Source organism: Accipiter gentilis, chromosome 30 (assembly GCF_929443795.1).
Source record: "Accipiter gentilis chromosome 30, bAccGen1.1, whole genome shotgun sequence".
NCBI lineage: Eukaryota > Metazoa > Chordata > Aves > Accipitriformes > Accipitridae > Astur > Astur gentilis.
In genome coordinates this window covers 17571653-17860010 of record NC_064909.1, presented here as the reverse complement: position 1 = coordinate 17860010, position 288358 = coordinate 17571653, and the positions used below count along the sequence as shown (strand labels likewise).

Below are 288358 nucleotides of genomic sequence, written 5' to 3'. Positions count from 1 at the left end.
AAGGACAGAATAACTGCTTAAGTTAAGAATAATACTGATACAAAATCAAATAGATACAAGTGAACCACGGACAAATTTAGACTGGAAATTGGAAAACTGGTTCTGATTAACCAAAAAATGAAACTGTGAAACAGCCTACACACAAGATAGTGGGAGCTTGGACCTCCCGATGGTTTAAATTTAGGATGATAAATTTATGGAAGGGATTGTATAAAGAAGGGATTAAAACATAGGATTGCTGTACCAGTCCTGAGACCTCCAATTCGTCAATACCTGCAGGGCAGGGAGTTGATCGGAGCTTGCTTGTTAATAGTGCTTGCTCACACTTTATTTATTCTGCACCTAGGCGTGCCTCAAATCTCTGAGAGTACTAGGGCAGGGAATGGGGGGGGTTCTTTTGCTTTTTTCTTCCTCCTTATACATACGTAACATGGCTTCTGAAGGGCTGGGCTTTTTTCGCCTTCTTCTGAAGCAGAAGAGTGTGGCCACAGGAGATAGTGTAGTGTGCGCTCAGCGATATTAAACCACCCCAGGTGCCCAGCTGGTGTGTTTCCTTCATTTGTTCAGGGTTAAACTCATCATCTGGTTTGGAGTCGAAATCGTTTCTCTCCAGATCAATTTGCGATGATCATTGTTTCCCAGCTGACTGCTTTTAGTTTCTTTGCATTCCATCTTTTTCTGTTGCCTACTTCGTGACAGTCTGCGAGTTTTCTCCAAGTAAAACCTCACTTTTACAAGCCCTGGGACACTGGAAATGCCCTCAGCTGTCCTGTGGCATGCTGTATTTGGAGGTTTTGGTCTTTTACCACATTTCTTCAGTTTGTTTTGTAGCTGGTGAGGAAAGGAACAGTGCATGCAAGAATTTTTCAGTGGTTCTTTATAATAAGGTGCCTAAAAGATGGTGGTCTGTGATGGGGAGGGACCGGTCGTGAAGACGTAGCTGGTTCCTTGCAGTCCCACCTTCCTGTACGGCAGCATTGACTCACTACGTGCTATTTCAGGCTAAAAGTAAGCAATAAAAGTAAGAGCAGAAGGAGACATAAGAGCTAAAGGATATGTAAGAGACCTTGACTTTATGTTTGTGGTGAGTGGACATGAGACCCAAGATCCAAAGAGTACTGAACTCTGGCCAAACCCAGAGCCTGACAGCAGATTTGTGATAAAGTACAGGGTTTTTAATTTCTAGTTACACCCGCAGTTGTTTTCTTCATGCACCACTGCATGACACATTTCACCTGAAAGATGCTTGTACAATTTGAAGGGAAAGCCAATGAGGAGTACCGACTATGACTAATGTTATGGGGTTATACTACCCGAGCGAAAGGGACCTTCTCTTCTTTACCTTTCTTGCGGATTCTGACGGTGGTGGATAATGTCAAAGTATCACCGAGCGCTTTGTGCACATGCATTATTCAAGACATGCACTTCTTTGTGATAACTTTTGCATGGAGGAAGCAGGGACTGGTAGGATGTACTATGTAAACAATATGCAGAGAAATTATCAGTATGTACACAGTGATATTAGGCAATAAAGGTGCTACCAAAATTGATTGATATGCCTTAATAATGCCTTTCCACTTTCCTAAGGGAGAAAGAACAAAATGGAACTGAGACTTTTCTGTGTTGGAGATGATATTTTGTAAGTTCATATTTCTTTTCAATCACTTTCTAGGAAAGGATTTTGCACCGAGTGTAATCTTCTCTTAAAGAACTCTCCTAGTGTGCTTCCCTTTATGAACTGACATTAACTGTTATTAAAATACATATTTATTTACATGGAATTGAAAACACTCTTGTTTCATTTGGCTTCTACAAGTATATGGTAATAGTAAATGTATCGGGTCACTGCACTCCTTGCATGATATTATCTCCTTTTAGATTCTGCTTGCAAATATAGGAATAGATTAAAGCAAAATATATTTTAATACATAGCAAAACACAAAGTACTTCAAAATAAAATCATTCTTTTCCAACTGCCTTTTTTTTTTTTTTTTTTTTTTTATGAGTTTTGCCTAAGGGTTTGATTTCATAAAAGCTAGACGGGTGTTCTGCAGTTTTTGCCATCCAGAGACTTTTATTGCAGGGATGGAGATTGTAAAGGTGGTTTGAGATTTCCAAGCTGAGCACTTGTGTTCATAAGAAAGAACCACCTTCCCATAATGGCAAAGTTAAATCTGTACAGGTTCATTAAAAATCTGGAGAAGGAAAAAAAAAACAATTAATGTGATTCTGTCAGTGTAAGCAGCAGTACAAATGAACTGCTTTGTCAGAAGACCCCAGCCCTTCACTGTACAGACACCCTAAACTGCCCTTAAACCCAAGCCTTCCAGCAGATTCCCACTATTTTGCCAACTGACCTTACTAACCTCTTCAGGCTGAAGCCCCTGCTCATTTAAACCAGTGAGACATTCCTCACTTCTGAGATTTTAAGGCCAGGAAGGCAATTTTGAGAGTGGTGTCTGCATGGCACAGACAACCTCACTCAGCATCATCTGAGTACGCTACGACGTACAGCTTTGTTGCACTTGCAGTGAATCCCCTGGAAACATAACTGAGCGTGGTTAAAAGTCTAAGCGGCGTAGTGACCCCACAATAAAATGCCTGCATGGGTGATTATTTCTCTGTTTAAAAAAAAAAAAAAAAAAAAAGGAAAGAAAATCATGCATTTATGTATTTATGTCCATCCTGAATATATCTCCCAACTCTGTTCTTACTCTTTTTTTCCTGCTTCATTACAGGACTGGCTTTTACTAGCATCTTCTCTTCTAGGTAGACATATACAATGAACAATTTGCCTCTTTACCTTGGATAAACTAGACACAGCCTAGTAAAAAAAACCTGTAAACTCTCTTTTTAAAAAAGTTTAATATGGCAGTTAAAGCTGTCTGCACAGTGAATGATTGGGCCCTTCTGGTTAGAAGCTCACTTGCACTGCAGGTTTACTATCTTCAGGGCATGTTTTCAGACTTGCACATAATCTAGTCACTCTTCTCTGAACCCTCGCCAACTTCTCAGTGCTTCACAGTCGGGATGTGAGGACCGGCTGCAGTGCGGCGTTAACCACATCGCTGCTGCTCCGCAGAGAGCTACTGCCATATCCCCGTCCGCTCCTGACAGCCTCTCCCCTCTACATCCAAGCACTGCGTCCACCTGCTCTGCCTCAACAGCCCGGCTAACACACACGTTCAACGCCCCTTCCACTACAAGCCCGGAGCAGATCTCTGCGTTACGGCGTTGGAAGATGCAACGCTGTTAATGAGACGCCCGTCATGCTTCCTCCCTAGACGCATCGCCTCCCACGCCTGCTGGCCTTCCCTCCAATATTATTGACCGTTCCACCAGTTTCACCACTACTGCAAGCTCTACAGATGTTGATTATTCCAAATCATTCATAAAATTGCTGAATAGTACTAGATTGGTAGTTGCTAAAGTGCTAAACCAGTACTGGAATGAGTTCTTGGGGAGAGCCAACAGACATATCCGCCTTTGGATAACGGTATTCCATTCACAGTTACATTTTACAGTTTAGCAGATTAATTGGCATATGATCCACCAAGTAAGGGCCCACCATGATATTTGCAGATTGCCAACATTTTTGCCAAGATGGCAGATTCCAATTATTTTGCAGAAATCAAAATATACTGTGTTGACATCATTAAGCTGAGCAAACTGATGTTTCATAAACCTACAGCAATATTTCTGCTATTATTTTTAATTCATTACTTATGGATCCTCTTCTATTTTTACATGATGCCTGCTCCAGAGAGTTGCTAGATTAATTGGTCTATAATTTGCTAGGTCATTCAATTTACCCTTTTAAATTGTGGCATAATATTAGCTCTGGCATCCCTCAGCCCTCATGCTCCAAGACTTGCTAGAAATCAGCGCAAGCAGTTCATAAATCTCCTCAGGCAATACTTTCAATGCTTCTGGATACAAGCACTGTAGTCCTGAGATTTTAAAATGTTTAACTTTAATAGTTGCTGTTTAACATCCTCCCTAATTAAGAACAGAAGACAAAGTGTTTGTAACCACGCTAAGACACAAAACCGTCATTCTGCTTCTTTCTGACCACAGAACAAACAATTATTGAGCAATTCTGAGGCAAAGCTTTGGGGAGAGGTAGTATCTTTATTAGACTAATGGGTAGTTTTGATCACACTGATAGCAAGTCTAATAAAAGATGTTATCACTTCCTGAAGAATTCACTTTACCTAAATCTTTAAACTGTCATGGCTCCAACAGCACCATTATGAGGAAAAATTCTAGTTTTTTTCTATCAAGACTGATAATTTTATCATCCTTTTCTATGACTCTCCAAGTTCCAATGCTAAGGTTTCATCTGTTCCTCATACATTTAAGGAATCCCTTTAAAATGAAGAGGTTTAGGCTGTTCAGCACTGTCTTTAGCCTCTTTTATCAGTTTTCTGAAATTTTTTTTGTTAAATTTAAGAGCCTCACATTCCAATTTACTATATGGGAATGTGCATGAACGTGTATAAATGTATTCGGTTTCACATATAATCGATACTCTCACTTCTAATCTGCAGCAGGTTGTAGCCTGTTTTTATTCCCCGATTGCTGAATTGCAGGGGCTTGAAGTTTAATAAACCTTTCTTGAAGAGTTTTCTATTATCGTTTGTACTCTGGTGTTTCAATTTTTCTCATTATGATTTTGTCTTTTGAGAATTATCCCTTTTTAGAGCAGAGAGGAAACAAGGTGGAGAGATGATTGCTGGATACATCTGTCTTCCAGTTAGGATCAGCAAATGCAATTGGGTTTGATCACTCACATTTCAACAAAGCTTTTTCCCTTCTTCTGAAGTAACCAAGTCGCCTTATCCAGCAGAATAATATCTAATACAGGGTTTTCTTAATGATACGTAAAAGGGGTTTTTCTTTTGTTCTCTACCTACCATTTTTAGAACTCTAAGGTTATGGTGTGAGTGAAAGAATGTACACGTGCTCCAAAATTTGACCTCCTCTGCTTAGTCCCTCTGCTTACCTCACTTAGATTATGAGGGGATGCTCTTGGTGACCTACAAAGGTCTTTCGCCCTCACTCTTTCTCCTCCATGCAGCCGCCACCTCCCAGCCCCTCTGTATGTAGCCCAGTGACCATCAGCACGTAAGAGCTCTTAGCCTTCTAGAAATAAATCGCCCTGGGGTACAAATGGCATCTTTGATGCAGAGGAGACCTCCTTGCAGCCTACCACAAGCACCCAAAATACAAATACAGCCCTGCAGCCCAATTTAATGTTCCTGCAGAGGCTCTGGACAGTATTTGGACACTCCAGCTGTCGTGGTCTGCCAAGCAGCTCTCACTACTCCTGATGATATCCAATTTCTTTCCACAAAAGGGAATGTGTAATTCCTCTCGTTTATTGCCTGAGCTTCTTGTGTTGGTAGAAAGGCTGTTAAAGAATTACTTTTCTTTAAGTAAGTACCTCGGTGCTTTGGTTCTTTACGTTGCTGTAACCTTGAGGTTAAGTAATATGACTAGAGCAAATGTGCAGTGTTAGTGTCTCTTAATTCACTCTCATTTGTATGCTGGTTTAAAATCTTTGGGGTCACTATAGTCAGGTAACTCCTTCCAGCCCTCTCGCTCCGTGCACTCCCCTGTCACCCCCTCCGCTGTGCTGTCACCCTCAGCTCCGCCGTGCCAACTCACGCAGGTATAAAATGTTCCCTCTCTCACTTAAGAGACACTTAAAAGTAACGGTGCGGAGAATGATGCCCAAAATCCTTCTTAAATGTACTTCCTCCTGTATCTTCCTGACTCCAGTCTACATTCGGTGATGCTTAAGCCCAGAGGTCGCCTCCTCCTCCCAAGTACATTCACTGCAGAAAGCTTTTCTGTATGTCCATACAGCACGGTGACGTACACACCCATTACACGGAAATTATTAACCGTGCTGGTTTTGCTGACTACCGTTTCTGCAATTCACTGCTGTAGCACGTAAGAAGTACCTCCAGCCCCATTAATCACCTCATTTCCCTAGGATATTAGGCATTACGACCACCAGGACACAACCTGCCGCTCCTCTCATGTCTTCAGGTTATGGGCAAGCCACCTTATCACGATGCGAACTTGCAGAGCATCAACAGAGGCCTGAAAGACTAAATATTCATTCTCTAATATACGAACCCACACGGAGAGCTCTACCCTCCCCCAAGCACTGCTCCTCTGGGTCTCGCTGCTGTTATAAATAAACTGCGTGCTGGCTATTTTGCTTTCACAGACTGGTGTTCCTCAGGCGGTTCTGCACAGCCTTGGGATGAGCTGTAGAGATTAGCTCTGGGCGTGCAGCCCTCAGGAATGTATTGTTGTCAACTTTTCTCATTTTTTTCTGCGAGGGAGAGGAAATTTGACAAGTGCATCTAGTCCTGATAACAAAGCCATTGTGGGAAATCAAGTGAGAGTGGTGCCAGTTGCTGTGTTGTGTCTCCCTCTGTTCCCTTGGCACTTAAGGGTCTATTTAAATTCTTTTTTGTGTCCACAGACCAAGTGTGGGGCACGTCATACTTGCAAAAAACAGCCTCCTCGTCTTCACATGGTAAAACATGAGCAAGTCGCTGCAGAATATGAGCTGGGCTAGAGAGCCTGGCTCTCTGACTGAGGAGAATGGCATCTTGCATGTTTTAGCAGAGCCACCTAGAAAAGGTATTTGCATTTTAAGGCAGCAGCAGGATAAATCTTCCCCTGGCTCTCTACAGTAAACAAACATTATCTTCAGCAGGACAGATTTGCAGATAATCAGTTCAGTGTGAGTTCTTAGTACAGCACTGTGGCCCTGGACAAATGTAGTCATTAGGTGCATAATTAAAGGGTATTGATGGAAGTAGGGAGTTCAGATTTTCTCTGCATATGAGACTTACCCATCTGTGATGGAAATGCTGCATCTGTCACTCAAAAAAACCCCTGAAAACTTAGAAAAGATTCCAAGAAATTTCCTGAGAATGATTGGGGGATTTGAAAGCACATTTAAGAACAACCAATTCCAGGGGCTCAAGCTATTTATCCCATCAGGTCTGAGGGGTTACTTGGATAGGTCCTAAAAATTCCTACCTGGGGAAAAAGAACTTGAGCAGATCTCAGTCCGTGACCTAGCAGTCAAACGCATCAAAGATCAAGCAGCTGGAACCTGAAGCAAGAAAAAATGAGACTCAAAACCCAGTGCAGTTTTTAAACAATGTTTCTACTTAATCACTGGGCCAATTTACCAAGGGTATATTGAATTCTCCATCACAGGAAAGTGTTGCATTAAAAAAGGGAGGGTTTGCTTTGGAACTAATAATTCAAATAAGAATTAACTCAGGGCAGGCTTGTGGCCGGGATGGTTGCTTTTTGCTTTTCGGTCTGTTGCTTTTCTGTTCCTGACGTGCAGAAGAGGTGGATAGCTGTCCTGCCTTCTGCCACTCAGCCCTCCCGCCGTGGCCAGCTCGGGTCCCTCCACGCGAAACCTCAGCAGGCACAGAAAGGGACCGCAGCCACAGCATCCCCTCCTCCTGCCGCTGCAGGCAGGGGAGCCACTCCGGATCATCACATACAAGTCTATTCGTGCCCTCCTTCCCTTTTATTTCATTTTCTCCAACACACAGTGCTCAGCCACTTCTGAACTTACATCCCTATGGGGTTCAGCTCCTTCTACGCCTACCTCACGCTGGCATATTTTTTCTTGAAGTGGGTAATACAGACCTTTTGTCACTCAGCATCCCGGCCTATAGCAACAGTCTCGAGCTTATGCCTGCAGCAAGAAAACCAGGCAACGTAACGAGGCAAACAGCAAAAGTGCCTTTTCGTTCCCACATGACTGTTCCTGGGGTAACCCTAGGTGCCAGGAGCGGTCAGCCATCCACCCCCTCCCGTTCGCCTCGGAGGGCAGAAGCCCCTTTTCTGGGGCCTGTTTACAGACAGACATGCTCAGGAAGATCAAGGCAAACCTGCTGCAGGCAGGAGGCGATGCACATAATTCAAAGCACATTCAGTCTGCAAGAAGACGCTAAGATGGCTTCAGGGTCCTAACACATGGGCTTTGCAAGATTTAGCTGGCGTGACAGAGGACACTGCCTTTTCCACCTGCCTGTCCTCCCTGCTTATTCCTATTACCAAAGCAAGAGCGCAGGAGATAGGGAAGGTCTAATTCCTAGTGCCACAGTTCATCACCTCGAGAGTTAATCCAAACTGCAATTGATTGTGCAAGCAATTAGTAAGACAGAGTGATAACTGCAGCACTGCGGAGGATGAAGGCAGGCCAAGTTATGACCCTGCTGGAAGAACTCTCCCGCTAGAGGAAGGAACAGACTGCTAATCGGTTAAATCTTCCCAACATGAATCACCTGAGTTTGTGCAGCATAGGCTTTAATTCACTATAATTTAATTCTCCAAGGCATAAACTACAGAGATCTACAGCCACTTAAAACTCCTGAGTGAGAGCATCCAGGCATGCTATGAATTTTCCTGTGTCTTCACACCTTCAGTTCAATTTCTACCTCTCATGCAGATGTGGACCAAGAGCCATATCACTGCTTTTCAGGCTCAGCCTCATGCAAACTCCCAAGGAGAGGCCTGAGCACACAGCGCCTCAATGCCTTGACCAGAAATGGGGTTTTTGAAAAGCTGTATCTGCGACTCCTGCCCTGCTTCACTGTTTTCACATCATTTACCACGTCCTGCTGTGAGAGGGGCATTTTCCACTAAACACTGTTCTTCTGATTAGGTGTGAGGTGCTTACCGGTCTCATTTGGACTTGATATTGTCTTCTGCAGAGATTTTTTTACTTCGTGTAGGTATAGAGCAGAGTTCCAGTTCCAGCTGACATTAAAAACTCCAGCTCCTTGCATCTGAGCAGGGTGTAAACTTTGAATGCATAAGGTCTTAAAAACTGAGTGTCCTTAATGAGGTATGGGTCATAAGGACTTCTGCTATTTCTCCATATCACTAAAAACTACTGTGAAGATGAAGGCAGCGAGGTTCAGAAATGTATTTTAATCACTATGGGTAGTTCACGTAGAATTGTTATTTTAGATGCACGCTGCTGAATACATACCTAAAACCTAGCCGGGTTTTAGGAATAGCATGTCTTTTGATTTGTCTTTTATTCTAAGCCAATTAATATTTATATTTTTATGGAAAGCTAAAACTAGGCTTTAAGATCAATGAAATCTTTTATATTTAAAGCTATAACTGCTAAAATTTTCTTTATCTTGTCCCAGAACGTTGCTTCTTTTAAACTGTAAGGACAGTGCTTCCCTCTACACTCACTAATAGAGAGACGATAAGGAAATGTTTAACTCCAGTAGCATTTCATCAAGTTTATGAACGTTACTACGCTTTTATATTTACTTCAGAGATTTGGGTTGGGTATTGGGCTGTTTATTTTCAAGAAAATAATTTTTTTTCATACATCACCAGTATACCACTCCGAGTTTGTAGAAATTACCACAGCTCAAAATTGGCTGATCTGTACCAGTCGGGAATTTACACTCATACATGTAAATCACCTCCTGCATTAATGCAATAAGCAATTCTGTCTGTTCTTATTTGGTTCTTTATAGAAGAGGAAGTGTTGAAAGTGAACCAGGAATATCACATTAGAAATGTCAGACGCAATTGGAAGGCAATCAGCAGGCCAGGTTAATCAACTATTTCCAAATTCCCTCAACTGACGCCTTTTCTGCAAAAATGTAGTGGTGGCCTCCGAGAAGAGAAAAAACAATTTGGCCTGTAATCCCCATAGCAGCTGATGGTCCTAGATGCTCCAACACTTTATATTAGCTTTGTTGGCCCATCAGCTTCCACCTCTTCCACAGCAAACCTGCAACACAGCCGTCCAAACCACTGCTAGAGAGCGGGTCGGTACCACATCAGCACCTCCGCAGCATCCACCTCCCTCCACGCTTTTGCCACTTGCTTCTCTACAGCTGAGGCCCCACTGCCTCGTATTTTCTGGTGGGTGGGAGCACAGGTGTAGCAGTTACTAAGTGCGAGCTAGAGCGGCGCAGGCTCGCCCTGCTTCTCCTTGCGTTTATCTAGTCCTGCTGTTAATAAGCCTTCGTAGCTCAAGAAACAAACATCTTTGGAAACAAAGACTTAGACTTTGTCCTGATTTCACTCCAGCTCCCTGCTGACAGATACTGTGAACAAGCTCTTACAACTTGTCTCACTTTTCTGATTAAAAGCATTATCTTTATGTGAGGCTAGAATTTAAGGCATCAGATTGGACTCCAGCCGTAGCTAAGTGACAGTGTTTGCTAGATAAGTATCCTGAAAGCTTTGCGGAGGGTTTGCTCTTCTGAAACAAACTGTAATGATACCATAAATAAAGAGTGGCACACAGGAGGGCTCAAATTGGATTTCAGCCGTAGTCAAGTGATAAAAGGGCAGCACCTTTTAACTAGGATACAAAACCCCTTTCTGTAAGGGGTCCTCCAGAAAGGAAATCCAATAAACACACACAATTAAAAGGGAGAGAGAAAAGCAAAGAGCCATGCAAGGACAGTCAGTTTTCCCAGTAAAGTGGAGACAATAAAAGAATATGCAAAGTACCCAGTCATAAGAAAACACATATGAGCACATTGATCACTTTAAACCATAATCCTCAAGCAAACGCTAGTCTTTTTCTTACCTCTAAAAATAGAACTGGATCTTTAACCATGTCAGAGGAGTAGATAATAACCATCAGGAACCCACAGAGACTTGACTACCAGCATGAATATTTTCCTCTGTATGAGAAACAGCACAATTTTAGCTTTCCAAACATAAATGGGAAATGGCATAGGGGAAATCATAGTCTGCTGAGGGGAATATTTTTTCTGGGCGGGATAATAATAGTTTTTTCAGCCTGTGTCACACACATAATTGGTTCTCTTTTTTCATTAATGAATTTCTATATCTGGCTTTACACTGAACTAGACCTCATGAACAAAGGTGATCTAACAAAAAATAATACACTTTACATTAGTAAAATCATCCATTTGAACGGATGTGTGGGAGAGGAGAAGCAGACCTGTAGAAGAAAGAGCTCCTCTCCCATATATCCATATAAATGAATGATTTTACTAATGTAAAGAGAGGTCTACCACTGTTAAGCCTTGTCAATGAGATCAGAGACAGAACCCTGCTGTCTGCTCCTTAAAGTATATTATTTTTTGTTAGATCACCTTTGTTCATAACATGGCCGTTGAAAATTTAATGTCCTTACATATATCACTGTCAGACTTTATTGCACATTCATGAACGAAAGTAATTTCATCAAGTGATAGACTATGAAGGATACTAAATATAGATTTATTGGAAATTCCTGTTGAGGGTAAGTGAATCCTTTCTGCCAGCTGGAATAGAGCTACAGTCAAGCTATTTTCTTACCCGTCTATCATTCTCAGTGTAGAGAAAATGATGACTGCTGAATTCTAGAATCAGATTATCGCTGCGGTGCCTATGAGCTTATTTTTCAGTACCCGGTGTTTGCCTTACCTCTGGAAGTAAACCATTTCTAGTCTCTAGACTAAACACTTGGCCAGAATCTACGGATTAAAAGAAGTCATTAGAAAAAAAAATCCCTTTTGCAATGAAGTCCAGTTCCTACATCTTCTATTCTGCACATAGTTCCCAAGCCCAAACTCAGGTGCTGGTAATCAGCAAGGTAATGGAGGGCATGTGAAGATGACCATAGCTCTGCACAATCAGAGGACAGGCAAGAAAACCTCCCCACCAGTGGAGGCACCTCAAAATAAAGTCTGGACAGCTGCGGGAGAAATTGGATGGACCATGGACACATGGTGCCACTCCTCGAAAGGAAGACATCCACGGACTGACCAGCAGAAGACTGTCAATGAGCCAACGGGGGTGTCACGAGCTGCTTTTGTCTCTATGTCTCATTGCAAACCAGAAAGACCAGAGGGGGCCACGTGGAGGTTGCAGCAGGCAGTGGCCAGCCAAAGCAGACCTGATGGTGGGAGCCAGCAGTCAGAAGAAGGGTTGCTGCCACAGCCTGCTTGCCGCATTACTCCTGGCGCCTGATTTTTTGCCAAAAAGGGATGGTTCTATAGTGGTATCCTTCTTGGGGATCAAGGGGCCTGCCGCTGGCTGTGTGGCTGTCTCTTTTGCAGATAGTTCAACATTCACCGAAGGTTGCTTTGGGCAGCATTTAAAATGCAGTCAGGATGGGCTTTAGTAGCTTAGAACCAAAATTTGGTAAATTTAATATTTTCCTTCTAATATACCATGGGTTTCCTTTAAAATAATAGCCAGCATATCTAATTTCCTAATTTTTCTCCTGCTGCTTTCTTGTTACGTGTACTGGTTCATCAGCCGATACCATACAGCCTCACAGGTTTGCATCCATGACCTGCAGGTTTACTGTCCACGGGCCCTCCTGTAACAAGACACAGTTACATACGCTGCACAGTAACCAGTGACACATCTGTGATGCCCAGGGCCAGGAGAAGCTGATGTGAATGAAGAAGCCAAGTGTTTCATAGTGCTCCGACAAGACTTAAGTAACCCAAAAGCACAGCACCGCATGCATCTTCCTCTCTCTCTGATCACCGAGCTGAACGCGGCGTTGCTGTCGCCCGCCCGTCGCTGCTGGGGCTGATCAGCCCTGAGCAAAGTGACTTAGCACATCTGAGCCCAGGAGTAGGGCTGCTGATGGGGAAAGTCTGTCTTGCGAGTGATCGGCAAGCACAAGCAGAGAGAGATTGAGTTTGGGATCACATTATAGGATTGTGCTATTCACTTTGCTTTTTCCTTTCCTATTATTTCTTTGCGGGCAGGCAGAACTGTCCTTCTAGTCTGACAAGAGCTGTAAGACTCAGCCATCCACACGAAACTTTGCCTGGGTGTTTGCGGCTGAAACGCTTGTGCAAATCCCCAGGTGGTCAGAATTTGACACCTTCTGCCACTGAGGAAGAAGTGACATGATTCCTGAAAGCCTGAGACCCCTCCAGTGGAGGACGGTGCCCTTGTCTGAGCACTCTTGACAGCACAGCTCTATCGCCTGCTCGCAGGCAGCCCCGCGGCTGGCCTTGCTAGGACCGACCAAAGGGCCATCCAGCTCATTACCTCTGACAGAGGCCAAGAGCAGATGCTTACAGGAGAATATAGAAACAGAGAGAAACAGACAGCACTGCTTCCCAGTCTCCAGGGATGGCCCGAGGAGAGCTTTCTGAGCTGGCGTCCTCCTGGTCACTCTGCCTGCCCATCTCCATCCCACCAGAGTAGCTGGTTGACTGACCAGCAAGCAAAGGAGGATCCCATGTTCCTTTGTATGGCCCTGTTTCTTCTAACGTGTCTCCTGGAGACCTTCATGCAGAGGGAGATGGTGGCTGATGCCCATTACTGTCCTGTGGACAAAAAAAAATAAAAGAGAAGGTGGAGAATCACAAGGGAACAGATGTGCAGTGGAAAGGCATAGGTGACCTGGAAGTGAGCTACAGGGCACAAAGGTAGTGAAATGGTAGGTGTGACAACCAAAGAAGAACTGTAAATCAAGAAAAAGGAGAAAAGCAAAGAAAATAATGAAGAATGAGGAATGAGGCATGAGGGGAGAAGGAGGTAAAGAGAAGAAAAATGGTACGGATGCAAAAGAACAGGATAAAATAATAAAAACTGGAGCCACAGGTGAAGAGAGAAGGCAGTGAAAGAAGAACTGGGAACTGCTTTATTTTAACTGACAAAATTGCTATCCTTAAACAGTCTGCTAAAGTGACACTCCCAAGCAATTTCACTCAGTGCACACTCATTGGGTGCTGGCTTTAATTTCAGTGTTTTCTCATATGTGTAAGAAGCACACAAAATAACGGGGAGCAGCAGGCATCCAACCCTGAAAGTCGGGCTCTGCCCTGAAACACAGCCCGCAGTTACCAATTTCCTCCCACTGAGTTCGGAGGGACCTGAAGGTCCTTCTCTTCCTCAGAACCAGCCAATGCGACAACACGATGATATTGCTTAATCCGGAGCTGAACTCTCAGCCAGCTGTAGAAGAAAGAGTACCTCACTGTCAGCAACTTCACACTCAGATTTTGGACTGGAATTTATGTTCAATCATCCACCCTTTTATTAATAATTACACCGATCAAGATTGTGAAAATGAGATTATAAACTGATATGTATAAATAGGGAATTCATTTTAGAGTATTTTAAGTTTGCTCAGGAATGTGATTCTTTGTCTCCCTTATCTTGCACCTGAGTTATGCGCAGCCCTTGCACAGTAATAGGTTTGATAAAGAAACGTGTTACTTTTTTGTGTCCTGGTTTAAGCTCAGACAGTAACAAAGCACCACAAAGCCACTCACTCGCTGCTCCCCCCCCAGCCCCGGTGAGATGGGGAGGAGAAAGTATAAAGACACACTCGTGGGCTGAGACAAGGACAGGGAGGGATCACTCACCACTTGTGGTCACGGGCAAAAAAAACAGATTCACCTTGGGGAGTTTAATTTACTACCAAACAAATCAAAACAAAGATAATGAGCAGTAAAACCAAATCCTAAGCCCCCTTCCCCCACCCCTCCCTCCTTCCCAGCTCAACTCCACTCCCGGTTCTCTCCACCTCCTCCCCCACTGGTACAGGAGGACGGGGAATGGGGGTTGGGGTCAGTTCATCACCCTTCCTCCTCAGGGGGAGGACTCCTCACACTCTTCCTCTGCTCCAACATAGGGTCCCTCCCACGGGAGACAGTCCTCCACGAACTTCTCCAACGTGGGTCCTTCCCATGGGCTGCAGTTCTTCACAAACTGCTCCAGTGTGGGTCCTTCCCACGGGCTGCAGTCCTTCAGGTACAGCCTGCTCCAGCGTGGGCTTTCCCATAGAGTCCCGGCCATCTTGGGGGGCATCCCCCTGCTCCAGCATGGGGTCCTTTATGGGCTGCAGGTGGGCATCTGCTTCCCTGCTCCCCTCCATGGACTTGGGGGGGACAGCCTGCTGTCTCTCCGCAGGCTGCTGGGGCATCCCCTCCTCTGGCACACCTCCTCCCCTTCCTTCTTCACCGACCTTGCTGTCTGCACAGGGGGTTTGCTCACATTCCCACTAAATATCCCATTAAATACGTTATCCCAGAGATGCTACCACCATCACTGATGGGCTCAGCCTTGGCCAGAGGTGGGTCAGACTTGGAGCCAGGGAAGCTTCTGGCAGCTTCTCACAGGAGCCACCCCTGCGGCCCCCTCCCCTGCCACACAAACCCAAACCATTTTGACACGAAGAGAAGGAGGTTTTGGCCTGTTATTTGGAGTTTTATTGATGACATTCATCATCAGGTCCGCTGTCCCATAGCTCTTATTATCTGCTATTATCTACTTTGAAAAAGCTATATAGTAGGATTTATTTTGCTTAACTTCTAAGAGGTAAAATAATTAAGTTTTTTATTTCGTTCCATTTTCCTCAGCAGTCAGGAATACCGTCTGAGTGCATCTACCTCAGATTTTATTGCTTGAGTTAATTGGCTTAATTTGAACTAACTTAACAGATTGGGAAAGGCCTGGCCATAGTCTCTAAATATTCTTTCCAGACCAGTAAAGCTGGTGGTTTATCCTAAGGCTGTGCCTTGGGCAACAGATGTTCCCACTCAACCACCCCATTTAAAGAACGAACTCTGTTGCCATTGGCTCCAGATACCCTTTGATGGGTCAGTGTTATCTGCCCATTTTACTCCACTGATTTAACTTTGTCACAAGCTTCTGTCTTTCCATGGGGATGGTAAATCCACCCCAAAGTCAACACCTTCATTTGAACCACAGCCACTACAGCGAAAGGATCTCCAGAAGCTCGCAAGTCCTCACACAGCTCACCAGCTAAGCCCAATTGGTACCACTACAGCAAAATACCAGTTACAAGAGATAGGCAAGATGCATCTACCAAGTTAAGGGGGACAATCTCTTCCGTTTAAAAGTCAGTATTCAGAGTGCTCAGGTGTTAATTTAGTTTACCTGTGGGCTGTACAAGGAAGGGTTTGAGCTCCTTGTGGAGATGTTAGAGCATAGCTGAAAGCAGCGACCGGTTGACAGACCGCCACACTGTCCTGCTAATACCGACCCATCTCAAACAGGTTGTGATAATGTCCAAAGTGGTCTGGTTGCTCAGTGGTACAGAGCCATTCTTTAATTGCAGCTCTCTTAAGCAGGCTGAAGAATAATATTTAAGCCTGCAAGAACAGATAGACACAGGTATAGATGCAGATGGTTTAGATCTCATATAGCTTTCATAGGTAGATTAGGATAAGAATAAATATCAGTTTAGCATCCAGTAACACAGCAGTCAGGCTATGTCAGTGTAGCATGAGACAGACTAATTGGAGTTTGGATGCCCAGGAAATGCTAGAAAATCCAGAGATGAGCTGGGGGTTTTAGGCCAGCAAATGAGAAAAACACCGTCTTTTGGACAGTAGCCAACAGAAATCATTTTTGCTTTATTTAGAATTATTTAAAATGGTAAAATTGTATCCGATTACTTTAAGATTAAGATACCTTTATAGTAGTAATTGAGAAACTTAGGGAAAGGCCAGGGAACTGCATTCATCTACCCATGGGCCACTATTTTTCCAGAGGTTTCTACGTGAAGATGCCCGAATTCTTCTCAAGACATAATTGCTGTCTTTGTTAAGATTTCCACCCTACCAGGTGAATATTAGTGTTCTTCGGGATAATCTTTCCTAAGGATTTCAAGTATCTATTCCCCATCCCTTCACATTTATTTCCCTCCTCATTTAGTATCGCCAGCATCACTCGCTGCAGATGCTCCTCGTCGCAGCAGCACGGGACGGTGCCGCGCTGTGCAGTACGGCACCGCTCGTTACTTACCCCGTGCGCTGCATGATTAGGCGGTCAGACATCATCCTTTCCATCTGTTACCATGACAGCCCCGTCATCTCGGGGAGGCTTCCTTGAACTCTTGCACTTCCCACACAATGGGATCAAACAACAATTACTTCGGTTAACGGCATCTACGCTACACCTGAAGACAGCACCATTTCCAGCAGCATCCAGTGAAGAGTTAAGCTCCGCACAGAGATAAAGATAGAACCTAATGCTCATAGACCAAAAAAATTGCATAGTGCATGTGTAGGCCGAGTAGCTGAAAGGCTGTCTAGCCTGCCAGATTTCACATCCACTGGGTAGCTTGGGGGAACACGCAGTAGCCACCAAATCTGACCTACACCCAGTCAGTGTCAGCTCAGATTGGAGAGCTGGCAGGAGCTGGAAAAGAAAAAACGAATGTTGCTGCCGCCTGACTCTGTCAGAAGGGGTTTTATTGTAGAATTTTTGTCTTGGGGAGACGTGATCCGCGAAGAACAGAAGATGCTTAGAAGTATTTTCAAAGAGAAAGTGACAGACACATGCAAATGTTTGCATTGGGGAAGGGGATTTGGGGTGGGGACAGGGAGGAAATGGGAGGTGTGAGAGGTAGGAGAGATCAGAGGACACACATAAAGGACAGAGGTGCAGATAAGGGTAAGAAGAGGTTAAAAAGAATGTGAGGGTAGGTAGCCAAGCAAGGTAGGAAGAATAACAGTATAGCAACTTTCATGCTCTATTTTCCTCTAACAGATGAGCTGAAGGATGGGGTTTTCTTGCATGATCTGGGACCTCAGTGTCCTTGAATCCCAAGGAGGTTTCTGTTCCCTTTTGTGAGCTGGACTTGGAAAAGCACAGCCACAGGACACTGCCCATTCCTGTGTCCTTTGGGTGTGCTGGATGTGATGGATGTGTCCCCACCCTCGGAAGGTCCCTGAGCCCTGTCCTTGTAGCCCCACAGACTTAGAGCTGGAAAAGCCTTTCCCACGTGTGCAGGAGCCAAGCTGCACTCTGAAGCCTCCGCCAACCCCAGCAGCCTGAAACGAGGCAAATGTTAGAGATGCCCAAACGCCACAGCTCTCACAGGCAGAGGTTACAGGGGCAGGAGGAGGCTGCGAGAGGGATTCAGAGACTCTCTGAGATGAACAGGGTGTCACATCCCAATCTCAGGACGATGACTCAGGTTTGCTGATTCCCAGGTCAGGATTAAGGTGAAACGACACCAGGGATCCTTTAACTCAAAAAACTCAACTCTTATTTGCTCACAACAAGGATTGGCATGCTCACTGCAAAAATTGGCATGAAACTACATCAGTAAATTGTGTAACATGTGCTAACCCTACATCACCAAACATACACTACAGGCCTTGCTTATCTGGGAATCAGTTCAGGGCAGACGATAAGGCGAGCCCTCCCGCTGGGTCAGGAGGTTCAGAGCAGACCCCCCTGCTTTCTAGACTCCTTCTTGGAGAGGAGCATGGGGGAGGTTGGACCCGCTCTTAGTCCCAAACTTGGTCGGAGGTTTATGTCTAAAGGGATGAGGTGTAAGGATTACTGAAAAAAAAAAAAAAAAGAGGAAGAAGAGGAAGAAGAGGAAGAAGAGGAAGAAGAGGAAGAAGAGGAAGAAGAGGAAGAAGAGGAAGAAGAGGAAGAAGAGGAAGATTTCACCGGTCCTGGGTCCAGTCAGCCAAGGGGTCTGGTTCTGGTGGGCTTGCACACCTGGGGCTTCAGTTCGTGTCCTTTTATCATCCTTGCCCCTCCTTCGGGCGGGCCCTCGAACTCATTACGCTAATTAGGTGTCATGAGCAGTTTGTGAGCCTTAGGGAAATGGGTCTGTGGGCTTCACAGTGGTTTGGGGAGTAACTTCCCCCTCCCTGCACGGCGAGGTGCCCTGCTCGGCACATCAGAACGGCGTTATCAGAGCAGGAGCTGCGCACCCTCCAGCCCAGCCTCCCCCTCCTGTTGCTGGTGGTGCTGGTCGGCTGCTTTTCACCCGGGGTTCCTTGCTAGGCAGGGTTCCTCATTAAGCAGAACCTGCCCCACCACAATGTTTGAGACATTAACCCTTTCAGTCCCTCACGGGGGTGTGGGGGAGAATGTCCTACCGCTTGCAGCAGTCGCATCAGTTGACATGGGGTCTTCTCGCTCAGCTCGCTCAGAGTCAAAGGTGGCACACCACGTACCTCCAAAAACCCCTGTCTGTTGAAAGGCCAGGTACCATACACAACAACGGGCAGAGCTTATCCAACACTGGGGCTGTCAAAAATAGAATTGCCCAGCGTACAACCCCTACCCACACTCCTCCAGGGAAGAATACTTCTTATTTCCTTCCTATGCACGTGATCAGCTGAACCGCTTTTCTAATTAGAGCCTTAATCACCCAGCATTCACCCTAGCTATCGCACATCCCTGTTAGGGAGGAAAAGGGAGCGCTGCTCTTGGCACCAGCTGAACTGCTCTGGCCGGGGATGAGCCAGCTCTCGGGGTCAGGGATGGGTTTGGGCAAGATGGGGGGCAGGTAGGGAGCTGCGTCAAGTACTCCAAGAGTTACTATTACCTCCTTGCAGGACTGTCCAACACTGCACTGGAGAAACTGGTCTGGCGAGGGATTGTGGTACCCACTTCACTACCAGTAGAGTATAAACAGAAGAGGGTGGAAAACACTCGGAAATTACATGGATCTCTCATCCATGCCGTAACATGAACAGAAAATACGGATGGCAATTACAGCTCCCTATATAATCCTAACTCTTAACAAATAATGCTTTCATTCCCGCCAGAGAGAAGGAGGGATTGAATTGTAAAGTGAAGAGCTAAGGTTGGTTGATGGAACTTTCCAATTCAGGAAAAGCAGCGTCTTGAAAAATCAGAAATTGGTAAATGAATGTAAATCCACATAAAACCTTAATTCCACTCTGTCGGAACAATGCCTCTGCATTCTCTTATAACTTCACTGCGACTCTGCTTTTGAACTGAGCTGATCAGGAGCCAACAGCTCTGGTCCTGTAGGCTACTGCTTAACTTTCTGCACAGGCGGAGCAGCACAGCTGCTAAACTGCAGAGCCCTCCGCCCCTCTCACAGCCCTGCAGCCTTTTGCGCACAAGGCCACTTGCTGCTGCACTTTCCCCCGCTGTAATTACAGCGGCAGCCTGTGCTCACCACCCACCGAACTGCTGGCAGTCCCTCGGCCAGAAAAACGCCGTGGCCTTCCATTGACACAACCCATATGGTGCGGCGGGGAAATCAGAAAAGGCACACCGGTTCTCTCCAGTGCGATGCCAATGTCTTTATTCGCACAGGGGTGAGGCAGAGGGCTGTGGCTTTTCTGGATCATTTCGAATGGGGCAGCTCCAAAGTATCTACTCGCTATGCAATGCAACTGCTTCTGATGCTGCGAATGCAGCTGGTGTGCTTGCCCCTGCCAGGTTCAGGGAGGCCAACTCACATTTGCATGTCTATGTGCCTTAATGATTTGCTACTGGGTCTACAGAAATGCGGTATTTGCAGGCATGGACCTTCTGGGAGGACCCAAGCTGGCTGAGACATTGGGCAGTGCCAGCGAGGTTTCTTATTGTTTGATCTAACTTGAAACCTGCTGTAAAAGTGAAAAGTTCTAGTCGCACGTTAAGCTTTGTGAGTGTGTAGTCTGCGTAGGACCTAATATATAGGGGAAAAGGAGTAGAGAAGGGAAGAGCAAGATAAATTATAACGAGGTCTGGAATGCGGTTAGGTATTTCACACACAAAGAAGGCAGTTGTGCCAAACTAACTTTCTGGGCACGGTCTTTTCCTGACACAGCACATGCAGTTCTCATCACCTGGGGAGAAGGCTGAGATTTATATTTCCAAATTAAATTAGGAAGAAGAGTTTAAGTGTAATTTACATTTGTATTGCAGAAGAAAGGGCTGGAGGTGCGTTTCAATTTGAAAGGCATATGAACCCAGGTTGAGAATTGCTGCTCTTGCGAAGCGCTCGGTGTGTAATGCACCAGGAATTGCCACTCAGACACAGGGTGTCAATGTGCTGCCACAAGGCGAGCAAGGGCTTTGGTGATTGAATGTCCTTCTGTCCCAAGCATCATCCATGGTGGAGGATGGTAGTGGTGGTAGTTTTTAAACTAGAAGCATATCACCAGTTTCCTGAGGATATGGAAGGAATCAAAGCCAAATACCTCCATCCTGAGCCTTTGTGAATAAAGGCTCCTCTTTCCCTGTAAAACCTTTAAAAAGTATTTCTATCCCCAGGATCGCCCCTTTCTGTCTTCAGATGCACTGTGTCATGTTTTGTGCTGTGACGCACAACGCTGGGTACTGCCTGTCAGGTCACGTTAAGCTAAAGAGGTGGCCTGCAGCAGAGACTCAGTGCGATTCCCAATAAATTGTCAGCAGAGTGGAAAGCAATAGTTGCCCGTAATTTGAATTTCGTGCCAGCTCATCATGGAAATCTTACGTGACAGTTTGATGTGCCCGAGAGCTTGCTCAAATAGACGCCTGCATCCTTGGAAAGTCTGTCGGCTGGTCGGTGTTGCCCACACGGCTTGCTGGACGCTCGTCACATGGCGTAACATTCCTGCACCGGCATCACGAACGCTTACACGAAAGCTTCGTCAGTAGTTTGGAGGGCCCAGGTCCTAATTGTAACAGCTGTGTGGAAATGAAAAGCTGGAAACCACTGAAATTGAGTTTTAACTTGGCAAGGGAAAAAACAAATCTAGACGCTTTTGTCCTGGCTCGAAGAAGGAGAACACGTGCCATCCTTCTGGGCTGCTGCTCTATTTTAGGTTCTCATGCTGCCCAGGAGAGCTTCCTCTGGCCTCTCCGTGAGGCAAATACTTCTGCAAGAGATAACGCAGCATCTCCTCAAGGTCTGCAGGAGCTCTGCCCAGCCCTGGCAATATCGAAAATCCACTGTTCACACAGGAAAAGAAATGAAGGCAATAAAAAACTATGTCACCTGATGGGAGAAAATGCCAAAGTGCTCCCAGTCATTGCAAGGAGCAGCAGACTGTACACCCAGTGGTCTCCTATTAAGGGGTTTCTTGTGGGTATAGCCTAGGAGGGTTTTTAAAAGGGATTTGAAGGAAGATAATGAGGGGGTTTGTGAATTTTTACAGGAAGTTTATTCAAGCATGAAAGGCAGCATGGGAAAAGACGGGGAAGTGTTTGCAGTGTTAATAAGGCAAAGGTATTGGCAGCTGCTGCCTTGGGCAGGAAAGAAGCCGGAGCAACATCTTAATGAGAGATAATACATCAGGGTAAGATATGTCATGCACGAAAGTGAGGACGAATAACAAGTATATTTACTGCTTGACAGAAAGGGAGAGCTGTGGAGAAGTACAAAATGAGACACATAGTCGAAGGGATTGGTTAGGAAAGTTCTCTTTGCAACAGCATTCGGGACTGATACCTGCAAGTCATAAATAAAGGGTAATGTTTGCCCATCTCACATGCTTTGCATGGATGTGAATGAAACTGAGGAGCTTGCACTCGGAATAATCCCTCATGAATTCTATCCTTCTCACAGCGTTTCACAGGACAGCTAGAAAACCTCCAGGACACTCTGGTTTGTTCTCCAGACCTTTAGACCAGTATCTGTTGAAGCTTTTAATTCTAGCGTTAGCAAATTCTGTAGGTTTCCCGCAGGAGCATTTGCGACAAAGGAGGTACTAATGGCTCATTCCAGCCAACATTTGTAGCATTAGGGTGTCCACTCCAGCCCGAACTCCTCTTTTGGCCACCACTTGATCAGCTATTTGAGGGAGAAAGCAAATCTCCAAAACATCAAGAACCTGTGCTCAAAACACTCACAGATTCTTCAAGCTTTACATGACCACCACCATAAATTTAATTCACAAGCCAAGGTAAATAATGAGGAACTACCTAACCACAGCTGGCACCTTTCCTGAAGTTTTATTTACAGAAAAATCCAGCAGCCTCGTGAACAGATCTGAGCCTGGGCTTCCAGGCACAAATACAGTACTGCTGTTATTGCCATGATGATTGCTTCTACTACTAATTGTTCATAAAAACCGAGACAGCGTATGCATCTGAAGGTGATAGTGCATCTGAAATAAATGGCAATCTCTGATCTCTACTGCTGATACAAGGCAGAAAGTACGTGCCAGCTCTTTGCTTACGATAATAAGCAGAGGGCGAGTGGCACCTCCACATTTTGCCAGGGAATACAGAAGGTGTTTTTCTCTCACATTGCCAACGAACAGGTTGAACCTGTTTATAATGCCTGGTAGAAGGCAGGTGGTATCTGCTCAGGGTGCCAAGGAACAGGTAAGTGGCATCTGCTCATCATCCGACCAAATTGTGAGTCAATTAACATTAGGGCTGGTGTTTAAAATGCTTTAAAACAATGAAATCAGAAGTCAATTATAAAAAATAAAATAAAATAATAATTTTTATCCCAAATTCTTTATCTCTAACAGTTTGGAGACCACCTCCGACTCTTCTCAACTTATTGCAGGTAACTGTCTAAACCAAACTCCTTTAGGGTCACCCCCTGCAGAGTTTTGTTTGCACAATTGCACTGGTGCACCCAAGAAATTGAGCAATGGAGCAGTATCTGTGGAAGCAAAATGCTGCAGGACTTGCACAGGGTAAGACAGCACTGAAGGCAGAAAAGTCAGCATGGTCTGGTCCCTCTCTGCATCCCTCTTTTATTCCTAGTTCTGACATATGAAAACCCCAAATTCTAATTGCATCTCGTGCTTTTCCTCCTTTGTAGTAAAAGGCTGTAGTCCATAAAGAGGGAATTCAGTACTCTCCTAGCTACATGCCCTTGCATTAAGTGGCTTTCTGACAAGCTCATACCCTTGGGCGGAACCTAATTTTCCCACTTGCCCTCCTCCAAGAGCAGAAACAGTGTGCAAAAACTTCAGACAAAATTATACTGAGTAACTTTTTTTAAAAAAAAAAACAAAAACAACAACAAAATTGACATTTCACTTTGTAGCCAAAGCTGCAGATCTAGGTTATTTCATTCTTTTCTAGCTGGACCAGTTCCCTTCACCAGCTTCCCAGGCTGTTTTCAAGAGGATGGATACACTTATTCGGCCTGTCTCCTGGAAGATGATAATTGTTGTGAACACTTTGCAATGCCCTCCAGATCTTCTCTTCGAGTGTTTCAGCTCTGGCCAGGGCTCATCCAAACACCTCCCAGGGTTCTTTTAGGAAGGGCCTCCTTGTCCCAGTCCCAGTCCCAACTGGTTCATAACAGGAGAAGACATTTCAATGGACAGGGTTTTTAAATACAGACCAAAAAGGCGTTGCACAAATAGCGCGGCAGTGATTCAGGTAGTTAGACGCTGCCTCTTCACAGAGCGATAGCTCCTTTGGAGGGGGCAGGAGGCTTCATCCCATGCGGACAGATACTGGTGGAGGAACGAAGGTTAAGCCCAGCCATAAACCCATTGCTCTTAAAAGCTCACCCAAACGCAGTGCCGAGACCCTATAGGGGCCCACCCAATTTCCGAGCCCCTAGAACAACCACCCAGGAGAAATATCTATTACAGTGAAAATGAACTCCCATGGACTCTCTCGTTACTACTTCATTAATATCATTAAAACTGGAAGCAGTTTCCCTGCATAAACCCTCAACCTTTTAATTAAAAGTTCTACGTGTTCGCAGGAGTTGCAGTTATTGCAGAAGATGGTTAAAGCCCTGACTTGTAATATTAGCTCAGGTCACCATCTTTTCAGTTCTATAAGTACAGGCAAAAAGGAATGACTGCTTAAATTCGATAAAACCTAAAAATAAGTTAATTTAACCTAAACCTTCAGGTTCTGAGGTAGCTTCCTGCCTGACCTGTTCTCACACCTCTGCCTCAAGCCAAACCAAATCTACATTTAATAAGGAAAGACATGTTAAATTATACAGGTTCAGTCCACTATGAGATAGACATTCAATATAAGGCTGAATATAGCTGATAAAATCAAGCAGATGTAGCATTAGCATATCCTTTTCAGGAAACATCAGTATGCACAAGCTATGGTAGTCCGTGATTTACAGTGTAGCTGAACATTACCTGTATTTGACAAACGTGCATTCAAGTCCATCAGCTCAAATGAATTTCAGTGCCTTGAGAGGAACAACTCCATTTATTGTTCTTTTAATCTTTGAATATACATGTCCTCGTAAAGTGAACTACACCAAGTGTTCTTGAATATGCCGTTTCCTCGTGATTGTATAACAATAATTATTGCTATGGAGTGGAAGCATTTCTGAAAGATGCTTTGATGTTCTAAGGTGCCGATTATAATTATGTGTTCCCAGCAGTTTAGCTAGAAAATGGGTACTTCAGCCTGCCATTGTCTCCCTTTGCCCCCTGCTCCCAGCCCCAATTCTCTAAACATGCACAGACACACTCGAATAAGCAGGAAACAAATCTTATTATGCTAGCAGGAGGTCTAGGGGGTTCTGATTTTTAGAGCTCTAAGACGCTATTTAGGGACTGAAGCGATATGTGAAGAGAATCACAAGTTGGAGTAGTAGTAAAAACTCCCAAAGGCATTTGAAGTCCCTTTTACGAGATCGGCTCTTTGAGCAAGGGCGGCGTATTGCTTCGTTTTTCAAGGTTTACTTGTTTGTTTTACTGTAAGGTATGCTGCGCGTTTCGGTGGAGCGGAGTGCAGCCAGAGCTCTCCCCCAGAGCTGTTCCGAGCCGTCGTCGTCTCCCTTCAGTGGGGTTGCCAGCAGCATTCCCAGGATCACAGGGTACGAGAAAGTCCTTGGCCTCCCTGCCCCGTTCATACAATATCCTTCTTGCTTTCTGCCTTTTTCAGGGATGAGTGGAGAGAACAAGATACCAGAGGCTGTGTCACGGTTCAAGCTCTGTGGCAGAAATCATGGCATGAGTCAAGCTCTCCCACCATTCCCAGAATTATATCCCTGCTTGTAAAGATACGGCCAATAATATGCTTCCACATCTCCCATATACCAGAAAAATAAACTCGAGGAATCCAAAGCTAAATAGAAATAAAATGCAGGCTTTGTGCACGCAGTGAATTATTTATAAAAAAATCATTCTTTGAGGGTTGCTGCTGCATTCAGCTTAAAATTCAGATAACCCAAGAATTTTTAAGCACACTCATTTATATTCTTAACAGCTATTCATTGCAGCCATGTTGATTTCCCATGATGTTTAATATTGGCTGCAACAAAGTTTTGTCTGCGCAGATTTGTGCAAAAGGATTGTTCTTCATGCAAGCAACCATTTATCCCCACAAGAAAAAAAAATCAGCCTGCAAACAAGAGTATATGTGATTAATTATTTAGCAAATGCTATCCCCCAACCTCTTGTTTAAGAATTTTAAATTACCCAACCAGAAGCCAGAAACAGCGCTGTTTAAGGTAGCTATTCTGTTACACGAAGGTAACAGGAAACGTTGAGGCTGAGCTGTCTGAAATCAACACAAAATCTACAGACGGTTAACTCAGACTGGCAAATATGTATAATCAAAGAATACATTCACAGAAAAAACCCTCTCATTTCAGCGGCGTCATGGCTGCAAAAATCCAGGGATGCTAATGGCATAAAATTTGTTCCAACAATATGGGTACGACACGCTTTTCAGCAAGTGCTGATGACAGAACAGGATTGTCACCCAGGCGTTTCTCCACCTATCTCTACCAAAGGTACCATGTCTCATGTTTTCACATGCACATCCCCTGGCACTGACTGGGGCTTGAAATGCGCATGGAGCCACTTGACAAGCCCATCTGGAGCAGAAGACAGTTATTTACCCACCATACAGGTGGGCTGGAACAACATGAGAAGAACCACATCTCTGCTCCCGTCTCCATGAGCTGCCAGCTGGGTACATTTCCAGACATTGCCTGCACTCATCACGCTTGGAGGGGGGAAGTATTTTAACAATCTGTGCTACATCTGTACTAACATTGGTCCTACAGGATGAAGCTACTATATACCACGTCCTGCAGAAGATAGATCTTGCTGCCCCAAGGCTGAAAATCAACAGGAATTTGGTGGTGATGGGCTAGCCCTCAAATGCATTCCAGATTGAACCACCTGGCAGAGCTGATCCTCATTAGTATTCCTCCCCTTTCCTTAATCTAATCAATCTTTCTGGATTGTCACTTGCTAAATAAGATGAAAATCCTCCACAGTGAGTCCATATTATTGCTGTGTAACTGTGTGTAAGTGCCCAGTTATTACCTTTGTGGTAGTAACCACCTCTAACCCCCAAAAAGGAAAGAGAAGAATTAGGTGCAGAACACTTTTATAGTCACAGGCAAAAGGGTGACACTCTCAGGGTCTCAGAAATTGAGTTCTGACATTTATTGTTTCTGGTTTAGCAATAATTGCCTTTTGTTAGAAATACTGGTTGGTTGTCATCCCAGTGTCTATCATCTCCCCTACCCTTTTAACCTAACAGATAATGATGGGTCCTTTTAGAAGCTGTCCCTGTTCACAAGTTTGGCCCAAATTCTTGTTGATTACTATAAAAAATAAGTATTTCTTGGGAGACCATCCATACTTTACAGGGGCTTTCCCAGAAGGCAACTCACCAATCACTTGACTAATTTCTTTGTCACTAGTAGAAACATCCGTTCCTTCCACTGGTTAGGGTGAAAGCTTAGCAAAAGCCCATTCTTGGGAAAAAAAAAAAGTGCTTACCTCTGGAATAGATCATATCTGAGACAGAGGTTCTTGTAATATCTTCAGAGCCACCAGTCAATTTCCTAAGGCACCTTAATCCCGCATCCACCTTATTCCTTTGGAGAAGGGACGGTCACAGAATTTCATGGGGTTTTTAAATCCCCTTAGCAAGCAGTCTTGCCACCCTGTGCAAAATATTGCCATCAAGGTAGTTTCCCCACTTTGTTCCAAGCTAAGAAAATGACCTCCCTGTGTAGGAGCGAGAGGTACTGTTAGCTGATGTCTGAGACCCATCGGCCGTGATAAAACTGATCTACTCCTCTGGTTCAATTCAGGACACCGGAGCACTCCTTAGACATTTCAATATTATTTCTGCAGGTCTCAGAATAATTCAGCCTTTTGCCTTTCCTCCTCTAAGTCATATTTAGTATATCCTCCACGTAAGGCATTCAAAGCCTCCCAAAAATTAGTTTAGAGCCTGCGGGAGGCCCCCTGCGATGCAGAAACTGGCCTGAGGCCATCCCACCTGGTGCTGTGATTCTGTCTGATTTCACAGTCTGAAACCCACGTTGGGTTGGTGGGAATAAGTGTCGGCGTATATGCACAACAGTTGTCGAGTAAACTCCTGTAAGCAGCAGAATCTAGAAAAAAAATGCATCTCTAATATGAACCTCATTTTCCTCACTTTTGTTCCGTGATACAACATTCAAAGCCTTCTCTAAGCTCTCGTGCAAAATCGTGTGAAACTTGCAAAAATGGATCTTATGCTTTACGAGTCTTATTATACCAAGTCTTGACCAGTGAGTCTGATGGGGAGGTTTCTTCCAGAGCGGTATCAACCCTGGGAGAATCGAGTCTCTGGGTTTTCTGCAGCCCATGGTCCTGTAATAACCATGTTAGCCTGCAGGTTGCTTTGCGATTTCAGCAGTGTTCGGGCTATTTATTTGGGAAAGGTTTTTGCAGTGGTTTTGAGGGAGCTAGCCATCAGGACATACTGAGCGCTGAACACAGTATGACAAGAAGACACTTAGCAAGAGGCACTCTTGTCCTTCCAACATGCTGCTTCAAGGGAGCCAATCTGTCAGCAAGACGTGCCTAATTATAGAAACTATTTGCGCGGTCTCCAAGGTCGCATGCGGGTACCTTGATCCATGGCATGCCAAATGCAGGCACTCCATGGGCCAGGTATATTAATTTCAATTCCTCTCAAATACTCTTAGATTATCCCAGCCTTATCTGGAGCTGGGCTCCAAAGCTGAGACGAAAACCGAGCGGCAACACAGTGCTGCAATGTCAAGGCACCAAAGTAACGAGGGTCCCCACGGACAGTTAATCCCTCTTTCTCCTGCAGAAGGGGCGGCGATTCATTAAGCTGTGAGATGATCTCCACCTATGTATTTCAGCTATGGCTCTATGCGGATACACGGCATTTACACCTGCATCCCTCAGCTTAACCAGCCCCGAGAGCCGCAGACGGAGGAATCTCCCCGTGCTTGTAGCACGGTTGTACAGACACGACAGGATTGCTGGCACAGACCCTCGTCACAGCCCAGTGCCTCAGAAGTGTTCAAAGCAATTTTGAACTCATGTCCTACTTGGAGAAATATATTCAAAGCCACAAATCACATCCTACCATCCAAATAGCTGAGACATCCAATTATTAATTAACAGCTCTTTTTATACCCAGAGGGTGCAACCTTGCTGCTTCTGTGCATCTGTGAGTCTTCAGGAAAATCACAACTAGTTGTATAGATTAATTGAGATAGTCTGAAGCGCTGCAAGGCAGCGGGCTGACTGTGTGCTATGGCAAGCAGTGGTGTCCCATGGAAAAAAAGAGTTGGGCTACCTTTGGGCTGTGCCAGAAATTGTGACTCGTGGCAGAAGTCATGGCCAGATGATACGAGGTCAAGGCGGCTCAACCCCAATTTTCAGACCCAGCAGTGCTAGAGTCTCTCTGCCCTTGAAAAGCTGTAAATTCTGCCAAACGGGACGTTGGTGGAGCTGGCAATATGGGCACTGCCGGGTGCCTAGCGAGGCACGGGAGTCGTGCTGGCAGAAGGCTGGAGCTTGTGCAGCTCCAGCTGAGAGCAATGTGCTGGATGGTCCTGGGCGTGCTGAAAATCAAACCCCCAAGCCTCCATCCGGGTATGCAGACGGGGATATTTTTAACCTCTATCCCCGTGTCATAGTTCCTGATCAGTAAAATGGAGTTAATACATGTCCAGGTGAATGGTATAAAAATAAGTGCATTAATATTTGTGAAGCATTTGGGTACTGTAGCAGTGAACTGTAGCAATCAAAGGAGGGCCCAGGAGGAGATTAACAATTGTTTTCCAAGAAAGGTTTGAACGGTGTGTGCAAATAATTCATGGGGCTGCACAGGGAACAATGAGGAACACGGGACTACCAAAAATCTGCTCATTCTCTGAGCACCCCTCTTCTGTGCACTGAAGATGTGGAGAACCTGATGGAAAAGCAGGCATGTACATATTGCACAGAAAGGCCATTCACTGGATTTGGACAGGCAACCTAATTCTCTGACTTTTCCTTTTGCAGGAAAAGGACTTAAAAATAGCAAGATAAGCAGGTGAAAAGGAAGAAATTATATCAGATGCATGATTCCATCAAACCTAAAACTGTTTGTGCCCATTCAAACCACAAATACGGCTTTGCAGCACTGTGGTCCCAATAGTACAATACTAAGTTTGCTTCAGGTCCAGTTTTCTGGTACAACTGAACATTATTTAATCTTCAAACCAGCAGAAACGTGGAGGAAAACAGATTTGATTCTAAAAAGACATGTGCCAGGTCCTCTACTGCTGACAGAGGCTAGCCAGGGTCCAAAGACTTTTGGCAGAGTAATTCTATACACAGAAGAAATGGTTCAACATACATCAAGATTTTTTCTTTGCCTTTCTAACTGGGTACAGCATCTATTTGTACAAAATATTTGGTGCTTTGAAGTGCCAAGTTTTTGTATTTGCTGATGAAATATAATTCTGTTTTTCTATGCATCCTTAAGTAATTCCATTGAGAAATGTTGGATTTGCTCAAATAGTTTACTATCAAGTGCTTAACATATGCTGCAGAAGGAAATCCTAACTAGATATTAGTGCAGGAGACAGACCTGAAGGAACAGGTGCTTGTGGCCTGTTCTGATTCATTAAAATCAGTGGATGTTCTAGGACTGATCTCAACAGGAGCAGGCATGCACTTTCATAGAGGAAGGATGGCTTTATGCAAAAGGGACATATAGGCCTGTTCTGTATTTTTAGTTCTGACACAGAGTCTCGTTGCAATCCTGATTTAAGTCACTTAATCTGTGGAGCAGTGATATTAATCTTGCGCTTTATAAGCTCACCTGGCTCCTGCACAAATTGCTGTAAGTGCTTTTACAAGACTTAACGTGTTTCTGTCTTTCAGTGTTCACACTCAAATCCACAGGCCAGGAAAAAAAAACACATCCTAAAAGCTTAAATTCCAACTGGCACAAGGAAAAAAGCATGTTGCAGGAAGAAACGCCGACTGCAAACGCCTGTCAAGAGATGCACTCAATTTTCCTTCTTTGGGACCTCTCTGCCTCCAGATTTTGCCACCTTCCTCACTCAGCACACCCTTTCCCATGCGGCTCCTGTTGGCCCAGGTCAGAGACAGGACTCACCAAGTCTGATCTCTTACCCACTATATTTTTGCAGAGCAACGTAATAGCACAGCCCCAGAAGCATGATGTGAGAAAAAGCACTCTCTGTGCATGACAGCCTGGATGGTCCAGCCTTACACCAGTTTCACTGCCCAGAAAGTTACCATTGATATCAATGAGAGGAACACGTAATACTGAAGTTCTCATTCAACATGCAAAGCCGCAGCACCTCCCCCTTCTGATATTTTTTTCCTGTTTTTTGTTTGTTTTTTTTTAATACCACTTGATTTTACTGCATTTATTCACTTTTCTTGCATGCAAGGTCCTGGCCATGTAGCACTGTAAGTCACATGTGACTCAACGCACCACAAGTCAAAGTACTTCCACAAAAGTCAGTGCTGAAAAATGATCCCACCCTTCAGTCCTTAGCATCAGAAGTTGTGGAGTTGTACAGGCATGACACTTGGTCTGTATATTGCTTTACAGATGTAACATGAAAGTACTCCTTCCAAGACGCTCCAAATTCTCCTGTATTCCTGGACTCTCCTACCTTCCAGCTCTGAATTACTTAAATACAACTTTTTTAGGAACGTAAACCAGTTTGCTGATTGCTACCCATTGTACAACATGTGACTCTTGGATTTTACTGACAGGTTCACGGCCACGGGACTCGCCATCCCGCATGCTCTCAGACACACTTCTCTGCTGAAGGCGATGAGGCTCATCCAATTTCCACCAGAGGAAATGGTTCCTAAACTGTATTTATTTGTTGTTCTGTTTATGAACAGTTTGAATTTAAATATTTTGCTAGCTAGGCAGTAGATATAAAATCTATTATTTTGTGCACAGTAAAATTATAAAGACCTTATTTTAAACTTATAATGATGGTGGTTGTGCTAAGGAGAAGTAGATTATTAAAAGGCGGCAACAATAAATCTGTCAGAATAAACTGTAGAAACCATGGCCATAGGGTGGTAAAATGGCTGTACACTGACTGTTGTTTTACTATAACAGCTACCATTAAACTGCAGTTTTATCACCACCATTATTGATTTATTTTGCTGAACTTCCCGAATACAGCCCTGTTAAAATCTTAATTCAAAGTGTATTTCTTCTTTGCTAGCGCTGAAAGAAGAAGAATATTAGGACTTTCCCCTTAGAACAGAGACAACTGTGTCAATCACAGTGGACTGCAAAGAGCCCACCAACATAACGTTTGAGTTTTCACCTGAAGGTGAAGCACTGGGCAGGAATAACCCCCTCAGTCGACACAGAAAATGAGAGGAACGTGTGCGGGCTGAGCAGGACTTGGTTCGCATGGGTGGCTTTGGCAGTAAGCAGGGACCGGGCTGTGACTCCAAAGGAGCTCAGTCACCGTAGATCACCTGGACACCTCCTGGCCAGGCTGCCCAGAAATCTGATAACACCAGCCAGATTGTTCCCTATCCAGGACACCTGGGCTTGGCCAAAAGGTGCAATGAGAAATCCCCGGTCACCCTTCCAGCAAAATCGTCTAACAGACTTGACGCCTTGCGGGGGGGGGGGGGAGGTTCTTGGAGGTTTTTCTAGATTTAACTAGTCAGGTTGGAAATGGATGTTGAGTTCCCAAGGTCAAGAGATGCTCAACTTCTGGAGAAACTCAGAGCTTCACAAAAAAAAGTTATTTTTGGCTGTGGATTCCTAAGTCCTATCACACCTAAGCCTTGCATAGCTGTAGACCAAGCAATTAAATCAAAGCAGAGAAAACAGAAAATTACCCAAATCTATCATAAGCCCTACATTTGTATAAACACTGAGGAGAGTGGGAGGAGTCTTGCTCTATTCATCCATAAGCACCTTACAAAAATCTGTCTCATTTAAACCACCCTAAATTTTCTATTAATAATGGCAAGGCCAACAGTGTACCTACACAAACAGAAAAATTAATGAGGAAAAAAACTAGCAGCAGGGTCATCGGATGATAGATCTCTGCTACTGCTGTAAAAGCAAAAAAAGGTAGCTAGCTAGGTAGGACAGAAGACTGCTTTGCCTTTGCTACTCTTTCCATTGCAGTGCCCTTTATATATGCAGGCTGAGTGGAATGCATCATAAAAGGTGACATTTTATAACAGCAGTTTGTAAATTTTACAGAAGCTTACTGCCTGTAAATCACCCAGCTTATTCCCTCCCTGACTTTATTACTGCAAACCCAACCATGGATAAACTCCATGCCAGTTTACTTGAAATTTATCTTTTTTATTCAGACTGAACTGAGGTCTTTTAATATTCCTTTTCTTCTAATGATAAAGCCATCTTGATAATCTTATTTCCTTTACAGACATTTTGAAGGACTCTAATGTATCTTGAAAAAGCAATTCCTGTTTTTGGTAGTTCCTATCTTAACACGTACTTCTGCTGTCAAAAGATGTGCTTTTCCCCTTTATTTCAATTACGTGTATTTATTTTTATTCCAAATCCTCCCCAGGCACCTAACCCTTTTTAGATCTAAACTATCTCCCTTTGACTTGCCTTGCTGTGCTTTGACTCGCTTCACAGCCAGACATCACAGACTGGTTTTTACAGGATCTATGCACAAACCTGTTCTTTATTTGGTAACATCCACATTTATTTCATAGCAGAGCTACACAATTTATTCTCCCATCTGTGCAGAGGATATTTTCATGGTTAGTCTTCACAGGCATTAATGGAAACCGATGGCACAAATTCCTCGTGCATCAGCGAGAGTTTTGTGAACAAGGTGGTTAGTGAATTAACTTATTTTTCCAAAGAGCTTCATGGAACAGAGTGCCCCAGCTAATGATTTTCCCTCTGTTTTCAGCAGTTCTTATTCTCTGCTTAGGGACCTGCTCATACTTAATTTTCAGCCCTAATAGAAAGCAAGCCTAGATTCCGCTCAAAACCCTGTTTCAAGGGTAGGGAAGACCAAACTGTTTGGAAACCGATGCGGAAAGCTATTTCTTCGGGGTGATTCTTTAATGCAATTGTTGGAAAGTTCAGCCTTATTTTCCTTGGCAAGTCAAGCAGGATTTGTAGTCAGGTTAGACTTAGTTCAAAGCGCTCGCATCTGGAGCTCGCGAAGGTGCTAGCTGCGCGAAGGTGTTGATTGCAATGGAAATCTGCCAACATGGAGCAGGATATGACACAGCCCTTCCTCAAACTCAGCTGCTGGCTTCGTGCCGATTTGGAGTTCACATCATTTTTAACAAGGATGGTATGAAGTTTCACCGATACACCCTGATTTACATCGACGGCTTGGCACCAGAAGCCGGCCAGGGTCCAAAGTCCCTCAAGACTCTAAAGAGCAACTCACAGCCCAGGCTCCTTTTGGGCTCCTGAAATACTTCACTCCTTATCTAGAGAATACCTACAGTGTTGGGGAAGATGTTTTACTGCACGGACGAAACAATCTCCCTTCGCGGCTGTTCTAGCCAGCGACATCGGACTAAAAATTAAATTCTGTAGTGCCTGTCTTCTCACTTATTTCCCATGAACTGAGGGATACCTTGACCAAAATAAATGTTGAGTCACATTTTCTCCATGAGAACAAGCAACTTCAGCATGTTGTGCTTTGTAGCTCCGTGGCTCAGTAGAAATGAGGCTGCGAGACTGCCCAGACAGGAATAATTATTTGCTTAGATGCTCGAGAGATCCGCTATAACTTTGGAATATAACGGGTTAAAGATACCTTAATGGGAGATTTAGGTATTTTTAAAGGACCTTTTGGCCCTACAGATGGAAGGAAATGCTTTGGGATATTGTAAAGTCCTCGGAGTCGGGTTTTTCGTATGCTAATAGGTTGGGACATGCAGATGGTTTGCTAAGTTAGTGTGGGAGTGATCTTTTGCTCTATGAGCATACCCATTGACCAATAACCTCAATATCTTGAGAAGATGTCTAGCAAATACAACAGGCTCCATTTATTTAGTCCTCATCCACAGGAATGAAGAGTCCCTATGAACGCAACACAGAGGACTTTGTAGACATACCCACGGGTGTCCCTGCTGTAGCCTTAAGGTGCCATGGTGATCATGGAGGTAATATTTACTGCTGATGCTGAAATGGAGAATTCAGTTCCCAGAAGACTTCCTCAAAGTATCCACAAGCAAAATCCATTTACTTCATCTTTGGTCCTCAGAGATGCATCAACATATAAAGGCATTTAATTGCTGCATTTTTAAATGCTCTGCTCAGAGATTAAATATTGCATAGAAAAATGGATTCAATAAAATGGAGAACAAATCATTACAATTCCAAAACATAAATCTCTTTGTTACTTTGCATCACTGCTCTTCTTGCTTCTGTTGCTGCTAATTGTTGGCATGTCTTATTGGAGCTCTTTTTTGTCGGTTTTAAAGTAGGTACATAGAAAAGATGTTGGAAAGTGCAGGTGGAGGGTGAGGGCATTTTTTCAGCTGGCCACAATGAGGTGAGGAAATATGTTTCCTGTATAAAATTAGATTTTTGCAGGGTCCCAGTTCCATATGCGAAATAGTAGGGGTTGGATCATTTGGAAAGGAGTTCCTAAAGATATTCCAAAAGAATCAACTTTTGAGATTATCCATTCCATGTGCCCAGGACATCTTTTTTTATATGAAATCTAATCAGCATTGTGTAATGACATTACATTTTATATTGCAAATTACATATTGTAATTACCTAATTACACATTGTAAATATATGATTACATGAATTTGCACCAAAATTCATAATTACACTTAATTACACTAATTGCATCAATCTAAACTAATCAACTACAAAATACAAGGAAAAGTCATGCAAACAAATCCACAGAAAAGAACATTTTGAGAGTGAGCCTGCATTGCCAGAGTACCGAGACGCAACGCTGCCTTATACCTGGAAAACAATTCCTAACTAGACCCGTGTGGGAAACAATTTCTCTGACCTAAAGGTGCTTTTATGCTCTTAAAAATCTGCTTCTGCTCTGCAGCGGGGCAAACACACCTCTATACCTTACAAAATTTTTGGAAGGCTGGGTTGGGTTTTTTCTCCTTCTGCATAAAAATACAGGAGGTTCCTCATTCACTGTAGCGCACCGGTTAGTTGTACACCACTGCAGGACAGGAAAGAGAGACAGAGAGAAACAAACCTCAGATCAGCCCTGCAGGTCAAACACTCCCCTGAGATATGGGGAGACCAAAATTTTGGTCTGAACTACAGCAGAGCAGCCACTTGGAGCAGGACTGATTCTCTCAGTGAGTGAGTCTGCAGTGCTGACCGTGTATCCCACCAAGTGTCATCCTCGCTCCTGTATCTGCTCCCAGGGAAGGATTTGGCTTCAGTGGATTGCCATTTTCCACCAGAAAAAAACAGATACATTGGACGCCAGCTTCACTGGGAGCAGCAGGTGCTTCACGTTTCTTAAAACCTAGCCCTAAATCTCCCACTTCAGCAATAGGGCAGGATTTACCCCTGCTCTGCTGAGGGCAATAGTCTGAGGAGCCGATTTAGCTGTGGAGCACAACCTTGGTCGTTTGAGGTTCATCTTGCAGCCCCAGCCCTCAAGCGCTCTTTCTTGCAAAATGAATACCGGTACTTTCCCACTCCATTAGAGTGGATATTGCCACGCATGATTACAATTCACTTTCTTTACTAATTAGTGGTCTGTTTTTTTGTTGGATGCTTATCACGACTCCAGTAAAGGTTTCAGTCATGGAAACATATAGTGCTTTTGGTGCACTTTCAGTAATTAAATCTCATCTTACGTATTTATATATGTTTCCCTCCTTTGGGAAGCAATTCTCAGGAAACTGAGGGAAGTCCTGCCGATCAGAGAGAAAGACAGGCAATTATGGAGTATCCCTTTCTTTCCTTCGCTTTTATCACTGCTGTATCGGTAATTAAAACTGTTGTACTGTAAATATAGCTTTGCACATCTCAAATGAAAAAGAGCTGTTGCCAATAAAGCACACAGTGTGTACAGAAAGTGTCATCGTGAAGGAAACAGAGAGATGTGGTGTATTTCCCCATGGATGCACTCTTGTAAGTCCCATTAATACTCGTATTTTAATGATGGGGTGGGTGAAAGCAGGCTATTCCAAGACATTTAGAAGTGACACAACTCAATTGGGGAGTAGTAATGTGCTTTAAAATGTTGCATCCCTTCTCCAGCACTCGGTTTCCCAGGAAAATAATCTCCTTGGCAGTTTTTCATATTTGCCTAATAGATTTAAAAAAGAAAAGAGCCTTTTCTCTGCAAGCAGCCAGAGGTGAACATGCACCCTTTGTCACGAGTGCCCTTTTCGAAATGTCCCCTTCTTCTGAACCAAGACGATGTTTCCCGACAGATGTGTTGTGACCCTGGGAGTGTCCCAGCTGGCAAGTAGGGGACTGGGAGGTGTTGGAAAACAGCCTCTCAGTTTAAAGCAAAGAATACCTCACGTTCCCGTGCCCTCTATGTACTGTTATCTTTAAAGGCCTTTGTAAGACTCTTAAAACTCAGCAAGTTGTACAGTGTTATTCTTAGTAATACAATTGTACTCTCACACTTAATGAAAACATGAGGGAATGGCATGATGTTTGCTGTTCAACCAGAAGATCCTACCCTAAAAAGACTTGGCTCATTCAAAGTCATTACAATAAATATTGCTTATGTTCAAAACCAGCAACATTTTTTTTATCTACTGCCTTCTAAAATGGCATCAATCACACCAAACATTTTCAACGTAGCTAAAATTTATGTTAATGTTTCTATTCAAGCAGGTCAAAGCTAGGCGGTCCTGCAGTTAAATTTACCCATGTAATCTCAGTTCCTGCTGTGTGTAACATAGTCTTTCAGCACCTAGTTACGCATTATATTTTTCACCGGATTAATCTCCTTGGAGGCCTTCAGCAGGGCATCACTGCTTGCATCTTAGGTCTAGATCTGCAAAAGGACTTAGTCTCACAGAGCACAAAACCATGATGTCTTCAAAATCCCCTCCCTGATTCCACCTCGCCTGGGAGGTGTCTTGGGTTCCCCGGACTTAATTATTCCACATCTGTCAGTAAATATCCTTAAGGACTCGAGGCTCTCTCTGAGGGACACGTGTCCTGATAACGCTGAGCACCTCTAGAGCCCACTGGGATGAGCAAACTCATCACTTCCCTGCCTGCTTTCCCTGAAGATAGCTAAAGAACATTTATGGGGTCGATCTCCTCACAAAAGAGAAGAATATTTCCCCATTTATGCAAGAGCTCAAGGCTCAGAGGTCTCACCCCAAGGTTTGGGGGTCCAGCCGCCTGGCCAGCGCGGTGACTGGAGTCACATACACAGGGTGCCCCAAATCAGGTACCCCAGAAACCTGACCCTGCCAAAAACACCTCACCCAACGGAACACCTGGGTTCGGAAAACTTTCTAGACCCCCAACCATATGTGACCACAAGCCCCGATCCGACCTAGGGGATAAATGGAGCCTGCCAGAAGACTCCTTTGAGTCAGTCTTCCTCGGAGCAGCGCAGCGGGTCTGCAGTTGGAAGTTCTCCCCTTAGATCAGGACACCATCTCGGGAACCTTCCCGGGATGGAGTGCCTCACCTTATCGGCGAGTGATGTGCGCATTTGGAGACATCATTCAAAGCTGAGATTTAGTTACAGCTCATGTAGGGATAGTTCCCAACTGACGTCCTGAACCTGAAGAAGTTGCGTTTGTCGCAGCGTTTACAACCTAATATTCCTGTTCAATCTGGCTGTTATATCTCAAGACCGCATAACGCTCCTGTTCAATTTGACTCTTACATTTTGATACCATTAAAGAAAATTGACTTTTGAAACATATCGGTGTCGACCTAGCGCTTCTGCGACAGGACATTCTGCATTGTCCTCTGAAAACATCAACTTGCTTCTCAGCATGAATCAAAAAGGCAGGTTTAATATTTGAAAAGAAAACAAGAAGAAAAAAATCCCAGCACTATACCAAATCATTTTGCTTCATACCGTGCCGCTATCTTGGATATCATGCGGTTCTGGTATCCTTTTTTCTCCCCAAAGGAGGGAGCATTGGGAACATACAAGCTCATGGCTGTGCCCAAGTAGGGAACGGCCCCACAAAGGAGATGCGATATAGGTCAGAGTTCTGCCTGGGAAAAAAAGATGACAGAGGGAGCACGTACGGGAGGTTAAGCTTGGCAATCGTGTTTGGCCATAGGAAAGCCAATCTGGAAAGATTAACAACCGTCACTCATAATCCAGGAACTAGAGAGTACCTAATAAAATTATTAGACAGTGGGTTTAAAACACAGAGAAGGAAGTATTCTCTTCAGACAACGTATAATTAAAGCACAGACCTCATTTCCACAGGATGTTGAAAAAGCTGAAGGTATAAATGGATCTGACCAGACAAATCCACGGCAGAAAGTTTATCTGAGAGTATCAAATCTGAGGAGTGAGAGGCAGCCTGTATCTCTGGCTTGCTGACTGCTGAAATTTGGGTAGGTCTAGATTTATATTTTTTTCTCAAAATGCTTTCTTAAGTATTTGCTGTAGCCACCGGCAAAGGAAGGCCACTGGACTGAACTGGTCTGAATACGTCCGAAAGGGGACATGTGGGGTGATAGAGACGGGGTGCACCCAGCACAGCGAGGGTCATGTTAAATGGAGATTTTATGTCGCCACTAGTGTCAAGGGCATATCATAGCAGTGTTGAGCTATGGCGTGGGTAAAGACGGTCTGAGAGCCCTTTGGCTCCACGAGAAGGCAGCCTGCTTTCACATGCCGACATCCCCAGCCTGCTGTTCGTGTCCCCGAAGCTGGTCTTTCCAACCTCAGGGAGCTTTTATTCCTACAGTGAAGCTCGCTCTCATTTTCTTTGTCACAACAGAGGCAGACGGCTTAATTTGCATCCAGGTGTAATAAACAATCTGCCTTTCGGGAGAGCCAGGAGAGGAAGCACCTTAATTCTTCCTAGCAAGCGCTGAAAACCCTGGCACCAAGGATGAAAGCTGCAGGAACCAAAAAGCGCTCTCAGAACTTCATCGGATTAAACAGAGACATCCATGCACACTGCTCTCCATAACAAGCAGCAAAAAATGATTAGCCTACCACTTAATGGGAGTGCACATGGCTCACTTCTCTGGCTCAGCCACAAAGGAGGCAATGGCAATTGCTGTGTTTGAATAGTTTCCTTACAATCACAGCTGGGCAATTAGACTCCTGCCTTCATCTGATGGCTAAGAAACTGGGGAAGGAGGCAAAAGGATTATTTGGGGGCAGAGGAAGTGTTTGCTACAGTGTATCTGGGTTAAGCCAATGTTTGCTTTATTATTTTTAAATTGCATCAAGCCAACATTTGTAAATTAACTGCTTAAACAAGTGTTCAAAATTATTTTTCTATTTTTTTTTTTTAAATAAATGCCCCCCACTATTTCCTTTGCCCAGCCTATTTTTCAAATTCACCACATACTCGTGAATAGTTTCAGTCAGCCTACAACTGTGGGTTTGGATGAATAAGTAGTTTTTCCAAATTTTTTCATCTGAATTTTCTCTAAACTCTCATTATTTCAGCATAACTGGGTTTGGAATAGCATGTCCATGCTCTTATCCTTTAGATTTAAAAAAAAAAAAAAAAAAAAAATTGAAAGTTAGTATATTCTTTTTAACCTACTGAAAAATCATGCCTTTGCACGGTGGCTTTGATCCAAAGCTGAGCGAAACAACAGGAATCCTTCCCTTGACTTCAATGGGTTGGGGACTTGGCCCTTATGCTTTCGCTGAAGAATACGCAAAAGCTATTATTTTGGCAGCATGAGGTAATTGTTTCTTTCTCCTGTCGCAGTGCCCCAGCACACCGAGCCAACAAAGCCGAGCGCACACCTTGCTCGTCGCAGCCTGAGATGCATTTCAGAGAGGCCTTTGCCAGGGCTTTCTCCAATAAAAGAAACACACGTGAGACAAATGTCATTACTATTTTCAGCAATACCAAACTCCGTGTTATTAATACGTATTCATGGCTGAAAAAAAATATCCAAGGGCTCGCAAGTCAGTGTCGGTCTGAACATACAATGAATACAGAAATCGCAGAGCTGCCACCAGCCACACGATAGAAGCAGAAATGCTTTTTTGGGGCTGCTGGGGCGCGAGGAAGCACAGTAGGTTCATCGTGGCTCGGGAGCGGGAGGGTGATGCCGCAGAAGCCAAACGCTAGCCATGTGTGGGAACGCAATAAAAATTTGCATTGGAGCAGACAGCAGGTGCTGATACAGCGACTGGCACTCACAACCCAGACACGGGCTCCATTTTACAACTTCAATTTGTTTTACTTACTCATGCAGCTCATCAGTTTAAAGAGGCTAGCTGTTTGAGCAAGGCACAGAGACTTAGGTCTCTATTTGTAGCAAAGTATTCCCATAGGAGGGGTAAGGAAAATAATACCGTGTCAGTGAAACAGTTACTCCCTGGGGAAAAAAAATAAATAAATCCACAATTAAATCCTCATTTTAGAAAAAATAAAATTAAAAAAACACAAATGGGGGTTTTTCCAACAAACCCCTCATTATGAATATGAAGCTTTTGTGTGAGGCGACGTACTGCTGTGTGATTGTGTTTCTGCTGCTTGCTGCTCACATCAGGGTCTAGGGAGGTTTGATCTCTGCTGTTGGAAAACGTTGGTTGTAGGTACCATACAGAAACCAGGGGGTGTAAATCTGGAGCAAAATGTCAGTGAATCATACTCTTCCATAAATCTCCCACTAGACTGAGACATAATATTATTTGCCAACAGAAATGCTCTAAATCAGTATAAATATTACATTTAGAGCAATGAATTTAAAGGAAACTTGGAAATGGGATGGTGAAAAGTAAATATGAAAGGTCTGATCTGGCTCCAGTGATGATTTCACTTCTCCCCATGAAATTACCAGGAACTGTTACTGTGCATCAGAGGAAAGGTAGGGAAACCAAGCATCCAGGATGTGGTCTTCAATAAAAGGATCAAATAGAAAATGAAACCATGTTTAGGTTTTTCAGTTCAACTTTTTATGAGTTCTTTGACTCAAAAATTCTCCACAGATAGGTTTCTCAGTGTTGGTCATGGTACAGCAGGTTAGCTAGGAAATGCTGAAGAAAGCAGCCCTCTAAGAAATCAGTGCTTTGGTACGTTAGAGGTCCTTCCTCATAATTTTTCATGTGAGAAAATAGATAAAAACCTCCATGTATGTATACAAAAAGTATATATAAGCACATTTTCTTCAATGATGTTTTTTCATTTTCTTCATGTGTTTGTTATGATAAGACCCTAAATATTCTGAGATTTTCCATCAGACCTCATGATCTAGAGGATTTGTTGAGGTCACAAGTGCCACCTTTCCAGGAGATTTACGCATCTCTTGGAATCAAGCTTAAGCAGGGCATTTTTCAGTTTCAGAAGGTCCTGTTACCCTTCCCACTCTCCTCTGTCAGACAGATCCTGCCTTGAGGTAAAATAATCGCAACAGCTGGGGGTCATGTATTAGGAAGAAATTGTTAACCTGGAGAATTTATGCACACGGATTTCGTGCATGGTCTTCTGAAACATCAGTGAATGATTAGCATCTGAAACATTATTTCGGACTACAGCCAGGTGATGACATCACACTTTGTCATTCATTAAGTGGGAGATAAGGATAGCCAATAATTCCAGGAAAGTTCTCTCCCTCTTTGTTTAAAACAAGCAAAACCCAAACCAATACATCTTTTTTCCCCAGTGTGTCCCATTTCCTCTTGCAGTGAGGTTCAGAGCCCCTCATTAGGATGGCAGCTATGCAAAATGTGGCAGAACTTGCAAAGTGTGAAGGCTGAGATTGCAGAAGGAAACACAAGATAGAGGCAGCCAAGTGTCCACAGGGCAGGTGAAGTGATACCCATACTTCTGTACTAGTCCTCAATGGCAGAAAAAAGACTCTAGCCCAAAGAAGGAAAACAAAGATGACCCTCTGTTAAGGCTACTACAAGTATTAATACTTGATATTTCTGTAATACCATCTATTCAAGCTTCAATACTACACAAGTCTCAAACTCCCATTGGAGCTCTTTGAAGGCAATGAAGCACGTGGACACGGGTGATCTGCTGATAAAACCTACTTTCCTAATGAATTTTAACAAAGTCCCACTCCACAGGCTTTTAAGGAAACTAAGCTGCAATTGCATCAGAATGCAGGCCCTTGTTTGAATTAATAAGTGATTAAGGGACAGGAAAAACAGGTAGTGGAAAATCATCAGCTCACGCATGGGGGAGAAGTCACTAGGAGAGCTCTCCAGGGAGCTGGGCTAGGGTCTGTGCTGTACAAGACATTCATACATGCTCTGGGAAAGGGGTGGAAGAAGGAGTGATGAGGTTAGTGGGGAAAAAAAAAAAAAAAAAAGCAATTGATTGGCAAAGTTTTCTGAAGAAACTCAGTGATAAGTTGTGAAAGAACTAAAGTGTTCAGGGTAGTAAGGGTCAATCATCTATGAAGAATCTTTTCTGAAGACCTTACTAGACTAAGTGACCAAGCAATAAGTGACAGATAAATGCAGTGTAGATACATCTGGAGGGAAATACACGGCTAAAAACATCCCACAATTGTAGCTTCACTTATAAAATGATGGTCTCTGAGCTGAGCTTACCCCCCCGTTACTATGGGGAGTAAGCTCTTGGGCTCTTGGTAGATCACAGAATAGTTTGAGTTGGAAGGGACCTTTAAAGGTCATCTAGTCCAACCCTCCTGCAATAAGCAGGGACATCTTCAACTAGATCAGGTTGTTCAGAGCCCCATCCAACCTGACCTTGAATGTTTCCAGGGACGGGGCATCTACCACCTCTCTGGGCGACCTGCGCCAGTGTTTCACCAACCTCATTGTAAAAAATTTCTTCCTTATATCTAGTCTGAATCTACCCTCTTTTAGTTTAAAACCATTACCCCTTGTCCTATTGCTACAGGCCCTACTAAGAAGTTTGTCCCCATTTTTCTTATAAGCCCCCTTTAAGTACTGAAAGGCTGCAATAAGGTTTCCCCGGAGCCTTCTCTTCTCCAGGCTGAACAAACCCTACTCTCCCAGCCTTTCTTCACAGGAGGAGTGTTCCAGCCCTCTGATCATTTTTGTGTCCCTCCTCTGGACCTGCTCCAACAGGTCCATGTCTTTCCTGTACTGGGGACCCCAGAGCTGGACGCAGTACTGCAGGTGGGGTCTCACCAGAGCAGAGTAGAGAAGGAGAATCACCTCGACCTGCTGGCCACGCTGCTTGTTCTGCAGCCCAGGATACAGTTGGCTTTCTGGGCTACAAGTACACATTGCAGTTCACATCCAGCTTTTCATCCACCAGTACCCCCAGGTCCTTCTCTGCAGGGCTGCTCTCAACCCCTTCATCCCCCAGCCTGTATTGATACCGGGGGTTGCCCTGACCCAGGTGCAGGACCCTGCACTTGGCCTTGTTGAACCTCATGAAGTTCACAGGGCCCCACTTCTCGAGCTTGTCCAGGTCCCTCTGGATGGCATCCCATCCCTCAGGCGTGTCAACCACACCGCTCAGTTTGGTGTTTGCAAATTTACTGAGGGTGCACTCAAAGATAACTGACGAAAATATAGTTCAGTATTTGTTAGAGGTAGATAAATAACTCATTAGGAAAGAATAAAAAACATCATTATGCCATTTTAGAAATACTTGGCCCCCTGTATCTTGAACACTACATGCATTTCTAGGCCACGTTAGGAAAAGTCCATGGCAAACCCTCAGAGAAGGGCAGCAAGGCTGACCGCAGCCACGGAATGGCTCCCCAGCAGAGAGCAGCAGCATTACGGTAGCGCCGTTAGTCTGGAAGAGAGGAGACTGAGAAGGGATGTGGCAGGAGTTCATCAGATCATAAATGTCACAGCAGATGGTAGAGGGGCAATGAGGGCCAAATGGACATCAGTCTGACCCAGTACAACCTTCCTACATGCTCCAGCTCGAAGGAGCAAATGAGGCATTAGTGGCTTTTGCTCATCCTAAGAAGAAAGGAGCCAGAAAGAAGAAGGACAGAAAGAAAAAAAAAAAAAAAAAAAAGAAGAGGCTACTGAAAATGAATACTGTGTTAACACCGAGATACTTCTATAACGTATTCCATCCACATCTCAATCTGCTCAGCCCGAGGTACCTCCATGACAGGTATTGTAGTTGCCACTTTACAGAAGGAAAAACTGGTACACAGAGATTTAGTAATTGGCCCAAGGTTACGTGGGAAGTCTAAGGCAGAAACAGGTCTGTGCTCAGATCTTCAGCTTCCATCTACAAAACCCAATGTGAAATGCTGAGACAAGGAAAATGTTCCCAAAGTGGTACAAATTAGGGGATGGCACATACAGTGTGACTCGTTGTAAGCCTGTAAATGAATGTTAAACATGGATTTTGAATGCAATTATTCTGCCCTAGTCACAGAATATATTTGAAAAGGCTAACTGGCCCATGTCAGCTTTCATCACTGAGGACCTCTGTAACCAGCTCACAAATCCAGGGCTCCACTTAGGTCCTGAAAACTGACCTGGGATTAAAAAAAAAGAAAAAAAAAAAGAAAAAAAAAAAGAAAAACTTAAAAATTCTACTCTTGGTCTCTCATAGGGCTCACCATTAAACAGAGCACTTTCACAATTTGAAGAATGTGGGCCAGAAAGAATAAGCAGGAAAAGATCGCAGATAGCAGGACAAATCCTGCACTGTCACACATGAGCGGGACTGCATTGAAATTGATGGGATTGTACTGGTGAAGCCATAGGGGAAAAAACCAACCTGACATCTCTACAAAATACTCCTTTTCTTGCAAAATACCAAGATATCCATGTAGCTTAAGGAAGAGGAATAAACACACAAAATATTGCAATCTTTTTTTACTGTTAAACCAGAAGTGCTTAATCTATCTATCCCTAGTATTCAATGTCTTCTCGTGTAGCCCTTTCAAAGTGGGAAGTGGGTACTCAAGATGGAAAAAAAAAAAAAAAAAATAAAAATAATGCAGGTATCATCATTGTTCATTTCAATTAGGCTGAAAGATCAGCTGTAATGTCTGCAAAAAGGCTGCTGTGGAATATCCTGATCCTTAACTCCACCCAGCAAAAGCCCTGCAGAGATTGCTCTGAAGTGCTTCCTATGGAGATCGTGAGGTTTTGCAGAGGATAAACACAGTTTGGCAAATAGATTTGAAATGACTGATTTACTCAGATTTCCATGTTTACTGGTTTGCCACTGCTATAATTTGTACTTGTTGTCATATCTCATCTGGCCACATTCTGCACATTTTGTAAGAGTGGGTCTGGGAGGATTCATCTTTTGTAACTTTAGCACCACCACATGGTTTGCTGTGTTTAAAACTCCTGTTAAGAGACTGATTTTTTTTCCCCCCCCTTTCTTTCCTTTTTTTCCCTTTTTTTTTTTTTTACCTTTTTTTCTTTCTTTTCCCTTTCTTTCTTTTTCACAGACATTAAATAAATACTTGAAACTATTTCCTACTTGGAGCAGGTGCAAGATGAAATGCCTCATTCCTGAGCAATCAAAATCTGAATTCTCTCTTAGACTTGCAGGCTTCCCATTATTCCCTTCAAAGCCCCTAAAAGCAAATGCCATTCTGTGCTTAAACACACTGCCCAACAACATCTGTAATTCGACAGCAAGAACACTCAGTTCCCTACTGCTTTGCATATTTCTTGCAGAGCGTTTTCAGAAAAACAGGCTAATACTGTAATAAATAACAACTCTCCTCGTCTAAAGAAAAGGAGGAAGAAGGTGCCTGTGCTGATGGCAGCAGTGGATGCCAAAGGGGAGAGATATAGACTTCATGTCTGTAAACACACTGAAGAACTACCTTCCCTCCCATCCTCCTGGCCAGGTATGTGTGTGCATGATGAGACACTGAACACCCAGTTTTTCCTAACGTGAACAAATCTGATGGAGTTTTTTCAATGTTCACATTGATGAGGCTATTTAACCGCTACATTATTTTTCTAGATACACGCCTGTAGCACTGAGAAGTGTGTATTTTCCTCTCCTTGTTCATTACGTGAATAGACTGATCAACCTGCTCTGAGTTAGCTGATGAGAAAACACTCAATGTAGCTGAATTCTGTTGCATCTTAAACATCCAACAAAAATTTCAAAAGAAAGAATAAAAAATGAGGTGAAAAATCAGAGAAGCTATACCAGGGAAATATTGGTGTAGTGGTCACGGGAAAATTTACAGAGCAGATTTGCTTTAGGGAAAGAAACAAAGATAGATGCGCCTTACATTCTGCCTCTTTTGAATAATTAAAAGTCATCTCAAGCTGCAGAGTAAATGCAAATGGCAAAGTCAACGTACCATTTATCTCCAAAGTTTATCCCTTACTGGAATAACTTACTGGAGTTATCACTCCCAAGGACTTTTTATCAGTCTTTAACGGCAAAATGGGCGATTGCACTACAGAACCAATCCTGCATTGTAACAGGTATTTACAGGTGTTAAGTGCCACGGGATGCTCTAAGTCTGGCCAAGTTGCCATCTTCTACAGACACGAAATGAGGTGCCCTCATGGGTCAAGTGGAGCTACACCCTCAAAAGAAGAGATGCTGACTGGAGTCTCCAGTCTGAAATTACCTGTGAAGTTTAATTTACCACCCTGTTTTATTTATTCCTGTTATGTGATCCAAAAATAAAATGGCAGTGTCTGCAATCACCCGAAAAAGACCAGAAAGACTAGGAACAAAGACTACACAAAGGAGAGTGGAAAAAAAAAAAAAAAAAAAAATCCTTTCAGGTTAAGGGTGTTTTGGTTTTGTTTTGTTTGTTTTTTTTTTTAATCAAAGTGTATGAAAAGCTACTATGCCAGTGTGTAGTAGGAACCTAAACCCCCAGCTGGACTGGTATGTCCAGAACCACAAAGTGCTATTGAAATCGAAGGGGTTCAGGCTGACAGAAAGGTCTGCCCAGAGGGATTCAAACTAAAGATCAAGACCTTGTGTTTTAAGCTGACATCTCTTGGGAGAAAACTCCTTTTACTGTGGACCGTAATGACTAACAGTGGTGTTTAGACCACGTTTTAGCGTACCAGGTTACCATAGGAGGTCATGTCCGCTGTTTCACAACCCGTACTTCTTTTATCGGAATATTTTTCCTCTCTATTCCTGGCAAAGCAGAGATGAGAGGCAACTTCCATTTTATTCCACACCGTAATATTACAACACTTAGCAAAATCCTGTTGGCTTTACTCTTTCTCCCAGCACAAGTTGGACAAGTAAGGCAGCTTTGATTGACCCCCTACTTGTCACACAACATTCCTTCAGGTTTCATTTGCTTGCTTTCTCCTCCGTGTTTAATTTAGCACGGATCCATCCAGCTCTGCCGAGACAGCTGGAGAGAGACACTGTGGTCCAGCAGATGCAGGACCGGCTCCCACGAGAAGCTGTGCCCCCGGCCAAGACAAGGAACAGCAAATTGCTGGTAGCTTAAAGCCCCTTTTTCTAGTTTTTCTGATTTCAGACTCTTTGAAACACCATGGGCCCAGCTCTCTTACCCAGGGTAAGCCACTTTAGTGTTTCCACATCTAGTTCATGACACGATGCTGCATTGATTTATGAAAAGACAACAATAAAAGACATCATCTCAAGCATTTACTGTGCTGGAGCACAGGGCATATCAGGTATCTGTCTTCTAGCCCATACTGAATCAGTACCATGCTGGAGGAAACACACCTTTCCTTCTCATTTTTTGACTTGAACAAAAAAACCAACCGAACAAACAAAAAAAATTTACTCATATTAAATGTGCCATAATTTTCTGCTAAAAGCAGAAATGAGGGCATCTGGACAATTACATCCAATATTTATTCCCAAGATTTTGCTAATACATAATGAAGAGTGCAGGACTGAATGCATGTTTCAAGGAGGAAAATGAGCATGCCTATGAGTCCAGCATTTCTTTGGCTTAGATGTTCAGAAGTAACTAAGAACCTTCTACATTTGATTTCTTGAATGCTTGGTTGGAAACAGGTTAAAGGGCTTTGCTCCTTAGAGACTGGGCGATAAAACACATCAGAAATACTGTTCCTCCAACACGTCCCTTCATCTGCACTCCAAAAATCAGCTCCTGCCCTTCCAAAAGCTTGGGCTCTGTGTCTCATACAATAACCACAAATTCCCAGTTACGCCACCGTTGCATCTCTGCCTTTAGATCTGAGCTGTGGTGTTGATGTTTATGCCTACACACCAAACGCTGGCCGCTTTGGTGCCCTGCAGAAGGGCGCCCTGCCGTTCCCTGCCCTCCCAGCTCACACACAGAGGAGATGCTCATCCCAGCCTGCATCTACCGAATCCGTCCTGGAGGCCAAATGAGTGGGTTAGGAACACTAACTCCCCTGAGATTTTCCACAAAGCCTTCCAGAAGCTGTAATTCACCCTATAAACCCACTATACCAGAGGAGATCCTTAGCTATAGGCAGCAGGTTGAGGCACATAAATACCACCCCTACAACACAGGTAGTAAACGAGTCCATCAGGAAACAGACTGTGGAAAGTTGGAGGCTATCACCCGTACGAAACCAGAGACAACAGCAGCAAACTGATGGCCCAGCTACAAAAAGTGAGGAAAGAATAACTTCCAGCACTTCAAAGTGTGCTTTGGCTCATTTCAAGGAGAGATATCTAAAGAAAAAAAAAATAAAAAATAAAAAGAAGAAAAATAAAAAAACACCACCCCAAAAAAACCTAACAGGTTTAGCCCTTTTCACTAAATAGTATAGTGATTTAAATAAAACTCTATAACCCATTACTGAAACTATTATTTCTCTGTAAAGCTGCATCGTGAGATGGGCCTAAAAGCCATCTGCTTGATTTTCCTTTCAGACCATTTATCAAAAGACATTTTTAATGTTTTAGCCTAACTAGTAAAGACTTTTGAGTTTCAGCCAATCGGCAAACCCAGCCGAGTAATAAGATGTCAGTGCCATGCATAATCCTTCCTCATGCAAAAAAAAAAACGCTTTTAAAGTTAATAGCAGCTGAAAATAGAGCAAGGAAATGAAAGTTTGGGAATTAAACCCTCAGGGCATCCCAGCAGTAGCACAGCTGATCCAGACATACCTCTCTACCTGCATAGGAGGCATTGGCTGGATAATGATCATCTTATTGCCGTCAACATATGTACACTGAGGTCCGTCCTCGGCAGGCTATGCAAATAAGGCAAAACTGATTCTTTCCATTTAAGACTTCCACGGAAGTATACGAGCATGCTTTATATACCTTCTGTTCAAATCAGAGAAGAAATAATTAAATTCAAGTAGCACACAGAATAGCTGGCAAATATTTTCTTGTTATGTATCACTACAGAAAAGCTAATGGAGGGAGAGCTTTGGGGTACTGCAATACCATACTTTGCGGCCCACAGAGACCAAGGTTGCTGGAGTTGTGTGCTCTTCGGCCATCTAACAAGCACCAGCGCTGTCTTTCAGTTAAATGGAAGGGGCTTTGAGCCCTCAAATGATTAATCTAATGATACCAGGGCACAGTACTGTGAATCAACAGAAGGATTAACATGTACCTCTTCTGCACTGCTTTCCATACGAGACTCTCAAAGCATATACGTAAACATTTAATTAAGCCTCGCAGTGCCCACACAAAGTAAACAGATATAATTAAACCAACGCAAAGCTTCATACTTGAACCCAGACGCAAAGGGCACGGCTAAGCGTTTTCTCCTGCAGATCGAATGGGAAGCACCGAAGATGCTGCCGCTCCTCCCAGCTCCCACTCCTCCACCGACGAGCATCCTTTCCCGGCCAAAAGATCCAGCTGGCGTCGTGAGCGTGAGGACTGACACCTCTCACTAGCCACGCTGTCCAGAGACCGTGCCGCGCCGCATCCGTGTTCAGTACAAAACAGTAACCGCATGGTCAATAGGCAGCGGAAAGGGCGAATAATTTTATATCGGCATCAAAAGTCCCACTGGCCGCGTTTCTCGGATCACAAGTGAAATGCCTGTGACGAGGCTAACACTGCACATTTATCAACTAAATTGAAAGAAAGGTGTATCGGCCAGATAAAAAGTCACTTCACTGTAACTAATCACATTTTACACTCAAATAGGGCCTTAAATCCCAAGCAGTTCTGAAGAATTTAGCAAACCTCACAAATTGTGCCGCTGGCCAAAGCGCCAGCCTTTGTAACTTGGCAAAGCACGAGTGAAACCAGCAGACCCACAACGGTTTATGCCAAGTTTATACGCATTTATATACATATAGGTGCATGCACACGTATGGATTTCATTCAGCTGCTGTTTAGCAAGACACTGCAATGTGCGACCACTGCTCAAGACAAAATGAGTAGAACGAACCCCCACAAAACCCCCATCCCCACCCAGGGATTTAGGGACACAACTCAAGAAGGGACCTGGCTGCCATGCCTGGCTCTTCTGCTCCTTGGAGCAGACACACTCAAAACCTCAGCTTCTTCTGTCACCGGTGCTCTTGAAGGACCAGTTGCATGCAACTATTCAGTTCCCACCTTGGAAAAAGCTTTTTAGCTGAAATAATTTCCTAAAAACCACATTTTCTTCAGTGCCTGAGAACAACTAAAAAAAAAAAAAAAAAAAAAAAAATGCCCTATGATTATTTTTTTTAGCGTGTGATTACCAGGTTTCTCACTCGGTGGAGGCTGGCTAAGGTCTCAAACCTCTGAGGCAGTTCAGCCATCCAAGGACTCTGGCACTGTGATTTGTTTCAGTCTGGCTGATTACCACTTAACATAAATGCTGGAGACTGTCAAGTTTAGTCAAAAAAAACCCCCAGATAGTTGGTTGTTTGAAGCTGTAATTTCAGCCTTCAAGGATGCCCTTTTGTATCCTTGCAGGATTGCAGGGATCCTAGTGTCCGAGGAAGATACTCCACTCCCTCAGACCTGACAGTTAATTAATCTTTGAAGAAAGCTACCCCCTCACACACTGAGGAAAAGCCAAGAGTTGATGAGAGGAAAGCTTTGAAACCATGAACCTCTTGGTGGGTGAGGAAATGCAAATTATTCCTAGGTGATAGGTATAGGGAAGAGGCACCGTGTTTATATGGTGCTTGAGACTAGGTAACGCGTTTTGTTATTGGACAAAATACAAACCATACCTTGTTTATTTACCCTTAGAGAGGGGAAGATTTGTGCTTGTTCAATTTAAAAAAAAAAAAAACCAAAACACTATAGTTTGATAAGAGTGTGTGCAGCCCCACCACAGTGAGTCTTGCAGTCATTTTGTACATCGAATAAAATATCAGCCTTTTATTAAGTCTATTACATTTCTTAATTTGTTTTAGACTATGTTCACTTCCTTGTTATTGTTTTAAATTCACAAGGGATAATTTTAAACTAACCTTCTCATCTTTTGCAGCAAACCCTCATCAATAAGCACTGAAAGGATGATTAAAATATCACTCCATGTAGAACAAACTAAGTCAAAATTACCATGGGGAGTAAATTACCCTAACAGAGATGTAATGTCAATGCCTTAATTTTATGAAAGATTTATTATTGAAAAAAAAAAAAAAAAAGTACTCCTAGTGCTGTAAGCAGGTCTTTGTCAAAATAGTTTTTTTAAACAGATAAATGACATGCTTTGGTCTAATACTTCTTCATCCACAGTGAAGGAATAACTCAGTGGAGAAAAACGGTTAATAGCCTTATCAGCATACTAGGGATGTAGGTCCAAGCGCCTGTAAGAACTCTATTTGTCTCTCCCAGCCAGTCGCTTGCTCTCCAGCCATCCACAGGGCTGCCCGTGATGGAAAAAGCTCTGGTGGCCAAGTCACGGGTGGGTTCCCCCCACCCGTCACCCAAGCGGCAGTGGGGTGCAGATACACGCGAGGCAACCTGAGCCCTCGGTGGGGCCGAAGCTCACTTTCTCACTGGGATGAACCGGAGGAGCACGACTGGGACCAGGTGAGCGTTTTCATCCTAATCGCTGCTGCCCGTATCAGCTGCAGAATCCGACCGCGGGGCCGGAGCTTCGCGTGCGGGTCGGGTCCGCCGGTTGCAAATGGACAGAGCCTGGCCAAATCGGAGTCCCGGGTCACAAACACGCATAACCGCCCCTCTCTGCGCTTCTTAATGACATCTTAGTAAGCGAGATAAATCAAATCAAATCATTAAGTTTGGAAAAGACCTCTAAGATCAGCAAGTCCAACCGCCAACCCAACACCAAACCATGCCCTGAAGTGCCACATCTACATGTTTTTTGAACGCCTCCAGGGACGGCGACTCCACCGCTTCCCTGGGCAGCCTGTTCCAATGCCTGACAACCCTTTCAGTAAAGAAATTTTTTCTAATATCCAATCTAAACCTCCCCTGGTGCAACTTGAGGCCAAACTTTACCCTAAATTGACAAGCGCTTTAATTATAACACAGAGTTTTAAGTTGAATTTCCCCAGCTCCTTTACTATTTGTCATGGGGGCTTTGGGGGGGGGATGTGAATTGTAAGCACTAGGATGGCAGCAGATGAATTAAATGCAAAGCAAATAAACTGCAAAAGGCAGCTGCCTTTTTTCTCACATTCATTTCAAAGTTGGATTACAGACAGCACCATTAGTAACTACACAAGATTAAAATGCAAAAATTAGGCTAAAATCAGCACCAGCATTTAGAATTGCCTCCCTTAGGAAGGCATGAAGCTTTTAAGGTGGCAGTAAAAGGCGATCAAACCGGGCTTGTATTTACGTACTCAAATCCAGCCTGCAGTGCTGTGGTGGTAGTGGCTCCTTTCATCCTTTTATCTCGCATCGAGTGCTGTGCCACCTCTGGAGCTGATGTCTCTGTCCAGGAGCATCCAGGTCCCTGCAGTCAGTCAAGAGCCCCTGGGGGGCTCAATCCCACCCTGCCTAATGGGACCCACACCATCTCGGGCACATTACTCTCGGTATGCCTGGCTTGAGCCAGAACTGCTCCCTGTTCAGCCACTGTGAGACAGGGTTGGCTTGGAAATCAAACTTCTCACCTTATTTTAACACAGGTAAAAAAAGAGAGGGTAATGTGGTCCTAAAATATTTGGCAATAAGGCTTTAAAGGTGAACGGCTCCTGGGCTCATCTTCAATTAACATCCTTGCACTGTGTTCTCCCCTCCAGCTACGAGCAGGAGCCTGTAAGGCTTGGATTTTTCCTTTTCTGTTTGTTTTTTTTCTTTTTTGTCTTTCTTTTCATTCCCTCCCAACAAATGTTCATTTTTTTTTCTCTTGATATACTTCCAGGATTGCCTGCCTAGTTATTTACCTTTGATTTATATGGCATCACAGATACTCCATTTGTATGCTTGTCAAATTAATTTTTGGCACTTGCTATATTAACCTATCAGCTTTAGGGATAATTTTAATTCTTTAATCTAGATATGAATATATTTGAATTCTGCAGCTATTACATCATAGTGTTCTTCGCTAAATTCTGTAAAGATGACTCACGTTTTCACATTTCTTGCTGGTACTAACTAGGTGGCAAAGAGAAGGACCACGTTTAGTGGTCCTTGACTGAAACAAAATAGCACACCTTGAAGTTTAGCATTACAGCCTCTCTGAATTAAATTGTTTTACACATTCAGATCTGATGCATCCACCTTTATTCTGCTGCACTTAACATGTATTCATAACAAAAGAAAGCCAAATGACCAACATATTCCCAAACCCTGCCAGCCGCTGTGTTCGTAAACTGACCAAGTGCTAATTTAGCCCATTAAAGCAATGTCTCAGCAGACTTTTCTTTTGCTATTATACATTCAAACAGATTCCTGTGATAGACAGTTGATAGACATCTAGGGCTGGACTGACTCAAACACTGTCAAATATCTATCGTAGCAAATTATTCTACAGGATAAAAGCAAGTGTATGGCTGCCAAAAATTAATATTTTTCTTTTTTTGGTCTAAATTTCCTGCCATTTCAGTTATTCTTGCAGTGCAGGAATGATAGTTACCTGGCAGTTTCTTGGTAGTGAACAGCAACCGTAGTCCTGCAGAAGCAGAACAGGTCCTTGGGCAGATCTGCCTCCCACCAAACACTGGACAAAAAGGACAAACCTTGTCCCAGGAGACCACCACCACCCTGGCTAAAGCGCAGAGAGATAAGCAGACCAGTTACGTATCACAAAGCAAATGCCCAGGAGAACCAGCAAGGGAGCCACGGCATGCAGCACTCGTGCCTCAGTGGTGGGCTTACTCCTCTTGTCCCCCCTCTGCTCCACGTGGAGGAACCTCACCCTGCCCCAGGAACGTTCTTGTTTCCGTTATATTGAATTTCTCCCATTCTCCTCTGTGAAAACAGACACATAATTCATTTATTTATTCAACAATATCTGCCGCTTCTGTTACAAAATTACCCTTTCCATTTTGCAGGATCCCCGTTGCCTCATTCACTTCTTATTCTTTATCCACTTGAAGTCTCTCTTATTTATTTTCACCTCGTCCAATTTTCATTGTACCTTCTATCTTTGCTACTCTTATGCCTCCTTTAACATTTTCCAGTTTATTCTGTAATCTTTTCAGATCCCCTTTGAGTTTGATCTTTCATAATTCACTTGTCCTTTGCTGCCCCTCTTCCCACTTTAAAGTCCCCGTTAGCTGCATCTGCCTTATTTTACTTTTACAGCAAAGTCCTGCTCTTATCCCAGTACAATGGCAAAACTCCTATTGATTTCAGAGGAAATGGGGCTCTTGGAGTATTTATGGCTTTGCACAACACACATAAGCCCTGGGTGGGGGGAGACAACGTAATTAAGCAGTACAGCATGACAGACCGTGTCGCACTGCTGATTAATGGGTGCGCGGGTTGTGTAATAAACGTGAGCCTCCGGCACACCTGAGGTGCACATTAATCAGCCCTATTGTACAACCTGAAAACTCTGATCATTATGAAATGGGTATTTAAAACATTAAAATGCACTTTTTTGGGTGATAGAAATCATTAATCAGAGTGGAGATCTACTCTTGTGTCCATGACTCCATCAGGCCGCAGAGACTTTCCATCACTGTTCCTCTTTATGTTGCAGAAATACAGACAGGGGCCAGTATTTAGTTTAAATGGACAAACTGCCTAATTACCTCTATGCCCTTGTCACCATGTGGGGGGGAATAACACATCACCGTGGGGATGAGGTAACACGTGCACCAACGGGGCACATCCCTGTGCCATCATCCTCTTTGTTGATGGGTGTCACAAGTGAGGGAAGACCTTCAAAGGACCCTCCGCAGCCAGCGTGCTATAAATTTTGGGAAACATCACACAGCAACAGCCCCCACAACACCTGCCTGGAAATATAATGGGACTTTGGTCTTATGGCAGTGCGGTCAAAGGGGTCTGTATGGTGTGGCACCCTGGGTGGCTGGTATCAGAAGACAGTAATCTTCCCACCGGTTGCAATACTGAGCAAATAGGGACCATTTGCTCTCATATTTTGCTTGTCCTGACAACCTTCTTCATAGCTCTTTCGCTGCTTGTGGCCACAAGAAACAGCAAATGTACAAGCTGCTCGCCCACCTCACCTGAGGAGGGTCCTGTCTGAACCCAAGGCAGCTGATTCATCCAATTAGCATCCCCCTGAGAGCTACAGGAGCTCCTGCCTTGTACCACCAGTCAAAGCAGACGTGGTCACATCGTACCTATAAGGTGCTCTGGTCACGGTGGGCTGCGTTGGGGAAGGTCCACCGAGTGTGACCACGTTGCAACTCAGGCGCTGCCGGCACTCTTTTTTGCACAGGAGAGAACCGATGGCTACCTTTCAGAGTCAATCAATGTGGGTCTTAAATCCATTAAGCTGGAAATCACAACCCTGCTGAAACAGTATCGGGCACATTTTGCACTAAGGATTACGTGGGGTATCTCATCTTGTTTGCAAACCCCAGCGCCGCATGCTCCTGCTGACACCCCACTCTTTCCCCACGTATCTCTGGGCTCACACGTAGCCCCCGGTGCTTCTTCTGAGCAGATGACTTCAGATTCACAATTTAATATCATTTTCCTGTAGCATTAGCCTCCCAGATGCCTTTTGATGGCCAGACCTCCTACCGCTCGCCCGCTCTCCTGCAGCGATCTGCGGAGGGGGTGAGGAGGAGGGAATCCAATAACAGGTAATGGTGAGACTTGCAGGCATAGCACCTGCCGCAGCAGCCCCCCCACTCCTGCCTGCGCTCTGGAATTCTTTACGACAAACCCTCTCCCACTTTTCTTCCATCTCCCACCAGACAGGCTGCGCTCGGACGGTGAAAGAGGCTGAAACCCGTGCCCCCTCATCGGGGGCTGCATCGCACGCGCTGATGTCCCAGATCATTCCACTTTAAGTTATCAGACCTCCTCCTCTGAATCGGCTTTTGAGTGCTGAACAAGATAAATAAGAAACAAGTGGTAACAGGAACATCAGAAACAAGTGGAGAAGCAGATCTCACTCAACAGAAACCGAAGGTTTCTGTTGCCCCATGCCCTTTCCCCACCAGAGAGCACGATGCAGAAGACCCAGTCCTCCAAATTCCCCACTTTACTAAATGGTTTCTTTCTCTCCATTCGCATTGAGAAGGGCAGCTCGATGCTATGTTTGTTTTCCAATTTAGGGCCCACGCCAACATGTTCCTAAAGCGTTGGCATTTTCATTTTGTTCAGCTTAATGGAGGGTGACTCAAACCTTAAGCTGTTTGGTTTTGGAAAGCAAATCAAATCTACGGCGCAGCAGAGGGTGAGGCATGCTGCAGCTCTATACCAGATATATATTTAAAAGCAAATTTCTATGTTTGCTTTCCAGAACAACCTGATCCCTGCTCCTTTGTGTTTTATCTCCCCATTTCCTTTCTGAAGAGACCTACCACAAACTCCAGGCATCCAACAGCTTCACATGCCTTCTATTTCTTTCTTTTTTCTTCTTTTTCTCTTTTTTTTTTTTTTAAATCACTGCCACTTTCTTCAAACTCCCTCAAAGCCAAACCGGCACGAGTATCTCTATATTTTCTATAAGTGCCTCGTAAGCATAGTCAGAACAGCCCCAGAGCACAGCGAGAGGTCTAAGGCTCTCGCAGCACCAAGGAGGAACACCTCTGGATGCGTAAAAGGAACAGAAAACCTCCCTTGGACCCCGACACCTTTTGCACACACAGCAGGTTTTCTGCAAGTGAGGCACTGATGTATCCCTTTGCTGTCACGCCGAAGGGTGTAGGTGCATGAGTAAGTTGCAGGTGGTGGTGATTTTTCTTTTTGGTATTAATTGGCTCTGCAAAGCTGTAGCACATTTAACCATGCTGGATCCCAGCAAAGATTTTGGGGTTTATCTTTTTTTTCCCCCCCATGAGCAAACTGCAATGTTCTGGGGAAGCAGTGGAACATCCGAGACAGGCACCAGACATTTTGTAGCTAAATCAAAGCTGTCCTCTTTCACCAGGAGAAGGAATATTCTAGGAGCAGAGTATGTGCCGCAATCAGAAGCGGGAATCTAAGCATTTGCTTGTTAGAGCTGAATTTAGCAATACAGAAGAAAATAAAATAGCGTATTTCATACAAAATAAAACCCGAAATAGCGGGTTTCTAGGAGTCAGCAGAACTTTATAATTTCTAAACCACGTAACCAGCTGGTAGCTCTGTAGTTGTGCAGTGCAAGAGGGGCAAAATTTACCACAATCCATATGGGCAGCATGATATTGAAACCTTCTTTGGAGACTCTGCTCTCAAAGGGAGCTGCACAGCCTAGGCAGAACCATGGGTGCTGGTGTAAATCAGAGCTAACTCTAACGAAACCACTGTGACAGAATGAACGTAAGTCATCCGAGGTCCATAATTTAAATGGCAGCACAGGAGCAAATAAAGGCTGACGCAAGAGACGTCAGCTAGAGTTAGGGATTAAAGGAGAAGCCCCACTGAAGACAACAATTTCTGAGTGTCTCTTTGTTCAGCCTTTATGCATCTGATCTGAAATACTCAAACCTTTTTCAAAGTATTCAATTTTGGTTTTATTTTTTTAAAACATAAGTGAATCACTCTTTTGGCTGTGACTCTCTGCTTTCCAGCTAGTAAGAAAATTTCAGAAGTTTTTGTAGTAAATAGCTTCCAGCAGAGAATGATTAGCATGAAGATTGATTGTGTGATTTGCCATAATATATGGTAAATGTTTTCTGCAACTAAATAAGAAGAGCATGATCCTACTCTGTGGGAGGGCTGGCTTAACTGCTCAGAACATCCCAGGGAAAAAAAGATGCTGTTAAGAAACTATAAAAGAAGTACGAAATAGCGTTTTCTCTTCCACCGCAGAAGGTCAGAATGACCTAGCACTGTTGCGGTAACATTTTTAACTTAGACGACGATAATTACAGGTACAATACATTTCCACCTTTAATACTGAGAGAAAATACCACACTTGATATTAATCACACCTTCAGTACCGAACAGTCGCGCGTAGCCGTCGGTGCCCTTCAGCCGTCCGCGGGACCAGCTTTTGGGGGACAGTGTCTCCACCGGACCCGCGGCAGCGGTGAAGACGGCTCTTCTCCCGAGCTCCCAGCCCTGCACAGCCGGGTTGTAGCTCTGGTGAACCTGGGAGCACAAAAGGTTTATCTTGGAAAAACGTAGATATATCCTCAAATGCACAATAAACTGCTAATTACGTTCCAGACTGTACTCCTCGCACTCGCATCCTTCCACCAAAATGATAAACAGCCTGCTTTCTGCTTACCAAATACACAACTAGAAACCGCCATCAAATGTCTGCTCAGCCAATTTGCTTTAATAAAGAGAAGACATTTTAGAGGAATGGCTTCTATGTTGTCATTCAGAACAAATACACAAGATTAACAGCTTATTTCAAGATCTTTGCAGACATGATCCCACTTTCTGAGATGGAAAGAGCCTATTTCAGAGGAAAGCAAGCAGGGCACTTGTCTGGGACCCCAGGGAGACATGCAAGCTCTCCAGGCTGTCCCTGAGAGAAGACCCATCTGTCTCAGGTCTCCAGTTCTCCCAGTGCACAAATAACATGATTTCAGCCACTCCTGCAAACAGCCTTGAATGATCTGAGCTGCTTTGCTCCCTCACCAATACTGTAGCACTGCCGAGAAGCAGAGCAAGGCAGAACCCTCCGTAACTGAGCACCTTCAGAGCAGGGGAAAAAAAGTTGGGACAAAGAACCCTTGAATTTCCCCTCTGTCTCCCTCCCACGCAAAAGGGGAGGGGGGTCCTCAGACCTGGGAGAGGAGATGGGATGTGGGCAGATGCTGGAATTTAAGACTGTTGTTTGCCAGCAGGCAGCGTTTCATAAAATACACCGTGATTCAGCCTCGTCTGGAGCTTTGCAAGCAGAGCTCCAGCCAGCGATGGGCTGGTGAGGCCGTAATTTCCTTGCACGTGGTGCAGGCATTGAGGAGGGGGAGAGAAGGGTTAAAGGGTCAGCGTGACGACTGAGAAAACGTAGTGCATGCACAGGAATCCCCATACGTGAGAGGAGGGAGAAGAATTCAATCTCATCACGCATTTTCTTTTAAAGTTGGGACGGATGAGCTCAGCAGCACATCTTTTTGGTTGGCCATGCAAACTTCAGCCCATTTTGGTATGCTGTAACACATGCAGAAGGAGCAAGATTTTTGGCCAGCAGACGAGAAAGCAGCGGTGCTCGCTGACAGAACTTCAGCACACACGCAAATCATCGCGTGCAACTATATATGCCTTTAAACACATTACTATGTTGCCCTCGCAGAAGGCTCTTTGCAATAAGCTTGACTACTTTGCTGTAGTAGGGTATTTGCTCAGCATGGTGTTATCTGAGCCAAATTCCCTGTCTCGGGGTCCATACACAAAAAGGGGGTACCAGTTACTTACTGCATAGGCAATCATTTACCTGGAAAGGTCATAAAAAGCTGCAATTTAATTGGCAAAAGCCAAACTGGAAAGATCAGGCTCGAGAGCACTTCAATCATTATTTCAGTCCCACTGACTTTCAGGCAGATTTTCCACATGTGCTCAAAGAAAACCAACCAAAAACTCATAACCAGTACTGCAGAGACCCTATGGGAAATCCTGGGTATAATTTCCCTGCCTGGTTTTTCATTTCACTTACCCTTCTATAGCTGGTGGTACCTATGCACTAACATTATTCTCCTTTCTGCTTTAATTTGGGCTCGGAGCCTTCTTAAACTGATTTTATGCTTACTTAAGAAACTGTGTTACTTCCAGCAAGAGATGGCTTTTACTGAGAGCATTTCCCCCAATGACTTTTTAATCTTCCTACCCTTGACCTTTCAGTTCAAAATATTAAACAAATCACAAGCTATTACTTGTATTTATTAGACCATTAAAAGCCAAACCCACCTTGTCCCAAAAGTTATGTGGGAAAAGGGGAGCCCAAAGCGAGGAGGACTAGATAATTATAGTACAAAAGACCAAACATAAGTGAATTATTCCTGTGACATTTTCCATTCTTGTTACCATCTTTGTAATGAAAATGAGGTGTCAGAAACTTCATTCCTCAAACCCAAACTTTATGCGATTTCAGTTACGTGCTACGTTACTTTGACGTTTTTCAATATTTGGAAGTTGGGCCAGCTAGCCGTTCCCCTAAATTTCTGATTACAGACTCAACAACCCATGGGAGAGGAATAGAAAGCCCAGCTAATTGACGCATATTTCTTAAGCGGACCCGACGCAATACCTGGCTGCTGAGGAATGCATTTTAAGACCCACATCCGAGTCCTCAGCCTTTATAAACGCATAGGTATGGAAAATCTCATGCCATAGCTGTTCTATGCACTATGCCCGTTAAAAGGCAGCACACAGAGAAATGCAACAGGTTGAAGGTCTAGAAAGAATTTTTAGTGAAACAGAAATTCTCAGTAAAACAAAGCAAAAACCCTCACAAGCTTCCAAGAGCAAGAGGTTTAAGAACAGCACCACAACTGCAAGATTTGGCAGCGTCGATGGTATTTTAGATGAAGGAGCTATTAGGAGAACAGGACAGTTTACGGCAATAGATATCATGGTGGTTTCCTTCCGTTTCTTCCAGTGACTACATTTCAGACAAAAAAACCCTATTAGTTTACCTTGCCATCATCTGTTTTCAAGTTCAAGTGGGCTGTGGAGAATTTGAAAGGGCCTCATATATCAGTGTACTATCAGAAATACTTCCACGTTCAACACTGCCAAATAGCAGCATTTATTCACGTGCTTCTGCTCAACCCCCTTCCTATACAAGGAGCTGTAGCGCATTAACTTGAAAGGCTAAATTTTGAGCTGTTGGCCAAAAGGGCAAAAAGCAGATATCGGTGAGGAAGTGGAAAAAAGATGTTCAGGTGCAAGCCAAATATATTTAAGTGTATGACTTAAAAGTATAGAGTCAAAAGAAGGTGATAATAAAAAGTATATTTGAGGAACGACTTTACTAGTTATTTTTCTTTGCAGTGGAAGAGCCATGAACTTTCTCAGAGCTCCTGCAACAGCCCAAGGTGACGAAGAGCAGATGCGCGGGCAGCGGCTGGGTGGTTCAGCCTTCCCTGGCAGAGGAAGGTCAGCCAGCGTCCTGGTACGGCTTACGTTACAGCAGGAAAGTGAAAACTCTTCTTTTGGCATGGTTCTCAGCCCAAAGAAAGTTTTATGAGGTTTGCCGGTATTGCTCGTGTTATTGCTGCTGGTATCTGGACAAAGACATCAAAAGGCAACGAAAGGGCTCGCGAGCTCACAGGCAGGGAGCTTCCAAGCAACACTTCCAACCCGACCCTTGGCTCCCTTCTTGGGAGACCTATCGGCATTTTGAGGTTACCAAGTTTTACGACCAACCCCCTGTAACAAGGCGCGGAAGACGAACATTTTGCTTCTAAACCAGCAAAGTCTAATATTACTTTCACACCACTCCATTAAGCACACATTACAGCACTGTCCTGGCCTCTGTTAAAAATCATAAAGAGATATCAGACATTTCCTAAGAATCAGATTACAAAAATGTAGCCGAGAGACATGCAAGGCCATAAAAATTCCAATGAGATAAAAGCATCCCTGTTTACATAGCAATTCTGCTTCATTAGACTCAATGTTGTTTCATTATATTCAATGCCATTTAGTTTTGATGTTCGTTTCAAGGCTGCTTATTTATACTGAGGCAGTGCAGGGGAAACACAGTAAAAACTCTGTGTTGAATGCAGTGTGGAAATGGGGTTTAATATGCAATAAAATATATATATATATCGTGTTCTAGTTAAGAAAGCATCACTGTTTGCTTACATATGGTACTATACAAACTATATCCTAAAATCAAATTGGCCTTCAGATATCAGACACTAAATCCCGCAAGCAAAGAGACTCTTGATTGAGACTGCTCAGAGACTATTCAGAATAGAGAGACATTTTTCCCCCTATTTATGCATACTTTCTGCTTGGTGAGATTCACTCCTATTTGGGGCTTTAAAGAAGGCCTTTTTTCTCAGGGATGAATTTCACTTACTAGTATTAACACATACATTCATCTGGGGTCTTTTGCTGATGGCAAAAATCCAGAGGACACAGGCTGGTACCTTTGAGGCAGAACAGACTACTTGCTACACTGTAAAATTGCCTACTTTCTCGAAATGCTTTTTATCAAATTTCTTGTATGCAGCAGCTCAAACCCACTAAGGGTTTAATTTTTCATTTTATTGTATGCTGGTTTGCACATCTTGCTATAGGTTTTCCCTGAAAGTGCATAAACTTATTTTAATTGTTCCCAGTGCTGATACCCATTTAATTAAACAGTAGTACTATAGCAAGATTTATTATACAGAAACAGAGACTTTTTTAAAGCAGTAATGGAACATATAATAGATGTGTCACATTTTAAAAGCCTAATTAAATCTATTGTTTCTCTATATCCTCAGCATGTCTTTCTCAAGTGTAAGATATAATTTTAAATGGCCGAGATGTTTATTTCAATGATCATATGAGCCGGATCCACATTTAGGATGGTTGCTCTTGGCAAAGTGAAAGGAGCATTCAGCGAGAGCGTGTGTGGTATGGGCGCTGAATAGAACTCAGATAAGCGAGGGGAGTGAAAACAAGAGGGTGTGTTTTGTTCTTTGCGGTTCCCATCTGATGTCCTTGGATGGGAGAAGGAGCTGAGTCAGGCTTAGGGAGGCAGGTGGAAATCCAGTCCCTTTCCCTCCCAGAAGGCACAGCTTTTGGGGTGATTTTTTCCCCCCCAAACTGAGTCTGACCCCTGCAAAGATGAACAAGGGGCTGGAGGACCAGGGACCCTTTCCACCTCACCAAAGACCCTTTACAAGACAGCAAAATACATCACCAGGGGGGTGCAGGGACTGAGCTCTACCTACTTGGAGGCAGGGAGAAGGGGAGGCTCTTAAATCAGTGAGGAGGACAGCAACGGGCGCACCAACGCCGATACATCCTAAGAAAGGCTGTTCTGCACTGCCCCTTCCTCTGGGATGTGCCTCGTCAATAAAAGTCATTTATCTGGAGCTGGCTGGAATAGCAGCTCTGCGTGAGCTTCCCTCCCAGCTCAGGGGGTTTGCTGTTTTGGGTTGGGTTTTTGTTGGGGTTTTTTGTTGGTTTTGGTTTTTTTTTAACCACCTCACGTGCTAGCTTTCAGATGCTAAGAGGAAAACAAATTACAGTGATTATTAGGACAGAGCCAGGTAGGATTTTCCAAAGTGCCCAGCATTAAGCAGACTCTGCTCCCAAAACGAAAACTCCCAGCTCTTGCAGGGATAATTAGGCTACAGCTTGCCATTCTTAGATAAATTCCCCTTTGTCCATGATCTCAAAACAGAAGAGATATGTAGCATTTCAGAGACAAGCTGAACTCCAGCCGAGAGGAAGGATTTCAGCCCACGAGGCCAAACTCTTTTGCCCCAGCAGCGTTTCAGCAGCGGAGCAGACCGCAGGGCTCAGCTCAGACCTGTTACTGTCACGATCGGAATCATTGCGCTTCATCCCTTCTGCACAGTTAACACAAATCACGGCTGATTTTAAGGGTAATCAAATACTGCAAGTTCCTAAAAATGAGAATAATAAGAGGCACCGAGGGAGGCAAATTCCCTTAGAGATCATTGGAGATTATCCTAAAGAAGTAAATGCAGTACAAGCTAGATATCAAATGTAGTAACTCATGCAAAATACCCTTTTATGGAGAATCAGAAGCATAGTGGTTATTCAGTCTTTGGCATCTATAACCTTTTATAGTGAAGAATACATTGTAATTATTTAGTCTTAAATAAGTAATCACTTTTTTCCTGCTTTAATATTCTGAAAATAATTATATTACTTAAGGTTCATTAACTGTTTCCAGCAGAATAACCAGTTTTATTTAATTAGCTAGATGAAGCTTTTTAGTTACTTTCTTTCTTTCCATCACTGATTAAACATTAGTTTCAGAAGATTAGCACCTATTTTCTTCCAGTCAATACGCTCTCTAGTTTATAGTCTTTTCAGGGGGAAAAAAAAAAAAGTTACGGTAAATCAAACTGAAATGCTATGATTACTTAGAGAAGACATCAATGAGAAATAGGGTTTGTTGAACTCTTTCATCCACTATCCTGCCCTTAGCAGTAGAAATGGTAAAATGCTCAAAAGCACAGTGAATATCACTTGTAAGGGAACAGGTTCTCTTGCTACTCCCTTTGTTATTGAGCGAGAACTGTGCTCTGGATATCCTCAAAGGGACACTGGCATGAAATAAGCATAAACCTGATGAAATACATCAACCGTGTGTTCCACACACCTAGCTTTGCTGCCAAAGCACATCACTTTACAGCCTGAAATACGAACTGTTACTCTCCCGGTCCAATTCCAGCATGTGGAAATGACCATCACATTATGGGCATCGAATATTCAGGATTTATTCTTTTTTCTTAAATCTGACTTCAGGCAATTCCTGCAGCAGTAAATTCTACAGGCTTTCGGTACAAATGGTAAGTAAACCTTGCCCCTGCATGCTTCAGCTGCCTAAAAAGGACAAAATATGCAAGTCCTGTACATGTGAGACCTTTCCTGCAAAGCACAGCTCCGTGCATGCTACCCTGGAGGAAAAGGGTGGTGAATGGGAAGAAAATGGTGAAAGTAAGGCAGAAAGCAGCTTGGAAACAGATGCTCTCCGTGTCTTCACCAAAACCACCATCCAGGAAGAAAACTCCATCCTACCAGGTGGGGAGAGAGGGAGGAGGGTGCTGGGCTGCAGTCCTCGGGCGCCGTGAAGCCGGCACAGGCAGGCAGCTTTTTCACCCAGCAGGCAAGGAATATTTTTATTGACAATTTACGGTCCTATCTTACCAGTCGCTGCAGTCGTTAGCCACCTTTCCTCTCTGAAAACCATCTAACCGCCACAATGCCAAAGATCTGGACTACCAAAAATGAATGACTGTGGGATGATAACATAGCTTGTATTGCATTAAGAAAATCAATGGCTTTGTAGAAACAAGGTCCAACCACATCAGCTCTCAACTACTGTCTTATCTTTCTTAAATTTTAGCGAACGAAACCTCTGCATCTACAAAGCATACAAACACAAGCATGAATTTTTACAATCCTCCTTTCAGTAGGGAAAGAAATAGTGTTTCAGCCTGCTTTGCCAGTTAATTTTTTGTGCCCTTCACAAATTGTATTTGCCTGCAGCAGTAAAACCAGAACTTTCTCATCTGTCCCTGCAGCACATTCCCTTGGAAGCAAGCACAGCCAAGCAAATGCACGCACCTACTGCAGACTTCAAAATGCTGCACTGTTCTGATGTGCCGCGGGTTTCAGGTAGTGGGTATTAACAGGGGGTTCGTGACTGGTATATGGATCTTTAGTGAGGGTATAATTCTATTTCATTACAAATAATAAACATCAGAAATTACATTCAGCTGATTTCAACTGAAAATTACAAATTTCTATAGATTGTAATTTTTTTTCTATAGATTGTAATTATTATTCATTGTTACTTGTGCCTAATGCCTTTTTTTGCATATATCATACAAAACCAGACCTAAACTGTCAGCTACATCAAAGATCTCTTTACATTTGGCAACATAAAAAGACTTTACTGCAAACCACAATTCCACTTCTTAGGAGGTCTTTTATGACTTGGGTATAAGGAATCAAGTTTTAAGATAGTCCTCTGCCTGTCCCGATTTTGACGATAATACACTTGACTTGCAAGAAAGCCACAGATGTGCCAAACGACCAAAAGCAAACCAGGGAGTAAAATTATAGCTACTAACGTTTCGGGTTCTGAGTTGCTGCCATGCTATTTTTTGCTTGTTTTCTGAGCACAGGCATGCATGCTAGCCGCTAACACAAAGGCCAGCTCTGATCTGCTCTGGTGCAGAAATGGATGAGGGCAAGCGCTGCCCATAGCATCCAAGTAAAGCAACATACTCCCAGTACAGAATCAGTTACATACCTTCATATAAACAAGGAAACCAAATGCAATAGGAGTACCTAGTCTGAATTCCTACGTGGCACGTGCAATGGATGTCCACGTAACGACCCCAGCCGCAGAGGGAACCGGGCACTATAGGCGACTGACAGGCAGGTTTTGGAAAGAGCCTTCTGTTTATTTACACAAAATCAATACCCAACCAGCTGACAGTCAGAATTCAGGCACCATTTAACACAGCTGTCAGTATAGTTGTTTACATAATCTCTTTGACCATTATATACATTTTCACAGTGGGTAAAATCTTTTCCAGAACTCAACAAAACACGCCCACCTATTGTCTGGGTATTGCAAGAAGAAGGATGAAAGAGAGAGACCAAACCATTTCTCTTTCTTTTTAGGCAAGCGATGGGGTCACAAAGCAAGAAAAGATTTCAGCCTCTCATTTCCTCCCTGTGTAAGCAGTTACTAAGTTAGAGACAAGCCTTTACAAAGGAAGGACTCGATGTGGGCTTGTACAAAGGATGAGGGAAAACTGATAGCAGGTGGCACTTCAGTTCCTATATTCCCAGAGCAAAATCAAAGCTGGAAGGTAACTGTTAAATTCTGCCTGTGAAGCAAAGCTTCTCCTTTAAACGTAACACATCTAGGCAGGCTACTGCAATTCCCTGCAAGAACGATGCTACTGGGGTGGCTTCAGTGCTTAATAGGCAAAACAGTAAAACCACAAATTCTTCAGGATTAAAAGAAAGAGTTTTGTTGTTTGGGGGGTTTTTTTAACCTTATTATGTTAAGCATGTTGTTCTATTTCCCTGTCCCTCAAAATCTGTCTTGCAAAAAAAAAAACCAAACACACCAGAGGATAAAGCCAACAGCTCCGAGTCAGATACGGCACTGATTTTAGACACCAACTTCATTGACTCTGGTGAATTAGTCCTGGCTACCACAAGAAACTTGCACCAAGAGCAAATTCACTGCTGCAGCTCAGCCAGTCTGTAAGAAGAGCTCCTCATTAAGCAAAGGCACTCCCAATTAAGGAGCACAACTAAGATCTTGAGCCAGCATTAAGCTTTACTGACTATAACGCTCTCCAGACTTCCAAAATTTTCCTTTGAAAACTTGTGGGTTTGACAGCCATTTCACAGATGCTCCCTCCCTCCAGCTCCCAGCCTCTCTGCTGGCTCTGCCCTGCTTTTCTGTACTTTGTTGGCATATCAGAGCTCTGAAAACTATCACTTGCTCTAAATTTCCTAGCCCGTGCTCCTCGCCAGCGACTTTTGTTGTTGTTGTTCCTTTTCAATCTAGTCTTGGCATCTTGATTGACTAAATGACAACCCTTTCAATAGCTGCTGTGGTTTTCAACTCACCATTTACAAAATAAGCCTCTAGTCCTCACGGTCACAGAGAGGAGTTGGGAGAGCAGGGAGAAAAAGCAAACCCTAAATGCTAAAGAATAGAAAACAAATTTTAAAATCCTGACGTTTACTCCTTTTCATGGTGGACCGATTTGCAGGAAAGCTTCACGTGATTTTTAACTGGTTGGGACTATCAGAACACACGCTCCTGAGTCTGCAGATCTGTGTCAGGTTTTAGCAACACAAAACGTCATTACAGTCAGTCCCCGTCCCCTGACCACCCAAATATAATCACACCAGCTTCTTAAGCCGGCCCGCTGGGGACAGGTAGTCTGGGGAGCTTTTAAAATAGCTATCACCAAGCCCAGTTTTCATATACTCTTTTAAATAAAAATTTTCTTCCAAGAAGTTTGTATGGCACCCTGCAACAGGATTTCATTGCATCTTGATAATTTAAGATTTTCTTTCCCTGCTGTCTGTAGTTACGGACTTTTTTTTTTTTTTTTTTTATCTGTTCCATCTGTGAAGTGCAATGAATTTCTGTTAGACTTTATAGTGACTGTCCTCCCAGTTTAAATCTTCCCCAAGAACCTGTTTACCTGTGCTTACTATCCAGGCTGTGGTGTAATAAATCACTTAAATGGACTTACAATTTGGTTGTAAAACATCAAGAGATGCTGACCAAGAATACTATCACATTATAAGCAGGAAACTCTCATGTTATAAACATTGTTCTCTTGCATTAAACACAGTATAAGGATAGATCTTTTATGCAGTAACGGAGGCAATAGAGGAGGTTCTTTCTAATAAGATTATCAGTATATAGAGTTAACCTGAATATGACAATATCTTGAACCTGGCAGTGGGCCTGATTCTCCCCTGAATTAAATCAATGTCATTATGGTTCCTCTTGATTTTTACTGGAACAAGTCAAACCTGAATACCCCTTGGGAGCTAAATACATGCGTGTACATGTGGGTTATATATTGTGATAGCATTAGGATGATATTACAAATTTTATATCCTTCCACAGTGTGGGGTTACAATGCATGGTACCTCTCCAGGGCTCACAGGTGTCTGCTGGCACCCCTTTCCTCCATCCCTCAGCGAAGCCCCTGGACAGAGAGAAGCTGGTGGGACTTGTGACATGATGTACAAAAGCCATGTTATTTTATTATGGCAGCACCTAGAATATCCAAGAAGAGGCCAGTGCATCATCGTGGTAGCTACCTTAAAAAACATAAAAATTCTGAAATGGATGGCACGAAGGAAGAGGTATTATCATCATTTGACAAAGAGGAAGAATTCAGATGACAGATTCGGAGATGACCACACCGAAGCATCTGGCAGAGCCACGCGACGTGCCCGCGCAATCTGGGTCATCTGCCTTCGCAGCAGGATGCGCCTCCTTCTCCTTATTCAGCTACAAGTCACTCTTCCCGTACATTAAAAAAAAAACCGCAGCAAAGAGAAACATCAGTTCCTGAAATATCCCATGAATGCATTCACATTATCTGGGAAGACAGTGCTGTCACCTCTAAAGGATGATATATGGAGCAAGAAGTGTATCTATATGATACGGAAGGGACCAGAGCGCCTGCTAATTACAGAGATGACAGAGCTGCATAACATTACTGTTGAGTCTAGAAAAAAACATGTTTATGCTCTTTACCTACTGGCAGGCATGGATCCTAGTGAATTATCGAGAAATAAGGATGCTATCCTATAGGGAAGGTCTCCCGAGATATTGGAAGGAGTGGCAGCGCACTGCAGTGTTGCGCAAGAATGGTTGTTCAGAGTTGAGTTAAATTTAGCCTTTTTCTTGTGGCTATCAGGGGACTTCACGAGCCATAACAAGAGATAGGGTTATAACCCACAGGCATTGCAAAACTTCGTGTTAAGGAGTCAAAGGTGAGAATTCGGTCAAAATGATCTGAACCAAAATCTAGTGATATGAAGGGAGGGGTGGGGGGAAAAAAAAAAAAAATACCAACAACAACAAAAACCATCCACACTGAACACATCTTCAGACAGTGGTAAGGCAGGAGTCATGGAGGGATGAGACCCAGCCACTAAAGCATTGAGACACGACGAGGACGTGCAATGGTACACGAAGCAAGTAGTTTCACAGCAGAAAAACAGATGGAGAGTACAAACAACTACCATCTCTGCATCACCACGTGCTTGTCGGTACCCTTCTGCTGCTGGTTTCCACCTCACCTTCTGAAGCAAAAAAGATCATGAGCATTGGTTTTTCTTTGGCCACGTAGGTAAAGCTTACCACGGACTTCCCAGTGAAGTGGATGAGGAAAGTTCACATGATCTTTCACATTGCCTGACCAGCACGAGCTATAGACTCCAGCACATCAGTTGCAACAGTCAGCTGGCCAAAGCTAGTGTCTTTATCAGACCCAGAAGAGGACATCTGCCTTCCCCCAACACTGTCTTTCTGGTTTATAAGCTCTGTGGACCCTCCATTCTAAGAAATAGTCTGAGAAAACTTGCACAGAAAAGCAACTCCTACTGACAAGACTTCAGAAAACACAATCCCAGGCCTCTTCTTGACAGATAAAAAGTTGATTTGATTTATACTTTTCCTAATTCATAGCAAAACGTAAGAGCATGCCAACGTGGAGTCAACTGATGATTCTCTGGGTCAAATTCTGCTCGCAGTTCTATGGAAACAAATTTGTACATTCATTTAATTGGTATTTACATTAGTGTAACCGAGTGAAGAAATTGCCTAGTCAACTCTGATCTAACTCTAACGCTATGAAAATTCAAAGCACAAACCCCCCCTGTTTAAATAGGCAATTTTTTGCAATAAACAGCACTATAAAGCAAGAACCTAACGATCAGATTTACAGCCAGAATTTTACCCTTTTTACATGCCATGAAACCTTTTTTATTTGGAGATAAAAATGAGATTGACAGGTTGAGGTTAAACTCAGACACCCAGAAACCTAAGGACCGGATTCTTTTTTCCGCATTTCCCCCCCCCCTTTACCCCACACCCACAGACAGGGGCCAGCCTGCCACACGGGGCAGGAGGGTACGCGTGGCCTGGGGAGTCCCCAAATTGCTCCAGGACAGGCACCTGCGCCCCGCCGTACCCAGCACCATCCGGCAGGATGCGCTGGCTGAGCCCAGAACGCCGCCACAGAACTGCAGCGACTCCAAATTTCAGAGAGACCCCATGAAAAGCCCCCAAAAATGATATGACGTGGACGATCCCTTAGCTGTCCTCAGTTACTCTAGAGGCTGATTGAGTCTGCAGACAACGGGATAAGAGCAGGTACTTTATTCGGTGCCTCTCTATCCTATCAAATGCTAACTGGTTGACTTTGCTTTCCATGCCCTTTCCTTCCTACGCTGAGGTTATTTATCTACTATCTCTTTTAGGTTACTGACCGGCAAGCTCTGCATCCCTTCAAATCAGCAATACCACCTCTTAGCACCACCAGCACTTCATTTTTAAGCATGCACTTCCATACTTTCTCCAAGAGACCTTATCTCAAAGGAGGAGTTTCCTATACATCTCCAAAAGTCACTACATGGTCCTCCTTGCACCCCCATCCCAAAACTTTGCTACAAGGCTTGCAGAACCAAAAAAAATAAAATAATAATAAAAAAAAAAAATCACAGCTACATTTAAGCTGCTGGTGAAGCAAGGTCCCTGGTGTCTGTGCACGCAGGTGCTGACCCACAAACGCTCTGCTCTGCCCGATGCCTCTACCCATTAGCTCCCATCCACACTTCCATGAGCTCCCCGAGGTCTGTTTGTACAGCCCTTGGGTACATCGGGTCCGTGGCCCATACTGACTGTTCCCAGGCACAAGTGTAACACAGATCATAAAGAAATCATTAGCAAATCAAAGGGAAGTTAAAAAGAAGGAGCTTTTCACCCACTTTCAGCAGACAAGAGGGAACTTGAGCTTTCCTCACACTTCTTAACTTCTACTTGTACAATTAATACTCCTTGATTTCACTTTATTATCATGGGGCATTTTCCTATTTGAAATTGTTTATTAACCTGAACCAATTTTTTTACTATGTATTTACATTTAATCATCTAGCAAGCCTGATTATCTTGAGTACTAATAATAATCAACACATTACTAACATCACTTTAGTTTTAAGCCGTATGACTAAACATTGCAAATTAATTCTAAGTTAATCAGTTTCATTAGCTATGCAAATATTTCTTTGGTTTAAAGCATTAAATCAGATTTAATTTGCTAAGACAATATTCATCAGTAGTTTATGCTATCCATTCTTGCCATCCATTAATTAAGGCATGTTACACTGTGGGATCTCTATGTTAAAAAAAAAAAATCTAAAAAGACAAAACTGCTATACTTGTGCCTTCATTTGCAACTTTCCTATTATGACAAGATCTGAAGGCAAAAGAAAAAAAAAAAAATCAAGTCAAGGAGACACAAGAAATCACAGATTCCCCCTTAGCAGAATTTAGAATGGATTTAGATGTATTTAAATTTAGATACATCGTAAATGCTGTCTCACAAGATCACTGTGTTGAGTTTTTCTTACTGCACGAGTAGTAACACTACACCAGAGCGTATAAGTGTGATCTCACTTGTGCCTTAACTCCAAAGTATTTCAGTTGAAAGTGTGAAGTAAAGTCACTTAAGAGAACTGAGGATGCTAAGGTGCAGAATTATTCCTTACAGAACATGCAGATGTACAGACAGAAGACAGTTTGCCAGAAATTATTACTGTAGACAAATATTCAGAGTTGGCCGCTCCTTTAGACTTATTTGGGCACACGTTTCCTTTGTGTCAGTGGATGTTCTGCCTGTGCAAAAACTCAAATTTCAATGTCACTGAATAGGAACTTAAGGATCCTCGCCTACTGGACAGGAAATTATTAAAGCGTACCTAAGCACCAGGTTCTTAATCCAAAAAGCAAACTGGGAAGTCGAGTACATGAGAACCAGATGACTCAATGAAGACTTGAATGCACTGCAGCAGATCCAGCTGTTGCAGCATATGTGGGCCTGCAGGCGGGAGCTGGGCACCCAAAGTACCAGCTCACCCAGAAATCCCCACTTACCCCTGTAAAAGAAGGAAGGGCCAGTGATTAAATCATCATAATTTAAACTCCCCATGTGCCTTTGACAAGTGACTTGGCTTCTAGATGCCTCAGCTCTTCAATAACACTGCCCTACAAAGAGGGATGCTTTAAGAACTGGAAAGTGCTAGAAGCGCTAAATGTAAAAGCACTATGTAAAAGTTTGCTATTGTTTTTCCATCTGTTTAGGCTTTGGTGATGTTGGATTTATCCCAATAGCATTATGGAAACAGTAGATCCACATTTGGAAGATCTGTTTTCAGGAACAGCTCGCTGTTCTAGCTATGGAAATGGGATCCTTACTGTCAGTCCTGTGACCGCTGATTTGAATGGCAACAGGATCACAAATATAATTCAGTGACAGTGAATGGTGCAAGTTATTAGAAGTTACTTATTCGTGTTTTACATCATGTCTTCACATTTTTGCCCTGTGCATTTCTCACTCTTTGAAAAGCTAAACTTATCTAAAGACTGGCCCCAAGCCACAGAGTTAGTACATTATAGTACAGCTTTAGTGCTGATGAGCGAAGATGGGCAGGGGAAATTAGGTATTAAATTTAGACCTAATTTTCCCTTGATGTACTATAACTGTCATGGGACTTCAAAAAATAATTCCATTTCAGATAAACCTATATCTTGGCCTATCAAGTGCTGTTGATTTCAGCGAGAACATACTATGCTTGACATTTTTTCAAGTGCCTCTCAACACTCATCACAGTCAGACCATGACTGGAGGTACGAGGAGTTACCTCCTCCAGTCAACCCAGAGATTTGACCATACTGCCATCTGGAATGACTTTCACCTACACTAACGATGCTCTCCCATGAAATGGTCCTTTGGAAAATAGATCAGGCTAGGTCTACTTTACCTGAATTTGAGAGGTGACAGAGGGGTCTTCCCTTTGCACCTTTGGTATGTGGAATGAGTGAAATAATGCCACATTTGGGTCCCCTGTGTTGAGGTGCAGCTCTCCCATGATGTCCCAAGGCATCAGGCAGAGCGGACAGGAGAGCCTCAGACCTATCTTCCTCTCCCAAAGCAGCTTGTGCTTCTCTTCTGGAACAATTTCTGAATCAAGACTGAGCCTTTCCAAACCAGTGAAATCTTCCTGCTGTTCTTTTCCATTCCCACAAGCCGTTTCTCACAAGCCATCTGCCTTGAATTGGCATATCTTTGGCACGAGGACAATCTGGTTAGATGTGGGTTGGCAGCAAGCCTGTTGATTAAACCAGTACTCCCTGAAAAAGTGACTGCTCAGAAGGCAGTTTCCTTGGCCACCCATAATTCAAACATGTTTCTTTTGCACATCTAAATTGCATCAGTTATTACATAGAAGTAAAATCACAGCTAAAGAGTGATGTATGACTACACCCTGGGACAAGTTCCACCCTGCCACTGCTACGTGAACTTGCAGTAACTGAACTTAGACAAATGGACTGGGTTATAAAAGTCAGATTGACTGCTTTATCTGGAGGGATGGAAGATGAGAGATACACCCGTCTGATGTAGCAGCTTCAGCAAGTATTTAATTCCTTAGCAGATCTTTGCAAGACAGGAGCTATTACTTCATGGATCCACAGACACAAAAGTAGCTGTAATTACACCATTCATCCCCTTAAACTCCATGGGATTAATACATACAAGTAACTTCAGTCCTATGAGCACGCTCAACTTGTTTTTCGTGAGATTGCTCACATCCATGCAATTTCAATAACTGAAAGACATCCTGGACATCAGGGATGAATAAAAAAAAAAGCAATCACTTCTTGTTGTTACAGTACTCCTCTCTTAGCAAATACTCATAAATTTAAATAGTTTAGAATTGAATTCACTCCTCTCCTTCAGTTTTTATTCATCACAAATTAAAATATTCACATTTATTTTCATTCTGAGCCCCTTACTCACTTTAGCACAATACAAATCTGTACAAAGGCTCACAGATACATAAAGAGTATCAAATGCTTTCTCCTTCTTTTAGGATTTGGTCAGCCAATTATTTATTTATTAATTAGATAAAGATCAAAGCAACAAAGCTTTTTTTTTTTTAAGAGACTATTTTTTTCCCCCAGTTTCTTGGTTACTCATCTAAACAACACGCAACTCAAAAATAACGAGGAAAGGTGTGAAAAGGCACTATCTTGACCTCTACATTTTTCACAAACAAGAGATGTGTTGAATGAATTTCATCTGCGGGGCTGCAGCAATTACATATGAACTCTAAAGCAGTGCACCCCGTTCCTGTTTATTTTGACCCAAAGCAGACAAAGTATAGGCTTAAAGCAACCAGCATCCCACACTGATATCACCTGGCCTCGTACTCAGCAGCCACACCAAGAAGTGCCCTCATGACAGCAAAGATTGATCTGGATCCTGTGACCTGCCCTTGGGAAGGGACATAACGCACCTGAGAAAGCGAGGAGAAAAAGGAAAGTAGGGGAAGCGCCATGAAATTACTTTCTGATATTTCTCTCATCCATATTCTTCTGCTTCATTTTGTACCTGGAAAACGCTCTCCTCTCTGGCAGCCACGTGTACAGTCCGACACTTATTCTGAGCCACAAGAAACGAGGTGGAGACAGGAGAGTTGAGCCAAAGGGTGCTTGCTGTGTGATCTGAGCAGGCAGCAACTGCTGGCTGGCTAAGCCTGAGCCCTTTCCAGTTCTCCTTCACACCCACGCATGCTTCATCTGTGCAAGGGTGAGCCAGGAAAAGGCACGGCAGGACTGCATCAGACCCACAGCTGGCACTGCCTTCGGCTTCTCGGGCTTGCGCGTGAAGGTAGAGGAAGGTAGGTGAGCACCGGCAGAGGAAGCTAGTGCTGAAAGGAGGTTGTGCAGGGGCTGGAAAGAGCGAGAAAGAAACACCTATGGATGCCAGGGATGTGGGGTAATAGCGACCAGGAGGTGAGCATACTGGGAGAGCCCCACTGGAGAGTTGCCCTTCTGGGCAACTTGGGCTGGTAGGGCCAGGGAGGAGCAATGGGACTGGACCGAGCCGAAGCGTGCCAAGGCAAGCTTTGCTGGCGCGAACGCAAGGATTGCCTTTGGGAGGGAACAGTAACTTCTTACATCTCAGAGGAGGCCAAGGGGTGGGATCTAGGGCACATCAGAGGAGGTGCACCTGAGAGGTAGTACATGGGAGAAAAGAGATCACGAAGGGCAGTGGGACATCCCAAATTAATATATAAAAGTAGACAATGAGTCCCAATCCAAACAGACAAATAATCAATCAGAAATGCTGCACTAAGAGGTCATCTGTGGCCCTTCCCCACCTCATTAGGCTTTGGTGATGAGAGCCATTACCCAAGGACTCACTTTAGCCTCTTTTGGCTGGTGTTCAAAGAAGACTCTGGGCCTGATGAGCCTGAGAAAAACCTCCTTTCATCCACAGTAGGTTAAACCTAGCGGAAGAACAAGTAAGAGCGTAGCTTGATGAGAAAATAAGTGAAGTGCCTTGTGACATCTGCTGTGCTGGGGGGTGGGGGGTGGAATCCCCTGGCACAAGCACCCTTTAGTAGCACCCACCACCCTTCCAGCCCCACGCTCACCGCCCCCAACCCTTCAAACACCAATACCAAGCAGCTTGCCCTAGATTTCTAGCAGAGATCTAGTAAACACAAATATTTGGGGAATAGTACCAATGCCAGTCAAGAGCTAATTAAGGAGCTGTTACTGTATTGCTCTACGGTTATAGCAAGCTTGTACCAGGAAAGCTTTGCCATTGCCTTGCACGGGCTTAAGAATCAAAACCCTTTGGATGTGCGCACAGCACCTACCCGGCACGCCATCTCCCTGCTAATTAGGGGAGGGAATTACATGAGGGTCATTCACAGAACGTAGCCCTGGAGCAACGGGTCGCGCTCTCATTTGGTGCTAACCCAGAAGACGGAAAGAAGGTCCATACCAGAAGTCCTGACTTCCAAGGGTGCAAACTGAGAAACTAAAGGAAACAGTGATGCCAGCTGGAGAAGGGATTTAAGTGGAAGCTTTTTTCATCCTTAAACCAACAAATACCTGGAATTCCCCTTTCAGCCACACAAAAAACTTGCAGACAAGCGTTCCAGAGATAACTAGCAGAATACACATCTTAGAGGGACGTTAGCAACAATAAATGCAGGGAACGGTAACAATACCACATCAGCAAAGACCCCTCAGCTAATCTGAATCAGAAATTACGGAGAAAAATAAGAGCAGGCAAAAGTTATAGCAACCTGAACCACAGAAGAAAAACTACCTCTTACCTTCCTTTCTGCAAGGCAGAAGCTTGCAGGTGCTCAAGCCCCAACCAAGAGCTGCACCGCTCATCAGGAGGGTGGGAGGCACAAATCCAAAAATACTCTTAGAGCAGGAAAGCGTCCAAGCCCAGGCACCCTTCTCCTCAAAGGCATCAGCATTTCTTCCCCCTGTGGAAACTCCTTAAAAGACGAGTTTGCAGGGGTTTTCTCCTCCCAAATGATAGATATAGGCATTTGCAACTCTGGATCCTGGATGGATGCAGCTGTTTGCCTCCTGCTTTAATGTGAGCCGGGCTTCATATTCATGCATCTGCCCAGAGCTCCCTGGCTTGCTCCGCATGGCTCTTTCTAAGGTTTGCATAATTTGGGATCACTTTTTTGGAGGTGTCTAGTTCCTTCCATGAGCTTTACAAGAAGCTTACAGACGAAACTTTGGAGACAGGTGCTGCTGCAGCAGTCGGGTAGGTAAAAGCTAAGCAGAGAAGTTTGGTATCAGCTCCAGCTTTTCAACCTCAGGTGATACTATTGGCTTTTGCAAAAACACATCACAGCTGAACCCAGTTAAGACATGGAAGAATTGCAGTCACTCGTCCTGGGCCTGTTCCCAAGCATTACACTAACTCCTTAGCCACACCTGTGAAGCACAAAAAAAAAAAAAAAAAAAATTAAAAAAAATGCCTGTCATTTAGAACTTGATTCCAATCTCACTTCATGTTGGTGTAAATCAAAATGTTTTCCATTTTTCTTGTATTTCTGCCAGTAATCATTAAGAGGTTTTAAAAAATAATCTTTCTTTAAGGGTACTAGGCACTGTATATTCAGGGAGATAGTCTGTTTGTCAAGATGGTTGAAAACATTCATCTTTCTGGATTTTGGCCTCACAATGTAACACACACACACATCTCCTCCAAAAACATAATGTCTGCTCTAGCTCATTACCTAAACAGCTGACAAACTCCATTAATTTGACGTTGAGTTGGGGAAAAAAGAAGTGCTGTATACTTTGTAAGTCATATAAGGACAAGCAGAAAACATTCCTTCATGCTTTATCAGTATTAATGCATTTTTTGACCGATGGCCAATTACACAATGTCCTGCACCCTTGGAAAGAATCACCCTTGGAAATATTGACCTTGAAATAATGTAACCCTACTGGATGTTAGTGGAAGAGGTAGGAAAGTGAACAAGCTGAGGATGGCTAACACTATCCCATTTGAAATGCACATTAAGATTTGGAATTATCGTCCCTTGTAAGTCCACATATGTTTGCCTAATTCAATTCTTCTTTAATCAACTCCCAGAAGAAAATGTATTAACTGCTTTCCAATCCACTTCATAATGTTTACCAAAAAAATAGTATTCTTTTAATCAATATAGTATGGGTAGTTCTGATTTTTTGTCGACAGATTGTGAGCTATCATTTTTATATAATGAACTTGTACTAACTATTAAACCAATGTTTAATTACAAAAATTACTTCTCTCCTACCCATCTCTGCATTGTCAGAATCACACAAGCTGGCCTGCGTTACGTAGCAAGTGAAACTCAGTGTAACTGCAGCCCTTTTGAACCTGGAAGTCCATGAAATACTTGAACCAAAATCTCAGGATCTAGGCAGCATGCCATTAGTTTTTCATGCAGTATTCAAATATCATGGGAATGGCAAAGTGTAGAAATCCCAGTGGAATTTTACCAACCTGGCCACATCTAGCCTTAGAATGAAAAATACCCATTCTGACTAGAACCATTAAAAAGAGATCAAATGTGCCAGAGATTATTTTTTTTCCAGGGTGACATGCCAAAGCACAGAGTCAGTAAGAGCATACGCATAGATAAAATGAACAAGGTAGGGTGCAAAACTGCTTCTTACCTTATGAACTTCTGAAGACACATTTTGATCTCATTTGCAGCAATGTTAATCCAACTTTAACCAAATTCAAATATATGCCGTTATAAATGAGAGCAGAATTTGGCTCTTAAATTACAGCAGCTAAGCACAACAGATTTTGTTTCCCTTGGAGTGTTTTTAAGCTCCTGATAAAGAGACAGCTTTTATGTCTTTAATAATCCCTTCTTCCTGAATTCAACGAGGTAAGCATCAAACATGCACTCAGAAGTGCAGGGCTTCCTTCATTTCTCATTATGGCTTTAATGTATTTTAAAATAGATTCTAAATCAGTGCATAATACACACTAAAAGTGACAGAGGAATCAGGCTCAGACCTGATTGCAAATGGCTGTACCACCCTCTTTTGACATTTTAAGACAACAGACAAAAGATAAACACGAATGTGAAAGAAAGTCTTCCGAAGAGGGACTGAAAAACTACACTGTACTTAATTATTGGATTTATGATCCAACTGACATAGGGATTACTGGATCAAAGACCACGGGCTTTGCCATCCAGTGAATAAAGCTTACAACTCATCCTACTTCAAACCTTATCCAGCCTTTAGGCTTTTGCCGTATAACGTGTATACGTATAAATTCACAGCCTGTCTTTTCAGCTCAGTGCCCCTTCCAGGCACTCAGGCGTTCTTACAAACAAGGAGCCCCACTAACTTCATTTAACACCTGCGAGCGTATGCTCACGTAGAGTTATAAGTAAGACTTCACTGATGCATCCATCAGAGAACTAATACTATGGCCCGAGTGAGAATCATCCCCACCCCTGGACTCCCCTCATTTACTTTTCCCCTCCACTGCCACCCTGGTCCCACCGCCGAGACCCCAGGATCAACTCCCCATCGCTCTCACAGCCTCCACGTAAGGACGTGTAATGCCCACAAGACGGTCGCAGTCCTCTAATTCATAAAGACGCGTGCACTAACCATATGACATCATCTTCACGAAGAACCGACAGCTCTAGCGCTACATTGAAAACACGCACAGTAAAGCACTGGGGCAGAGTTGCCGTTCTACAAATGCACGACTCTTTTCCAGCTGCTTAAGGAGGAGCCATGGGCTTCTTTCTCTCTCAGCATGCTTCATCCAGGCTTTACTGGAGGTAAAAGGCAGGTTTATATGTGCTGGCCAAAGCCCTTCCCAAGAATTTAATTTTTTTTTTTTTTTTTTTTTTTTTTTTGTCAGGTGCTGCCACAGATCATAGCGCAAGACTGCCAAGCAAACTGGGGAGACAGAATCGATAATTAAGTAATTGGCTAAATAACAGAGACCCGCTTTCTATAAACAAACTCTCCTATTAATCAGTACTTAGCAGGATGGATGTGGTCCAAAGTTAGTTACTACATGCTGCTTTGCAACAGTAGTGACATATTTTTCAATAATGTCTTTACAAATGCATTTCTTTTTGGAGTTCTGGGCCCTGGTTAAGGCCAAAGACAGTGAAATGTTAAAAATGTGATAAAGAAATAAAGTAACAGAAAGGAGCAAAAGGCTTGTGTGAAATTTGAAGCAGCATTTGACTAAGCTAGCTCATTCATTTTCAGCTCTAATTCGACTGTATTTACGATAGTTCAGCATGCTAAGCAGTATATTAGCAGGGCTACAACTATTCTGGGATGTTTTGGACAAGGCAAAGTTAATCTATAGGATAGAAAACAATGAGCCGTTTTAGGTTTTGTTCACTAAACAGTACACCGAAGAGCACTTCAGCTTTCCAATAGGGCAGTGAAAAAAAAAAAAAAAAAAAAAGGGCAAAAAACCCACACAGAAAGAAGCAGTTGATCGGATTTATATGGTAATTCAGTGAACAATGAGAAGCACCTCAGAGCTGAGCACAAACTCGGGCGCTGCCATACTGCCTGTTACCTCTACACCCTTCTCGGTACGACACCCACCCTTAGGATGAAGTACGCACTCAGGAACAACGGGACATGAATTACCGTTGCGTCGTTATAAGTCTGTCTGCACGAAGGAGTCTGAAGCCAAGAAAGCGTAATTCATCGTGACAGATGTATGCAGCATCAGACATTTCTAGCAGAGTTCGGGTGGAAGAAATACTGGAGCATCTGCGGGCTGCTCTGCTCTTCAGGCAGAAAGCACAATCCATGGGAGCATACATGCCCACTGTTATCTTCTGGAAACTAGAAAAGCATATGTTATAGCAGATGCTGCACCATCATTTCCCCCCTCGGACTCTGTTAAGGGCATTCAGCTAATTGTAACGCCGTAATTAGCTGTGTTCTGTACCTCAAAAGCAATTTTTTCTACACACGAGTATTCCACTGGCACTACTTCTCCGAGGAACTGTAAAAAAAGGCATGTTAAGGTTAACAAATGGAGAAAGAGAGAAAGACGGTAAATTAGAATACCTGGCCTAAACCGGGTCTACAGTGGCTGCCAGTTCGGGGTCGTTCCCGAGCAAAGCGGGCCGACAGGTTGCAGCCCTGCTGTTGGATGTCGGAGTGAGAAACCTCGTACCAGCCCCCCCGAGCCAGATCTCTCAGTCCTTGCTCCATCAACCCCACATTTCAGATCAGCGGGAGATCCGACGGAGAAAGGGCCGCGGGCTTTTCCTGTTTACATTTTTCTCCTGTGCGGAACAAACCCACAGCCCACAGCTGCAGCCCCGGCGGCCGTTATCACTCCCGCGATTTCGGCGCGCAGAAGGGGCTCGCGTACGTTTCGGCACAGCGGCCTTGAGGCAAGGATTCAGGAAAGCGCTCCAACGTGTGGAAAGCAATCCCCGCGTACGCCAGCGCTTGAGCAGAAGAATAGCATCAGGCGTATCTTTAATTCCCTGCGACATCAGTGAAACTTCAACCCATCAAAGTTAAGCGCCCGCTTAAGTACTGCCAGAATAAAGATGGTTCCCTGAACTGTAAAATATATGTAGTGCCATTCATTACGATTATACAGCCGTGTATGAACGTAGGTGTAAAACTATTTGTACGTGTAGTTACAGAGCTGTATAAGGCTCCTCCGTACATGAAGTGCTGTTACTCCTGCATCTGTGAATTTTGGTTAACGCCGCGTGCATATATGCCTGTACTTATGCATAATTACTACTTCATTTGGGATAGATATTAATTCAGGACCAGATGTGCAAGGCTGCCTAATGATCATGTCTTTCCATCAGAAATAAAGTTTTTTGCTTACAATTCTGGTTTAGGTATGTTGAAAATAATAGGGCATCAAAATGTTTTCATATACGCAGCTAACATCTCTCAGTGATAGTTTCTGGGCAGGGGCTTTCAGGGGGGTAAATTTGCTTCTCCCTACAACGTGTACAAGATGCCCTATGACAGCTTAGGTGAATTAGTGGGCTGAATGCAGATCAATGGGCTGAATGCCATCAAGGATGTGTGACTGTTACAGATTATTAAATGGTTTTTGCAGTCGCTCGCAAGATATGTACTCTGTACGCACACGGGCATAAAGACGCATTAATAACAAACCGATTTATAATTACGTGGCTAATTGCGAGGCTCTCCTGTCCTCTGACAAACTGCTGAAAGGGGGAAGGGAAGGCTCAGAGATCTGATATGTCTCGTTCTCAGCGCAAATCCAGCCCTCGGTGAGCCTGAAGTCGCAAAACACCTCACAGCCACCGGCACTTTACCTGGAGGTCAAAATACTGAAGGCTGTAGGGGCATTTCTCTTTCCTTACCTGACACCAAAGGTTAACACACTTTAAATGGAGGCGTTGTTTTATGATGCCTTTCTTCCACTCCTTCCGTGATGTATTTGCATAGAGTGCCTCTTCAGCCTTGCATGCAGTAATCCTTCTGTAAGGGCTGAGAAGAGTAGTCCTGCTCCCCATGCTCTTCCAAGATGGTCTGTCAAATGAATTTTCTTTTTTTTCAAGATGCACTGTTTTGCCTGACTTTAGGACTGTAGGCAGCTTTGTGGACAGACAAGCTATCTGGCAGCGGGGAGTTTGCTTCCCGACGTAAAACGTGCACGCAGCCAAATCAGGAACCAAACTGCTCCTTGGGAACCAGCAGCTTGCCAGGAGGAATCTCGAGACGGGACTTTCTTGCTTGCCCTCTGGCTGTCTCCCTCCCAAATCAATGTGTATGAGCACATGTAAATAACACAAGAAATATACCCAGATTCTTTTCCTCCCTGATTGCTCCTCCCGTAGGAAATCAAGCTGCAGGACCCCAGAAACCTGCTACTGCTCATGACCCTGGCAGCTGAGTGTTGGGAGAGGGTCAGCAGTACCCTACGGACAGACCTCAAGGAAAAATGCACGTCGCATGAGCAGGTCCTCACAAGGGCACGACGTTATCCTACGCTTGTCAGTTGGTCCCTCGCTTTCATAAGCCCACCACTTTCCTCGATTTCAAAGGTGATGGGGAGGTGGGGAGGAGGAGGCCAGATCCATATAAAGGCACGTGCTGGCTGGAATTAGGTAGACCATCCACCGGAATAACCCTGCCGTGGTGGTGGAGAAAAAGAGTACGCCAAGCAGAGCAGAATAAAGTGATGGAGCGCACCTCATAACCACTGCGAGGCCGGAATAAAAGCTAACATCCCTATCGGTTGGAGCGGAGCGGATGATGCCGAAGGAAGAAGGTTGAGCGGATGGTAGCGCTCTCGGGAGGGACAACGAAGCAGAGCTTTGCCACCCTACCCTCCTGCGCGAGATTTGGTTCCAGCTCCCGATCCGGCTGGACGCAGGCCATGCTGTTGGTTCCAGACCACAGGAGTTGCTCAGAGCTTTATTCTCTGGCTCCAAGCCCCCACTGAGAATACAGGGATGCCCCCAGACCCCGCACATCTCACACGCCTCATTCCGTTCTCACATTTGAGTCCTAAACACCAAAACCTGTAAAAGGCTTTATTATTTGATTCCATGGTTTTAAAGCAACAACTGGGAGACAAGACCCATGTTGTGCTGGGTCATTCCCTCCTTTGCTTTTTTCCTTTTTCCTGGATACACTTGAAGACAGAGGTAGCTTTTGGTGACGTACCCATCCCCTTATACTTTGCAAATCCTGCTCTGGGGGTCAATTATCTGGTTTGGTGGTTTGCTCCAGCACTTGCCATAAATAGGGTACTGGTTTCTAACTATAGCTTCTAGAAGCTACAGCGGTAGTAATAAATGATAACAACAACAGCAATAATGATGGTTGCGTGGAAGACAGCCCCTTCCAACACGAATGGACCTTTGTGAAGATAAGTAGGCCTGAGAACATGATTAGTTCCTCCACGCAAAGGGTATAATTGATCATAAATTAACAAGTCACGCACCCCGAAACGCGTCTCTCTGATCACCCGGCAGGCAAATGATAACCCTTCATCAGCGATACAGAACTGCCCGCGGAGCCGTAAGAGAGCGTTTGACAGGGACATCCGTACCCCAACCGTTCCCATGGTATGGGAGCAGATACCATACCCAACCATTCCCATCCGCTAACGAGGCTGCCGTATCTGCGCAACAAGCATTTACCCCGTTCGGGGAAATGTGATGCATCTTCCCCCAGACACAAACTCCCAAAAGAGTTACGAGCCAGGCAAATGGGAGTTTCCAAAGCCCGCACCTCCACCCCCTCAGCTTTCCCAGTCTGAAGCAGAATTGAGTTTGACACCGTCGCCCGCCTAACGCCTCTAGGAACGGAGAGCATCGCTCGTCCTCCCCAGGAGGCAAGGGAGATTTAGGTTGGATATTAGGAAAAATTTTTTTTTTTCCTGAGAGGGTTGTCAAACATTGGAACGGGCTGCCCAGGGAAGTGGTTGAGTCACCATCCCTGGAGATATTCAAAAAGCGAGTGGACGGGGTACTCCAGGACATGGTGTAATGGGCACGGTTGACGGCTGGACTTGATCTTGAAGGTCTTTTCCAACCTAAATGATTCCACGATCCTCCCAAGAGGGGACCGACCCGTTTCCAGACCTCATTTAAAAAAAAAAAAAAAAAAAAAAAAAAATCAAAGGCAACCTTCTGCTTGCCACCCCTAGATATTGCATCCAGGGAAAGGAGGAGGAGGAGGAGGAGGAGGAGGCGGAGGGGTGGCGAGCCCGCCCCGGGGCGGGAGGAGCCCGGGGGGGCGTGAAGGGGGGGGGGGGGCTCCGGCCGGGACCCCGGGACTCCCAGAGCCGAGAGAAGCCGCCGGCCATGGTGCCAGCCCTCCTCCTCCTCCTCCTCCTCTTCCTCCCCGCCGCGGCCGGCGGCCGCTGCCCGCCGCGCTGCGCCTGCAGCCAGGGCGCCCTGCGCTGCCCCCCCCCCGCCGCGGGGGGCGCTGCCTGCGCCCCCCCGCGCGTAAGTACCGCGGGTGGGGTGGGGTTAAGGGCTCGCCCCACGCGAGGGGGATGCGTGGAAGGGGGGTGGGTGTGGAGGGGGGTCGTTCCGCGATGGGGGGGGGGGGGGGGGGGGGGGAGGGAGGTTGCGCCCCCCCCCCACGGAAGAACCGCGTTTTTTCCGTGGGCTGTCCCGGCTGGGAGGTTTTATCAGCATCGCTCGTCCCGCGGAGGGGAGGAGGTTTGGGGTGGGGTGCTGGAGCTGGGATGGAGGGGTTTGGGTTGGTTTGGTTTTTGTTTTTTTTTTACTTGGGTTTTAGAAAAAAAAAAGAGGGGGAACGGCGGGGCTGGGGTTCCGCCGTGGGAAGAAGGTGCGCGGCCGTGGGAAAACGGTGAGTGGTTTCTCCAAACGGCACGCAGCCTCGCCGGCGGAGAGAAGTGGTAGCGGAGTTGTCTGAACTTTTCTTTTTCTATTCTCCCGCCGTGGCAGGAGGCAACAGCTGCCTTCCCTACCCCCAAAAGAGCACCTTGTGGTGGTATACTTAACTATAAAGTGAACCCGATTAACAGGTTGATATTTGGTCCTAAACCTTCTGTCAGTCCTAGTTGGTTTGTTTTTTTCTTTCACCAATCCATCGGACTTCTTGCAGCCTCCTCTCCCAAAGCTTGTGCAATTTAATGCCCCCTATAATTAAGCATCAAAATCCTCCCAGCAGTGCTCGTCGCCTCTTCTCGAGGTCCAACTGATTGACGGGTTAGTGGCTAATCTTTCTGCCCTCTCTGGTAGTAAAAAAGCTGCTGCGATTTCTGACAGCTGTTTGGACCTCTGTAGGGTGGTCCATCTTATCCTCCTGCCTAATGCTCCTCTGGGAATTAGGATCACATTACAACAGGGAATCACAGGCATTCCCTTACCCCACTCCCACAAGCTCGTGATCTAGTCGACCAGAACAAATATTTGACATAGGTAGGTATTCAAGTGTTGTTGTGTTGTTTACGGGCTCAATTACAGCACTGGTCTAAACAACCGTGGCATCAAAACACGGGACTAGACGACCAACAGATAGCCGAGTTGCCTTTTCTAGGATCCCTTGGTTATCTGTGCGTGACTTGAGCTGGGGTTTTCTTATTATGCCCCTTTTAGTAACAAACCCTGTGTTTTCCATTTTCATCCAATTTGTTTGTAAATTTAACATGCTCTTGAAATTCCCCAGGGAAGATACTATCCCCGATCTCCTCTTCCCTTTCTCCCTAGCTCGAGAACTGCTAGGAGCAAGAAATACTAATTTGTATTAATCTAGAGCCATGTGAATCATTCCTCCAAAGTCAGATTTCAGAAAAATCTCTGTCCTGAATTTGTTTCCTCCCCATCTCCCTGTGTTACCTTACTGTCAGAGAAAGCAGAGCCCGTGGATGCTGGAGAGACTCTCCGTAATTACTGCAACAAGCACGCTTCTTCCCCGGTGTTTGTACCACACGCAGAGCTGGCAGTGGATCGGTCACATCGAGAAGTATTTTTCCCTTCAACCTTTAATATAACATTTAATCTTTTTGATTGTACAGAAAGTCCAGCTATTAGGCTGGCTGTAGAAACCAACTTTACAGACAGAAAAGAGTTCAATCAAGTCAGTCAAGAGAATAAACACCAATAAGTAACTCCAGCTATACCTGAGTAATGCCAGCCCTGATGCTGTAATGAGCTGTGCTTCCAAATGTATTTTTGATAGTTTGTTATATCCCAAGTTTATATCCTGTAGGGAAATTTCAGCCATTTGTCTTTACCCGACTTATTCTTGCCATGTCGTATTATTGCTGGAAGAGTTTTCAAAACGATTAGGCTTCCGACAGCTTGCAGAATGATGTCTTTTATACAGACCTGAATTGACCATATTTTTCTCAGGCTCCTGTTTTTAATTTGGACATTACACAAACTCTATAGAAACTCCATTATCCAGACACCTTTGTGTGCCATTTTGACTAGAGCAGCTATGCGTCTTCTTAGTCTCAGCAGAAAAATAATCTTTAATAACACCATTATAGTTTGAAACAAAACATGATTTTCCTTCTTTTGAAGGCTCGTATGTACTTTTGGGGTTTTTTAGAAAAGTCTAAAACGGATAGGCACCTAACTCCAGCTGTACAGGAATGAGCATTGGATACCTAACACCCTTCTGCCCCTCCAAAAACCTCATTTCATAGTGAGGTTCACTTTGCTGTGCCTGAGTGTGTGCCCCTGCGTGCAGGGCTTCTGCAGCAGGGTGAGTGGCCCGTAATTAGGCACCAAATTACCAGGCACCAAATCCAAAACTTTATAGCAAAAGCCTGAACAAGTAGGCAGTTCTACCGTGTCTTCACTAAGGGCATGTTTGGCTTTTTTGGATTGACAGAGGAATTCAGTTTCAGGGCCCCAAGTGTCTTTCATAGGAGATAATGTATCACCCATCATCACCTAGCGGAAAGTATTCTTTGGCTCCTTGTGTGGTATATCCAGCATCATAGTTCGTATTTCAGGTAGATAATACTCGATATACAGGGCTTTAAAAATCAATGCCAACACTTTACATTTCCCCCAGAAGCTGATGAAAATCCTAGGAAAATGGTGGACTTTCAGTCTTAGTTTCAATCAATATTCCCAATCCTTCTGAGTTAAGTCCAAGGACACCACAGAATAAAACGTTTGCCGCTCCCAGCAAGACTCTACCTTATGCATTCACCTTTTGGCCATTAGAGATATGAGTAATCCTATAAAATAGAGACACTAAAATATAACAGCCAACCCAGCTGCAGTAACACATTCATACCTATCGCTATAGGGCCCATTGCTTTTTTTTTTTTTTTTTTTTTTTTATTTATTACCAGTTCAACTAATCACTTTTTGCAAAAGGCGAATTCTGTAATAGAGATTTCCTCCAGAGGTGCGAGTGGGCTCAGGCTTTGATTCCTCATCAACAGGACTGCAAGTGGTCCTGAGGTCTTTGGGCATCTAGACCTCTCAAAAGCTTCTCTTGGGGCTTGAGTCTATGTGGTAGCGCAGGAGCGAAGCTTATCTTTTAGCAGATAAAAATTGTTGTCGAGTCAAGTTGCCTCTGCTATATCCCAGAAGCAAAAAAAGGACAAGAGAGGTTTTATGCCACTGTATCCTTGGGATAGGCCGCCCCATGAATGTTTTCTGAAGAGCTCTTACAGCTCCATCTATACATTCACAGCAGGGGAAGCAGAAGGTGTTTTGCTCTCGTGGTCCCTGCTGGCCCCGGTAATCCTAGTAACAGGACACTAACCGTCCCTGTGAAAAATCCACTCTAAATTTATGATTTCAAAACAAAAATAGAGGAAACAAACGCTAGCTGAAAAGAGAAGGACAGCAGCTGAGCTACCAGGCAAGGACAGGATTTGGTCAATCCAGGTGCTGTTCCTCTCTCTCCCGATGTTCTTAGTCTTACACGTATTTAGTCTGGCCATTTCAAATGTTACTGCCTAGAACGATATACCCTGAAAACCAAGCTTGATTTATAGAAATGCTAAGGGCTGGTGAATGCCAAGAAGGCTGGCTGGCTCCCCACTCCTGTCTGTCCATCCTTTCTCCAAGGAAGAAAAGTCCCTCAATTATCTGGAGCCACAGAATTGTCAGCTGCTGAATGGCAGGAGCGAGTACAAGCATACAAGTTGTGATGTATTAACTATGAGAGAGATATTACAGTTTTTCTTAAAAGTGCAGAAGTTCATCCTTTAACTAACAACACTCTTTCAAACCGGCGCTGGTAACTTGTATTGAAGATGGATGCCTCCCTCCTTTCATGAGCTATACAAGTCAGGCTAGTAGCATAGGCAAGTTAGACGTATAAAAGCTTCACAGCTTTGTAAAACACAGTTTGTACTTTCTTTTTTTTTTTTATCAAAAGCTTCCTTGGCTCTGAGAGATGAATAACTGGTCACATCTGAGTGTCACAATCTGAGTGCTATCAGAAAGAAATCAATATTTAATTCCTGCCAGTACCTGCTTCAGTTTCATTGTGTGTTATCAAAGACATCAGTCATGTTCAATAGCAGAGACTTCAAGACAGGAGATAAGACCTCGCTTTACTCGGCGCTTTGGAAAGAATTAAGCCTGCAACAAGCAGTTCAAAACTCTATTAACCTAAATGCTTATACATATATACAGGCTGGATTGTGCTTAGCAAGCTAAAGGATCTTCTTCAAAATGTTGTAAGTATAGAAAAAGACACCTGAACGAACGTGTTTCCCTTTAATGCAGGCAGGGTTTGAGATATAAACCACAAAGGTAAAGTAGACAAGAACAGGGATGGGAACATTCACCTTTTTGGTGAATTTAAGATGTCTGTATTGATGTGGACCCGTCTATGCCTGCTACACCAGTATTTTGAGGATTAAGAGAGAAGGCTGATTACGAATTGCCTTTTTCCTTTGCTCCTGCTGTTTTGTGAGATGCTTAATGGCACGAGGTAATGTCAGTGCAGATGAGTTCACAGTTCCAGCTATCAAGGTGAAATCAGGAGAGTTAAAAAACAAAAACCAATGAAGTTGAAATACAGAACGGATTAAGTGCCGTCATGCGGTTTAACTACGGTACGTATTAAAAGTGCTGGATCATCCCACTTAAATTTAATCGCGCAGCTGAGGTGGCTGAGCTGGGAGCACCGTTGCCAAAGGCTTTCCGCGGGCAGGGGGAGCGGGTCACTCCGAGCCTCGCGTTAACGGGAATTTACAACCACCACGCTGCTCGCCGGCACGGCTCGGGGAGGTACGAGGTTCTTTGGCTGAAGATGTTGATGTAATTAAAAGCCAAGACCGGGTTTTATTTTTGCACTCTCGGGCACTTTTCTACTTCTTCTGTAAGCGATAATATTTTTTGCAAACGCTTTCGCAAAAGGTATGTTTTATTTTGCAAGCAGCCCCAGCTGACAGAGCAGTAATGAAGAGGTTCCTGCTGCCAGGGTTACAGAGCAGGAATTTCTCAGCTTCTCCTTTTCACTTCTTCCTGAAGTTTTTTTCCTTTTGGCTCAGAGTATTGAGCCCTACTACAGGATTACCTCTACCCTTCCGTCCCCTCAGGGACAAATACATTTTTCAAGACACATGACGGTTTCATTTCGGATTTAACCAAACCTCACGCACAACACAACTTGCCAACGTCCATCTAGGGACAGGTATGACCCAATCACAGTGACGTCAAAACCATATGTATCCTTACAACATCCCTATTAGGTAGGGAAGCGTTGTTATTCGCAGTTTACTGACAAGAAGTCAAGGTGCAAGGAAACGAAATTATTTGCTAAAGATCATACAGACTGTTTGGAACGTAGCTAGGAATTGACTGCCAGGCTCCTTAGTGCATCTAGTAACCCTGAGACATACATATGTGTGACAGCCTGCCACTATATTGTGTGGGCATGACGTGTATATATATATATATATAAGACATACATATATAAGTACATATAAAAGCTGATAAACATTTTTAATTGTCTTCATATAAAGGATTATGACAACAAAGAAAAAAAAGGCAGGTTTTAGGAATAGCATGGAAACATTTCAGTCAAAAAACCTTGAGAGAGGGGTTTTAAGGATGAGAAACAAATGTCTCTGGCTAGATATTTGTAATTAAAAAGCAAAATAGAGCAATTACCTGTTTGCACAGAGATAACGTCTTGAAATATGTTAAATATTTTCCTATGGCCATTATCGGGGAGAGTGTGGTCATGTCTAGATAAGCTGGCTGGTAAAAAAGTAATGTGATTCAGATGTGAAGTAGAATGGTAAAATGCAGATCTGGCTCCCACATCTTTATTAACTTCTCAGTCAGCATAATTAAAAAAATAAAAAAGGAAAATGTACACTTGCTTTTAATCAACTAACCACAGTGTTGCAATTAATTATTAAAAAAAAAACAAAAAAAACCAAAAAACCACAACCAAAAATCCACCACATCAGGCCTGATTTGGATCTCTTCTACACTTGTACGCAGCCAAAGCACTGCCAGTGAATTCAGGGTGCCATGCTGCAACATTACAGCGATACTGCTGAGAGAAGAACGTGGTCCAGAGCATGCAAAGATACTGTTTTACAGAGAAAAAGCTTTACATGAAAGCTGCTTTTCCTGAGGAACTAACTGTAAATAGACTCTAGCTTCCCTTGACTGTGAATGTAGCAGCCCATTTCCGTCAGGCTATTAATTTACTTAATAGGTTATGATTATTATTGATTTGACGGTGATTAGTCTCAAATTTACGCTGTTGAGGAACTGACCCAATATCCTTTGAATTCCATTTAACTGAGATCAATGGTAAATGGATCAGGCCCCAGAGGGACAGAGAACTTCAGGCGAAATAAAGCGACTTTATGCTTTTTTGGTTTTCTGCCCACTGTAATGGTACAATCTGTAAACAAGGAAACCCCACGCCTTACAATCCTTTCCTCCCGCTCTTCTTTTTTCAGGTCATTTACTCACCTGCCTGTAAAAGTAATCGCATCACACGCGTTTGAAGGACTTCGAGATGCCTTCATCATGTAAGTTGACAACATTTTTCATTAAGCTTTTCCTTAATTTCTTGCTAGAAATTCTATCAAAAACCTCCATCCCAAATAACATCTGTTTTCAATAACGTGAGAATGTGTTGCTAAAACCTACTATTGGTGAAAAAAACCCACTGGGGAAGGATAAACATAGCATTTCTTTTCTTACAAGCAGTATATAAAAGATTCTGTGTGAAAAGGTGTGATTTTCAACAGTTGTTTAACAGATCACATAATGAAACATTAATCATATCGGAGAGGACTGGATACAGCTTAATAACTGATGATAGGTGCTTTTGATTGGCAGAGGAGATAGATTTCTATCACCAAATGTTATCACTCCCATGATAGCTATATGGCATTCTATGTTTATACATTTATGCAGCACCCAAATAAGACAGTTCTTTGGCGTTTTGCACCAAGCTTGGCAGGGGATCCGTAGGACTGAACCTTTTCTTGGATCTTTTGATTTACAAGTGCTGTGATTTTGCACACCGGGTCTGTGTTGCTCCCCCTCCCTTGGCTTTGTACCGATTTTATATCAAGGTCTCAGACCATAAGGCTCGTCTGACCACTTTTGCCCTTATTTCTGTTGTTATTCCAGCTGAAAGATGGCAGGCTTGGGTCTCTATTATTTATTTTTTTTTTATTTTTATCTGCATTGGCTGGTCCCTAAAGGACAAAGTTGAAGACACACCAATGCGATGCAGAACAGGGCAACGACTCCCCCAGAACCTAAGCAGCAGCACAAATGATGCCACTTTCTTTTCAAGGTGCACTTTTTATGCTTCCCTTCACCTTTGAAAAGCACCTAGTGCATCATATATTAAAATATATATTGATGTTACATAATTTATTTTCAAGGAAACAAAAAGAGAAAGTAGGAAACCCTTTTGTGGTGCCTTCTAGAAGGCAAAGACTTGAAGGGTGAGGGTAATGCAAATGCCTGAATAGACACAGCTGGACTAGTTTAGCTTTTAGTGCTCACTGGCTAAACAATTTTGGCCAGATTATAAACTTATGTCTTCCTGCAGCTCTAGCAAGTCAAAAGCAAGCTAAACTCCGCTGCATGTATTCCACTGCAATAAAGTTTTATAGTACAATCCAACGGTGCGGTATTCTTGCATTCACTTGCATCTGAATGACTAATGAGAACTTATCATTTTCAGATGGGAGACCAACTTAAATCTAAAGTTTCTCCTACCTGTATGACTTGAGGCTAAACTTTCCCAAACTGTATGCATATCCTATTCTTCACAGAGAGTGTTTTGTTCATTGACATTTTCCCTTCCATAAAGAGAATTTAATTGATTTCTTTGTGTCCTTTTAATGTATCTCTCCAAAGTAACAGCGCAGAAATCGATGCATTTGTCTGAAGTAAATCTATAGAACACTTCATAATTTTATTGAGATTTAGTGTTACTTTGAAAAATGCATATTTTTTAATTCTAAACCTCTAAATCATCTATTTGGCAACTCATCACCACCTGCAAATCTGATGATAAATTATTCTCACTGCCATAAGTCATTCCAACATGCGTAAATGGTAAGCCAGTGGCAGACAGGAGGAATCCCATGGAAGGACCATGTTTCAGACCCCAGACCTGAAAGAGTCTTCAAGTTCTGCCAGCAGGCACTGATCCCTCCCAGCTCATGAGTCTCCGAGGATCAGGTGCCCTGCAGGCCACTTGTTCTACATCCATCCTTCATTTACGAGTAACTAGTGCAATACCAAAAATAACAATCTCACTGAATTCCGACTATGGAAAAAATCATAAATAGTTCTGTAAGACATACATACATGTTTAATATATGATTTCTAGTGTGCATTCCCCTTTGCCACTACAAGTGAAAAAAACAATTCATTTTAGTCTAAGGGGTTTTATATCAACACCAAAAGGAATTGTTTTCGCGTAATTATAATTGAAATAAGATAACTCTCAAGACTGTGACAATACTGACTCTGAATTTGTAGATGCGTTCCAATTGTTTAGAAAATATTTTTTCCTTGACAGCATATAATCTTAGGTTTAGTTTATGTGCCCTTCCAGTCAATTCTGTTGAGAAAAACACTGTTTTGAAGACCTTTCCCCTACATATGTTTCAATATATACTATTTACTTCCAGGAGTCAATTTTGTGCAGTCCCATAAATCTTAATCTCACAGGCATTTAACAAGCATCAAATAAGCGGATTTTTTTCCTTCTCTGTGTTCAGCATTGGTTATTCTTAAGTACATGCGCTGAATAGGAGTGTCTGTACATCAAAATCCAACAGTGCCTACAAAACCAGTCATGTTGGTCAGTGTAATGATGAAAAAGAGCCACTTCCTTTCAGTTTGCATGCACGTAATGAAAATGGCATTTAAACCCCCAAATTATTCATAAAGCGCACTGAATGCATATTTGTATATTGCTACATCTGTGGATTAGATGACCATCATCCTGACTTAATAACAGTGTATGAAGCACCGTGAGCATGATCTACATCCTTGCCCATGCAAATAAATTCACTAAGCGGGACCAACGATAGCGGCAAAAGGCTCACAGGTTTGGGCTCACTCTGTTTACGTGAGTTCTGGCCCTTAGTCGATACCTTACCTACAATTTACTGAGAAAACGGAGATCGGCTGTTACAGAGATGCTTATTCCAAAGGGCTGGCATTCCCTTTTGCCAAGACAGCAAAAGGCTGGTCCCTCTCAAACCCTGCCGTCACGGGCTTTCGAGATGTCCGAGGTGAGGCACAGACGCTGCTGCCAAACCAGAATCGGTAGCGGGGGTTGGACGACTCCGTATAAAAGATGGAAATACAAAGTGGAAAGCTGATGTCTGGTATGTTTTCTGTTAATGTATTGCTTTGTGTCTGCCTTTTTCATTATAGTGAAATCTCTCAGAGCGACTCCCTGGAGAGAATAGAAGCGAGCGCATTTGACAGCCTTCCCACTTTGTCTGAAATGTAAGCATCACTTAAAAAAAGGCACCCATATCGTGATTTAGGATCATCGAGGAGTAAACAGTCTGCAGAGAAGTATTCTTGGACCTGAATCTTTCTCTATTACTTCGGCTGGCCTCGGATTAGATCTATGATGAGAAACATTTCTCTCCAAAGTACCATATAAAATAGCGAGCACTCTGTAAGGTCTAGCCTTGGAGATCTAAATCATGCAGACATCCATGCGTAGAAAGTCCCACTGCTTTCAGCGAGCTCAGTGGCAGGAGCGGAGCTCCGTGTCTACTTCTGCTGGCACTGTCGAGCTTTCTAAGCGGGGAAATAATTTGAGATGACGACAAATGAGAAAAATCTTCCTTTTTGAAGATGCAGTTTTCAAAGCTCTACAGTATTTAAATGCAGCTGCTTAATATGCATAGCTCTTCTTCTGAGCACTGACATATTACTCAAACAGAACATGTACTGATTTTAAACCTGACCTGCATAGCACAGGCATCCAAGACAGAGAGAGAGGGGAAGAGTTAAAAGCAATGACTAGGAGAATGCTCTGAAATATTTAGTGAAATTGGAAACTATAAATCTGATTCAATATCTCATTACTGCCTTTTTCACATAGCATGATCAGCAAGAGGCTTAAAGATGGTGCAACTAAGTGAGGACAAATCCATCTTTTTTCTTTTTTTTTCTTATATATGTATGAACTCCATTGAAGCCAGTTACTCACATAAGCAAGAGACACAGATTTGTCCACCTCTGATTGTGTCCAACTTCCCCTAGAATCAATGATGGGTTTAGGGAAGGAATAGAAGATTTGACCCCATGCATTCACCTACAGTTTATGGATAGCTTGTCATTTGCCTGTCTTCCAAGCAAGACCATAAAGAGCCACAGGAGGCTAGCAAGAAAACCTGTTTGAATCTTGAATGCTCTACACGCCTCACACTGTAAGGGCCTGATGTCCCAAGCTGCGCTCGAGGCCACTTTAAATGGATGATCAGGGTAGGTGAGTCCAATGGCATCCTTGAATTTGAACTCTTGTTGCAATTTCTTAGGCTAAAACCTTTGAATTTTGTAAATCAAGCATAGGGAGGGAGCTGGACTACACCTGTTGGGCTTTTATGCAAACGTATAGGTTTATCAGATAGTATAGCTGCAGAAAGTGCTCCTTGATTGAGAGGGTCCCCCCATTTTTTGAGCAACCACTAGCAAACGGTATTTCTCACACGCTTGCCTCCATCTCCCAGTTTCTGCAGATCTCAGTAGGCATCTGGCGGTACTAGCCACTGCTCTAAGGAAGTCCATGGTGCTCTAAGAGGTCAAACCATCTGAGGAGCTGCCTTTCCTGGCTAGGCAGAGCATCAGTAACGCTCGTGCTTCTGTAGTAAAGCAGAAGCTCAGTGCGTCAGGCTCGCCACGAGCCCAGAACCCATATCCCAAAGAACCAGCAGACGACGGCAAAATGCTAACTCCCACCAGTGACCAAGATATCCAAACCAGATCATCTCAACTCAATGAATCATGAGAATTCAGGAGCTGTTGTCTTTTGTCTGCTACCTAACAATTACAGGCCATTTTTATTACCAATACTGCTTTGAAATGCACTCGTGGTATATTTGTAGAAAGTTTGCTCAGAGCGTGGGAGCCTTCTGCCATATTCTGCACTTGACTGTTTTCTGACAAGGCCAATCACAAGCAAAATTCAGGACTCTCCCAAATGTATAACGATTATAATACTGAAATATTTTTTCCTCATTACAGATTAATCCTGAACACGAAAAATCTGTTGCACATTGAGGATGGAGCATTCAGAAACCTTCCAAGGCTAAAATATTTGTAAGAAAGAGTTCTGGTTTTTTGCTGTTTGGGTTTGGTTTTTTGGTTTTTTTTTCTCTAAGGCAGCAGACAAATTACAGAAAGGATTGTAAGGAAAAAAGTTTTTCATGCATTATGGTACACCAGAAGTACATACATCATTTACAGTAGCTTTAATGTGCAGTTACCCAATAGTGAGATCTTTCAACAGGCAAGAAAGTAAAGTAACCCAGGGCAGTAATGGACAAAACAGTAGTAAAGTCTGCAAATTAGTTCTGCTAAGTGCTTATTTCTAGAATAAAACTTTCCAATTGACAAGGTACTATGACAAAGGGGTAACTAAAATCTCTTCCTTGTGCTTAATGTAGAGAGAACATATGCTGCTTCTCCAGGACACTGCTTGAGGATGCTACAAAACTTAATTTTTACAGGTCTTACAACTACAATTAGAGCCTAATTAAAAATTACTACATTTGTCACTCACCTTTTAATGCATTGTTAAACTTGTACCTACCCAGTTGGCTTTTTGTTGCATCCGCTCTGGTAATCTTTTCTCCTGTAAACGGGAATTATGCTTTTCTCCAGGAGCATTTGTAACACTGGAATAAGACAATTTCCAGATCTGACACAGATCTTCTCACTGGAAGCTCATTTTATTTTGTAAGTAGAGACCCAACCTAACCCAGCTGTGAGTCTTTTCCATTTTGTTCCTGGATCACTGACAAAAAAAACTTTCTTTTTTTTTTTTTTCTCCCAAAGGGAGCTCTGTGATAACTTGCGCATGACAACTATACCGCAAAATGCTTTCCAGGGGATGAACAATGAATCACTGACACTGTGAGTAAAATAATCCTAGTGCCAGTTCCTTGTGCGAGGATAACACTTCTGCTTGAGGAAAGCAGGTTGACTTTATAAAAAATTTTGAAATTAAGTCCCATACAATGTATGTCTGTAGTGTGGGTTAACTTTGAAATGCTTAGGAAAGAGAGGCTGAAGCTGAAGAGCAGTGTTTTACCCAAAAGCTAACTTCACTTAGGAAAGAAAATAGGAAGAGGAACCCAAATCCTCATCTTCCATGCAACGTTGTTTTAAAAAAAACCATCAACAGGACATAAACTCCAAACGCTGCACTGGACGCCAAAGTCTCACTTCTTCCCTCAGGGATGCGGTTTCTTGAAATAATGCTTTTGGGCACTAACCAGGCTGATACTACTGATCTAAAGCTGCCGAGCTTCAGCTGCACAGGGTCCCTCTGAAGAGGAGGAAGGGAGAGAAGAAATTGGTACAAAGTACCGATGCTTGTTCTTACCCCGATTTCTCTTGACTCAGCTTAAGTTGATTTAGTCTCCACACCCAAGACTTTCCTTTTAGCAGATACAGCCACCTGTGAGGCGGGTGGGTTTGATGCTGAGATGCCCCACCTGAGGAACGCAAAAAAGCAGCAGAAAGCCAAGGTGTGAGGTGTCATCTGCCAGCACTGCAAGAACCGCATATGGATTTCGCAGCACCCTTGTCCTCACAAAAACTTCCACAAAGAAGTGCTGAAATAGGAAAAAGCAGACCGAGCCTCTCTGCAGGATGTGGCAGAAATTCAGGTCTCACAAGGAAGGAACAGCGGAGCAGCAGCGGTGTTGTAGCCACAAGCACCAATTTGGAGGCCAGTAAAGCCAACCTTTGCAGACCAGACTGATTTTAAATAGGCAGTACACATCCAGACAACCTTCCCTTGAGACAAGCATGTACCAAAACCACCGTGCAAAAAACTCCACGTATATTTGCACCCGCAAGTGAGGTGTGCACATTAGCAAGAACTGCACTTGACTGGATTGGGCCCTTCATTGGGCTGATGTGCCAGCATGACAGTAATTTCAACACAGATTTTGGGTATTGACCAATACCTTCTGAAACCGTTAGAGGAGCTGAGCATAAATGTGACTGAAGACTACTCCTACATGATATTAAAGAGGAACAATTGCTTAGATTAGGGCATCGTTTCATCTTATGAACCTCTTTCCTACCAAGTTCTCAAAATAGCTTCAGAAAAATTATGATTCTGTTAATGGTGCAAGAAAATGAACATAGAAGAGATGGAGAAAGGTGCTTAAAATTTTTACTGTAACCCTAAAGTGTATTAAATGGGAGGGAGTTTAACTCAGTCAGGAAACAGCCAACAACCATTTTTCTCCCATCCTTTTGTGATAGGGAGCTCACCCCAAGAAGAAAATAATTATCTTATCAGCAGCTTCCAAATTGCAGAGATAGACGTTAAGCCCACCCCATGCGGTTAACTGTAATTAGCTGAAGTAATTCCTGTTGTTACAGCATGGTCTGGTGAAACACAAGTAATCTATGAAGGTGTAAAGTCAGCCTGCAGTAATATGTTGCACTACAAATAGCTAATTTAGTCTACTCAACAGTTAGTGTTTCACGTGGATGGGGAAATCAATCCTACATATCGTTGCGGTTTTTAAGGAAGTTACTAATTTCAGCATTGTGCTGAGATAGACCCCTTCTCCTATCGAATATAGCCAGGCAGACCCCACACTTCAGCTTTTCTTGGGAGCAGGTCCCATAGCCCCAGTTTCTGCTCTCCCAAAAACAAGTGGAAAAGCAACATCAGAAATTTTGTTTAATTTATAAGCTGTGCCAAGTTTTCTATCAGGGCTCAATATTAAAGCAAAAAATACTACCTACAAATGATTATATTGAAATGATATTGGAAACATGAACTTAGTATCAGAAATGGATTTTTCCCAGTGAAATCAGACCCATAGGGTAGATCTCCTAATGAGGGAGAAGAGCTGGACTTCAGGCACAGCAGCGCACAGCCTTTAGGTGTCTGGACCCCGGGTGGGGAATCGAGAACCCAGGGTGGCCCCAGGTGCAGCACAGGGGACAGCAAGGTTTCCACAGCACAAATCAAGCCTGGCAGCAGTATTTTGGGGGAGCTGACAGCTCGCTGACCGACGGATGATGTGCAACTCACCCCTGCCTCTCCGCAAAGCTGTCTCTTGGGCTGCTGGAAGATTTGGCTGTCCGCAGAGGATCTGCAATCCAGCAGCACCCTCCGGGCTTTAGAGTCGCTTTCCACCTGACGCTTCTCTAGCCCTTGCGGTCTTCCATTTACGCGTGCTGACACCACAAAATCCAGGGCTTCTGCCTCCAGGTTGTCACCTGCGTGCCAGGAGTTTACCTGGACTAATGTCTTGTTTCTGGATCTCAGCCCAAGGTAGGCACAGGTGAGCCCCCTGGAGCAGGGAGGATCTGTATGTAAGCAGAAGTTCTCTTCAACAGCTAAACAGGAAGGTGACTAGGGAATTTAAGCTGCAATTTTATCTTAATTTTAGACTTAACGTAAGTCATGCAATAGTTACCTTTGTTCTTTATAAGCAGACCCTCTAATCATTAAAACAAATGCAGCATTAAGATTTGAAACCTGTAGTAAATAACATAATCTCATCTTTTCCAGAACCTTTTCCCTTACACTTTTTTTTTCTTAATCCCCAGTAAATTATATAAAAATGGATTTGAAGATATCCACAGCCACGCCTTCAATGGGACAAAGCTGAATCAATTGTGAGTATGTTTTCCCTCCTCAGTAATTTTTTTAAACAGTAAATAATAGTTCAAATACAGTCAAAGGCTATTCCTTCAGCTTAACTGGCTGTATCTTCCATTTCCTGATATCCATTAGAAAACTGCATGATTTAGTATCGCTGCAATTCAGTTGTTAATCCTGCAGCACTTACTGCTTTTCCTGAAACACCATCCCCTAGAACGCTGCAGATTTTATGAGAAAAGCTCATAATTTTTCATAAAATGTAATGAATTCTTAAATTTAGCAGCAATAATAGAAAGCTTGAAACTGTAGCCCAAATTGAGGAATCTGCATTTTACATCTGGAAACATCAACAGTTTTTAAATCACTCGCACACACTTGGGGACTAGCTCTTGGTTTGGGCAAATCTCTTGCTGCATTTTTGTATGCTGCTACTGCAGGGAAGGAGCCAGACTGGCTGTTCCTGGTTTAAGTCAAAAGAAATTGGAAATTATCAGAATTAAGCGTAGACGATAATGGTCTGATGGCATCAGCGGAGGGAAAGGTCGCACGGGAAATACGAGTGCTCCCAGGCCAGATATGGCAACAACTGCTGTGGTGGGAGAAAGGATCGAAATAGACGGGAAGAAGACACCAAAAAAGGTTTATTTTAAAATAGAGATGTAAAGAGAGTCAATGTTTGATTCCACAGAATCCTGAAGGACAATAAGAACCTCAGACGGATACACAACGACGCCCTGAGAGGGGCTACAGGGCCCGATGTCCTGTAAGTACGCACCGCTCCGTTACCTGGGTTTATAGGGGTCCCGCGGGAACCGCGCCGTGCCGCCTGGGCTGCGTCATCCCTGCGAACACGGGCTTTCGGTCTGGACGGAGGCTTGATCTCCTACCCTCTGCCTGTAAAATGGAAACACGGCAATGAGATGCCATGAAATTACAGGGCGGAAGGCTCGGTCTGCACCGTGACAAATGCCTATCAGCCGGTTCTAGCATTAGCATTGACCCCTGCCTCTTAGGTATTTCGACCTTTGCTTTCTTTGAGTCGGATCCTCCTGATCCTATTCCTGCGCCTTATATTCTGGCATTGCAAACTAACTTGTCTTTTGGTAGGATGAGTATGTTTTTACAATATATTATTTTAGAATTTGGTTATAAAAGTGAACTAGCTGATTGCATGCGATAAGCCTGTGCTGAATAAAACACATTATTATCATCCTCATGCTTTATTACTCAAGTACTTACTGGAGGGCTGCACTGGCTGTAACTCCATGCAATAAAACACAATGAGTGGTTCTGTAAATAGCACTCTGTGCCGCACGTGCCATTTTGTTCCTTTTATTGGTGCTTTACAGGACGTGGCATTACTAATATCACTTCCACAGTTGCAGCCCTTTTCCCCCTGTTTAATGGCCTGACTCTGAAAATCCTTAGTCATGTCGATGGCCTTTCCTCACACAAACAGCCCCTCTGAAGTTACTCTAAGCCAAACTGCTTCAGTTTGGCTTGGCAAGAATGATGGATCCTTTTATGTGTTCTAATTAATAACCATTTAATTAAAACACCTAGAACAGCCCTTCAGAGCCAAGCAGAGAGCCAGGAGGGTGTCCTACCTCTTAGCCGGCTAGAGAGCCCCATTTGCCCATTTTCTCTCCCTTTCTTGAGCCTAAAGAGCTGTCGCTTACTCCATGCATGGCAGTTTTCAAACAGAGAGGTCAGGGCACGGCCCCTGGAGTAGTGGGTTTGGGTTTCCCCCCCCACAGAGCGAGCTCCTCGCCTTGCTGGGGGTCCTGGGCCATGGGGATGCTCTTACCCTGCTGCTCTGTAGTTTCACAGAAAGTGTTTCTGAGCTGGGTATCAGGTGCTGAAGTGGCTTTGCAGGTTTAGACCTTTGTGAAAAACCAAGTCCCTGTTACCAACTGTCATGCTTTGGTGGTATTTTTATACGTATGAAAAGAGAAGCGAATGGTCTCTTTGTTTTGCAGGGATATTTCTTCAACGGCACTGGAATCCCTGCCTAGTTACGGACTCGAGGCCATTCAAGTCTTAAATGCAACGTCATCTTACTCATTAAAGAGACTACCACCACTGGATAAATTCAGCAGTCTTCTGGAAGCTGCTCTAACGTATCCCAGCCATTGCTGTGCTTTTCGAAATCTAAGGACAGAGAAGTAAGTCCAAATAGGACGTTATTGTATTGCAGTACTTCAGAAGCTCCAAAATGGTAATTATGCTTTATTCAGCTCATGAGGTTTGATTATCCTTATTCCAGTTACAAGGAAGCTGTGGTACGTAGAGAGGCCTTGCACAAAACAACAGATCTCTGCTAAAGCCAGGAAAATTATCTCCATTTATTTTAGAACAGAAATGGATCCCACCCTTTGCCCAGGATCTGCCAGCAGGAACATTATTCTGAGTTTGCTTAAAGCTTGTATTTTTCTTGGCATCTCAATTAAAAAGCCTACTGGCACATGGAAGATAGATGTCCATCAATAATGTGTTGCCCTAAGGGGGAAAAAAAAAAAAACAAACCAACAACCCTGTAGCCTTTAACTATGTAGCTTATTTAATGCAGGTGATATGATGGCCTCGTAGAAAAGGCAGGCTTTCAATTACCCATCAAAATCAGAACCTGACACAAGCCTAAAGGAAGAGGTTACTCGGTAGTTCCAGTCATTTCAGATAACAATAGACAGTATTGCTCTCCCCACAACTGGAAACGGTGGTGCAGTGAGAGCTTTGCATCTGCTAATTCCGGGCAGTCAATCTGATACAACTGGAGCTAATTTTTCAGCATTTCTGCTTTAAAGAAGTCAACCCTCGGTTGGCTTTAGGCAGCCAAAGCACCTCCAGATGAGTTTAGTTGAAGCTACGAGGATGCCTCACTTCTCGTCCGTCTCAAATGAAGACTACAGAAGAGACGTACCGAGCAGTCATTTGTGAGAAGTCTGATCTGTGTGACTTGCATGCCATCACACCAGGACTGCATTGCAAAGGCAGGAGCAGAATCCAATTCTTTAGGGTAAAATTAGCGGTGATGCTATGTTTTCTCTGCCTACCTCGTTTTACTAAGTGGTTCCTGCTTCTGCAAGAATAGAGCAAAGATTCTACGGTCAAGGTTTTCCATTGCTACTGAACTCTGATTCGGTCCCAGATCAAGTCTCTGAGTGTATTAAATGCAAAAGGAACTCTGGGACAAAAAAAAAATTTTATTTTATTCATTCTGATGAAGATAACTACATTTCTGGTATTTTCAGGTGCTTGACTTTGCAATGTGATCGTACTCTATAAAAACAGGCATGCTTTAGTAAGTCACTTTCTTATGTTTAGTGACTGTTTTCTTAGTAAACTGGGAAAAAAACCCAAACAAACCTGCAAATCAGGAAACTAGACTGCCCTCCTAACTGGAACGTCAGCAGGGTTCAGAGCAGTGCTGATCTGTTACCTGTCTTCACAGCGCTGGCTGCTGGAAAAACCTGTACAAGCAACAGGCTTGTTTACACTCTATATGACCAGCTACTACAAAGGAGTAAGAAGCAGATCTCTGGTTGTTCCTTGTCATCTGCTGATGACAGCAGAAGACCACGGAGACCGAGACCTCCCAAGACTTTCCCAGGTTACACAGGGAAGAGTCTTTGTGTGGTTACTCATCCTCATGGTCACACAGCTGCAGCTTGTTTCTGTCTCCTTCTACCCCCTTCTGTTGCCCTGTACTGTTCATACAGTCATACCACCCAGTTTTTATTACCCCTGCCTCATATCCCGTTCCTTAGCACCTACAGACTGCACTCTCCGATCAGTGAGATATGGTGATAAGGTCTTACATCTGACCGGGCAAGCAGGTTCACTTAAGTCAGCATCACAGACATTAGGGAAATAAAGTCCTCAGACCAAACACTCTTGAGATTTCTGGGGTACAGTTGTGGCGTGCTCATTCCCTGAGCCTTGTAAGAAAGGTGGAAGGCAGCATCCCTAGACTTTCTCCCACTGGCTTGAATGTGGGGGGGGGAGGGGAAAAAAGCAGGTTATACCGCATCTTCAAAAAATTACAAGAAAAAACAACTTCTGTTGCCGTCCTATTATTTATAAGCGTCACATAGTGGCTTAGATTGGTATCGTATTTCTCTCATTATACATAAAACTTTCTATAAGCTTCCAGGTGTCTGATTCTCTTAAGAGTACACAAAAGTTCTTAGTATTTTTACTAGCTCTTTCTACTGTTGCAGCAATGAGGTCAGACAAAGCCATTTCCATTCACACTGGTAGAGTACCTGTCCCATACTTTCAAAGCCTCAAACCCAGAGATTTTGCCAAATATGTCATCTTTCAACTTGTACTCTTCAAATTGCTTTACTTCCAGCGTGTAAAGCCTACCCTCAGATCCCAAACAATTTTTAAAATAGAGTATCAGGCCAGCTTCTCAGCATTTGTTAACATGCACGTCTCTAAAAGCCAGCATAACTGCAACCATTCTTACTGGTGGAGAATCTGGCCCACTTCAATACAATATTTCATAAGGCAAAACGTACCTTTTAATTCCAGCTCAAGTTATTTCACTATAAAAAAATACATTATGAACAATAACAGAGCTGAAAGACCATCCTAATACCCCCCATGAGCTACTGCCTACTGTTGCCTGTGAAGATCACTTGCAGAGAAGATGAGCATTTGGCCAAAATCCAGACTGCAACTCAACTTTCTTTTCATCCTTCTTTCAGGCAAAATTCCTTGCTTTCCATTTTTGACAACTTCTCCAAGGAGTGTGAAAGCACCATGACAAGACCAACTAATGAAATATTGTAAGTACCTCTCTGCATACAGATGCTGGACGTAGCAAATATGGACCACCTCCTCCTCCTGCTGTTCGTGTGTTTTTTCTAGAACAGCATGTCTTTTGCTGCCGATTCAGTCACCCTTACAAGTTGCACAGTGGTAATTTTACTGTCTTTAAACCAAGATTTGTGTTTTTGATGTTCAAAAGGAAAGGAGAAAAAAAAAAAAACAAAAAACCCCCATCATTTCATGAGCTTTACTCACTCCAGCTTCTCTTCTAAATTCTTGAAAGACTTTCAAAACAGTGATTAAATATTTAATAAGTTAATGGCCTACATGGAGACTTTTCAGGCCCTGAGATAATTGCAGTTGTTTGTGTGATTCAAAGAGCTGCTACTGTTAATATTTTTTGTACCTATAGAAAAGATAATTAGAAGTCTGTATGTCAGTAGTTTTCCATGGTAGAAATAGAGTCCCTGAGTTAGAAGTGTGATGACCCCATGGAATTGGTTTACCTCTTCTAAATGTGTCTTTTGCTGTCATCACAGTTCTGTTTGACAGCGTTCAGTGGGACAGTGAGAAAGGCTAACATCAAAACTGTTGCGTTGGCCATACTGGATGACAGAGGCTCTAAACCCGTATTTAATGGGGAAGTTTAAGGATTTGCTACTATTCATCCCTCTACAGCTAAATGGGAGACCTTGGGACTTCTCATCAGCCCTGACATGGGGTCAGAGCATTTTACAACTCTAGAAAAAACAAGGGTATGGTCATAAAATTCCAACAACTAAATACAGCTGAAATGTGATCGATTCATTGGGGTACTGGCTTCCTTGGACACTATCTTGTTTGCTGGTTGGTGAGGCCTCCTGCACTTGCCATTTGGTTTTATTTGGCCTTTTGTAAAGCAACGGCTGCCTTGATTCTCTTGTCACCGCTTCTCATTTGCTGCCTGCCAGCAGCATCTTTGACTGCCTCGCTTAGTCAGTCCTGTCCACCCCACTCCTAACTGCAAAACCGAAACGCTTCAGGACTACAAAAAGGCAAAGTCCAGGCAGTCAACAAGACCAAGAATATATTGGCTCTATCAGCGGTAAGTTTGGGGAGAAGCAAGGTGAGGCAAGGAGGTAAACACAGAGCATTAGATCACATTATAAAGGCAAGTGAAGTGACACCCCAGTGAGGAATATGATCACACAAGTCACCAGTGCCTATGCCAGAGTAATCCCCGATTTGGATTAGCATCTGTTACACTCCTACTGTGTATTAGTCTGTCCAGTCTATTGGCTCCTGAAGCCTTTTGCTTTGGTAAATCCCAATACCAGCAATTCTCTGAGCAGACATTATATTAAGCAAATGGAAAGTCACGATTCACAGGCTGAACGGCTGCAAATTGCAAAGTTTAGGAGCCACAGCAGAAATCAGCTGAAAGTCACAAGCTCTTACTAGAAAAAAAAACAAGAGCTTGCACATGGCACTATGTTTATATGGCCTCTCAGAAAATCACAATCCTTTTAGGATAACAAGATTGGGAAGTTATTTGCCCAACAGGAATAGCTGAAAAGCAGCTCAGCTTCATTTGCTAGTTAAGATCCTGCTCCAGCAAAATAGTTTAATGTACATGCTTCAGTAGGTGTGGAAGTTTAAGCATGTATTTAAGTTATCCCAAAGCTACCAGTTGTCCTCAATATAGATGCTTTCCAGGTCTCACGCTGCAGATTAAGTGTTTGCCCACCAAACACTCACAATCAGGATGACTGAGTAGTTGTGAAATAGGTACCTGTTCTGACAGGGAATCAGAAGAGACACTACTTTTAAAATGTTTCTTCCTTGGTAGGCTTACCCCCACACTACTGATGACCTAGAGATTGAAAAATGCTTAAACACCTAAAATGTTTATAATTAGGCATTGGGTCCAGTCTAAACTTAATATATTCCTAGCCATCAACATTATCTAGTTAAACCATACACTTCTACTCCTCACTTTATAATACTGCAAACATCAAATTCCTCAGCACTTCCCAAGTCATACGTAGTCTCAAGACTTTGTTCAGTAAGTGCATTTCCTAAGGGAGATAAGGGTGCACAGTTAAAATCCTTAGGTTATTTTAGCTTGGCTTCTATAACTGTCCGATACACCTATGGGCATCAAACCTACAATCCATCAACTCCAGTGTTACTGTAGTTTGAACTGCAGTCTACTGGCAGCATGACACGATGGCTTGCTTACAAAGCAGTCAAGATAAAGTACTTATTTGTAAGTAAACTGTATAAGAAAGCATTCCCATGGATGTGACTATGACCTCTGCTGCTCTCCAAGGCTGCTACCCAAAGAAAAGGCATCCTTACAAGGCTGCATTATACGTAAACGCCCCTGTAGAAACACACTTAGGAAGTAACTGTTTTAAACCAACTGTATCTGTTGTATTTTACAAAAGAGTGTGAGCAGCATGTAACAAAGAGTTCACTTCTACTTGGGGGGGAGGGGGTGTTTTTTTAATAGTCACAACACATCGCTGTGGTCAGCAGAAAAGAACACATACCTGTTTGCAACAGGTCAAGAAATCTCTCCTTACAGCTACTCAGCCATTTTTGATGACGGCGAAGTGACTGGCTTCGACTTTGAGTATGACTTTTGTCAGCCTAAAATACTCACGTGCACTCCAGAACCAGATGCATTTAATCCGTGCGAAGACATCCTGGGATACAGCTTTCTCAGAGTCCTGATCTGGTTTATAAACATCCTTGCCATTGCTGGCAATTTCACTGTACTCCTCGTTCTCGTAACTAGCCATTACAAGCTCACCGTTCCCCGCTTCCTCATGTGCAACCTCTCCTTTGCCGATTTCTGCATGGGACTTTATCTGCTGCTCATTGCTTCTGTTGACGCCCAGACAAGCGGTCAGTACTACAACCACGCCATAGACTGGCAAACGGGCAGCGGCTGCAGCACTGCCGGCTTTTTCACCGTGTTTGCAAGCGAGCTCTCGGTGTACACGCTAACGGTGATCACTATAGAAAGATGGCACACGATCACCTACGCCATGCAGCTGGATCGAAAGCTACGGCTGAGGCACGCCGTGCCAATCATGCTCGGTGGCTGGATATTCTCCATTTTAATAGCAGTGCTGCCTCTCTTAGGGGTCAGCAGTTACATGAAGGTCAGCATTTGTTTACCCATGGATATTGAAACGGGTCTTTCCCAAGCCTACATACTGCTGATCTTAGTGCTAAATGTTGTCGCCTTCATTGTCATTTGTGCTTGCTACATTAAGATTTACATAGCTGTTCAGAATCCAGAGCTGGTAGCTGCCAATAAAGACACCAAGGTCGCCAAGAGAATGGCAATACTGATCTTCACGGATTTTACCTGCATGGCCCCCATCTCCTTTTTTGCCATATCCGCTGCCTTTAAAGTACCTCTCATCACAGTGACAAACTCCAAGATCTTGCTGGTTTTATTTTACCCTGTCAACTCCTGTGCAAACCCATTTCTCTACGCAATTTTCACCAAAGCATTTCGAAGGGATTTCTTTCTGCTGATGAGCAAGCTTGGTTGCTGTAAGAGCCGAGCAGAGCTTTACAGGATGAACTATTTCTCTGCTTATACCTCCAACGGCAAGAACAGCAACTCAGCCACAGCCCCCAGCAAAGCCTCACAAGCGCTGTTGCTCTTGTCGGCATTAGAGAAGCCGTATCCTGCAGTACGAGACAAGACATCTTACAATGAAAATTAAACTGGAGCGCCAATAGATGCGGCACTTTGCAAGGCCAGTTGTCATTATTTTAGTGACTAGGGATTATTTTATAGTATCTTGAACATTTCACAACAAATAAAAATGCCCATCAATAATTCGTATGCAATGTAACTGTTCTGACGTTCCAAGTGGTATTTTCCCTTTTCTTCTTTTGTCATGATAGGTGTGGAAGGTGACTATTAGGCAAAACTCTTCTTTGGGTGGAACCAGAGGAGCCCAGGAGTAGTCAAGGTGCTCTTGAAGTTAACGTGTACTGCAGTGATGGCAGTCGGGCTCCTTTCTCTCCAGATCTGCTTCCCCAGGGTATTTAAAGCCTGTCTGCTACCTTTCATGCCTTCTTTTTCCACTCTTATCAGATGTGCTGGCATTATTGGGTTAAAGAAAGGAGCACTAAACTAGATGCCTCCCTTCATTTCATCAACAGAAACTTCCAATTACACAGCCACGTACAGCTGGTTAAAGAACAGTGTTCAAGTGGTAGCTTGTAAAGATGTCACCAAGGAGAAAAGCTGACCTGCTGAACCTTTGTTAATAGCAATTTCAGAGTTTACATTTCCTACCAGTTCAGACCCAGCTCTAATTTACTTTAAAAAATTGACCCATACACGGCCATGTATGATCTGGAAATCACAAAAGATGCAATAGCTGTAAAATCCCACCCGCTGCACCCAGGAATTTATTTTGTATGTCATACGTGCGCACACACAAATCACATAAGCTGTAAATGCTCCCTCTCAGCAGCAGGATAGCTGCTTCCTGCACAGGCAAATAAGTGCTGCCTTGTTTTCTCTCCAGGGACATTCTCATGAATTATTTTCATCTGCCCACTCTCCAGCATCACCAGTGCCAGTGGCATTTGGGATGCACTGGGGACTCCTCAGTACTCACAGTCCAACTCCATTCCCAGCAGATGAAGCAGAGTAGTTACTTTTTAGTAACTGTGTTTTCCCATAAAAATCTATCATTTCCTTCACCATGCATTGCCTGATGCTATGGAGATCCAGATTTGTGGCTGCATTCCTAATTTAAGTAAGAATTGAGCATTCCTTTGTTATTGCAGCATATTTACTCTGTCCACAGCAAATAAGCTGTCACCCTCACACAGTTCACTTGCCGTGAGCCAACACCACACCGTACTGAAGCTGGAGATTCAATGCGTAAGTTCTTACCTGCATCATATGGGCCAAACAATCTGTACTGGGTGACAAGCTGCAGATTGCACTGAACACCAGTCAGGATCCCTGCAGGAGTCTGCCCCAGGCACGTCCTAAGGAGGCTACGTTCTGCAGTACCCTGTCTTCTGAAAATGAGGTACTTGGTTCTTGGAAAGTTAACAGTCTTGTGGGCAAAAACAGATGCAAAACCTGTGGACTGCAGATCAAGCCTCTTCCCAGGCTGCTTAATTTTGACAGGTTGGTTACATTGCCTCTGATGGGAGGAACACGAGCACTTACATTTCATCAAACCAAAACTGTAGTGTGACACCTACATCTGGCAGTTTATGGTTCACAGAAGGTAAAGCAAATGCATTTTATTTAGGCTTGTAGTCAAAGTTTTAGCATCTTAGATCACATTCTGTGGATGATGCTCACGGTATCTGAAGACAGATCCTCAGCTGATATCATACGGACCTCCCCTGCACTCAGCAGGGCAGTGCAGCTGTGATCTTAGATCCGTGCTTACTCCAGAACAGTCACAGCCTAACAGTTCTTGATGGCCACCAAAAGTGCAGACTCTGGTATATAAGAAAATGGTATTTTTGCAATCACTTTAAACCTCTTACATTTTCCTTCTCAACCGAGTCCTTCGCTTTCAAGTCTGTGACAGCAACAGAGTAAAAATCTGCGTTCCAAAGCACAGCTCTTGTTGCCAAAACACTGCACTGCAAATTAAATTTGCTTCACAGTAATGAAAGTGTTTCTTTGTACTAGTGACTGGTTTATTATTAGCTTATAATTGTGTTAATTAGAAATAACATCTCTGGCCCTCTCTTACCTTCAGCTTAACACCATGATTTCAATCAGTATGAAAGCTCTGTAAGCATAGCTATACTCACAAGCAGTTTGCACACGTGGGGAATGAAGCAGCATCAAGAACAGAGGAGAATTAAAACTCTACAGTTTAGCAATCAGTAAAAATTCCATATGATGCACGTCTTTATACACACCAGCTCCTGAACTTATCAGATGAGCAAACAGGACTACTATAGGATATTTAACTGTAGTAGACACTAGTGGGAAAAAAAACCCTACCTGGCCTGAGGCTTCTCTGTCACCTATCTCAAAACTGATTTTCAAGACTTGTTTCTTTGGATGGCACATGGAAGAGTCCTGCACATGATTTAGGAGATGGCAAAACAATGTCCTGAGTGGGCAATAACTGATTTACTTCCATTATGTTTCAACAGGACAAGACCTTGCAAGCACACGCTTCCTGTCCACCTACCACATAACATTATCAGGAAACTATGTGCAAGAGAAATGAGTTAGAAATAGTGATGACTGATAGTACCTGCCTTACTTCTTTGCTGTTACCTAAGCAGCATTGTGTGAGACCTGTGGGCATTTTCCTTTTTGTACCTGCTTTAAGTTGAGTGAAATGTACCATTTAGGAAATAATTGCTGGTTTAAAAAAAAAAAAAAAAAAAAGAAAAAAGAAAAAGAAAAAAACCACAAACAACAGAAGTAATTTATATACTTCAAGTTTTTCTATACACAAAAGTGAGCAAATAAATAAAAGCAACGGTTTGATAGATTTAGATTCATGCTAAAGCTTCTCATACAAGTTACACTTGCTATTCTATCTCACTATTTCTGGTAAACTGACCTTCTTTCAGGTGTAAAGTTTTAGACAGCCATTTAGTGAAGTATCTTTAATGGACATAACTGGTATTACACACCTCTTCCCATCACATCTGCAGCAATGTGTTTGTTAAACTGTAAGAAGGGGCAATCAAAAGCTTTAATACGTAAAACTATTCAGATCAAAAACATTCTGATCTGATTACTGCTTAACTCATAGGCTACAGTAATTAGCTAACCAAGCTTACATTTTAATAAGAAACATTTTTTTCCAGTATAAAAATTCCTGACCTCAGATACTTTTAGTTGTAAATGTCTTATTCAAAGCTGTAAGTCTTTGCCAAGGTTCATTCAAGAACACTGGAAACAAAATATAGGTCAATTCTTGTATGCTTAGATGGAAGAAAATGAAAGTCGGTCCTACCGCATGAGTCCCAATAGACAGTCCATAGCTCTGGCCTGGGAAAACCACTGCAAGCACTCCCAAGGAATATCCACAGTGTAGTTTGGAGGGAGCCAGAAGATGTGCAGTGTTATGAATTCAGTAGCCATTTTCTCAAATATGGGAAGGGTTGAGATAGCGAGAGCAAAACCCTACTCTAATCCCTAAAGCTTCTATAATTGATAGCTCAGGAAGGCACTGGATAGACCCCACATCAAGGTTCCTTCATATCGAGGTGCTGGGTTAGAAAATGCAACTAAATGAAAAGCCAGGGGATGCTTGATGGTGTAGCTAAGCCATCTTCAGCATCCCTTTTGATGCAGGTCAGCTTTGACCAGGAGTAACAGCCAGCTATGCATACTATCAGCAAAGGTTCAGGAGGAAAGATGGCAAACAGTCCTTTTGAGATTTTAATTGCTGATAGTACATGTGATTTGTGAAAAAGCAAAAGAGGATGAAAAATATCACCAGTGCCCAACTTGTAAAACTTACAAGAAATTTGGGAAGCAAGAGACCACTGTTAAAAAATACTTCTAATCCCAAATGTGCAGTCTATATAATCAATACCATACTTGGACTGCACAGAGATTGCAGCAAGCTGTCATGAAAATTAACTTGCAAAACTTCAAAGCATAAGAAGTGGTTCAAGAATGGAATAAAAAGGCAGATGAAGCTAACAGGAAGAAGGCATGTAGTATGAATTAGTATAGCTTAGAAGAGATAGGGGGTCAGAATTCCTACTCTAATACTTTTTTCCCCACACACATCTCAGCACCCATTCATGGAGGAACAAAGTCTGAAAAGGGCCAGGGAGAGAAAAGATAGGCAGTTGTAAGGATGCTCAGAGCTCCAACTCCTCACCTGCATGTGGAGGCAATTTTTAACACCACAAGCAGAAAGATGCAGCAAAGAGGAAAAACCTGCCCAGCTTTAAAACTAGCTAAAACATTAGGTACTCTTTAGCCACTTCATTTTAGAGTGACTAGCAAAACAGGTCCTATTATCAGAAGCAACATTCAGAAACTGCATGGTGCTTAGTGAATGGTGCGTATCCAGTCAGGTCCCATGGATTCCTATGCCGCACTACCTCTGCTTCCAGTCTTTTCTGAAGCATCGCTATGCTGCCCAAGTTGAAGATGGTCCCACAGTTCATAATGTACGTATTTATGGAGCATGAACACCTCAGAGCCTGTGAGAGCATGCTGAAATCTAAAAGCATCTATCATGTGGTAACCGCTGCATTTCCTGTGCATTTATGGGTCTGAAGTTAGCACCAGTGCAGCTACAAGTCAGCTGAATGGGGAAAAATCATACACGGTAATATTGTAACTGTCTCTGAATACACAGTTCTTCACATCCCAGCAGCAGTATCTATTAAAGACAAAAGAAATGCCACGTTCAGGTCAGGCCTTCTAGTTCAGTGTCCTGTCTTCAATACTGGACAGCAGCACATATGTTAAAAAAAAAAAAGCACGCAAGAAACGCAATAGTTGTTAAAAACCTACCTCCTGAGAGAAGCATCTCTATTGTTTATGCCATGAGCACAAGGGTTTGTACCGTTATGAACAAGGGTTAGGTTTCTCCCCCCCATTTCTTCTATATATTCCTTCTCTCCAACTCCCCCCTTTCTTTTCCTTCTCATCTCAAGGCCTCCGCATCCTCCGGGGAGCAGAGATAAGAGATAACCAAAACATCTCATGATGTCTTCTTTCAGCAGACGTAAAAGCAGCCGCCAGGAGGGAGGGGTGCCATATGCTTACATGTAGCACTGCCCTTCCTAGCAGGATTATCCTGTTCTGAGTCAGCCTGGCTGAGGCTTTACCATTTAGTTTCCAATATTGCCCTACAGGGAACAGGAGCTAGCCAGGGAAAAGCTGCAGCTCTGAAAGGCTAGGGCCCAGACCTGTGGGCACAGAACTTTTTTGACCTCTGTTTCTAGAGGAACAAACAAAAAGCTAACATTGAGGACTGCTGGGAATTCAGTTCTCATGGCAGAGTGAGCTACTGTCACATGCATGGCTTGTACACATTTCTCTAAGCAAAGTTTGTATTTAGGGAACACAAAAACAACTCTCTACTAGAAATGTATGAGATGACATTTTATTATTATGCACAATTTGTATCATTCACAGCTTACTGGTCTGTAGTCCCAGAATGTAGTAGATATGTACAGAAGCAAACTCAAATGACTTTGCATTGACAGTGAAAATAAATCACATTTTCATGTTAAATCACACTATTCATCGCATCTCAGTAGAATAAAGGGTATAGAACAAACAATAATAATTCTTATGTATTGAGAGCTTAAGGGTCTTCCACCCACATTTCCTGACTGCATCTGAAGTGCCTGCCTTCAAGCTGAAGTCAAAAAGCCAAGAAGCAACTAAAAAAAGCAAGGAAAGAAGGAAAGGGAAGACAGAAGTACACAGCTGAAACAGCCACAGGTTTCAGACTTGCATAGATGTTGCTCTTTTTTTTTTTTCTTTTCTAAATTCAGCAGCCTTTGAAAAAAAATAATACATGGTATTACCAACAACTGTGTAGTTTTATATTTCAAGTTATACTTTAGCTCTTATTTTAAAAAGTGGAAAGAAACCCAAAAGAACTGAAATTTACTTAAATATAGTCACTTAGTATTACATGATTTTCTTGAATTACTAACATATTCAACATTTCAGTCTTTAAAGCTATTCATTCCAATTATTTTTCTTGGGTAGAAAAGTAATGAAATAACCGGAAAAGAACAGCAGACAGCCAAGTAGCTAACAATACAGTGTTCTAGTTTGCATGTATTAACAACACTAATTTTGCATATTTTTAATCACAGCTTTGTTGTTTGTTTTGGTGTTGGTTTGGGTTTTTTTTATAGCAAAGCAATAGAAGTCTAGTTGTTTCATAGACGGTTCATAAGGGAATAATGCTACAGTCTTAAAGTACATACTTCAGTGAGGTTTCACCACTCTGCATCTCCAATGGCTTTTGCAAAAACATGGTCTTTACCCTCAAAGGACATCACTCCATCTTTTAAGTAGAACTTCCATTTGTTCTTACTTCGATGTATCTGATGAAAAAAAAAAAAAAATCAATTCCCCCCACCCCCCCAGTATATTAGAGCATCCATTAAAAAAAGAGTTTAAGCACAACTTGGTTTACAAACCTTGTTTTTCTTTTAAAATCCTGAGAGCCCAAAACATGTGAAACACTGCCACTGAACACACCACAAATATTGAGGCAGTAGATTTCAGCTGAATGAATTTCCTGCCCTCTGAAAGGAACAACCTCCTGAATCTTAGCATACACACGTACACCACCACCACCACCACCCACCCCCTCGCCCCCCCAAAAAAAGGCACCAAGATAGCTGTGTGACAGCTCAACACCAGCAGGAAAACAAGACAATAATGGAGCAATTTCATGAGTGTATCAGTCCCAAAATATACTGCACCTGGCAAACAAGTATGGCTTAACTGAAATGCAGTGATTTCCTTCTCCCATACACACTGCAAAGCAATATTGTGTGCGCAGAGATGTTAGGATAAGGCTAAAAGCAAAACCCTGCTTAAAAGCAAATACTGCCATACCAAACTAGAAGAAAAAAATTGCATATTTTGTTTCTGTTTAAAGGCCTGCAAAAATTTATACCGCAGAAAGTTTTTGTTTAATACTAAAAGAAGGAATTTTAAACTTCTCTAGAAAATTCCTTGGATTTTAAGCATCAGTCTATTTTCAAGTCCAGAAAGAAAAAGGAAAGAACAAAAGAAACAGGACAGTAATCTTGCCAACAGCATTCTTTTGTAGGTAACAAGGTAATTTAATAGATAACTATTTCCATCTACTTTCTACTAGGCCTGCATGTTTTATTAAGTCTATATAGGAAAGGGGAAGTTACCAACATCTTCCCCCAACTTCTGTAACTGTTAATTTCTAATAACATCTAATCTTAAATTTCTTATAAGGCATGCCCAATGCTGAACTTGCTATTAGTTTTTTTAAATTTTCAACCAATTTCTCATCTTATTACAGACAAAACTTGCTGTAGGTAACAATATCCACTACCTATAGCATCTGTAATGTCAAACTGAGTTACAAAGCTTCAAAACTTTGTGTACTTTTTCAATACAATACAGATACCATGGTTTAATTTCAGATGCGTTTTCTACATGCATCCCTATAACTACATTTTCCAAAATAACTAGTTTCAGAAACACTCAATCTGTTAACACTTCAGTAAAGACAACTTTCTGAGCAGCTCACCATTTCCTAAAGCACATACATTGTTAAGTCAGGCCCAGCTGAACAAACACAAAAACTTATCACTAGTCACTTTTGAAAGAATAAAAGCCAAGGCACATTCTTAAGCAAACTGTAGACATATTTTTCCATAATTGTTGCAAAATAAAATATGCACTTTGTTTTGTTAACTTCAAAACTACTGACATATAAGTGTCCAAAACCATACAGAGTTAGAAGTACTTAATATGATCTTCATTTTAATGTTTAAAATTCAACCTTATTTTAACTCTTGAAGGAGGCCCTTAACAACTGTTTTGTTTTTCAGACACAACAGAATTATGGTAGGAAAATCTCTCAGTAAGCACTTCAAAGACAAAAAATGTAAAAGCAAGTACACACACTCCTCTTTCTCTTACCCATTTCAAAAGTCTTAATTCATGGCTGAAAATACATACATACAACCATGGAGCTGTCGATATTACTTAAAAGTTAAGGAAATGCATAAGCTTTTGCAGCTTTACAAATCTCAATTTGCAAGATTTTGTCCCCTTTCCTTTTCCTTTAATAGGCCACTATGAACCCACTGATTATCCTCATTTCAGGAAACAGCAGGTAAGTCTTCAGACTACTGTCAGCTAAACACATCATTTAAACACTCAATTATTACAGCATTAGATTTTCTTTAAAAGGCACCAACAGTAGACCAGACATGGATTTGCTGACTATTATTCAGAATGATTAAGGAACAAAGATAAAACTGTATACTGTACCTTGTCATACTGACAAACTATCACATTGTCAATGTCAAACAAGTCTGGAGTGTCCTGTTCACTGACATCATCACCAGAATTTAAGGGGTCCTAGAGATTAAAATTGTATTTTATACATTCTTTCAGAATAGCATTGAATATACTTGACATTAAACACACCTAGAACAATAAAGGTTACCGTTGCAAAAATCAAGACCCAGAGGCTATGAAGACCATGTTGCACAAAGCTTATTTATATGCATCTTTTACATGCTTATGTTCTCAAAACCAGAAACACCCTAAACAAAAACACAGGTCAAAAAGCAAGACTGCTAACTGACAAAGCTGACCCCAGTAACTGGAATGCTAATCAACTGGTATTTATTTGAAATCCAGATGCTACAAGTTGATTCCCTTGTGACTCTCTAGGATACAGGATTGCACATCTTTAAGAAAAGCCTTTTCCTAAAAAACATACATACTTCTATCACATTGCTCTTTTCTCTTTCTAATCCCCTGTGGTCCTTCAGAAGGAAAAGAAACCTAGATTTGTACCCTGACCTTAAATAAAAAGCAGAACTCCATTCCACTGAGGCCAGTTTTACCACAGTACTTCAATTCTGGTAATTAAGAATTTTAATTCATCCAATCTCAACATCTCTTTCATTTGTCCATGCTCCTCACAACAAGTTCTCAAGTAATTTCTCAGCAGTACCTCCTATCTGAAGAGGTATGTAACTTCACTACGCATTCTCTGCATTAAATGTACCACGAATTGTTCTGGGTCCAACAGTTCAACAATCAAGATAGATACACTATTGTAATGTACTTCACAAGGCTTAAAAGTAAATTACCTCCTCAACTATATCCATTTGGGGATCCTCATTATCACCACCACTGCTGCTAGACTCCGTGTTTGAAATAATGTCACATTTTTCATCATCGTCTTCCTCATCCTCATCCTCCAGAACTTTTAGATCCTCTGATTCAATAATGCCAATGAATTCATTCTCTTCCCTATCTTTTGTATGTGGTATTTCTTCCTTGGGAGAAACATCACCAGTACCATCTAGCTGAATTATGCCTTCAATGTCACTGCAGATATCCTTCTCTGATCGTAAATTAGATTCCATCTGCTCAGTAGGTTCCATCTGACAGGAATAAAAGAGACCAGAGACAGCTTGCAAATTAACACCACACAGCTTTCATTGTTGAGCACAAAGCCTGAGATTTTCGTTTAATAAAGCAACAAGATTGGGGCACTAAAATGAGAGTTTCAAATCCAGGCCTACTTGTAAACCCTGAGTACATTTGCAAATCTTGCTCTTACACCTAATTTTAAATAGAATCCATGCCAAACATTCCTCAGCAATATAGAAAGACATTTTCTTAGACTTTTCTTTAAACGCTGTTGTACTCAAACAACTTTTTAAGAAGATCGAGCAGGCCTTTAGAATTTCTATTGCAAAGAAAACGCAAAAAAAAAAAAAAAAAAGAAACAGAAAAAAGAGAAAAAAGGAAACAAGCTACTTCCCCACCCCCAAAAATAGCATTTTTCATTTTTGAAATAAAAGTTACGATGAACTCATCCCTCTCCCTTAACTCAGTTAAAATGCTTTGTTTAAGTAAGATATAAAAAGCTGAGAGAGACAGTTAATATTTCAGTACTTCAAGTTGCTGTTCATAAAAGTGCTAGAATTCCTAAACAGAGCGTTCACAGGAGCATAAAAGGGCTTTAAGCTTTCAGCCATCTTCAGTTTCTCATTAAATCTTTATTGTAGCACTTAATTCACATCCACATACACTTTCTAGTTCAGGAAAATAACACTTTGTTTTGACCTTCCATTCTTCCTACAGACAGTCTTCATCCTCCTGCCATCAAAGTTCAGATGAGCAACATAACAAGCTTTCTATTCACAGTCATCTGTCATTAAATTTTCATTTACTAAATTTGCCTCAATCAAATATAAGTGCTCCAACTCAAAGTCAGCAAGCCAACCTGAACTTAAAAACACCTGCAAATAATTTCTGGAATGAAAATTAGACAAGGTCAAGAAAGTGGCCTGATAATTAAAATCATTCAAGTTTCCCACACAGCTCTAGCTGAATTCTAGTTTATTCAGGATTTTTTCCTAAGGAAATACAATTCCTTGCAGCAGATTTTCACTTATCAAATCTGACTGTTCATACTCAATATGCATTCTCAATGCAAGTTAAATGCTCTTCCCACATTACAAGTTAAAACTAATCCCAGCTGACACTGCAAAAGCAATTTGCCCACAACTGGCCAGTACCCACATGCAGATTCAGAGTCAGAATGACATGGAAGTTTCTCAAAGGGTCATTCATGTCTGCTCAGTTGCAAAAAAAAGGCAACTATTATCCCCAAAAATAGTCACCAAGTCTAATATCTACCCATTACTCTTCTAGCATTTTTAGACTGACATTCTCTTCAATCCCAGCGTTTCAGCAATATTTGTGACAAATTCTTAATGTAAAAATAAGCAGTCAGCTACTGCTATTCAAAACAAGCTCAAGAATGAACTCTGAAATTATAATAATTTTTATTATTATAATTGAGGTGCTACTCGTGACTTACAGATGTCTTTGATCACATCTCTTATGATAGTCCAAACAACCAACAGATGCATTTTCACCAGCTGAGAAATAAAAGGTCTTACCTTGTCAGAGGAAGCAACGCTGTCCTGATCTTTCAGAACAGCGTTATCATCCAAACTTTTGCCCATGATAATCAGGTCAATGATATCATCAGACACCTGCTGTTGCACCAGCTCCTGAGGCTCAATGTTTAACGGCCCCTCCACATCCAGCAGAACACTGCTCGAGCTGTTTGCCAAGGATTCAGCGAGAGAAAACCCTTCAGAGGATTCTGGAGTAAACACAGCTGTGTGAAGATTGCTGTGCTGCGATTTTTCTGTTGAGTCTGCACACTGATTCAACACTGCATTAGTTGCAAGCTGCTGCTGACTCACAGAAGGCTGCTGGACCAATGTAGTATTGGCAGAGTTCTCCAGGTGGCTTTTTTCCATGACATTTGGTTGAATTGCCATGGTCTGTTGGACAGCAGTCTCCTGGGGTTGCAATGTTTCAGCAGCTGCCTGGGCAGAAGATGCATTCACCTGTGCAACATCAGCAACGCTGGCTTGCAGAACTGAAGGTTGACCAAGGGGCTGAAATATGTGCTGAACAGGATGATGTAGAACACTTGCATCTCCTGAGCCCTGCGTAACCATAACAGGCACATTTACTTTATAAAGATGTCCTACAAAGAGAAGAGTTAAAAACTGCTTCAGCAGGTTAAACTACAGGTTCATCCAGGCCACTGTCCTATTACCACCAATAACCAATAGCAAACACTCAGGCAAACTACAAGAAACAGGATGTTTACAAAGCAGTACTTTCCCAAGCACAATTTCAGCCTTTGAAAATTGAGCTTTCAGAGGCTTTTTGAGTCAGAGCTTCCACCCAGACCATCATGTTTAATACCCCTTTTGGGGTTTAGCCTCCACAATGCCCTGTGGCAGTAAGTTTAATAACTTAATTACATACTGGATTCAAAAAAAAAAAAAAAATTAAAAAAATCCTGGCTTGAATTTGTTGCCATGTCATTTCAGAAACTAAGGAATACAAAATGAAGCAGTAAACTATTCCATATCTACAGGGACAGTTCACTCCTTTAAGGACCTTTAGGTATCTCCTCTGAAAAAAATGCCTAGTTTAGTTAAAAAAAGGACTCCTAGTTTATCTATCCTCTCATTGCATGAGAGCCATTCCACATAGTGAATCCTTAAGGTTATTATTATCAGTGTTAGAATTAAGATGCCAGAGCTAAGTTCCCAATTTCATTTAATTATTCTTTTCCCCCATACACATGCTTACACACACAGAGTCACTGGTACTAGCCTTTAGATCTCAAAACCTTAGGAGTTATACCTGAAACAGATACCTAGTGACATTAGTTCTCATCAAAGAACAGCTGTTGGAGGAAAGAGTCAATCTATGACTGAAATAAGCCTTCCACTCATCACACCCTAAGCAGTACAAGCACATTTTTGTACAAGCAGTACAGGCAGTTTTATCAGCAAAAGAGTGTGAGCAAAAAGGTTAACAGATGGTTGGATTTTATTTGAATAAGAAATCAATTTGATTCTGAAGCACCAGAAAGTCTTCACTTTTGTAAAACATGGAAGATTGTGCCTCATATACGAGAAGGAGATACCTATGTCTGGACTGACAAAGAAACACCTTTGCAAACGTAAAAAAAAAAAAAAAATGGCATCACCTGGCAGCCCATGTTAACTGATCTTGCAAGTGTACACAACTGACACACTAACTACTCAATATAATTACTTCCCCCATGAAGCAATTACAAACACAAACTATCAAAGGAAGAAGAGGATAACTGGCTCTACCCACCTATACTATAACTTCACATTTTATCTACTGTACTCAGGACCATCTTTCAATATCCACATACAGTCAATGCACTGTAACATTTTACATCTCCTCTTTAGTCTTACCAGATGCTGTCTGTAGTGTCATTCCAGCTGGTACGTGTATAGGATAAGCAACACCCGAAGAAAGAGTAAGAGTTGCACCCGCTCGTGAAGCACCCTAGATACACAAGAGCTTTATTAACAAATAGTGCATACTTTATCTCCAAGGGCCCTAAATGTCATACATAACATATCCAGCTGAAACATGAACGAGGGCTTTTTTGCAATCATCTTTACTGAAGAGTTGCTTCATACTTCTGAGATTTAGACAGATAAAGAGTATTTTCCATTGACAGGATAATGACTTGCCTAAAGTGTTTCCTATTTTCCGTTATCACATGCCCTTTTTGTTAACAGAACACTTTTCTGTACCCCCTCAAAGTACACACCATCCAGAAAGGTATATTTCCACTCAGAGCCACTTTTAGCTAAGCTTATGCATTACTCCACACAGCAGACTCCTTGCCTAGACCTATGAAGTCCCTCCACATTCTCTTTTTCTCCTGGAAAGCAAAGAGTTGGATATGCAGCTCCCTTTGAAACTAACTGTTCCAGAGAAATCAAAATTTTACATCAGGAAACTTGCATGTTACACAAACATCTTCCCAATATTGTATTTCAGCTTGGCAAGCTAGTTAGCTTGAGGCTCAGGAGGCACTCAATAAGTTCAACAAACTCTGACAATTAATAGCCCCTCCCCAAACAAATTTTGCCACACCCAGAGTTCAGAACCTGTCAACTCTAAAAACACTCATTTTCTTCCAGATTATTTCTATGCCTCACAGATAATGGTGCTCCTAGCTTCACTAGTGTTAGCATTTTCCAACCATGCACTATTTTAACACCCAATAATAAAAAAAAGAAAAAAATAGATCTGTAGCTGGGCATTTCCACACTTCCATCCTACGGTCTGAATACATGCAGCCATGTCTTCCAACATACTTCTGGCTGTACTGCTTCCAAAACCAACTGGTAGATCTCTATCTTTTTCACTGCTCAAACAGAAGCAGCAGAGTTACAGCTGTCCCTCTGCAGACTCTTAATTTTTGAAAGGTTTTCAGGAAAAAAAAAAGAAAAAAAAGGGCTAGAAGTAACAACAGAGTTTCTTGATTCTCTCTCAGCAAGACTCCTGCTCCCTTGCCTACTATACCATATTGGACAGATGAAACTGTCAAAAGAAATGCTATTTTTTAAATGCTGTCCTAAAGCGTCTACACATAGAAAATATTTAATACTTGTCTCCCCTTAAGCCTATTAACAACTGACAAACTTAATCATTTAGAATTCAGAATAATCAAAATTGAAATAAAATGTCACTACAGCTACATACCAGGTCTGCTGCTGTGAAGTGCTGAAAACTTCTGCCAGTTGGGATGACTAAAGAAGCTATAAAAAAAAAGCCACTTTACAAAAGACATTAATTTCTCAGACACAGTTGATCTTTCACTAATTTACAGCAAGCACTGCTGAAACTAAAGCAATCTAACTTCAGTTCATACTCATTAGATCAAAAAACAAGTGAGCACATCTAGATAAGGCTCTTGAATATACTTCTCTTTATGTTGCTTCAAGTTTATGCTGTACTCAGTGGGGAGAGGTTATACCCCAAATTTATAAAACTTACAATTTGTTAAAAGCCAGTCTTGGAAATTTTTGTTTGTTTTGAAAATATTTCTATTTAATTATTTGATCCATTTAAGTTGCACTGTAAAAATTAAGCATGCCATTTCTATTTATTACATCAACTAGGAGGACAAATGTGCAATGCTACCATTCTAACAAAACCACGAACATACATGTAAAATGTATTGCCTTGTCAACATAAGGAAAACGTGCAAGTATTTTTCTGCACCACAGCAAATCCAATGGTGCTAACAGTAGGAACAGTAGGGTGGGATTTTCAAAAGCACTCAATCCTGACTTCAGTGAGAGAAGATAAGCCGAAGGAAAAACTTTCCCAGGCTTCAGGAAGCAAACAATTTAGGTAGCCCTAACTACTTTGAAAATCTCTAGCCATAGGACAACTCAAACCCCATTTAGGGAAAAAAAAAAAAAAAAAGTTCATTGGCTTCAACAGATCATTTTGCCTTAGTATTGCCCTTCCAAAACTTAGGAGTAACAAGGTAAAGATCATTAAATATAAAGCCTCCAACCGCAAACAAACCCAAAAGTATATTCCCTTTAACCACATGGAATAAATAAAGCATCTGGCTCTAAAACTATACCATTCAACTATGAAGACTGTAAAAAAAAAAAAAAAAAAAAAAAAACAAAAAAAAAAACAACAACAAAAAAAAAACCCACAACAGATGAAGAGTGCCTGCCCAACCCCAAAGTGTACTACGACACAGACTTTCATTAAATCATCTCATATGTTTTTTGTCCTTTATGGTAAAAGTTCCTAATGGCCTCTCCCATTTGGAGAAGCCTCAGCTGAGCATTACACTCTACCATAACATTATCACAGTGGTCAGCTAGACTTAATTGAGAAGAGTATGTCCTGATGTCAGAGACTGTGTGAAAGTCAAGTACTTCTCTCCAATGGGAATACTGCTTTTAGGAAAACTAACTGCAAGACAAACGAAAAAACTCCCCCAAAACTCCCACTCTTCTGTTTGGGCAAGGGATTACATTTTAACAAGTGCAGAACCAGATTAAACTCCAACGTGACAGCAGAGTTGCATGGCACAAAGATGCTATATAACCTCTGCACACATCATGCCACACATTAAAAGGGGAAGTGAAAGCTTAACACTACTGGTAAATTTGCAATTGAAGGGCTACACTGCTGGACTGCACACAAGAAGGCTAAAATTCTCTTCATGTTTTGCTACTGGAAATAAGCAGCAGATCAAGACTCTGTAGACATAACTGCATTAGTTTATCAAAGTTTAATTCATCCTTTATTAGTCAAATTCTCCTTTTAAATAATTACTATTCCCCACCATGCTAGATATATACATAAACATTGCAAACCAAGATTATTGCAGCACCTTCAAGTCTTCCAGAAAAATTCTTGAATTACTGAGCTATTCTTAAATTGCATCTGTTGTGTTAAACATCTGACCTGCTGAAGCCTGCAGAACACGGTGAAAATTGTGCGGCAACTGCAGGGTAAACTGTGGAGAATGGTGGCTATATCTGAAGAAGCCTTCTGTTGCTCTAGACTGCATCACCTTGGTTTCCCAAAGCTGCAGAAAGATTATTATTAAGGTCAACAGATACTAGCTTTAAAAACAAACCACATCTAAAACAGTAATCAGATATTCCTATTTTTTCCAAGAGTAAATTGACTGATTCTATCCAATAAACATGGTAACAATCACTACTGAATTTCAACTTCCAGCAGCCCAACCCATCATTCGCAGGATATTTGTAATTCTAAGTTAGGGCAAAAGTTTGCATGTTCTGGAGGGCAAAGAAAGGGATGGGTTTTTCTCAAAAGAAAAAAATACACAACTTCAATTAATGCAGGGGAACCCAACAAACCTGCTTCAAGTCTTTCAGAACCTGTTCCTCTAAACCCTCTTCTGCAAAGAGTTCCCGTACACCTTCAATCACATCTTCAATAATGGACATGTAGAGTTTAGGCTACATAAAAAAAAAAACAAAATACTTTCAAGTTAAGATGAACATTAAATCATTTGAAATGACAGCACAAAGTCTAATCTCAGCTGCATACACTACTGTTACAAACTGAACAGTATGAAGACATCACCGTAATAAACTGAATACTCTGTCAAGTGCAAAGGTCTGCAAGTCCACTCATTCTTTTAACTCTGACATCCCTGGGAACAGACATCCCTGGAAAAATACTGGATTCAAGCCTCAAATTATTGGTTTCTGCAGGCTCCAGAAGTGCTTAAGAAAATCCTAGAAACATTACAAAAACTATTGCTGTGCTGTATTTTCAAACAAGCATGCCTAAAATGTCAGTTTAAAACTGACATTTACCACTTAGTATCTATCATTCTAGTGTCATCGCCCCTAACTTAAAGACCAACCAACAATACAAGCTACTAAAAATGAGATGTGCCAATTCTATCAGAAGCATAATATAAGTAACCTGCAAGAAATCAGAGATTTTTTTTTTTTTTCTTTGTGGTAATAGTCTGATGCTGTATAGTAGTTTAGCTGTGGAATTTTTAACACTACAGTTACCAATACATATCATTCATCTTATAGTACAATAGGATTCCAACACAACATTTTATTCCTTCTTCTGCTCGTGCTGGTGATTAAATCCTAATCCTCCAGTCAGACCTGGACAACAGACACACACGAGCTTCAAGATTCATCCACTCGGATGCAAATGTAAGATAATAAGCTTTTAGCAATTTAAAGCTTATTAATCTTGCCTATCATTACCACCAGAATAACCTAGACAAGGTGAAAGATGAAGCTGAGATTTTTAGGAAACCTTAGAAGTTAAGATTCTGGGATATTAATTTACATTTTTCAAACTTAATATCACATTAGTATTTTACTGCTCTAAATTTGTTCTAAACTGCAGAGGATAAACAATTTGTTTTAAAAAAAAAACCTATAAGTTACTAAAAAGTAACAAGTTATAATTTTGCAAAAAGCTATCAGCACAACACAGCACTACTTTAAAATAACCATACTCATGTATGATTTCTTATGGGAGGTTAGAGATCTCCAAGAACTCTCCCAGCACATTTCAGGATACTAGGAAGATGAAGAGGAACAAAAAAAAAAAATTTACTCTTGTACCACACTAAAAGACGTCAACTAGCCCGTACGTCAAATGCTTTGCCTTCATTGTTAATGCAGAAGAGAAACCAAATTTAAATCTTTCAACAAGCCTATTCCTATCCCCAGGACTGCCAAGCTGTAATAAGTACAAATATTTATTATGCTATATAAAAACTGTACATGGCAACTGTAAAATTCAAACACTACATGCTTCCAAATTAGAGAAAAACGGTTACAGTGCAGACATTACTGTACTCCAGCTTTATCCCTTTACACACAGGCACCCCTTTGCCAGAACCAGGCCATCCCTGTTGGGAACTGCCAGCACCAGGTGCGAACAAACCCCAATTTTCTCTGCGTACACTGGGGTGGCAGGGAGGGCCTTACCAACACCCCAGCCCAGGAAAGCCAAAAGCAAGTTTTAAAGTGAAGCCTCCAAGGCTTCCCCGGGATTACTGTCACCTCAAGGACTCTCTGAAGTCCCACCTAAGGAGAGGCAGCAGCAGATGAAACCCAGAGGGGAGTAAAGGCCGCCACAGTCCTCCCTGGCACCACTAAGCTTGCGCAGCCTCCCTCCGCACCCTGCAGCTACCCCCAGCTCACACCAAGCCCTCACATGATGCCTTTGCTCACAAAACGCTTTTAACGCACAGACCAAAAGAAAAAAAAAAAAAAAAACAAAAAAAACAAAAAACAAAAAAACACGGGCTTTCGAAGTCACCCCTAGGCTTCCCTCGCCAGGGACTGGCCGGCGGCTCCCGGGGAACCTCCCGGGGGGGAGAGGGAAGCCATTTCCCCGGCCCTCGCCCGGCCCCATCTTCTCCCTCCCGCGCTGAAGGGCAGCCAGACCTCGCCGGGCCGTTCGCAGCCCCCAGGGCCGGCGCTACCAGCCCAGCCCAGCCCAGCCCAGCCCAGCCCGGCCCGGCCTCGCCGCCGCCCCTCACCACGGGGTTAGCGTGAGCCATGGCGGCGGCCGCCATCAGCCCGCCCAACCGCCTTAAGGCGCCGTTGCCATGGGGACGCGGCCTACCCGCCGCCGGCCCCGAGCGGGCCCTCCTCTGCCTTCCTGTGGCGGCCTCCCTGATTTCCTCCCTGTGGAAAGGAGGTTTTGTCTGGAGAACCGCAAGCTGCCCCGCCGTGCGAAAATATTCCTGGGAAAGCTGGCTACAAAAGCATATTCTTTTGCTCTAATAAACTCTGAAGTCATTATTACCTCATGAACAGGGAGATAGCTGAAGCTACCAGTTAAGTAGCAGCAATCTGGTACAACTATTCAAATTATTGCTTACATTTGCAGCAATCTGTTCATATGTTAATACAGAGATTTACCAGTTTAGCAGTTACTCATCTGGAAAAACGTTCATTAGTCTCATATATGTAGGAGAATATACACTTCGGTCTTTATACACCTTCCGTCCATACATAGATCAGTGTTGCCCTGATGATTGCAAGAACCTAGAAACATCATCTTTTGCCTTTCTTTTTCCTGTCTTTTTCTATTTTTAGGTAGCTATGTAGTTACAGTGCTATTTGGCTTGTGAAGAGGAGACTCGCCCGTTAAGCTTTAATTTTTAAGGCTGACTTAACACATCCTGAAAAATGAAAGGATTTTAATGAAAATACTGCCAGACCCTTAATTATATAACTAGACTAACACCTACCAAAAAAAAAAAAAAAAGGCAGCAGCATCCATAATAATATTGTAAGTTGCATTTTCACAAGTGAGACAAATGCAATTTGCTGTTGAAGTTATTTTGCTCTGCAACAAAATATGTTTAATGACACTGTCTGGGTCTTGAATTAAACAGCAGTTGCATATTCAGCTGTTCTGTATGCCCTGCATCATCATGAGGAAAAGGCAAGCCATGTCGCTTTTCTTACAGAATAATTGAAATAATAAAACCCATTTTTTTAAAGCACAGTGCTCATTTGAAACTGTCTGGGATAGTGCATACCAAGAGCATCATTATTCTTCTCCTGTCTGGTTAGTCCTGTCGTGTTAGCAGAGATAGTGGGAAGAAGTTGCAGCCTTTGGGATCTCGCTGGGCCCTGAAGGTTGCAGATGGTGATCCTGCAGCTGGCTGCGACTTAGTCTTCAGACAGATAAACCTGATGCAGAGCCATCTACCTGCCAGCATACCTCACAGCAGTTTTAGAAAGGTGGAAGTGCAGAAAGGAGATTTATAAATGAGTTCCTTGCGTTCTACCACCCTTTGTTTAGCTAGGGATTACAAAGTGCCTTGAAATTGGAACAACTTGCATGCCCAGCTTCAAAGAGAAAGAGAGGTTGAGGAGCTTCATACCACAGGACTTCTCAGCTGTCTCAGATAGCGGTCGGGTTACTTCAGCCATGTCCACATGAAAATTTGCAGACCAAAGCAAATGAGCTTCACCTGCACTTCAGGTTGACAGCATGTCTCTGTATTTGCATATACCTAGCATATCCCACCAGCACAAGGCACTGTGGGCATACCTCACGTGTTGCAAATTATACCCTTTGTATTGCCAGGGAATACCAAAGCTCCTGTCACCAAGGTCAATGTGTCAGCTCCCTTCATGCAAGGGACAGCAGATTAAGCCTACTGATCGTACACAGCTCTCTCTGAGGAGAAAGTAAAAACTGGGAATGGGAATACAACTTTCCAAACCGCACAGGGAGGTTGCAGAGGGTGCTTCCTGCTAACCAAGGTGCTTAAGCTTTCATCTGAGGTCTAGCAAGCAACACACTTTATATAATTTCTTTTACAAATTCCTAGAGAACGTGTCTTTTCATCCAAGCGCTGTGAGCACTGTCAACTGAACAGCATGAGAAAGTCTGCTATACACTGAAAAAATTCAGTCTTCTCTGAGCAAGAAAAAAATATTAAAATATCTCTGAATAGCATTAATCATGCTGACTGGCTAGCTTTGATATTGGTCATCTTAACCTAGTATCGGTGTCCCGCAGTATAAAGTGCAACCCTGTAGTGATTTTCATGCTTATGGATTTTGCTAATATTTAACTCCTCTTTTAAGAGAAGAAACTGAGGCACAGACACACCAAATACCTTGCCCAACCTCACAAATGGCAATTGGGAACAGCATCCAGGTTTCAACAGTCTTGGTTCAAATTCCAGTCCAGCTCTTCCCATTGCAATGTCTTTAACAACTCACAGGAGTTTTAGAAGTCAGGCTATCGAAAAGATTAGCATGCTGTTCAAACCCTCCTGATTTTTCAGGGGTTTTGTCAGCATTTGGGATAGTGCTGCTTAAGGGCACCTCAAACATTCGTTTACTGGACAGGTTTTAATTTGTAATTATTTATACTCCTCTTGGTACATGATGTCTAGAGAAGATTTATTTTTGGATGATGAACCTTTATTAATCATTTAAAAAAAAAAAGTTTTCAAATGCCTTCTTTCTAGAAACGGAGAGCCGTCAGCAAACTCAGATGCTTGGTAATGAATGCCCTCTTCTGTTTAAATCTAGTATTGCTGCTGGAGAGGAACACGGCTACTCAACCGCAGCACTGCAGAATTCTTTCTCAAGGCATATTTTACAAATACCATCTTGCCTTTCTTTCTAAGTAAAAGCAATCATTCTTAGGAGGAACCGGTTGCAGAATCCAGGTAGTCCTCATGGAGATGCCTTGACACAGGCAGAACTGTAATTTCATTTTAAAGATACTCTCTAACATGCTCCCTTTGTTTTCAGCTGTTGACTCATAGATATACTGCACTCTAGTCTCATAACCAATTTTATTAACAGCATGATTTTGTTATAAGCGCCATCATTTCTGTCAGAGTTCTGAGACAGGTAACACTGAAACCTGTGATTTGTTCCTCTTTCATTTATCATGTGTGACTCCTGGTTCTTCAAAGGCCTTTCCTTTTTTACCTGATTGAAACCACTTTACCAGAGGAACCATAGAAAGAGCTGTCCCTTAACTCAATTTAATGACAAATTTTCAGGACTTTGGGTGGCGAAAGAAGGGCTCTGACCTGTACAAACTGCTATATAAAAATGGCAGTCCTGATGGATTAAGTATACTGAATAGTACTGTGTATCTCAGCTCCTTGATAAGCCAGGAGACTTGTGTAGTATGAGTAAGCCTAATTAAGGATGAAATAAGCCTAGCCTCTCCTAAATACTCACCCTAATACATATGCCTTATTTGGAGAGAAAACCTCCAAGGAAAACAGCACCCACCAGCCACTTCACTGTCCTTATTCTTGTCCCTGCTTTCTACCACACTCCTGCTGGTGCCCAGCTCAGCGCTCATCTCCTGTTCCCTCACCTCCTTTGCTGTCTGCCCTTTTTTCCCTGGGTATGACGTACAGATGTTTATAGCACCCTCTTTCCCCAGAAAGCCCCCAACCTCCTGCCCTGTGTCCCCAAGAAAAGCCCCAGTCCAGCTACCTCCTCTTTTGTCTGCTGTTTTTGTCTTCATCTCTCTCCAAAGTCCCTTCCCTGCCATGGTGTTTTATCCCTTCTTCATCAGTGGTTGAAATCCCACTCCGTCCTCACCTGTCTGTAATTGCCACTTACTGGCTCCAGTGGGGAGGGACTAGCTACAGGGGCATGCAGAACCACACAGAGGCAGGGTGAAGTGGGAGAGTAAATGCCAGAAACATCATTTCTTCTTATTTGAATTAGCTGCTGGAGGTTCATAGTTGAGCAGACGATTGCAGAAGTCCAGCGGGTTTAGTGCAAAGTTAAATAAGAGCAGAGCAGCATGTTTTGGTCAAGGCCAATTTGCTCTAAGTTTGCATTTGGTAATTTGGAGACGAATAAAGCTGAGCAACCACAGTAACCCCTTTCACCAGCAGTCAGTTTTGCAGCACCAACCGAACCACTAAAATCATCCAGCAAGTGACTTTGACAGACAGGTTGAAGCACAGCTTAGCAGTCAGATTCTCCTTTTTACTGCCTAACTGATAGCAGTTTAGGTCTACTAAAGAATAACTCAGATGTATGGAGACTAACCTGCATTGCCATATTGGGTCTTGGAAGCATTTATGGGCAGATCTCAATATTTGCTCAAGGTCATCTTCCTGAGCTTCCCTTTCTGAGCAAACGTGGTTGGGCTCTGGCTGTCCTAATACTTGACAACAATTCAACTTTTCACTCTTCTTCCTCCTTGTCCCCCACCCCCACCTCTACTTTTGTGTAGATCTACCTGAAGCAGATCTTCTGCACACTCCTTTTGACATTATAACCACATAATTAGCAGCAAAGATATTCAGTAATGGCTTTCCATGAAGGGGGCTAAAACAGCCTTTCACCTTTTCTCTCCAGGCAGTGGATGGCTCCCTCCATTTCAGATGAACAGTCATCTAAATCCTGGTGTCAGTACTTACATTTAGATAGTAAAATCTACTCAATGTTAGAGATGACTTGACAGACGAAGGTCCCTCCCTAGAGAGCAGTCCAACAAGGTTACAGTGGTAGCTTACCTCTGGGTATCATCAGACTAATGCCCAAGTTCTTGCTTTAAATCCCCCCCATTCCACTGCTGGGTTTGTATTTGATATTTTTATTGCATCTCTTACAGCATGACTGTGTCATTGGTCCCTTGCATGAACAAGATCTTCCTGTCTGGGAAGATAGGTTGCCATTACCGACAGCTGTACAGATGTGTTGCAGGGATGCTCAAGACAGACGGAGCAACTTCTTCTGCTTGGGGTGCAATGGCAGCACGTACTCTATGAAAGCAGGGCCAGCTGGACGGCACGGTGCTGCCCTGAGCTGTGGCATGCCACAAGCAGGCACCAGCTTGGCTTGTTCAGGTAGGGCACCTCTGACTGTGCCCCATCAGTCTCACAGCTACCTTGCTGTGTCTCTGGTGGCTTTGCCCATGTCCCCGCTTCTTCAGCTGCTCCCAACTCTTCCTCCTCCTCCTCCTCCCCACCCCAGGAGAGCATGCGGTTCATTTTTCACCCCCGTGGCTACTTGCAACTTTGTTCTCAATACCTTCCCTTGAAGGCACTTCTCTGCATGGGTTCCGCACCGTTTTTCTATTTCAGTCCCTTTTATAGGGAAACTTTTCACCTTGACTTAGAGAGGCAGCAGTTCTCCTTAGCCCTTGCAAACAAGCTCTGCCTGCCGCCCTTTCCTTCTGCCAACTCGCTCCCTGCCTCCTCCCTCTTACCTCCACTGCCAGTCACTCATTGTGGGTCTCTTCCACTCCCAGCACATCCCCGCTTCTGATTTTTTCCCCCCAGACTTCTATTGTTGACTATGGAAATGGAAGTGAAAGTTATTCTATATTAAACAGAAAAGACCATCACAATGCAATGTAATGCTAGACTGTACCTACCCACAACCAGCAATACCTAATCTCTGTGGCTTTTGTGGGATGGCAAAGCAGAACTTGAGCCAATGCTTTTTCTTTTATTTCTACTGGTAAGGCTTCAGCAGGGACCGTGAACATCACTTAAGTGTTATGATCATTATTGTAAAAAATTACAGGTTGTTTTTACTAAAGAAGGAACAGGGCTATAAAATAGCACAGACTAGGCATAGCGCATACTAGGAAACTGTCTCAAAAATAAATGTTTTCATGTTTTTACTTGTAGTCTAGCAATTTACCATCTTTTTCATGTACCTGAATCATATTGTTCACTGATACTTTTAAACATTGCAAACTGTTTAAGCTCTGGAAGGGGTCTGTACTTCTACTAGACAACTGCTTTCCACATGCAGGTGCTCACTGAAGGACAGAACTCCAGTGAAGTGAAAATGGATGTTAACTGTATTTCCCAGTGTATCCCAGAATAGCTGACGGGTTTGCTACAGAGGCAGCAGCATAGGACAAGTGGCATGGTTATTTTATACTTTAAGCCCATTCTTTGGATGCTGCCCCACAAACCCCTGCCTTATTCCCCTATTTCCCCGCAGAGGTTTCACTATTTCCCTAGTAACAGCTCATTTCAAGAACAGGCTTTGAAATTTGTGAAAGTCTTAAACAGTTGTCGCAACATTATATTCAAATATCCCAGAGAGATCAGAGGAAGCACTCAACGGGAAAAAAACATGGTATTCTTTGGCTTACTATTGTTATGCAAATAAGCCAGGAAAAGGGCCTGCCATAAATGAGCATTAATGGAATATAGTACATTGTTCAGTTTTCTGCAACTAGCTTTATCTCAGACGAGGAGCTATGTCCCCCACTCACACACAGACTAGAACTGCCCTTTCTAATAAACTGCAATACCTGATGATACAAGATCAACCAGTTAATTATAGTAAATGTAAAACAAGCTTGATAAATTTCTAGTGAGGGGACAAGAAACTGCTAGTTTGAAATACAACTTTATTTTTTTAATCAATATGCAATCTACAAAATGTTATTACAAGATTATCAGTATGATCTGTTTATACTTATACTGACGAAAGAACCAAACAAAATTATATTTTCCATTAAAAATAACAGCACTGCTTCAGAGTTATCAAAATTATAGCTAAGTACTACTAACTGCAGCAGTTAGTCACTGTGTTTAGTCAACAAAAAGACAAATAAATGTAAAATAGAGGTGTGGACACCAATACTGCAGCTAAGAAGTTCATCAAGTAAAATAAATGCAACTAAAAGCAACACGTGAGAACACGTTTTCAGATGTAAAGTACTTTTGGACAATTAATACGGAATCTGGGGAAAAAAAGCAAGGAGCGTAAGGATGACAGAGGCTTGGCATCATGTTCAATGGAGTGCACCATCATCCTCATTTCTCGAGAGCTGCTACACAGGGGCAGTCAGAGCGTCATTCCCAATCGCTGCAAAGCTTCAGCTTTGACACCCAGTAACACCTCTTTTCCTCTCTTTTGTGCTCTTTTCTGATTGGAATAAGCAAGCATTGCAGGTTGCTTACTTACTAGCATCAAGAATCTTCTATAGTGGGTTTTTTCTGCCCATTACCACTATTCATTCCTTTTTTTTTTTTTTGCCTCCTGTTTATTCTTAGAGACTTTGATGCAGATCCCATTTTTGTCAGTTAAAAGACTTCCATTGAGTTCAATGGGTGTTTGAATCCAAAATCACATCAAGTACCATTTACCTACAGTAATACAATTAGTATGAGAAAGATGAATGCAAAGATAAAGTTTGTCGGTTTCAGCAAATACAACACTTTGTAAATAAGGCAAACACACTATAAAAATAGGTGTTCTCATTGATTTCGGTTGAAGTTATAAAATATCCCAAACCCTGCTGGCCCTTTGTGAAGGAAACACAGATACTACCTAAATACTGCCCTGTAGTAAATGTTAAGGAAGTGTCAGCATCTTAAGTGACCCAAACAGTTGGAAGCATTTCAGTGACTGCAGGCGCTAGCTGCGGGAAGCAGAGATCAGATACATGTGAAACCTGGTTCCTCGCACGATGCCAATGTACCTCATGGGTTATTTAAAGCTCCAGTCCTTCCGCTAGCTGGACACTGAGCATCACAACAGCTTAGAGCAACTGCTCCTCATCTCCCTTCCCCTCCCAAAATTACAGTTAGACTACTTATAGCCCAGATTTCTAAAGAATCAAAGCCAGTATGTTTACTCACTCTTACCTGCTGTAGCACTCGTAGAAAATGTTAGCAAAGGGTCTTAAATATTGAGAATATTTGTTCAGTAGGTTATATTCAAGGATGTCAGACAATGCAGAAGAAAGGGGAAGCCAGAGTGCTTCTGCTTTGCCATGTTGCAATAGAATAGGAGGTTAGAATTTGAGGGAGGGGAGTTAGACAACCCAAACTTTCTTTCTCTAAACTATAGCCTGTTTTTAAATATTCTGACAGCGAGGCATACAAACATCAGTTTGAGACTGTACAGGGTAATTATTCAGCCTTAGGCTGCACTAATTGTCAGGTTTAAACTGAAAGCCACGCATTAAACAGGGTAACTTTCTTTCAGTGTGGCAATATTTCTGTGGAATTAATTCCCTGTGATCCTGATTCAATTCCGATTAAAGTTAATGGCAAGTCTTGCAGGCCTTGGATGGAAATCCAAGAGTCTGCAATATAGATAAAGCTGTAGCTTGACCCTTTTATATTAATGAGTTCAGTAAGGCTGAATGATCATTTGCACCATACCAGATATAATACAGACACACTAGCTGGAAAGATGACTTGTAATGTGGCTGTTCATCACTTAGGCCATTCAAGACAATAGCTCATATCTTGAGGGGTCAACACTACATGGGCTTCTTAAATACATCCCGAGATACAGCAGACACCTGACAGAAGAAAAGCAGCCGTTGCTTCTGCACGACTCATACCACCACCAGGTACCGAATGCTCAGGAGTTGAGTGTTGCAAATGGGGATCCTGCAGTGAAAGAGTTCCAGAACAGCCTGGCTGTCCCTCCTTCTTGAAAACAGAAAAATAGGGGCCAGCTGGGCAAGGCAGGCTTTGGACAATAACCAACAGATTTACCAAATTAGCTGTATTAATGCCAATCAAAACAAGTCAGCCTCAGACAAAAGTTAGTGCAGGTATCTGCAACACATATTTTGCTTCCTCTACCTTACCAAGCAAAGAGGTTAATAGATATTGTAGCTCTAGTATAACCATGGACTTCAGCAAGCTGTAGAGCTCTGCTGTGATGCTAAGCGTAAACACTTTGCCCTAGCGCACGCTGTCCCCCTTAGTTCAGCTGAGAAGTATATAAACCAAAATTAAATACGAACAAAACAAACCAAACAACTTGAAGGTCCTAATGGCTTCTCAAGTCAAAACACTGATGGAGGATGCAACAGCTGAGACGTATTTGGATCACTACTACATTCAAATGCTTGCTTAGATTTATAATAATATAATCTGCTAATAAAAAGGGATATCTAGAGGAGCCAAAATACCATTATAGTCTATCTGGGGCTTTGGCAATGCAATACCCATAAAGAACCTGCCCTCAGGATTTACTATGGAATCTATTACCCATTTCATTCTCAGCTTCTAAATGGGGGTTTCCATTAAATGGGGGTTTCCAATAAACTTTTCAGTTTATTGTGATGAACTAGGTTCATATTATGGCCTTCTGTTTGCTCAGACTGGTAATTTTCGCAGTGCATATCCCACATATTTCTACTTTTGGGGAATAACATTTATCTGTATTTTTACACAGTGTTCATATAAACAGTTACAAGCTGTGACAAAATATAAAGTGAGACTTAGTGCATTACTATATTTTTGTTCTCCACTAATTTCAATTTGAAGTGAGGATAATTTTAGGAAAACTGCAGGGGAAAAAAAAAAAAAAAGTATCAGGACCATTTTTTTAATTTCTCAGACTTTTTCAGACGTGGAATTACAGCCCACAGAAAATGACAAAGGGGATAATGGCTGAGGGGAAGCATTAAAACGTTTCCCTAAATGCCAATAGTTTGTTTAAAATACACTTAACACATTGATACAGGATTAATAGCTCAAGCTGCCTGCTGAAGCATCACAGCTTCACTTCCCTTGCAATTGTCCATTCCTGCATTGTTTCCCCACAGAAAACGCCTTTAGAGTCAGTAGCATGAAACCATCTCCCTTCCCATGCATGGAAAGACTGTCTTAAAAGTTACTCAAAGCAACAGCTCCTGCAGTTTCCAAACCAACATCTGGAATTTGCATCCTAAAGGAGACCCAGAGCAAATAGCAGCAACCAGCCCTTTCTTCAGTTTGTGGGGAAAATCCTCCACTGGTGTAAATTCTCACAGCTTCATCAAATGAAATGGGCCTGGACTGATTTATGCTTGCTGAGGATCCACCCCTTGTCTCACTTGCTGCAGTAGTGAAAAAGATTTGTCTAATGCTGGCACAGAAATTTCAATCACATCTGCCATATGTTTTTTTTTGCCCAAGAGATTACTTTAAGTGAACTTATAAAGTGCTGGGGGGGAAACACTCGCAGCCACAGAAAAATGAAGAATATTATTGCAGAGGAACTTTTCCCATTTTACCAATGAAATCACCCAGTTTCCACCTCATTAATTGAGGCTCTTGTCGAGAATAATATTACGACTTGTTCTGTTCACATATATCAAGGGGAGCAGAAACATGAGGGACTTCACTTTTCAAACACCATTAAAAAAAGGTCCTGCTGGATCTTACACAGATGCTGGTCTGCACATAAGCACTCTGGCAGTTTTTATTGCTGAATATTATATGTCCAAGTGACATGAACTCTTTGAGTAGAACCATTAGGTTTCAATATGGAGTATGAGATCATTCCCAAGTTATAGATACACAACAGGAAAATAATATATTACAATCAGTCAATTAAGTGCTCACATCCTGCAACTCTTTACAAGGAGACCTTACTCATACCAGTATTCCCATGACAGGAAGTTTTCTTGAACGCAGGCCAGTCAAACAAGTACTGATTTGCGGAATCAAACCCAAGAGCACTAAAAAAAAAGAAAAAAAATCAATGACCATGTTTATCCTAAACTAGGTCACTGCGCTTCTTCTAACAATAGAATTTCCTATGTAAATTGATTCCTACTAATACCCTATGACGGTGCCTCCTGTCCTCTTTTACTGCATTAGGCAGTTGCCAGCCTTATCTGGATCTTCTCCATCAAGCCTAATCCACTTCTTTTCAATTTCAACCTGTAGTTAGAAAGCAAACAAAAAAAAAAACCCAGGTAGAATTAGCCAATAATTGGGCATTGAAAGTGTGAACTGCAACAACAGCATGAATAAAAGCTTTGACACAGAATCAAAACATTTCCAGACCCAACAGATTTCAAAACCACTACTCCCAAAAATAGCTCAACTAAGGAAAAACAACGCTGCATTAGCAGTTCTGTTTTTCAGCATCATCTTTGATCAGACAAGGAATTATTTTTTAATGATTCTTTTGCTCAAAGTCATTATCGCAAATACATGTAAGATATGTCTAGAATACAAAGTACATCTGCTTTGCAAATACTGTATGGGGGAGTGGGGAGGAAGAAGAGGAGGAAAACACTGAAAACATAGCCCTGAAAATACCTGGCAATTGTAAAAAGCTTTCTGGACTACGTGTTTCTGGGGTTGCAGATCGCTTTCTATGCCCAGTGACTTGACTTCTGTTCCTGAGGCACAGGTATCATGGACAACAAACTGGACAGTAGCAAATGGATACCAGTCAGAAGGTATTTCCTGGTCTGATCCGAGTTCCAGTTTGTAAGACAGGCTGTGTGGATGATCTGAACCTTGGGAAAAAAAAAAAAAAAAAAACATAACACACCATCAGTTAATTATCTTTTCTTTGTTTACACTGCAAGGTTAATCTCCTAGCAAGAGAGCACAGCTCTATCTCTTATTAAAGCAGAGCTGTTATGGTATAAGATTTTTCTATCTATAATCTTTTGCTACTTGGGCATAAGGTGGCCCCTTACTAATTTTTTGTCTGCTTCAGCACACTTTTCACAATCATTGCAGTTTTACAAATTAATTTACACAAGATTTACCAGATCCTTCCAGCTTCTGATTGACATAAGAGTATTACAAACGTAGGGGTTAGTTGCTAAATTCAGACTGTTAGACAAGAATCTCAGTTTTCCCTTAAAAATACACTTCTTGTAGAAAAATAAAAACTGGAAGGCCTCAGCTTAGCCAAGGCAGCGATGCTGCCCTGTGTCCAACAACCACCCTTTCCAGAGCACTTTGCTATAGGAATTTTACTGGCACGTTTATTTCAAGTACTACAGCTATCTTGTGTAACATCATTTATTACAGTATGTCTATGGCAGGAAGATAAAGGTGCAGCTCAGGTGCTGCTCAAACAAGATATATCCCAACTGCCAGGATAAGGGCTACCTGGACTGCCTTGCTAGCTTGGTTTGTTACTGGGAAAAAAACATACCCCATTTCTTCCAGACAAAAGTATTGCTAAAGTAACTGTCATGTTATAAAGCAGAGTCATGAAGGACTGCCCAAGTAGTGCAGCGTATTCTAAATTACTTTAAACCAGCCTTAGATCCTAGGGATCACTTGCTTTAGTGTTCCTTATATATGGCAATGGTAAGGGAAAGCATTTCTCCTTCTCCTGGCACACAGGAACACCAGGGTGAACAGTCTGCTTTCCAAAGAATCCAAGGTCAGCAGGCTCACTATGTGCATCAGAGCAATATAATATAATATAATATAAAATAATACAATATAATGTAATATATAATGAAAAGAATCCTTTATATTGCAGCTGCCTCTCCAAATTCTTCAGGGCAAAAAGTAGTAATTCTGCATTTCTCATCCTCTCCAGGATTTTAAGCATCAGCATAGACAACTAACTACCATTTGGCTGCAGGCAGAAAAAAAGCAGAGAGAGGATTGGCTGTATTTTGTCAAAGGCAAGCCTGACAGCGTATATTTGGTTCTCATCCATTACACTGAATGGCATCCCGAAGTTCAGGCAAATATCCCATTCTTTATGCACGGGCTTCCTCCCGTGGCAGGAATCAATTTCGTATCAGAATGAAGGAAAGACTGAAGATGGAGTTAACATACATTGAGCTTTATCCATCCCGTGGGAAAAATCGCTATAACACTCCACGTCCACAGGCTCACAGGTATTTCGTAAGGCAAAAATGAATGAAAAAAGCGACATCTCCGTTGCTCCTGGGAGCCTTGGGCTGGGTGCATCCTCTGGTCTGTGCTGCAGGTTTTCCCTGCAACCTGCCCCACAGCCTGCCCGAGCCAGTTCTTGTTATAGGAGGCAATTTACGTCTGAGCAGTTTGATGGGCAGAGTTCTGTCACACGTGTCTCTGACTTCACCAGAGCAAAGTCTAATTCAATAAACCGTCCTCCAGATTTCATTCCAAGTCCGTCATGAAGTCAATGGGTCCCCAAAAATCAAGGTTTAAAGAGCATGAAATTCATGCTTGTCTTAATCATACTCACTAAAATACTTAACATTTTGTTTTCCTTTTGACTAATTATATAATTAGTATAATGAATAATTCCCTCCGTCTTCCTTGCTGTTACACTCAACAGCACAGTTAAAACTTGACTGCCTGGAAGAAAATGTGAGGGAAGGGAAGAAAGGAATAGGAAGTGTCCCTGGATTATCAGCCCCTGAACTTCAGGTGGGGAGGTCTCCAACTCTTTTTCTCCCCGCTTCTTTTTTCCACATTTAATAACAACAATAATAATCAGTAGCTTAAAAAAAGCTGTTTGCTGACTGCAAAAGTGTTCCTCTCCCTGTTCGGTTGACCCCAAAGGCACGCACACAGAAACACAGCAGCATTTACAGCCACCACTTCGGACAAGGGGCATGTCACTGGCCAACTGCAATCCTTCACCACCTGGACTCTGTACGTGGCTGATTTACAAGCATCCCCTGCAGGCTTGCTTCCAGCAGTACATCACATTCAAGCCTTGTCCTAAATGCTGCTTCTTTACATAACTACTTGTAACGTTCAAAGAAAACCTGAATTGGATTTCAGAAAATAATGCTATATACACACCAGCTAGAATCCTGCACCATGGAAGAGTATCAAACACTGGCCGTGAGGTGTCCCAGGCATCTTTAAAGAAACGTGTATCACAACGGAGAGCCAGCAACTGCTCCCCACATGGCACCAGCTACTTCTTTCTACCAAAGCACAGCTCTAATACATGTTCATAATGAACTGGTTACAGAAGTTGTAGGACGAGGTAATACAACTTGCACTCGTAAATGCAAGGGCAGATCCATAAAAGGGACTGGTAGGGATCACTGCAACAAAAAATGTGTAGGTCCTGAGTTTTGGGAATGAAGCTCCCCTAAATATGTCCAGTACAATAGCAGCTTTAAGGTGACTGGGGAGAAGTAGGTGCCCAGAAACGGCCATCGCCAAAGCCAGCACAGAGGAAGGGAAACCAAACTGAGCAGGACAGGCTGGAGAGATCAAATGGAAAAACTTCACCCCTCCTTGCAGACTTTACAACCCACCTGGCGCACCAGTCAAGGCACAACGCTTTACAAGCCCACGCACTTAAAAAATTACAACCACCACCCAAACCATGGCCCGTGAGCAAAAGCAGCACCACTGTCACCTCCTTTTTATGTATTAACCTACCGCTCAGTTCACTTGCACATGAATCGGGCTCAGTCACCCACGCAGCTATACGGCAAGGCTGGTATGGGGGTGGAGCAGGAGGTACTGACTGTGATTTGTGCTAAATCAGTGCTCCCGCTGTGTGCGAGACATTACTCATGCCTCTGAGCACACTACAGGACAGGGTCCTTCAAGGCACTAAAGCACAAAGAAACCCCGTTTGCAAGCCCACAAAGGTCGTAGGCAAAGGAGTGCGATGTCAGGGGCACGCAGCTTGTGGCTAAAGTCTCAGGACAGTAAGAGAATACGCAGAGACAGGTAAAACTATAGCATTAGGGACTTTATTACTGAAATAGAGGAGGGAACAATGTCAGAAACAAGAGTTACGGCCACCTGCCAACCCCTTGAGAACTAAGTTGGAGCACCAAACAAGCGTGAGGAGGAGATGGTGCTTCATCACTCATGTACACAGGGACAGGCAGATCTGTATACCTCTGTGATGTGGGCCTTGTCCACGATCTGTTGCTGGTCATCTCTTGCTGTGTCCAAGCCCATTTCTCCTGCACTAACACTCCCTTGGTCCACAGTCCCTCTTCCAGACTGCCTGGACATGGTGGAATGAGCCCCTGTTGAGGTGGGACTCTCCATCCTTGAATCTGCCACCGTCCCAGCAACAGCTATGGTGACAGCAGCACCAGTGGTGAAGGAGGCCATAAGAAGGACCCCGTTCCAGAGCCAAACTGTGAGATGTCATCCCCATCTGTGGCACCACAACCCAACTGAGCTGTGCTCCTCTTGGCTCCCAGGACCTGCTCCACTCTCCCGTGGCGGTGCCAGGATACAGCTTGGCAACACACTTACTTGACCTTGGTCTTTGTGCTGTTAGCTGGGTTGGGATGTGCAGACTGCACAACATAATCCACAAGTGAAGTGTCCTGGAGAAAACAGCAGGGATTGCAACACTAAGATGGCACATCATGCCTTGGCCAGGAAAGCAGCACACTTTGCCTCTGGGGCTATGGTTGACCAAGGATCTGAGGAGAAAGGGTTTGCTGAAGAGCAGTAACATCTTGCTTGGAGTCCATTTGTGGTAGTAGGAAAATGGAGTAGATCTAAGAGCTTTTGGAGATCAAATTCAACATCATCTTGTTGTGGGAAGGAGGCCTATGAAGAAACAAGTAGCAATGGGAATTGTCTGGAAAATTATTTTGTCTTCTGAGAAAGGGAATCCAGAAATAACCACTGCTTGGAATTTTCCTGGGCAAGTATCTGATGGTAAATGTTGGATGATAGATGTCCACTTGAGCCCAGGAATAAATGGGACGTTCCTCATGGTCTGCTGCTAAAGGCTGCTCTGTTAGACGTGGCACAGTTGTGATTCAGCACCATATAGTCCTTTAAAAAAAAAACCCCTGGGCGTATATTCCAGCTAACCCACACCCATGAGGTAGTCTCACTGTCGGGATCCAGTGAATTCTGGGGTCCTTCCTTTCCCCTGGGTGGCAACCTGCAAAGGCAGAGACAGTTTTGGAATCTGGGTAAGGCTACTGCCCTGGGTCCTCTGGAGCAGCCTCCACTGGACCTTTTTGCCTACTCCCAAAACACAGGGTTCCCCCCAGTCCATCCATCGCTTGTACCAACGTCAATGTCAGAAGGAGGTACTCACCACTTCACTTGCGGAGAAATTCTTCTGCCCACCGCTGGGCTGTGCTAGGAGCATGAAGCAACTTCCCATCAGCTGTCAGACAAAAAAGGGATCGACCAACACTTCGGAAGACTGTGAGCATTGCCTTAGTTTTCACCTAAAACTGGCCAGTCCTTGTCACCTCTGCTCCATGAAACTCTTGCTTCCCAGGCCTTGTATTACACTGGAGTTGGAAGAAGAAAGACAGGCTGCATGTACAAAAAGATTCTTTTGCAAAAGAAACTGGAATGCTGAAAAAGCAAGATGTTGGCCAGAAACAGAGAACAGGTAGTGGTGTGGAAAGACAAGTGATATGGACTAGACACAGTGTAAGTTTGTACACCAAGCTAAGACAAGATATTCAGATGCAAGCCCAGCTATCCAAAATGTGGCCCATCAGACATCGTGGAGACGTGACCATCTGGACTGATGAAATTGAATCACTCCTGAAAAGCAACTAGGTAATTTGGGGAGATAACTGAGCTTTTACTAGCTAACTTAGGAGACAGAAACCCTGTGGTTTACATGTCTAGGCAACTTATTAAGACTGTTGTGAATTGAGAGACGTAAGTCTCTCCTGGTTTACATCTGAAAATCTGGCTTAGTTCCTAAAAATGTTCCAAATTCTTGCTCTCTTCCTCTGAAGAATAACAACAAGAAAGCCAAAACAAACAAACAAAGATCAGAAAAACTATGAAACTAGATTCAAATTGCCATTTAGAATTCATATAGCACTTCACAAACAATTAAACATCTAACTTTGCTGCATCTACTCACACTATGTAGCCCTTATTCACCTGTATGAGTAGTGTTCAGGCAACCTTGATCTGAGAAAGACTCGTGAAGCCAAGCAATTAAGGCCCAAAAAAAAAGTGCTGGTTATTTTAGTTAAGTAGTAGTCATTCTATTTTTGCCAAAATAGATCCAGTTCTAAAAGTCTTATTTTCAACATGAAAACATCAACAATTACTAAGAACAGATGTACATCAGGATTGTTAGAAGTTAACAACTCCTGCAGCTATGTCTAAATGGGTGCATTTATCCAACCTTCCAGGAGAAATGCATAGGAAATAGGGGAGTGGGAAGGTACCGCCACCAAGGAGCAGTTTGCAATGGTGCTGGCGCCAGAAGGAGGTGGCTGGGCAGGGATGGAGCCCACCTGACAAAGTCATGGCTTGGAATTTCCACCTAGGCAGTTTAGAAAATAAGAAAAGCAGCAGCTGAAGGTTGCTGGTAACCACATTACCTCCCACACTGGAGCCCCTGCTCAGATGCTAAAAGGCTGCCAAGCAACCACAAGCTCCCCTGGCTCCATTTCTCTGTGTTGCTTAATCACTGCTTCCTCAGTGTGGCTCCATGATGAAGAAGAAAAGGAGAAATAATCAGCTGAAGAACTGTTGCTTTACACAGCAGCCCAAGGATGGAGGTGTCCTAGCAGGAAACACCTCAGGGCACAAATTTACACAGTAAGGGATTAAAACACAGCATTTTCGAAGTCTAGTCTCTCTCCAGCTCCCTGGGTGACGCAAGTGCATACAGCTTCTCCAGTGCAAAGACTGGCCCCAGTACTGTGCTGAAATCCTAACATGTTCTACATTTCCTTATACGATGCTCCAATTTCACAAATATAGACTCAATTTGCAGAAATTTCATTGGATCAACCCTTTGAAGTCTATGGCTTTTTAACTTTTTTTCTTTCTTTAAGTAATGCTAACACTCTGGCTCCAAACTCTCCATTTATATATCTGAATAAGCATAGGCAGCTTTTAAAAATCTGGGGTATATCGCAGCTCACATCGACTTCGCTTGGCCAGCACTCTTCCAAGGAAGCACTTTAGTAGAATCCAGTGGACACTAACATATTTTGATGTCTGTAAACAGAGTCACAATATAACTGTAGGCAACCTTTCCTTTTCCCTTCTCTTTTTTTAAGAAGGCTTGGACAAAGGCTTTTTGAAAGCAAAAGCCTCGGCATATTTTTCTCCCTGCAGTAAACGTATTATGAAAGTTTACATATCTCTATTAGTTTGACTGCCTCCAGATTTTTGGCACGCCTTGGGACAACTCTATTTTTAAACTTTTAACTGCATGCAGAAAACTTGATAGAGAGGTTTAAAATTTGACTGGGCAGTATTACTACCAAAATGTTTTTTTCAAATGCATACACACTGCAAGGATACAAATGATTTTGCAGATCCCAGCCAGAGGAATTATTCAAATGTCAAAAGTTTAAGCTACTGGTAGAAAATAATGTAAAGCTGTAGAATGCCACAAAAAACAGTTCTTACTTTCAAATAATATAAAACTGAAGTTAATTGTGCACATCAAATCTTAAGGTAAATGAACTGCAGGGAATTAAAGACTTTGGAAGACTTATAATCTTCTTTAAAATTGCCTGACTCAATTGCTGACTTGATTTTGCAGAAGCAAACTTATGTTAAATAGCAAAGAATATTAAAAGCTACCCAGACAGTCCCATAAGCCTTGGGAAAACACATGGGTCGCAGCAGCACAGTGCAAATCCTTGAAGCCTGGAGTACAAGACACCCGTATCTACAGATTTTGAAGACCTGAAGAATTTTCTTCTGCCTACTAGTTCTCCTACATCTCTCCATCAACGCCTCTGCCCTCCCAGTCCATTTTCCCGTCTCCCCAACCCCTCCCTTACTGCCTCCCCTTATCTCTCCTCTCTCTGTCCTTCCCCCACCCCCCAATAATTCTGGCTTGGCTCCCTCCCTCCCATCGTCTGCCGATGCTGCGGCTCCTCCGCTCTCCCGCCGCCCATCGCTTGGCAGCCACCGGCACCCTCTCCGAGCAGAGCGTGAGATACCCCAGTAACAAGCAGCGTGTAAAAGGGAGGGCTCAGCCAATTCGGGAGGAACTATATGGCATTAGCCACAGGTCCAAGCCGAGCAGAGCTTCTTCCAAACCAAAAGAAGGGGAAAACCAGAGATGGTGTTAACGCGACGTCATTTCCAAATCTGACCACAGTAGCGTTTGTGCTGTTCCCCTCGCGGTGCGCGTCAATAGGAGTTGAAAGGCACAATTGCTCAAGGTTTGAGAGACCTCATCGCCTAAGCAAGACCCAGTCTGCACACAAAAGGGACCAGTATTTCCATGCAGCACCATTAGTAAAAATACTAGCTCTCGTCTGCCAGTAGCCATGCAGTAATTCATACTCTCACAACTGCCACATTAGCACGTTGATGTAGGATGCTTTCAAATGCAGTTTTAATACCAAAAGCAATCTAGTTCATATATAAGCTCAGGATAATATTCCCTTTTCATTTGCTCCTGCCCCAGTTTTTCTGTCGATCTGTTAATTCTGCAACTGAAATATCAATCACAATTAAAATATCAAATATCAAACTGTAAAAAAATAAAATAAAATAAAGTCATAATTACCTAAACAACAGGTCAGCTCAAATATAACTTACAATTAGTTAAAAATGAGCAAAAAAAAAATCCTTGGGAGTTTTTTTGCTTTTACTTTTTTTTTTTCCTTCTTTTTTTAATAGTCCTGAATGTTAACTCTCACCTGCACACACATCTAGCTGTCAGAACCTGGGAATGGATATGTCAACTTAGTACTAGCATACCTGAAACCAGGACTTAAGATTAAATCTTTTCTGGACATTTTAAAGAGGTAGTTAGTCCAGATAGTTAGGATACTACGAGACTAGGCCAATCCATTTGTTAATTCTACACACTTATCCCCTTCTCAAAAGTACAGGTTTTACAGATATTTTAGGCAAAATGCTTTAACAGATGCCCTTGTCTTACACAGATTCGCAAAGCCTCAAATACACATAATGCATATCCAAGCAAAGGATCAAATGCCTTCACTCTACAGAACTTGAAGCAGAACACTGTATGCCTCAAGAATTTTTATGCCTTTAGAAAAATACTATACAGGGCTATTAATCTGGTAATGTGACTAAAAAATGGAATTTTAAACCCATATGTTTGTATTTCCCTTCCCCCAAAAGTCATATTTTCTCGATTAGATTAAGGTAAATTAACTATTTTACTTAGTGGGAAATTAACAACTTCCATGCGCACAACTATAAACTTAGCTGGTTTTATTGCTGCAAGTTTTTAGTGAGGTACCACCATCAGAGAGAAATGGGAATAAAGTGGGAGGCATTTTTTCTCAGTGCAGTTATTGCCATGAACGTACAATCGCAATGCACAAACGCATAAAAGAGGTAATGGATATTAGCCTTTGCAAAAAAGCACAGTCAAGTTCCTACAGCAAGTGTGACCACAGTACCTTCTAGTGACGTATCATACCTACCGTTTCTTAAATGATGCTAGAAAGCCAAGACCCAACAGTTACAATACCACCTTTTCTATTAACTCTGTGAAATTGGGTGGGCAAATCATTTTACCTACCAGCATTTGCTTCCCATCCCACCATTGCCCAGCTGGTATATGTGAAGCATAAACCCTTCCCTCTTTCTTACTACAGACTTGAGGTTTACTCAGAATGCTGAGATCCACTTCCATGATATTGCACACATAATTGCTGATAATAATACACCTGTCCCCATCGAATAAATTAGGAAAATGTCCTTTAAAAAAAAAAAAAAAAAAAAAAAAAAAAAAAAAAAAAAAAAAGAAAGAAAGGCTATATTCTCTTTTTCCTAAAAGGTTACTCCAGCTTTTACCAATACCACCGCACAGATAAAGACCCAAACTACGGAAGCTGATGGAGGTACACAAGCATAAAAACAGTGCACCCAAGCCCATCATTTTATAGCACAAATTATTTACTTGAGTTTTTATCTGGAAGCCTGTCTATCTTCCACACAACAGCCCGGTAGGCACTCTCGTATTTTGCTGTTCCAACCGAGACTTGTATCACGGGATCAGATTCAACCTCGTGTAAAGCGCCAAGGCATGCTCTCCTATTCATTTTTGCTTTTAGGGACTTCTGCCTTTGGAGGTTCATGGTCCAAAGTGCTTTGACCCACTGCGTGGGAACGGGAAAGCGTATCATAACGTTTTCACAGTATTTCACATAGGGTAAACGCGCTGGGATCAGAGCAGTTGAAGACATGTTTATAAAAGCCTGAAGTTCAACGTATGCCCCCTGAACCACTACCACAGCCTTCACAGAAAAGGGAAGGTCTTGCCCATTATACCGTGTCGTGAAACGCATCAGTTCCAGCCTACAGGCATCGGGGGGCGTAAACTTAACAATTCGCGATTGCTCGAATTCCTGCGCTTTGACGCAGTTATGGAAATGGCAATCAAGAATATCAATCCATTTCTTCTCCTCCTCCTTCTCGAAGTAACGCTCGTCTCTCTTCTGGAGCTCCAGGTCATTCAGGGTTAGAAAGCAGTCGGCGTTTCCGTTCACAAAACACAAGCAGTAAATGTGCGTAATGACGGCACTTTCTACAAGTTTTCCTTCTGCCTTAGTGACTTTCCCCCAAAAGTTATCCACTATTTCCAGAGTCATTTCTTGCTCTTCATAATTCCTCTTTTGTCTAGAAACAGTAGGAAGTTTCATAAGCTCTTCCTCGACCGTTACGAGGAAATCGGTGAAGTCGTTATAATCGGTGGTGCCCAGCTTCAACATCTGCTCAACCTCCGGCTCATGGATCACTTCTACTTTGGGATGATACCTCCTTTTCTCTGTGTAAGACACACACTCAATCTTCACAGTATGGATCTTTCCTGAGACATTATAGCTCTCTAATTTGGGTTCGGACAGCTTACAGTGTGGCTGCAGCTGGAATTCCTTGAAAGGTTTCTCCAGGCCTTTTTCATAATACATCTGCAATATGCCTCCGGCTAGGACGCTAAGGTAAATAGGGCCCCATTGCCGAGACGACATCATGTTCTTCTTTTCAGGAATCCTCAGCATGAACGGCCACCCATCCACTTTCTGGCTCCTGAAGAGGCTGCGTGGGACAGCAGGGGAGAGCTTGTGCCACGCGTGGGCGCTGGAGACGGGTGGGCTTCCCACAGCATCAGAGCTATCAGCTTGCAGGTGTTCAAGCCGCTCACAGATGTAGCTGAAGGAGCCCTGGTTAAGGCTTTTCTGATCATGGCAAGTTTCTTTGTCTTTAGGATGACAGGCGCTCCTGTCGAGCGCTTTGTCCTTTCTGTGTGTGCTAACATTAGCTGGCGATGCGCTGAGGGAGCATCCTTCCTTCCAAAAAGGACTGGAAAAAGCACAGTCGCTCTGGAAGTACGGGAAGCGCCCCGGTGCTGATGACGACTCTCCTAACTCCTCGCAGCTTCCTGGAGGATTAGGGCTTCCTTCCTCTGTCGATTTGGAGACCGAAGTCTTAACGGGATGGTCATTAGGCAAGGTGTTCAAAGGAAGGCTGCTCCGTTTCTGCGAGGTGAGGGACGAGCAAGTCCCGGGTGATGGAAGAAGGTTAACGTTTGATGGCCATTCAGGGATGGGATAAAGGATGTGAATCCCAGGCTTTGGGATGCATGGACTTCCTGGGTAGTCTCTGGTAGGTGTAGTAAGTGGAGAGTTGCTGGGGGGGCCAGGACTTAGGTAGAAGTCAACTACGGGAGACGAGAGCGGAGTGCTGCCTGTAGAAGATGACCTACTTGAAGACTCATGCACACTAGACAGATTGAGTTTAAGGCCATTTGCTTTACAGCTACTCTGATTATCAACTGATTTCTGAGGTGACTGGAAGAGCGGCTCGTCATCAAAGGTGACCCAATTTGCTGGATTTGTGGAACACATCTTGTGGAGCAGCTTGAGGCACTTGCACACGTATCACCCACAATCTATGAAGAAACAGACATGAGCAGAAATAAATTCTCTTGAAAGACAAAACGAACCCAACCCTTATAAAATTCAAACCACACAAAGCTCAAAATTCGCATGCCATTCACAAATCCAGTGTACTTTGTGTTTTACACGTATAATCTCAGATAGCCATGTAGAAACAGATAAACTGCCCATGAATCCCCGCTGCTCTCCCAGGTTGGGGATCGAAGGGGGATCTAAGCTTTATGGGCTGTTCAGAGCATCTGTTGTATGCAGCCTCCGGAGCAGAGAGAGCAGAAAGTCCCGTAGCGGTACAGGACCGCTTGCGTAATAAAACTTTCTACTATACAGCTTACGTGTAGCTTGGAATATGGACAGAGATTTTCCATTCTAGGCATCTGCTCCAGGTGAGGTTTCCCCTCTTTCCCCCCCTTAAACAAAACAGCATTTTACTAAGATTGGCGCAGCTGTTTCCAAAAACAAAATTAGGAAGGTGAGAGAGGATTTTGTTGTTGTTGTTGAAAAGCTGTAGCAACTCAGTGCTGGTGGCAAAGGTACGCATACTACAGCCATCAGGGCAAAAGCAGCCCGCCAAGATAACACGCAATGAGCAGCCAGTTCCTGACGTCTCTCCAAGGCAGATGTTCTCCTCCTGCAATGGACAGAAGCAACGGGGCGGTTGCATGAGCATCCCCAGGTCAGAGGCAGCGGGGAGCGGGTTGTGGCCACCAGACCTGGCCTGCCACTCATCAACCGCTCCATCCTGCTATCTGAAGTGCCTCCTGCCAGGAGCAGCGTGCGTAGACTGGTCCCAGACGCCTTCCAGACCTGGGCAGGAATCGCTTCACATCGGTTCCTTCAACCCTGACTTACACTCTTAGAGAATGGACACATTGAGGCGGAGTGGTGGAAAAGCATTAAACATATAAACAAGAAAGTTAGCCCTAAGGATGAGCGATACATCCCTGTTGAAGGGTAGACTACAAGCATCCACTGGAGATAAAATGGTGGTGAAACACAAGTAAGGCCAAGTAACAACATGTGTGTCTGCTAAGCACTGAATTGGCTGGCGGCCTGGAAAAAGTACAGGTCTTTAAAGCAATTAATAAACTACACTTCATCAAAAAAAGTATCTTTGGTAAAGGGCTCAGCTAGATGTCCTCAGAGCAGGACTGCAACCAGTAAATAATTAATCTTGCCTTCGTGGTTTTAAATCATGCACTGAAATGTAAATGCTCGCTGTATCCTTATGCAGGGTATGTCGTCCCCAAAGTTCTTCCTCCCCACTGCTCCTGACGGATGAAGAAGCGAGCAATAAATCGCTAATGACTGAGGAGGAATCGAGTACAATGAAGCACCACAGGGCACACATAAACATCGTTCATTTGATAAAAAGTTATTCTTGTTATGTCAGAACATATTCGTGTTTGCCTGAAAGCACAAGGAAGGCAAAGTTCATATAGAAAAAAGCACCTGCACATACGTTACTCTGTCAATTAAGGTTAGATAACGATGACTTAAAGCTATTTGTGCACAGACAGCCATAGTTAGGCTGTTTATTAATTGCAGGGCACTACAGCATATAATCACGTAACCACAAAAGCCATTCTTTATCTGTAGCATTTGGAGAACAGTTCGTTTCTAGAGATGCCAAAGTTCAGCCAAGTGAAATCTTATGCTACGAGTCATTATTTTTACCATTTCCCCGCCATTTTTCAGCCAGTTTATAGCTGCTAAGAAAGTACCATAAACTGTGGCACAGCCCACTCAGTCTGCAGCCAAGCAAACAAGAGCTTGCAATGGAGGAGGACTCTGGTCCTTCATTAATTTTTGAACTCTCGACCTTTTTGTTCAGTAAAAATATTTGCACTATGCTAGTTATTTTATAAGCACTCTCCTCTCCACTCACAAAGAGAGAGAGAGAGAAGAGAAAGGAGCAAACAAGTTACAAATCACTATCATAGCTCAGACACACACAACTACCAGTGTACCCTTCACCCACACAATCACTTCATCAAAATAAAGTGTAGCAGTGGAAAGAAAAATCACAGCTGTTTGTTCACTGACTTGGTCATCATTTTTTCCTCCCATTCCACACCCTCCTCCTCCCTGCCCTCCAGTTGACGGCACTGCTCCTTCAGCAGTATATAGTGGTTATTTCTAGATCGGGAAGTTTCAAAGTTTTCAGACCTTGCTTCATCTCAGCAAGCCTCGTTTGTTAACGACAGCTTATGTGATGCTAACTCGGAGCGTGTCTTTTTTCTGCAACAGCTGGGACCGTGGGGCACGCTGGTAAATGGAGAGCATTAGGAAGCAGCCTCAAAGCCTGCCATTAAAAATTCCTCCGGCATTTAAAAGAGATAAGCGACCGCCAACGAGAGAAAAAACCACACTGAGCGAGGGGAGAGAAAGCCTTTCTCTCCGGAGGGGCTCCGGGGACGGTGCAGGGGTACGGCGTGAAGCTCCGCGGAAACGACGGCCAGTTTGGCAGCCGGACGAGGCGCGGCGATTCGGTACGGCCGCAGCCACGCTGAAGGGACAAATCACAAAACGCCGAGATGCGCCAGTGAAAAAGAAAACATAAAATGGGACTGTAAGTAAATACAAATGTTGTTTACAGTAAAGAACACATTTTGCAGCCTGTTTCCCTTTCCTGTTAGAAATGAAGTTTTTCAGCGTCCTTATATTATTTCCAGATGTCGATTTTTTTTTTTCCCCCAATGTCTGTTACTATTCACTTTTTAAAATGTGATGTTACAGATTATTTGGCAGGTTTTTTTCCTGTTACAAAACAAAAAGGTGTTTGAAATTCACCTGCCAAATATTTAACTTCAGTCAATAAATGTCTATGAAGAAAACCGCTTTCACAGATGGAGCTTTCATCTGCAGTTACAATACCCTCAATGTACCTGTCAGAGGCTGTAGGTTTCACCTTTTATTACTGTTCCAGATATGTGTTTTAGAAAAAAAAGATACTGGTGTTAACAAAAACACACATGCAAGAAGAAGTAAGCACTGAAAAAGATAGCAGTTCCCCAAACCTGACTACTAGGAATGGAGAAAAAAATCCAAAAGGATCTTTAAAAGCTGTTTGTATAATGCCATGCTAATAAAAGGAAATGCACCCTCTCGTGTGTTATGGGCAACACCATTCATCTGGTATTAAAAAAAAATAAAATTAGCCTTATGCTACTTTACATAGCTTGTTCTCTGATGCTTTTACATCTGCACAACACAATAAAGTAATCCTTTCTCTGAAGTTCTTTTTTGTTCTAAAAAGTGCTCCAAATTCCTTCTTAAGAATTAGGATGTTCTTCCTCAAAATTGCAGTAAACTTAGGCTTCGGGATAGATGTGTTTTGCCTCCAGAAGGCTCCCATGGGACCCACGTAAACGTAACCCAAATGTTTTGGGTAAGAGGAAAACGATACAAGATGCCATTGATCTCCATTACCACATGTTATGCGGCCCATAACATTTAAATTACAAGCATGTGTGGTATCTCGTTCAGATATGCGACAGGAAATACCGTTTTTAGAATATTGAAACTGCAAACAAAGAAGCTGGCTGAAATAACAGTTGATCCTAAATGCATCAATTCCAGTGAACCCAAAAGCTGCAACTCATCTCAGTTCATCCTCTCCTGCCTGAAAACAATCTTCCCATTTATCAGATTAACTCAGTCTCTCAGCGTTTAATGAACAGTAGTTGAGGCTTAATTTCTTCATTTTAATACCTCGAGGATGTAAGGAAGAGAAATCCTATCCTATTACTGGGAGATTTTATAGGCTGTAGCTATTACTGGGTCCTTTGTTGCTTCAAAAATCCCAGATCAAATCTGCAGCAAAAATACTGCTCAGCTTTTGTGCCTTGCTGGGGGATACCGTTACCACTTCCTACAGCGAAACAGAAATAACAACTTCCTACTCGCTCCAGGGTGCAATTCAAGGTATTGACTTTGGTACTTTTAATCCAGGTACGGCTTGGTCCTCACCTACCTGAGGATGCTGACTTGGCATCCAGCCTCCGCGGCAGGGAAGCAGCAGCATCTGCACCAGCACGGTGCACGACTGAACCCCCTGAGCATCTCACTCCCAGGGTCTTCCCTAACGTTTGGCACCAGTTAAAACCCTCAAGCACATCCCTCCGGATTTAAACACAAAGGTCCTTTTTTCAAATAGTGGAGGAGCATGGAGTCAGCTAATGGGGAATGGCAGGGAAACATCTCCCTTCTGCAAAGCACAAAGCAAGAAAATGCAATGTTTAGTAGACGGTACTCACATTCCAAAACACACAGAAAAGCAGAATTTTATAAATACATTCCTTATTGCCTCTCTAGCTCCAGAGGCCATTGTGGCTTCAGAACTGTTCAGCTATACATCCTCTAAATAAATTCTCTTTGCAACACCCGAGCACGTACCTTACACGTGCCACTTGCATGGTGGGCTCTTATTGGGCAAATATCAACCTCGTGAAATGTTTCAAGCTCAAAAAAAGCAGACTTACCTACACACAGTGTGACAAAACAGTTAAATAATCCCTTCAAAACAAGCTGAGATCTTCGCATGAGCTACTGTGTTTGTGGACAACGCCTGGTCGTTGTATTTCCAGCCTTCCAAAACGACTATGGACCCCATACGCTACTACAGGACAATTATATTTCCAGGAACTACGTCGTCCGTTGCACATAGGCTATAGAGAAATTTAATGCAAAACTCTGCATACTGTGCACGCTGTGGTGAAGCTGTCCCATAACGATACCATATGAGTTGTTACCGTTTCTTGTACAAATATGTAGACAATTCCTCAAGCGTTTTGCCATAAAGTGTAATAGTCTCACAGGAAAGTAGAAATTCTCTGCAGTTTAAGCAATAAAGCACATATGGTATACAAAATACCCTAAACGTTTGTAAGCCCTTGTGATATCCTAGTAAAATATGGCAGATTTATCTCTGTATTTTACAGCATATTCTTTGTATCACCGTTTTGTTTATTACTTAACTATGCAAAAACTTGAAGCCTACAGTCTACGTAAAATACTGCTTGATTTATGTTGATTTGCCTCAAATTTTATTTCGAGACTACATATGGCTGCACTTTTATTTAACTCCGCTCTACCTCTCCTAGACAAACACACACAAAAAAAAAGTTCTCCAACCTATACCCCTGAAATAAATATAAGCAAAAGCCACAACTGATGGGAAATAGGAATTTCTTGGCTTTTGCTTGTACTTGGGATACATACATGGATTAAGTCTCCCACTGCATTACTCATTACTCTTAGAAAACAGGGAACTGGTGTAACAGTCAAAAATATACACTGACTTCAAAGTGTAATGTGAACTTATATTTACATTGCTCACTCTCTGGGGGCACAGGCACAGCTGGGAGAAGTTCGGAGCTCACAGCTAATCTGTTTAATTTGGAATTCCTTACTCTTGGCCCCAAGAGCTTGAGGAATTAAAGCTTTCAGCTTTTGACAGTGCGCATGTCCCCAGAGCAAAGGCAGGCGTAACTCTTGCAAACGCCTCTCGCAATTCCTTGTTTCTGCCTTGAGTCAAAGGGGAGTTTACAAATAAGGCGGTTGGTACTTGCATGTGCAAGCATGAAAAAATTAACGTTTTTAAGGGCATCAACACAACGCATCACAGTATGTTCCCAAGCGGAGATAGCACCTGCTTTCCTCGCTGGGGAAAAGGATATCACAGAGGCTGAATCGGCCTCTAGCGAGGACGGCATCACCCGGATTGGGACATGGGGGACTCGCCACCACAAAAGCAAGTACCGACGGCTACAGCAGCGGCACTCTCTGTGTGCCAGGAGAGCATCCAGCGGTCGGGAGGGATGCTACGCAGAGGCACCGGACAAAGGAGGCCCGAAGAAATGCCGGCTCCTCTGCCTCTCGGTCACATCTCATGCTTTAAAGGCTGTAAGCGGATACGAGATTCACACGGGAGGGAAAACCTACGGGAAGCTCTCAAATGAAAAATGAAAGAAAAGCAGCAGTGCTGCCAGATTCACACCTCTGCTAACTGTTCTAGCCTGTCGAGCTGTGGTTGAAGTGGGTCCTCCCCAGAGAAGTAGCTCCTCTTCTTGCTCACAACAGGAGGTTAGATGGTGAGGACCTCCCAGTTTATACGAAAATTTAGCATAGCTATTCAAAACAATTCCCATTTTTGCCATGAAATAATCACCCAAACCTCAGCTGCTGTGCACTGTAAATAAACTCCTTTTCGTGTCTAGATCCATTCTAGGAGACCTTCCCTAACACTCAGATGTGAAGTCATTTCAAAGCTGCCTCAAAAAGACAACAAAACAGCATGCATGACTGGTCTTGTGTGTAACACGATCGGCTGCAACCAGTCTCCCCACGTACTGTAAGCCCCGATTCCCACACCCCCCCTCGCCGGGCTCCAGCAGTCACACCACCACGGGTGAGTCAGACCAGCTTTCTCCTTCAGTTTCTTAGTTGGGAATAAAAATCAAGGCAGGAAAGCCTAGAAACAATGTTTTACTGGAAGTGCTGGTAGGATTTTATGGGGACATGCCAAAGATGCTTTCTACAGGAACAGAGAGCTTTTCATAAATCACTGCAACACAGTCACCTGGGATCTGCAGCACCATTCCTCTCGAGGCTTTTTTGCAGAGTTTGTTGTCACAAACGTAACTTTCAGAATGGGCTAAAAAACCCTAAATAGAATAAACTAAAAATAAATAAACTAAATGAAATAAACTACAGTAGAAATCTAATTTAAGTGTCATTAGGAAAGATACCGGAACAGAGACCTGAAGCTGCTCTTGCAAGTCACTCAAGAGTTTCTCCATCAGTGCATGCAGCCAAGCACTGAGCTGCAAAAAACAATAGTAGTCCTCTCACCCTAAAGGCCACCTCGCTGACCTGAAGGGAACTATAAAGTTACTTGCAACAATTCCTACACTGCCTGCCGTGACTTAACCAGTATGCAGACACATTACAAAACGCATGAATCAATGAATGCAACAGCACGGAGAAGTCAATCAAAAGCCAATCTCCAGCTACAAAATGTTCAAGGGTCACAGTGCTCGCAATGAGCACTTTCTAACTTAAAAATAAAATAAAATAAAATAAATTTCTCAATCCACAGCTACATGTCACTATGTTGTTTCAAGAAGACGCAATCACATCTTGCATCACACACCACCAACTCTGGATAATTCTGGTGCATAAGAAAGAGCCAGAAACAGGTACACTTTGTAACCTGTAATTTTGTTTTAAATGTAACAAAAGTGGCAATAAAGGCGCTTATCTCTGGTGTATCATCAGGTCTAACCACAAGAATGGCAAACACCAGTACACGACACGAGTCTAAGCATCTTTCTCAGGTCCATCAGTTCTAACTTCTCAGCCACTTCTTTCGGAAGACACTCAGAAAAGAGTCCCAGCTGAGATTTCCAGCCTTTTCCTGTTCACAGGGTGGATTCCTGTCTCGGAAGGTGACAGGCTGACTGTGCCAGGTCTAAGGAACGTACGCCTGGTAGCACATGTGTCTGTGCATCGTTGGACTCCAGGCTGGTAACTGAGGAGGCAGGACGGGGGGCACCCACGCTCGTGCCCCATTTGCTGGCAAATGGGATGGTCAGGAAAAACCTCAGGAGGACACAATCTGCTATCAAAGGCAGTAGGAGCATTACTACTAGCTCGAATTAAACCACAAAATGTTATACTTTTGCACTGAACATCTTTAACAGAAGAAAACTCTCTTTTCCTAGAAGAAATAAAAAAAAAAAAGCATGATCAAATCAATATTAACTACTCCATGTTTTTAGTCTCTTCCTTCCTGGATAGCACAGGGCCTTCTAAGACACATCACTTGTGTGTGAGATGTGATCGCATCTTCTCAAAACAAAATAGTTACACGTAGCTGTGGCTTGGGAAAAACTTTTTCTGATGTTAGAAAGCGCTGGTTGCAAGCCTGTGATCCTTAAGTGGTTTGTAGCTGGAGATTGGCTTTTCGTTGACTTCTCCGTGCTGTTGCACTGAATTTCTTCCTATTATCTGGTTAGACAAGATATGTAAATCATTTTTAATTCACTTCACCGTGCATGCGCACGTTTCTCTCGTGTATCCAACACACCTCTCCACAGGCCCTTTCTTCTTCCTACAGCTGAACCCCCCCAGTCAGAAGATGGACGGGGGAGAAGAGGCTGAGGTCGCTGGGCTGTCGAGCTGCACGGAGCAGCGTGGGTGCACCCCTGAAAGGTGCTTCTGTTCCCACTCCCATTCAGTTTACTCAGCCAGTCCTGCTTTATCCTCTCTGAATCGCACTCCTCTTCAGCATCACCATAGTGACTGCATAACTTACCCTCCGTAGGCAGATTTCGGAGAGCCAATGGACAGCTGCGGAAAAGTCTCATGTAAACTGTTTATTGACACAAGCTGACACTTTACTGTACAGAAGGTTGGGATTTGTTTTAATTAAAAACAAAACCAAAACAAAACACCAAACCCTCAGCATAGTCCTCTGGCCTGGAAGAGACAGGAAAATGAACCTATTTTTGTTTACAGTGCTTCTGCAGGTCACTAAGTTAATGGAACATTACTGCACCTACCGAAGCAATTTTTAACTGTGTTTAGGAAACATGTTATTATTAGGAATGCACAAACATCCCACAAAAGTACTCTGGTCACGGCAGCGCTGCAGAGGGCTCTGGCAAGTAGTTTAACATCACAAACCCCTCCCTCTCCCCTCCCCTCCCCCTGAGCAGAGGCAGAGATTTATAATATGCTACCAAGCAGCAGAAATGCAGTTATGGGTGGCTGTCCTGCTTCTGTAAAGTCAACAGCCTTTTCTTTTTTTATAGGATTAAGCAGCCCTCTGGATGGGGAAAAAAAAAAAAGCCTGAATGCTTTGGCATACGGATCACATCAAATATTAAACTGGTCACGGTCAGAAAAAAATGTAAACCTGGTCCTCTGCTAGTGCTAGTGTTTGCAGTGTCCAAGGGAAGCAATGGATGAAATGCCACAAAGAATACACGGCACAAAAATACACTTCAAAAACTCTTGCCACTAATCTCAGCAGTGAATAATATAAAGTAGGGAAGCTAATAGAAATACTATATTTAGCATATTCACTGAACAACATCATACATTTTCCTGGAGGTTTTTTTATCCACGTTTAAAACTATGTCATGCTTTAGTGCCCAAGAAACAAGTGCTAATACCTTCCCGGAGACTAACACACGACATAGTGTTTGCAGAGCTCTTCTAAACTGACAAAGTACTGCCTGACAGCTATTAGGAATATTTTCTGACAGACCAACTCTCTTCTAAACTGCAGGACACTCCCCTTCTCCCTGCCTTAGAGCCTTATAAGAATACTAGCACTAATGAGGAGGAGGGTCACAATTAAATTCTTCTTTGTTTATTTGGACAGAGGTATTTTTAACAGCTACTGATGACAGTCATGTCAGGAAGTATAATTCATAATGCAGTCACCCAAAAAAGCCTCATCTGGGTTCCTCTCCAGAAGTTTTTTAAGATAGACGTGTGGGTAGTCTGGCTTCCTGAAGCAAAAGACTCCAGCTCATATTTATACTGACCAAAAACACAAGAAAAGGAGTGGCGGACCAGAGGAATCTTGTTTACCAAAACATGGAGTAAAACACTGTCCACGATAGTGCATCCCTATTCATGCAATTGGGTGTACTTCATGCTGGAGTTAACATTCACACACAGAAAAACTTAGAAGTTTACATTAATTTGCTATTTAGAGATCTGGATTTGGACAGTGATATCAAAAAGCTGGGCCATTCAGCTTACAAATGCCAGTAATTTTTAAAGTGATAGAAAATTACATTCTTTCTCTGTGCAGAAGGAGATGGGGAGAAAGAGGATAAACCGAATCTGAGCATGAAACAAGGACCTCGTACCTGCCTTCGGGCAGAGCTGCCCAGTGGTGTGATTTACAACTCCAGCCGTGCTCACCCTTGTACAAACCACTTCTGTGCTCAACTACAGCGAGTTACAGAGTACAGTGCTAAGTTCTCCTCTCCATGTGGCTACCCATACATATAGTCAAGAAAGCAGCTAATCTTTTTTCATAACATTTTCTGGGGGTGGGTGTATTTTCAGGCACCACCAAGCCAGGCAGCGCAAGGTTTTGTCTTCAGCTACCTTTTTTTCTTCTTCTCTTACAGACGTAGCAGAGTCTCAGCCTCCAGATAGGGAGAAGTGAGTTAACAGCAAAATGAACAGTTCATATTCAAGAGCCTCAGGCTCCAAAACTTCTGTTCCCTCCTCCCTCCTCCCCAGACAGTCATTACTGCTCTCCCAAAGAAAGCTAAGTCCTGTTTGCAGAGAAATCAGTGAGGGTTTCTAGGGCACTCCACCTCAGAGAAAAAACATTGGGGAAAGTAAGTGTAGACTTCTGTAACATAGCTTTCACTGGGGTCCTATTAAATACCTTAGTCAGCATTTTCCCTAGCACATTTCAAAGGGCTCTTCTTTGCCACAAGTATCAGAACACCTACATCTTTAAAAAAAAAGCTTCCTAAAAAGTCCCCCTTCAGCGAGTACTTATTTAAAGCCACAAAGTGAAAATTTGCTATATTCTTTCTCATCTACAGTATGCTTGAAATACCATCTCTAGAGTTTGCACTAAGGGTGTATATGGTAAGTGCAGGCTAATCATTTCAGCCCCGTGCGGCACATCCTTCTGCATCCGCTCTGGTTGTTTTCCCAAAGCCCTACACCCCGCTGTATGTAGGGGAGAGATTTCTGCAGCAACGATTTCAAACACCGGGAGCCTACATGCATAGTTTAGCATCATCAGCTGAACCACTAGAAAATATGAGAAAGGCTCCAGGAATTTGTTTCATTTCAAGCATTACATAAAAAACCTTCTCGATCGCCCCAGTCTCCTCCCTAACAAGGCAAAAGTCATGGGAACTTGATCCTATGGGATGCCCGTCACCCAAACCCCACCGATTTCCGCAGCGGTTCAAAGCTCTGGGTACCCCACACAAAGCCATCCCCTTTTCATCACTTCTGCTTTAAAGAAAAGGAGTAAAAAAAAAATAAAAGGAAAAAAGAAAAGGAAAAATAAAGAAAAAGGAAAAGAAAAAAAAAGTTGAAAAAGAAAAAAACAGGAAAAGAAAAAATTTTAAAAAAGAAAGAAGAAAAAGGGCAAAGGAGAAGGAAGAGAAGGAAGAGAAGGAAGAGAAGGAAGAGAAAGGAAAAAAGAAAGGAAAAAAGAAAGGAAAAAAGAAAGGAAAAAAGAAAGGAAAAAAGAAAGGAAAAAAGAAAGGAAAAAAGAAAGGAAAAAAGAAAGGAAAAAAGAAAGGAAAAAAAAGAAAAAAGAAAAAGAAGAAAAGAAGAAAGAGGAAAAAGAAGAAAGAGAAGAAAGAAGAAAAAGAAGAAAGAGAAAGAAGAAAAAGAAAAATAAGAAAAAGAAGAAGAAAAATAAGAAAGAGAAGCTTCTTTTTTTTTTTTTTTAAATCCTGTTCTTAAACCAAAACAAAGCAGCCCCATCCACCGGCCCGTTTCAAGCCAGGACTTGTGCTACGCCTCCACCAACCGGGAAAATTCCACTTTTGACGGAGCCCCCTCCGCGCCCCGGGGGGGGACCCGCTTCACCCCCTCCCCGGGAACAACCCCTCCGTCCCGGGACAGACCCGACCTCCGCTTCTTACCCACCAGTCACCGCCTCGGTGCCGCCATGGGGGGACCGGCCGCCACCGGGAAAGGCACCGGCGGGGCGGGGGGGGGGCGGCGGCGGGGCGGGGCGGCGGGGCGGGGCTTAGCCCCGCCCCGCCGCCCCGCCCCGCCGCCCCCCCCCCCCGGCCCGCCCGCCTCCCGTGGGGGGGAGCATCAGTGACACCCCACCACCACCAATTTTGTCGTTTTTCGGGTGTATTCATTTAATTTGCGCCCAAGCGCGAAGCGAGGAAGTTGTCCGAGCAGCCACGAAGCCTACGGAATGCGGAAAGCCGGGAAGAAAAACATCCGACGAAGCCAAGATTTCTAAGATTTCGGTGGTCACGCGAGCCACAGCGGCGGAGGGAAGTTTTTTACTAGCAAGTAAGGAAAGCGGTGGAGTCACCATCCCTGGAAGTGTTCAAAAAACACGTAGACATGGTACTTCAGGGGTGTTGGGTTGACGGTTGGACTCGATGAACTTAAAGGTCTTCTCCGAGCTCAACGATTCTATGAAGTATAGTTAAGGCCACTTTGCGTGTGCATTCGGTCGTAACTATGTCCGTAGGGGATCAACGGGCCTTTGCTGAAGTCACGAAAGGGCCGAACTCATCCTTCAGCCAGCCAAGAGGAGAAGAAATGAAGACGGACAAGGGCAGGGATAGACAACGTCTTTGATGGCCCAAAGGACACCACTTTCCTTCAATTCTTTCCTTCCTAAGCTGACTTCTCCTCCCAAAGAGTTTCCTCTGGAGGAACCTCACGCCTCTAAGGAGGACAAGGACTCCAGGATCAGTCTCTGCGGTAGCGCACCCTTCCTGAGCGTCTCTCTGGTAGCACTGTGCTGGCTGGAAAGCCTGGCTAGATCTTTGCAGCTGTTCAGCTTATATCGGATACATAAATTTGCTGAAGAATAGCCATTTCCTTCTCTTGCAGCGTCAATCTTCCTACCTCCAAAAAGGCAAACACTGTCAAAAAAAGGGCAAAGGATTTCTTGGTGTCCAAATGTTCGTGCCGCAGGAATGGGACACCTACAAGAAAAAATAAATAGTACCTGTGCTTTAATGAAGATGAGACTCAACCCTTGGGAAAGAACTTTATGGGTGGAAGAGCAGCCAGAAAAATGTTACTATCGTCCTGGAGAGTAAGAGAATGTGAGTTGCAGTCAAAGAGGGGTGAGGAAGGGCAAGCTGCCGAAAGACGAGGAGATTCAGAGGTGAACTGCCACTGTTTTATGGAGATGGGGACCTCCTGGGGAACAGGCTTGGAGGAAGCACATTGGCAGGCTCCGGTGAGGATACAAGACACTGCCAGGTGACAGAGATGAGCCAAGGTTGACTCTCCACGGGGTGAGAAACTGGTGAGAGGGTTTTACAAGTCCGTATGTTGTCAGAAAGTCATGTCAAAGCAGACAGGCTTTTCTGGAAACTGAGTTGAGGCAGGCTCCGGTAAATTCAATGGCGTCAGGTGGGATGAGCAGCGGCTCTGAAAAGCACGAGACAGCAAAGATTTCTGTCGCTGCTGAAGGACAGCATTTGCAACAACACCCTGCAGATCTCAGTAAAGCATCACTTCTTTTTCTTCAAGGTAGGCCATCAAAATTGCCAAGCCTTCCTAAAAACCAGCAAAGCTACGGAAAGACCAAGCTGCAACGTGGGAAGACCAAGTCCCGACCAGGTCTCGTCCTCTGTTCACCCTCTCAGAGCAAACACCTCCCAGCTCCCAGAGAGGACAGGTTACCTCATCCCTCAAAGTTCCTCCAGAGATAGGAGTTCCTCCAAAGATATATAGCACAAGGCTTGGAAGAGGGCTTAATTACCACCGGGATAATACAGTCATATTATCTGAAGTAAAAGAAATGCCTTCTTATGCGTCTCTAGAGTGCACCTACCAGAGGTGACAGGGTACCATGTGGGAAGTCTGCTCCCAAAAGGACAGAACACAGAGATAGAATGGGTAGGAGGAAGAGGGGGAAACCACCTATAAAACCCTCTAGAGCAATCCCAGGGGCACGGAGCAGAGCTGTCCGGGACTGCAGATACTCAATTATCGATGGCAGCGATAGCTCGCTCACAGCGGTGAGCGCCGGTTTCTTGTGTAATGCATCCAGAATTCTTTACAAAGCATCATCCATCCATTTTAGCTCCACTGCTTTCCAGTGGTGTTGAACTTTCCCTTGTGTTTTAAAGAGAATAAGGAGGTTGTGCTTTTGTAAATTGCTTTCATTTGTCCTACTTACCTTCTCTGAAAGTTTTCTTACGTTTCCTCCGAAAATTTAGCAATCCTACTTCTTTGCTGTATGCATGGGAAAAATTATTCAGGCTCTGGCTGCCTGAATTTGCAATAGAAGCGTTCAATACAGTTTTCCCTACAAATATATTCTTCTGTAAGCATAATACCATTACAAAAATTGCACTAGGAAAAACATTGTCCATTCTCGGTTTAAAAAAAAATAATCCATTTTTAAGATCTTAATTTAAAAAAAAATTAAAAATCCAGTGCCCAATATAGTTAGCCAGGTCTTTGTTCATGAGTGGTTATCATTTCCAACCAGGTAAGATACTGGTTGTTAAAATTAAGCTCCCAATGAGTTTTACATGGATAATACATAATTTCACCCGCGGGCTTGCTACCTACCAGCTTCTGACAGCATCTTGCTGTTGTTCACACTTCCATCCCAGTGCTGCATAAGGGACAGCAATGGTTCACAGAGGATCTCCTACCTAGACAGGAGAAGGGGAAAGAAAGGGTAGTGGTCTTTTCTTCGGATAGCCTGAAATTTTTTGTAATATATAGCATAATTTAATCTGTAACTTGCAAGCCAGTGAACCGTTACGTTCACTTTTTTTCCTGTCTTTAAATGTGTTTCTTCAGTACTGACAGCCCGAGGCCGCCAGGCTCAGATCGCAAAGCCGCAGCCCTGGCAAGCACAGGGTTAGGTAGCTCCGCATACCGCCCTCATCCCAGCACCAGAACCTGATCCCAACCTCTTCCCTCTGGAATTCCATCCCAGTGAGTCTTCTGCCTTCTCCCAGGACACACCCAACCTCTTGGCAGAGGGAACCAGAGGATCAGTACCTCCTGTTTCGCCAAAATGCTAGGACATTAGAAATACTTCCTGATTTCTAATATTTTCTACATACTCCAAAATGAGTCCTTCAGACTCTCATGTACTCCTGAGAATATTCAAATTTTTTGGTTTTTTGGCCTGTTAGCTTCCACATTAGCCCTTTCTAATGTTTTTCAAGGGGGAAGGGTATTAATTTCTCATGTCTCCTTATCAAGGTCAGCATATGGCTAAAACTAGATCAGATTTTTCCTTTGCTGAGACGAGTGTATGTGTTCAAGACAAGACTGTTCTTCTCCAGTAAATTCTGCTATCGTTTTCTCTTCCTCCAAAACAATTCAGTGCAATATAAACTCAAGCAGCAGAGGGAAAAAAAAAAAGTGTAACTGATACCGAGATTTAAAATTCCTTAATATAATTTGAATTTAATATATGGCAAATGCAGAACAAATTAGAACTATTAAAATTATTTCTACTGTAAATACAATTTGAAGAGTATTTCACATAAAGGTACAGTACTACATATATTGCTACAGGCAGTTATTAAACTCATTCAACATTTTACAGTGCTAACAAAGTCAGTTTACATTACTGACTATATTTATGTTGATCTTAACGTGACTTGCAGTATATTACCCTTTTTATAAAAGATTTACTGTTTATGACTATTTTGTCAAAAGTGAAACCTGTCACTTCATATCTTGCTAGAACTAAATATTCTTAATTGGAGACAGAAGAGCACTCGTCTGTAGCCTTATTTTAAACTCTTTGCTCTACTACTTTGCCTTCTATTTTAGCAACAAATTTCTGCTAAAGTCCATCTTAACCGAGAATTCAAACCAAAACGCAAAAGAGAGTAAAATTCTTCTTTCCCTCTCACTCAATAAATTCATTTTTCACTTAGTACTATTGCTATTGAAAAACCCTCACAAGTTCAGTATATTCGTTATTTAAGTACTGCATATTCGCTACACAGATTTTTAGCATACTCTTGTTCTTTTTGTGAGAGACTGATTGCTTGTTGGCTTCAAATGCTCTTGACCTCCTGGGCTAAACTGATTCTCTAAGAGAAACTTGTTTGGACTCAAAATAAACCAGGCTTTCCAGATCTCAAAAGAAACTTTTGGTAAAAGTGATTCCCCCCCTCCCAAGGCAAGTATTTGCTGTATCCAACTTTGCATATGCTATATGCAATTTGAAAGTCACCAGGTAGAAGGCATTTAAGGGCTGCAGCACCAATTCCAGTATTACAGCTCTTCCTTGTGCCAAAGGTTGCAGTTAAATGGAACTGCAGGGAAGTTCTCAGTTCAGATTCTTTTCAAGCTCATAACTTCATTAAAATAATATTTCTTGAATAAAGTGTTCTGCATTTACTATTCAAGCACAAATAGAAGCCTTCTAAGTCCGAGAGGAAGGCAAGGTGCAGCTTTAGTGGGAGGGCAGACAAGGATGAAGACTTTTTTTGTAGTAGAAAAGGGGGTGGGAGTGGAGATTTAAGGTCCCCCCGTACGCATTTCAGAAGCAACAAACTTTATACGGAGAAAGTTTGCAAGAACCTACATGCCACCACAGAGTAGCTTCCAAGTCAATTCATGAAAGAATCCATAGTGCTTGAAGCGACTGGAAATTACCTGGACTTTTTAATTTTGTAGTCTTAACTCTTCTCAGGACCAGTGCTCTTTACAGGGGACCATAAATACAGTTTGGATACCAGGCTTGGATTTCAAAGGCAGTATACTTAAGACCTCATCAGTTTATAAAGTTTTGGACTTGCAGGGTGAATTAGAATTAAAACCAGTACAGACAAAGTATGATTTCTACCGTTATCTCTGCAATTTCACATATAAAAAAAAAGATTAAAACTGAAAAGGACTGTTAGCATGGTAGCTTGCCATGCAAATTAAGCCCAATGAGAATCATACGCTTCTTATTTTGCAGCTCAGCTCCATCACCTCGGTATTCCAGCAATGCAAGTGTTTGCACTTGAAGCTTCTGTAAAAAGCTGAATAATTCTGGATTAGCATTGACATGTCTAAAGCTGCCTACACACACAGCAGAGGCAGACAATGAGATCTGCCCCCAGGCTAGTTTCCATGCCGTGGATTTCATAGCCCCAGTCAGGCCTTGGTTTATAAAAGTCCCCAAAAGCTCTTCTCTGTCCCCATCTGTAACCAAGCTAGCAGTTCTGCAGACACAATTACAGCGAAAGCAAGTTTCTAACTCTCCCATTAAAAGAAATGCTCAGGAATTAGGGCAAACATGGCCTCTTCTAAACAAACATGGTTTTAATTCACTGCTGAGTAATAGTGCAAGTAGTAACAGAAGCAGAAAATGCAGAATAAGACAGAACAAGCATTCTTAATAGAGCGGCATCTAGCCTTTGTGGGAGGAAGTAATCAGACCTCTGGTAGCAATTACAATTTTTTACTGCACTAAGCTTTTTTTTTTTATTATGACCCTGCTGTTGCTAAGACAGTGCTCTCAAATTGCCTTACATACATACTGTATTAAAGATCAACAGGTTTGCCCACTTTACAGGGCCAGATGGTGCTCCAAAGTTTAATATATCATGGGATTTATATATATAAAAAAATTACAGCATTCACATTGCTCAACCAAGCTAGTAAACAAGTCCTCTGGTCTCACGATAAGTGATACGTGGATAAAAAGTTTATTGCCTTTCCTGTTTGCAACTGATGCCTTGGATGTCTGAGCAAGTCTGTTCTTGGGAGTTAATAGTGAGCACTGTTGAACGGTGACAGGCCCCTGCTGTGCCCAAAGTCAGCATCAAGGAAACATGCTGGGCAGAGACCTTCCCCCACCAAAAATTCAACTCATCTGTCAGTAAGGGAAGGTAGAGTAGAAAGAGCAACAGGAACACAAGTACAAACGAGAAATGAAGTTGACTTGGTAAAAAGGGAGAATACCCTGTACAAATAGCCAATGCATTTCAACAAAGACGGGAAAGCAAAGTGTTTCAGTCTTGATACTGATGCTGCTTGGAGTGCTACTAGATCACGTGAAGTGTGAAGATTCCAACACCACCACTATTGAAATGTTGAGCTGGTTAAGGATGAATCTGAAGGAATTAGCAAAAAACATTACAAACACCACCATTTTTAAATCAACACTTAAGATGATCAGTATTTAAATCACATATGTATAGTTACGTATGTAACAATTTAAAATAATCACATCACGACTTGAAAAGTAACGAGACAACACCTCTGCACAGCTTATGACTATGTCAGCCTAAGATACCTGGTTTAGAAGTTAATCTTTCAGGCAGGGAAACCTCTGATCTGTAAGAGCTTAAGGCCTTTTAAAATAGCCAATGTATATGGTGCTTCTTGGGTACTTTCAAAACTCATGAAGCAGCAGTGCTTAAGAGAGCAATCTTGGAGTGGAATTCATTCTTGGTTATAGCAAATATTTATTTTGAACACACAGAATAGTTACTGGGGATGTATTCTCAGAAATCTAGGATAGCTAAACATTTTGAAATCTTTGAAAGTGTTAGTATAGGTTTAAAACAGAGTTCAGAAAAAAATATTGAAGATCCAGTTATTAAAACCATTAATAGGAACTAGTGCTGTTACCTGAATTGGTCGCTTAATTCATGAAGTGCCCAACGTTATGGAGAAATGAATTAAGCACTCTAAAAATGCTTTAAAAACTTGTGTGCTACAATGAACTGTCCATTAAAAAAATTAGCACTAGGATTTTTCTTTAACCCTGGTTTTACACTGTATTGTTCTAAAGATTCTCCTCCTTCACAACAGTTTGTCATTGGTTTCCTGATTAATCAACTAGGAAGTCAAGTATTCACACTGTAAATTTTTGAACATTAATTCCAGTATTAGTACAATTTATTTGCCCAAAATTTGTGCATTCCATAATAATCTGCACAGACTGTTTCATACAGACGAAGCAGTTCAAATTTATTTTTCTGGAAAACTTTGTCTCAGAGATGACTTCTTCAGTGCAGTGTTGAAGACAGCCTTCAGCTTTTTTAATAGCATAGCATTGTTTAATAACAATTTAGATATTTAAGAGCATTTGAGATATTAACCGATTCAGAACCACCTGGTTAGCAGATAGGCACAAGCTAGTTGGGCATTTCCACTTGTTCCAGTTTCTAATGCCACTGAGTTAATGTAAGGTACTATGCACCTTCACAGCACTACTACAACGGTATCCAAAATACTGTTTTAAATTTTTTTTCCAATATTCTGTTTTTGTGTATTGATAGTTTACGATTGTCTGGAACTTACTTGTAAATGTTTCCTTTAAAAACTGAAGGCTGCCCGAGTGATCAAAATTGTCTCTTCCTGAGTATGTTTACTGCTGACTGATAAGCAGGACAACCAAGTAACATTTCCAAATAGGCACAGCAGGGAAAAATGCAGTGTACGTTGGAATTGTACCTATATGCCTACACATTCTATATTAATTCCAGTTTTGATGTTAGGCGTATACTCTGTTGTAAAAACACTTTTGAGACAAGATATGCTTAGCTTTTTTATGCACATTTTTAAACACTCAATCTTCAACTATATTTTTACTTAGGCCTGTCAAAAATGGCATAAGCAAAACCTTTTCCTGAATGCAGCCACCTATGAGAAGTAGCATTAGTAACAAGTTCAGCAATTTGATTCAGAGAATTAAAATAACTGAATTAGTACCTTCACTGCAAGATGAAAGCCCTCAGAAAAGGCAGCATCAAAAGAACTGGAAGAAAACAATTAGCTTCCAACCCTAACTGAAACAGTTGAAGCTGTATCTGCTTCAATAAAATGGTTAAAAGTTAACACTTCCCAACCCTCATTAGCAGCACCATGTAGTTTTTAATTCAACACGATGCTAGTAAGAAACCATGCAGGCTCTCCCCATCTCCTGTGCCTCCTTTCCAGTTTCATGACCACATCCATTTTGTCATTAAAAGGAAAAACTGTATCAGAACAGTTTCACAGTTGCCAGCAATATAGATCAGATGCTTGTTTGCCTTCATGCAGACAAGAAAGTGAGAAATGCTGACGTGGACTCGGTGTACTTTGCACACTGCAGCATTAGGTACAGAAATACAGCTTGGGTCAAACAAAGAGAAGCACTACTAACAGTAACTAGACTCGTCTAATTACTTAAGCTCACCTCACTGGGAATAGCTGTTAACATCTCACCACAATACCACACGGTGTAACCTGGGTATAACCAGAATTAAGAAAAAAAAGTCAAGCTGGTTTCATGTAGCTGATTTTATTATTACATACTAATAATACATATTGACACAGCTGATATCAGAGTAAACCCTTATGGGACAAATAAGTGCCATAATGCAAATTATGGAACAGAAGATCAGTGTAAAGTGTGGAGCAGCACAGCTTCTGATTAAAAAAATATAAAGAAAAAAACAATGCTGCGAAAACTCGTGGTATTAGACTTCACTTAAAGAAAAATAATCTTAGCGGAGGCCTAAAGTCCACAAACTTCCCAAAACACAGGAAAAGCCATGTGCATCCCCTCAGTGAATCCATCAGGACTTAATTCCATGAAGACTTTTTGCAAATTCAGTGTTTAGATCTTCTACATATTTCATATTCTTCTTTACTGTAAGAGAGCACAGTAAGCTGATCTATTCTACACACATTGTTTCACTCTTTTGGGGCAAATTACAATCACAATTTCCTCTAGCTTTAAACAGCTATTTCAACCAATATATGTACATGTATGTGTAAACAAAATGCCTAAGTAAGGGCTTAAAGCAATTTCATAGAAGTATCCCAATTCAACTATTTGTGCTCTTTACTTCAAAATCCAAAGTGTCAAATACAAGCAGCAAAAGTTTCCAGTATTGCAGTCTAAAATAAAATAATGATCCCATTTACTTGTGTGAATTTATAGAAATCATTTAAAGCCACAATTCCAATTCAAAAGGGCTGAGAACAGGAATAATACATTTACAGTAACTGCACAGCTTGCATGGCCAAAAAAAGTCTGAAAACTCATTTTTAAACTGTTATTAACAAGGAATGTACACATCTTGACAATTTAGCGCATAACTCAAAAATAGACAACTACTGCACTGATCCAAATTCGTTAATGCATAATCATATTTGAAAATATACAAAATCTGAAGTTATTACATGAAATTAAAACCTGGTTTTAAAAAGTGCACAGTAAAAACCGAAGGTAATTAATATATAAATTATCCACAGAGTGTGTATTTCCTGGTTTAGAGCCAACATTAAGTTCTGTTTTATCTGTTACAAGTTCTAAATATTTTAAAGCCATTTACAGCACCAAATCAGTTTTTACTAGACCCAATACCACCCTCTGCTCTCTGGAACAAACAGGAACTGGACAATGAGCATTCACTATCTGCATCCTATGCAGCAGCAGCTTCCGACAACAGTTGATTAGCTGCAAGCTATCGATTTTTGTTCTTTTTAGAATTTCCCTGCAACGAGAAACAAGTGAACAGAACATATAATTCAGATAAGAAAATCTAGACAGATAACATAGAAAACCTGACGTCTGATAATTTATACCTACAACAAAGAAGTACAGTCAAACTGAAAATAAACAGTCCATAGGCTTCTAATCATGTAAGCTTGTAACTGTTTGTTCTGAAAATCCCTCTATCTTTACAGGCGTAACAGGGAAAAGTACCAGATATTCCAAATAAGCACAACAGTACCTTACTTCAGTTGAAACCTGTGGAAAAGAGACGTTTGAGTTATGTCCCAAGACACTTGATTGTATTAACACCACTAATATTGCAAGGGCAGGGAAGGCAAGTCAAATCATAATTCACCCTCAAGTGATATTTCAAATATAAACCTTATAGGATGATTACCTCAAATTAAAATCAATCCCTCACCCTATCATTTTGTTCCAAAACAAATTTAACTTTAACTTGGTCTATATAGAATATTCCTAGTTTAGAAAATAATTTGTTCTACAGCTAACCAACTCACATTTGAGTTGCAACAACTCCACAAAGCAAACATGTAGCTTAAAATAAACTTTTGTGTAATCGTTACCTGCTGGCAATTCTCTGTCTTTCTATTTCCTTAAGATAACATTCATTTTTAATCTAACCAACAATTCACTCCAAGTGATAATGGGTTGAAGTCAAAATCATGCAGTTAAAGCCCATCGCCTTCTACATTTGGAGACATTTGAAAATCTGTGTCGACTGTTGTGAGATTCTGAACTACCTCCTTACAGAGTACCACTTCAAGTCTTGAAAATATGACAAGTGAAAAATTCCAGAAACCATTTTATAAAAACATGAAGTGCTATATTCAGTATGCAGCCAAGCACTTCCTTCTAAAAACACAAGAGCTTATACACCAAAAAGTAATTTTAAAGATTACAATGCCAAGTCAAAACACTCAGACATCTGAAGAAAAACAGTTCTATACATGGTGGGAAAAGTTTACTCTATAAAAAATTAAAACCGCTATCATAGGACCTTTAATCAAAACATGGGGGTTTTTTAAAACATTTTTTAACCCTTCAGGGAAACCAGCTTCCATGCACTCCACAATTAAGGAGAATAATGCTAGTTTATTAGTTTCACAGCCAGACAAGTGCAGGGTATAGGCTTCCACAACATCTGTTCCTCCCTGAACCATCAGAATAAGATATACTATGGTTTAATCACTGACTGTTTGAAACAGCAGACTTCTGTATTTTTCATCATTAAGTCAAAAACTTCGTTTCTGATAAACAGGTAGACTCCTTGCTTGGAAAAGAATTTAAGTGTGCATTTTAAGTTCACAGAAGAATATAAGTGGCAACTTTTTCATTCCTACATATGAGACAGAGACAAACTAGAATACAGAAATAAAACAGAGAAGAATAGCTGCCAAGAACAGAGTATGCTGCAACTGAAAGAAAAGTGCAGAAAGGACACTCCTACCAGTAAGTCAATCATAAACACCCAGTATCACTAGCTGGATTCGCAAATAGTTCCATTTTCACCACATATAAACAAAAAAGGTGCTGATCTTCCATCAGAGCATACACTTTGAAAGCCTACTTTGAAGCAGTGACATGCAGTGTTTGTTCTTTCCCACATGTATGTTTTGCAAGAATTTGTTGTTCACTGAAATGTGCAGGACCAGGTTTGGAGTTTTCTTTCCAATTGGCCGAGAATAAGAACTAGAGTTTGTGAATTGATTCGTTGAAGGGTAGTACTGCAGGAATGCTAAATGCAACCCATAGACCTCCAAACTGCAGCCAGTGCCTAATGTCAACACCCGGCAACTTACCTTACTAGTCATCTTTAGTGTATCAATTTCTTCCCTTTGTTTAGTTAAGGTTTCATTCATACTGCAGAGATGGTCACTCATCATACTTAACTGATCCTCATAACTTCTCTTTGTCGTCATCAATTCATCCTAAGGTGGGGAAAAAAACCCAGAAGCCTTTGCTTAATATTAGTAGCAACTGGCAAAGTAGCCAACTTCTATCGCCACTTAGTAAGCTATACTTTTGATGCTGAATGTGTGCAATTAAGCTAAACCATTGAAAAAAAAAAAATCACTTTATTAAAGAAAGTCAATAGCTATTTGTCTTTTACCTGAAGTCTCGTGCATGGTCTATTCCCCTTATTTTTTCCTCTGTTTCCTTTATAATTTTTCCCCTACTTTTTATGGCTTACATAAGAGACTAACAGCTAAGTTTTCCAACATTGCTTCCAGCCAAGAAACAAGTGAAGTTTATAGGGTTAGAGCATGGCCATACACGTGGCAAACAAAGCTGAAGGATTAGAGAGACATGGTAGGATAGTGTGCGTGACTAGAACGCAGGAAGGACAGGACAGAAGGGGAGAAATCATGCTTTATGTGAAGGAGTGGTTTGAAGATGATTACGATCTCATAGGTAGGGATCAGAGGCAAACAACAAGGGTGATATGGTGGGCATCTGCCACAAGCAGATAAGAGTCTCTCAACCCCAGACCCTGATCCTCATGAGGGATTTTAACTACTCTGACATCTCCTGGAAGAGCAAGAAGGTGGTACACAAGCAATTCAGGAGTTCTCTTGAGTGTGGTAAGGAACTTCTTGATACCAGTGATCAACAGGCCTAAGAGATGCTCTCTGCTGGACCTGTTACAAATAAGGAAAAGCTGGTCAGGCATGTGAAAGCCAATGGTAGCCTTGGCTGCAGCAACCACGAGTTAGTGGAATTTAAGATCCTGAGGGAAGCAAGCAAGATGAATAGTAGAATTACAGCCACCCTAGATTTAAGAAGAGTAGACTTTAGCTTTTTCAAGGTCTGCTTGGCAAGAACAACTGTCCTGGAAGTCAAAGGGGCCCAGGAAAGCTGAATGATCAAGGACAGAGCAAAGAACAGCCCAGTGCTTAGGAAGCGGAGCAATTGTGGCAGAAGGCCAGCAGGGCTGTACAGGAAACTCCCGATTCAACAGCTTGATCTGAACTCTCTCTGCTCTGACCAAAGGAGGGGACCAGATTACCTCCAGAGAACCCTTCCAATCTAAACAATTCTATGATTCAATATTATGCATTTATGAACTGAGTATTTATATATACTTTATTTTACTATTGACTCCTTTCTCAGCTGTGTGGAGGGGAAGGACAAAGGGACAGGACATTCAAAGGACATCTGGCTTAAGATTTTATTATCTTTTGTTAACAACGGCTTCTTAAACATCACCACAAAGTTATTTTTGCTTAATATTTAGCTATCCATCTCAAAAAAACACCCTGGCATTTCTAAGACTTTCAGTCCCAGGTGCTAGAAAGGATTAAGAATTCAGTGTATCATCTGAAACCAGTCACACAACCACACCTTTTGACAAAAAAAAACCCAAAAAACCAAACCAAACCAAACAAACAAACGAAACAAAAAACAACCCAAAACATTTTCATAGAAAGACTTAACATGAAACGTGCTAAAACACAGGCTTGGTTACTATAACCTTTTCCTTGCAAGCATGTTCCACTTCAACTTTATACCTGGGATTTGAAGTGTGTTATTTAAGTCTCTTCTCTACATATCATTAGAGTTCTTACATCACATAACTAAGGACCTAGTAAAGGCATGACCATGCTCAATGGTTGTAATTTTTCTCCTCCAACTTCCCCTTACAAACAATTATGAAATGCATTTATTACATTAGGTAACATTTCACTTGCCTGTAATCTACTGATGTTTTGACTAGCTAGTTTCAACTCTTCCGTGAGAGATTCCTTGGACTTCTCTGCTAAAGACAGTCTTTTGGCAAGTGCTCGACACTGTCAATCAGAACAGGATAGGGAGGGTAGAAGGGAGGAAAGTTAGTTCCAGAGTACTGCCTTGTGCCGTCTTTAACTGATTGCTTTGGATGTTTCCATCCTTCTGTAATCCTTAGATTTCAAGAAACTTAGTCAGAGCTTGTGCACATTTTCAAATGCAAAGGTAATGTAATAGTTAACATTAAATTTTTCTTTCGTTTTACAGAATTACCATATTGCAAATCCTCTAAATACCATTTTTTCCCCAGAATTACTAGGAAATATTTCACAAGGAAAAAGCAACACAAACAACTCACTTCATACATTGCTCAAATATCAGAGGAAGATGGTTCTTCCATACTACGTCATCTACCATTAAAAAAATATTTAAGAGAATTTGCTCAGTCAGCTTGTAACTTTGGTATATTCCACATCAGTTAATTACACAAATAGAACTGGCCACTACTTCCAAGAAAAATTACCTCATGATTTGAAATGAAAACAGGAAACCACAGGTACAATGAATCGTTTTGTTAATTCTTGAAGTTAAGTATAACTTATGCCTAAGAACCAATTTCTCAGAGGAGAGCCGTTTTCATCACTTCATGATACACTCAAATATTTCTGAATGACATCAGCATCACTTAAGTCATAATTAAGTCAAAACTAGCTTGGTAACTAAGGCAGCTTATATGAACAAACCTATATATCATACACATTATACTTCTTAATACACCCAAGACAAGGCCACCAAAGGATTTATTTAAAAAAAAGTCTTTCTACAGTATCCATTTTTATGCATACTAGACCACAGCCAAAAAACATATTCCAGGAACAGATTTTTATGAAGCATTATGTTCCATATATTTAAACTCACAGTCATAACACTTGCCTATGGAAAGTTCAAAAATGGATTTACTGTTTTCAATATAGACACTGCCTGCATGCTCACCTCAGCATGAAAGTGTACTGATTTGCTGTCAGCAAGCTGCAGATGCGATGTAAGTTCTGCTATCCTTGCCATGTAGTGGTTTTTTATCAGGTCTTCACGAGACTCAACATCTGGAGCCTGGCAAAGCAAAAATTAAGCAGAGATACTTATGCTTAGAAAGTAGACTGAATATTTGCATCACAACATTGTCCTCTATACTAACTTCTCTTCTTCCCTCTTGAGGCCTGGGTGCTCTACCCAAAAGCATCAAATTCCTCAAACACAACAGAAAAATTACAGCAAGTCACTCTGCAATTTGTCACTCTGAGGGCGACTCTTAATGTCAGACTTCCTTAAAGAACAAAGAGCTGACTGAAGATGTAAGAAGTTTGCTTGATTTAACGTATCAAGTCTCCAATGCAAATGAAAAACCACTGCAGAAGTGGACTGCTTTTACCTACATAGAAACTTACTGGCTTTTCCCAACAAGGAAGAATTCCTTCGCATAACTAAGTTTCAGAAGCTCACAACAGTCAGAACTATTTCTAATGTTTCACGTTCCAGAAGTTTCTTTAGACATTTGAACTTTAAAAAAAACCACAAAACCAAACCAAAACCCAAACCCCACAACTTGCCAGTTTACTGTAAGTTACAGAGTAACCCCCTGGAGGCAGACTTGTCATTACTTTCAAGTTCAGCACTATGCAGTAGCTTTTAAGAACATATATCAATTATTATCTGGCTCTCACTCTGCTCCCACTCCCTTTTTAATCACACCTTCAGAAGAAACAGAGGAGTAAACCAAAATACACATCAGTTCCCTGCAGTATCAGAAAAGGGAAAGCACTGAATCTTATTCTGCTAAGCTCCTGCTGGGGCAAGCGTTACACTATAGCAGTACTAAATAAAGAGTTAACATTTAGTCTGACAGCTGGCTCAAAGTTTCTTTCAGTGTGACCTCTGGTTTGGGATAACCCGTACTTAAGTGTTAAAACACCAGGCTCTACAGTCAGTGACTTTTTTGCAACTTGAGCCCTTCCTCAAGCGTTAAGAATTGAGGCTTGGAATGCAGCTAGGGTTACTGAAGTACAGATGGACCAACGCTTTCCTCAAAACACAGAACAGACCAGGACCACTGCTCCAAATAAGAGAATAAGAGAGAACAGTTCACTAAACAGAAGAAGAAAATTAAGAAATACACGGATTTCAGAAACTTGAACACATGGGTGACTGATGGCGTTATACTATAGTATTCTTGGTAATTAGACCTTTGGAATAAGTTTAACAGAATCAGAATTGAAGTATTTACCAGATGTAGCTTGATAATGTTTAAAACAGATTACCTTTTCATTATCAGTAGTTATAGTCAACATTCCAATCTAGAACAAGGAAGAAAATACACTTAGGTGAGAACTGCAAATACAGATATGATAGCTGCAAGTCATTTCAGCTTCAGTCATAGGACTTCAAATTAAAAAAATCTTGCAACAGTTAACTAAAACCAAATTTAAGTACTTCCACCTCTAACATCAACAGGGTAATAATATACATGAATGCCCTGAACAGAATTAAAGCTGACACCAACTCTCCAAATACATCTTTTGCCTTATGACATACACAGGGGAAAAGCAATAAAAGCAACAAGATGCAGCTAGCTTGTATGATTATGCAACTGCTTGTTTACATGAAACTAATTCAGAGGTACGCTAGTACATTGAAACACTACTTTTCACATTTAAGAGCAAGGAAAGCCAACTTCGATTTCTTGAGCACCTTCTGAATTCCTTTCTTTCCACTTTGACTAGTAAGTTACATTGACAGTTCAGTGTGAAGCACTGACTGAACTCTAGCAGAGGGATGTATGCCAATAACTAGTTTCATGGAAGAATATCTTCACAGAGAATCAGAGGGGTTTTTTCTGCTCTCAACAGCAGTAGAGATTTGGGGTTATGGGAAATATTTATACAATATGTTAACCTGTGAGTTACATTAATTACACATAATTGTGGCTAGAAAAAGCCAATTTCCTCAAACTCCTAACAGATCAAATACAGGATCAAAAACTTAAAGATGCCATTTTACTTCAGAACTGGGGATTTCGAAACAATCCACTGGTCATTCTTCCTCTGGAACAGGAAAGTAGGGAGGAAAAAAATAAATGAAGAATTCTACTGAGTGCTGAGCTGAGTAGATTTATTATTTCTTACAGATGACATCCCTGTTAATACCACTTCAGAAGTGGTAATTCAGAGGAAAGGCCAACCCCTTTTAAATACTAGTAATAAACAGGAAAGAGCCATTTCCCAACATAGAAGAGCAAGGACAGAATGCTTGCCATATCCAAAAGCAGTTGTCAAACCCAAGTTGCACGCACCTATGAAGGTTACGTAAAAATTTGTAATCCAGAGAACACTGAAAGCTTGAATAGCTTCTTCAAGTTAAAATTAAGCTATAATAAGGTGACTTGTAATAAGCCTTATAACCCATTTAAAAATACTAATTACCTACTTCCATTTGCTTTAGCATACCTAGATGTGAAAGAAGTATTGGAAACTCAGAGCTGACCTGAGATATATACTACTTACTCTGTAGTTAGGAAGCCTTGCAAGGAAAATCTAGAAGTTAAGCACCTATTATTTCCCCCTCAGTCATGCAAGTACAGAACAACAGAAATATGTCCATGATACTAAAGACAGTGAACAGTCTCAAAATCCAAGAAGTTCCAAGCTCTACAGAAAGTATTAGCAAGCAGCTTTACAAACACAAGGTGCCCAAGTGTGAATGCATTACAACACAGTCAAAAAGCTTTCATTATTAAGTGTTCCACTGATCAAACAGTACTACTACTAAAGAAAGTGTTTTTTCCTCTATTGAAGAAAAAAGGTCACTTACCAGACTAGTACTCTTAATAGGTTCCCTCAGACTTTTTTCTGCAGTTTCCTTCTTTTGTTCAGCTACATTTGACAAAACAGAACGCTCTTGTATAGTTTCAGTTAAGTGTCCACTAAGAGAGTTCTTCAGTTTTTGGTTTTCTTTCTCCAGCTTTATTTTAGCTAGCTGGGCCTCCAACATCCAGTGTTCTTTTTCTTGTTCAAGTTTTGCAATTTTCTCCAAACTCTGCTGGACCTTTAGGAGGGAAAGTTTACAGTCCAGGTTATTGAACACAAGGGGGAAAAGCGCCACACACAGGAAATGTTTGAAGACAGTATTATTTTAAACTATTACATAAGCGAGCTAATGAATACTGCAGCAGGTAAACAACTACCGATTCAAGCTGTACTCTTAACTGTGGTCATGTGTCAAAAAAGACGATGTTATTTAATTAGTCTAAAACATGCATCACAAAGTTACCACTCACAGAACTGGCAACATCATATTAGGTGGAAAAAAAAAAATCAAAGGAGGGAAGAATTTTATGAAAATTTGAAAGATGTGTGCCTGGCACTAGCATTGTCTTGTTCTACGGTAGAAAGACAAACAATCTCTCCCCTCCTAGCTGCCCCACCTCACACAGACAGAATAACTTGCTTGTCCAGATAAGAAATCAACTATGGAACAGTATACATCGTATCACTCCACACATTTCTGTTGAAATTCATCTCATCACTAGTAATACACTTTGAATATTGGCCACTACAAAAAAAAACCACAAACAAAAAACCCCACACCACTTAAGTCTTCTTCTGCTGTAAAAGTTCAATGCGGTCTGAGCATTCAAGCTCATACAGAAGTTTTAGTATTAATCAGTCTCATTCATGTGCAATGGGCAAACTGTATAGACCTTTTAAATACCATTTAACCCCCCCTCTGCCTAACCTTCCAGAAAACAATATATATGGACACTGCAAGAATGATAAACTGTAATCTATTACTAGACTCTACCTGAAAAGAAAAATCATTGTTCTTAACCAGTGCTAATAAATCCTGCATAGTCCGAAAAAGCACTCAAAACAGTACATAACAACAGAAATTAATACTTCGGTATGCCTTATCCTTTATTTTGCATTTATTTGAATTATTAAAGATTGCCTGACTTCTTGTGTTTATAAATGAAGACATCAATGGCATAACCCTGTCTCTTATAATTACACATACATTCTGCTGGTAGAGGCAAACAAGTCTTGGATAACCCAGCCTGAGAAAGGTAAGTTTTATTTTTAGAACTGTACAAGTTAAGACATCTACAGTCTAATTTTAAGCTTCAGTATATGCATATATATGTACAAACAACACCCCACTTAAATATGTGGAAACTATTTGATACTACTTTACCTTTATAAAATACACTATCCTGTATGTGAGTAAGATTTATACCAGAATACCTGTTGTGCAAGACCTTCTCTACTTTCTGTGGAACTCAGAAGAACTCTGCGATTGGCTAAAGCCTCTTCATAAGGCACTGAATCTCCACAAGGCTGCAGAAGGATAAAAGAAACCTCAAAACATGTTTCACAGTACATCAGAATATGTATTCTACCTTTATTTTCTTATGGCCCTCCTTACTTTAGTAAAGGGAAGACAAACACTTTCCAAGTGTTTACCAGCCAGTAGAAAAAATGGTTTGAGCTCACAAAAAATACTGCCCCCAAATGGACACCTGATTAAAAAGTGCTCAGAAAACTCCAAGTGTTAATTATCAAATGCATCTTAAGGTCCACTTTACAGTAAAGTGACCTTTGCAGTAAAGTGATTTAATAACAACTGTTAAGCACACCATCACTTAATTGTTAATTTTAATGGAGACAACAGGAGATCTAGTAGTGTTCAACCCTGTGGTTCAGCACATTTTCTCCAGCATACCCCCTTTTCAGCTGCTTTTTTTTTCCTTCTTTTTCCTCCTGTTGCTCTCCCCTGTCTTCCAGTGAATGCAAGTATAGTAAATAAGCAGCTACCCTCTACTCTTTGCAGTCTTGGCACAGAAATAATTACTGGAATTAGGCAACAGCAGAATTGACACATACCCTCAGTTGTGAGGGCAACTATGCTCTCTAAATTTTTCAGTAGCATTATTGCTCTAAGGGTTTCATTTCCTCAGCCAAAGATATTCATTCGGAGAATCTCATCCATTCCAAAACTGAAAATCCTTAGTTGGTATTCTCTTTGGCATAACCAACTATCAACAGAACTGTGCTTTCTCTGTGCAAGCACGCTAGCTGAACAAACCTTCTTCAAAGACTTCATGTAAGCAACCGCCTTTTTCTTGTACTGCAGCATACACTCAGCCGAAAGAGGGCTGATGAACTCTGTTCCTCCTTTAGGCCCATAGCTCAGTGAAGTAGTGAAGTGATCCAAGTTGTTGCTAAAGAATGAGGCAATCTAGACACATCAAGAAAAGTCACATTTTGAATTAAGTTGACCAGAAAGATTCACCAGAACAATTACTCTTTCAAGAGAAAGACAAGTATTTAGTGAAACTGGACTTCACAACAACAATTTCAAACAACCTACAGGCTCTTCCACGTAACTTAGACCTTACTAATGCAAAGCATCCTCCTCACAGTATCTATTTTATCACCCATTCAGTTGTTTTTAAGTTGTAGCCTGAAAATACCTTGGAACAAACCTGATACTACAGATTATCAGAGCCACATGTAGATTTTTCCAAATCATTCAGCTAAGATTTTTTTTTTTTTTTAAAAACCTCTATAAGTTAGGACATTATATTGAAACAAAAATATCCATTACCTTGCCCACTCCATTTGTTAAAGCCACAACAGAGGATAAAATACAGTCATTTGTAGTTATGAGTTTCTGTGTGGCAGTTGGAACATCTTGTTCTAAAGTAGCTTTCTGACTGTAGTGCTTGGAAATATCTAGAAAAGGAAAAAAAGACATTTATGTTGAATTACATTTTTTTTTTTCAGCAACCATTTTCAAATTCAGCTTATGACCTCAGGCTTTGAATGCTTCTCACCTCTAACTAAATTGTATAAAAGTTTAGTCCAGATACTCTTAGTTCTCCAGTATACTGCCTTAGACAACCCTTTGTGACCATAAGGAATAGACATTATGCCTGTTACACAAGGCAGAATAAAGGTGTATATTTAAGTGTACTCTGTATCCCCAAAATCATAGCTATATAGGGGATCCAAGCTCACATTGAACTAGCCCTTTATTTCACAAGAATACTTTCCATTTCCATATGTTTACATCAGGACACTTAGAATAATTTTTAGTCATGTTCAATATCTGAGTGTTAAGCTCACATGACTTAAGGGAAAAGTATTTTAATTCTGTCAGAACAAATCTAAAAGACTACCAGAAGTTTAGAATGCTACTTCCTGTGTTCTAAAATTCTTTCAGGGAAAACTAACAGAACACTCTTCAGAGAGGAGAAAAAAACCCAAAACCAAAAAACCAACCACAAAAAACCCACAACACAGAACTTTTTGAAAGTCATTCACAAAAACATCTTAGTTTAAATATACTAATTATTTTCAACAGCACCAAAGTTTAAAAAAACTCAAGTATTTATCATGTAAGAACAAACATTCTCAACTTGGCCTAATTAAAAATAAGTCATTATTTGACAAGTGAACATTTTGCACCCATTTTACAATAAAGTACTATTGCTACAGAATGGAGAAATCCCAGGTCATCACCACCAGAAGTTGTAACTGAGGCAGGCTTAAGCAGCTGGAAATCAGTTTGGGTTGGGAAGGAAGGGAGGAGAGAAGTGACAAATCAAGCATTCTGGAGTATGGGAGTGCAAGATGTTAAGAACAACATTTCTGTTGCTAGCTAATGAATTCTACTGACAGTTTTCTTCAGTACTTCTATTTTCTTTATTTCCTTTGTTAAAGTATAAGTTGGGTTGATTCTACATTGTAGTAACTATATTAAGAGATAGAAGGTATTTATCAATAAACTTATCTATGCTACAAAACTCCTGGTTTAGCGTCTCATTTTGTTTGAGGTACAATCGCTAATATAATCTTTCTTTTTTTAAAACAGGGACTCTGCAAAACGGGGCCATGCCACAAATGTTATTAAATGAAACAAAAAAAACCCAATTTTGCTAAAAATTGTAAGATCTTAATGTTTAAACAGCTGACTAGTATTAAAGCAATTTGCCTACATGGATTATTTTCTCCCTGGGAACAGCTATATGGCACAGAAATTCTAGGATATACAGAAACATGAGTGTTTTAAAACTTGGAGTTTTAACTGAACATCACTTCACTGAAAATGTAACATATCCATGTTCTTCTGATAAAAGTAAAGCCATTTTCAAGGAAGAAGCTAAGCTTCAAAAGGAATGCAGATTTCTTCGTAAGCTAAGGTTATATATTCATGTTAAAAACAGTGATCAACCTAAAAACTGTAAGGAAAAATTCCACTCTGAGGGCAGGTACTAGGTCAACAGTACATAAGGAGGGGAAAATATGTATATTTAATAGCATTCCATTCTGTATGCTAGTTCCACTAGAGAAATGAAGTTCAGAAAGTAAAGTGATACTGCTCAGGAAGATCTAGAGCACCACAATTAAATATTCCAGCAACTTAGAACAACAAAAATGGAGGAGTGAAAAACATGCATGCACGTCCAAAACAAGTAGTTAGTAGGTTTAGTTTCTTATCTTAGTTTGTAAAGGCAAAACAAACCAGATTTATCACGACACATTCAACATAGTTACAGAGAGAGTACACGTGTGCTATGTTAAACAGAAAGAAGCAGAGCTGAAACATAATATTCCTGTACCCTCACCTTTTAAAATGTCATGAAATCCATGAAGACTTGCAGCAATGTTTGTAAACACCAAGTTGTAATTTGTCCTAAGAAGTCCTTCTGGTTTTGTACCTAAGAGTGCCACACAGAAAGGAAAAGATAAAAAAAAAAAACACCACACAAAACTCCACTAAGATAGGACCATGAATGAAAACAGTTAGATTTTAAAAATAATCCAATTTCCACCTACTAGAAACATTTGCATGGAGTATGAAAATCATAACAGATTCATTTACTTAAATTTTCCCTTCAATATCAAATGTATATATACCAAACTTTGCCAAATTAGGCAGGTAAAAGACTTCCAAGTTTCCTAAATTTCATTCAGATTTTACAAGTATCAGTGGTTTTGGTCTCAAAAAGCAATTATGCATGCAGAAAGATTTACATGCTCACTGCTGTAGGAATGACCATCTGGGTCCTTCGAAAGGGTGAAGACTGAAATAACCTGAAGGTATACAATAACTGTTTCCTCATATTATTTACAGTATGCATTTGGGGATAGTTTCCTCATACACACACACAAAGGTTTTTACCTAATTTTATTTAGTCATGACCATGAGAGTCGTAGTTTAATAATCCTATGAACAGGAGGAGCTGGAAGTGATAATTAGTAATAAAATGTAGTTTATTAAAAATTTCATGATTTAGAGATTACAGAACACATACTGTCAATCATATTATAAAAATCTACAGTCATCTCTTCTCCTCTACAGTTAACTGTGACTATCTAAAATGTGGTACGTGTGACTGCTTAGTAATTTCCAGGCCTGCACCATGCCTATGTCTATCCAAAAGTAAGAATGTGGAGCATTAAAGACACACTACAACACACTCAGTCTCCCAGCCTGGACAAAAGATGGTGCAGCATGGCAGAGCATACTGCAAAACTCACTTCCCCATAGTTTAGACTGTACCTGAAGAGTAGCGTTTTCCTCTATCACGGAAGTGGCATTTTGTGTGTGCATGTGTATGGTTTAAAAAACCCAACAAACCAAACAAAAAAAAAACAAACAAAAAAACTCCAATACTGGTCCAAAAGGAAAACTGAGCCAAAACTGGCACTTACTTGGTAACGCAAGAAGACTAACGTATGTATGTAGCTTCTCAAAGACTGCAGTCAACCTTTTCATGTCTCTGTGTAGCTCCATATTTCTAGCTCTTAAAGCAGCTGTGCAAAGAGAAGACTCACACTCTTCTTCCAAACTAGGAATATATGAATTATTTTTTTTAAAAAAAGTGAGCAATTATCTTAAAAAACAAGTTAATGAGTTTTGGAGTAGATAACTAGTGTTCTCTCCAGCCCCAGCACAAAGCAACAATAGACTAGGAATTTATTTTGGAAAGGTTAACATATCAGAGAGTAACTTAGCAATACATGGAAATCACTGTGTGCATGTACTATCCCCACTCTTAGGAGCTTCAGTCACAAGCCAGGAACAGTTTACACTCAAGGCAAAGAACTGATTGCATCAGTTTAAAGACTTTTTCCTCTACTACATATAATTTAAATTTTGCTTCCTAAGGAGCAGGAGAACAAGTACAAAGAAGGCATAAAGCAAGCTTTTTCTTCTTTCTTAATCCAAAACCTCTTTTTAAGCAGTCCTTTACACTAGCAATTCACCTCCCTTTGACACACTCGGGAACAAAGACTTTCACTGCAGAAGGGATGTGCATCTGGCAATTTTTCCTATATTGCTGTATTTGTTGCATGATAAATAATCTTCAGAGAGGATCAAGAAATCAACAGTTTCAGTGTATCGTACTTGAATAGTATCAACACTATTGAATAACTTAAGAAACATGAAAAATCTGTGCAGCTTTCATTAAAGTCTCACCGGGGGGGGGAAGCTTTAAAATACATGGGTTTAGCTCTAATGCACAGCTGAAAAAAACCACACATAACCTAAAGGCTTAAAAAACAGCAGGCAAAAAAAAAAAAAGTTCTGCCTTTTAAGCCAGAGTGCTTTGAGGGTTGGCTTAATATTTGAGTTGTAGATGTTGACAATGCTGCATGCCTGACACTCAGTGCCCCCTTAATTTGATCTATCAAATCAAAAGTACCTTTTTAACTGATAAGGAAGAATCTTTCTTAAAAAGCATAAGTAGGAAGCTAAATGTTCTGAGAAGGCCTTCAATTTCACAGCTGTTTCCTGGAAGGAAAAACAACACATAACTATTTTTGCTCTGTAAAAATCTTTCCCAATACTAAAAATAAGAAATCTTACCAGGACTGTCACAGTATCTTCTGTAATACTCTCGAACAAGTGAAGCATTCCTTCCTCCAGAGGGCGAACATACGAAGCATTTTCATGAAGGTACTGTGAGAACTGAGTACAGAGAGATTTTAAAATGGTGCTTGCTGAAGGCTCTTGCAAACTCTTTCAAGTTAACAATTAAACGTTCCACTTTAGCAAAGCACCTGTCATCTTAAATGAACCCCAGGTTATCAATAATAAGATGTAACAGTGAAGTGATGTACAGCAACCTCTGCTACAGGACACACAAACACACACCTTGAGGGAAAGTGAGAAATAGTGAAGACTGCAATTAAGTCCAGGCAAAACCCCACTTAAGGCTTTGCCACAGCACCCTATCTCATTTTAACTACCATGCACAGCACACCAAACCCCTGCTTTTTAAAGTTTAAGAATTCTTGCACTCCTTGCTCATCTCCATCAAATTATGGCTAGATCCATGCACCATTAAGCCACCAGAATAAACTATCATACCTTCCTCCCAGGTGTTGTTTGCCTCTTAGCCCTTGTCCTGTGCATCAGCACAAACATTTGCACAGCTATGCTGTGCAAAGTATTGAAGAACTAAACCAAGTTAAAACTAAAAGCAAGAGATACATTTTAATCTTTATCTCTAACCAGTCCCATTTTCAACATGGGTCAAAGCATGCTTATGCCAATGCAAAGGATGGAGCTGTAACTAATCAAAGGGAGAATTCTTACTTGCAAGAACTAGAGAGGTTTGGGCAGTTATGAAACTTTGGCCTCAGAGAACTGCCTGACTTTGCTAAAAATTGCTTAAGTAAATTCTATGGCTAATTTCGCCTTCAAAAAAGTATACCTGAGAACAAAGGCACTCACTTCTTACACACAGTCAAAACGTAACAGCACCATCAGCTTTTGATACCACAGTATTACAAAAAGCTTCTTCCACAGACTGACATCAGTAGTCAAAAGTGATCTTGTTTTTTATTTTACCCCACAGAAGGATACCTTCACCTTTGATTATTTATATCACAACAGTAGCTAAAGATCCCAGGCAAATAGGGTATGAGAAATTTTAATTATTTCTCATATTATTACAGTGCAGTAACACAGCGTTAACAAGAAAAGAGAGATGCCAAGCTCTCATTCATGCATGCACAAATCTGGATGGAATTAGGGAAAATTCCTAAATCTAAGGAGGAAGAAATAACACATGCAGAATGCTCCTGACTTGTGTTGCAAGAGAAAGGACTGGAGTTATCTGGCACGATGCTGAAGACCCAGCAGAACCCAGCAATCCAATACTTAAAGAGAAAAGGAATACTTGAACCTGGAAGGGAATTGTCCACATCTACTTTGAGTGTTTGGTGGGGAAAATAGCTCGAAAGCGCCAGACAAGACCTGGAGTTGGGGAAAAATAAATCAGTGCAAGTGTGCTAAGCCACTCCCTGACACTTGTCTCATTTTCTCTACTACATTAAGGGGAAGTTTTTGAACCACTCAGTGGAGGAGCTAAGATCACACTGAGAACACTTGCCAAGCAAATAGATAAATCAATCAAAAATACAGGAGCAACAGCAGCTTCAGTGAGTGATAAAAGATGCTTCATCACTGGAAAGTCACAGCAAAAGCCCAAGAGGTAGCATGCACTGAGGCAATTAGGTCATGAATACACAACGGGGCAGACTACAAGAGACATAATTATGAAAACAAACAAAGCCTGAACTACTGAATCAGAGTCAATTATCAGAAAAGGAGAATCAAATTACAGTTCTGATTAAGTTGCATGTTTCATCTGTGTGAAAGCACTTCTCTGATGAAAAGCAAAGAAGTGTTAGCTAGGACATTAAGAAAAAAAAATGCATGAGAAGTGATGTCTAAGAAACCCGATTTTATTCCCTTAAACTGCAGTAGTGTCTGTAGAATCCAATCACCACACTAGGCCATATAAGCAAGGAGACACAGTTCTTGCCCCAGAGAATTTGGAAGATGACAAAGCCACATAGTTTTCACAAGAAGGATATGCCATTTTGAGCATGTTTGGTGGCAGAAGCAAGAAATTGTTGTTCTCATACTAAGATCTATGCTGATTCCCTGTAAAAGTGTATTCTTGATTCAAATAGTTGAAAAAACTGAGAAGGTAAATAGAGTGGGACTTCTCTAGTGGATAAACACCTTCTCAAGCATATTTATTGCTTGCAAAGAGATTAAAAGAGGTCCTCCCAAGAACAGGCATGCATTGTAGCCATTTGATGAAGGCAAATCACATCCATCTCAGTAGTTTAAGTTTAAGCCCTACAAACTACTAAACTGAAGTTATAGTCTGAATCTGAAAACACTGGCATCCAGCAACTTAAATGCACATAGGTCCACCTGCACTATGAAGTCAACAACTCTGATGTTAAAACAATTTTATTTCAAAGGATATATATATATGCATCCCCACACTAATTCTTATGCACGAAGTTCTTTTCCATGCCTCATGGCATAGAAAGAGAAACTCAAAAGACACAGCTTAACAGCTCTGAATGATACTCTCAGAAAAGTCTTCCCATGGAGTTGCACAGAAAGAGTTCGGGTTTCTCATAACAATTTCAACGTGCTTTACAGACTTGAAGCTTCAGAACACTTACAGGAAAAGTCTTTTCACAAATAGCCCAAAATCAGACTATAAAGTTGGGTTTTGACAAGGGAACAGAGTCAAAGTTCTCTCCTTCATAAGCCTACCTTAAATCCAGTTTATTTCACATTACAGTTAAACACAAGACCTTCCGTCTCAACATCTCCCATGCCCCAGTACATTAACCAAGACAAGCATCTATTTAGCAGTGAATATTGTGTATTTTAAAATAAAGTCAGCTGAAATTTTGTCAAATGCACTTTAGTTTAGCACTTAAAAAGCAAAGCCTTGATTCAACTATCATATTGCTCTTGTAGCAGAGGCACAGGGGAAAAGGATTCTCTGCAGCTACACCTTCGCCTACATTCAGAGAATTCACCCAATAGAAAAGACTTCTCATGCAGGAGAGGCTGCCTCTCAGGAACACACTTATAGCATTCCAGTAAAGGTGGCAGAAGTTTGCATGACAGATAATTCACTCATGAAAGTCTACATCATTGAATATACTTGTAGATGAAATCTGTAAGCTTTACCTTCTGATTTAATGGTGATATAGCATCTGTTGCAGAATCAATGGGAAAGATCTGTACCTTCTGCTCAGTGTATGTATGGAAGTTCAAAAGAGCTGTTACAAGTTCTTGAACAAAAGCCAGTGCCTGGCCCGCAAGGTCTCGCAACTTCAGCTGTAAAGACAGTTACAAAGTGATTATATTTGACATGTAGCTATTTAAATACGAAAAAAATGTTGTGGTTGAATACAAAAAATGGCTATGAATGATTTCTTTCTTGTTACCAGTTCAACCTAAAATACACAGCAGCAATCACCTTTAACTTAAAGTTTATTCATAAATTACAATGTCACACAGAAGGGCATGTTTTTCTATGACAACAAAGTAGGTTTCCATTTCATACAACAGGTGATACTTTGCCTTTGCTGCATTTCTCAAACTACAGACCACAAGAACACTTAAAGGTTAGTACAATTACAGAGATCATTTTTGAAATTAAGATTTCTGAAGACCAATAGACTAACTGCGGACAACAGCTCAGTTCTTTAAGTGTGGTGATAGTGCGAAAATTGTTAACACCTGGTTGTAAGGAAGCCTAACTTAATTAGTAAAACCCAATGAGGTCTTCTCCCAGAATAAAAGGTGTCTGCTTCTCTAACCAGTAACACTCAATTCTTACTCTCCCACCTGGACAGAACTGAGCTGCTGCTCATGAACAAGGCTGTTCTGTAGCTTTAATGCAGTAGGAAGGTATCCAAGAAATTAATCCACAATGGAACATTCTGAAAAAGCAAATGCAACAGAGAAGAAAACCACACTCTGTTGTGATTTACGGAGGCGAGAACAAGGTTAAAGTGACACTTCAGCCAAGAATGACTTATCCTTCAGAGATGTATTCCTAATGCTTCAATGGAGTGTTAAATCAAGTGAATCTTGATTATGGACCAGGGATGGTGGTAATTAACGCAGCCATACTCAGTTTGTGTATGTTAATTAGCTATGCAAGGAAGGAAAACAGACAATATTGCAGTTTTGCTGTCCTTTACACTGCAGCCTGTGCTAATACACTAGCATTTTGCCTCCACTGGCAAAGCCAGTCATAAAAATCTGTCCTGGAACATTTTCAAGACTGCAGATCTTCAAGCATGAGGCTGGCTGGCATAGTGGTAGCAGAAAATAGTAAAGGAAGACACTCTCCATGCAGTTATTCAGATTTTTCTTAGAACTCAGCAACAGGTTGACTTAAGGCTACTTCCATCACAAAACTGGACAGCAGGTCACCTGATCTCACAGCAGACATATTAGGAACAAGGTCTCTTTATAGGCATTTCTGAAGAAAGGAGAAAGCAGCTATTTGAAATCTTTCTACAGTGGCATCTGAATGCACTAACTTTCAAGTTTGAGACATATCATACAAGCAAAGAGAAAAAACAGTGTTGTGTGGAGCCCATCCTCAGTGGCAGCAAAACAGGAAAATTTTGACTGCATCAAGGTATCCAATTTACTACTGTAAAAAGCCTTAAGATAATTAGCTGTTCACAGAAAACTAACATGCACTTTTGAATACCAAGTAAAACACACTCCCAAAGAAATTGATGAAGTTACAGTAATGAACAGAAACGGTTTCTTTTCTTTTTAAGTAATATTTACATTAATAAGGGTGATTTGGCTGCAAGTAAGAGGTGTTTTGGCATGAAGTATCCTGTAAAATGTAAATGAACCATGCAGAGTTCTCAAAGACAGATGATTTATTCCTTAAAAGGATTATGACTAGTGGCAAGTAATATCAACTGATATGGCATTCTAGTCTACACACTAATGTATAGTTTACAAATGCAAACATTCTTTGGGACTCAAGTGATGTGACAGAAGCAGCTCAGTTTGAGGGAAAAGGAATTCAAGATACCAAAACTACTGTTTTCAACAAAAAGCTTAAGACCCCTAAACTAACATAATTTTAACCAACTTTAAAAGTGAAATGTTCAAGTTCTAACTTACTGCAGGTTAGCATAGTAAAAGAGTACTTCCTATAACTTTAATAGGAGACATAATAACCTTTTTGCCATTCTTTTTAGAAAGGCATGCCTGATTTAATACCTACAGTGATCATCAGCCAGTAGTCAATGGATTAGATCTAGTGAAGTGAGGTGAGCAGACAACTTGACTCCTCGACACAAGAACAGTATAGACTACCTTTTGAAAAGCGCAGAGGTTCTGTGGACAGAAATTCCCTTAGAATATCACAATAGTAGTAAGACAGCCTATATCTTCTGCCATTTCAGGTCACTGAAACGACTGGTTTTATTCAGTATCTGTGTAGAAAGTTGCACCTTTACATATGAAGCCAGAAAAAGAGCTTACCTGATTTCTTCTGTTGTGTAATGGTACATTCAGAGCGTTGTATCGATTAGATCCTACAGGACAAAAATTGAGTTACATGCACTTATTAAATCATGTTTTTTAAGAGACACTTATTGGTAAATAGTGGGGTTTGGTTGGTTTTTAATATAAAATTTCATTGCAGTAATATTACAGTTCATGTAAGTAATATTAACTAAAAGGACACAAAGAATTGGCTTCAATAAAGCAGGCCTAAACAGCCTCACTTAAGAACTGTTACTGTGACTAGGTGGAGAGAAAGCACTTCCATACTTGCCTCAGCTTGTAAATCAAATTTAACCACCTGAAGACCCTGAATTTGATAGGTAAGAGCAGAATTGTCTAGCCCACAAGAACAGTATTCATCACGAAAGAGAGTGAAAATCTTTTAAAAAACCCTTAAAGAATTCAAGATCATCTTCACATTTCAATTACATTCCAGGGACTGTCAAATAAGATGAATGCATTTTTTTTAATAGTTTGCATGTTTAAAAAAAAGCTCCTGTAGGTACGTGATTTGTTGATGATTTCAAATAAGACGTACTCTCTACATATTTCAGCATTCTGTTCCAGTTACAGAGCAACTCAAATTATTCAATTACAAGCAGGCACAATTTTTAAAGAGGTAGAGGGATATTTGTACCTAGAGAACAGCTTAGAAAGTCTTACAGATTTAAAAGGGATCACATCCATCCTCAATTAAATGGACTAATAACCACTTTAGTTTAAAATTTGCACACAAAGGAAATTTCCAGCTTCTTACTCCTTTTGTATCATTCACATTCAGCAATTAACACATGGGAAGAGGTAGTTGTATTCAGAACAAAAAACTGTCCAAAATTACCAAATCCTACTCATAAATAAATCCTTCAGAAAACTTTACCTCTCTACTCTCAAAATCATGCTTAGCAGTCAACAAGTCATTTGATTGCTACTGAAACTGAAGCCAGCGGCTAGTTAACACTTAAAACCAACTACAGCACCTAGAGCAAGCCAGTTGGAATCCATAGCAGGCAAGCACTTCCTTGACATTCTCTATCTATCTTGACATTCTCTATCTATCCTTCTCATTCTTCTATCACTAAAGATCTGTCCAATATTTGCAGTTTCCTACACAAGCAAAAACATTATGCTATGGCAGCTAATTGAGCAGATAAGCAAATAAATTATTTGCATCAAATTTCTTGCTACGATGATAACCAACTGTAAAAGAAAAAAAATCAGTGGAAGAAGCCAGAGAAGCAGAAATAGGCAGCAGATGCCAGGTAAAGTGATCTTTGTGAGAGGAAAGAAGTGAAAAGTGTATCAACTCAAGGCACCAACATCTAAGCATAACATGCTGTGTGAGGGTCAACATTTCCTAAAGAGACGATGATCTTGTGTTTCTAAGCCAAGACTCACTGGATTGCCAACCCAGTGGAGAACTTGGAAGGCTTACCCCTGCAGCACCCTGCCAGATCAGCTTTTGGAGAACCTAAGGCTATTCGAAGCATTGTCATCAAGTTTTAAACCGAATGAAAAATGCAAAAGCTACCAATCAAACCTACCAGAAATTCAACAGCCTGTTTTCACTTCTCCGCTCCTTCTCCACTACTTTCAGCTTTTTCACTATTCTAGGTCCTCCTAGTCTCACTGCCAGAAGAGTACGGACTGGTGCTTGCCCAAGTACAACCTCGTGTTCAAGCTGTTTACAGAAGCACCCAGTAGACGGCACTGATCGGGCACATACTGACCAACTCTTGTACCAGAGCAATGCAAAGGCTGAGCGCTCCTAACTTCACGGTATCCTCTGTACTTCAGTTTATCTAGTAGCAGTTGGAAAGGAACAGGAAAGGAGGTTGCTTCTGGTAACAGTCCCAAAATTCAAAGGGGGTTTTTTTCCCTGAAAAAATGAACATGAGTCTGAGACAAGCCATGGATAAGAGCTAGTCTGGGTGTTCTCTGATCAGACCTGAGACACTCTGACAGACTTTCCACTAATACCAAGTGTAGACCACTATTGATACAATGCCTCATTAAGCCAACATCTCTGCAGTCACTAGTGTATCCCCTTATCAAGAGTTTATCCCTCTAACTCTTGAATATACCCTGCCAATAACAATACCCCTCAAGATGAGTAACTAAAGTAGTCTTTGTGGAGAAACCAGTAAATTGACAGTGTTCCTTCATCTTTTACAATATTCTGTCAACACCAAGCAAGACAAGTGGCAAGTTACTCGAAAGCCTTCAAAAGTTTTAGTTTCCATTAGAGATATATATATTAAAAAAAATATCAAACCTCAATATTTTAAGATTACTAAACAAGATTATGATATGTATTATGAATAGTTATTACAGTTACCTCCAAGTGTCTGTTGAGATGTCCAACGTTTCTTACAGCTAATACATTTTAATTCATAAGGAGTACTTCCTCCAGATGGATACCCAAAATTAAACACAAAACCCAGACCAAGGCAATACGTACTTGTGTCATTAAAAGGTACTTTTTCATTGATTATGCACAGAGATTCTTCCAGTCTACTGCCCAAAGCTGCTTGAAGATTCTTTAACTGTTGCTGGCTAAATAACAAAAAGACAAACGAAAAACCACACACACACACATTGTAAACCTTTAAAATTTTATCTGTATCACCAACACCACAGCTCACCATAAGCATCCCTTGAGTGTACAGGTATTTGTCTCTTTCCAGAAGTTAGAAGTAAGACAGTAGGAATAATTTTTCCTCCTTTATGTCATATTTAATACATGACATTGTATTTTAATCCCTAACAAAAGCAGTGAAAGATGCAATAAATTGTTGTAAATCCTAAGTTCCATTCTTGAGAAGCTCAACTTACTTCAGAGTTAATCTTTACATTATTTTCCAATTCTGCAATTATTGTATAAGCTATATGAAGGTATTCTTTTCCACTGGAATTTGAATGGCAATACAAAAGGGCCTTTAAATTAGTTACTATATATCCAATGCAGTATTCCAATAGGCACGTAGTGAGTTGTGGGTAATTCCGTTAACTGTCATATCTCTATTAGAAATACCTCACAAGCTTTTCAAAGCCCCATATTTAAACACTGCTATGATATGGCACACTCCCACAAGACTCGGCAATTATGTTTCTGATGCATTCTCAAGTGATTTTTCACTAGATCTGCTTCACTTGCATTGGATTCTGTATATAGATGTGAACATAAGTTCTTAAGATTACTAGTATTTTTAGTATAGATTCTTAAGATGAGCAGTAACAAATTCCAGCATTATATACATATGTGAACAAAGATTAACGCATATTGATTCAGACCAAATTCCACACCTTACCCAACTTAGGCCCCCAAATTCTTCACTGTTTTGCTTCCCATTTGACATCTAGAACTCCTGCACATATAGTGGAGGGTGGGGGGAAGGTGTCAAAGTGACAGTTTTTTCCTTTTTTTACAAAAACATTTGACATGTGGAAATTTATCAGGACTAACAAGGAAAAAGAATCCAAAATAGACATGCAAGGTATGAAGAAAGTAGCCAATAAGTAGCTCATACACATTAACAAATATTTCTCTTGAAGAGCAGCTCCAAAACTGCACAGAAACTGTACAACATGGACTGCAATAGCACTGGGCATGACAGAAACTAAACTCAAAGACAAACTGCAAAAGTATGGATGTTTCCTTTTTGTACTATAAAGGAATGGCAAACAAGTAGTTTGTTATGTTTTGTTTTACATTGTCCTTTAATTTTCAAGGCATGCTGGCTGTCAAGTCATGCATCCCCTGGCTTTACTGAATAAAGCATGGGTGTCAGAGGCAAATGGATCCCTTCCCCTGAAAGAGTGGGGAAAAAAGAGCAGTACTCTGAAAGACATCTTCTGTCATGTGTTCATTAGATGCTGATTTCAGTGTTTAAAATACTTAAGTGTCATGCTTTAGTATTTTCAAAAAGCCTCCCTTCTTAAATGGTACAGACAATTTCTTACAATGACGTTAATTACCCAGTCATCACAGAATACAACAGAGAAGCTCTGAACTGAATAGCAGCAGATTAAGACTACACTGTTTTTCAAACACAACAAAAAAAGCAAATGGCAGCAAAACACAGCTTTCATCCGCTTTTGCAAGTCATTCCTAGCGAAACCCTGCCCTGTATTAGAGGAGAGTTATTGGAATTCAAGTATCTTTGCATCTATCAAAATAATTAAAATATATACTTCAAGGTTACCATTTGAAAGAAGGAACTCTACATCTGATCATTCGCTATGCATTTTATCCATTACATTAAAGATCTATACCGCACATATATCTTTTAAAAAGGCACCTTAATAGTGAACTTCAGAGAAGTGCACCCTAATATGATTTGGCCCCACAGTCCTCAAATTCTTCCAATTTTCTACAACTTCTCTTCAAGACAATGAAGGTATTCCAAAACTAACAATACAATCCTTTAACAAAAACTTTCAAATATTCTAGCTGACTGCATTACACCTGAAGCAAAAATGATTGTTCAAGAAGCTTTTGGGGTGGAGGGGGATCTTCGAAACTCTTTTCAGTCAGTTGTCTCAGCATACCTACCCAAGCTTTGTTTTTAGAAGCAGTTTGTAAAGGCTTGCATGTCTTTGTTTCATACAAGTTCAGTAGTTTCTTTACTTTATATAGCATTCCATTACAAATAAACTCTTCAAGCTTTCATCAACTTCACAGCTACTTAAAATAGCTTGGTGAAAAAACTGCTCTTACTGAAAGCTGAATCTGTGGAATTGATTGTCTAGTTACATACTCAGCAGAAGGAACAGGGGGCTGACCTGCACAGTCTTGACATTAAAATATTGGGCAACAGCACATTAAGTTTTATCAAAGTCGGGGGGCGGGGTGTATCTTATTTTTAGAGAATCATACTTTAAAAAAAAATCTGGTTAATCTTTTACAGCAGTTAATTCTTTAAATCAATTTTTCATTATATTAAATAAAAACACTTACCATTCTTCGGTTCGAAGCCTACAGTCCTTAGCTTCTCTTTCTAGTGTCTGAGACTTGATCTTTATGCAAGAAGATAATCTCACAATGTAAGTACTGACACAGCAAGACATTTCATTTCAAAACTTTTCGAACTTGCAAGTAAGAGAAAACTCCTTACTTCTAGTTTGGCTTTATCATTCTGCAGCTTTTCTATGGTATCCATGTATTTCCTTGTTAAACTGTCCACCACAGCTTGATGCTGGGCAGCATCAGTTTCCAAAACCTCAAGTCTAGTTCTCAGCTCTGTTTCCAAACGTTTGTGCTGCTCATCTGCTTCAAAGAACTAAAAGAAGAAAAGCAAAGCTCATATGAAAGCTTCATTTTACTATGGAATCTAGTCCTATGAGTTACACCAATTTAATTAGCCAGTCCACGCTAATAACAAGTACTAGTTCTCAGACAAATAGAAATTTTATGACGACATTTACAGAGAAAAAGATTCAGGAACAAGTACTTTATTAAAGTTTGGTAGTACCAAGCATTCCTTAAATATATTTCCAATTAATAGTACACACCTGAAAAATTAAACTTGAGCCATAAGGTTTTTCAAGTTTTCTAAATCAAAGTGAAATGCATTCCATTTCGGTAAAGCAATTCCTGACTTCATCATGGCAACTTGCAGAATTTTAAGGCAATTCTGAAACAGTTAGTGAACTAAAAAGAAGTTTCCACCCAGTACCAACTATACAGCTATTTTCAGTAGAGTAGCTAAGTGTCACCAAAAGTTAAAAATCTAAATGAGAAAACATGTATTACATGAGTTATTCCACATACTGTCGTAATCTGAAGTAGAAATTTTCTCATTTGCGCAGTGAACTTCTTTATAATCAAGCTATCTGATCTAATCTACTGTTTTGCATACAACTAAGCCTTCAAACTCACTAGTTTTCAGATGGCATTTTATTTTCTCTATCTTTGTGTGACCAGTTTTCTGAACTAAAAAGAAAGGCTAAAAAAATTTCACTCACAAGTATATGTAGTCGTTCATTCTCTTCTATCTTCTTCTGAAGATCTTCATTGAAAACACTTTTCTGCTCTTGACTCAACTGAGATGAGGATTCTGCACTTTTCTAAAAGAAAGAAAAAGCATTCATTACCTCCAAGCCTCTGGAGTTATCCCAAAGCCCATCCCCAAGTATATGAAAACACTTCCCATCACTAATTCTCAATAGAGGCACACGAGTACGTACCTTACTTACATTGCCTAATACATCAAAAGGTACACATATTGCCCACAGCATGAACCTAAAAGCAGCACTTTTTCCTTCACATTGTTGTTGCTGTATAACAGTAGAATACTAACTCGATAAGGACTCGGGAAAGCCTCTACTCAGGCATCACATTCACACACACACCAAATTGCTTGTATGGGCAGGTGCCCATTCAACATCATTTGAATCTTGCATGATTCCACACAGTCAGTGATATGAAACCCTACACAGGTGGGCTTATTTGGTTGGGTAGCTACATGTAAGGCACACCTGCCCCCACCAAGTGTCCAGGTGTAAGCTGGTCTCAGCAGGCACTAGGAATAATCACTGAAAGTGCACTATCCACAAGGTGGCACTGGAAAACACAGGGTCTTCACTATGCACCAACTATCCTCAGAATATAGACATCTCTCTGCCAACTGTTTCCTCATTTTTCACCTGTTTTGTTCAAAAGACTCAGAGACCACCAGTGAATCCCACACTGCTTCTCTGCTCTACCACACTGCTAAACAAAGGTAGTACCATCACCAAAAAAAATAAACAGTCCTATGTTCTCCTTCTAAAAGGATTGTAGTCTGACACAGATCATCTATCCAAATTTTAATCTAAATAGTCTTAGATGTGATTTACACAGTGTCCCAATGGTAAGTATCTGAAGTAAGGGTGACATGGAACTTAGTGGAGGGGTGTTCAATACAATGTACGTACTCAGTAAGGCCCTATAGATAAAACTAAGGGAACATACTTAAAAGGTAGTACAAACACTTCTTAAAAAAAACAACAAAAACCCAAGAAATACAGAACTGTGCATTCTCACAGCTGAACAGGAAAGAAAGTCAGTGGCAATGGTTTGCAAAGCTACTCAAGCCAGGCTGAGGTCCTTCAAAATTTGGAAACGTGTCTAGTGAAGCAGTAAGTTATATAACATGAAATAAAAGAAGTGTCAAACTGCATTTTGAAGAATGATCTACTATGTAAGTCAGAGGTACTATGCTGCCAAGGAACTGGATAGCAAAAAAAAAAAAAAGCAAAACAGTTTAGGGAAAAAGTAGGGAAGATTATCATATTACTATCAGTTGAATGATTTCTTTAATGTCAGTCTTGATAGCTACAGCATTTTGAGAGCTAATAAAAAAGAAAAGATGTCAGTAATTAAGAGGCGTTTCCTCATAGGAGGAAGGTAGCAAAGGATGCTTGAGAATTATTTAAGTCCAGACACACCACCCCTGGCATTCTGATGTTACCTACAGAAGACATGGCTGATCTTAGACAGAACATGATATAACCAGGTTTAATCAGCAAGCATTTTGGCAGAGAAAAATCGCAGTACTGAAATTATTCTGTCATTTTGAAAAAACATATGGAATACTAGCTAAAAATTTAGATTTCAAAGGATTTGACAAGGTTCACAGGGGAGACAACTAGAAAAGCTACAATCATAGGCTGAAGAGTTAACTATCGACATCAAAATTACAAAGCAAGGAGGTGGGGATAGGAAATGAGGGGTGATCAGTTTCCTTCATAGTAGTTGATTAATCACAGAGCTCCAAGATCCTTCCCAGCTGTTTGAACACTTAATAAATATCTGGAAAGGGAGATAGCAATTCAGTATCAGTTAGCTGATGCACTAGATAGAAAAGTGCAGAACTGCTTAGCACATAATGTATCAATACCTGCTTTGTGGGTATTTTCACTCACATCTGTTATAACACAAGTTCTGACAAAAACATTCAGCTCAACCCTTGACACAAAGCAACTACTGCTAGAAATCAGGATAAGACATTGACACATAAGGAGCAGACATCTGCTAAGCAAGTTTTCTGCCTTTAGCACATACCTTGTTCTTCTTGCCCCTAGCTTCACTTAATGCAAGTTCATCTTGAAGTAACTCCACCCGCTTGGCAAGTTGCTGATTTCGAAAGGTCAGGCTGTCCATTTCTTGTTGCAGTTTTCTCAGTGATTGATCCTTCATCTTCAGTTGCTCCTGAATGACCAAAAAGTCTAATTTTAAAACTTTCACACCTACTCTCACACATGCTTTCAACAAGAAGCAGCACATTAAAAAACTAACACATTAAAAAATTGCTTTCTTCACTATTTGAACACTGAAGAGGCAAAAGTATTTCTTTTAAACTTAAAACAAGATTTCACTTCCTTGAGCTGCCCACAGATGACACTCCAAGTAGGTACTTCATTCTACAACTTAATCACCAAGAAGCAACTTTCCACTTTTACAAAGTCAGCACCTACAGAGAACAATGAAAACTAGTTGCAGAACAGAAATTCTTTTACTAAATCAAGTTCCTCCTTTATTCTTTTAATCACAATACTTTGAGTAAAAAGTATACCCGTTTACCCATCTTGTCACAGCTTAATACATCTGACACGAGCAGTTTTTAGATTACCTTCAGAGAGGCAGAGTTTGCTTGCTCATCTACAACCCCTTTTTTCAGTACTTGGTTCTGAGCTCGAAGCTGAAAAATAAGAGATGCCAGTAACTATGCAAGACAAAGGAATAAATAAAAGCCATTCATTACAATGTGCATAAAGCATCGTATTCTCTCATGAGAACACCAGATGTGCATGCTTTTTAAAGTACTCTGTTCAGGTAGACAGCAGTGGTATGAGGTTGAAAAAAGGATCCAGTTCACATCCTGAATTGCCAAGAAACAAGAAGTTAACTTTACCATCTAGAATATTTTGGTCAAATAGAACATAATTCTTACTGAGTAAGTACCTTGGAAAATTAGTTACTTAAATATAGTTAAGGTTTGAAGAACAGTGAACAAATATGGAAAAGCTGCAACTTCTTCCTTGACTAATCAAGTTCTTGCTCATATTCAGTGCTATTTCTGCCTCTCCCCTCTTCTCCCCAGAACTGTTCATGATGGGTTCTGGAACATAAGCAGGGTTCACAATAAAGTCAAAACCTGTATCGATTCAAGAAGAGCTCAACTATACTCTAATGCGAAAATACTTATTACTGGTAGCAGCAGGTGACCCAGAGAGAACAACCTGACAAACACTTCAGAAAAATGCATAAGCAGCATAGAAGAAAAAGTCCTCCGAGACTTACTTATATCATTCACAAATCTGAGCTAAAAATCACTGCAGTGAAAAGTGATACTCAAGAAATCTATTGCCCCGTCACTTCAGAGTACCTCTACCCTGCAGCAATGAGGATACTGAGAGTTCCATCTTCCCATTCCTTGATAATTGCTTGAATCCTGGTTTCTTCAATGGCAGTTTGTATTCATTTGACATGTCTGAGTCCAGCTGTTGCAGATATAAATTAAAAGGGTTTGTATAGTGTTTGGGAATACCTCTGGCAGATGCATAAAAGGCAAGATTCAACGTAAAACAGCAATGGCTAATCTTTTCAGTCTGATGACTGAATGTATTTGAAAGGTCAGAAGTCAGTTAACATTGCTAAGCACAGGCTTTTGCCCTGCAGTATTCCCACTGTGCTGTTCAGGCATCACAAAGGCAAGAGAAGAAAACTGCAAGAGCATCACAGAAAGACTTCCAAGCACAGGGTTTCCCTAGCAAGAAAAAAGCAGTGCAGTATTTTCTATGCCTTTTTTCTGCCACAGCTAATGCAGGAACATGTCAGGTGCAGTGAATAAACTAGCTCAATCATGCTGCATTGAGATACCCAAGCTGAAGTGTGATCCACCAAAGGCTGTCACAAGTTGAAAGAGCTTTTTGACTACTACTTCCATCAGGGTTGTGTGAGAGAGCCAGAAGCTGCAGCTCAAGGCGAAGAAGAGACTCTGAAAATACACATCCTTCTTCTGGACCACTGTGTGAACTGCGAGGGAAAGCAATTCTTTGGCAGGTACTTCCCTTGGCACTCCTTGAGTATATCAAGCTCTTGTCTACCTCTCCCCTTAGCTTCCACAACATGATTAAGCGAACAGGCAAATAGCTTCCCAGGGCTACTCTCCATTTCCACCTGCACACAATAAACAGCCAGTTGAAAAACTGACCATTTGCACAAAATGAAGAGTTACCTGCAAAGGGGATCCCACAATGCCCTGGAATTGTCGCACAAGAAGTGGGACGAGACTAAAAAGTAGTTCCCATAAAGAACCCATGAAACATCACAGGCTGAAAGTTGCAAGATGAAGTTCAAAGAAAGCTTTTGGACACCATGATACTAAAAGAAAGAGGATCCAGCAGCTGGAACTTTCAGAAGCTATAGTCAAAAGTCCGCATTTCAAAGCTTCATTTGGGAATCAAGCCGCAAAATCCCTCAATTAATTTGTCCCGAACCATTTTTAATCTCTAAGGTACAGCAGAGCCACTGTAGAAAGCAACAAGAAATATGAACTCTGATCTACAAAGCCCCAAAGTGAATTCAGTTTTCTTAAAATGATTTTGTGAAAGCATTAAAAAAAAGTATCTCTGAACAATTTAGATTCTGTATAGGGTTTTTTTATAGTAGTTCCAAGGTGAAGAGTATTTAAAGAAAACATCGTTCTGTAACATAGGGAAAGGTGTCAAATACAGTCAAGTGCTGTGTGCCAAACACTCTGATGCTGGGCTACACAAAACCAAAGTGCTGGCTTTCTTTCCCAAGGCCATTGAAGAACTATGCCATTCAAGACCAATGGTGTCCTCTTCCTTTTAGTGAAGAAACAAGAATGAAGAGTTCTATATTAAGCAAGGCTCCACCATTTAAGAAATCATCTCGAGCATCTTGGAAAGGCATCCTCCACTACAGGCCAGAAGTCTTTGCAAATACTCTGTTAAGCAGCACCAGAAACGGGAGGCAGAGTCACCTAGGGCAGCTGCAGAAGAATGGGAACAGACATGAGGCAAGTGTGGAATCAAGTGCCCTCACTTCCAAGACACTGCAACACCACTGCAAGCACTACTAACACCACTGAACTCCCACATCCACCAGCCAAAGCAAACTCAAGAGCCCATGGGTAAGATACAAGACCAAGACCTCGACAAACGTTCACACCCAAGAAGATAACTAAGCCTTATGCCTGACTAGGAAACAGAAACGCAAGGGAAAGCGCTGCCAGTTTCACTTCCCTGGCGTGGCTGAACCCATTAGTTGTCCCACTGGACGCTTTGCAGACAGGGCCACTTTGCCCCTCACGCCAGCTTGCCCAGCCGGCACTCAGCAATCCTGTAATTCCCTCGGCATCTGCAAACTCGCACCTCCCCAAGCCTGCCTTCACCTCCTCCTCAAGGAAAAGCAACCTTCGAGCCCCAAACACCTCACGCCGCCACAAAAATCAGCGTTTCAGTCCTGACCAGCCACCTCCCACCCGGCTCCGGCTGGAGCACAGCGCCGAAGGCAGCCAAGCCGGGCAGGAGAGAGAGCTCATGGCCTCACCGCCCCACGGTGGCACCGGGGCAGAGCAGGCTCAGCGACGGCACGGACAGCCCCGAGGGCCGATCGGGGAAGGCGCCCTCCCCTCAGAGAGGCGGCCCTGAGGCGGGTAACGCGCAGGGAGCGGCTGGAGGGAGGGGAGGCACCGGCCGCTCACGGAGCGTCGGGGTCGGACTCTGGCGCCTGATACCTTGGAGTACTCCTGAGCCAGCTTCTGGTATTTCCCCTGCAGCTCCGCGGCGGCCGCCATCTCCCCGCCGCCGCCGCCGGCCCCTCACGCCCGCGAAAGGGAAGACGCACTTCCGGGTTCGGGAGGGCGGAGGCGCGGCGACGTCACCGCACCACCCCTCCACGTGCCGAGCGGCGGGGCGGGGCGGAGCTTAAGTGGCCGGTGCCGCCATCTTGACCCAACATCCAAGATGGCGGCAGGGAGGAGGGCGGGGCCGTAAGGGAGGAGGTGGGAGGGGGAAAACGGGCCGGGCCACACGTGGAGGAGAGCGTGGCCGCCTCTGTTGCCATAGTAACAGGCGGCGGCGGGGGCCCCGCGCGGCCTGGAGGCTACGGGGCCCCACCCCGCCCAAAAAGCACCGGCCGCGCCCGGCGGCAGCGGCGCCCGCCCGGCGGGGTCATGTCGGCGAATGGCGAGGCGGGCCAGCGGCGGACGGTGCCCCGGCGCCGTCCCCTTCTCGGGCAGCGAGCCGGGGCCGGGGCCCGCGTACTCCCCGCCCGAGGCAAGGCTGTCGCTAGGGGGAGCCCAGGGTCTGCGGTGCCGGGATGCGCGGCGGCGGCGGCGGCGGCGGCCGGGGCGGGGGGAGCGGGTTACCACAGGCCGCGGAGGCCCCGCCGGTCCCAGGCGCCGTCGGAGGACGGTTGTTTGAGGGGCTTGTTCCTCAGGCGGAGCCCGATCTCGGGCTGCGTTGCCGGGGGAGAGAGGCAGGCGTGGGACCTGTGAAGGCGGCCTGCAGCGGAGAGCGTCGTGCGCGGCTCCTTGGTTGTCTTAACATAAAACGGGGAGTACCCGCAGAAACTGAGGCAAACACATCTTCTGCAGGTCCGTAGGTGAAAATATGAAACGGAAGGCAGTTAAGTAATTTCTCACGGCTCGCAACAAGCGAGTGCCAGGGGTGGGATTAGTCGGTGCCAGCGCTGGGCGCTTCAACCTGCAGTGCCGTTATATCCTAATGAAGGGGAACGTCTGTTCCCGCAGTGCCGGCAGTTTTGGGGTCGTTTTGAGTGTCTGCACGCTGTGGTTCCCCAGAGGGGATCCTCCTCTGCTGCCTCCAGCCTGCAGGTCCCTTTGTTTTAGAGCCTTCTTTCAGCTTCTCCACCATTCAGCCACCCTCCTTCAGAGATTGCTTAGACTGTGCTAATTATCTCCTATTTTCTTCTTCTTTATCCTCAGATTTAACCAAACATTTAAATGCGTATCATCAGCGCTCGTTAAGCAGAATCTGAAGACATCATAATAGGTGTATTTGGTCCTGCCAGATATCCAGCCAATGCAGGATTTTCTCTCTGAAAATGACTGGAAACAGATGTGTAAGGAAAAGAATAGTGAGGGAAAAATGTGATGATACTTCACCAGTATATGCTGAGCATCTGGTGATTTGCAGGTTAAGGGCTTCCTGGTCTAGGATAGAGATGTAACAGCAAATTATTATTTTTGTTCAGTTTCCATGGTATCATTTTTTTCCACTTGATTTCAGCATGGTGTCTTCATGGCCTCTCCTCAGTAGTGGGTAGTGCTAGAGATGCTAAATCATCATTTTCTTACCTCCTTTTCTCTTTGTTTCCCTTAAGTAAGCATAGATAGCAGGTGCCTGTAATGGAAGCTAATCCTTTTCCGTAGTCTTGAGGCCTTGGTGGTGCGTGCTATTCTTTTGCTTAGCACAGTAGTGGAGTTGGCAAGCACTAAATATGATATGGTGGCCAGATTAGTAAATATGTTTGTATCTCCACAGGAAGTCTTAATGTTGGAGGACATGTCGCTGATCCATATTGCCAAGAACAGCGACTGCACATTTTTAGGAAGTCTAAAAGGGGAAAAAAGCAAAACACATATTGTCACTATTCATCCAAATGATCTTGCTGCTCTTCTGCGTGACCAGAAGAGCTTAAATAGCAGTACTGGAATAAGAAATAAGAAAGCTGTAGTTTTTCGCATTAGAGCCATGCTAGACTACTCTTTCCACTCCATTTTGTATTCCCTACAGAAGTTCTTAACGAAGTAAAGAGAGTTTGCAAATGCTGTTCAGCACATCAGGCTTAACAGCAACATGGTATGTCCTCGCATGTCAGTGCAGTAAATTTTATACTGGGAAATTATTAAAAACATTTACAATTGATTCTAAGCCTCCATTTTTAGATTTCCATTTTCTAGGATATGTCTTTCATGAAATGTTAGATTTAAATGCTTTGAACATACTTTGCAAAACACAGAACTCCCGGTTTGCACTGCATTCAAAGATGCTTTTGTGATAAAATTTTCTTCTTGTATCTGGTGCAGTGAATGCTGGCAGAGAGGTTTCACAGCTGAAAGCTGGGAAAGGGAGCTGGGGGAATTACAGTGCCTAGTTGTAGCAGAATGAATTGCTTTCCCACTGACAACAACAGTGTTTCAGACTGGGCAGCTAGCATTCAGGGTGGAGGAACGCAGGATTTATTTGCCTGCATCCATCCAGAATGCAAGATCCAAATGTACATTATATAGGGCATTTATCATGAGAGGTAATGCCAGTTTCTTAAAACACAAGGGGATGGAGTGAATCAAAAGATGGGTGCTTTTACTGCTTAAAGGCTGTAAGGCTGAGAGCTGACTGCACGATTTTTAGGCTCATCAGAACAGCTCTACTTCAGTGTATTTTAAGCATCAGGCCAGCCTCTTAAAGTGGTCCTGTCTCTTACCCAGTTTCTCATGGATCCTGGAGTCCCTATAACGTTAGGAACATATAATGTTATAATTTATCGCCATTCCATGGTGGTACTTGGTGAACAGCTTGAGTCAAAGTTCCCCAAATATACAGGTAACAAAAGTTATGTGGCTTGGGTTTTGTTTTGGTGGGGTTTTTTTTTTTTACTTTTTCATAGGATATTCTCAGATTCATCCTTTTGATTTGTCACTGCAGCCACAGTGCTACTTCCCCTACTTTCAGCTGTGAAAAAAATGTCTTTATTGTGCTGTTTCCTCGCAAGCACTTTCTTAACACTCATCTCTCCCTAGAGAGCAAGGTTGTCCAACCACTGCACCGGAGAGGCGCACAATGCGTGTTGCTGCAGCATGGTGTCGTAATGCTTCCTTGTCAGTGACTCAGTGTGTAATTGCAAAGGACTGATCCTGTCATCAGGCGTTCAGAGCGAGAGAGGTCAAGTGAGTGGAATGCCAAGCAGCGTGGGGTGGTTGCCACAGGACCCCCAAAAATACTAACTTCTGTAAATCCAGCCACATGAACATAAGTACACGTTACGACAGCAGAACTTAATGCAAGCTAAAACATGACGTGTTGAGCAAAGAAATCCCTTACAAGGGTTACAGCATTTTTGCTTGTCTTGTTGGCTTTCATGGGGGAGAATGGAGAGCAAAGGATACACAGTGGAACAGAGGCTATCCTTTTCTGATGTCTGTGCTCAGCAGCTAGTATAATGGGTGTTGAATTTTAGATGCTGTCTCAAGGAAAATAATTTATTTAAGAATTACAGTGATTGTTTCCATATGTTCTATTTTCAAGAGAACGTTTATCCTCCCTTCTCTGCTCAAACAGTGCCTTCCCCTCTGTCCAATTAGTCAGAACTTGTACTCACATATCCTGTGAATAGGTGCAGGTAGAGAAATAAACAAAGAATATATTTTGAATCATCCAGGATGTTTTCTGTGCTTTGGGAAAATAAAATTCATTGTCATCACTTATATGCTTACAAGTACTCACAACAAAAGGGTTTCTAAGATCCGGAAAAAAATTCAAAAATGATTGGAAGGGAGCCATCTTCAGTCATCAGACTATCACAAGCAATGCATAAACCACATCCTCGGAAGCTGCAAACACCCTAAACTGGTGTTTTGTTTCTGTTATCTTAGCAACGGCAAGTATGAACAGCAGGATATGTGCTCACGATATGCGCTCGTTATTTCTCATGGTGACTCTGTAACAAACCGTTTGTTATATATAACCTTTCACCTCTTTCTAAATCTGATTGTTCTGATAAAACAAAAAAAAAAGCCAAGTACTCAAAAAAAAAAGGTATATGCATGTACAGATATGCACTTCACAGAACAGTTTCTTTTAATTATTTCTAGTCTTCGTTATCATATTTTCAGTGTTGCCGTAGCATTTAAAAATAGAAATGAAAACAAGCCTGTCTCTCGCGTCCCTTCCCAGCCCATAGGATAAATAGCTTGAGTCATCTATAGGGTGTGTGCATGGCCGGGGGAGTGGTGCCTTTGTGTAAAAAGAAATTGCTGAGAACAAGAAGATGGAAAAACTGAGCAGGCAGCTGCCCGTGATAATTCAGAGTTCACTCTGCAGCTCACGTTCCGCTCGGGTAAAACACATACCAGCCCTTCAAGCAACAGCAGCAACTTCTGTATCTTCACAGCAAATCCTTACTGATACTTGCTCCATAAAACCACAGAACTTAGTAACAGCTGAAAAAGTTTTTGTTTCTTCCTTTTTTTTTCAAATGCAGAATTCCCCCTCTTCCAGGAAAATGAAACCTCTTCCCTAGCTCTGCCATCTTTTGTTGAAGGTCTGCACATCTTCTACAGCCTCATTTCCTGCTTTTCTTCTCTTCACGCTTGCAGGGGCCATAGCTGAGAAACATTGGCCCAGCTAAGACTGCCTGCACTCAGATTCTACAGTCTTGCACGTTTGCTGGAGAAAGAAAAATAAAAGCAATGTACTTTAAAGCCCAAGAGACAAATTGTCCAATTTCACAGAGAAAGATAAAAGACTGAATTGAGAAGGAGCGTTATGAAGCTTGTACAGTGAGCAAGAGATGCCCTTTCACATACACCAGTTGTGGACACAGACCTTCAAGCCTTTGAAGGAAGTCCCGATTCGCCCATGTGAGCAACATCGACAACCAGGAGCTGTTACCTGCAGCAAAGATGGCATGGGTTTGTCTTAATTTTCTCAAATCTCCAGAGACAGACACATGAGAAGAGAAAGGACAGAGATCTGGAAGGTTTACCAGTAGTTATGGAAACATTTGAATCAGAATTGTTCCTGTTAATGAAGATTTTTTAAAATTATTTTTTATTTTTAAAAAGATTGTGGCACCTCCAAAAATAAATTGGACTTTTGGAATGAGCTAAAGCCAGGTCTTTCATGCATAAAGACTGTCATGGAAAAAGAAGAGGGATGGAGGAGACATGGGGCAGGGTTCATCACTTCCAGAGCATGGGGAGAAGACACAGCACACCATGCAGAAGGAGAAAGCGATGAACAGTTGTTTGTACATCGCAAGCCCAGCGATGGGAAACGTGAACTTGAAGCAGTGGAAGGGGGGATGCCCTGGGAGAATCGAAAGGCAGCAGGGGAGCGTTACGATCAAATTGACTGCTGGAGAAAGTGCCTTGGCGGACAAAGGTTTGTCTTTGCGAATTAGAATGAACTGGAAAGGAGAAACAGCGTCAGGAGCAACACAGTGTTGGGTTTGAATCCTAACAATGGGAGGAGGAAGAATCTTAGGGGGGATTACGAGGCTGAGATGAACTGTATTAGCAGTTTTAAAAAATGTGAACCATCTAATTTTTTGTTCCTTGTATTTTACTACATTTGGGGGGGGGGGGGGGGGGGGGGCAGTTCTCAGTGTTTTTCCTTTATGATTAAGATACTGACCAGTAAAAGCAGCATTATTTCAGCTGAGTGAAATACCACATACCTTTATAAGAAGCTAGCAGTGAATGTGAGTGCACTTACAGGGATGTGTGTAATAATTAATCAAGGAATGACACAGTTGGTCAGAAATATTTATTATTTTTTTTTGTAAAATATAGGAGTAGGTTTCCAGGCCTCTACTCTTTAGAAACAAATAAAATATAGAAAACTATTTACAAAAAAAAACACCAACCCCAACCTCTGCAGAACTTCAGCATGATCTGTAAATATTCTATGTAATGATTTAAGAGTTAATGTTTTCCAGGATTAAAAAAACCCTAAATTTCAAAATGACAGCAGCTTTTTTGGAATGGTTTTAGATAAGACGACAAGCTGCTTAACCTAGAGGAAATTCATCTAGAAGTAAGAGGACACGTAATATTACTAAAAATTGAGTTTTAATTGTTATTGCCAGCTACCCATCCACAGGCAGTCATTCATTTGAAAACCAGCATTCCTTAGAAAGAAAGTGGGTGCAAGCCACTTGCGCGAGCCACCAAAGAAAGGAAGAGTCACAGAATGACAATGCACTATTTTCCACCTCTGATTGCATCCCTTATTTCTGTGTATAGATCAGCACTAAAATGAAATTTGGTATCAAGATCTACCCAGGGTGCTTAACGCTTCTCTTCGTTATGAGCCACTATATATGATAAGTAAAACAGCAACACTACCAGGACCACGGTATTTGTGAAGGTGGACACCAACAAGTAGGGATTAACAACCACATCAGAAATAATGAACCTTGACAGATCTAGGGTTAAATACTTTAAAATTAGATCCTGCTGAAAGCCGAATCTTGTCGCTTAGCAACGGCTGCATGGGATGCTGCTGTCACTCAGCGGATGCTTCTCTGGGGAGTTAACATTATGCTCACTGAAAATGGGTTATGATTGGGTCAAGGTGACATCATGCAGCACGGCAGCATCATTTTTTTAAGGTAGCATACAACCCGATCGCACTCAAGTTAATACCCAGATTTGTGTAGCCGCTCAGAGATTTAAGGAAACATCTTTTCTTTTGAAATGGCTCAGCTCTGCCTACACCTTGCCAGCCCCACAGAAGGGCTCGCAGAGTCTGCGTGAAACAGCAGGTCATTTCAGCCAGCACACCGTAGTCAAACTCCACAGGTGGATTTTTAATCTTTTCAAATTACTCGGAGCCAAAAGAAAAGCAGAACACCTGTAATTTGTGGAGCTCTGGCTGTGTATTCAGAGCATGCAAACCTCCACCAGCAGTTCTGAAAACATGCACAAAGCTTATGAGAGAGAATAAAATGTACCCTTACAGAAACTAACTGATAATTTAGTTTGCTGAGCTAATTTTAGCATCTAAAACAACTGGGAACCTACTGGATCTTAGTAAGAAACCAGGATAGCAAGTTAATTAAATCAAAAAGAGCCTTTGAGGCACGAAATCTATTTTTAAAAGTGATGCTGTGTGAAGGTTGATAGAGGCACCTACAGAGATTTTTCTGAACACCTGCCTGCCAACTGCAAAGCACATAAGCTTCCGAGGTTGGTGCGATAGGAACCAACCTGCATTTCAAGGCAGGAAAATACCAAAGTGCTTAACTGCTACTGCCATCTTTGGAACGGATACAGAAATTAGGTATTCAGTCCAGTCTAGTATGCTGCCCATTAGGGCTTGGAAAGTCAAGATACTATGGAAATGGAGATTATGGCAACCAGCATAAAAGCAACACTCAGGTAGACATACCTAGTTTTAAGAAACTGGATGTCCTTCTCTGAACGTCGAAAGAGCACAGACAAGTACTTGATTGAGGGTAGTCGTTCCAATGACTCAAATGAAGTGTGGCAATGGCAGATGTAGCATCTCCTATTAAGACACGAGGCAAAGACACCTTTGATCTGTCCCCACTGATTTAAACAAAAAACCCCAACCCTGTAGATAAGTGCAAAACGAGCTGAATGGCAACATGCATTGATGAAATATATATCACGGCTGACAAATCTTGTCCCTCCTTTATTGCAACGGGCTGCACCAAAGAGTTCCTGGTGAGCAGGAAGGCTACCAGGAGAGACCATGAAGACTCAGGATCAGAACAGACCTCATTAAATCATGTTCCAGGTCATGAACTACCAACTTTTTCTGCCGACTGGGGCCTCGCTGTTTGGCAGTGATGGAGGAGAACAAAGACATGGACATATTAGTTGATAACTGGATTAGATGACTGTATGTGACTGGTAAAGGCCATGGCAAGCCTAGGACATAGCAGGCAAGACTGGTGCTGCAAAGTCAGGGAAATATTAAGGCCAGGTTTCAAAAAGCACCAGCACTCTAGAAGAGTGTCAGTAGCTCTTCTCACGCATGTGCCAGCAGGTTGAATTCAGACTGGAATTGGTGTACAGAGAAGTGGTTAAGAGGAATGAAGATCATGTCTTCCAAACGGAAACCAAATAGTCTTGGTTTGTTTAATAAGTCAAGAGCCTAAGGAGGGAAATGATTGCTCTTGTACTGATGCAATAGGAAAATAAACACTGATGTTTAACGAAGAGCTGTTTAAACTAACACTGGCAGAGGGTAGTTAATAATCTTATGTTAGCTGTAAGCAGTTTATAACTGTAAGAGCAGGCAGCTTTCAGGAGAGCCTGCTGGGAAAAAAGGGAGAACAAGAAACCCAACTGATCCGACGACTGAAAATTCAAGCAGAGGCAATATTGCTTTGCCCTCTCAGGTGCAAGAACAACTCTCGCGGGTATAAACGGGGAAGAGAGTTTCTATGTCCAAATATGCTGGGAAAGTTCATAATAACATCGCTGGACTAATACTCCCATGTGATTACTTCTAAGCACACCAGATGTTCAGAGCTACAGGTATTTCCTCAGACTACTCAAACTAAGAACACTCACAGGTATCTGGAAGCTCAGGATCTGTGAAAGCATAACCCTATTGTGCGTCAAATTTAGACAGCCAGTTTTTCAAAATAAATCTAATCTATTAAGCATTTCTTCAACAAATGTCCGTAAAATACAGCTGGCATAAGTGGGTAATTGCTTCAGTTAATGCTTTATTTCGAGAGTTGTGGCTTCATACAGAGGGTAATTTCCAGCAAAGTCGTAACAGAGGAAAACACTCTTGGGAAATTTAACAACGAACTTAAGGCTCTCTTAGCATAATATAGTGAATAACAATTAGAAAGATATCATTAACATATGATACATAGCTGTGATTTTGTCCAAACTAATTAGAGCAGTTGTTATCAGTAATATTAGGATGAACACTAAATCAAAGATATTAATAGTGCATATATATTCTGTAATTTGTGATTTAAATTTTATTTGATACGGTGATAAAGGCAAGTCTTTGTTAAAAACTACCGTATCGCTTCAAGTATTGCAAAAGGAACTGTTGTATTTACATCAGCTCCTACAGAGGGAACTTAACTCGGTGCTACTAGGAGGTTAAACAAAAATAGAAGAGATGGACCAATGTCTGCTTTTAAGAGAGATAAGCATCATGTCCCATCTTGTTTCCCTCCTGTGGTACTTCTCCCTCTCGGGCACTGGAAGGGCGCACGTGTGTGCGTGCACTCGAGGGGAAAGCTGGCCCGGGAGCAGCAAGCCGAGGCAAGGAGAAAGTGGGATGGGGAGTATTTCGTTCCCGCTAGTGAAGAAGGGGTTGGTCCCACCTTCCATACGGCCTTATGTATAAAGACCCAACAGAACTGTAAACCATACCTAAAGAAAGTAAACGCTAAAAACCCACCAAACAAGACCTATGCAGCTTTATCCAGGGACATGTTTTTTAAATTACCTGTCTTGTGTTACGCTGTTGATCTTTGAATATCATACAAGCAACTTGGCCGCAGCGATATGGATACGGAACTGTAAATAATCACAGATGTTTCATCAGAAAAAGACGTGAGTTATTTCTATTTAAACAAATGCTTTGCACAGGAGGGCAAAAGGTATGCAGTAGTATGTCAGCGATTTCCAAGATGTCAAAACATTCCTCGAGTTCCGGGTTAAAGGGTGAAATCTTGGCCTTAATAAGATGCTCTTCAAATATTATGGGCCAGCTATGGATGAATCTAACTGTAAGCAAATCCTGCTGTGGATGGATAGAGTATTTTACAGGTGACTTCCTCATGCACGCAACCATCTTAACCAACCTACAATGAATTACACATTTGGCTTTTTACAGCAGTCCCGTCTCATGGAAGGGGTTTACGTGGGAAGGTGGGGCACTCGGAGCACCCTCTGAGCCCAGAACCAGGGTCTGTAGAAAAAGAGAGAACACAGCGCTTTGTTTGCAATGCTGTTTATTTTAGAAAAGCCCCTTTGATCATCTGAATGAAAAATGTGGGCAGAAAAGTCACAAATGTTATAAAACAAAGTTTATTCTGCAATATTTTGTCATAATGAATTGCATCTCTTTGGTAAAAATAAACTTTATAAACGTTTTAATTAACAGAGATTAGCATACAAAAAACTAAACTTCTGTAAATCGTCTTTAAAACGGGTAAAGGACTAAACTGGAGGAAAAAGGGTTAGAGTTGGTCACCTACTGGCAAAATTATTCTAAACAAACCCAAGGACATTGCTTATGCTACATTAGAAACAAGCTAATGGGAACGGTTTAAAAACAACTCTGGTTCATTTGATCAGAAAGCATTCTTACAATTCACTTTTAAATAAATAATAGTTACAATGAATTGGCAATTATAAAATGTTTTATATCACTATATGGCAGTAACATAATACTTTTAATTATGCACTTTTTAGTTTGAAGAAATGTACATTTATAAAACAGACTTTGATAATGGCACTGGCAGTTAGGTGTGAAGAATGTGCTTTAAGATATAATGGCAGGTGCAACATTTAAAATATTCTACCTTTTCTTTTCAATAAATATTTTGACTACACCATTACTAACGTGTATGAGCATACTTTGCTTTAAACCAAAGCTGCTACTTACTTTTCAGGCTGATGAAAAGTTGCAAACCATACAACTTCCATTTTACAGTCGGATTTGAAAATGTTTGATGTGTGTGACTTTTGCAAAAGCAGTAATTTAGTATTGGAACCTGAAAGGCCAATACAGGTTCGTACAGTATTCACATTAGATTTATCCTGAACAGAGCAGCCTCCCTTGTACATAAGTCTCATACACTTATTCACTGTATTTAAAGAATTTAATGTGGTTCATTAATACTTTTCTTGCCAAAATATATCCGAGTCAACCATTGGCATGAACATTTTACATATGTCACAAAGAAAAAAAAACCAAACCAACAATCAAAATAACTTTTAATTATATTCCATTTATACTATATACACCAGGGTCTCTAACTGAGGTGGCAAACAAACCCAAACCCAATGCTAGATAAGGAAGCGAAAGGAAGGGCAGCTATTCTCCCGCTACCAAGAGGGGTGCTCCGCAACTGAGCTGGCAGCCTTTACCTGCCAAAACACGCGGGCAGAGGCGTGGAACAACGTGGTGGAATAGGTCAGGGGCCCGGACCGGCTGCCTTCTCCTTCGGAAGGAGAGAGGGAAGCCAGCAAAGCTTGACGAGCGTGGCCCTGCCGCACCACTCTGTGTCCTGGGGAAAGGCTGCAGTTGCTTCCCCCTTCCCACAATTCCAGTTCTCCCAGGCTGAAAGCTGCAAGGCTGGATGCAGCTTTCACCGCTAACTTCTGATTAGTATGGCTTTATTGCTCGTTGCACGTGGTAATTAAACGCGTTGTTAGCATCCCAACCCCATCCCTTCAGAAATGCTGAAGTCGTTATCGCCAACTTCAGGGTCAACAGCGGCACAGCCACACTCCTAGTAAGAATTAACCTTCTCAAATTTTATCTGAGGCAAAAAAATAATTCAGAACCAAACCAAACCACGGAGCCGACTATGACCGCAGTTTCCAGAATACTTGGACCTTGATCCAGCTTCCACTGGAAGCTACAGAAAGGCTGCAACCACCATCAGCGAGAGCCAGGCAGCACCCCTCTTAACAGCTTGCAACTGAAATCATGGCACTGAGCAAAATCCCAGACTGCTAACAACACTTCTGCGTAGCTGAATCCTCATTTTTGCATGGACGCAAACTCTGCAGTTTTCTTTGCAGTTTTCCACCAAGGTACAAAAGCAACCCACGAGCAAAAAGCGGTTTCACCGAGCATTCGCATCTCCACATCTCAAAATCCTAAGAACCACTGCATTGGTACTTAATTTTCCTTTAAATAGCGAGTTTTACCCCTACTATCCATCAGTAACACATACGGTATCAGATCTAATTGGCTAATGCACCACTTGTGATATCCAGAAGACATACACATCTGCACACATGTTGCCCTGTTACGGGTGTAGGCGAATGGGTGTTCACACAAAGCAGGAATGCAGCAGAGTGATTTATTTCTTGAAAGGGAAGAAAAATATTCTTAAAAACTGAAGTACTGGAAAAAACTGGGAAAAAAAACCCAAACCACTTTTTTTTTCCTAGTGTTTGTGCTTTAAAAAAAAAAACATAATTGGCTTTAAATTCCAAAACACAAAGAACCTCAAATATTTCAGGCTTGATCCAACAGCCATTGAGTCAGCGGGAGCACCACCGTTGTCTTCAAGAGGCACTGGAAGAGGCCCTCAGAGCAACAGACCTTCAGCAGCATGGCTGTATTCATATTTAAAGTAGAGAGTTTATGGCAGTATTCACGAAGAGACTGACAAATAAGAAAAAAGAAACAAAACCCAAAAACCCCCAACCACACTGATCTAAGAAAGGCCTCCATATAGCCAGAAAAATACCCCGTTAGGGAAAGGTTAACTTTTGGCTGAATCCAGCACTGTTTCCAACAACCAAAACAGTGGACACTGGCTTCCTAGGTAGCTCTGCTTCTAATTTTCAACCAGCTTGCCCAACACCGGCTGGAAGCAATAGCTTCCCGTGTTAGCGAGACCGTTTATGGCACATCATGCTACCTTTCAGAAACAGGAAAGATGACCTTTGATAGTTGTATACAATTCTGCAACAGACTTAAGGCATCCTTATACATACAGTACTGTTAAAACCCACTCCAACAGAACTGCTTACCCATTTTTTGAACAGAAATTTTTTTTTTAAAAAAAGCCATCATCTACAGGAAGATACAAGCAATCACCACTGATTTTAAAGGAAAGAAGAAGAAAAAAAAGAGGAAAAAAGTTCACCATACCACTAGAATATTTTTGGCTGAAGGATGTCTGGGAACTATAAAGAGATTCTCTTATTGCAAAAATGAATTGTGGAGGAATTTCTTCCCGAAACAGAGAGGTCCTCCTGAGCTATGATGTACATCCAAAGGCTGAAGCCGTTAGATGCCCCATACGCGGCAGCAGGCTGATAGGGTTCACACAGCACAAGGCACAGTGATCTGGGAAACAAAAGGTAAGGACAGCCCATGTGACAAAAACAACGAACATTGAGGGGAAGGGGCAAAAACCCCCCAAACAATTCAGGGTTCACTGATCCAAAAGGCAGCTATTCTATTTTGTCTCAGTTTAGGGGGTAAGACGTTCCCTTTCCCGCAGCCGTTCGCCACCTAAAGCCTCCACCTCGTCCACGTTGTCACCACCAACAACTGTTGGGCTCTTTTTTCCCCCCGAATTGGTACAGGGGAGCAGAAGGGTAGATGTTGCAGGACTACGCAGCTACTACATATTCAACAGCAGTGATAACACGAGGACAACATCAAACTTGGCAAGTGGCAGCTTTCACTGTTGGCTACATCCAAGGTACGTGTATGTATGTGTGCATGCATCTGCATGAAAAGGACACACACCCCCACAAAAAAAAGAGACAATTTGTCTTAAGATGAAAAAAAAACCCAACCTGTTTGCCTTCAGGTATCTGACCTCCACACAGCAGATTTAGGGGAAGGAGGGAAAAAAAAAAAAGAAAAAAGAAAAAAAAAAGAAAACGGCGGGTGGTACCCACCTCAGTTCCCCCTTATCCCCACTATTCCAGGAGGTACTTGGCATCTTGCTGAAAGCAGCTCCTGGAGCGCTACGGGTTTTCAGGCACTGTGTCAGATGGGCTGAAAACTGCAGCCGCTCAGAGTCGCTTCCCCAGCGTTTCCACTGGGACCTGTCTCAGAAGAGGGAAGAGAGGACGAGTGGGAAGAGGCAATTGAGGCCAGGACCTTCCCCCGCCCCTGCTTTTTTTTTTTTTTTTTTTTTTTTTTTTTTTTTTTTGTCCTCCTTTTTAATCCTTTACATGGAAGTCAGAGCCCTTAGGGCAAAATTCACCTCTGCAGATGGGGCCAGCAGAGATGTAAATATGATCCGCAATGTGCATCTGAACAAACATATCTCTGGAAAAAAAACAAATAATCAACTATTAAAAAGGAAAAAACAATTAAAAAGTGATCATTAAGGAGTATGCTTTCAGGTTTTCACAAGTCATGCATCTCTTCTAATTTGAGAAGATTAAATATTTTTTTTTTCTTTTTAGGCAGTGATTTAAAAATAAATGGCTAAATTATAGTTAGCGCCAAAAATAAAAAAGCAATGAGTCCTCTTATGGCTTTGATCTCCCTTGTGAAGGGTAAAAGTAGAAGAGTATTGCCACAATTAAAAAAAATATATGTATATATTCAACACTGACAAACATACTATTTTTTCCTTTGCTTGTGACAGTGGGTCTTTGCAGTACTTATTAAGGAACTCAAGCACGTTTGGATGCCAGCGAGGTGGAGCAGAGACCCCGCTGCTTCTTTCAACTCCTCATCGATTTCTTGACATAACTCCTTGAGTGCTTTGTTGCTAGGCTGACTTTCCTCAGAGGTATCTACACAAGGTTGTGATGCATAGCCACTGTCTCCAAGAGGATCATCTTCATAGTCAACGTCTGTATCCACTTCACTGTGAAATCCTTCGCTGCCATCGCTTCCGTCATGGCTGGTCTTGGAGATAAATTCGTACACCTCGTCAAGGGAGGACAAGGAAGACACGCTGGACCTAGACGCGCAGCGCTGGGAATCCATACTGCTGGCACTGTAGTTGTGATCCTCCTTCGGATCGATATTGGTGGCCGCGGAATCGCTTTCCTGCAAATTTATGGAACTGGGAGGATTGAACGCACTGCCATAACTCCTCTTCTTCGGTGTCTTCAGAGGCTGAGGTTTCTCACCTATTAAAAATGAGATTTGTCAGTAAGCAAATACTCCAGCGAGATCACCTGCAAAACGAGCACACTGTGGCTGGTTGACTGTAAAGTAAGCTGAACGTGAGGATTTAAGAGTTGTAATATCTTGTGCACATTTACTGTCACCCCACCCACAGAAGACAACAGTCTTCAGCTAATCACAACTAAGAGCTGGAGAAACAGAGAAGTAGCTAAGAAACTCTTCTTACCATCTAGCACAAAGAGGACAGGGGAAGAACTTTGCAGAAAAAACAACATTAACTGGGGAAAAAAAAAGAAGATGGTTCTATAAAACTCTGTAATGCTAGCAGAAAGAATAATCAAACTAGAATTTCTTCTTGACTGCTTTTACTATCTGGAAACTAGACCATACTTGTTTCCTGAAACTTTATGGAGAAAACATTTAGCTACTGGGTAGAGAAGAAAAACAGGGTAAAATGGCTTATGCTTACAGTCCAACATCCCTTGTTGAATGGAAGTATTTAACAGCATCATTGCAGTAGCAGCATCAATATCGGATTCTGTGAAGGAGAAGCAGCAAAACGTTAGTTCTCGGGTAAGCCTGACAAAATGAGGTCCCTAGAACATACAGAGAATATATATCTGCATCTATTGGCCTACAATAAAGAGCAGGGGAGGGGGGGAAATGTACAAATTCAGACAGAGCATGACTCTTGTACAGTGCAGTACGGTTATAGAACAGTCTCATACCTTAACTATGCTATTCAAAAGTTGAATTCTCACATTGCACTTACCAAAGCCGAAGCCAAGAATCAGTGACATTAATTAGACATTCAAGATGACGATGCTGTTGCTATACTTATCAACAAGTGGCTTTTGTTTGTACCGGTTAAGAAAGATGATGCATATGGCACAGCAAAGCATCTCAGCAGCTTCATACCCTGGTTATGTGAATATGCAAGGCAGAGAACGAACGTGCCCGTTAACGCAGCACTAATTCAGCACACCTCTGTCCTCCAGCAGTATTTTTCACACTAACGACAAGTCAAACGGAAGACATTGAGAAGACGAGGGGGGAAAGGGCACTGAACTGCTCGATCTAGAAAGCATGGGGATCTAAATAATAAATAGGCACTTAAAGAGGTTTAGGCAAACTGTGGTGCTTTTAGCTACAGTGACAAGCGCTGCTGTAAAATGCCACCCTTCACTGGCCAGAGTGGATTGCTTACATCTCAAAAAGGGCACCTTAAGGATATTATGGCAAAGAGTGACATCTCTAACCAGAATCCGGTGATAAGGAAAAGAAACAAGCACGCCTTTCCTACTCATTTCAGAACACGCTCATGCACTTTAAAAAAAAAAAAAAGAAAAAGAAAAGGAGGAAATCCAAGGTCTTCCGTCGCTCACTTCAGCTATGGATGATGAATACTCCTTATACAGGAGAGAAATATATAAGAAATAGATATGGTGGACTAACCAGGCAAAAGAGGAGCAAAGAGACAGTCAGCTCTCACAAGAGCCTTGGTGTCTCAAAGCAAAAGACCACATCCAAGGTGTACATATGTATGTATGTATGTACACACGAGCAGTGAGTGGAGAAGTGGGGCTGGAAGACAACGTGCTGGAAGGTACCGGCAGCGAGCAGAACGGGCTCTCAGTCCTGCTGAACTGGAACTTGGGTGGGAACTGCTGAAGTGAAACATCAGCAATTTTTGATGGCGTTTGTTTCTTCCCCCACCCCATTATATGCATTAACTATATTACTGAATTTGAGGGGAGGGTTAGTATTGGGAGAGGGACTGCAGAATTGTCATTTTGGCTTCCTTATCTTAAATAATTGTCCCTAACTTCATCCCTGGTCAAGGAGAAATTTGAATAACATGACTCCTTGGGAATGTTGGACCAACATGGGAAGGGGACTGAGCTGCTGTTTCCAACGCAGGTTATAAAACATACACATTCCCCCCTTGTTTTCACTGTCTCATTTTAAAACCAGCATACTTTAAAGTCTATCCCATTGCACTCATGAGATTATTTTTTATTATTCTGTTTTGTCTGTCTTTGGCAGCAATAGAGCCCCTGAATTTACAAGTCATATGTATCCAACTGACAAAAAGAAATAAAAAAAGGCATGAAGAGTTACTTTCCTCCATTACCATAATCAGAAAGTGAAATATTCCCATTCCTTGCTTGCTATCACAGACATTTTATTTTAACATCTGATGTTGGTATATAAGCACTGCCTTGTTGAACTGACAAGCAGAGGCATTAATGCAACAGAGAATTACTACCTGCAAAGAGCATTTCTGCATCTCAGTACCCCCAAAGAAAGAGGAGAGACGCCTCTGCAGCGACTTCTTCACAGAACTCTGTGTCACCGCTAATGTGCTTTGGCTTCATTTGTGATTGCTCTTCTCGACAGAGGAGTATTTCCCAAATTTATGCTTCCCCAGCAGAATGGCTGAGGAAGCACCTTATTACAAGGAATTCCTTCGTATGCACAACAGCTGCCCTATGCAACCCTGGGAACATTAATGGCTTGTCTCCAATGCCAGGGAGATGCTGAACAGGTTCACCAAGATGCAGAAATTAAATGAGATATACGTCATCATTTTGGCACCTCCGGTGTAGCAAATTGGAATAGTTACCCTCAGACTGGCAATCTCCAAACCTGTCACAGGACACTCAGCAAAATCATTAAGAGGAGAGGGATTTCTTGTATTCTCTAACAAGCCCTGAGAATCCCCAATCTAGCAGCCCTGCAGCAGCCGGCCAGCCAAGGATGCTTCCTCGCCACCCAGGTACCACCATAAAACCTCTGTCTGGATGCATGGTAATTATCATCTGTGGAACAGGCAACTGCTTGATCTCTAAAGAACCTTGGCTTTGCTGCCTAACCAATGTTTCTGGTTTGTGGCCAAAAACTAAAAGCAACCTTCTCACCTCAAAGCCTACCGTGCTAGCAAAACCAGAGCGCTGGATGTCTGCTATGCTGCTCAAGTCCTACTTCGTCGGTGGCCTTTCATTATCCTTTTGAAAGAGCTTTAACAACACGCCTTTACAACAAATTAACACATGCTCACTTTTTCTTGGAATCAGCCTTTTAAAAATTGAGCACAAGTCACTTTTCAGCACTTTAAAAAAAAATAAATTATTATTTTTGACAAGGACAAGGCTTCAATGTATTAAGTTGTAGTAGTGAGGTGCAAGACCTGTGCTCAACACGCTTCTTCAAAAGAAATGCTGCGATACCCAGCATGCTGTCTAGCTCCCTCCTGGTACCAAGGCCCACTAAAATGTTTTAAAACGAAGAAAACTTCTAAAAAACTACGTATGGGAAAAGGAAGTAACCATCTTCTGTTCAACACCTGTTGCTACTTCTATTTGCATTTGACTGTCGATAAAAAACAGATTTCCATCTTAAATTCAGGTGTTGGGTTTTTTTGTTGTTTGGTTTTGTGGGTTTTTTTTAAATCTGAATCTGGCTGGCTATTTTCCCTTGTGGAAAGCAAAAGTAGAAACCCCTAGGACAGAACTATGGCAAAGTCCCTGTTACTCTAACGCTTGTTAAAACCTGTAAGAGTAGGTAGATCCCAGGGGGCTGAGAAAGGGGACACCAGCAAGACAAGCAATGTTGCGCTTCAGCAAGGATTCCCTGAAAATAAACAGGAAAAAAAACCACCAAAAAAACCCAAAAAAACAAAATCTGCATTTTTTTCTCAGTAGCAATGCCAAACAACTACCCTAACAGCACTGCCAGCCACCACGGGGACAGCCAGGAGGGATGGGCACCTTCTGAAACATCATCTACAGACAACTGCGTTTGACTTGTTAGACGGGAAAATGTGTCGTGCTGCTGAGTTTCTGCCATGGCTAGAAGAGATCACTCATCCACAGTACTATCTTGAGCACGAGTCGGTCCGATCCAATCTTTCTCCACCAAGTTTTGGTGACTGTTGTTAAAATAATATTTATACAACATTAAAGCTTTTGGCTGTGGACGTGATTTGTTTTCTCCTGCGCCTGCTTCATTGCTAGTGTAGGAAACACAGAGGGATATAAACTTGGTTGAGGAGCAGCACTGCAGCCTACAGTATCAAGGCCTCTATTCAGAGTCCATGTATTAAACCCAACCTATTCCCCTCTCCCAAGAGTTAAAATCAACATTTTGCAATTTTTAAGGTGAGAACCTTAAACTAAACAGACATCAGGAGGCTCTTCTGTTAACTGGGTTAATATCCAGAACTTAGGTCTTCCTGCATAACTACACTGGCAACAACACCAGCTTGCGCCCAACTTTTTGGCAAGTGAGTGAAAAGTACCACACAGCTGTGAAATACTCGTCTGAAGGATACTCGTTATTCTACGTTGCCCTGCTCCCACCCACCTGGATCAAAGAACAGACTTTAAGGGACTTCTGTGGCCACATCCCACAAGCTTTATACGTTAAATTTGCTGCCTTTTGTTCTCAGCTCCTGGTAAGCAATAAAACTAGCGTAGAGATACGTAGCTTTCAGATTTGTTTCCTACTTGACTATTCTTTCTTAAAGTAGGTCATACTTGGGAGTGATGCGTCTGCTAAATACCTTGCTGGCAGAACAAGACGGCCCCTATTACATCTTGAAATTCATCTTATGGATTTAAATTCAATCCCAGCTAATATAGTACACATGCGTTCTACTACATCAGTTTTTTTCATAATCTAGCAGACCCTTCAGACCAGGTCCATACACAACATCAGCTGGGCTTCGGTACATGCTTGCAACTAAAACCAGGGGAGCAGAGCGAAAGAAAATTAAACGTTTACCTTTGAGAGATCGGCCATGATTCTGCTGAAGGACTGAAGTTAGGTAGTGAGGGGACGCTGACCTACTGAAAAGAAATTCAACAGGTCAAAGCGAAGCCCTAATTAGCCAAATGATTTGTACAAAGTATAGCAGACACAATACAATGAACATAGAAAGGTAAAAAACAAACCCAACCCAATCACCACAGTTTGGTGGGCAAGCAATTTCTATTGACCTCAGTAAATGGCTTGACACATTGGTTGATGGTTTATGCAGCACCATAAGCCATCATCAGCACTTGGAAAACACCTCCAAACACACACACCAAGCAAAAGTCTTGTTGTCAAGTGAGACTAACTTCTACAGATTTTATGTAGCTGCCCGTCGTGGTTTAACCCCAGCCAGCAGCTAAGCTCCACACAGCCGCTCGCTCACTTCCCCCACACACAGTGGGATGGGGGAGAGAATCGGGGAAAAAAAAGTAAAACTCGTGGGTTGAGATAAAGACAGTTTAATAGAACAGAAAGGAAGAAAATAAAGATTATAATAATAGAAGAATTGGAATATACAAAACAAGTCATGCACAGTACAATTGCTCACCACCTGCTGACCGATGCCCAGCTAATTCCCAAGCAGCGATCCCCCCCCACCCCAACTCCCCCCAGTTTATATACTGGGCATGATATCACATGGTATGGAATATCCCTTTGACCAGTTTGGGTCAGCTGCCCTGGCTGTGTCCCCTCCCAACTTCTTGTGCCCCTCCAGCCTTCCTGCTGGCTGGGCATGAGAAGCTGAAAAATTCTTGACTTAGTCTAAACACTACTGAGCAACAACTGAAAACATCAGTGTGTTATCAACATTCTTCTCATACTGAATCCAAAACATTCCACTATACCAGCTACTAGAAAGAAAATTAACTCTACCCCAGCCAATACCAGGACACTGCCTAAAGGCTGGATTTTAAATAAAGATACGTATTTTTAGTAAGTAAAACCTACATGTGAACAAAACATTAGCTTATATAGGGATGCTTAAGAGCCCAGGAGCGACAGAATAGGTAAGGACCACTTGTGTCCGTCTGCTCTTCGAAACAGTGGTTGGAGTTTAACAATAACAAAAGGTAGAGTTGTGCAAAAAGCTGCGGAAGAACAAAAAAGCCCAAACCAAGATATCTGCTGATTTTAAAGTTATCTGAAGCTGTGATGTTTTGGTGATGCTGTCTGCTTTTTTGCGTTATCAGACCAGCTTTGCACCTGGCATAGTACCGCTTAATACCTTACAGAATAAAGGGCAAGTTAAAGTTTTCACATGGTTTTCTGCTACACTCCCAGTCCTAAATATTCAGTTCTTTATAAATATACTAGCAAACAGTTAGAAATAGATACAACAGAAATAGTACACCACTGTTAAAATAGCATGAAACATAGCAACATGCATCTTTTACAGTATCACTGGAAGAACTCGAAGAGTGATGAGCAGACATTTCAAGCGCAACCTGTAACAGCAACCTCATGGGATTAATAGGGTGATTCCTATCATTGAGGTGTGTTTACCTTTTATATTTATCGCATTTAGGCAGCTCTACTCTCCAAAATAAAGTACAGCCACAAATCCCCCCAAAATCACAAAGCTGCTAAGTACTTAACATTTTTTAATTACTTGTCTAGATCATTAATTAAAACCCAAACAATGACTTCAGTTTTTAAAATACCTTTTTAAAACTAAAATCTTCATTCTTTTAAGCTGAATTTTGAAAAAAATATTTTTCACTGGTTACTGGCCGGTGCTGTGGCTGTACACATCTCCACAACCCTGAGATCAGCTACTTTGCACAGCTGTTAAGGAGGGATGCCCGTTTAATACTCTCACTGCTCCAGCTTGCCATCATCTTTTCCAAACTCGGCTGGCCACTGGTAACAGCTCCAAAGATTGGTAGAGCGCAGGAGAAAAAAACTGAAGCAAGGTGGCTTGAAATGCATCATCCAAGCTACATAAGGAGCTCTTGCAGCACTGCAGCCTGCCTGGCACAGGTAACCAAAGCTACTGAAAAGCAGAGTAATATTTAAGCATCTCCCAATATGCTAACCGAAGGGAAAAAGATCCAGTGCAGCTGAACATGTGCAAAACTAGAGTTCGCTGTCTAGTATGTTTTCTTGTAAGGGTGATGCAGTGCAAAGGGAACAGATCCAAAAACCGGAGGGGGGGAAATTAAAAATTATTATTTTTAAAAAAAATGTCATAAGGAAAGCAGTGGACCCACCCCAACATGGTTGGCTCTGCAGTCTGCAGGTAAATTGTACAAAGAGATGCCAAACACCTTCATCCTTTTGTCTGAGCTCAGATCCTTCAAGAATCACATCCACATAGAGCTTTCCTAGAGCAAATTAATGCTTAGTATTGATTAAGACAAGCTATGAGAAGGATACTCTCATAAGGTATGCATATGCATAAGGTATTTACAAGATGAGGACCCTGGCCATCCCCAGAGCCCAGGGATACAAGACTACATGTAGTACTAGAAACAGAATGCAGCTAGGGGCCTTGCACCGACTTGTTGAACAAGCTGTGCAGAAATAAAATGCACCAGTGATGCTAATCACCTATGATAATAGAAAATTCAGTGTACCTAGACACAGATTACAGTTTTGGAAAGCTTCTGCTCCAATTAACATCTTAAACTTTATTTTAAAATCCTGCTGAATGATAGCTACATTCCCTGAGAACACACTGTAAAATAATTATGAACACTAGCCCTCCCACAGAAAAATTCAGAGACTCTTGCAGCCGAATTCTAGCATCACCCTGTAGTTAAATTTGGACGGTCCTGCCAGCCTCTCTCCAGCTGTACCTCTGGGCTTTCTCTTTCTTTCCACACACAAGGCAGCCCCTTCAGGGCCATTCCCCAAAATTAGGCCAGAATTTAAATCTAATCCAAGAATTTTTAAATGTGGAGGGGTAAAAAGACAGATCTGTTTTTCTGTGCATGACTGAAAGTCATACAATCGTTTTTTATTATTAAAGGAAAATAAACCAGCTTTCATTAGGGAGAAGTTTAGTATCTTAAAATGTTGCTCTTGTTTTGTTGTCCTTATAAATACAAGCACTGTAAAACCCTTCACATATTGAAGTCAGTGGGAATTTTGCCATGTGGCTTCATTAGGACCAGAATTTCCTTGTAATTGTGATTGTTGGCAAGTGTGGCTAGTCCTTCAGTGAAGGAAAAAAGGTTACCGAAAACAACAACTTCAAATTAAAATCCTGATTTTGCAAGTACTTCAGCATTCGGATAAAATCTCTCCTTCCCTACACCCAATATCAGTACGTTGTATTTATACAAGCTAGGCAAATCATACTTCAATGCTTGTATCGTCGGACTAATCTTGAAGACCCTGGAGATGCTAAAAGCTTAACTGGTCAAGGCTCTGAAAGACCTGCCCTAGGCTGACTCTGTCTTGATCCTCTGTTCCTCTCGCTGGATAGACAACATCCAGAGGTGCCTTCCCATCTGTATTACTCTAATTTTAAAGTTTGACCGCGTTAACGTAGACACGGTGTTAACAAAGCTTTCAAGGACCAAACCTTCACTCGAGTCGTACCGAAAAACAGAAGTCCATGCCCTTATGTAGAAACATTAAAGCCTGTAAAAGCATCATCTAGAGTCCGGTTACAGTAGTTTCAGTAATCTTTGTTCCCATAAAACAAAGACTGACGATACCACCAGCCACCTCATACTTTCCAATTTGACTATTTCTTAATATTTAAACACTTCCAGGGTTACTTTAGTAATGCTTCCGTTCCAGCAGAAAGCTGGAAAACAGGACAGTTTTGCCCGGCTTGTTCAAACCCAAGATGACCCTTTACAGCCCAAGACGTCTGGAAGGTCAGAGACCACTGTTACATCCTGCAGGTTACCAGCCCAACTGGAAAAATCTTCAGCCGCTGCCAGACAGCTAAAGCTTGCACAGGGGTGCCAGCTCCCAGGGTCAATGTCCCGTTGGACCCGTAGAAACATCTGCTCAACGTTATCAGTTTTACATCCTGCTCCAGTAACCCCAGTTCCTCCTGTTTGTTAAGGAAACTCCTCGCAGTAAGGTTAAGGCATAGGGCAATGTAGAGAGACCTTAGTTATCTCTTATCTCACCCAAATTCTTTGCTGAACTAGAAAAACCGGCCACATGCCTACCTAAGAACTGAGCTCACCAACAAGGTGTTCCTCTGCTTTCTGTCCTCCTCCTCCTCTCCGTCCCACCTCTATAGGCTGACCCAGCTGCCGTTCTTCTTCCTCTACAGAGACCACATGATGTTGACTTCAAATTCTCCAAAATCTATTGCCTAATCTTAAACTGTGTCAGATGAGGAAGCCCTGATTTCAGCAGTCTTGCATGCTCCACCTCAGACTATGTTTATGGTAAAGGCTGTTCTTCCAATCCCTGCTGCAAAATGCTTTTAACAGCCTCCGAGAAAACCACCCGTCTCTTAGACAAGCCCCTCTAAGCACTTCAGATTGTAGAAAAGTTGATTGTTTTTGACAACAGCATAGAATATATACATTTTATATCCAGACGAGTGACTTAGAGGAGAAGACACACACCTCCTTACAAGCTAGCAGCACCAGGCACCCTAGATCAGTCCTGGTGAGCTGTGCTTGAAGGAAGATTTTGCTCCAGTTCCCGGGACTGCCTGCCCCCTAGAGAAACTGGGCTCACCCACAAGCACCCAGCACAGCCCCAACCTTCTTCTTTTAAACTCTCCCACAGTTACGAAGACGACTTGGACATGAACCCCAGATCTGCTATCTGGGAAGCCTGAGCTCATTACACTTCCCCACCTCATCGGACCCACTCAAATTCTTCTCTTAGGTGGCAGCTGGTAACAACACATCAACATCTGCGTGGGCATTTCCTTGGCTAGGTGGAGTAACGTAACCGCACGCCCTACGTGGATGAGAAAATTCACCTACCTTGGTGGTGACGCTGGCGGAGTATAAAATGCAAGTGCTGAGGGAAAAGGCTGCTTTTTCAGTGCTTGGACAAGATTAGGTTTATATTCTGGGTCAACGCACCATAACGAACCTTTTCCGTTCACCTGCAAGAAAGAAGTACTGCAAATTAGAAAATCCAAGGGCCAGGCTGTTACAGTCATTTGTAATTTAATATTCCCAAGAAAGCAGCACAGCACAATGACGTAGGCATCCATCACTGCACAGCCGATGTACATCGTCCTCAGGCAGTTCCATCGCCTGCGTGGAAAGCAGATGCTCCCAAACTGAGCGTATGGTCCTGAGACCCTCGTTATACGGGATGGAAGCACCCATCTGGCAGCTTGGGATAGCATCTCTGAAGCCCCTTCTCTAAAGCCCCATTTCCATCCACGTTTGTCCACTGAAAGCTGTAAACCTTATTTTAACACTTGGTAAATACAGCTGTGAGTTTAAGGATCTGCCCAGGCATCAGTGAATTGATTAGCAGTCTTTTGACTAACGGGTTTCTAAGAAACCAAAGCACCTTTCCCTTCGCTTAGATATGGCCACATACTCATTTGACTTTCCACCATCCTGTAAAAGCATTTTGGTGGATGCACAGCTAAAAAAACCTGAAAACCCAATCAATGTATTTTTGATGCACCTAACAATGTAAGCACCACTGTGATAGTCATTCTTGATATTAAATTTGATATGCTGAAAGTTAATCAAGATGAAGCACATCCTGCTCCTCTCAAGTGTTTCTTCACATGTTTACTAAATAAAGAAAACAACTGGGTTTTGAGCCTGCTAATTCTTGCAACATAAAGAGGTAAATTAAATAGGAAAAGTTAAAATGATTCTCTAATCACTGACCTGATAGGTCAGCTGACAGCTCTACAGGTAGCGGCACCGGGTTTTGGGGGGTAAAACAGACATTACAGGAGCGGTCATGCATATGGGAGAAGGACGGGGCAGCTCTACACCTGAACAGAAAGGTCTTTCTAGAGGATTTCGGGGGAGAAGTCTCAGAGCAGAAACCCAAGCTTCGTGGGGCACCTCCGGTGACCCCACAGAGGCCAGCTGGCCTCCTCCTGCCAGTATCAAGGGGGTATTAATACCATTTTAGGGATGAATGCTCCATGACTGACTTAAGACTGAAAAGGACCCACAAAGCATGCAAGTCTGTGGTCCTATTTAAGTCATGGGGCATTTCCCGAAAAGAGAAAATATTTTGCTATCAATAGTGAAAATTCAAAATCAGGGAGAGCTCCAGCTGAGAAAGAGATGCAGCTCCATCATTTTAGTTGAAGCCGCTGCCTTTCATAAAGATCTCCGAGCTGTAACATCTCTCAGAGTTTGTTTGGTTTTTTTTAACCTGATTCTTTCTTATACTCATCTTTTCATGCTAAAACTGAGGACATTCTGTAAGATACCCATCAAGAAGCTTACCTTTAATTAAACAGCCACGGTGGCTGGCAGGATGATTTAGCCAGCTAGGTACTACCAGGGGTTATCCTCCCAACTGGCTTCATCCCTCATCTCAGTGACAGACTGACACCCTGATCCCTTTCCTGGACCTCTCCCGGACCCTGACCCTTTCCCCAGCATCCCAACCCTGCCTAAATCTGGTGCTTTTGAAAATTTTTTTTTCTCCCTTTGGTAGCTTTGAGGCTGTGCCCTCAGGGAGCAGCAAGAACTCCCTTGACCAGCAAACCACCACTTTACACCGTTTTAACTGCTACTTTAGGCCAGGACTTCCACTTGACACCTAATTCAGTTCAGCTGGGGCCTGCAGCCAGAATGGGGCTAGTTTCCCTCTTTCATCTTCCCAGCCATGTATTCCCACCAGCTTGCTGCCCTGACAACCTAGCACAAGGATTGCAACATCCAGCCCAACTGGGGCACAGCCTGAAGCCGCACAGACACTCGGTCCGACACGCAAGAGGCAATAAACAGGGTGACGACTTCTCTGGGTGGTTAGATTGGGTTAGATGTAATGTGAAACCACGCTTCCACCCACCATTATTTCTACTAAAAGCAGACATCGAGCAAAAGAGACGATGCCCACGAGGCTGCTCCTGTGCACCGTTCCGCTCGCATCTGCTGCTTGGCAAAGACACGCAGTGGAAATCCAACACAGGTCTGAAGTTAGTGTCGTGCTTTAGGGGAAAAGCATGCACAACTGGAGCTGGAAATCCTATAGAACGCAGATGCATCCAGCTTTAAAACAAACCAGCGGTCTAACCACAGGCAACAAAAGACGACTGCCATTTCTCCTAGCAAACACTAAGCCTAAGATGATCTAAAATGCTAAACTGCCTTTGGAGGTTACTATTTCTCATCAACAGTGGGGCAACTGTTGATGCGCTAGCTGAAATGCAGGTGTAACTTTTATTTAACATCTAGGGAAACATCCCTCCAGAGACAGCACAGAGCGGCCACCAGACCGTTTTGACTCTCCATCTCAAAATGAGCGGGGCAGTTATATTGTTCTGAGATTATTTTTTGGTCCATCATCTTTTCTGCATCTTTCTAACATTTCTAATTTGACTTGTAGGATTTTATCTAGGCAAATAAAGGAAGGAGAAGAATTCCTGCATTTTGAAGCACCCGTCCCTGCACAGCAGAAAGCCCTCCGTGAGCTTCAGCCCTGGGCAGCAGCCCCGGCTCCGTCGGGTACGGGCAGTTCTCAGCAGCTGCTTCCACTTCAGCTAGGGGAACCGCTGGAAAACACCGTGGGTGTGCATGGAGGTATATTGTATATTCACCAAGAGGTTTATCAGATAATAGACATCTCTCTCCTATCTTTACAGCCTTATAGATGGGACCTGCTCTTTGCCTGAATATTTGAACAGCCACACGAATTGTTTACCACCATCTCTTGTCAAAAAAAAACAAAACCAGGCAGACAAACCCTAAAAGAAGAAAAAAAACCCTAAAACACCTATCTACCAAGAAGAAAGGGAGATTTGTTGAAGATATTCAAGCCCTGTCTCCCCCCAACCTCCGGAGGAAGCAGTGGCATGCCAAATTGATGCTTGACGCGGATGCCGCTCCTGCCTCCTCGCATCTTTTCTCCCCAGTGGTATCGATTAATAAAAAATCCCCAAACCCACGACTGTAAAAAAAAGTCTAACAAAGAGCAGGGAGACCCTTCAGGGCTTCCAACTCCAAACCGCTTTTCATTTCGGGTCCTCCTGCGCTGTATATCAGACACTGCTCCCTGAAAAAAAGCAATTTCCCACTAGAGACCTCTTTCCCCCCAACCCCAAGGCTGCGTGACAGTGCTTAAGATGCACAGAGCATTAGCTGTATCTTCTGAGGATCACTGGCCCACAATCACACCTCCACATCTTCAGGGGCAGCCGGGCCACAGCAAGGTGTCCCAGGGACGGGCTCCAGCATCATCCCCTTGCTGTTCATCAGCTCCAGTTCCCAGCCACCATTACCAGAGAACCACTGGAAATAGAATCATGGAATCATAGAAATCTCGTCTGTCTGGATGACCGCAGACATGAGCTCAACTGCAACTGTAATAAGAAGGGGTATTTCAGCTGTTAAGTCTATCACCTGGGGTAAACCTCGACAAACCACTTAGATAACAGCAGCATCACAATATGTGCATACAGAAAGGGTAATGTATATTTTAGCAGAGATGTGACGTACATACATCCTGTTTCCATGGCAGGAGAAGTTCCTCCTCTTGACTGCAGTGCTGGCTCATAAGGCATCTCAAGGCAGTTACTTTCCCTTCAGTGCCCTTCAACTCATTAAAAGAAAACCATAACATACAGTATTTTTCAGCGATCCAAGCAAGGACGGCCTTCCCCCAAACTCTGCTGAATGCTGTCCTAGACCCCCGAACAGCCACAGCCTCCTGTGACAGGCAGGGTAAAGGTATTTAGCTGGCCGATACAAATATACGTGCAAACAGAATGACCATCCACAGCTACATCCGCAACAAGATGCGGTGCAGCTCTGTAGAAACAGCTCAGCGGAGTGAGAAAGTTGGTGCTGAGGGGTCACCCGCACGTGCCTTGGATGTTTTACTGGGATCTGCTCTAGCAGGGTCTTGCGGACAATGTCCAGGAGCAATCAGGGCACAGCAAGCACACTCCTGCAGCACCTCTTCCAGGTTAGCACCAGCCAAAACAAATGCAGTTCACGTGTCCCAAAACTGCCCTGCAGTGCCAGCTCACGTGGGGTAAGTGGGGAAAAAATCAGAAGATTCACTCTGAAGTGCGCTCCCAGTCCAAACCAAAATACCAGCATTACGGCAAACGTGAGGACACTCTTCCTACTTTTGCTGCCAGAGCTCCAGGCGATGATTTTGTAGCTGAGAGCCGACAGCAATAGCCCAGGAGGTGTCAGAAAGCAGCCTGCCCCGGGATGCGGGGGCGCAGACCCTCCTCTCCCGTCAGACATTTATGCTCTTCCAATACAAGAGCCCCAATTCATTTGAAAGGCTTTAAAACCCTTCTTACCCTGACGTTACAAAATAAACCATGCTCCTCTGATGCAATGTGCCATGGGCCTCTCTGCTTCCACAGGCACTTGGGATAGACGAGAGCTGGCTACGTGCTCCCTTCGAGACACAATTAAGATGCCATTAACAACAAAAAAGGGGAAGAAAATGCAAAATTATCTTGCCTTCTCAGAGAGGCGCTGAGAGACGTGGCTAGCACATGGTTACAGGCAACACGATCAGCAAAATGAGCTTGTAAGCTACCGCTGTTTGCTCCAAGAAGTGACACCTGAGGAGTTCACCCGAAAGGGTCTCCAGCGTTCCCGTCATCTGCCAGATCAACTCCCACTGCGCACCACGGACTTATTTTGCAGGAAGAATTTGGAGCAGTACCCTCATCGGGTCCTTTTCTAAGCAGGGCAGAGGGTAAAGATTTAACTATGTTTGTTGGAAATGGGGAAGCTTCGACAAAGTTTCAGGAGGGGCTTTTTGGGGGGGCGGGGTTTTTTGGTAAATGCAGTTTCTGTTCTTAAGAATTAGAGAGCTGTGCAGTCTCTGGAGCCCTGCGAAAATGCTGACAGAGCACATCAGCATCACCTTATTGGTGCTGGTGGTAGCTATTACGCGTTACGTTTTTCCTGCTAGAGATGTCACATCTAGCAGCGAGCCATCCGCTGAGCCCAGCAATATTGGTCAAGTTGCCAGGGTAAGCAGAAGACCAGACAGTCTCAAGCTCCTGTCACCCAAATGCCAAGACATGAGGTTTGACTAGTAATCCCTAAACCGTGAGGGTTTCCAGGCTAGAAACAGCTGAGCTTTAAAGGGCAGATGCACAGACAGCAGGAACTCATACACTGATTTAGGAGATTTCCCTTCCCTGCCCTAATTCTTCCAAAACTCGTGTCTCCCTTCCTGGACAGAGCCACCCAGTCCTTTAAGGGCACCTTTGCCACCTGCGGTCGCTGCTCAGACCCACGTCCTTCACGCAGGCACGGCTTGCAGCATCTCAGTTCCTCCATTACAGCACCTGGAGCCACGGTAAGAGCCCGTCCTAACATTTGGCAGGACTCGGCTATGGGGGAGTTACTGGATTGCCACACAGCAGCAAAAAGTCTTTTTTTTTTTTTCCGGACCAAAGCTGCTGCTTGGGAAAACAACACCCTAACAATTTAATGTAAAAGTAGGCGTGTTGAGAAGCGGTGACATTGAGTCCTACCAGTACAAGGCAGTCCTTCCCGATGCCCACTCGGCTCCAGGACCTCTATCTACAGCGAGAGGCTGTCAAGCACGCCAGGCATTGCATGCACGTCTGATAACAAGCCTGTTACCACTTAGGCTGACCTCCACGCATACGGGTCCGGGATTTGTTTGTTGACTTTTGGTATGTGGTTTGTTGGTTGATTTAAGTCAGAGACGGCTCTTTGAGGAATGGGATGGGAAATGAGAGAGGGAGGAAGGAAGTCACTAGTAAAATCATGCAATTCAGAAGAAGAAAGAATTTGTACCGAAAAGAGTATCCTCGACTTTGAGAAGTGAAGCTTGTGCCTGCATCACGCAGAGACGCACACTGTTAGGTTATGACAGAGGTTAAAGCAATACAGTACATTAAATGCAGGAATTAAGATTGTTACTGGAAAGCTAGAGCTCTGCTAAGTGTAAAAGAAGATCACAAGCAAAAGAGTCACTTTCAGACTGAGAAACACTCAGCCACGTACATACAGCATGCCTGCAAGCAAGGGGGCCTTGCAGAAGACCACCTCTGCACCCTAATGGGAAACACCTGTGCTAGCCAAGCGGGGAAGCTGCTTGGCATTCCACGATCTCTGCTGCTTCCCGGTGCGATCGTAGCCATGGCCATGCTGGAAAAGCAGGGAAGGAGGAACACACCCTGAAATTTCAGCATTGGAGAATAGAGAGTGCACCGGATTAAGAAGCTTCAGCAAAAAGATATCCTAAGACAGATGTCTGAAATTTCAGGCTGGGTATTGCAGGCTAACAAAACTATAAGTAAGTGGAAACAGGGTCCTTTGCAAGAGCACGTTAGCCAGCTTTACAAAGGATGCACCACAGCTAGCTCTACCCAGGTCAGTGCTAAATAACAAAGCCAAGTGACTTCTGTCATCCTGTGATTTGTCAGAAGTGGCATTTCCGAACCATCTCCAAGCTGCAAATAAAGTGTAGAGGACACAGAGGGGGAAGAAAAAAAAAACAACAAACCAAAACCACAAAAACCAAAAAGTCCTTGAGAACAACAGAGCTTTCCGCATTTCCCCCTGAATTTCAAACTTGATCCACCTCCCTCCCGCCAGGTCTCACCTTGCCATGGCTTCTCTCCACCTTTCGGAAACACTTGTTCAAGGAGAGGTTGTGTCGGACCGAGTTCTTCCAGCCGGTGGGTGCGGTGGCGAAGTAGGGGAAGCGCTCCAGGATCCAGCTGTAGATTTCTTTGACTGGCAAGCTCTTGTTGGGGGAATGCTCGATCGCCATGTAAATGAGAAGGCTGAAAGAGTAAGGGGGTTTGGAAGTGGAGGATTTTTTTTCGGGGTTCTGGTAGCAGGATGGCGAGAAGGATGGCACGCTGTCGCCCTCAATGTCATATAAGGGGCTAACGATCGGAAGACCCTCACTTCCGAGGCTGAAGTTTGTTAGAAGGTTAGTACTTTCGTGCAGCCAGTTCAAATTTGTGAGCTCATCGTCTGCCGAATCTCTGTCCACCACGGTGGCCTTCGGCCTGCCGGCATCACCTGCGTCGGGCAAGCTTCCCATCCCGTGACACTGCCGTAGTCCTGCAGCTTTTTCTGCTCCTGGCGTTTCAGCTTTCTTATCCGGAGTCATTCCAGTGACTGGACCCATTTAGCTTTATTGGTCTGCAACAAAGGAGATGGTCAGAAACCAATGCAAACCTTGAAAATCACGTTCAGTGGCAGCCCACCAAACCCAAACGCGAGGCTGTAGTCACTGATGAGAGCCAGGGTCCAACACAAGCCCCCCAGTAATCTCACAAGCATTCATTAATTCCCCTCGGTTATAACCAGAACTTATGGTAAGCACTTGGAAACTGCTGTATCTACCTTGGAAACTGCTGTATCTATCTTGAAACGCCAATTTAGACACAGAAATAATAGCTATTTTGATGTCAGCATCTGAAATCTGAAAGTGGCCTTAGCAGTTAGGATCTAATCCATTCGGCTCTCACATTAACTCTTTAGTTATACTCATTATATCGTAAATGGACCCTATTTTGAAGTGTTTGCCTTTGGTGCCCAAAGAGTAAAAAAAAAAGTCGCAAAACTTAAATCAGCATAAAGTCAATTTGTGGTCTCAGCGCAAATGAAGTCTTTACCCTACAAGTCACAATCATTCCCAAGTATTGCCTCCCATTTCTACCAGGGAAAGATCTGGCCAGCCTACCAGTTTATCAGCTGGCTCCCACAGAGCTGCCCAGGTCCAAAAGACCTTCTTTTTCCCCCTCCTGCAAGGGCTTGCTGCTCTAACCCCGGCTCCCCCGCGGAGCAGAGGGTGGTGGGACAGGAGGGGACCGTCCGCTGGGGTGGCAGCTCAGACCCGTCGCAGAAATAACGGCCGACCACTTGTCCTGGTTTCGGCTGGGATAGAGTTGATTTTCTTCCTAGTAGCTGGTACAGTGTGTTTTGGATTGAGTGCGAGAACAATGTTGATAACACACCGATGTTTTAGTTGTTGCTAAGGAGCGCTTATCCTAAGTTAAGGATTTTTCAGTCTCCCACGCTCTGCCAGGTGCACAAGAAGCTGGGAGGGAGCATGGCCAGGACAGCTGACCCGAACTAGGCAAAGGGATATTCCATACCATAGAACGTCACGCACAGTATATAAACTGGGGGGAGTTGGCTGGGAGGGTGGATTGCTGCTCAGGCATCGGTCAGGGGGTGGTGAGCAACTGCATTGTGCATCACTTGGTTTTTTCTTGGGTCTCATTTCTCTCTTTTTGCTGTATTCCTTTTCATTACGATTATTATTACTGTTATTATATTTTTTATTATTGTAATTATTATATTTTATTTTAGTTATTAAACTGTTCTTATCTCAACCCACGAGCTTTACTTTTTTTTTTTTTTTCCCCCTGATTCTCCTTCCCATCCCACCGGGAGGGGGGCAGAGTGAGCGAGCAGCTGTGTGGTGCTTAGTTGCTGGCTGGGGTTAAACCACGACACCACTTGCTTTGCATTTTTCCCCTAGATGAAAAAAAAAAACCCAAACACAAAACCCAACCATAAAACTATTATCTATAAAAACTGCCACCCATAATGCACGGTCTAACGGGCTACCCATGCCATAGAGGCATTACGCTAAAAAACCAACATCTTCCTGCTAGTAGAGTTTTAAAAGGCATCATCTAGCAAACTATGTTATGGCAACAGCTGTTTTTTCTTGCTGATGTGACCATGTTAAAGCTTCATTGCACCTACAGCTTTGGCCAACATAGCTGTACGAGAAGTACAGACCAACAAAACCACTCTACAGATGGGGGGGTGGGGGGGTGTATGTGTATATATATATATATACATACACACACACACACACAGGGGCTTTACCAGCCTGCTACAAACATAAGACACTCCAAATACGGATACAGTTTACCAGCAAAGCTGAGGTTCATATTAACTGTAAAAAAACCCCCGAACTCCCCCTCCCAAAAAACCCCAGCCCAGTTCCCTATCCCAGTACACGCTATCATTCTGGTTTTATGCTCTAGCTCCTACTGCCAGAGCTCAATTGCAAGACTAGGAGAGTCTCCATATCATATCTCACCAGACAGTTCTATGCAGTTACTGGATGCTTTCTGACGCTTTTTAGTAAGCACATGGCTTCGTGCACTTGCACCTTCTCCTACAAAGCGGAGGCAAGGAGGTGGCCGGCTTGCGTACACGGTCTGTCCCATCTGCGTCCATGCAATTACGCTGCCCAACCCGCCTGGAGATGTACTTGCTCAGCCTCCTTATTTTGGAGGAGGGCAGCCACGTGCGTGACGGAGACGTGACGTGGTGACATAGAAAGGCAACAGGATACATCCATTTTATGCTCCCCAACAGGAGCCAGAGCCCTGCCAGCCCCTGCCTGGCGCCGGGCAGGCAGAGGGTGCAGAATTTGTGCCTCCCCCAGAAAACGCACCAGGTTTCCCACCAGCAATTTCTTCTCCTGTCTTCATCTGCTCATACGCTTTTGCACCAGCTATTGCAAAGCTGTTTTGACGGTAACACCTGCACCTATGCTTACCAGTACTAGTGCTGGAAACCGTCCCCAAGTCTTCTATTTAAGTGCAGGGAGGGGCGTGATTAACTACCAGTTCAGCCATAAAAAAAAAAAAAAGTTAAAGCAAAGCGCAAAGCGAACTCCTCAAATAGCTGGTCAAAAATAGCTTTGCTCTCCCTACAATTTACTTCTCCCCCAAGCCATCAGAGCAGATTTATATTGGCAGTCAGTGCTTGCTGGCTTTAAACACAGCAATATATACATATGCTTATGTCACTTTTTCAATCCTTCCCTAAATTAAAAAAAAAACAAAGAGCTACTGATAAAATTCATACAGTGAGACAAAACCCAATTCTGCTGCAACGTGAGTTGCACCGTTTTCCTTATAACAAGTAACTTTAGCTCCTTGTTCAGCGCCTCTTTAGGCAGCTACGTACTAGCTTACACCTCTCAGCCATGTATCAGTAATTTTAGCACTTGGTTCACGTTGCATGAAATATCCCTTTGCAAACCTTCAGTCAGCCCAGCAGATCAAGAACATGCACATGCACACATACACATGCAAGTTTTAGGTGACTATATTTATCCTTTGGTGAAATGGGGCACTAACGTCTGTTTTACAACACAAATATGACCTGGGCACGCTCACAGTCTTCTCAAAAATACAGAAGGAAAAAAAAAGCATACTAACTTATTAAACTGGCACTTAAAATCAGCAGGCTTTGTGGTGTCAATGCGCTATATGTTTGCATACTATTATGTGTTAGATGAGAATCATTAGAATAATTAATAACCTACTTAAAAAAAAATAATTTGCAAGCAATATACTTAGAGTAAATATAGGCTAGTGCCACATTTCTCTTAGTAGATGCATTACAAAAATCCATGTCTCGTATTACCTTCTTAGTGCCTAGTTCACCACCTCGCACATCTTCTACATGAACACACCAGCAGAAATTTAAAATATTTTTTCTAGAAAGCTATAAAGGCCATTATTAGACTCGTATCATCTAATAAATAAGAAAAAAAAATAATCACAGTTCTGTAACTGCTGCAGTTTTCAAAAGGTATTCTCCAGAGGTCTAAACTGAACGCTGCATCAAGGGTAATTTAAATATAGAAACAGCAGAGTATGCAACAGGAAAAGTTATTTTAAAGAAGTAATACTTAACTCCATTGAGATGGCAGTAACGAGACTGGTAACACCAAGGACCATCAACTGATAATTTTGGCGCTGCCTTGCTGGAGACAGCCACTGTTCCTAGCCAGTATCACCTCAGCCCCAACACAACATGCTTTATGCCACGCTAACCTACCCTTACTTCACTTGGTGTCAGAATATTGTCATCTCTAATTCTGTCCAGTTCACTCTGCCCTGCTGTTTCATCAGTCTGAAGAAGAAACCAACGTTGGCAGCCTTCCTACTGCAGAGGGACTGCAAAATCATCAAAAGCTCGCCCTTCCCCTAGACACAGATCAACCACGGCAGCTCCAAGGCGTACCCCACAGATGGGCTCCTTCACAGACGTGGTAATGTCTGTCTCGGCACTCGAGCACACACATGGTCCATAGGGCCTCCTCCTCACCTCTCCAGCACCCAAGGACCACATGGTCCATAGGACCTCCTCCTCACCTCTCCAGCACCCAAGGACCTCGTGGTCCATAGGACCTCCTCCTCACCTCTCCAGCACCCAAGGACCTCGTAGTCCATAGGACCTCCTCCTCACCTCTCCAGCACCCAAGGACCTCGTGGTCCATAGGACCTCCTCCTCACCTCTCCAGCACCCAAGGACCTCGTGGTCCATAGGACCTCCTCCTCACCTCTCCAGCACCCAAGGACCTCGTGGTCCATAGGACCTCCTCCTCACCTCTCCAGCACCCAAGGACCTCGTGGTCCATAGGACCTCCTCCTCACCTCTCTGGCACCAAAAAGCCATGCAGACCCCAAGACCTCCTCACCTCTCCAGCACCCAAGGACCACATGGTCCATAGGACCTCCTCCTCACCTCTCCAGCACCCAAGGACCTCGTGGTCCACAGGACCTCCTCCTCACCTCTCCAGCACCAAAAAGCCATGCAGACCCCAAGACCTCCTCACTTCTCCAGCACCCAAGGACCACATGGTCCATAGGACCTCCTCCTCACCTCTCCAGCACCACCTCCTCACCTCTCCAGCACCGAAGGACCACATGGTCCATAGGGCCATGTCTAACTATTCAGCTGAGACAGCACTGCTTTCTGCCTGGTAGGAGTGCATCTGAAGGCACACACAAGCAGTCCGCTTAATACACGCGCACTTTCCAGAGCCCCTCTTCGTTCATGGAGACCCTTAATGACATCCGTAATTCACAATTTCTTTTTCTGCCTGTCTGTTCTGCTCGGCCATAAGCAGATGGGACTGTGAGAACACAGCTTCCAAGCTATCGTTTTCAAGATGATCACTTCCAGTATTAGGGGTTTAATATTCTACATCAGGGTTGTGCGATTCACCAACGCCGTCTCTGCTATAAGCTAGCAGGGGCTTGAGGACAGGGATGACTCAGCGGGAAATCCACAGTAAGAGCAAGGAGAGCAGACCGTGAGAAGATGAGAGCATGGCAGAAGCTCACTAATGCAGACATCACGTTAAAACGTATACGCTTGGACCCTCAGATTTCTTAATAATGTTTCTCACTGTTACCGGCTAGAAAGGTTGATGCAGACAAGGTTAGAGGTAGCCACAGGGCTCCCACCCAAGCTGAATTAGCAGCACCGACGTGAAACAGGGAGGGAGGGGGTAGGGACACCTAGCAGAAAGGCAAGGTTAAGAGCACACACGAGCACTGCAAGGCCACTTAGTGAAATTTATCTTCCCCTCCTTTATTCCCTCCTTGCCACCACATTCCCTGCCTCTTCGGCTCTTCCAGCGGCAGCAAAAGCCTTGCAAGGAAACCATCTCCAAACCACACGTTCCCCGTCCCTCTCCTCCCGCTCCCCCGGAGCCAATTCTCACCGAAGGAGGATGGCAGATGGCAACCATTTAACCGAGCTCTCCGGCTGGCGCGTTGAACACCCGGAGACTGGCTGCAATTCCCGCGGGGACAGCCCCAGCCCCGCCGGCAGAGCCAGAAAGCAACCTCCAGCCATGCAAATGCAGAAATAACGCGCTTTAGGCACACCTCTGAAAAAGGTGCAACAGTTTATGTTCTGTCCCTGTGCTTTGCCCTACCAATAAGTACACAGTAACACAGCACGCTGCTGTTAATTAGTATTAACACTTGCAACTGAAAGCGGAGCATCACCCGTCGAAACCCTAAGGAACTCGAGTGTCTATCTTTGGTAAGAACCTTCAAAAGAAAAGCCAACAAAACATCCACTCCTCGAATACAAAGCATCGCAGTGGAGGTGCGCATTATTTTGCATGGTAATTATAGACAAAGGACTATGATTCTAGCGTAAGAAGATTAAAAGGCTGCCAGGTCAACCAAGGTTGCTCAAATAAAAGTTAGAGCGCATCAGAAAAGAAGTGAGAGAGACAACCATCCTTCCAGCAGTCTTGTGATTTTGGGCACCTCTCAAGAGCACACATAAAAGCCAGGAGAGGACCTCCCTGCTAATAAATGCCAGTCCAGCACCCGAAGCCCGGTGAAATCCTGCTCTTCCAGGCCACCCGTGACCCAAACAGCACAGCCCAGGTCCAAAGGGGCTGATGAAGGCTGCAGGTGTATTCAGGTAGCAGCCAGGTTCAGAGAAGCCCTAGCAGATTGGAGGAGATTCAATGTCGCGAGACAAGATGATATTTTTTGCAACCTTCTTTCAAACTCAGGGAAGAGCTAAGTTTGGGAAAGGTTATGGGGACCGGAAGGTCCTCAGCCTAGCAGAACACACCTGGGGTTAAACCAGGTTTGCACACCCCCATATACATCCCCAGCTACAACTTCGTTTTCATGGAAGACCTTGAGCACCGCTGTGTTCTGCCACAGAAGCGAATGCTTTGATGCGTGAGCATTTTATGAATATAAAGCTGCTTTAACGTAGGCCAACTGTTTAGCAATCCTGGAAGTCCACTTGGGCACGTCCTCGGGCAAGCAGGGAAGCACGCTTATTTTTGCAGCAGGTCTGCTCGAAGAAGTCTCAGCTCCAGCAGAGTCCAGGTCCAAGAGACAAAGACGTAGCAGACAGCTCCATCCCACCAAAGGTGACCTTCTCCAAAACCAGCAGTGTTGCAGATAAAAGTGGACAGATGTCGTTTTAGTACTATGGCCACCATGCCTGGACTCACCGACCTGGCAGGAAAGAATTCAGCCTTCTTGTTAGAACATGCCACAGCCTTGTCCGTGCCAAGTTAGCGTGTGAGCAGAGCTGCTGCTTGACCCTTCTTTACTCTTCAGTGGTGTTAGATGAAAGGTGCCATTTGGCACCTGCACAACATCAGTGACCCAGGTTAGAACAACCTTCTCCGCAACTAAACGTACCTATTTATTTCTGTAGGACCAGCCGAGCAACTACGTCACCTCTGCTACTAGTGGGAAGACCTGGAACCTGCTAACAGTGCAGTAATTTCCCCTCCAGATTTAAAGAATAAAATTAAAAAAAGAAAATCTTACCAGGCATTGTCTGAGGCATAGAATACAATTTTAACCCAGGAGAAGAGATTCTTAGCCATATCACACTTACGTTAATGTAGAGCAGCTCTGCAGCAAGCTCAGGCCATGCAGCTTTAGTTACAGAGCCGGGGCATTGGCATACTCCATGCACAACTTTTGCACTGACTAAAACAGGCTCTGCTAGAGTATTTTAAAAGATGGGTACGCGCTTTTATGTGCAAGCAACTATACCAATAGCAAACTCTTCTATTGATTTTTCACATTCTCTTGCATTTATGGGAAGCATATCGACACCAGGGCTTGTCCTAACTTAAATACCTCAATTTATGTATTGTGGTACAAGAATTACACAAGAATTACACAAATAAATGACTGTCGCTGCTCACCTACGCAAGTTTAGGATAAACTTCCAAGCCAGCACACGTACAGCACAGGACCAGCTGTAAGTTTTTGCACGTTAGAGGGAAGAGCAACCAAAAAAAAATCTTGGCACAACTAGTGAAAACCCATCGATAAAAAGCACCACATCCGCTTGACCGGGAGCATTAAAAGCATGACACCAGACCATTTTTCCCCCCCCATTAATTTAACCTTCCGCCCCCACTCATCTCCTTTGTCTCGGGCTGCCCCCCTCCATCCCCTGCCCACCTCACACAGCAGGCTGGAGGTCAGCTGAAATCCCCCCCCTCCCCGGGCCCTGCCAAAGGCCTATATTTGATTACAACACTATATGATGTCACGTATCCAAGACAACTAAAGGCATTACGGTCTCCCGAGGACAAAACCGCCTCTCGGCCATAGATTTCGGCAAGCCGGGACCCGTTGTCAGCAGAGAAGAGGGGGCAGCTGCACCCCCCCAGGTGACAAAAGGCACCCAGAGATGCTCCCCCAGGGCAGCACCCATGGCAGGCAGGGCTCTTCCCACTCCCTTTGGCTTGTAAAGGGAGGGAAATTAAAAATAATTGTTTAAAAACCCATTAAAAAGGCGGTTATAGGCTTCTCGAAGCCAGCCTGAAAACAAACAAAAAAAATAACGAAGGACTGGACAAGCCATAAGCCCAGGGGTTTCTTTTTAACCTTGGCATTGGTGGGCTCAAAGGAGAAGACGGGTTTTCCAGGTATTTGCTGAAATACTTCCAAGCCTCTCTCAGTTTAATGCCCCTTTAATGTCAATATTCTCCCGCACCCTGCGATATCCTTAAAGGTGGTGGGGCAGGTAACAAAACCCAATGAAAAGGTCCAATATTAGGAAAAGTTAAGAAGTGCTGCAAAATTTAAAAAGGGAAGGGATTAAACCCTTATCATAGCCCAGGGGAAGGCACGGAGTGAGAAAAAGAGATTTCATCCGAGATCTGACTTGTACTGAAAAAAGTTTTGCTTTTTTTATTAAGTACACATACACACACACACAAGCAGGTTTGTGATTGAAATAAGTATCTGAAACAAAGTACATAAACTCAGACATGCCCAGACCCCAGTCCAGACCCTGTGCATGGCCCAGAGCCTCTGGGCCATTTATTCCAGTGCTGCCTGCAGAGACTTTGCAATTGTGAAGCCTTTCCAAAGGCTGCAGTCACTGTTGGACCCAGTTCCCTGTGCCTCAGATTTAAAACATGCACATGGAAACAGTCTAACAGAGAAATTGGGAAGTGGGGGGGGGGGGGGGGGGGGGGGAAGAAAAAGAAAAAAAAGATAAAAAAACCCAGCAGTGAAATCTAAACTATTAAGAAAAACCCCTGGTATCACAGAAAGAGGGGGGAGGGGGGGAAGAAGTGCTTTTAAGAAAAATGCTTTACTGCCAATAGTAGCTTTTCAAAAGAAGCCTTCGGGTCATGTTCCTTAAATTCAGTACATTGCTCGCTAAATGGACTAAAATGCAAAAAAAATGTAAGCCATTGATACATTCACAAGTGAGCCATTTGAGCAAATGCCTTGCAAAATAATTCTGATGCTAATTCCCTTTCCAGGGTAACCCTTCCACGTGTTTCTCTACCATCCTCTGGAAATAGAAATGAATATAGCTGCATTTCAGCTGGTGTCAGTACCAATTTACCAACACTAGAAAACATAATGGTATATTTTCCATCCAGCTTTTCTGCCTTCTCCAGCCTTAAAGTACCAGAACTCCCAATTTTCAGCTGAAAACCAACAATTTGAAGCTTCGCCCCAAGTGACCCTCCTGCAAGATTTCATTTAAAAGCATCATCGGAGCCGTAACAGAAAGCCACCGCCACGTTACCGGTACAACTTTGTGATGGTGAAGCTGTCACTGGTTGCCGTTTCCCAGCTCCTGCTCCCAAAGCGCGAGTTTTCCTCCAGAGCCATGGGCACGGCAAAGCGATGCTCTTCACCGTGCTCACCTCCCTGGCCAACTCGCTCTTAATTTTACTCCGCAGCTGCTGAACTTGGCTTTTTGTTTCAAAATTACTTTATATCAGAATAATCCCTCTGCTCACAATGGTTGTGGCATAAAATTGTCCGTTCTTCTACACGGTGACTCCACACTGGAACAACTGGACCAAGCAGGTTTCTTGTATAGAAAAAATGGCCCAGTTTAATCATAGAGGGTCTGTATGTTGAGGTACACCTTCAGATGGAAGGCTACAGAAGATAGAATTTTCTCTAAACACAGAAGAAAGGCAACCGTGCTAGCAAAACTAGACCGTCAAAGTACAAGATGCCGCCTGACACTTCTCATACGGCACGGTCAAAAGCCCAAAAGCATAGTAGCTCATACTTTTGACGACTCAGCATCCCTAAACCAAACCAAACTGGTGATGGTCCTCACAGACCAGAGGATGAGAGATGAGTGATCGCTGCTGCTGCTGCTGCTTGGCAGCAAGCTTCCCAGCTCCCACTCACTCAGCTCTACTTTGTGCAAGTTTTCCAGGCGCTGAGCTCTCTCCACATCCAGTAATTGGCTTTTAGGCAACCACACGCTCGCCCCAAAACTAAGCACAATGCAATCCAGTGAGCGTGTTAAAAAGGAAGCAAGCAGGGGACTGCACGTGAACCGGGAAACTGAAAGTAGCTACAAACTGCAAAGTAGGGATGCACTGAAAATAATCCGAGAGAAGAAACGAAGCCTGAGCCTGGTATCAAGATAAGCTGCTCCAGGAGATGGGCTTTGGGAATGCATCCAGCCACACATCAGGAAGACCACAATAAAAACACGATGGAATGGTGGGACACCCAGATGCACAAGTAAAATAACACGAGGGTTGAGCAGCATCACCCGCAGACCACCCATCCAGCACTTAATGGTCGGAAAAAGCGGTCACACCGATAAAGTCGAAGGTACCCAAATGATGCCGTTCAAAGGCACGTCGAGGCATGCGGGTCTGTGGCTGTAATGCAGAGACCAGTTTTGTCACTGGCCATAGGGGAAGGCCCCGTAATCACCGCAGCTGGAGGCTGTAGACCTGATTTCAGCCCAGCCCTGCATTTCAAACCCATCCCTGCATTTCAAACCCACCCCATGAGCATGTTCAGAGAGGCGGCGTCAGCCACCTTAGACCACGACTGCCATCCTACAAGGCAGGTACACGGGTACCGCTGACCCGGGTAAATTGTATTAGGATTTTCTGCCAGTGGGAAATGGGTGAAAACATTCCCAATTTATAATCTAATCATTACAGAGGGTGCAGAAGAGCAGGGGTGGGGGGCAATTTCTGCAGCAGCAGTAGCCAATTTAATGGAGTCCCTAACATACCCTAACCTTAGAGGAAAAAGTAGGGAGCTCTAAGCCTAGTTTGAACATACCAGAAAAAAATGTGAACGCGCTAGGAAAAAAAAAAAAAAAAGAAGTCAAAATCCACATCATTGACTTTCGGTATAAATCTTCTTATCTGCACAAATTCCAGGCTTCTCTTAAAATAGTCCTGGTACATGAGCAACCGGTCTGTAACACGGGTATTTCCACCCCAGACACAACAGCTAGTCTTCCCGCTTGCCAACCACGCCGACCTCTGGGCACTGAGGAGCACCCAGCAGCACCCCCCAAACCTGAGCTTGACCCAACCCTCGCGCTTCCGCAGCCGGAACGTTTTACACGGAGGAGGTACCAGGGGTCATAAGATGCTGGCTGGCATCAGACAGCACTTCTTCTGTACAACGTAATTTATGACCGAAGCATGGGCGAGCTGTCTCTTGCTTGCTGACTGAAATGGTATTTTGCAAGTATCCCGGCGCATCGCTGCGTGCTTTTACCCAGCAAGAAGAGGATGGGATGGAGAATTCATCACCACGCAGCGTGCACTAAGTCAGAAGGCACGTGTGATATGACAGGGAACGAATAAACACGCGTCACACGTCAAGGGCCAGCCAGCAAAAAAAGCGAAGCAGCATCTCAGGGTTTTCTTGGTTTACTTGTGGGTGTCTCCTCTGGGAGACAAGGAAGCCGCTGGATCTGGGAAGAGACACGCCACAGGCACCCAAACCGTCCCTCTCCGCTGCTGCGCTGGGATGCGGACGGGGTTTGCAGCCTGCAAGCCCGTGCTTGTCGGGAGACGAAGCCGGGCGCTGACGTGAGTCACCGAGTGCCGCCGACAGCAGCGTCTCGGCGCAGGAAGTTGCCCAACACCATTTCGGTTGTCGAGCGGCGAGGCACACGCGCTGGGATGAGGCGCTCGCCGCCTCCGTCTACCTCCCTCAAAAAAGTTACCATCGATGCGCTGACATCCTATACACGAGCTTAAACACAGTACACCTCGTTAACGGGAGGGGGAGGAAGAGCAACAGCCATAAAAAGAAAACTCAAGGAGCCAAATGGAATAAAACGGACAGAACTTACACCTGTGCTAAAAAGGAGCGAGTATGCACCTCTACCGCTGACAGCCTTTGCTTACGGGGACTGAAGGCTGCTTTTCATTGATTTACAACCAGGCAAGAAAAGCTGTATTTCACCCAGGTCGTTCTGCACCGTGGCGGTGCGGTACGACTACCCCATTGAAGGGAACGGCAGAAGAGACGCACAGCAGGGGTGGCTGTGGGCACACCGTCACTCCTCCCAACACCCCTACTTTCTGTCACCTCGTTGGCTATAATCCCGCTGTCCGGGTCGTTCCGATAAGGTAACGTGAACCCGCATTTGGAAAAAGTCTTCTGGGCGCCTGTGGTATTTTCTCTCATAAATACCGGCTCCTTTTAACCCCAGCAATGAGTAGCCAAGGAGCGATGACGGGGGAGAAAGGTGGGATTACAACCCCGGCGAAGCCAGCGTAAACTTTTGCTGTTCTTATGGGAACCAACATTTCCAACGAGAACTGCATCGCTTTTTCACCAGTTTAAACTAAATCCATACACAGGATCCTCAGGTGCCAAACTATCTCGCTCCCTGAAAGTTTGCCTTTGCTCAACGTGTCAGGTTTTCAAGTCTGCTGCACTGGGCGGACAGAGCCTATGGTTAATAAAGATGGTAAAAAAATCAGCTTGACCTGCCCCTAAGCCTCTGTCTTCTTTCCCAGGCACTACACTTGCTCACCAAGCAGTCCTTTTTCTCGTTCAACGGCACCATGACACGTCCCTGTATCTGCTCCATTACTTACTGGACTGGCACATCCTGACACTGAGAGCGCTGCTGGCAATGCTGGCGCCTTCCATCCCGAGCTCCCCAGAGGACACGGGAAGGCTCCTCAAGGAGAAAACCTGTGGCGGTTGGAGCTGTTGAGGCAGCACGCTCCTTAGTTGGTGTCCCTTTTGGATTTAAAAAAAAAAAAAAAAAAAAAAAAATCTTACTTCTGGGCTGAGTAATCAATCCCTGCGGAGCTCCTCCAGCACACCTTTGGCACCAGCACCCAAAGGGGGTCACAACTTCATCCTCTGGCCAAGACACTGCCAACAAAGACATCACCCCGGTTTTATTCCGGCAAGACCCCCGAGAGCACGCAAGGCCGCACGACTGAAGGGGCACGACGGGCAGCGCCGCAGCTACAGCCAACAGCATCTCCGCCACCGGGTACAGCGGCACCGCTCCGTTTATGGGCGCATTTAAAAAGAAAAAGAAGCTAAGAGCACAGAAAAGTCCTGTCCATATTTTGGGCAACTCAAACGCACAAAGTGAGAATTACCGCCTCCTCCCTCTTTCTACAAAACTCAAGGCATGCAGCTGGACACTAAGGGAGGCCCCAGCAGAAGCCGAACCGCTGTGGCAGCACGGGGCCGAGTTCGGAAATAATATACCCTGGCACTCGACTAAGTTCATTAGCTCAAGCTCTGTGCCGTGTTAATTGCTACTATATAGCTTTCAGTTCAGAGATGATGTGTCCAACTGCCTTCTGTAGAGCTTGGGAAATGTGAGTTGGCACCTGCCAAGGAAAAAAAAAAAAGAAAAGACAAGCCACAACTGCAAACTAGTTCAAGTTTTCTGACATAAGATAATGCCAGCTTAATTTTTCTTGCATAGATGTAGCGTCACACCAGACTTCTAGGAGGGAAAAAAGACGCCAAACCAAGAAACACAACAGAAGTTAAATGATTCACGTGTCAACATATTACAACCCAACCGTTACCAAAGTCCATCTCAATGCAACTCCACCAATAACGAGATCCGGAGCGTGTGTGTGTGTACATATATATGTAGTATATTATATATAAAATTATCTTGATTTCACAGGTTGGCCACAAACCTAATCGAGTTACCTTCAGAGCATTCAGGTCCAACGTAATTCAGCATTTTTAACTTCACATTTTGCATAGAACGACCATCCCTCGGCGGGCACCAAGGCAGGGCGGTGAGTTCATTGGGCCCCGCTCAAGGTTACTCCTTATTTTCTGGTTTAACTCTTTGTCCTCTTTACTCTTTGTTCGGGCCTTGTCAAAACCCAAACCTTTCCGAACAAAAGCCGGGTTCCGCTCCCGTATAAACTGGGAAATCAGGAATACGCGTGTGCCCCCAGCAGCAGTAAGCCAGGCGGGCAACGAGATGCTGCTCCTCCGCCGCCACCGCCCAACTCCACCAAAAACCCCCCAAAAAGCCGGAAAACTCCGAAGGGCCACGTGCGGATCCCAGCCTCGCCTCGAGTTTCCCGTGGTTTACCCCAAAACGCGGGACCCCCCCCCCCCCCCGTGACGCCATCTCCCACCTCCCCCCCCCTCACCTCTGCAAACCACAGACCCTTTGCACACCCGTGGGGGCTTCCCGCCGTTTTGGGGGCCAACGGGGCGCACCCGAATAACCCCCCAAAAGGTGTTTATTTAGTTAAATAAACCACTTGAGGGTTTAATTAGAGGGGGAGGCACGGCGGGGCCCACGCTGCCGGGTCCCTACCCCGGGCGACCCCCGTCCGCGTTGGAAGCGCGTAAGAAACGCGGGCCTGCGCTGCCGTGGGAGCTCACCCGCGTAAAACCCGCGCAGGGACAGACGGACGGACAGACAGACGGAAGCTTCGCGGAGCCACGCCGGGAGGAGGAGCTGCAGGGTGGTGGGGGGGGGGGGGTGGGTGGCGGCACGGCCACGGCGTGGGGTGGTGGTGGTGGTGGTGGGGGGTGTCCCCACGCCCCGTGCCCACCCCCATCCCCACGCATCGTCACCGAGACCGGTTTGAAGAGGGAAGCGCCGCCGCCGCGCGTTGTTCCCACGCGGGGGAAAGGGGGGGTGGTGGTGGGGTGGGGGGGTCGCTTCTCCGCCTCCACGCGTGGGGCGCAGCACCATTCCCCGCTCTTTCCCATTCCCCCCCCCCCTCCCAACCCCTTTCCAGAGCGTGAAAAACAAAAAAAACCCACCCACCCAAAACCCAACAACTAAACCCCCCCCCAAGAAGAAAAAAACGACCAAACAGGAGTGGGGAAGGGTGAGGGAGGGGGGGGGGGGGCGGTTGTTTTTTTGTTTTTGTTTTTTTTTTTTTGACTCACCGCGGTCATGAAGCCGTGCGGCCGGTAGCGCGGACACAATATGGCAGCGGGGGGATGTGTCAGGGAGCAGCTGCTCCCTGCGCAGCGGCGGCGGCACCGCCCTCCCCGCCTCCCCATGGCAACGGGAACAACCCCCCCTTCTTCCCAATCACCACCCCCAGCACCAGTACCGCCTCCCAGTACCGCCCAGTCGGTCCCGGGAGTGGGGGGGGGGGGGGGGGGGGGGAGGGGGCGGCGGTGCCTTCGGCACCGCCGCCCCCTCCCCCCCCCCCCCCCCCCCTCCCGGGACCGACGAGCCCCTTCCAGTCTCCCCATCCCCGAGCATCCTCGGGAAAAGTTTCCATACCCCCCCCCCCCTCACATTAAAACCTAAATCCTCCTTTTAGTTTCACTTCCCTCTCTCGCCCGCCGGTGTATTTTTGCCTAGTCCCCCGCCCCGCGCTTTTTTTTCCCCCCCTTTTTTTTCCTCATTTCTCCCCTGACATTAAACCTCCTCCTTCTCGGTTTTATATTTATTTAAATGTTTTTTTTTCGTCCTAACAAAGATGAAGCCGCCGCCGTGTTTGCTCTGCCTTGTCGCGCATTGTGCTCCCACTCGTGCCTTTCGGCTTTAAGCTTTTCAGGGTGAGAAGTTTTGCTGTTTGCTCAGCGGGGTTTTACGGTCCCGCGTACGCTTGAAGGTTTACAACATTAATAAAGAGGATCCGGGGAAGTCGCTCGCAAGGGGAAATTTGGGGTTGCAGCCGCTCTGCCGCCGCAAAAAAAGTTTGTGCGCCCTTCCGAGGTTTCCTTGCCTTCTGAAGGACGCTCGGCTTGCGCCTGCCTCGTGATGCATTGCAGTAATTTTATTTATAAGGGAGGACGGGAACAGGTTTCAAGGAAATTCCCCCACCCCATGTTAGCAGGAACCAGTCGTTGGTTTGTTGTTTGGGTTTTTTTAATTTGAAATAATTTCAGAGAACAACCTCTCGCGTTTTTATTAAGAGCGAGGATGAATCAGGCCCAGGGTTATAGCAGGCGGAATATTCTCCCAAGGGCAGAGGATCAAATCCAGCGGCCGGGAGGCTCAGCCCAGCACGTACAGGCTCCTGCCGCTGGGCCGTAAAGCACGACCGGCTTCGGAAACGGAGTCCAACCGCACAGTTTTGACCAAAATAAATTGTCCTCTGCAACTTTCTTTTCGCTCCTACCTCATTGCCACTGACTGAATGCATTACGATTCATTCAACCTTTTCTTTTTACAGCTTCAGAAGTTACCCCAGGTCCTTCCTACCCTTTGGTGGACAACAGAAGTGCACTTATATTAATTATGTATTACTAAAGCCATCTCATGCTGAAAGCACCCTCCATTCCTAAACCATTAAAACCAGACCTAGCGCTGCTGGTACCAGCAGCGCTTGGCCCGTAACAGGCTCTTTTGCCTAAATTCCCATCCCTCGGCCGGCCAAAAAGCGTGCGCTGCAGCTCGCCTCGATAGCTACCGCACCTCAGCCGCTTCGGGGGGGGGGGGGGGGGGGGGGAAGCGGAGGCCGGAGCAGAGCGTTGTTTGCCTGTCGGAATCAGTGTGTGTTGCTTTGCTTTTTGCCCGGCTGGGCGGCAACCTGAAAGAGAGCAAGTTTGAATCTGGGAGCCCTTCGGCTTCAATTTATTACATGAAAGGTTCGGTGTGGGCCACTGAGGGTGGTACCTGTTCTCAGCCCTTGATTGCGTTTACACCCCGGCCTTTAAAGCAGAGCTGCTCACAGGTTTTCCCATTTACCCTTTAAAAACACAAGCTGAGTTCAGCAGGAATTTACTCCCTCTTACCCTTCATGTTTTAGTGGAAGAAAAAAAAAAAAAAAACAACAACAAACCAACCAAACAAAACCTAAAAAGATAAAAGCTGAAAGTGCCCCGAAGTCGCCACCCCCTCACGGAAACAAAAAATAAAACTTGGCCTTTGAACGAGCACTTTATTTAAACCAAGGCATAGCAAAAGATCTAAAAAGTTTCTACATCTCCTGAAAAATGTTGTCACCTTTATTTTCCTCCGTCCTCTCTACTACTCAAAACGCCCACGGTAGGGTTTTTTGGCTTTAAACCATACTACGTTGTTAAAAATCCAGCAACTCTGTATCAATAAAGGCAGTAACCAAGAGTTGAAGCTTTCTGGAGCAGGTTCTGCGTCAGGCCCTTACCTCCAACACCAACCAGATTTGCCTTCGCTCTTCTGCTGCCTGTGAAATGCCCGGTCGCTGCAGCAATGGATTTGGGGAAGGGGGTCAGGGGAGGCCAAAAAAAGCCCAGCACAATCCCTAGAAAGGCTGCAGCCTTCTGCCTCGTATCATACTCATCTCAATAACATGCCACCCGCAGAATTATGTCTTCTAGAGGTGCGTGTACAGTTGCAATTCTGCAGCAGCTCATCCGTGCAGTGTTGGAGGACCCGGAGCTGACCCAGTTCAGTTGGAGCACGGAGCATTTTGAGTTGGGCATTGCCAGGTCAGGTACGAGGTTCAGGACAGGCACGTGCCACAGATACGTGATTCAGCATCCCTAGCGTTACAGCGACGGTGGGAGGGTCGCTTCTCAAGGGTGTTCGCTTTCCCACCAGCCACAGCCCCCAGGAGCAGCCCTATAAAACCCAGCGCGTTCCTGCCGGAGCACCGTTTGCATCCTGGGGCATTTCCACCCTGCCTGCAGCAGCGGCTCGGATCTGCGCCTGGAGCTCACGCAGGAGCCGGGGCACGCCAGGGCTCCAGGCTCTCCGGGTCTCCACCAAACATACAGCTGGAGAGAAGGGCACGTGCCCTTCATGAGCAGGCGGGGACGGTCCTCCACCGTTGGCCTTTTTGGGTCATCATGGTGTTGCCGAAAAACTCGGAATAAGGAACTTATCAACACCAATTTAGTGTAGATAAGCAGACACTTCTTTATTGACGGCCGGGTGCGCGGGTGAGTCCTCTCACGAACCACGCGCACCCGAACACCAAAATCATACACCTTATATTGCACTTATTCATTCATATTCATTACATTTCCGAGAAAGGTTATGCATATTCATTAGATTCCTGTGAAGTTATTAGCATATACAAATGTCCTTTACGCAGGCGCATTGAAGGTCTCTGGTGGTCTTCTAGAGTCCTCTGGTGGTCTTTCATAGTCTTCCTCACTTGTCCGCTTCCTGACCTCCCAGGTGATTCTGCGCAGTACGATTCTCACCATCATCTATATTAGTTTACACAAAAATGCATACTATGTCTATTCTTAAACATAACCTTTCTAATAATTGGTCCTTCAGTCACACCACCTTATTAATATTCTTATGTTAAAACAATCATTGGTTAATCTCACTTAACTCTACTGATTGGAATCCTCGATAATTAGATTGAGGTGGGAAGGGCAAGGGGTTTCCAAGCAGCAAACTGGTGTCCATAACGGTTTCCTTAGTTTCCTAAAACAAAACACTACAAATCAACAAATCTTTGTCAAAGTTTCTGTGGTTAACTGATTTTAGACAATACTTGAATTCTTATGGTTACACATAGTACATTTTCTAAAGTTCCTATGACTATATTTCAAACTTAACACTCCCATACCTATGCTTCACAATTTTCTACCTCTTAATCAAACCGTTGGTTAAATGTGTAGAATGCAATAGATATGTATAGTTTTTGCTAAAATATTTCTTATAATTCCTATTAAAATTGAACATGATTAATTCTAACTAATAACAAGTCAATAACCAATCCGTAACAATGGGGGCACTGACACCTTCCCTGACATTTTTCTTGCTCTGCCTGTCCCTGCCTGTGCTGACTCCCGACTAGCGACCCCAGCCAGCACGAGGATGCCTTCCCTTAGTGTCCAGGCAGCTGCCGGATGATGGAGGAACCTGTGTTTGTCTCAGTCCTCCGGTGTCTGCACCGAGTTTGGTCCCTGCTTCCTTACCATGATCCAGTTTGCCTGCTAAATCCTGCATGAGAACTGTGAGAGCAAGAGGGAGGAGGTGGTGGAGGGCTGGGAGCAACGGCATCGGACGGAGCCAATGCCACCCGTGTCATCCTGCCACGCGTGTGCTCGCCCCTGAGAAGGTGGAGAGCCACGGCGTGGAGGATGCCCTGCCAGGCTGCTCTCTGCAAAATCCCTGAAAGCTGCTTGCTCCCCAAATTTCAGCCTGAAGGCATTAAACCATTGTTTCCTGCAATTTACCCTGTCCCACGACGGAGGCCTGAGGCTGCTGGCAGTCCAAGCCCACACGCCGCTTTGGTCTCCCTCTTGCTCCATCTCGGCTTCCTACCGCACACAGGACAAGCACCAGAGCTACTGGAGGGAAACCTACACCAACCCAGCAACGAAGCAAAGCAGAACTCCTGCAATAAATACGACAAGGACGTGGTGCCATTTCCCAACACAGACTTTTAGAACAGGTGGGAGATGGTAGTCACGGTGCTACGCTGTGGGTCTCCGCAGGGTTCCCCGGGCTGTCCGTGCAGCATCTCCTGCAGCCCCCCAAGGTGGGAAGCGTGGGGAAGGCAGGCTGCAGAGGCGGAGGCAGGAGATGCCCTCCACCCTACCCTTATCACCTCCTGCTCAGAGCCAAGACGGACTCAGCAGAGGCTGCTGGTGCCTCCTGGCCCGGCTCCAGGGCTCTCCTTGAAGGTACTGCCCACTCAAGGACACGCCGTGCCTGCTTTGCCAAGGCCGCTCTCATCGCTGCAGCTCTCCTTCCCAGCTCCTGCACCGTTTCTGCCAGAGGCTGGTGGTCCTCTCCCCTTCAGGGCACAGTCACGGCTCTGCTTGTCTTGTGCTCACCACAGGCGGTGAAGTGCAAGCAAAAAAAAAAAACCAAAAAAAACCAGAAGTGGTTTGGGGTTTTTTTCCCTCTCTGGGCAGAAAATAGGCCCTTCTACCTCCCCTACGTCAGGGTCGAAATCCTCAGACTTTCTCTCTTATTTCGATCTGAGGTGTTGATGGTAGGTGGCATTTATACATGCATGGTGGGATAAGGCTTTCCCCAGGCAGAGAGGATGGTCATCCAGACCTGGTACGTGGAGGACAAACGCACTGGGAAGATGAAACTTGTCTCCCAGCAGCTGCAGTCTGCCTCTCCTGAGAGGAGAGGACACGGCAGGGACTCTCTGAGGGCTACATCAGCCGGATCCGACCCATGCCACCCAGCACCACGAAAGCATCTCCTCACCCGAGCCACTCACCCACCCTGTCATCCAAAATACAACGCGTGATCAGTGCTCTTAGGTGTGACCTAAGAGCATGGAGAGCTAGGAAGGCCAGGAAAACAACTGCTTAAAAAGCAGAAGGGTCCAGTGGCATGGACGTGTGACACGAGAGCCAGCGAGCCCCAGTTACTGTACTGGGATTTCTGCCATGTGTGCGAGCGGTCGGTCGGGCTTCACAGTGCCTCAGCACTTTGCATCGTGAAACTGCAGGCACTTTGATTCCAGTGACCTACCACCGGTGTATCACCCTGCGGAAAGCTGGCATAAGAAAAGTTGGTCAGGTTAATCCACCCGGGAACGGCGGCGTCTCCTCCGGAGGAGCAAAGCAGGGTGCTGTTGGGAGGCTCTGGCTAACCTTTGTTTCTGCCCCGGGACGCCGTGAGAGAAATGCCGGTCCGGCACCGGTTGGACACCTGCTTCTTCTAGGACTTCTTGTTGCAAGCAGCATCCCCAATTTGCATTGGCAGCTTGTTTGAAGTAATAACTTCAAAGGGACTTCCTATTTCTCCAGGTTGGTGTGTCTGCCTACTCAGCTCCCACACCATAACTTTCTGCTTGTGGTTTCTGTCTGGGAATGTCTCCCGCTTTGCTCTCTCCTACCACCGGCCTCGTCTAGCATTTGATCTCTTCCCTTGCCCTAGGCAAAGCCATGAGGGATACGGTGCAGTGCAGGACTCGTAGCATTTCTTCTCCCACCATCCTGCTGCCTGCCACATTTGCTCTCTTGTCATCTCTTGCTACGTCCTGAATGGGACCCGGTGCTGAAGTTCTTGTTCAGATCTGGTTGTAGCTATATACAGACAGGTCCAAAGTCCCTCATATGCTGAATATGCTCTCTGCTTTTTTCTTTCCCCCCTTAACAGCTCCTCCTAAGATTGAGGGTCTGTGAACATCGCCTGAGACCCACTCTTCCCCACTGACTATCTCTGCAGTATAGATCCAGAGCTCAGACAAGCAGGTAACTCTAAAGGAAGTCTTAGGAGCAATATTATCCGGCAAAATTAATAATTAGGTGCTTTCCCAACCAAAGTTACTGCACTGATGGGGAAGATGTTCAGTGCTGGTTGCAGTATTCCTCCCACGCCGTGTGTTGCCTGTCCAAAACCAGAAATACACATTGAATCACCATCGAAACATTAAGACTCCATGATACTGGATATCCAAAAATGTTTGCAAAGGTAAGAAGGTATCTGTGTTAGAAAGAGCTTGAGATTATTGCTATGCTGGGAAACACTTTGGGTGGGAATATTGATCATACTTGCATCTGGTTGTTTGGTATAGCTTATGCTAGCTCAGTAAATAATATAAGCGCCAAACCTGCGTGAGATGGTTCTGCCGAAACAGAATAGTGAACATTTTGCCAGTTTAGCTATGTCACTTGAGGGTGACTTTTTTTCAGACTTCTAAACGATACAGCTGGAATATCATCACAAAGAGACCAGGCCAATGCAGCCTGGTTTGAAAGCTCTTGCAGAAGTACCTACTCAAGAATGGATAAATCAACCACGGAGTAAAGCAAATGTGATCTTCCTCAGCAATGCATTTGGATTATAAATTCAGCACCGTCATCTATTCACTCTTAAGCTGGAGGAAGTTTATCTGCAGACTTGCTATCCTCAACAATGGATGAGGAATAAAACCAGCATTTTTACTGTTGGAAAGAATCTTCCATTTTTAAGAGATAACTTACCTCCCTCTCTTCATGGGTGATACAAATACCTTACAGAAAATAGTAGCAATTTCCTAAATAAGACCAAGTCAATTGTTTCTGTTGTGCACAAACAAAAAGATTCATGCCTTTTAGTAGATAGCCCACTATGTAATCCGCCAGGCTGAATTACCCAAAGATACTTTGTTTTGAAAGGAGTGCAGAAATCCTGCAGGTTTAATTGCCAATAAATCAGCATGACCTCCACTCCCTGACACTTTTTTTTTACAATGATCTTTTCAAGCAGAAAATGAAGAGACTGATTTTTACAGTGTGTGCATACTGCCTTTGGAGAGATAAGAGCAATGACACACATGCAGGATCCTCCATTAAAAGCTATCCTAGATAATGAAGGACTCAATCAATGGTGTGTTCTGTTTGCTTTCTGGTTATTTTCACCTTGTGTTATGGCGCTCTCTTTTTGTTATGATTAGGAGAGTGCTTGTTTAACAATTGGCTTTCAGCTTGTTGTGTCCGTGTATTCTGCGGTACTCGAAATTAATTTATTTGTGGTTTATTTTTATACCGATGCTTAAAATTTTAAGGCAAATGGCAATAGTTCAAGTTCCAATCCGGGGTTAAATATCTGATTAACGACTTTTTAGTTTAAAGAGAGCTTGAGGATTTTTAAAAGAAACTATTTTGATTTCCAGGCAAAATGCTCATTATGGTGCCTCTCAGTAGCAAAGGTTTTATGGTTTTACATTATTATTTAAAAGAAAAGGTGCGGTTTAAAGTCCAGTGAAAAACCTGAAATCTAGCCCCTGGTCTTCCTGCACATTATAAGCTTTACTTCTCATATCAGCTTTTATTTAGCCTATCTTTACTCCAAATATCTTCAAGCATTTGCAAATACTTAGCTTCAAAATACCGTCTGAGGCAGCTGGTTATTATATTCCCCTCTAATAGACAGGTGGGTAGATACAGGGAGGGACTGAGGGGTGAACAGCATCTCATCAATGCACCGCGGTGGGCTGGGGTTCAGCAACGCTGAAATAATCCCTGAAGAGATTTGCTTTCATCCTGCCATCGTGTTTTTGGCTGAATTAGGAACAGCGCAGAAGAGCTGTGGCTCTGCTGTCGGATGTTTTTGGACTCGTCTTACAGAGGCCAGTGAGCCTGAGGTGATGCCGTCCTAATGTTCAGCCCAACAGCAAGAAGAATGCACAAGCTTTCCAAGGCTGTTGCTGGGAGGACAGCTTTAGGAGATGCTCTCTGAACATCCATTCCTGAATAAAGTTGCTTGATAATCTCTTCATACAAGAGAAACTCAAGATATGCGGCCCTTGTACGAGGCAAATAGCAATGGCTGGTTTGGTACCTGCAAAACAATTCTCAAAGAACTTTTCAAGCAAGCTAAGAAAAGTCACTCCCACGTGGATGATATTCCAGCACCAAGCTGGAAAACTCACAGCCTGTTCCAGCCAAGGATTTCAAACAGCCTCCCTGGCTGGAAATATTAGCAAGATAATGGTCAAAGACCTTGTGTCTTGTTGCTGCACTGCCTCCGAGAGCCAAAACCACATTTTCGCTAAACTTTCTTTTTCAGCTAATGAACACTGAAATCCTTATCACCATGTGTCTGGGAGCTGGCATGGCTCCTGCTAGCTGTTTCTGCGTGGCTGATGTGTAGAAATGAAATGAAGGCATACCAAGTAGATAAAAGTATCAACCTGTGACCTTGCTATCACTCAGACTATAAAAGGCATGGGAGAGGAGGGTGATTGAAATGGCCGCCTTTATTCTGTAGACAAAACATACTCTTTCACCCTTTCATTGCCTGGGCAGGCTGTGCTGGCCTGAAGGATCAACTGTGTTGAAACTCCCAGCTATGGAATAAAATTTGTTCTCTCCAGTGCACCGACACTGGGTATAATCTCATGAGTCAGAGCAGGAGATGGATGAGGCCTTGGAAAATAAGCTGGACTCAGATGTCCTGTCGATTACGGTCTTATTTGGAGAGAAGAAAGCCTATTCAACACCAGCTGGTGCATTTCTCTGTGGCATTCAGGAAGGTGCCTTCCAGTTGATTAAGGGCAGCATAATGATCATGCAGCATTTTGTTTGGTTGATATATTCATGTACTCATTGCGGCCAGCAAACCGTATGCCACTAATGGTCCTGGTTGAGTGCAGGAAGCCTTTTCTCTCGAAGCCAGTCCTTTTAGGCACATTCACAATGCCCATCGCTCATGGATTATCAAGGTTTTAATCCACTTCACTATCAAAGCGCCAACAGCTGACCCGCCAACACTAAACCTGTTGATCACGGAGCTGCTGGGTATCTGAGGTAGTCATGCTAATAATGACGTCCTTTGGGACCGGTGGTGTAGACCTCTACGCAGGCTAATATATCCTGTCGGGGAATGGTCCTTGCGATGCTCAAGCGGCATCTCCAACTCTTCAGCTGGGTAGTCCTGGCACCTGAAGCAGCTCGAGCAGAGCTGGCGGGTCCCCGTGCAGCAGAACCGCGTGCAGCACAGCACCTCTTAGACACAGATCACCACGGCATCCCGGTGTGAGTGGCAGATGGAAGCTCCCCAGGGATGTTTCCAGATGTGAATGGGAATTTACAAACTGTTAGAAACCAGCTAAAATAGTGGATGGGCTGAACATGGAAAGGACAGAAAGCAATTCCGTGCAGGGTCACGTGTCTTTGTGAACATACGTCTAGAAAATGTCCTGATCCCCACCTAAGGCTGGTTTTAGTCAGGAACTGAAGAATAGGAGCAAAATAATGTTACCGAATTTCACTTTGCGTGTTTATTTCAACTTGAAACGCTGATAACAAAAGAGAGACTTCAGAGTTTGAGCCACAGCAGTGACACTTTGAAAGAGAGGTTCTTTGGAACCCTGCATGTCAAAGCCAGGCTTGGCTTTGGCTCCAGCTGTGCCATGCATGCTGCTGTTGTGCATCTCACTCCTCACCCCCCCTCCTGGTGGTCCACCCTCCCTCCATCTGCCCTTGCTGCTTCTACAGCTCCAGCCTCTTGTCCTCCATCCGTCTTCCCTCCTGCAGCTGCTTCTTCAGCCCTCTTCCCTGTTCAGCCACATGGGGACAATTTCGGACAATTTCACATAGTCCTCCTCCCTGTCCTTCCCCAGGTTATTATTGACGGCTCTCTTTCTGGGCAGACAAAATGTTGGTGAGCGGTCAAAGATGGTCCTTAAACCACTTGTTCTGTTCACTGAGCACAGTCTGGGTTGAACACGCAATGGAGAGAATCAGCAGAAAAAGCTGTACGAGATTCAGTTACGAGCCTGACATTGCTCTGAGCTGGCTGCTTTGACTGGAGCTGCTCAGTGCAGGGATGAGACCACAGAGTTCATTAAAACATCAGAAATTAGCGATGTATATTGCCCACATTCTGACATTCTGATACTTACTTTACATTTGTACTTTTAAAAAATGAAATGTTTTGTCCTTGTATGAATCGGGGGGGTGGGGGGGGGGAGAGGACTGAATCAGAGATCATTACTGCAAATACATCTGATAACTGGAATATGCCTGGCAAGGGGCCCCGAAGCCCAAATCCAGTGTGGGAGAGGGGACAAGGTGGGATAAGACATAGACTTTCCTCCAGTGCACAATCTGTAGGCAAAGCCACTTTTAAGAGGCCAGTTTGCACAGAGTTGTTGCCAAGGAGGAAGACCCAACACTGTGCCATTTCTTCCCGTCTCACCTCCAGTGTCTTCAGAAAAAATAGTTTCACAACAAATGTTGCATCTACATCCTTGGGAAAAAGTCGTTTTTTACAACCAGGATTTCATTCGCTTTTTCTAGTGTAAGACTAAAGTTCAGCCAATGAGGCTGCCCACTGAGTTTTGGAGAGCTGGTGGTGGGTCCTTTGTGCCTGTGTCTGCCGGTGGGGTGATTCTGCCCTCCAGCTTTCACAGGCTTTAATAACCTTGTTGTCCTGACCTTTCTTTCACCTGTAAAAACCCAAATCATTCAGAGTTGTCTAAAACTCAAAGCTATCCAGGAGAGAAAGGTTTTCTCCATCTCCCACCAGACCCAAGGTTTGAGATGATCCAAGGTGGCATTAACATTCCTTTGATTTCACTGCTGCCATATATCAGACTGCCCTAAAGCGACTGTCATCAAAACACTTATCACTGAACATTACACTTAACAAGCCATTTCCACATTTGCATGTAGCATTGGTTACCACTCGGCAGCAGTTTACAACTCTTTAATCATTGCAAGAGATTTTGTCTATATGCCACTCAAAATATCAAAGTTGAGGTTCCTGAGCTGGACTGTCCTACATATTCAGGGGTATCCTCACATAAGTCTTTCAGAAACACTATGAGTTACTGATTGTATTCCACCCCTAATTTTTTTTTGTCTTCTGAAGTTTAGATTATTGTATGTCTGTGTATATATATATTTATATACAGTGTGTACACACATACCTTATATGTGAATATATATGTATATTTTTGTATATCTATAACTTAAGTGTAAGATTATATCTAAATATTGGATATAAATCTACTTTGTTATAGGTGTGTTATAGGTGTTATAGGTGTTATATGGAGTCCAGCGAAAGAGGGGGCTATGTTCAGGTTAGAATATCTGAAGGTACAGCAAGATGAAGAGTACTGAGAAATGGCTGGGCTCAATCACAGTAATCCTCATTTGAGTAAACTTTCCAGGATTTTGCTGGGCATCTTGCTTGGTTTAGGATGACAGAATTTGCCCCAGAGTAATTTCTTTCTTTTCTGGAGTCTGTGAGAACATCTCCGGTTGGGCGCACAAAGTCAAAAGCGCCTTCTGCACACCTATTCCCCCTGTGTGATAGGGACTGCCTCTGCCAGCGCAACCTGGGGGGCTTTCTCTGCCCCTTCCAAGGAGACAGAAGGGACCAGAGGGTTGTTCAGGCTCCAGCACCTTTTCTCCCAGTCAGCCTGAGCCTGGGCTCCCAGGATGGTTACTGGAGAACCTTTTAGAGGTCTTTTGTCCCCGGCACAGGAACAATTGCTATAAAACCCATCGTAACTCATCTGCAGAGAAGCAACCAGCATGGTGACCCCACTCTGCAGAGCACCTGCACTCTTACTAGCAATCCTGATGGCAAACCTGCCTGCTCTGCCTGTTCGGTGCGTTGCTTTCCACGTCCTTTCTCTGTCGTATCCCTCAGTATTTTCAAAGTCACTCCAGATTTACAGCAGTGTAACTTACATCAAAATCAGGCTCTGAGGCATGCACCAGCTATTCCCCTCCATAGATCATTACACTTAATCGCCATAAATCTTTCAGATTTATATTATTTGGAGAGTTAGTTAGAAATCAGCAGTGTTTGGTGCTATAACCCACTGGAGGGCTGTGCCCTAGGCAAAGAGAGGACTTTCTTATGTGGTACTTGTTACCTTCCCAAACTATAAATGCTTCCAACAGGCACATCTGTACAACAGCTGGCAGGGATCACTGCCTGGACCTGATTCTAGCTGTCCAGAGGACTCATACATTCTGGCATCTGCATGGAGATAGCCTCTTCCATAGCTGAGGACCCATTTACTTCTGTTTAATACGTACATAAAAGATGTTGCATTAAAAAATTGCATTGTTCACCTTCCTCCAGAGAGCCCAAGGCCTCCAGCCATCGCAGCTGCCTTGGCCAAAACCTGGGGGTGGAGGAAAGCCTCCAGCCCACATGGAGAGCACACCCTCGTCCTAAGAGAGGCACTGGGGAGACAGAAACCTAATGAGAAACAAAATAAAATGCAAATCATTGTTAACATTCTGGGCTATATTGGTATACTTGACATCAGTTCTGGCTCTGACCCCCTTGGTGCACCAGAGAGAAAAACTGGAGACAAACTCAGCTGACTGAGAGAAATACAAGTCTTAATTAATTAATTATCATTATGAAAAAAAATGATTATTTAATTCTCTCTGAACCGATGTCTTGCTCAAATCAGATTTGATCTGGAAACATGGAATGAGATCATCAAGTGGATCAAATGAAGGTGATTCCACTGGCATCTCTGAGGCGGTGTAAAACCATGCTGTTGTTTTTCCTCTCTCTACTGCAGCTTGGATTTTGGGGTTCCAATGGATCAGGATGAAGCGTAGGAACTGTGATCCCTTACTTAATGGTTCATTTGATCATTCTGCAAACTCATGAAAGATAAGTTAGACAGAACACGTTTATTTTGTATAACTTCTAAGCTAAAGAAACATTGCAAATAAGTAAAATTACAATGGAAGTAGGATTAGGCCTTTGTGTAGATCTTTATTCATAGATCTACAAGTAGACCCACCAACAAAAAATCATTTTGCTCTGTTAGCTTTGAAAGATTACTTCTAATTAACTAAGATGATGAATTTACTTAATGTTTAAGCAAAGAGTCAGTCAAATAAAGTTAAAAATTATTTTTTTGCTATTATTCACTGTTCCTATAGGCACCAATAAGGCAATTCATCCAAATCAATCACCAACAAACTGCTTCATGTTGCCCAGGTTCCACAGAAGAAGGGCAGCAGTGTTGCCCCAGACGTTACTGTTTTGAAGACTAAATCATTAAGCATGGAAATGCAATAACTTGTCCTCTGCAGAGGCAGGGCTTCAGCAAAGGGTAACTTCAGCCTGTGAACCACCATCCAGAGGCTATGTCTTGCTCCTGAAAGCCACCGGTGAGGTGACAAGGCGGCCACGTGCACTTCAACCAAGGATCCCTCTGGCCCATCATTCTGTACCCAGCGAGGGGAGGGCAGGAGCAGTGCAAGCGTATGTGATCCTTCTGCTCCCTAATATTCTCCCACCCTCTGCTTACGTTCAGCTCTGGGGCTTCCTGAGCCTGGTGCACTTCATCTTTTGGTAACCAAAGGGTCTCTCCTCCAAGCACTTTTCCACCTTCCTTTTGAACTCATAAAAACATCTTACATCCAAACAGCACCCTTTGGGAAAACTTCCTAAAGTCCACCACTTCTTTCACGGAGCACCACCTCCTTTTGTCTTGAACCCGGTTTACTTGTTTACCTACGTGTAATTTGGTAGCGTTTGAGTAAAGGTCACCCTGTTCATTGTACAAAGTTCTTTCTTTGTACCTACGTGACAAATGCTAGCCTGTTCCCCGATTATACTGAAAATAAAGTACCCTGAATGATCCGAACCAAACTTTTGCTTTTTAACAAAGGGAAGCCAGGATGAATTGCCCAAGAGATGAAGGCGGGTGGCCATGCCAGCAAGCAGCTTGGTGATGGGAGAGGTGGCCCTGCAACTTGGGTCCATGACCAGATGGGGATATCGGGCCAGCAAGTAAGGAGCAGCCAGGGATGGGAATGGGTGCAAGGGGGTCCCGGGAGCACGGCAGCGGATGCACCCGGGGCCCTGGCAGCCAACAGCAAAGGCCAGACACACTGCTTAGGGGGTTTTGGCTCATTTTCCAGTTCCAGGAGGAAGGAGGCTGTGACAGGAAAGTAGGAATTAATCTTCTGGCTCGATCTCAAAGTCCAGTCTGTTCAGCAGTTCTGATGCAGACTAGTATTGGATGCTTCCCAGGGTGTAGAAAAATCTGCATTTCTCATCCCAACACCAGGAGTTAAACACTGGCTTCCAGGAGGCCATTCAAGAGCTTTTTCAACTTTATTCTCATTTGGTTTAGCAATAACAATAGTAACGCTGGATTTTCTTGATCGCGCTTGCTCCCTTTTGAAAATCAGTGGCAATAGGAAAGCGGAACTGGAAATGATTCATGTGGCTAAAATCCGCAGAACAGAGGTGAACTGTTGGCTGAGCCAGCACGGGCTTATACAGATAACTTAGAGTTTTGTGGGTAGGAAAAACTCTTCATCTGAGAAACAGAAAGACCCCCCAAAAGGCTTTGGCAAACCTTTTTTAACTTCCCGATCACATAACTGTGTTTACACCACCCATGCTATTTATTGGCCGTGTGCTTGACAAGCGGTTACCATGAGGAATACTAATTCAAGGTGGCAGTAAATTTCAGGAAGAGAAGCAATACGTTTTTCAATTAATGTTATTCGCAGCCTTACCTAGACACAGTGACCTGCTTATACAGAGATTTGCAGCGTAAATAATTTACTTTGTCTACAGAATTGTTTGTTTCAAATATATAAAAGAAATACTTCTGTTTCATTTTCTACTAAATCCGAATGGTATTTTCATAAGCTAATCAATAGCATCACACCTTTATACGCTTGCTTCCTTTCCGATTTCTATGTCAGCTTTATATGAGGCTGGAAGAGAATAACATCACTTGCTTGGACCCCACAGCCAGTTTCCAAAGAAACGTATAGATACCGCTCAGTGAGAATAAAGCCAATTAGCTATTAAGCTGGCCTCTACTGGTCTGCCAGGAACATTTTTATCACCATACCAGATGTTTCTGACTCTCAAGTCAGCTGTAGCTGTATTCATTGTTTTTCACAGCTTCCCAAAAGCAAACGCCGCAGCAGTCAGGGTTGGAAGCTGCTGGGAGCCAGCAACTGCTAAAGGATGGCTCCAGTTTGGGGAAGGAGGAGATAAATCTGCCAGTCAAATGGCCAGTGTTACAGAGATTTCAGAAGTGTGGATCAAAGCCCTGTCCACCCTGTATCGCCACCTCAAACTGAGAAGATCAGGGAATAGACGGATAAGGGCACAGAAAAATCAATCTACAGTACGCCGTAAAAACCTATTGGCATGTGTGAGAACACGTGTGATGTGGTATTTCACAAAATTGCAGCTATGCATGACAGCAGATTCCTCTGTCTTATGTAATCATTGTATTGGCATTCGCTGCAACCTACTTGCAAGAGCGTATTTTGAATTTTCAAAGCATGGCTAAGCTAGCGGGCGTTGTATGAGTCAACACTGAACTCCAAAATTGCGTGTGAGTAATGTTCTATCATACATGAATACTGGCACAATGCAGCAACATTAAAAAAACTTTTCAAAGTTTAAATTAAATGTATTTTAATTAAAATTAATTATGGCAATTATCTCAAACTGGATGCAATCACGGCTGACGACTTTGTTTAAAAAACGAGGTGAAAGTTCAAGGAGCAGCCCTGAGTTTTTAACCACTGGAGTGTTTTGTCTGTTTTTACAGTCAGATTTCAGATTCATGGGAAGTCCCTCAAGCTATGTTGTTGCTGACTATATAAAAATATAAACTTATTTATTACCCCATATAATAAAAAAGCAAAGTGACTGCTAAGAAGAGGGCAGATGAAATGCAAGGGATTACACCTATCCAGGCTTTTGCTGGCTGATACCGTGCCACGTCTGCACACACCAGCATCGCAGCAGCGCTTGGCTTTGGGGCACGTCACCTCCCAGCGTCACCAACGCGCATCCTTGCCCTACGCAAGGACACTGGGTCAGCGCCTTGTGTTCTGCCACCCTGGGCCACCCAGATGCCCGGGAAGAAACCCGGCAGCCACCAAGGTGGGTAATGAACATCCTCCCTCTCTTTGGTACTTGAGATCCCGTCTGCTGGGCAGCCGAAGAGCTCCCAGCTCTTCTCTTGGGCCAAGCACCTTCACCGTCCCTTTCTGAAAATACAGAAATTGCATTTCTGGAAGCAAATGACAGCACTCAGGCTGGGTACAGGCGAGCTAGGCTGCAGGTCTCAATTTCTGATCTGGGAAGAGAGGGAAATTTTTTCTGCTGTTGTAACTCGTTCAGCTCGTTAGAATGATCTGTGTTTGTATCAGTTGCACATCTGCCTCCCAGCTTCCTTTGCTGACGCCTTCCATGGATGACAAAATTAAATAAAGAGTCCAGAAATGTCACTTCAAGAGACCGTTTTGTTGCGAGGATGGGCAGGGCAGAGTTACTTGCCTGTGACAAATCAGGCGCAACGTCAACACTATCGACGCGTATCAGGCCTGCTTTCAAGTCACAGCACAGCGGAGGATGACAGCATCACTGTGCCAGCACAACCTCACCGGTATCAGCACCACTGTAAGTGTGACCGTGAAACGACAGGCTGGTTCATAAAGAAAAAGAAGGCTGACCTTGCTGTGAGTTAGCTGGGTCCCCCGTCTTCAGGGGATATCGCACGTACGAATCCAAGACGCTGAATTTGATGGCAAGCGGAAACTTTACAGTCGGACTCAGCAGAAACACAATTTGGTTGTCGGTGTAAATCAGCTTCATTTTGTTATCCAGAAAACATCAGGTTGATGTTAAGTCCCATGATTTTGCCACTTAGAGCTGCTTTCTGGTTACCGGGGGGGGGGGGGGGGGGCAGGGGATGGGACATCCCCTCTTATGTTTCTTCTGAATTTTCTTGCTCTCTTTTCCCATGTCTTGTACAACATTGTGCCGGCTGTCAGCGTTTACTGAAAGGTTAAGCTTTTCCCATGAGAATTAAACCAAAACAAGGCAGAGAATCGTTTAGGAACTTTACAAAGTACAAGGGAGGCCAGCAGGACTCCTGAAACACCTCTGTAGCAGTGTTTCATTAAGTTTTATAACTAAAACAAGACTTAACACTTAATCGCATTTAAAGTAATGTTGCAGACTTCAGGCAGCCAAATTTTCCTCCCAGTTCCGTGACTGTACAGCTGCTCCACCCAGCCACCCTCAGGCTGCTCAGGTGGAGATTTCCATCCATGGTCAAAGCCACACTTGGAAACCAACCTTCGGTGGAGCGTGTGCGCGGGACAACAGGGCTTGGCGGGAGCCAGCTTGGAGGAGCTTTCCCCGTTCTGAAGTTTCTTCGGATAAATTTAGCACAGCAAAGAGCTCGATGGGAAACAGCCTAACTAAAGGCTGAGAGCAAGCCATCGTCTTTGATCTAGATGGGGCCCCACGCAGACTTGAACACGCAACCGCTGTGAAAGACGGGGGTTAGAAGAGCACAGAGGCGGCAGGGCAGCGGGACCGCCTTTCTTGGGGGCAGATGATGCCGGATTACAGTACTGGTGAAACTGCAGACCGAGAGCTTGTCTTTCTTGTTACTAGGCAGAGCTGCAGGCCAAAAGGCTAGAACCTGCCCCAGCAATCACACCAAGGGCAAACAGCCCCATGGTCTAACACGCCACTCGGCGCTCTCGCCGCGAGCGCTTTGCTGTTTGCCTCTGCCCGCTCAAATCCACCCTGGTCTCAGTGTGATGGAGCAGATGCCAGCGCCAGGCTTCTGCAATGAGCTACGAGGACAAGAAAAATGCTCTCCTACTGGTGGAGCAACGCTGGCAAAATAGCCCCCGGCACACGCACAACTGGGAGCAGCGGTAGAGTCTTTTTTACTGTATTAGTTACATTGACTGGGGGATTTTAGCTCTCTAGGAAGAAGACTAGTTTTATCATTACAGGCTCGCTCTCTACTGCGGTCTTTGCTGACAGAATCCTACCAACAAAAACATCTATACAGTAGCCTTTAGTCAGTCCTCGGTCCCTGTCTTAAGATGTGGATGCAAATGTACTCTTTGTATTAACTGAAGAAACCTGATCTTTCTGCTTCCAGCAGTGTTAAACAGCTCCTCACACACCCTCTTACTCATATTAATTTCTCCCCAGCTTTAAATATGTTTTCCCAGCTGCTAAGCCAAACCTTACTCACATTTATGACAATACAGATTTTAAATCTGTATCAATCAACAGGAGCCAATTCAGATATTCCTCTTGAAAGCAGAATTTAAGCCATGACCACAGAAGCAAGTGCACTCGTTTATCACTGCTGTGGTTACTACTAACACTGCGGTTGCTTGAAAAATACAAGATCCTTTTAAGTAAATTCCTTTGGCATTCGCTAAGATGTGTGTTAATGTAGATAGCGCATTTTCAACAACTACAACCATGTATTCTCAGTAGCGACCATAACAGTGAAACTGTTTTTCATGTTTTTACTGACGTGATAATTGGTCTGAACATTACAAAGTACGGGACATGAGGAATTGCTGCTGTTCAATTCTAAAAAAGCTCTTCTTTCTGTTTCCATAACACAAGGGAAAGTCATAATTAATGTAATCTGCAAAGATGTTATTACGTTAGTTGTGCCACACAAATCAAACAAGGCAAACAACTGGTTGAAAGTGTTCTCGATATCCATCACGCGTTTTGTGCAATGAAAGCGATACTTCTGTAGCTGCTAGTTAAAAAACCCTTAATCACCTTCTGTAGCAGCACTCAGTAATAAAACCAGAGGAAGGAGTTGGATTTGATTATCTGTGAGAAAGGTAAGCAAGGAGAATTATGACAGAATTGATTTTTTTTTTTTTTTTTTTTAAATGAACAGCCACTTGGAGGAGACAGAATCGGGGTAAGAGTATCACAGCATTTAATTTGACACTGGGATTTATAATAGTCTTGATGGTAAGGTGAAGACTTTAAACAAAGGAGCCAGCTTCACCCATGCTGTACCTCCAGAGGTGCAATGAAGCCACTGAGCTACTTCACGGAAGGAACAAAGCCCGCTGCCTTTGTTTTTTCAAGAGTCGCATCTTGCAGACTTTGAGCTAGATGGATCTGTCCTTGCGTTTTTTGCAGATAAGGCAAGGCCCTCAGCTGAATGTTAACTGCATCTCCGCCAAAACCAGGACACACAAACAAGGCAGCGCTGCCAATTCCACCTGTTCAGCTTGCATGTCCCATGTCCAGCTTCCCCAGGGTCAGCATGCCCTTCCAGGTGCCACCCTCATTCCTGTTTTGGTTTTCAGGTTGGTTTGATACAGGATTTTGCCTTCCAATAGTAATTTGCTCCCCTTAATATTGAAGCCGGAGCTCATAAGCTTCTCCAGCAAATTGGAGCTGGATTGGTGGCTGCAGGTTGTAGCGCAGATCCCAGCCAGCGAGGGGTGGCAAGCCTTCAGCACAGACGGCACTGCCAGGCTGGCTTGCTGCTGTTTTCTTATATTTTTTTCCAAAACCCTCAAATGACAAGGTTAGGACTAACCAAAACCCACTTCTCTTGTAGCAGTGGGGTGGAGGAGTGAGTCACTGCAATTTGACGGCTGTGGGGAGGAAGGCCGGTGCATGAGCTACATCTTCATCCTGAGTCCAGACAAGTCTTTGGAAAGTTGTCCCAGGTCACATGCAAACAACACCGTCCCCACGACCTGCATTTCCAGCAGCTGTGGGGAAGGAGCCGACGTGGGAACCCCACCTGGCCAGCAGCTCTTTGCTGCTACCGGCACAGATGCAATGCACAGTAGCCAAGGGAAGGAAAGTGGTTTAAGGTTTAGTAATCAGTAAGGCACCAAATGCACTAGGAAGAAAGAAACAAAATGCCTTAATTGTTGAAAAAACTGATGGTAGGAGTTGCTTCAGGGGTCTTTTTTTTTTTCCATCACCCATTTCCTAGAGAGGTAAGGCACAGACACAGGACTGGGATGCAGATGGACAATTCCTGCACTTTGCCCACCCATATGACAGGAAAACTACCGTTGCCTTTTCTCCACTAAACTAGACAAAGTTTGTAAGAAGAGATTGTATCTTTTATTAAAGCAACCGCCCACACAGGAAGAAAACTATCCACCCCTTGGGGTGCACAAGCCCTTTTCCTAGTCCTGAGGAGTAAGGTACTTGAAGCAGACCCATAAACGCAAAACGGCTGCATTTGGCAACAGGGCAGCCATGCCCAGCCCGAGGTTTCTGCACGAAGGACTTGCCTGTCTGCCCTTTAACGGCACTCCAGCTCACAAAACCAGTACTCAGGTGCCTGCTTTTTAATAACGCGCCGCTCTCAGAGGCAATCTGACTGCACGTTATCAATTACTCCTGCAAAGGGAAAGGGACCTCCAAGGTTTTAGGGATTTGGAAAAAGACAGCTTTGCCGCAGCTTCTCATTTAACTGCCCTAAAAGAAGAAACAGATTGTGCTAATAATATACCCAAACTCAAATGCCGGACCTGGGAATTTTCCATGCAGATACCCTGGTTGGCTCCTCAGGAGACAGCAACTGGCCCACTTCATGAGCACAAGCAGTACGTGTTGGGAAAGGACCTCAGAGGCATCATCAGTGCTCTGTGTCTTACTCACACAGAGGAATATTATTATTAATAGGTCTCTAAAATGTCTAAAAATGCACTGTGCCTCATTACTGAGACGCTAAACCCAAACATTAAGTGGTTCTGATATTCTGCTTGTTCAAATATTTCAGAAATTTTAGCACCTCATGCTCTTGATACTGCGCATAAACTACTCAAAACAATCTAAAACCACTTCACTGACAAAACCTCTTTTTCTGTTTCTTTGAATTTGTAAAGCTGCAGGAATATTCTATCAGTGCAAGAGTATGGCTGGAGAGGCAGAGGATGCGGACTCTGTGATCTTTCCTTCACCACTATTAACTGTGTGATGGTGGATGTTGATATACTGGTCAAAGATAACCTCAGCTGAGTCATTTTCATGGAAAATACTTGAATATTTGAATATTTTACCTGCCTCTGTAGCATCTATATTCAAAACAGGGTAATTTGTGCGCTGAGTCAATCCTACACTTTTAGCCTAGTACCCAGCACTGTCAGGGTTTCACAGCAGAGGGTTTAGTGGCACGTACTGAAAGCCTGAAAAATGGATAAGGAGGGAATGTCCTGTCCAAAAGAAGCTTTCTTCTAAACCCTGACTAATGGCAGTTGCCTCACGTCTAGTTTACAGCTCATCTGATGTAATTGGGGATATTCACATTGTTCCCATAAGCGATCTAACATCTGCTCAGCTCCTGCGTGCACCAAGTCCTGTCGCGGCGAGCGCTGCAGCCCTTGGTGCCGAAATACCTCCCTCGCCACCTTACATCTGCAGCCTTCAGTGCTTCACGGGATGCCCCGTTGTGGAGGTGGGTAAATAAAGGGAGACAGAGAGTGCTTTCAGTCCAGGTATTGTTCTGGGCAGAGAACTCGCATGTGCGCACAGGTATCGCGTGCCGCAGTCGACCAAAAAGCCCACGTGGCTCTCGGCATCTCCCATCGGTACGGGGACACGGCAGGAGCGGGCACCGCAGGGTTGCGCTGAGGGACATGAAGGAGCAAAGGAACTTGACCTGCCTCTTACATCTGCGATACAAACGTTCTTTGCTTGACACGTAATGGAAAGTGGAGCTTGTTTCTCTCACTGTTGCTGTGACTGGCATGAGCAAATACCAAAGTATTAGGAAGGTGGTAGGGGATACAGATATTCACCTCTTGCATGTGAGAGCAAACTGTGCCAGTCCACACTGCTTGCAAGTACAGGGCTGCTGAGACATCTAGGAAAGCATTATCTACTCCACAGCAATAAACAGCATTTTGTTTCACTTTATTTTTAGCTTGGTTCCTCCTCTTCCTCCCCACATATGAGCTCTTCAGCTCAAGGCAAAGGTCCAAGAACAATAACATTTCGAGCCAAGGACTAAGCTCACAATCAGAAAACCAGAGCCTAGATATGACAGGCTGCTCTATTTACTAACACAGAGCACATAAAACCAAACCAAACCAAAATAACCTACTTCAATATTTTTGCTTTATGCAGCAAGGAAAGCAAGTCTCCCTTGCACTCAGCTCTGATGTGCTGCCATCAGGAATACCCTGAGAAGTCTGATGAAATTTATATAAAACACTGAAACCCTTGTGTGTACGTTCTTGCTATAAATTTGAACCTCAAATGGGAATGTGATTTGAATTTAAACACTTAAAGCTGTGGCCTTAACAGTAGACACTTTTGTATATTCATGCTCCTGCCACTGTCCTCAGTCTCCCATGGTCTTGAATGACACGTTGTTTTTAGACAATTAGCTTCTTGTCTGCAGAAGAGCAGTTTGGCCCTATCCCTTCCATTGTCTTTTATGTCCAGCGAGGAAAGGGGGGGGGGGGGGGGGTCGGGGAGAAAAAAAGAGACAGATTTCAATCAAAAGCACTACATTGATAAGGGATTAATAACAGCCTGCCTTGTGATCAGGTGAAACCTAACAATCAGCCTGAACGCCTTATATTTGATTAGCAAAACCGATCACTTCCCAGTATTGCACATAGAGCCGACTACCTACATCGCTTCAAGCAGCAGCAGTTCCTAGCGGTGCCTGTTGCCGGTGGGTTTGCACTCCAGCAGACCTTGCTACAGCCAACTCATTTTAAGGACAAGAATTTGTCGAGCTAATTGAGTAACATAAGAATGGTGATTAACAGCCACAATTAATGCTGAAGACACAAACACCTCTTTCCCAAATGCACGCAACAGAACTGGTGACGGAGAGCTAAATAGGCGAAAGCGGGTCTGGTGAGCATGGTGTTCTGGTGCTGTATTTTAACTGTTCCAGTGGTTTTTTAATGCTCCCAGTTTTAAGGGCCAGACATCCCACTACTGTGAAGGGGCCAAGTGGTGCCAGATGGAGCAGAGAACAGCAAATACGGGGCAGACGGGTGCTGCGAGGGGAATACGGCAATTTGGGTGCAGGCTCGGAGGCGTGCAAGGCATGGGGGAAGCAAAGTCCCTGGCACACCTTGCTGCTTCTTGGGGTACCCGAACCGTCCCCCACTAAAGAAGCCGGCAGAAGCATCATCACGCACAGGGAAGGTGCTTTTGCTATGGGAGCAAGGCTCAGAGACTCTGGAGCAAATAAATTGTCATGGATGCGCATGCTATCCATCAGAATGGATCCACCTATGTCTCTAGGGATGTGTGATTCAGTCCATGAATTAAGTCCATCGCAATCCCACTCCCACTGCTGCAGATGACTGGTGCTGTACCCGAAACAGTCAATCATCCATTATCCTACTCTTCATGAAGGTAATTCAGCGTTTGAGTAAGTTACTGTCACCGTGTGCTGTTAACATTTCTTTTCATTCATATTTTTACAACCACGTGTATATTTATTTGATCTGGGCCAGTGCCAAGGAGCCACCGAAGGGAAGGAATACCTGTTAGGTGGCTGGGACCCCTTTGCCATCTTTGATGGCCCTTTGTGTCCAGGGGAAGGGAGAAAGAGGGACATCCCTATGTCACCTTACGTTGCCACAGTGAAACACACAGAGGTGCTGCGTAGATATCACAGGTATCATATGGCCTTGTTACACTCCTTGAGAAATAAAACCACCAGCTAACGGTTAGGGGTGACAACAGCTACCTCGTGCTTTTTGTTGACTCCTCCTCAGCCTCTCACATGGTTTGCTGGGAGGAATAACTGCTCTTGCCAACACTGTCCCTGTCAGGACACTTCTTGGTGACAAGCCTTGTCTGTCACCACTTTCCTCAGCTAGAGATAGTCCGGTCCCAAAGTCCTCTCTGCAGCTGAAATGGGGTCTCTTCCAGCCACTCACCTAAGGCGTACCTGTTAAAATTTGCAGACAGAAGAGCAGCACCCCACTGCACGTACACAGAGAGCCTAGTACATCTAGAAGGCTTTGCACATGCTGCGTGCATACAGACTGATGTTAAGTGTGCACATCCCCGGCATGCCGGGCTTACCACACACAAAATGAAGAGGAACCCTTGTTTTAGGAGTCAAGATTTCCAGGAAAAGTTGGAGGATGTAAGATTACTGGTAGAAATGATAATCCAAAGCATCTGCGGTGGCTGAAAGAGACTTGACACTTCAGGAGCGGTACGTTAGGTGCAAACGAACACACAAACCCGATCACGCAACTGGAAAACCAACACAAGCTCAGAGAAGCAATAGCAGAAGTACAAATGTCCTAAACGCAAGGCCATGCTGTCCCTGGTCACTCACAGGGTCTAGGGATGTTGAGCAGGGTGGCCATTAGCACACGGCTCATTTTCTGTCACCTGGCTTAGTCCCCCCAGCAACACGAGACCCTCTGCACTGATGAAAACTTCCCACCGGTTTCAGCCTTCCCCCAAAAGCCGTCTAAACACTCCTCTTGTCACTTCTGTTGCTCTAAGTTTCCCTTGTCTCTCCCAGCCCCTTCCCTTCGGAGCAGAGAAAGTCCCATCCCCTGCCTGCGGACACGTATTTAGCTAACGGTCACAAGAGCATTCCAGACGCCTTTAGAAGGCCTTGAACAGAATAAACAAGACAAAAAAAGAAAGATGCCAATTAGAAGAACACAGGTGCGCATTCCACGATGAAGGGAACTTGGCGCAAACAACCTCAATTCGGCAGTTTATCTTGACCAATTAGACTGAGACAAGTTTCGCATGTTTTAGTTAGTATAACCAATTATGTCTTATGTTTACGCGCGTGTACAGTGTTGATATAACCAATCATTAAGTGTAACTAGGCGCGTGGACAGTGCGTGAATAATGTGTGTAACCAATAGTAAAATAGCTAAACGCATGTACGGATGTAACCAATGTATAAAAATGACGTCTGATGCTCTAGTAAAGGGTCTTCAACTATGATCATATTGATCTGTCGTTGAGTCCATGATGATGCTCCCACACTTGCCCAAATCAGCCCTGCCACTGTTTATCCTTCCAAGCCACAATGCAGCCAGGACCCACCTCAGCTGTGCACAGAAATGTCCATGGATAGGTACAGGTGACAGCGGTTGATCCAGCAATTTTCCTAGCAATGGTTCATAACCTGGCAGGAGTCGTACGGCCAGATTTCCCAACTCATCCTAGAGCAACACCCATTTTCTGTTTAAACATCTTTACCTCCTACCTTTGGGAAATGAAGTAGAAGAACACATTTGATTCTTCAATCAGGTTGAATTTGTTAAATACAGTGTTAAATACAATGCAATGGATTTAAGAGGCTCGTGACTGAACTCCTGACAAGTGTGAGTTTGTCAGACTCTCATTTGCAGTTGTCCCACGGTCAGCGAGTAATCCACACGCACAGCATCTCGCCCGAGTACACCCAAAGGACTACCCGTGACCACTGTGCTTTGAACATTTCCTTTTTTTTCCCTGGATAATTCGGCCACGTACAATGCCGAAGTGCACACTGCGTTATGGAAGATGATAGTTTGTATTTCACCTCTATTATTTGTTAAGCTCAGGACATCCCAAATCAATGCTGGCAATTACTTAAGTGGAAGCAGGGTCGCATCTTCCCCCCCATATCTGGTGTATGCTGCCCTTAGCGGCGACTCATCTTTCGAACGAGGAGAATTGGCGATAGCCCGGTGCCACGAAGAGCCCGACGGGACTTTTTAAAAACAACATCACAGCTGTTTTACCAAGCTCCTGTTCGCCATCTGCTCCAAGCGACACCACCAGTTTTCCTTTCGAAAGGTCAAACCCGGCGTCGGCGGGAAGACGAATGCCGCTTTCACGTGCTTAGCTACAGCTGCGCTTGTGCTTGGTTACGCCGGAATACGCACACAGCAGCCACAACAGGCTGGCTCCTCGTTATGGTAATCAGCCATCTGCCAGAAGCAGCCCGGCAGAGAGAGCAAGCAGAGCTGAGCCAAGGCAGCCTTGTGAAACAGTGGGAAATAAAGGTACGAGCTCTTGTCCGTCTGGAGGGGGCACAGCTTCATGCCATGCTCTAAATGTTAGCCCCGGCTCTTTGAAAGTATGTGATCTGTTGGGCTCGTACAGATGTACAGATGTCACGGTGACCATTCCACGTGGGAAACAGAGCTGCAGCTTTCTAGATACGCATTAATCACAGTCTCTGTTACGGGAGACAGTAAACACCTTGTGTTTATATATAATCACGTCTTGCAAAACAAGACGTATTTGTGCCTTCAGACCATATCACAGTATTTATTCTGACACTAACTCACCTTCTCACATGAGATGTTTTAACTATATCTGTATAAATATACCCATTTCGTAGTATGACAGCGTATACCGGCAGCATGTCCTATTATTAAGGCTACGTTCCAGCCTCATCTATAACCACTCACTTTGCCGGTTCCTAAGCATTGACAAAATAGTTCCACTCAGACAGCAATTTGTTACATTTAACCTCTTTTCAGAAGCAGGAGCGGTTTTTTAAGTTCAGCAAAAAAGGCTGAAGAAACATTGCTGTATATATATACACAGAATAAGTGTGCTCTACGCAATAGGTTCTGCTCACTGTAGGATAGGCAATATGGTTAAATAACGATTTCATGATTTATTATACTTTTATAAAGTTCATATATTTAAAGCAAAAGGGACAGAAATACAAAAGCAGCCTGGAGTGAATATTTAAGCAGAACTCCTTAAGACTCAGTACAAGGGAATTTTGGCTAACAGAAATCCCAGGGATGGGGCACGGAGGGAGTACCAGGCGAGTAGTGCCTGGGGTAAAAGTCACTGGATGCTCCTGCAAAAGCCACCATTGTCCAGCCCTTCGCTGTCCCACCAGCTACAACGAGCTTCAGCTGCCTGACAGCCTCAGCACTGCTGGTGCGATAGCTGAGAGGGTCACTGCTCAACAGATTTCACATTGCCTCTCATTTATAAGTTCTCTGAAGTTTTTCAAGAGTCTTTGCAGTTCAGCCAAGACGTGAACAGGGAATGCCTAGAGGAAGCTCTGACAGCTCGACATATTTATTAATCTGTCATTGTGAACACATCTCCTTTAGAGCACACTGCTCCCTTCCAAACCAAGCCAGCCAGCCACTCCCAACACTACACGGTTCCTCCTGCTCTTCAAAAGCATTTTCCTCGTCAATAAATTCTGAAATCATTTGTATATCTTAAAGGAGGCATATATGCGGGCTTCAGGAGAAATGACAGTCAGGATGATTGGAAAAAGCCTGAGGAAACGCTAAAGACACCAGTGTGAGGATCCTCGCTTACTTCAATGGGAAGAAAATTAAAGCCTTCCAAACCGAGGAAGAGAAGACACTTTGCACATACCTGACTTTCGTGGAGAACTTTGGGTGGAAGACAGCATAGAATTACGTCTCTGTTATTCCCATGACATTTACTGTTGTACAGCGCTCAGTTGCACTCGGGTCATTTCTCATGGGCTGAGGCTGTTGTGGAGCTTTTCATGCAAAGAGAAGATCGCAAGCTCTCAGGCCCAAGGATACCTACCCAGATGTTTCAAGATGTTCCTCTCCTTCTGTGTTTGAGGGTATAGCCTGCCACTACCATGTTTTCCGAGACTCTGATAATTTTTCAGGTATTGCAATAGCGTAGCTTTATATTCTCACTTCATAATTCAGTATCTAAGGAGCAGAGAGATCAGATCCATGTCCACGGAGAGGGGGGGTGGCATATAACTCCCTCCAAGATGGAGTGGAGGATTAAGGCTACTATAAGCTAAGAGTTACCAAGGCAGATCTGTCTAAATAAACTTCAGGAAACAAACCAAGCCCAACAGAAAACAATGCCCAATAATGTAGTCAATAATGGTTTTGTCTGTACAGTTTCCCAGCTGGGGAGCTGGTTGGGGATTTACTACCTCACTTTGGGAGATGGACTACACAGCTCAAATGAAGCAGTAATGGAGCATTAACAGAATTAGTGTGCTGAAAGTGCTTTGTAGGCTGGAGTTAGACATTTTCATCCGGGATGATGGGATCACTTTCCTACAGTAATTAGTGGAGCAGCTGACATTAACTCTGTAAGTGACCTGCTTGTTGCCACCACTGTGAATCAAAATTAGATTAGCAGCCCCCCTACAGGTGTGGCGTGCAGTATGGAGGTTAAAAGCACACAAAATGCTTTGCCGATTCGAAATGAACCAAACTGCGTCAAAAGGATTACATAGCATTTGGATGAGCCGCATGCGGCGAGGATTTGGGAGAGATCATATAGCCCCAGGGAAAGGAGGTGAGGTGTCAATAAAACAAACAGTTCTTGCTAAGTATGGAAATATTTATTCCTAATCCCTTATGAAATTTACAGTTGTCACGGGTTGCACATATGTGCTGTGTTCAAAAGCAACAGATGAAAATAAATTAAAAAAGATTGGCTTGAATAAATCAAAAAACAGAAACCTCCAATTCGGGGGGAGGGGGTCACTGTGAAAACACACTGTGGGAGAATACCAGAACTGGCATCTCTCACAATTATGCGTCTTGCAGTATTTGGTAGTTTGAAGTGACGACCCAAAAAATTCCAATTTTATTCTAAAAGATAAGTTTTTAGCCCTTATGGTTGCAGAACAAAGCTTGAAAATGTGACCCAAATGTACCCAAAAGACTTCTTAAAAACCCAGACAAAATAAAAAGAGCTTTAATCTCTTAAAAACAGTCTCATGATTTCTGAGTTACTCTCAAGATACTGTGGGGGCTTATCAAAATTTATAACACTTTTTTCAATTCTGTTGTCAGGCATAAGACCCAAAACACAGGAAAAAAAAAAAAAAAAGAAAAAAATAAGTCAAGTAACATCTTCTAGAGCTGCAGCCTTTAACTTTGTTCATGACTCCATCACGATCGAGTCAACTGAAAAAAAAAGGAAAAATGAACCCAAGAAAACAATACACAATTTTTAAGGCAGGTCAGTGCTCCAGGCCAGCACAGGAACAGCTCAGGAGAGGAAGACCCTGTACTGTCCCTGGGCAGGGGACTTTGATGTGGGCTGTAAGCACCAGCAAGAGCAGCAATACCTTAAGCCAATGCTGCTGCTGAGCACATGGCAGAATCAAAGCACAGCCTCAGTGTAAGGCTTGCAGGACAAAGCCTCTTGTAACTGGGAAAGGAATAAAAGATGGGCATACTGGGAAGCAAGCTGACATGAAAAGGGACAGAAGAAGGAAAACAGGAGTCCAACTGGGAGAAAATGAACAGAAAATTTAATAGCAGCAAGGTAAAAAAATAAAAAATTAAAAATAGAAAAAGCATCTCTGACTGAACCAGACAGGGAACTTCTACATAGCATAGGCTCCTGATCATATAATTAGAAGAATATGTATTGACCATAAGAGATTTTCCATAGATTCTAAGTGTCTCTACAGAAGCCACAGGGCTTCGAGCACACAGATCTCGAACTGTGTTTCTCTGAATTCAGATTTCTCAGATTTCTGGATAACTTAGGACCTGTAGAAGAGGCATTGCCGTAGAGAAGAAAAGAATTTGCTGAGATTTTCTAGTATCAGGAAAAACTGAACAATAGACCAGTTGTAGACTGAATCAAGCCATGTTAAACTGTGCCCAGCACATCAAGCTGTTCAAAATGCACATATAAAGTAACATGACTATTAGAAATAAGGCTCTTCCCCTCAAACACACACCTTGTACCACAGGATGTAGTAAACAGCAATTTGTAAACATTCAGGTGACCCCATCCCACCTTACAGACCGCTGTTAAAGGACAAACTGTGACTCTTCCTCTTGTCCCAAGACTAAGCTCAGCTGCTAAAATATAACTACTGCACCTTCTGTGTCTTCTGCTTTTCACGCAACTCGTGTATGAAGCGCCAGCACGTACACCGTAGGGTGCAAGTAGCAGCGCTGTCACTGACGCGCTGCAGAGACAGCCACCTCTGGCTGGCCTGAAGCAGCTCCTGAAACAGCAGAGCTTCCAATAACTGGTAGCAGATTCCCAAATTAAGCAAAACCACCCACTTGCGACACACCAAAAGACCATCAGCATTATCCCAGACTTCATCGATGGCTGGTGGAAATGCTCAGACCGGGGCATGGCCACAGCCTGAGCATTGTGGTGCAACGGTGGGAGTCCAGGGAAGATGGGCACGATGACGGCCCACAGCGGCTCAAGTACAGCATGGCAAATACTTACCGATCCGTGTTAACCACTGGGAGCCCATCCCTGTAACTTTATAAAGCACAAGATGTGTTGGACCAGCAGAGTACCATCCATGAGGGTATATTCTAAGAGATAGGTTGTTTCTGAACAGCAGTGTAGCAGTGTTGCAGTGAAGAGTGTGCTTGAGTTACCAAGACTGTCCCTCCTTCCTCAGACCAGACCTAGAAATGGCATTGTTTAACCATAATCACTACTGTTACCAATCTACCTTTAAGATGAAAGAAGTGCAGCAAATGCCTAAGGTCTGTAAGAAAAAGTCCTGGTAAAGTTTTTGCTGCTGACCTGCAGCCAGTGCATCCTTTTAGTTAATCAAAATTCTGTTTAAGCTTCATGCTTAATGCTAAGCAGCTGGGCAACTGTTAGCCAAACCTGCCTGCCAGACAACAGATAATATCCCGACTTTCTTAATGAAAACAGCTGAAGCACAGCCAGGATTGTTCATAGCAATAGGTACCATATACAGAGATACTGTCTCACCCCACAGCAGTAAGATTACAGGTATGTGCGTACTGAAAGAATATATGCTTTTTTGTGTTCATTAAGAGTTAACACTGCTGACAACAACAAAAAGGCAAATAGCATTCGGTTGCGTGGCTGTGCGGATTTTGTCACAGGACTGAGTCAATGACAGTATTCTGCCACTGATGCAGATCAGGGAAAGAGACCTTTAGGTCTCCTCTTTCAGTATGCATTTTATTGCAAGAGAGGACAAGCAGCACACACTAGGGAGTGCTGACTGTGAAACACTAGCTATCAGTGTCTTGCAGTGCCCACGTTTGCTCACGTGGAGATTTTGGGGCCCCTTTTGGGCTGCAGACCATTTGACAGCACTATCAGCGATCTGGAAATGCGAACCAAGCTGGGTTCCTTCCAGTTCTCTGTCTTTTTTTTTTTTTTTTTAAAATACATGCAAAACTTTCACCCTTAAGCCTTTAGTCAGTAAGCAGTGGAAGGAAGAGACTTAGTTTCTAGGTAACAGTGCTATTGAAATCAAGCCCAGAGCAGGAGTTGACCCATTTGGGAACTCCGGCGAGACAAGCAGTAATGAACAGAGCCAAGAAGCTGCCGATACACAGCGCTGTCACTAGCTGTACACCCTCTCTTTCGGGTCCAAGTCCTGCTGTTGGTTCACCAACAGGCAGGGTCTGCCTTAGGAGGCTCGAGGAAAGGGGTTTTTTCACCAGAGGCCAAATGCCAGGCTTGATATTAGTTAGTTATTCTAGCTATGCCTTTCTCCCTGGATTCTGCCTTGTGTTATGTCTTTCATCTTGAAGAGCAGGGGAAATACCACCCCCACCCCCCCACCCCCCCCAAAAAAAAAAAAAAAAGAGGAAGAATAAGAAAAAGTGAAGCCATAGTTCACTCTGCACAGCTTTTGACATTCTCCAGACCCTCTATCTTGATGCAACTACCTTTAGTGTAAAAATCTTTAAAGATGAAAAGACTGCCATACAGTCTCCAGGCAAAAACATTTCAAAGTACCACAGATCTGAAATTCTTGAACTCTGTGGTGGTTCATAATCCTCAAGGAGCTGATCATCATCTGGTAATGGTTCTTTCCGTGTTTACAGTGTCAGAAATGACACACTTCCTTAGCATACTTTCTACAAAGTAAGCCATGGCTCTAATTGCCACATATATGAGATGTGACTGTAAATAAGCAAGAATGAAGGCTAAGAAATTCTAAGGAGACTGTGAATTGTACTGCTAAGACATTCTCCACCACACATAAAGAACAAGACATCAAAGTGTGGGAAAGCAGAAGATTTGGGGTTGCTTCTAACCACTGAAAAAAAGTTGTCCACTTATGTCTTGGGAAGAAAGATCAGACACTTGTTGATATTGTGGCTGTGCTATCAGTCGACCATCAGCAACATCTTCCTCTGACACGAGACACACACAAAATTAGGGCAATGTTAAGACCGTTTGTTCTAAGTGCTGAAGTAATCAACTTCGACCAGACTGCTTATACCCCAAAAAATTGCTACTGAACCCCTCCAATACTGTATCTCAGGAAACAAAAAGTCATCAGAAGCACTAATACTTTTAAAATTAGTGAGTACGAGTACCATTTGTATCCTGACACTAGTGCATAATATTGGCACGTTCAGATAAAGTCACTGCTTGTATTGAGTTAAAACACTTCAATTTGGTAATTTTGAGCTCAGCTGTTTCTGCATATGAAAAGTTGGCTGGAAAGTGGTTTTCCTTCTGCATTATTTTGACAACACAACCACTCAGAGGCAATTTTAAGTTGTGTTAATAGCACAGGGTGTTGCAGGTTACCTGTCTACAAAGCCCCTAATGAACAATTTGCTGCTGTGTTTAGACTTACAGTTTTGTGGGTTTTTAAATGTAATTTCCTCTAAGAAAACTACATGAGAAGTCAGCCCCCAAGCTGATATCACTGTATATAGATGTATTGGAGGAAATGAGGAAAAGCCAAAATACAGCAGCTGTAAATCTGATTCCGCAATCTTAAAGTACAAAATTGTTTCATTTTAATTTAAAATAGCAATACCTAAAATGGAAACTGAAGGAAAGAATCATTTTCATGAAGATGAACTAGAATAACCCAGGGAGGGGGAAAATAAGCTTTTATCAATAAAATGGTTTTTTTGGAATGAGCCTCTATGATAGGTCAGAAATCCTTGTGTTAAGTGTCATTCAACTGAATGCATTGATTTTTTGCTTTCCCTTTCATGATTTCCATCTACTATTTAATGAAACAGAGAAGATTGCAAACTGATCTATAAAGACTCTAAGCCCAGTGCCTCCCTCTTTCAGAGACACATGCAGACAAGAGCTTGCAGGAAGGTAGGAAAAACTTCCCAGACATCCAAGATGCATTAAATGGAACACATCTTCATGCAAACCAGCAACATTCCTGGTGAAGGGAGGAAGCTAATGGCAGATTTTAGTGGCTGTGATCCTCTAAACACATGGGTTGGGTTGGGGTTTTTTTCAGCACATGCAGAAGGAAATATCTGCTCTGAAACAGAATCATTCACATTACAAAGCCCTCTCTGCCATTGCTTCTTCCACCTCACCATAAGAAGACCCCAGCAGAAGCTGCATAAACATTTGCTGGCCCATCCTCTTTCTCAGTAGCTGCCCAGTACCTGCTTTAGAAGTAACAAAATCTCCTCTCACTTACGCTTTTGAGTAGGGAAAACAATCAAAAGGAGACATGGAAACAGCTTGCCACCTCTCTTTCACTCCAGCCCTTGAAATCCATAGGCTTCCACACACAGCAAGCTGCACAGGAGGGTCAGTCAGCCGATATAAATCTGCTCAGCTGCACTGGAGGAGTTAGATTTTAAGCCAATGCACAGCAGCTGATGCTCTGGTAGGGCAGGGTGGATGGTGGTAGTAGGGGAGAGGAGGTGGCACTCGCTTGCCTTCTGTGAGATATGGGGTTTGGTTTCATGTGTGATGCCATTTTGGATCATTAACACTTGTGTCGTAAGGCAAAACAGGAGAGGGAAGAGTAAAATTAGCGTACAGATTAATTCATAGTTTCCCAAATGCCTGCTGCAAGGCTGCATTTGGGAGGCTGGAAATTAGCTTCACATCACTTCTTGCAGTTTTCAGAAACTCTTAAGCATATCTCAATGCAATATTCCTGCAGCACTCACTGTAGGCAACTGGAATAATTGGCAATAAATTCACCTTGGGTAAAAATCTTCAGTATAAAATTTTGTATTGTGCCTTGAAATTACAAGAAGTCTAGGAATTTCAGCTTTGCGGACTTAAAGCTGCTGATACTTCTTGATCCATCAGCCAAGAGCTCTCAGCTGTCGCCAGATCTTGTCCAACAAAGATATAAAAAAGGCATTTTAGAACAGTCCATCCTCTTCACCAGGATCCAATCTGCTGGTGTGGAGTAAAAGGAAAGAAACGTTAATGCTGCTGCAGAGCTGACAGGCACAGGAGCATTACAGAAATTGAAAAAGATAGAGTTTAGGATTGCATGCAGAATAAAGCAAGAGTTCCCAATGTGTGCACGCATCTTCCTCACAGCTCAAAAGCCTTTGGATGAGGCACACAGACACACTTTTGCATTGCTAAATCCATGTAATCATTTAGGCTATTTTCCTGCTGTGAAAGGATGGGTAGGAGTGTCTAGACACTAAGAGGCCCAGCCTATTGATGCTGGCAGGATCTATCCCCATGGAGCCGTCAGCTCTATAGAGCACTGCAGCTGCATGCTCCGGCTCTCCAGCTGTGCTGCGCAGTAGCAGACTGCCAATGCTCCTACCCAAGACAAAGCAGAGCTATTATATGATGCTGAAAACTAAATTTTTGGGGGGGAATCACCTCTTCAGGTCCCTAGCATAATCCAGTGGCTCTTTTCCAAAAGTCTCTCAGAGAATTTACGGATGAAAAATGAAAAGATTAAGTAACCTTTAATCATGTCCCAGTTTGCATATACATGTAGGCACATATAAGGCGGTGGAAATTCTGCTTCTGAGCATTGGGAGGGGGGGAAACGTGCACCCCAAGCATCATTTCACTGAGAAGAGCTGGGGCTGGAGTAGCCCTCTTTCCTCTCCCAGTCTGAATTAATGTAGTGGGCAAGGTGCCAGGAGTAGGTATGTTTGGCATCCTCTTGGCTGAGCCTTGCTAAGGACGACTGCAAAACCTGAAGGGACTGACAAGGAGCAGGAAAAGTGGAATGCACAGTGGTGGCCTTCTCACATGGACGCTGGGTACGGAGGATGAGGGATTCCAGACCAGGGCTCCTTCCTGCAGGGCAAATTTCTGCTCCGTGTCCCCTCACCTTCATCTGCAGAAGAGAAATGGTCAGCAATAAAGACAGGAACTGAACCTGATACCTCACCTGAGGGCAAAGGGCATCTTCGCAAACTATTGCTCTTGTGGAAGAGTAAAACAGTGTCACTTGGAGACAAGTCTACATTTGTGGGACCATTAAAAGGCAAACACCAAGGCAACTCCACAATAACCCTGGAGACTTTTTTCGGAGAAAGCCATTAAACAACAAGTTCATTACAGTTGCACGTTGAAGATCACAAACATTTTATACCCAGTGAGGATGTTGTAGTCAGTCAATTCAACTTGCCTGAGATGACAATGCCATGCACAAGACACCTCCGAGAGTGGCTTCAGGAGAATCTGAGAAAGTTGCTTGCATTTTCCAGACCACTAGAAGGGACTGATGACTTTACTCAGGCTTTACTCAGTTCCTTTTTGGTGTCACTAGCATAAGGCAATAATGCTCCTGAGAGTTTCAAGCCCCAAAGCAATTTTTAAATTTTCTTTATGACGTATATTTGATAAAAACATCATGCAGCTGTAACTTCTAGCCAGTGTTTATAGCTGGTACACCTTCTCTAATGAGAAGGAAAATGGGTGTTGCAGCTCTCATAACCAAGGGGAATCATAGATCTGTTGAGTTGCTGTTAAGTCTGGATGTGCAGAGCTTGTTCATTATCATCATATTAATCAGCTGTTACTGAAGACATCTCCAATGCAATGAGAATTGTTGGAAAGTCTGTAAACATCCCCAAATTCAGAACAATACGCCATTGCGTGTTGGAAACTTTTCTAACAAAATGGAAATCTATTTGAACAGCATTTTGATAGCTGAGCGGGTGCCAGCCTACAGTGATTTTTCATGTCATTGAAAGAAATGGATGAAATTAGGAATCAAAAGGAGGAGGCCTTAGCTTAGCCAAGCTATACTAAGCAACTGTTTAATTTGGCTTCCTCAGGTTATTCTTATCAGGTAATGTTTCTTTAGTTAACTCAAACCAAAGTACAACGCCAAAGAAAATTTGCATTTGATTTACGGTAGAGAGAAAAGTGAAACCATTCAAGAAGAACGCAAAAAGTCAGCCGAGAAAAAATATAGGGAAAGCAATCAAACTCCCGCACTTGAGCAAATGCTTGAAGACCACAGAATATTTATAAGCAGAATTCAGTTAGCGTGCCTCAGATTTCAAGTCCCAAGAGCAAGCATTTACTATTTTTCAACGGCCTTATACTTGTGACTCAGAAAGTCCTCCAATACAGATCTCCAGCTCCAGCTGTTAGAGTTTATTGACTTCAAGTGAGTATAGAGACAAAGGTTTGAATGAAGTATGGCTGGTTTCTGTTAAAGGCTGCTATTATGAGCTATAATGTTTATTCAGTTCTGCCATTACCATTGTAGAATCTGTCCCTACAGAAAACGGAGAAAATCTTTTCCACCGTGAATGTATGTTAACTAAGAAGCCTAAATTCAGATCACCGTTGACGAATGCCCACTTTCACCTGAACCCTTGCACTGTGACCTGCACAAACCCTATTGATATATCAGCTGAGTAATGACAGTCCCTATTGTAACTCTGCACATGTAGGCATGGTGCATCAGTTTAACATAAAGGTGCTGGATTGCAGGTGACATGCTTCAGCAGCTGTTGGCCAAATGTCCTACACTTTAAATGACAAAACATGACTCAAATTTGAGGAACTAGTGTTTTAAAGCTTTATTCCTGTAATCTTCACTGATGGAGTGGAGGAGCCTATGCAACACTCGTCCACCACCAACTGAAGTTGGTGCTGCTGCCTACAGCAGGAGTAGGGCTGCGCCAGCTCTTGCTGGTACAGCAATAAGTTGTGATACATCAATATTACAAAGAAAACAAAGATCAGCTATTTCAACCTACTCCTACCATTTTACATACAGTAAGATACCATTTGCTATGTAGAGGGTAATTCCCCTGAAGGACACCACGATTAAGTGGCAAATTAATTTGCTGCTTACATTCACTAGCTCTTCCAGCTGGCTTAATTCTCATCAGCCACCATAATTTATTAACAGTGAGGTGAGAAAAGACATGAATCAGCTTAATGTGCTATAAGTAGGGCATTGTCATGGCAACAAGATGCGGACTGTTTTCTACTATTTATGTATGGTTTGTTTTGTACTCAACCTTGAGATACCGCTTGAAACAACTAGAATTAGAAACATCTTTTTTCCAACTTTTTTTTCTCTTCAGTGTATTTTTAAAAAATGATCGAAATAAGCACGTGAAAGGCTCTGAAGCATCTCTCCAGGAAAATAGCTAACTATATGTTCTTCAATGAGTCTTCCTAGAAACAGAAGCCTTAATTCTGGTCTCCCAACCATTTTCTCACATTGTCACACAACTGATTCCATGGATTAACTCCCAGTTTATACCAGTCTGAGATCAAAATCAGACCTTCCCTGTTCCATGCTCTACATATGACTTTTAACAGGGAGGGGGGAGGGAATTAAACAGAATTATTGAAAAAGAAAAAGCCTTTTTTTTCTTAATGCAATACTTTGTACTTAACATACGACATGGAAAAACAATTAAGGATGTTGTATTTTTACAGATTCATGACGCGGAAGTATAAAGTTAAAAATTAAAAATTTATTGTAAAGGATTTTGTTGCCTTCCTGGCTAAGCCTAAATCCCATGCACCTTTTGCATCAGCAATTAATGGTTTTCATAGAACCAGCTCTTCATTCATTTTATTTACTACCCAGCTGCATAAAGGGAATGGTTGGAATGCTAACACAGCCCTTTGAAAGACAATTACCAATATTACTCGTTTGATTTCTTTTTTTTTTTCCCACCACCTCGGGAATCTGATATTAAATAGATAATGAAAATCAAAACATCTCTAAGATGTGTCAGGAAGAACACATGGAAAAACGAAATCCCGTTCATGAAAAATTTTGCAAGATTAAAACATTGCTTT

At 43.1% G+C, this 288358-nt stretch overlaps 5 protein-coding genes across 27 annotated transcripts; 1 reads left to right on the top strand and 4 right to left on the bottom strand.

Moving 5' to 3' along the window:
- The first annotated feature begins 86033 nt into the window (after nucleotides 1–86033).
- LHCGR (luteinizing hormone/choriogonadotropin receptor) lies at nucleotides 86034–109514 on the top strand. Its single transcript, XM_049833694.1, is given in 12 exon segments — nucleotides 86034–86135; nucleotides 86137–86177; nucleotides 92609–92680; nucleotides 95568–95642; nucleotides 97395–97469; nucleotides 98034–98108; nucleotides 98208–98285; nucleotides 100956–101024; nucleotides 101699–101773; nucleotides 102990–103175; nucleotides 105723–105803; nucleotides 108281–109514. Coding segments are annotated over 12 exon segments (2163 nt in total).
- A 5422-nt stretch (nucleotides 109515–114936) lies between these two features.
- GTF2A1L (general transcription factor IIA subunit 1 like) lies at nucleotides 114937–126486 on the bottom strand. Its single transcript, XM_049833542.1, has 10 exons — nucleotides 126466–126486; nucleotides 125767–125868; nucleotides 125345–125468; nucleotides 123608–123663; nucleotides 122302–122395; nucleotides 120442–121043; nucleotides 118615–118911; nucleotides 117782–117871; nucleotides 115720–115839; nucleotides 114937–115279 (listed from the first exon to the last, which is right to left on the bottom strand). The coding sequence occupies exons 1-9, from the start codon at nucleotides 126484–126486 to the stop codon at nucleotides 115732–115734; spliced, it is 1494 nt and encodes a 497-aa protein (XP_049689499.1). The 3' UTR covers nucleotides 114937–115279; nucleotides 115720–115731.
- Nucleotides 125850–162155, bottom strand: STON1 (stonin 1). Of its 10 annotated transcripts, none has more exons than XR_007510106.1 (6): nucleotides 152594–155305; nucleotides 148432–150420; nucleotides 138942–139144; nucleotides 138457–138557; nucleotides 138273–138352; nucleotides 125850–125868 (listed from the first exon to the last, which is right to left on the bottom strand). XR_007510106.1 is itself a non-coding variant. In XM_049833540.1 (6 exons), exons 3-5 carry the CDS (start codon nucleotides 150374–150376, stop codon nucleotides 138483–138485), a joined length of 2223 nt encoding a protein of 740 aa, XP_049689497.1. In that variant the 5' UTR covers nucleotides 150377–150420; nucleotides 152594–152933; nucleotides 154401–155305; the 3' UTR covers nucleotides 134904–138352; nucleotides 138457–138482. The 10 variants fall into 10 exon arrangements, 5 of the variants coding, with proteins under 5 accessions (XP_049689497.1, XP_049689496.1, XP_049689495.1 ...); XR_007510104.1 differs by lacking the exon at nucleotides 125850–125868 and adding an exon at nucleotides 134904–135029 and having other exon boundaries at nucleotides 138237–138352; XR_007510105.1 differs by lacking the exon at nucleotides 125850–125868 and adding an exon at nucleotides 134904–135029.
- A 7456-nt stretch (nucleotides 162156–169611) lies between these two features.
- On the bottom strand, nucleotides 169612–203651 carry PPP1R21 (protein phosphatase 1 regulatory subunit 21). Of its 6 annotated transcripts, XM_049833596.1 has the most exons (24): nucleotides 203537–203628; nucleotides 202010–202789; nucleotides 201158–201272; nucleotides 200402–200470; nucleotides 199834–199980; nucleotides 197754–197855; nucleotides 196904–197068; nucleotides 196747–196805; nucleotides 194248–194342; nucleotides 191766–191818; nucleotides 189429–189578; nucleotides 186282–186383; nucleotides 186118–186206; nucleotides 185123–185259; nucleotides 184033–184125; nucleotides 182010–182137; nucleotides 181488–181640; nucleotides 180647–180739; nucleotides 179217–179450; nucleotides 177668–177703; nucleotides 176346–176462; nucleotides 175316–175414; nucleotides 173426–173554; nucleotides 171611–171860 (listed from the first exon to the last, which is right to left on the bottom strand). In XM_049833596.1, exons 3-24 carry the CDS (start codon nucleotides 201200–201202, stop codon nucleotides 171744–171746), a joined length of 2412 nt encoding a protein of 803 aa, XP_049689553.1. In that variant the 5' UTR covers nucleotides 201203–201272; nucleotides 202010–202789; nucleotides 203537–203628; the 3' UTR covers nucleotides 171611–171743. The 6 variants fall into 6 exon arrangements, with proteins under 6 accessions (XP_049689554.1, XP_049689553.1, XP_049689551.1 ...); XM_049833594.1 differs by lacking the exon at nucleotides 202010–202789 and having other exon boundaries at nucleotides 203537–203620; XM_049833595.1 differs by lacking the exons at nucleotides 202010–202789; nucleotides 203537–203628 and adding an exon at nucleotides 201652–201954.
- Nucleotides 203652–215428: 11777 nt separating this feature from the next.
- FOXN2 (forkhead box N2) lies at nucleotides 215429–250272 on the bottom strand. Of its 9 annotated transcripts, none has more exons than XR_007510129.1 (8): nucleotides 250204–250254; nucleotides 247899–248046; nucleotides 234855–235405; nucleotides 228071–228195; nucleotides 223128–223192; nucleotides 218812–218880; nucleotides 217151–218344; nucleotides 215429–216587 (listed from the first exon to the last, which is right to left on the bottom strand). XR_007510129.1 is itself a non-coding variant. In XM_049833795.1 (8 exons), coding segments are annotated over exons 3-8 (1314 nt in total). In that variant the 5' UTR covers nucleotides 235392–235405; nucleotides 247899–248046; nucleotides 250204–250254; the 3' UTR covers nucleotides 215429–217525. The 9 variants fall into 9 exon arrangements, 7 of the variants coding, with proteins under 7 accessions (XP_049689752.1, XP_049689753.1, XP_049689754.1 ...); XR_007510130.1 differs by having other exon boundaries at nucleotides 215429–217300; nucleotides 217462–218344; XM_049833795.1 differs by having other exon boundaries at nucleotides 215429–217526; nucleotides 217828–218344.
- Between the last annotated feature and the right edge of the window lie 38086 nt (nucleotides 250273–288358).

What these genes read in the sequence shown, in the direction of transcription:
- STON1 (XM_049833538.1), bottom strand. Translation starts at nt 150,376, where the DNA reads ATGTGTTCCACAAATCCAGCAAATTGGGTCACCTTTGATGACGAGCCG. An exon ending in GCTTCCAGATAAAAACTCAA is followed by an intron (nt 139,145 to 148,431) that starts GTAAATAATTTG and finishes TTTTTTCCCAAG; the next exon opens with GTTCAGATCATCCACACAGC. An exon ending in AAGCTTTTTACAATTGCCAG is followed by an intron (nt 138,558 to 138,941) that starts GTATTTTCAGGG and finishes TTCTAACTACAG; the next exon opens with GTTGAAATTGAAAAGAAGTG.
- GTF2A1L (XM_049833542.1), bottom strand. Translation starts at nt 126,486, where the DNA reads ATGTTGTGTTGGAATCCTATT. An exon ending in TTCTGAAAGACTTGAAGCAG is followed by an intron (nt 125,469 to 125,766) that starts GTTTGTTGGGTT and finishes ATCTTTCTGCAG; the next exon opens with CTTTGGGAAACCAAGGTGAT. An exon ending in GACACTACAGACAGCATCTG is followed by an intron (nt 121,044 to 122,301) that starts GTAAGACTAAAG and finishes TTCTCTTTGTAG; the next exon opens with GACATCTTTATAAAGTAAAT.
- PPP1R21 (XM_049833592.1), bottom strand. Translation starts at nt 203,596, where the DNA reads ATGGCGGCCGCCGCGGAGCTGCAGGGGAAATACCAGAAGCTGGCTCAG. An exon ending in CAAACTCTGCCTCTCTGAAG is followed by an intron (nt 199,981 to 200,401) that starts GTAATCTAAAAA and finishes TTGGTCATTCAG; the next exon opens with GAGCAACTGAAGATGAAGGA. An exon ending in CTTCCTTATCAGTTAAAAAG is followed by an intron (nt 185,260 to 186,117) that starts GTACTTTTGATT and finishes ATATATTCCTAG; the next exon opens with TTTGGAAGAAGAGTGTGAGT.
- FOXN2 (XM_049833793.1), bottom strand. Translation starts at nt 235,391, where the DNA reads ATGGGTCCAGTCACTGGAATGACTCCGGATAAGAAAGCTGAAACGCCA. An exon ending in TGGAGAGAAGCCATGGCAAG is followed by an intron (nt 228,196 to 234,854) that starts GTGAGACCTGGC and finishes TCTTTCTTGCAG; the next exon opens with GTGAACGGAAAAGGTTCGTT. An exon ending in CCGCCAGCGTCACCACCAAG is followed by an intron (nt 223,193 to 228,070) that starts GTAGGTGAATTT and finishes ATTTCTTTTCAG; the next exon opens with TAGGTCAGCGTCCCCTCACT.